We start from the raw sequence: 288,358 nt of genomic DNA, 5'->3' as shown, positions 1-288,358 counted from the left end.
TACCAGGGTGGGGTAGAGGTGCTGATGGCCAGGAGAGGCACTTTGCCCAGCCCCGGACAGCTGCCATCCGCCAGGCTCACCGGTCTGCTGTTTGCATACGGGAGGCCCTACGGGAGCAATTCTCAAGTGGAGGCCACTGACTCTACTGAGGGGCTTCTGCCTGGGGACTGGGCCCTGGCCCAAAAGAAGCTTCCCTCCACAACCCATCTCCTGACCCTGTTTGGAGAAATCATTAACACCAGGGTTTGTCTCAAAATAATAAGTTCTGTTTTATTTTTTTAAATATCTCTCAAAAAATAGTATAACTGTTGCAAACATAAAGAAGCTTTTGTTCATTTTTGATGTTGAAAAAACTATGTACAATAAACATTTTGTTGAACACTTTGTTTGTGATTTAACTGGGGTGATGGGGGTGCTTGAAACCTGGAGGGGGGAAGGGGACTTGAAACCTGGAGGGGGGGAAGGGGACTTGAAACCTGGAGGGGGGGAAGGGGACTTGAAACCTGGAGGGGGGGAAGGGGATCAGGTTGCACGGTGCTTGCCTGATTTCACTCTCCTGCCTGGGCCTCGTGTTCGGGGTCCACCATGGCCACGGGATCGGGTGGTGCACCTGTCGGTTGGCTGGATAGGGTGCTCTTGGGACGGGGAGGCCTGGGGGAGAGGAGGGCCAGGGGGAGAGAGGGGCTGGGGAACTGGGGGGGCTGGGGGAGAGGGAGGTCCAAGGGGGGAAAGGGATGCTGTTGTGGAAGGGGGGTTTGGTGGGGCGAGGTCATGGGGTGCTGGAGGAGCAGGACCAGGCACAGGAGCAGGCAAGCCACAGACCTCCCTGAGAGTGGCAGTCAGGGATGTGCGCTGCAGGACCAGGTCCTCCATGAGCCGGTCACGCCAGCGATCCTCTGCCTCCGCCCTCTCTCTCAGGATGGAGTTGAGCTCCTGCACGGCCTCCACGTGCTGCCTCAGGATGTCCGCATAGACACGCCTGTGTCTGCGGCTCCCGTGTCCCCGAGATGGAGATGGAGGTGGGGCTGGGGTGCTGCGGCCCTCTTGCACGGCTGGTCCGGCTGTGGAGGAAAAGAAGAAGACACAATCAGTCCTAAAAAACTGGACTCTGTAGCACTTAAAATACTAACAGGATGGTTTATTAGGGTATGAGCTTTCCTGGGCCAGACCCACTTCCTCAGATCAGAGTAACACGGCTACATTTCTATCACTATCAGTCATGTGTGCAACAGCTGTCCAAAAGGGCATGCCCTCTCCCTTGAGACAGGGGAAGCAGACATTCTGAAGGTCACACTGTGTGTGTGTGTGTGTGTGTGTGTGTGTGTGTGTGTGTGTGTGTGTGTGTGACCTGGGCATCAGCCTGAGCATGACAGGTTTACCTTGTGCATCACCCACTGTGCACCCACCTACCTCCCCCCCCCCCCGGGTGTTACACAACCTCGCTGCACTCACCTGCTGCTTCCTCTCCTGCGCCAGATGACACCTGGGAGGCCTCTGGGGTCTGGGTGACTGGCTCCAGGGTGAGGGTCGCCGTCTCCTCACTGTCCTCCTCCTCTGGCACCATGTCCCCATCTCCAGACTGGTCTGGGTCCTGCTCTGACGCGTCCACCACAGGATCTGACAAGCCTGACTGGACAAAACGCCGTGGTGTGCGTGCTTCACCACTGCCACCCAGGATCTGGTCCAGCTCACTGTAGTAAGGGCAGTAGTAGGGGGCTGCACCAGAACGGGAGCTCTCCTCCCTGGCCTTGACATACCCTTGGCACAGCTCTTTCACTTTAGAGCGCACCTGGTCCTGGGTGCGGGGGTAGTGTCCCTTCTGGGCCAGGGCCTCTGCCATGCGGCTATAAATGTCCGCATTTCGCCGCCTGCTTTTGAGGGCTTGTAAGGCCTCCTCCTCTCCCCAGAGCTCCAGAAGGGTCTTGAGCTCTGGCCCAGACCAGGATGGTGCCTGGCGTTTGGAGCCCCTGGCTGGGTCCCCAGAAGGCTCTCTGGAAGGGCCAGGAGGGTCTTGGGGCTGGGACATGCTGCACCTAAGTAGCCGTGTGCTCTGGCTCCTTTGCTGCAACAAGTGGCTGTGAGGGTGCCTGTCCCTTTAAGAAATGGCTGCAGACAGGAACTAGAGACATGCAACCCATGCCCCAGATTGTCCACCAGGGCTTCTTCCTGGAGGCCAATATTTTCGAAAAAATGGCCTCCCCCCATCCACACTCACTTATTTTCGACGGATCTCCGTCGAAAAAGGCGTTCTTCCTCGTGGAATGAGGTTTACCGCCGTCGAAAGAAAAGCCGCATTCTTTCGATTTAATTTCGAAAGAACGCGGCTGCAGTCTAGACGCAGGTGAAGTTTTTTCGAAAAAAGGCTACTTTTTTCGAAAAAACCCCTGAGTCTGGACACAGCCCTGATGTTTAGAGTTGTCTGATTCTTTGTGCTAAAAATCAGAATGCAACTTTTAAGGCTGCATCCTCAATGGAACTTTTAAGGCTGCATCTGGAAGTTAATAGAGTTGTGCTGATATCAAGCATCTGGCTTCGATTCTGAATTCACTGGTGAAAGGTCATTTCTTACAACAGAAAAGCATTCTTCAGCCTCACTATTCAAGGGTTTCATGTTCTTAAAAAAAGAAACATGAACAGGAATAGAAGACCTACTCCCATTTGTTCAAAACTTACTTTCCCTTTATTGTGCACTTGTTACATACTATTGTTAACAAACAATTGAGATGTTTATAAGGAAAAGACTTTTTGATATATTTTTATCACAAAGGGTCAGATGAAAACACCATTGATTTCAATTCTATCAGAATCTGTAGCAGCACGTCTGTATCCCACCCCCTAACAAAGTGCAGTGTGTTTGAGTAACTCCCCCATCCTCCTTTAATCCCTTCTCTCGCTCCCCTCCTCCCCCCCGCACCCACTGCTCCTGAGTTAGAATAATAATCTTACTGTACTATATGCAAAATGCAGCAAAAATGAAACCACTATTTATATTTGATGTAACAGGTTGGTCTAATAATCCAGGAAGTCTCTTCTAACCTAAATTCCCCCTAAGCTATGTAGCTTCCCATTAAGTCCTGCGCAGGGGTTATTAAGCCTTGTACAGGGGTTCAGGGCTGCAGCAGGAAGAGAGATCGCCCCCAAAATCCTGAAGCTGACAGGGATGGTGAGGAGAAGCCCCTCCTGGCTGACCCCAGCACTGAGCTACCACAGCCCAAGGAAAAGGGTCTCTCTTCAGCATCCCCAGCAGGGAGCTGCTCAGGTAAGCCCAAGCCCCATCCCCTGTGATCTACCTTGAATGAACCCCCAGCCCTGAGCATCCTCCGACACCCCACAAAGCCCCACCCCAAAGCCCACATCCCCAGCCTGTACCCCAAGCCCCTAATCCTCAGTCCCACTCCAGAGCCTATGCTCCCACCTAGAGCCCTTGCACCCCACCCTTTGTCCCAACCTGGAGCCCCCCTCAGCCCCAGCTGCACCCTCAGCTGAGCCCTCACACTTTTGTACCCCAACTCTCTGCTCCAGCCCTAAGCCCCCTACAATACTGAGAACCCTTTGGCCCCACTTCCACCACATGAATTTTGTCATGTGCACCAATATGAAGTGCAATATGTCTGTGTTGCACATCTCCACATTGGTGCACATAAGAAAATTCATTCCACACAGGGATAAGAAAAATCTGAGGGATTGTTCCAATCTTATTACCTTTGATGAACTGTACATTTTATTAACCAGAGAACATACAGTTGTGTAATTAGCTTTCACTTAAACAATTATGTGGCTGTCATTTCCCATCGAAAGGCAGGAAACAGCACTTGAGAGAAAGCCTGCTGGAATTAGCAGGCCTGGCTCTCTGTGCAGAGGAGCATGTTGTGAGCATTGCAAGCAGTTTGCTAAAGACCACCTCAGCATCCCAAGGACTGCTATAGATCTACCTTCATTAACATCATCAAAGATATTTCTCAGAGCCAGTATTACTGATTTAGGGTGGATCTAGGAAATAATGGCTCAGCTTCCATTCCTCAGCACTCATGCTAACCACCCACTCCTGTTCACCAGAATCACACCACTACACACAGTAGGGCTGATAGCCACCGTGGGCTGCAGAGCAAGGCGGAAGGGCAGCTCCATGTTCCCAGAAGGGGTGGGGCCTCAGGTGGAAGAGGCAGGACTGAGGGCAGCCAGCCTTTTGCGTTACCCAGATCGCATTGCACCCCCACTCCCCAGCCCTCAGAGTTATGTGGAGTGGCAGAGCGGTGCTATGGCACTTCGGTGGCAATTCAAAGGGGCCTAGGGCTCTTACTGCCTTTTAAGCTCCCTAGTCCTCCCCAGTCACCAAGCCTAACTAAACATAGGAATGCCAATTAGGTTTTTAGGGAAGGATCAGCAAAATCATTCCTTGTCCTCTCCACCACAGCTGAAACCATTTGTTTTGCATGGGGGGCTGGCTGGAGAAAGGAGATTGGTATCAACAGCTTGCTCTGCTCTACCAGAAACGTAATCTAGGGCCTATGCACAGCGCTGGGGTGGTGGAGCTATATGCTCCTATGGGAGGAGGGGTGCATTTCAACGTGTTTCTGCCTTTTTCTCTGATATGGATTCAGAACTGGTGCTAGGCATAAGAATATTAAATAGTTACTTGGGGCCCTGAGCAACTCAAGTGGGCCACCTTTTATTAGTAATTGTTGTAGAAGGGCACAAAATTATGTCTACGTAGGGCATCCAACTGGCTAGCACCAACACTGTACAGACTTCAAAATAGCTAACAATGTAAGAACTTGATACAGCCCTGATTTACTCTAACCCACTGTTACAAGTTAACAGGACTTTTCTCCAGCATAATTCATAAAATAGAGAGGGATAAATTGAGTAAAATGACTTAGATTAATTCAGAGATGCTGTTTATGTGTTCCTACTTTGTAGCATGTACAATTTGCAAAAAGCAATTAAGTAACTGAGGCATCCATGTCTGAATTTCATCACTTAGGTCCTTTTAAAAATTGCCCAATCCCTGTGTGTAGTCATTAGGATGTACTGCAATAGAAATAATAAAGTTTCTGTGCATCCAACATTGTCATTTACTTCAGTCACCTGTAAAACAGAAGTAATAATGCTATCTCCTTCAAATGAGTGACTATCAGAGCTGGGCAAACATTTCTCTACTAAAAAAAATGCAGAGGTGTGGAGGGAAACATTTATGAATTTGTGTTCATTTTAGTAGATAGTTTAGGCTGAGAAAGAGGGGGAAATTCCAAAATGTCAGATTGAACTTTAATATTTTCACAATGTTCCATTTTCTTGGTTGGATTCCCAGGAGGACAAAGGCACTTTTCACAAAACAGAAGAGAAGGTGGTGCCAATATCCTTATACCCTAAAGCCCAGTGATTTGAGCATTCATTGAGGATGTATAAACCCAGTGTTCAAGTCCCTGCTTCAAAGCTAGGATTTGAACCTGTTCTCCCACCTGCCAGGTGAGTTCTGCAACCATAGAACTGCTGGGTACCCAATCTAACTTTCATTTCCTTCACTTCTATTTTAAAATGCTCAAAAAGCAAAGTGTTTTGTTTGACAGATACTGTCTTTCCAGAATTCACTGAAAATTGGGGGAAAATGGTTAAACATACGTTATTTAATTTTATTTATTTATTTACTTAACAAAAAGCCAGTGCACTGAAAGAATAATTTATTTGCACAGCTCTAGTAGCTATTTACAGTGCTTTGGAAATTTAGAGTGTAAAATCATGATGAAAGTAGAGGATCAGCTGTTCCAAATTCCCTCATTTTAAATTATATATCCAAATTCTCATCTGTTTTAATTTAGGGTAACAGATTTATTCTAGCTGAGGATCACAATCAGTTGCAAGTGAAAGTTGCTATAATGCTACATGCTTAAATGTTTTCAGGTAAGAGTACTTAGTGACAGAGAACATTAATTGAAAAAAAAACAGAAATCAAACACACAACACAAATATAGCTTCATTACAGAGAATGCCTATGGGTGTATCAGGATATATGACTAAGTAGTAAGATACAAGAAATGGCAAGTATAGAGGCTATAATACAAGCTCTCGGCAACATTATTTTTAAACTAACTGTTTATCAAAGTTTTCCATGAGTAACCAACCTCTCTCTAAGTACCATTGTTTATAGTCTTTGATCCAGACTATAAATACATCCAGTTTATTTAGCTTTTCCAGGGTTATCTGTGGAAAGGATAATGTTTGTTCTTAATATATTAAAAATGATGAAAAACTATTAAAGGGATTAAATAGATTTTTCCCCCCTGTCTTCTAGATGTGAATGTACAAGTTGCAGCTATATGCTGTAATAATCCTGTTTGTCCAAGGGAAAAGGTTTTAGTCTGCTGTTAAAATAGCTCCAAGAATGTTATGGCAGGTTTTACTAGATTTTTACTCTTTTATTCCCTCCAGCATACAATACAATATATGAATACTTCATTTCTATAACATTTACTCTTTTGTTCATTCACACATTGTACAACTGGGCACATTTTAAACACTGGAGTTGTACAGAATTCACTTCAGAGATAATAGTAGAATTATACTTGTGCTGAATTTAGTTCAATGTGTATTTTTTTTCCAGGTAACTAGACTGAACTATAGAAAAATGACTTCTCTAAAATCACACAATGAGACAGAATAAGATATAAGACTCGTGGGTCCTTACCATCAGTCTCCTTCTCTAACTACTACAACTCTCACATAATTCAAAGTAATCTTGAGTTTAATGTGTGAGGAAATGGGAGAAAAAAGTTACAGTCAATGTCACATGCTCAGGAGGACACAAGAAAACAGACTCCTGTTTTATTTGGAGCACACACTCACTGCTTGACTAACTACTTAGTCATACATCCAGAAACACCCATGGACACTCCCTGTAATGTAGCTATATTTGTGGCATGACTGTTTTAAAAACATCAAAATGATAATTTCAGGACAACCCTTCCACGTTATCCCACAAACAGCACTGTTCTGACAAACTTTGGACAGCTATCATGCTTTGTATTTATCAAGATCACCGGAATGCCCAAGAGACGAAATATAGCCTCTTTCCTGCCTTCCCATGGTGATAAATTCACCTGCAATTCATGCATCAAATCTATCCCCCCGCTTGATTCCATTCAAATGTAGAAAGTTATTTCAAGGATGAATTTTCCTCATGAGCCTCTCTCATTTATAAGATAAAAATCAAACAAATATTTATAAAAAATATTGTCTGAGAATGAGCCATAGGAGAATAGAACTAAATTAACTCATAGAACTTTAAACCACATACTGGAGAGAGAAGTTCACAGAAAGGGAAGGTGAAAGGTAACTTTATTTTCATGACCTCTTGAGAAGCTACTGGTTCATCCTCTATATCTGCATTTCTCAAATTGTGGATCCTGACCCCCCTGGGGGGGGGTCACGAGCAATTTAGAGGGGAATCGCAGTATCACAAAGTTTGAGAACCCCTATATTTAAGGAGCATAAGGAGGATGGAATTTAATGTGGCATTTATCATCTGTCCTTACCTTAAAGCAACAAGGAGAAAAATGTTTTATCTTCTTTCTTCCCTTCACAAATATTCCATCATTCACACTAATATTATGATCACAGCTTTACAAAACCCAGGGGTTTGATTTATTTGAGTATAATCCAACTTCTTTTGCATTAATTTTTCAAGGATTCACCTCCCAAGAGATTTTACTTGAGTTTCAGCTTGATGATAGACATATTATTGCACCTTATATCCTGTTCTCCAAAAAGTTAGAGAACATTTTAGTTTCTTTTTTATATCTCTTCTCGGAATGCTTCCCTGACCAACCTAGTGTGCAGTGGAGTAAATCAATGGTGCTACTCAATCACAGCTGATCAAATGAGGACAGATCTTCATATACCTTCAGAATCCTTTGAACACACTGATAAAGGATTGCTGTGTCAGATATTCTTTGATGTGCTATATCAAAAAATATCTTACAGAGTATTGTAGGAGACTGGAACTACATAATTATGGGGAGAAACTAGTAAGGGGATATAGAAAAGCTATGCAGAATTATAGCTAGCTATCCACATCGCTGTGCCCCATTGGATGAATAAAGCATCCAAAGAATCAAATTATTCCTTTGGAAAAAAGTGGAAATATAACATATTTATACTTCTGACAAGATCAACTGATAACTCTAGTGTCAAGTGATTATTATACCAAGAGCATCCTACATTACCTATAAAGTGTCGCAATATAATATATGTAAACAATAAGCTTAAAAGAAGAACCCCTCCAAAACAAAGGCACTGTACCGCAGACTACTTTATGGGAGAAAAAACACTTGCCTGATAAAAGCTACAGAGCTATATTCTGAGTAGCTTTCTCTCTAGTGAAGTATTTCTAACAAAAACAGAATGTAGGCCCCATATCTAATTTTGACTGCATAATATTAGAGGACCCTTCCAAACCAGAGCCAAGCCCCTATTCTCGTGAGCCACTGACAGCACCATTATAATAACATAACCAAATGGCTGTTCCTCTTCCTTTAGTTTAGTGGTTGCTGGAAATTATCTGGGTTTGTGAGCTAGTCACTCAGCATGGGTGGACTTTGTTACCTTTGTTAATTGTATCATCAAGGTATACACAGCAATCAGATGGCTCTGAGGGAAGACAAGCAAGATGTGAAAAAGCCCTGACAAATGAATGGGGTAAATTGGTTGTCTTGTTTTAAATGAAAGAGAGTGATAAAAAATAACTGCCCAGGTGTTGTGTGAAATGTCTGGATTCTTCAACCATCATGGCCACTGCATCTAACATGCCTTTGTATACCAACACATAATGTCTCTTCTCGCTGCCCTGATACCTGCTGGATCCTGATGCCCGCTAGGATGTTTGCAATTATCTATGTAGTGCTTTAGTTTCTGTCTATAAAAGTATCCCTCCTCATCCTTGCTGATACAGTAATGATCTTGTCCTTGCAATATAAACATGTTATTGGGATGCATGTATAAAAACTGCAGAAAGTGAATGAAGGAAATAGTGAATTTATCTAACTCCTTCAGTTGTTTTATTCCTCTTATCCCTCTTGTTATGCTCTATAATAGAATGGCTTATTAACCACAGATCACAAGGTTAATAAGTACATCAACAAAACAAATGTGCTAAATTGAAACCATGCATTAACATTCATTAGTATTTCACTATTGATTCCCAAACATGCTGCTGTTGCATTATTATCAGGCAATAATTATCACGGCAGAAAATAGAACCCATATGGCTCAGCAAAATCCTCTGGGAGATTCTTCCATGAACAAGTTAGTCAGCAATAGGATTCTGAAGGAAATGTCTGAATTCAAGAGAACTTTTGTCACTACATCCAGCTCATCTTACAGACTCAACTGCTTTTTCAAAATATATTTCAATACAAAAAAAGTCAGTGATAAAAGATCAGCTATGAAATAATAGGATTTCTCCCAGGGCATGAAAAATGTAGCATGTGTATCAGTCTTTGCAACATCAATCCCTGTTATCAAAGCAAAAAAATATCTTGTAGCCTCTTGAAGGCAGCTTGCACACTGAGTAGATTTTAATGCCTGGAGATAATCTGCAATACTGATTTACATTTCAGCTAAAATGCAATTGTCTCAGAACTGCTTGGAAGATTTGAACCAAACTGAATCAGATGAAAAACTTAAAAAACAACAAATAGTCTGGTAGCACTTTAAAGACTAACAAAACATGTAGATGGTATCATGAGCTTTCGTGGGCACAGCCCACTTCTCCAGATGATGGGAGTGTTGGAAGTCCAGAATCAGGAAACTTCCAGCACTCTGGTCATCTGAAGAAGTGGGTTGTGCCCATGGAAGCTCATGATACCATCTACATGTTTTGTTAGTCTTTAAAGTGCTACCAGACTATTTGTTGTTGTTTTAAGTTTTTCCTGTTACAGACTAACTCTGCTACCCCTCTGAAGCTTTTGAATCAGATGAGATAGTTAACCTATTGTATATATCCTCGGTAATGACAACTGCCTCTTGAGGATTTAAATTGGCGCCTCCCCGGCTAAAATCAGGAGCTGCCACAACTTAAAATAAAGGGTCATGGTTCTGTAGTAGGATTCTGTAAAAATCCCTATCTTCTGTGACAGGACTTGAAAATGCACTCCACAGGAGATTATACCATAACCTGTGCTTTTTCTTTATGTCCTTTTTAAAAAAGTGCATGATAGCAGCTTCTAACCAAAACAATATTAATGTTTAAAATGTTGAAATAAAAAGAGTGAAAATGCTAGCCTTCTAATGTTTCTTTCCATGGGTGGTGGGTGAAGGTAGGGCTGGGGTAGGCAAGCCCCAGCCCCAACCCCAGCCCCAGCCTCAACCCCACCTCTTCTGCTGAGGCCCCGCCCCCACTGGAGCCAAGCCGCCTTCCTGCCCTGCCTCCCCCCACACACATACCATGGGGATGTAGGGTGGTGCATGACACTGTGCCCCCCCCCCCGCGTAGCACAGAGAGAGCAGGTGCGCATGGCCCCAGACTCCCTGACCCTGGAGCATGGGGAGGGCAGGTGGTGCGTGGCCCCAGCCTCCCTGGTCTCAGAGCATGGGGAGGGCAGGCACTTGGGGGCAGCAAGACTCCAACCCCAGTATGCCTTTAGTAGGCATTCTGGGGGAGTAGCGTGGGTTGGCTATGCTGGCAGTTTGGGAATGTAATGCCTTCCCCCTCCTAGTATACCAGGCACCCGTGTTCCTTTCTCATCTCTTCTGTGTTAATTCCATCTATTGTCCTTGTCTCACTTACACTCTGTGTCCAGGAGGAATCAAAATGAAATCAAAGTAACCCTGGCATGCTTAAAAGTCTCAGAGGAGTAGCCATGTTAGTCTGTAACTTAAAAAAAAAAGTCTTGTAGCACCTTAGAGTCTAACTATATATATTTAGTATCATGAGCTTTCTCAGGCAAAACCCACTTCCTCAGATGAGTGGAGGGTTTTGCCCATGAAATAATTTGTTAGTCTCTAATGGTGTGTCTAGATTACACCTCTCTGTCAACAGAGAGATGTAGATTAGGCACATTGAAATTGCTAATGAAGCAGGGATTTAGATAGCCCATGCTTCATTAGCATAAACATGGCTGCCCCTTTTTTCTTAACGGAGTTTTTTAGAAAAAAAAGCTGGCAGTCTAGATGTGGATCTGTCAAAAATAAAGCCTTTTTCAACGGATCCTGTATTCCTCAAAAATTTAGTTTACAGGATCTGTCGAAAAAGGGTTTATTTTCGACAGATCCACGTCTAGACTGCCGGGGGTTTTTTCAAAAAACTCCATTTCGAAAAAAAGCGTTGGCCATGTTTATGCGTTGGATATTTAAATCCCTGCTTCATTAGCAATTTCGATGTGCTTGATTTGCATCCCTCTGTCGACAGAGGGATGCAGTCTATATGTAGCCTAAGATGCTACAGACCACTCATTTTTTTCAAAGTAACTCTATTTGGTATCAGGGTTCTGTGCTGACAGAAGCAGGCTCGAGACTCTGGATTGAAAGAGGTTCTAGAATCTAATTTTTCCTATTTTTTCCTGTTCTGTGACATGCCAGACACATCTCTGGACCTATATAAGAATTCCACAACATTAGTGAAATAACTAGTAAAGAATGAACACTTGTGCAAAATTCAATACCTTTGACTAGTACTGATCTGCATTCCTATTTCAGATATTTGTTTTTTAACTTGTCCCATCACAGCAATTCCTTCTGCCTGTTTTGAGTGACCCTCAACTGCAAGCCAGCATGACTTCAAGAAACCCTGGGATGCCTTGATCTTTGACTGTCTCAGGCATGAGCTGGATTTTTATTAAGTTGCTAACATGTTTACAGTTTATTATTTCAAAGCAAGGCTTAGATAACATTGCTGTCTTTGTAGTTCTCTGTATCTCTGTAAGTGAACTTCAAGTCATCTAATGTATTTCATTTTTTTTTCACCTAATGGTTCACAGTCTTTTGTCTAGCTTTATTATCCTAGTTTTAGCTGAAGTTTTGTGTTTAATGGGCATGATGGTTTTGAACATGTTTGCATAATCTGGTTTCTATGCTACATTTCTCTTTACCATCTGCTTGACTGAAAAATATTTTTCAGTTAACAGACAAAGCCTGGTAGTGTTTCAACTGTTGTTTCTTTCAAGATTCAGCCTTGCAAACACAAGAGGGACCAAAGGCAGTTGTAGGAGGAGTGGGATAGATATTTTTATTAAACCCTGTGCCCTCCTAAGATGTAGATCAGCCCCACCTGTATGCTCTCAGTGGGTCTTGATCCTGAAAATCTTTCCCTTATGTGTAGAAAATAGGGGAAGGGTTGCAATTCTGAGTCAAGTGTCCTGGGAATGGCCCTTGAGGTTTTGCAGAAAGACTGGCCATTGGGTTCTGCAACTGGCTGTTCTCTATGGCATTGTTTTTATACTGTATCAACAATAGATATACAGGTTGAACCTCTCTAGTCCAGTGCTCTAAGGACCTGACTGGTCCGAACCAGAGATTTCCCTGGGCCATGAGAAGTTGGCATTGCCAATGCTTTCACTGTTTATTGGGCTCTTAAAAGACACTTAGGAGTAAATTAGAGGTAAATTACAGCACAGAACACTGAAAGCCAGGACTGGTGGCTGTATTCAAACTTTATGGGACTGTGGGAAACATAGGGTTACCCATGGTAAGTGGACATCCAGCTAATTAATATCATGCTGGACCATGAACGTTGCTGGACCAGAGAGTGCCAGACTAAAGAGGTTCAGCCTGGAGTATATTAAAAAAATCTTCCTGGCTAATAATATCCAACTCCAGAACCAGCCCGTAAGCCAGGGGTCTGCAACCTATGGCTCTGGAGCCACATATGGCTCAGTATGGAACCAAATATGGCTCTTTTGTCATTCCTAAAATATACACAGCTTTTTAAATTAAAATGAAAAATTATTTCAAAATTTTAAAAACATGTCATTACTCATGTCAATACAATTTTTTGTATATTTCACCTTTAACGGTTCACTTTAACAACCATCCATTCCACTCATTCAGTATCATGCATATTCTCTTTTTATTTGTTAGCTCAAGACATCTTTCCATCAATCATACATGATGGTGAACTCTGTAAGCCTCTAACTGTAAAAATGGCAAAGAGAAAGAGAGATGACGAGTACTGAAATTTTCAAAAGGAGTGAACAGACATGTATGCATTTGTGGATAAGTCTGGATTTCCACATTGTAGTGAGAGACTGCTCTCTCAAAAAAAAAATCTTGACAAAACAGCCAACATTTGTGACAAAATACCCTGAGGGTGACACACACACACACACACACACACACACACACAAAAAGCCTGTGAGGAGCTGCAGCGAAAAATAAACATTGGACAAAATAGCCTGCTGGCATGGCCAAAAAAACAAAAAAAAGAGGGAGCTTAAACTCTGCAAGTTTTGCAGGCTCATACAGAATTATTCAAGAGAAGAAGCCTTTCACTGATGGGGATTATGTGAAGAGATGCATGCTAAAAATTGGTCATGAACTATTTGATGAGCTTCACAACAAGGACAAAATCTTACAGAAAATTCATGACATGCCATTGTTGGCAAAAAAAAAGTTCATAACTGAACTGTGAAAATGGCCCATCAAATCGATAAGGCAAAATTTGACTATAGCTACTTCTTTTTTCTTTGCTTTGGACAAGACAGCCGACATGTGATGTTAATCTGTTGTGCATTCTGGGACAATACATTTGTGGAAATGCTGTACATAAAGAAATAATTGAGACGTTATCAATGAAAACTCAAACAAGGGGCGAAGACATTCTTAAAACTATGATGAACTTTGTAAATGAGAAAGAAATACAGTTGGACAACATTGTGTGTGTGTTTACGGACGGTGCATTTAGCATGTCTGGAAAATGCAGAGGATTCCTTACTCTTGTCAGAACAGTAGAACTGCCCACTTTTGAACTTTCAATGCATTGTGCATCAGGAGGCACTTTGTGCGCAATCTTGCGGACCCAAACTCGGAAATGTAATGGAACTGATCATTCTCATTGTCAATTGGATTTTTGCCCTAGCCCTTAATCAATGTCAATTTCAGTCACTCCTTGAGGAAGTAGATTCTGAATACCCAGCTCTACTAATGCACAATGTTCGCTGGTTATCTCATGACAAAAATTTTGTCTAGTTTTTCTGCCTGCATTAATGAGATTAAGTCATTTTTGGATATGAAGGATGTCAAATACACTGAGCTTTCAGACTGTGACTGGAAGCTCAAGTTTTGCTATCTCATTGACATTACCAGTCATTTGAATGAGTTGAGCCTTAAGGGTATGTCTACACTACCACCCTAGTTTGAACTAGGGTGGTTAATGTAGGCAACCGGAGTTGCAAATGGAGCCCGGGATTTGAATTTCCCGGGCTTCATTTGCATATTGCCGGGCACCGCCATTTTTAAATGTCCGCTAGTTCGGACTCTGTGCCCGCGGCTACACGCGGCACGAACTAGGTGGTTTGGATTAGGCTCCGTGGAACAAGGTGTCCTGGTAGTTTGGAATAGGAAGCCTAATCCGAACCACCTAGTTCGTGCTGCGTGTAGCCACGGGCATGGAGTCCGAACTAGCGGACATTTAAAAATGGCGGCGCCCGGCAATATGCAAATGAAGCCCGGGAAATTCAAATCCCGGGCTTCATTTGCAACTCCGGTTGCCTACATTAACCACCCTAGTTTGAACTAGGGTGGTAGTGTAGACATACCCTAAGCTACCAGGGCAAGGAAATACAGTCCTGACTTTGCAGCAAGCAGTGTTTAGATTTGAGCAAAAATTAATGATCTTGATCAAAGATATTGAGATAGGCAGACTGACACATTTTGAAAGATTACAAATGTTTCATTACTTATATCACAGAGAGAATTCAAACAACACCTTGATTTACAGCAGCTTGCCGGGTTTGTTTCTGAGCTCATAATGGCATTCAAGTCTCGTTGTGCTGACTTTTACAAACACAGCACTCTGTTTAAATTTGATTCGGCCCCATAAAGTGTCCCTTGAAGAACTGGGTTTGACAGTCATTCCGGGCATCACAGTCAGTAATCTGGAAATGGAAATAGCACATTTCAAGGAATCAGATACCTGGGTGGAAAAATCTGTCAGGCTGAATTCTGATTTAGAATGCCTTGTCAACAAGGGGCAGAGTTGGCAAATTTGCGCAAATGGGTTGACATGAAGAAATTGGAGCACAATGATAATCTGACTCTGCAACCTTGGAGAGAACTTTCTGTCACATACAACACAAAGAAGAATGTTAGCTTGGCCTTACTTTCTATGTTTGGCTCCACCTATACATGTGGGCAGGTTTTCTCTCTTTTGAATCTCATCAAAGGTAATTTGCACTCAAGATTGACGGAGACAGCCTGGATATGTGCATGAAGCTGAATTTGACCAGTTACGATGTAAACTACAAAGAAATGTCTAAAAAAAATGCAGCAACAGAAGTCCCACTAGATAAAGTTCTTTAGTACTAGATAAAGTTCTTTCATTTATGCTATTATTAATCATCATATCAATTATTAGTAATATTAAGTTGTGTATTTTCAGTCATGCACATGGATATTCTTATGCTGGCTGTTTGTTGACCACTTGTTCTGAATTTTCATGGAGTTTGGCTCTTTGGTTTGAAAAGGTTGCCGACCCCTGCCCTAAGTGGGTCAAAAACTTTCCGGAAAGGCCTGGATGAGGATGAGAACAGTTTTACAGATGATGCATAACATGATATTTATTTTTGGATCTTAGAAAACCACAGCTCTCAGGAGGAAAAGCTTCTGTTTAGCACAGCTGCATGAGACAGAGGAAAGGTCATTCCTTTAAGATCACGGGCTTATCGGAAGAGCTAAAAGTAGGTAATGTGTACACATAAGCCTAAGCCCAATAGAGATGCATAACACTGAAAATTAAGCATCTGCAGTTATGCTTCATCACCAAGCATTAGCTGTACCTGAAAGGATAACAATTTCACAGCAGCCGAGGCTACACAAGATCAGAAGCTACCCGAGCTGTACAAAATAACATGTATGAAGGTGTCAGGCTGTTGTAGATACAAGAGACCTTCAAAACAGGATGTTCCCAACACACCACCTTTTCCTCTCATTCACTACAGGTTGAATCTCTAAAATCTGGGAGTCTTCATCCAGCAACATCTGTGGTCTGGCAGGACCACAGATATTGCTGGAGCAGACAGCCCCAGATGCCCAGTTTCAGAAGTACACCCTGAGCTTGGCTGGTGGTGGGAAGCACATCCCCAGTGAGGCTGGCACAGTGGGGAGCACAGCCCTGGCCAGGTCTGTCAGCAAGGAGCACAGCCCCAGCCAGTGCTAGGGGCAACGGGGCCGTGGCCAGCCCCACTGAGGATGGTGAGCTCAGTCCTGGCTGAGGTTAGCAGCGGAGAGCGCAGCCCTGACCAGGATTGGAGTCAGTGTGGCCAGCAGTTAGGCACTCAGCCCGGGCTGGCGCCATGAACGGTGCAGCCCCAGCCAGTGCTGGAGGCAGTGGGGCCAGCCTCTGTCCAGGGCTAGCACTGTGGGGGACGCAGCCCCAGCCAAGGTTGGTAGGGTTGGGAGCTGGAGGCAGCAGCAGGTGACAGTGAGAACAGCCCCAGCCAGGAGCAGACCTTTTAACTGAGGGACTACATTTGCTTCAATAGTGCAACTGTGCATTACATCTCTCGCTTACTGATTAACTCACAACAGAATGAAAGGCATGGAAATGAAGTTTTTCAGACCTTTCCCATGTCTGAAAACTATCTAGAAAATAGTCACAGTGGAATGTTTTGTGCTAGATGGGACACCATAGAGACATCGCTATATGCAGAACAGACCCAACTTGGTGGAATTTTACTGTGCCTTGCTCAGTCTCAGAACACCCTCTCCAATATGTTGCAACCATGCATTGTCTCCTTTTAAAGTATCAATAAGCAGTCCAGAAGTATCTAACCTTATGCTGTAGGATTGTGAATGGAAAAAGAGCACACATCACACAAAGAAAAACTTGCTCTTAGTCACACAAATCGCTCTGCATGTGAAATCTCACATGGGTATCAAACTATGCAGGGATTAGCCAATATAATAGGACAAATCTGATTCCCTTATGTAACATAGATATTCTGTGGATTACAGCAAAGGTTGTAGGCCATCAACCACTATGCTGTATTATCTGACACTGATACAGTGCCTGATGGATGTAGGGAAATTTAGAAATCTCTCTTCATTTTAAAAAAAATAGACATAGTTTAAAAAAAAAGCCAAACAAACCTCAAACTATGAATAATCTCTTATGTTTTTCCATTTATTAAATATTTGAGAGAATGTTCTATACAAACTAATTCTATTACTTGCATGTGTAAAGACTAGTCTGGAAGAAAATCGGCACATATTGATCTGAGGAAGTGGGTCTGGCCCACGAAAGCTCATCACCTAATAAACCATCTTGTTAGTCTTTAAAGTGCTACATAGTTCTGTCTTTTGTTTCAGCTAAACCAGACTAACACGGCTGCATCTCTATCACTATTCTGTTATGTGAGAAGTATCAGAGGGGTAACTGTGTTAGTCTGAATCTGACTTCTGACTTCTCATTGTTATATGAGGACACTCAGATCAATTTAAAAATGTTGGCATCCATTTTGCTTTCATCTGTAAATTTGTGATTTAAAAAACTTTCAAACCAAAATATGAGTTGTGTCTCAGTTTTTAGCACTGATGTAACTAAATCAATTTTAAACCAAGTTAAACTGGGGCAATTTTCTCAAGTAGACAAGGCCAATAATGAAAACCTGTTTTCAATATGCCCCAATTTTGTACCCATCTGAACTTCTTGGAAAAATCACTCTTCTTCTGAGAGTCTCCAGGAAAAAAAAACCCCACAGATGATATCATCTTTTGGCTCAACAGCCGGAGCTCAGAGTAAAGTGGAAGCCAGAACTCAAATTATTTTCTTTGGGGAGGGGAAGTTAAAATCAAGCATATACATTAAAGAAATACAGTCTCATGAGTTTAAAAAAGGAGGCAATGATAAGAAATGTAAGAAAGTAAATTAAGAAACACAGTGTCAAATGACAACCTTGCGAATAACTGTTTAAAAATGATTAGACTGCAAGGCCACTTGTCACACATTGAAGCCTTCATACATGAAATATGCTCTAATTTCTCTCCTTAACAATTTGTTTATGAATGCCCACTTCTGCTGTTGTTAGATCCACCTTGTTAGAGGCAAAATTTCCCTCCTTTCATTCCTAGTACCAGCATCCACCATTATAAAACTAGCCACTGTAAACCAGCAGAATATTACAAGATGCTCACTTCCATCCACTGAGACCAATGAAATGTGAAGATCAAATGTTAAAAGGCATTAAAAACATACATCTAAAACCAAAATTGATCTTGCCATATGTTTGAGGTTTTCACCACATGGCACCATCAAGTAAGAATGTACTTTATTATATAGAGGAGAAGATAATTTTCCCATATTACTGAAGCCTTTCCATCATTTCTCTATGAACAGCTGGTAGCACATAACCATTACTCACACTTTGTTATGCTCCTCCATCTACCTTTTTCAATTTGCACATGTTCACTAAATTTTCTGTCATAAAAATGTCTTGTTTGCTTTAAGCGGTAGCCTGATCATTTTCCATTAAGCCTGTAACAGCAACCTTGCTCTAGCTCCTGTTCACGGCATGTCAACTGCTATTCTTTAGCTTTGAATACTAGATGGAACCAACTAGATCAATAAACAATAAAATGGGTTTAAATGGAAATCTTTGGAGACTCAATTTAAATATAATGTGGTAAACAGTATGTACTATTTACTTCCTTACTACACTAGCACACGAAATTTACACTTAAAAATCTTTGTTCCAATAATTAATATTATATGTTATCTCCTTCCTGAAAACAAAGTATATTGTTTGCAGAGAGTTGGGAATCAATCCAATTATGGAGCCGAAGACACAGCTTTAGTTTGTGACATTATCTCCTCCTACACAGAGCATATACCAATCTTGTAATGAAAACAGACAAGAGTCAATGCTGACTGAGGAGCCACCATTATTATGTGTGAGTCCACCTTCAGGACCTGAAAACTACTTAATGGTTAGGGAGAGAGCAATTACTGTGGAAAGTGCCTAGCTGTACAGCTTCAGTGGAGCCTCAGGAGACCTGAGAGAGATCACCTAGCAGAGCAGAAGTACAAGGCCTCACCGTAGAAAACCCTTGTCTGCAGTAGTTTCCCTGAGATTTGTGGTTCTGGGGATGAACTGCATGGAGTTACATGAAGATGGGTTGCAGCATTTGTCCCAATCTGCAACACTGGGGACTATCATTTGATTACATATTATGCATGGAACTCGGTGCCATACGAACTACCTGATCTTCCTACATTAGAGATACATTTATGAAAGTTTGTGATTTGGAGATGTGCCTTGGAGGTGGAGGTTGGGAACACTACAGATGTTTGTTAGTTTATTTTATTAAAGTTTTATTCCTTTTTCATTCATTGACTTGTTATTTAATGAACCCCAAGATCATTCTATGTTTACTTAGACAAATCTCCCATTAACTTCAATGGCTGTAGGGAATAGCTTAGCTGATTACTACCGCAGGAAAAGGATTGGCTATAATCTTACTTAAATGTTTCATATCACCATATTATACTCCTTATCACTGGACAGCAAGCTTATATTTGAAATTATTTTCCACAGTGGTGCTCCCATCTTTTGTAATGATACATAACTAAGATTAAGATGTATTGAAACACAGCTCCACTTCTTCAAGAATTTCTATTTCCAGTTCACCATGAGTCTTAAAAACCCCCTCTAAGATCAGGCATAGCAAAAGGTGTTACTCTGTATTTTGTGGTGCAAATAATGTCTAGAAAAGGAGAAAGCAATCCAAAAATAAAATCACAAGGGGAAAAAAAAGACCTTGGAGAAATATAAACATTAACTACAGCGCCACCAAGTGTCAACATTAAAAATATCACATTCATAAATCTAAATTCTATAAACTTAGCCCGGAAGTGAGCTGTGCCCATGAAAGCTCATGATACCGTTGACATGTTTTGTTAGTCTATAAAGTACTACCAGACCAGTGGTTGTTTTTTAAGTTTATCCTGTACAGACTAACTCAGCTACCCCCTGAAGCTTCTAAATTCTATAGGGAGCTTAATATTTTGAAATGTATTTTTAAATTTTTGACACCTATATTCATATTTAGACATCTGTATAACAATGGCTTTTTTCAGATATGCTTAAAATAGATGTCAAAGTTTGAAAATCATGGTGTTTATGCCTAATCAAGGCAATATACATATTTTAAAGAAGACTGTAAATCAGAATGAATAAGAGAATACAGTTTGGGAGAATTTGGGATTTTTTGGACTTGTGCAAAAGCTCTAGACCATTATTTGGTTCATATCTTGAATTGGAAACATTAGTTCTTCTGTACCTGGTTTCTGGAGGGGTGAGTAACTAGATATCAACTTTTTTATCATTTTATCATACTGGAAGGGCATAACAAGTGGGGTCCCTCAGGAGTCTGTTTTGGGACTGGTCCTGTTCAATAGCTTCATCAATAATTTAGAAGATGATATCGAGAGTACGATTATTAAGTTTGCAGATGCTACCAAGCTTGGAGGGGTTGAAAGTGCTTTGGAGGATAGACTCAAAATTTAAAATGATCTGGACAAACTAGAGAAATGGTCCGAGGTATGCCTTGTGGGATGAGGTTTACCGGGGAGGTCGACAAATGCCTTTGATGTAGACCGCGGAGCATCCAGACTACAGCGCTGTGCTGTAAAACAGCAGATCGGCACAGCACAGCAGCCATTTTAATTTAAATGAAGTGGCGATTATTTAAATTGCTGCTTCATTTGGGTATGTCTAGTAAACTAATCTACATGGCTTTGGCGACAGAGCCATGTAGTCTAGACATACCCAAGGAGAGGAGCATAAAAAAGACAATGAATAATGAAAAGCAAGGAACTAAAGAAATGTGATAAAGTTCTGCACTTACTCACTTTACTTTGGCACATCCCACTCAACTTTCTCCATCTATACCGTGCTACTTAGAGCAAAATCCAATGACCACTATGTACTATACATTTGAGAGAGCTTGTCAGTCTGTGAGTGAGTCTGTCTTTCTGCCTGCTGTTTGTTCAAAAACTCCTCCTAAAATGGCAAGATCACCAAATTTGGTATGAAGCTTCCTCTTATCATAACTTAAAGCAATGTAAGGGCTTGGTTGTGCCAGGAAAATGGGACGTGCCTGGAATGGGATTGCTTCTCATAAAATCATACAGAAAAGAGACAGAAACAGGCAACTGAAAGGAGCTGGCTGGGGGTGCACCCCACATTTGGCAGTACAACAGAGGTCATGGTATGGAAACCATACGTGGAAATGTGACTGTCATTGGTTGCTGGTAACCTTATGTCTTTTCCTGAAACTCTTATGGAGCAAAAGAGTCCCATTAGCATACAGCTTTTAAGCTCTTACCTGTACAGGGGCTTAGAGCTGGGTGTAGCAGCAAAGGCATAACAAACTTGCTAGCGCTGTGTGAAAGGGGAAACTGAGGCATACCACCTCAAGGCATTGGTAGGTAAATGTTAAGACACCTACGCATTAAAAGATATTGCTATTACATTCTGAAGACACTGTTCCATCTTATATTTTCAGGCAATTGGGGGACAGGAACCCAGAACTTTGGAAAAACACCTATGAGTGACAACAGAGTTTGGCAACTATCAAGGCTGTTCCCCACTCTAGCACTTTGAGTATAGAAGGTGAGGGCCAGCAAGAGACTTTAAAAACACCTTGTCTCTATAGGCTTCTGCTTAAAAACTTCCTAAGGTTTCAGATTCCCTGAACTTGGTGAAAAAAACCCACCTTTCTTCTTGAACCCAAGAAGAGTCACTTGGGAACTTCTTCCCGAAGAATACCCTAAGCTCTTTTACCACCAGGGAGCTTAAAAAAACAAACAAAAAACAAAAACGAAACCGGAATCTGAAATAGTTAACTTCCCAGGCTTAGGCATGCATACACAGACCTCCTATTACCTTCCAGAACACAAGAATCAGATCATAGTCTTACAAAGGTGATTTTATTAACAAAACAAAAAGGTATACTTTGTAAAGCAGACTTGATTGCTAGGTGTTAGAGAGCAACTGAAAAAACCCTGGATTAAAATGCAGAAAATTACTCCCCTAGGCTGTGTCTAGACTGCAGGCTTCTTTCGAAAGAGCCTCTTTCGAAAGCATCTTTTGAAAGAGGCTCTTTCGAAAGCATCTTTCGAAAGAGGCTCTTTCGAAAGAGCGCGTCGAGACTATAATGCGCGGAACGAAAGATCGATCCGCTATTTCGAAAAAAAGCGTCCAGACTGCCGGACGCTCTTTCGAAATTGAAAGCCACCCGGAACTGCTTCTGCCAGGGCATGGGGGCAGCATTTCCTTCCGGGTGCTGCCTGCCTGCCCTTTGCAGAGACGCGTGGTGAGAGGGACACTCCTGAACACCCGTTGCTCTGCTCCTGCAGCTGCCTTTGCTGTCCCTTGAGGAATTTTGCAAGGCATTGCAGTGCTGCTTTGGAGTGCTCAGCTTCCTGGGACACCCCAGCAGCTTTTTTCTTTTGAGGTTTTTCTGCTTGCAGACTCTTATTTGTGGCATGAAGCCAGAGCTGCCCCTGGGCAGGCGATGGCCCCACACCACCATACTGCAGCTGTTGCTGCATCTTCGTGAGACAATCATGAGGCTCCTTCCCGAGCTGGACCCAGACCAGAGGGACGAGGGGTTCCCCCGTCCGGCAGCCACACTGCCCTTGCCTTCGAACTTTTTCGTGGACAGGCGTGTTTGGAGGTTTGACACCAGCTCTGAATGGTGGGACCGGCTCGTGATGGAGATCTGGGGTGACCAAGACTAGCTACGGAACTTCCGCATGAGAAAGACCACTTTCCAGGAGCTGTGTACCTGGCTCGCCCCTGCTCTGCAACGGCAAGACACCCACCTGCGGCCCGCCATCCCCCTGGAAAAGAGGGTCGCCATTGCCCTCTGGAAGCTGGCAACCCCCGACAGCTACCGCTCCGTGGGACACCAATTTGGCGTGGGGAGATCTACTGTCGGGGCCGTCTTGATGGAGGTAAGTCATTGTCTGGGGACAGTCACAGTTTGGGGTGGGGGGAAGGGAGACTGTCAGGAAGGGCCAAGTGGAGTGGGAGTGGGAGTGGGAGTGGGAGTGGGAGGGAGCTCCTCCACTCACCCTGAATTGTGGGGGGGGGGGGTTCTGAGGAGGGGATTCCCGGGCTATTTGTTTGAGAGGGAAGGTGGGCGGTGGGTTCTCCTCCTAAGACATAAGGCACCCCTTCTAACACTTTGTTGTCTGTCTCGTTCTGCAGGTGGTGAGGGCCATCAATTCGGAGCTGCTCAACAGGCTCATCTGTCTACCGGATCTGGACAGCGTCATGGCCGGCTTTGCTGCCCTCGGCTTCCCCAATTGCGGAGGAGCGCTCGATGGGACACACATTGCCATCCGTGCACCGCTCCATCGAGCAGCCCAATTCATCAATAGAAAGGGCTACTTTTCTATGGTCCTCCAGGCCCTGGTCGACCATCGTGGACAGTTTTCGGACATTTGTGTTGGGTGGTCAGGGCGGGCACACGATGCCTGCATCTTCAGAAACTCGTACCTGTACCGGAGGCTTCAGGCAGGAACATTTTTCCCCCATCGCCAGTTTGCGGTTGGGGATGTGCACATGCCGGTGTGCATAGTGGCTGATGCCGCCTACCCCCTGATGCCGTGGCTGATGAAGCCCTACACCGGCCACCTGGATGCGAGCAAGGAGCAGTTTAATGCTCGCCTTAACCGGGCTCGCAACCAGGTCGAATGTGCGTTTGGCTGTTTACAGGGCAGATTCCGATGCTTGCTCACACGCCTCGACATGGGGGAGACCAACATCCCCGAGGTGGTGGCCGCGTGTTGTGTCCTCCATAACCTCGTGGAGAGGAAAGGGGAGGCCTTCCTACCAGGGTGGGGGAGAGCTGCTGATGCCCAGAAGAGGCTCTTTGCCCAGCCCTGGACAGCTGCCATCCGCCAGGCTCACCGGTCTGCAGTTGGCATCCGGGAGGCCCTCCGGGAGCAATTCTCCAGTGGAGGCCACTGAGTGCACTGAGGGGCTTCTGCCTGGGGACTGGGCCCTGGCCCCCAATAGAAGCTTCCCTCCACAACCCATCTCCTGACCCAGTGTGGACACATCACTTACACCAGGGTGTGTTTCAAAATAAAATGTTCTCTTTACTTATTTATAATTTTGTACATATTATCAAACAATGTGGCAAAATAACAAAAAAAAATTTCATTTTTGTTGTTGCCAAACTATATACAATAAACAAACAGTTCTTTTAACCCTTTGTTTGTGCTTAATAAGTGGGGTGATGGGGGTGATTGAAACCTGGAGGGGGGAAGGGGACTGGAAACCTGGAGGGGGGAAGGGGATCAGGTTGAACGGGGCTTGGCAGATTTCCCTTTCCTGGCTGGGCCTCGTGTTTGAGGTGCTCCCCAGCTACGGGATCGGGTGATGCACCTGTCGGTTGGCTGGCTGCTGGGGGGCTCATGGGACGTGGAAGCCTGGGGGAGAGGAGGGCCAGGGGGAGAGAGGGGCTGGGGAGCTGGGGGGGCTGGGGAGAGGGAGGTCCAAGGGGGGAAAGGGCTGCTGTTGTGGAAGGGGGGTTTGGTGGGGTGGAGTCATGGGGTGCTGGAGGAGCAGGACCAGGCACAGCAGCAGGCAAGCCGCTGACCTCCCTCAGGGTGGCGTACAGCACCGTGCACTGCAGGACCAGCTCATTCATGAGCCGATCTGCCTCCGCCCTCTGTAGCAGGATGGCGTTCTGCTCCTGCACAGCCTCGACGTGCTGCCGGAGGATGTCGGCGTAGACACGCCTGTGTCTGCGGCTCCCATGTCTCCGAGATGGAGATGGAGATGGAGATGGAGGTGGGGCTGGGGTGCTGCGGCCCTCTTCCACGGCTGGTCCGGCTGTGGAGGAAAAGAAGAAGACACAATCAGTCCTATAAACTGGACTCTGTAGCACTCACAATACTAACAGGATGGTTTATTAGGGGATGAGCTTTCCAGGGCCAGACCCACTTCCTCAGATCAGAGTAACACGGCTACATTTCTATCACAATCAGTCATGTGTGCAACAGCTGTCCAAAAGGGCATGGCCTCTCCCTTGAGACAGGGGAAGCAGACATTCTGAAGGTCACACTGTGTGTGTGTGTGTGTGTGTGTGTGTGTGTGTGTGTGTGTGTGTGTGTGTGTGTGTGTGTGTGTGTGTGACCTGGGCATCAGCCTGAGCATGACAGGTTTCCCTTGTGCATCACCCACTGTGCACCCACCCACCTACCTCCCCCCCCCCCCCGGGTGTGACACAAACTCACTGTACTCACCTGCTGCTTCCTCTCCCGCGCCAGATGATGCCTGGGAGGCCTCAGAGGTCTGGGTGACTGGCTCCAGGGTGAGGGTCGCCGTCTCCTCGGTGTCCTCCTCCTCTGGGCCCATGTCCCCGTCTCCAGACTGCTGTAGCTCCCGCTCTGGAGCGTCCACCACCGGGTCTGCCAGTCCGGACTGCACGAACCTCCGTGGTGTGCATGCTTCTGCACTGCCACCCAGGATCTGGTCCAGCTCTGGGTAGTAGGGGCAGTAGTGGGGGGCTGCCCCAGAACGGGAGCTCTCCTCCCTGGCTTTGGCGTAGCCCTGCCGCAGCTCCTTCACTTTGGAGCGCACCTGGTCCTGGGTGCGGGGGTAGTGGCCCTTCTGGGCCAGGGCTTCAGCCATGCGGCCATAAATGTCGGCATTTCGCCGGCGGCTTTTGAGGGCCTGTAAGGCCTCCACCTCTCCCCACAGCTCCAGCAGGCTCTTTATCTCTGCGCCGGACCAGGATGGTGCCCGGCGCTTGGAGCCCTTGGCTGGGTCCCCAGAAGGCTCGGAGGAAGGGCCAGGACGCTCTTGGGGCTGTGACATGCTGCAGCAAGGTCGCCGTGTGCTCTGGCTCCTTGTCTGCAACAAGTGGCTGTGAGGGTGCGCCTGTCCCTTTAAGGAATGGCTGCAGCCAGGAACCACAGACGTGCAACCCATGGCCCAGATTGTCCACCAGGGCTTGTTCCTGGAGGCCAATAATTTCGAAAGAAAGGGCTCCCCCCATCCAGACTCACGTTCTTTCGACGGATCTCCCTCAAAAAAGGCGTTCTTCCTCGTGAAACGAGGTTTACCGCCGTCGAAAGAAAAGCCGCGTTCTTTCGATTTAATTTCGAAAGAACGCGGCTTGAGTCTGGACGCAGGGGAAGTTCTTTCGAAAAAAGGCTACTTTTTTCGAAAGAACCCCTGAGTGTGGACACGGCCCTAGGGTTCAGCTTTAGGTTACAGTGTAAAGGAGGAGAGCACATGGACTCAGTAAGGAGGAATTTAACCAAACTACAAAAACAAAGAAAATAACCGGATCATATCTAACTAACACCATTCCCTATCACTTACATATTCATATCTTCAAGGTCCAGTCCATTTCTCGGTCCAGTCCATATAATCAATATTCTTGCCTGATTCAATTCATCTGCCCCTTCCTTCCCCCCCCCCCCCCCCCCCCATTTAAACAACCACAAAAGAACTGCAGGATGCAGATTCCCTTTCAGTTCAAATCTCAACACTTTTTTCCCATTGGTTCTCCTGGCTCCCTGTCAACACTGCCTGGTTACCTAGGTTTAACCCTTTAGTTACTGAATGATGGGATGTTTAGAAGAGGACAGAAACTCTCCCATCTATCACAGTGACACTGGATGGTTCTGTAACAAAGGCCAAGTGAATTTCTGAATGCATTTTCTCCATACTGGTCTCTGTCCAGCCCCTGGCTGTAATCTAACAGGGATCAGGTGGGAATGATGATTCCTCTCCCCCCACATTTTGTGAAAATTGGCTTGTGAATATAGCTATACATAAGTCAGAGATGCTTTGGACAAAATACCTCCTGTAACATCAAAACTGATAGGTTACAACCTGCTGGATCTATGTATCCTATTTTGGTGCCCATATCATTCTTATATGCAAAGTTAGAAATGTGGAGTGGGAGTCTGTTTATGGTTTTACATGTGTTAATGAGAACTTTTACTGATGCCCTAGAATCCTGATGACTGGATGATCAACTCGATAACTTGTAAACAGCCTTGTTTGTCCAGTGAGTCTGGAAGGTGGTTGGTATGGACAGACTTGTGATTGTATCACTTGCTGCAGGAATCCATCCCAAACCTGGTATTTTTCCATGGAAGCGGGAGATGGAAAACAAAGAGTTCCCGCCCTGGGGAAAAGACTATTTAAGCCATGGCAAGCAATCTCCTTTTGTCTTTGGCTGGCCTAAGAAACAGCCTGGCACACCCTAAAATGTCACAAAGAACTTTAAAGAGGGCTGGAGACCCAAGTCAGAATAAAAGAGTTTGTCTCTGACTTGAAGATTATGCTTGAAATGAGAACAGCTCCTTAGGATAAGAATCTACATGCAATAAGTTCCTTACTGAATTAGAACAAGTTATACATTCCCTTTTCATTTTAATTTAGTAACTGAATTTGATCTGTCTGTTTTCACTTGCAACCACTTAAATCCAAACACTTTTGTTTACTATCAGGCCAAGTGTAATAATAGGGACAGCAGCGGCAGCTGGGGGGGCACCGTCCCAAGGGGGGGTCCCCCCGGGGGGGTCCCCCCCAAGCGGGCTCCACTCTTGTCTCAGGGGCAGTTGGCGCGTGCGCTGCCCCCTCCCTGGCAGATTCCGGACGCCGCGTCCTCCCCCTTTCTCTTCCTCCCTCCTCCTCCAGGCCGCCCGGACATACCCAAGGCCCCAGCGCTCCTGCCTCTCCTCAGTCCGGTGGCGGCCCCTCCCCTCACCACCACTACCTCTTCCCTTCCTGCCTTGGCCCAGACTCCAGGCCATGTGGACATGCTCAAGGCCCCGACGCTCCTGCCTCCCCTCACCACAGCCCCTCTCCCCTTCTCTTCCTGCCTCCGCACAGACTCCCTGTTTGCTCCAGCCAGGAGGCGGGCTCGCTCCACAGGGGGGCAACTCCCTCCCTTCCCCTCCCCAGCCTCCCCGTTCCTCTTCCTCCCCCAGGCTGCCCAGATGAGCCCAAGACCCCGGCACTCCTGCCTCCCCTCACCACTCCCCCTTCCCTTCCTTCCCTTTCTCCAGCTGGGTCCAGGCCCACTCCTAAAAGCAGAGCTGCTAACACAGCAGGATGGCCAGGATTGGGCCCCAAGTGGGACACGGGGTCAGCATACCTGAGCGCCAAGTGAGTCCGCAGCACGGGCATGAGCTGCCCCAGGCATGAGGTGGGGAGGTAGGGTTGCTGAGCCCGCACTGCATGCCATTGTGGTATGAAGTGTCCCTGGGGGTACGTCTACACTACAGCGCTAGTTCGAACTAACTTAGTTCGAATTAGTTAATTCGAACTAAGCTAGTTCGAACTAACGCATCTAGAACTAAAAACTAGTTCGAACTAGCGTTTTGCTAGTTCGAACTAGTAAGTCCACATTGAGTGGACTCTGAACAGGGCTTAATGATGGCCGGAAGCAGTGCCGGCAGGGCATAAAAGGAGGACTTAGAGCATGGAGATGCTGTCTCAGGCTAGCCGAGGGCTGTGCTTAAAGGGTCCCGACCCCCACCCCGGACACACAGTTCTAAGGGGTGCCCCGCTTGCAAAGAAGTTCTGGCTTGGAGTGCCCTGAGTGCCCACACTGGGCACATCACACCACTCGGCCATCAGCCCGGCTGCACTTGCCGCAGGCTGCCATCTGGGGAGAGGGAGTAATTGGGGGGCTGCAGGAGAGCTTCCACCCCCAGAAGCCCGCAGAGCCAGCCCAGTCCTCCCCATCGGGGGCTCGTACCCCATTCCTCCCTCACCTCCTTCCACTTGCCCTTCCCTAGCCCCCCTTCTTATTGATGTACAAAATAAAGATAACGTTTCTTCCAACATTGACTCTGTCTTTATTGAAAAAAACTGGGGGAGACTGGGAAAAGGAGGTGGGAGAGGGGAAGAGAAAGGCTGGGAGAGGGGAGGGCAACTAACATGATCAGGGGTTGGGAACAGGTCCCAGATGAAGAGAGGCTACAGAGACTGGGACTGTTCAGCTTAGAAAAGAGGAGACGGAGGGGGGACAGGATAGAGGTCTCTAAAAGCAGGGGTTGGGTGGAGAGGGTGCATTCAGAAAAGTTCTTCATGAGTTCCCATAAAGAAGGACTAGAGGACACCAAAGGAAAGGAATGGGTAGCAGGCTTCAAACTAGTAAGAGAAAGTTGTTGTTCTTGACAAAGCAAATAGTTAACCTGTGGAACTCCTTGCTGCAGGAGGCTGTGAAGGCTACAACTAGAACAGAGTTTAAAGGGAAGTGAGATCAAGTGATGGAGGTTGGGTCCATGGAGTCCTATTAGCCAGAGGGTAGGAGTGGTGTCCCTGCCCAAAGTTTGTGGAAGGCTGGAGAGGGATGGCACGAGACAAATGGCTTGGTCATTGTCTTCGGTCCATCCCCTCCAGGGTCCCTAGGGTTGGCCGCTGTTGGCAGAGAGGCTACTGGGCTAGATGGACCTTTGGTCTGACCCAGGACGGCCATTGTAAGCTCAGGGCTCAGGGTCGGGGGTCTCAGTGGACCACCTTGATTTTCATGCACACCTGCTCCTGGGTGGCCAGGCTGGCAGCTCTCCTGCCCTAGACGGCCACTTTCCTGTGCCTAGTGCGGAGATCGTGGACGAGGTCCACGATGTCCGCACTAGCCCAGGAAGGTGCCCGCCTCTTGCGGTCCAGGGCAAGCTCCCGGGAGCCGCCAGCCTGGTCCCGGCAAGAGGGGGTGGGCTGGGAGGCATCGGGTGGGTGGCTCTGTGCCGTGCCAGGTGCAGGGTCTGCTAGCTGGGTGCTGGCAGGCTTGCACCTGGCACGGGCACCGTAGCCAGCCCGTGCCCCTTTAAGGGGTCCGGGGCCGGGAGGGGGGCATAGAGTTTCCCTGGTGTTGGCCAGAGTGGCCACCAGGGAAACCTGGGGAGGGCTAGCCTCCCACTAGTTCGAACTAAAGGGCTACACAGCCCTTAGTTCGAACTAGCTAGTTCGAACTAGGCGTTAGTCCTCGTAAAATGAGGTTTTCCTAGTTCGAACTAAGCGCTCCGCTAGTTCGATTCAAATTCGAACTAGCGGAGCGCTAGTGTAGCGCATAGGAAAGTTAGTTCGAACTAACGGACGTTAGTTCGAACTAACTTTCTAGTGTAGACATACCCTGGAGCCCTGTGCCGTCACATGACAGGTGGCACCATCGGATAAAACGGAAAGTCAGATAGTGAAAGTCGGATAACTGAGACTTTACTGTAAATAATTATTCTTTGGGAGAGGGAGGACAACAATTGTGCATCTCTCCCTTTCATTGATAAAGAAAACTTACCAGGTAAGTTTTACCTGTGTAAAATTTTTGCTCAGAGAAAGATAGATTTATTTGTGGGGTTTGGTCCCATTTTGGGATTGGTTTCCTGGGTACAGAACTCTAATCACCCAGGCCTGAAGTGCTTCAGTGTCTGCATTGTTCTGCATGGGGCGGTAACCCCAACTCTGTGCCTTGTCTGGGAGAGACCAGAGGATCTGGCCCAACAGGACAGGGTGGCCAGGAGCCCCAGAGAGCAAAAAGGCAAGCGTCAGCGACATGATCAGCACACTAGGGAACAAACCCAAGGGGACTTCTGTGACTGCACCTTATCACAGAGACAACAAGCAAATACAAGAGAAAGCTGAGGGGGGAAAGGGGAGGAACACAAGATAACAATGAGCTGAACATGACAAGCAGCTAAAGGGTGCTATTTTCTGGGAGATCTTTCTTTGCTGGGTTTCTCTACTATAATGCAGTTTTACTGCAGAATTATACACCTCTCTATTAAGTATTTCCAATGTATATGCCCTATATTTGGATCTTGAAAATTCCATTTTCTGGCCAGATGTTGACATATCTGGAGGTTCCCTTGGGGCTTTGGATCACACAAGACAGGCATGCTAATTTGTCTCTGCAGCAGCTCCAAGGGAATTATTTACATGTTTCTCCCTTGTCAACATGTCAGAAAGTACACATTAAATAATTCTGCCATCTTTTCTCAGGTGAAGGAAAACAAAGGTAATGATTGACAGACTTTATATTTTCAAACAATATGAGTTAGTTCCTCCCTATTTGATTTAGTGTAAGCAGGTACATGACGGAGATGATATGGGAAACACATCTCCTAGTTCTTGTTCTGTGATAGTTTTGCTAATCTCAGTGCCTGAGTAGTTTATAAAATATGGTTTTACTTAAGATTTTTCATATTTATACTAACACACTTTAATCAGCAAGTTGTTAGATATTAGGGAGCAATCTTTGGCTGATATAAGCCATGGCTACTTTTATACCAACTCAGGCTCTGGACCTGGTAGTGCAGTGAGGGTTTTGATCATTTCAGTTAGCTTTCAATGAGGCCTTAACTCTTTAGACAAATCAGTATAAGGCTGAGCAATAGCTCAAACACAACCTTAGGCATTAAAATGTCATTAACCCCGAGTCAGATTATAGTAGGCCCTGATAAAGCAGCTATCGCTCCCCAGTCATCAGAAAAGCCATGCATTTAACCCACCAGGAAAAAAGCTATGAACATTTCACAGCTTTTGAGAGACCAAACCTGTCTTAGTGGCTCATGGAAGGAATAAAATAACTGACAACACAAATGTTCCTTTGGACTGCAATCAGGGACAGCCTAGCCTTTCAGAAGAAAAGTCAATGTTTTCTAAAGCACTTAAATCTGATTTTCAAAAGTGAGTTTTTCCATGTAGGTGTCTGATTCCTGAGATTCCTTTTCATGAGATATTTGCACGTAAGTACCTACTGCTATTGAAAATAGAACTTAGGCCCCTAAGTCACTTGGGTGCTTTTGAAATGTTTACCTTAATTCTTATGTAAAATTAGAGTTCACAGCCTTTTACCACTGAGATGAGATCACAACAAGCGAAGCCATATTGGACTTACTATTTTGGGGATGTAATGTATATACACACACACAATATAAATAGTGCACACTTCATTGAAATGAAGCCCTTCAGAGGAAACCCATGCTCCAAACCACAAAGCACCCAAGAGCATTATTTTTTCAAGGGGTCCCACAGTATTTGCATGTTGTTTTTCACTGCTCGTTTTCTTGCTTTTGCTTTCCTGGTATTTTCCACCGGTTTCTGATTTGCAAAAGAAAAAGATCTGTTCATCCTGGTTCTTTCTCTGTCGTTGTACACACATTGGTCCCCATGCAGAAACCCTCCCTCACATCACTAGGTCCATGGAGGACAATGGATCTAGACACCTGATCAAGCCCTATGTCTGTTGATCATTAATCATTTATTTATTGTGCATTAGAATGTAGGCAAGTAAGTGAATAATAAGTAACATGGTTAGAAAAATCACACACAGGGTTTTGACATATGCATTTAAAACTCCATTGATTTATTTATTTTAGGTGTCAAGATGTCCCACTATTGAACATAACAGGCACACAATAAACACCAGTTTGTAACCTTACACTAGGTAACAAGGCCAACCCACCCACACGTAGCTAATAGTAACCAGGAAGGAAAATCAGAGAAGGTGGAAGTTAGTTTAGATTCAGAGATAAAATAAGCAGGTGCATCCTGGTGCACAGCTCTGGTAAGAGCTGGCTGAGCTGTGGCAAAAGCCAGCAGAGAGCTATTTAAGGAGTTGGCTGGGACCCAGTTTGCAATAGGACAGTATCTATAAGAAATATTAAGTTATTTCTATTTAGATTCATCTGGCAGACATGGCCAAAACATCCAGAGTTACAACTGGAAGGATAACAAAACTAAAGAGTTTGAGAAAAGAAATAAATATACACGCTGCTATGCACATTAGTCAATACTCTGACTAATGAGGCTTAGGGAGAAAAATGCCTACTGCAGGGTGTTTTGCATCTTCCTTTGAAACACTCACCACTGTTAGGCTGTGTCTAGACTACATGCCTCTGTCGTCAGAGGCATGTAGATTAGACACATAGGCAAAGGCAAATGAAGCTGCGATTTAAATGATCGTGGCTTCATTTAAATTTACATGGCTGCCGCGCTGAGCCGACAAACAGCTGATCAGCTGTTTGTCGGCTCAGCGTGCTAGTCTGGACGCTCCCCTGCCGACATCAAAGCCCTTTGTCGGCAGCCCCGTTATTCCTCGTGGGATGAGGTTTACCGGGGCTGCCGACAAAGGGCTTTGATGTCGGCAGGGGAGCCTCCAGACTAGTGCGCTGAGTGGACAAACAGCTGATCAGCTGTTTGTCAGCTCAGCGCGGCAGCCATGTAAATTTAAATGAAGCCGCGATCATTTAAATCGCGGCTTCATTTGCCTTTGCCAAAACAACAAATATACATGGTTCCATCGATGGAGCCATGTAGTTTAGACGTACCCTTAGAAACAGGACTCTTGCCTGGATGACCACTGGTCTGGCATGGCAAGTCCTATGTTCCTATCTCATGAATTTCAGGAGTTTAACAGCTTGCTTTGTTGACTGTGCCCAAAAAGAATTTTACAGCCAAGAAACCTTCACTGGACAGGCCTTATATCCATCCCCAAGGTTATACAGGTTGAACCTCTCTAGTCCGGCACTCTCTGGTCCTACAACATCTGTGGCTCAGCATGATTTTAGTTAGCCAGATATCCACTTATTGTTTCCCCTGGTCCCACAAAATTTGTTTACAGCCACCAGTCCTGGCTCTCAGAGGGTGTCTAGACTACATGGCTCCGTCGATGGAGCCATGTAGATGAGGCAGAATGACAAAGGGAAATGAAGTGGTGATTTAAATAATCACTGCTTCGTTTAAATCAAAATGGCCACAGCGCTGTGCCGATCAGCTGTTTGTCAGCACAGCAATAAAAAGGGCCACCACACTGTGCAGATTAGCTGTTTGTCAGCACAGCACGGCAGTCTAGAAGGGGATCTGCCGACCCCAGAACCCTTCGTCAGCATATCCTTTATGCCTGGTGAAACGAGGCTTACAGAATCTGACAACGGAGGGTTCTGAGGTCGGCAGATCCCCTTCTAGACCGCTGCGCTGTGCTGACAAACAGCTAATCGGCACAGTGTGGTGGCCCTTTTTATATAAATGAAGCGGCGATTATTTAAATCACTGCTTCATTTCCCTTTTTCGAGTAAACTAATCTACATGGCTCCGTCGACAGAGCCATGTAGTTTAGATGTACCCTCAGTGTTCTGTGCTGTTATTTAGCTCTAATTTACCCTTAAATGTCTTCTAAGAGCCCAGTAAGCAATGGAAGTGTTGGTAATGCTACTGGACAATACTGACCTGCCATGATCCGCCAAATTCTCTGGTTTGGTACCACTCAGGTCCGAAGAGTGCCTGTCTAGAGAGGTTCAACTTGTACTTTTCAGAAGAGCCCATTCAGATGCACCTATGTCCGACAAAGAGCTTGACAGAGGCATGTCTTGAGTTCTAGTGAAAGGGAAGAAATTGGCATATTATACAATGAGATGAAGGCACAGACATAAAAAAATAAGACACTTGCAAATCTGAGGACTGGCTTTTCCTTCTCTCCTGCCTTACCCATATATCTTCTTGGAGAGCATAAGCTAGATCTTCATCTGGTATATGTCAATGTACCTTCACTGAGCTTCTTAGAGCCTTTCTGATTTGTACCAGCTGAGGTTTTGGCCCCAGGGTTACATGATAAAGAACTATATAGCAGTGCTGGGTTCAAATTCATTGGCTCTGTGATAGTCCTTGAAAGAGATAAATAATTTTACTGCATTCTAAAGTTGGTAAACTTTCTGAAACCTTTATTTATAGTAAAATACATCTTCCTGTTGAATCTTTTACTAAGCACGGCTACGTATAAGTACAGGTCCATTAGGTCAGACTGATTTCTTGCAGTGATTTTCTAGCTGTCCTGAAGATGGAGCTACTTGCTTAGCTAACTTGTAACCTCCACCCATACTGTTCACCTGCCTGGCAGGAATCACTATGATTTCCAGCAGGTCTTCAGCATCATGTAAAGATTTACATTAAATATGGGCTAGAAATCAAAGCTATAAGTTCAGTATAATAATGAAAAAAATCTAATTACTAATTCAATTGGGGAGTTTAGTGCTGGAGGACTTGTTTGGGGTAAGGAAGGTTGATGTTTAAGTATCAGCTCTAGTGCTCAAAGTGGAAGTACACACGCCACAGATTTTATTAGCATTTATGGGGAGTACTAAATATGAATTTCAAGCAGAAGTAAAGCAGCACATGTTGAATTTGTTATATTTTTTATTACCAAAGACCTTTGAAATGGAAAAATTAAGTTCCCCAGGAAAGACAAACTTATTTTAATTGAGTTTTTGTATCCTGATAGGAAAAGCTCAAAATGTGGTATTCTAATCTGAACAAAGACATTCCAAATTAGTCTATAGAGGGATGAATGATATTTTAGACTGATTTTTTATAAAGCCAGATGAATTAGCTTGGTGCTTTAAGAACCAAAAAATCCAGCTACATTCATTGAATTAAAAATGCAGGAACAAGACAAATAAGTAAACATTGCATCTCAGAAGATTTTCTTGTAAAATAGAGCTTTGACAAACAAACTAAGCTGGCAGCAAAATATTTAATGATGCCACTTACATATAAAACTGAATGAAAACAAGAATGGACTTTAAACAATCATCTTTATGCAAGCTATGCATGATAGCACTGAAAGTAAGATTGGTTTTAGTTTTCACCCATTCAAATAAAAACTGCAAATTCACTTTAACAGTATTCACACCCAACTTAAATAGCTTTCTATGTCAATTGAGCAGCTTAAGTTGAAACAGCTTATTTTGGCTTTTAGCGCTGTCTACACAGCAGGAAGTCCAAGTTAGAGCACTCTTCCTTCAACTTCCCTTACTTCTCATTAAAAGAGGGTTACAGGAGTCAGAGTAAGAAGTCCGCCAATTCGCCTTTATTTTGACATTACGTCGAAATAACTGCTTGTAGTGTGGATGCAGACTATGTTATTTTGAAATAATGTCAGTTATTCCAGAATAACACTGCTGTGTAGATGTACCCTTAGTGACTTATGCAGCCATCCAGTCAATGAATGGAACAAATACCATATGGCCTAAATGCTCTATCGTGCAGGCTAAACTACAAAGAGTAAATAAGCCAAGAAATGCTGAATACTTCATGAGCAATCAATAAGCTTAAATTTATTTCCATAAATATTCAGTCATTTCAAAGAAAAATAACAAAAGTTGCAAACTTCAAAAGCTTTATTTACAAGCAGGAGAAGGGACTAAATTTGTCAAGTAAATTGTTTGCTGTGTATCGTTCACTTAGCTTTAGTTGAGAGGTATTTCCTAAAGTAATTTATTTGTACTTTTGATAAATCAGTTTAAACTTGAGGCAGACAAGGTAGATGAAGCAATATCTTTCATTGGACTAACTTCTGTTGGTGGAAGAGACCAGTGTTTAAGCACCAAATAACTCTTCCTCAAGTCTGGAGAAGGTAACCAGCTGTGAGAGCTAAACATAAGTCAAGACAGGCACCTTCCTTGTCTCTCTCATATCCTGGGACCAATGGGATTGTAACAACACTGCAAAAAAGTTTAAAGATGAACGGAGAACAAAGAAAAACAGAAGAAGGCATTAACACTCTTTAAGCGAATCAGAAAAGAGGAAATAATCTTCTTAGGATAGAGAGAAAATCTAGACCAATGACAAGATAAATATAAGAAATGGACAACAGATGGCCCAACTGCAGAACACATGGCTTGTGTAATTAACCTTGGGACTTAGTGATGATGATTAGCAATCTTTACCTATCACTTATTCCAAAACAAGAGACGCGGGCTTTATGGGCCTTATCAAAAACCTGCCTAAAGCAAATACAAGAATCCTACTGGCTGAACCTCTGTAATCCAGGACTTCCTGGTCCAGCAACATCCCTCGTGTGGCAGGACTATGTATTTTCCAGAACCAGAGAGTCCCGATGCAAGGCTGGCAGCTGAGCTCTCTGTTTCTGGGCTGCCCATCATGGTACAACTGGACAGCCAGGCACAACCCAGCAGAGCTACATGGTGGGGCCAGGAGCCCAGTGTGCCACAGTGGCAACGCTCAGCAGGGCCAGAAGCTCAGCACTCCACAGAGGTGCTGTCTAGCTGAGCCAGGAGCTCAGCACACAGGGAGCTGGACTGCTCGGTGGGACCAGGAACTCAGTGCTCCACAGCAGGGCTGTCTCACAGGGCCAGAAGCCTGGCACACAGGGAGTTGGGTTGCCCGGCATAGCAGGGAAGGAGGTGGTGGGACCAGTAGGGCAGCAAGGCTGGTGGCAAGGAGAAGCCAGCCAGGAGGCTGGCAGCTGATCCAGGGCTGTGGGGAGCAGGGGAGCCAGATATGACCTCATCTGGTCTGGCAAAATCCTTCATCCAGGACCAGGGAGGTCCAACCTACATTGGCTTCAATGAGCTTTGGATAAAATTGATGCCCTTTGAAAATGTATTGAATTTCAAGGGAAGTTACATTGTTTGAAGAAGAATTGGGCATCTCTTTCTCTCCATATAACCTTTAGATCATATTTCCTAGTTATCCTCTGCCACTAAAACCTGAAAGGCTTTAAATTTAATCTGTCCATCTCTTGTGGCTATTGGATTAGATTTTCCCAGGTGCAAATTCCCATTACTCCTTTGACATTAGTCAGTGATAGTCTTGCAGAAGATGCTATTCAGAAACTTGTGCAAGTGATCATGTTGCTAAGAATGAGTGTAAAGTCAAGAGAAGCTTATGTTTTACTATTTTTAACATTTGCTAGAGCTGGTAAAATTTTTAAGGAGAATTTTTGCTAATGTTGGTTGAAAAATTCTTGCAATTTTCCATTGAAATTTCAAACTTGCAGTGTTACACTACATGTCATGAGACAGAAATATGCCATGTCACCTGTGTGTCCTTTCAAGCATCTCACATTTTGAATACTAATACTCAAAAGAACTTCTCAAAAATGAACTACAGGCCAATAATTATTTGAAAAAATTATCCAATACATCACTTCGATAAATGAAAAAAATTGAATAAAATTATAGTTGCATGTAGATAGTCCGCAAACCAAAAATGAGGCAAAATACACTAGATAAGTAATCCTTTACACATTACTTTCCATTATATTAGGCATTGAAACACTTTCTCAAGATAAATGTAAGCCATCAGAATGGGCTATTGAATTGCTTATATTTTCCAACAAGTTCATACATTCAAAAGATTTTTTTTTCAATTTGAGTTCTCCAGTTGCTAAGGCCTATATATAGAAGAACCTTTCAATTCCATCTTCTGTTAAGAATGATCATCTGGAAGACATGTAATTGGGGCAGACTTTGGGAGGAGAGTAAAAACTTTGGGCTTATTCAGAGGTTTCATAGTAATAAATTATGAGATGAGATAGCACAGAATATTGACAGAGTAACCTATTCCATGCCTGATACTTGGAAGCAACTGGAGCTGAGAGGTGAGCACAAGTAGGTTGGCATAAACACCACTAATAATGGGAATTTCAAGACAGCCAATCCAGGATGCAAATCGTCTGTACAGATCAAGTGGACAGTTATTCACATCCCTAATCCCTATTGGCAGTGGATGCTCTACATACATGTATGGAATTTTCAAATCTGGCTCACCCCGCATATTGTTTTCCTGACCCTGCATACTTCAATAGATGCATTGATCTGAGACTGTAAAGGAAACATTTGCACAGCTTCTTTCCAGTTATTATTTAATGATAGTGGTACATTATTGTATTTAAATACCTTCAGCACTTATAAATGCTTTGATGATTTGTTGATTAGTAGTGGAGCCTTCAAGTAGTGATTTGGGATAGGGACTAGCTATGGTTCTGGATTGATACAGTACCTAGCACAAAAGGATCCTAGTCCAGGAGTTTGGCTTCTAGGTGTATAATATATTCATCATAAACCATATGTGCATACCCATGGATATGGACAATGTTTTTCCACTCTATATATGTGTATGCGGATTTTTCATTCAAATGGGAACAGATGGGGGCATAGACCTTTAATAGGAGCCTAGCCTCTTTTCCCCCCGCCCTCCATTTTTCCTCAGCATTTTTATTTCCTCCATATAACATCTGTTTAGAACATAAGTTAGGGCCTTCTCATTCCTCCAAAACTAGCAGAGTTTGAGATAGAAAGAAGAAGGGGGGCTATTGCCACATCCTGACTCCTCAGAAGCAACTTCAGGAGGCCTTTCCAGGGAATGGGTTCTGTATTGGGATGGTGAAGGAGACAGAGCTGCTCTCTGCATTATCCCTAATCTAGATCCACTGGGTTCTGACAGGGGCAGTATTAATTTACCCATTAATGTTCCCACTATTGGCCAGTCTAGTGTCAAATACCCCAAAAGGAGTATTTGGAGAACCAAGATCAGTGGCAAGTTGGGGACAGATGGCACTGTCGGGCTGCACAAAGATATGGGATCTCTGCATGAAAGGCCCAAAGCCATCCAGATCCTAAGAAATCCAGTCATTTGCCATGGAAAGCTTCTGCCATTTCAGAGGGAGGGAGAACCAAAATCCCATAAGGAAAGAAGAGAAGGAAACTTCATGAGTGAAAAGACTGTCCCATAAAAAGATTACACCTTCATGGGGAATGGCAGTACCATAAGTGTCAAAGACAGGAGCCCATTCAAGATACATGAACACAACAACATTTGGACAGGACTGTTCTAGGTCTGAGAAAAACAATATATATGAAAAATTGGTGGCAAATATCATTTGGCTGTATTTCTTGTTGCTTTCCAAGTGCCAGACCTTGATATAGGGCTCAATTTTCTGCATTTGAAGAGAACAAGGATTGATTACTATGTGCAACACTTCAACAGTGCCATTCCACTGGAAGCTATTCACCTTGGGTGCATCTAGACTGGCAAGATTTTGCACAAAAGCAGCTGCTTTTGTGCAAAAACTTGGAAGCTGTCTACCCTGGCCACTTGAATTTGTGCAAGAGCACTGACGTTCTAATGTAAGAATTCAGTGCTTCTTGCACAAATACTTTGACGCTCCCACTCAGGGATAAGCCCTCTTGCGCAAGAATATTTGTGCAAGGGGGCCAGTGTAGACAGGCACCTTAATTTTTTGCGCAAGAAAGCCCGATGGCTAAAATGGCCATCGGCGCTTTCTTGTGCAAAAGCGTGTTTATACTGAGCACAGATGCTTTTGCGCAAAAGCACTTTTTGCGCAAAAGCATCCATGCCAATCTAGACACTCTTTTGCGGAAATACTTTTAACGGAAAAGCTTTTCCATTAAAAGTATTTCCACAAAATCATGCCAGTCTAGACGCAGCCATTCAGTATTACTGTGCACCAGAATACAGCCAGGCAGAGGAGGGAGATATCTTCTGCTGAGGAGAGTAGCCGCTTTCCTCTGCCTACAATGAAAAGGCAATAACCTCCTATTGGTCGGTCATTGGTGGCAAGTTGCGGAACTTCCTCTGTCCAAATTGTGTACCTATATGCAATGTTGTTCAATCAGAATCACAGCACATATTTCTCCAGCTGCATGGCACACAAGAGCTAACAGGCTTGGTTGTCTTATTTCTTGCACAGCTCCTATACTTGAAAAAAAAGGAGGTATGCATTGCTGTCAACGGCACTGAAAATCCCCTTGCCAAGGGCCTGTCCATACTAGAGTTATGTCCAGATCAGGATAAATGGTCACGTTTATGATTGGCTTAGTTCATGCAAGCTGTGTAGCCTGGCTTAAACCCACCTAGGCCCTCTATGTCCACACAAACTAACTTGTATCAAAATACAATTTACCTTGTCCCCAAAGGAGTTTTCAAATGTGTTAATTAAACTTAGCTAGCTGACTGTCTTAAAAACACATGACCCCTGACTATATAGAACTAATATAACAAACTTTTTTGTACTCTTACAGTCAGCAGATCATGTTACAAAGTGCTCATGCATGATCTGTAGGATAAGGATTACTTGCTTCAATTACTCAATTTCAAAATCACAAATGAATTCAAGGAAATTGTGCACTACTTGTGGACATACTGGAAAAGCAGCAATTATTTTTGAATTAATTATATGCCCAACTCTAGCTGAAATGATTATTGCCAAGGGACCATAATTAGATACGTTTGTATCTTAAAAAAATAATTTGATTATTTTGGAGAATTACAAATGTCACAGTGATGAGGGGCTGCTATTTTTTGTGCACCCCAAGAAGTGGAATGCAGTTTCAAAAACAAAAATAGTTGATAGACATATTGAATTCCAGGTTTCAGGAATAGTTTAATTGGAGTCAGTGGAATTTTTCTTAAAACTACAGATAAACAGAACATTGTGTAATTCACTTTCATTTCACATATCTCCAATTTGTGTTGATTTTATATTATATAGCATAGAAAGAAAGATCATTTGTTGCTACAAGACAGAACTATTAATGTTGTTTTTAATCATTCTTTGTTTAGAAGTCCTGAAATATTAAAGAGCAAATAAATTTAAAATAAGATGATGCTTTGCCTGACAAGGCTCCAGAAAGAGCATTCACAATTTCCCTTCATTGCTAAATTTTTGAATCAGTAACTATGAGGGAGAAAGAGAGGAACTACAAGTGGACACTTTGGACTAGGACTGAATATGCCAAGTACATTCTGCAACTGTAGAGGGGAAATGGTAATATGCCAATGTGCAATCCTAAGAGATACTGGGCCTGTTTGTCCATTGTCTTGCTTCTTGTTTGTTTTGTCTTTGACACTGCAAAAAAAAGTAAGAGATTTAGCAAAAAACAACAGCATTAAATGATCAAATGGAGCTACAAGAAAGCAAAATATAATGGGACTTACTCTCTACCGCTTTGCATTCACTCTGTACAGCTGGCTGTGAAGTGTTACCAAACCAGAATTCTCCACTCTCATCGCTGGTAGAAATTTAACACCCTCTTTATTCTCAATTTTGTAAGTGTCTACACAGGATGCAAGATAATGGAGAATATAGGGTTGCCACCTTTTGAATGGCTTGTAATTGAAACCACAAGGCCCTGCTCCTGCTTTGCCTCCCCTCCTCCCCCCAAAGCCCCATCACCACTGCTTGCTTCTCTCCTCCCTTCTTCCCTTGGGGTTGTCACTACAGGCAGTCCCCGACTTACGCGGATCCGCACTTACGAACGGGGCTTTCTCGTCCCGGAGGTCGAGGTGGCAGATTGCTACCTGAGAGCTCCGGGGCGAGAAAGCCCCGTTCGTAAGCTGCTCCGGTGCCCCTGGTCTGCTGGAGACCGTCTCCAGCAGACCAGGGGCACCGGGCGGGTTCCCGCGCTTCTGAGGCTTTGCCAGAGAAAAGCTCAGAAGCGCGGGGAACCGCCGCTGCTGCCGCTTCAGTCCCGGTGCCTGTGGTCTGCTGGAGACCGTCCCCAGCAGACCACAGGCACCGGGACTGAAGCGGCAGCCGCGGCGGTTCCCCGCGCCTCTGAGGCTTTGCCAGAGCAAAGCCTCAGAGGCGCGGCACCCCGCCGCGGCTGTGGCTTCAGTCCAGGTGCCTGTGGTCTGCTGGGGACCATCCCCAGCAGACCACAGGCACCGGGACTGAAGCTGCAGCCGTGGCAGGGTCCCGCGCCTCTGAGACTTTGCCAGAGCAAAGCCTCAGAGGCGCGGCACCCCGCTGCCACTGCGGCTCTGCTCCCCGTGTCCCTGGTCTGCTGGGGGGGGGGGGGCGCAGCTAGTGTGCCCCCCCCAGCAGACCAGGCTTTTGTTTTGGACCCTGGGGCAGAGCAGCTCGGGCGCTGCCGATTGGTCCTGCAGCGCCGCTCTGGGCACTACTGGACCAACCCGGCAGCACCCCAGCTGCTCTGCCCCAGGTCCTGATTCAGCCGCTGCTGGTCAGTTTCAGCAGCGGCTGAATCAGGACGCCTGGGGCAGAGCAGATGGGGTGCTGCTGGGTTGCTCCAGTAGCGCCGAGGAGTGGTGCTACTGGAGTAACCCAGCAGCACCCCAGCTGCTCTGCCCCAGGCTTCCCCAAGTCAGCTTCTGCTGAAACTGACCAGCGCTGACTACAGGAAGCCCAAGGCAGAGTTGCTCTGCCCCGGGCTTCCTGGAATCAGCTGCTGATCAGTTTCAGCAGCAGCTGACTTGGGGACGCCTGGGGTTCTTAAGTTGATTCTGTATGTAAGTCAGAACTGGCGGTCAGTTTCAGCAGCGGCTGAATCTGGATGCCAGTTCTGACTTACATACAGATTCAACTTAAGAACAAACCTACAGTCCCTATCTTGTACGTAACCCGGGGACTGCCTGTATTGAAGTTCATCTGCCCACACATCCTATGAGTAAGAAGTACAGTTTGTGCACAGAGGAGGGGGAAGTCTCATTTACATGCATTAGAACATCTTCATTTACATACACACATTTTAAGTGGTAGGTTTGCTTCACCAACACACCCGTCCTGGTGAACAGAGGAAGGGAGCTCCCTCATTTGCACGTGAAGTTGGGGTGAAAGTAAGGACTCTCCCTACATTTACACAGATGCCCAGACTGGGGAGAAATCTTCCCTTATTTGCACTAATACCTAAGAAAGGAGTAGGTCCCACCCACTTGCATGCATAGTGGGCATGTGGAAGGAACAGGAACTGATGCTCTCCCATTTTCAGCACATTCAAGCTATGTCTAAACTACAGCCTGCTGTCGGCAGAGGGATGTAAATGAAGCACTTCGAAAGTACAAATGAAGCCGTGATTTAAATATCCCATGCTTCATTTGCATAATCACATAATGGCGCTCTTTCAAAAAAGCGCTATTTCGAAATTGAAACCTCAGTCTAGAAGCAGTTCTTTCGAAAAGGGGTGCTTTTTCGAAAGATCCTGTAAACCTCAAAAAACCTCAGAAAATGAGGCAAGGAGAGGTGCACCCTGTTCCATTTGTTGCTCACCTGTCCAGTTCCTGTAACTTGCCAAACTCCATGTTGAGAAACTTTCCCAACTTTCCCCAGTCGTCAGTTGGAAGTGGGTGGGATAGGGAGGGATGCAGATTGTGATTGGATGGGTAGGAAATACATCAGGCTGTGACAGGGAGGGCTCTGTCCCTCATGAGGCTGGAGAGTGGATAACTCCCTCAGTAGGTTGCTTTCACACTGACAGTGAACAGTTTCCACAAATGAAAAAAATGGACATCAGGACTTGCATGTCTGGGTGCCATCTACCTAGTGAAAATCCAGTCTATCCACCTGAAAACTGGATGGGTGGTAAATCTAGGCGAATAAAGACAATTATTTTAGTATGAATATAAAGAAGTAAATATTATAATTAGGGCGTTATCAAATTCATGGCCATGAAAAATACATCAAGGACCATTAAATCTGGTCTCCCCCATGAAATCTGGTGTTTTGTGTAATGTTACCCTATGCCATACAGATTGCATGGTGAAAGGGAGTATTTCTCAAACTGGGAACCTCACAACTCAAAATGAAGTTGTAGGAGGACAATCACAAGGTTATTTTCGGGTGATTATGCTATAGCCACCTTTAGTTCTACATTGTCTTCAGAGCTGGGTGTTCAGAGAGCATTGGCTGCTGGCCAGGCACACAGTTTTGAAGGCAATGCCGCCCCAGCAGCAGCACAGAAGTCGGGTGGCAAAATCATACCATTTTACCCTTACTTCTGCTCAGCCATCTTCAGAACTGGGCAGAGTGTGGTGACTACTGGCTGAGGGCCAAACTCCGAAGGCAGCAAAACAGAAGTAAGGGTGTCAATACAATACCATGCCCTCCTTACTTATGAACTGCTGTTGGTGACAACACTTCCTTCAGAGTTGGACTCCCAGAGAGCAAACTCCACTCTCCAGCTGCCAAGCTCTGAAGGCAGCACAGCCACCAACGCCAGTGCAGAAATAATGGTCACAACACTGCAATCTCCCTACAATAACCTTCTGACCACCCTACAACCGTGTTTGGGTCAAGATCCTTGCAGTTACAACACAATGAAATTCTAGATTTAAACATCTAAAAATAATAAAATCATTATTAAAATCCTATGCCTATGAAATTGACCAAAGTGGACCGTGAATTTGGTAGGGACCTAATTATAGTGAATTTACAGTGGCAGACTAACAAAAAGCAAGATGCTCACTTCCTCTTATAAGATTAGAGAGGGGAACAGAGATGTAGTAGTAGTAGCAGCAGATATTTACATTATGATAGTGGCATATAACTGGGGCATTGGTTTGGGGGGTAACATTGGTTCAGCTGCCTCTCTTGGAAGCTCACAAAACATCATGTATCAATGTCATAAAGTTGAGGCTTTACGGGTAGGACAAGGTGTGTAAGGGATGGCAGAGGCAAGGTGGAGACAGAAAACCACCACTTCTCATGACACACTTTTCCCTGAACCCAGAGGGTATCCACACAGGTGATAATGGTGCTCTGTACCTGATCTTCCTCTCAAAAAGGGAAGTTTTCACAGATGAACATGAAAGATGCACCAGGTATATCAGAAGCAATGCTGTTGGGGGAGGCTATGCGAGATAAACAGGCCCTTCATGGGATTAGAGATTCCTGTCACAGTAGATCATCAAAATACACTGGGGTTGGAGGCAATTCTCCATGCCTCATCTATCTGGAGGCCTTATCTAGATTAATAGGATTTAAAAAGTATTATATTAGAGCATGCAAGTTAATAAATATTAACCAACATTTAAACATCTAGTGTAGACAAGGCCCGTTGACTTAGGCTTTAACTTGATCTTTGAACACTCAAAGGCAATGTACAATTTCTACACTAGACTTTTAAAATGTAGTACCTGTAGTTAGTACCTGTAGTTAGTATATCTATATATATAAAAACATTTTTCTGGACATGCAGCAGAATGACATGATCATGCTCTCTGACCACGAAAGTTGCTAGAGATGGGGGTTCTTGCTCTCTGACCACGAAAGTTGCTAGAGATGGGGGTTCTTGCTAGAGATGGGCGTTCTTGCTTTTACTGCTTCTGAAGGGATGGTATCTACATGAAATTTCAGGAATTATGTTTTGTTCATGCTGAGATTATATTTTAATAGTTTAAAAATAAAGATGGATCTGGTTTGCTGATTATTTCATTAGACACACAGATTTGTGGATTCTCTTGTTAGTCTTGTTTAACAGATATATTTTCTTATTTATGATTTTTCTCATTTCTGACTAGAAGGGTATGCAAAGTTTTCTCAGACAGGAATTTCCAAGAGACAGTAGATACTGGTCTTTAAATATTTTATATTTCAGTAAGTAATTACTGCATATTTATGCTTGTATTATATGTGGGCCCAGTTCCATCTCTAACACACATTCAACTCTCCTTGAAATCAGTGAGAATCTATACCTCAGTGACTGATCCCTTGCAAGCTGTGTGCAGGAACCAATCCTGGAACAAAGTTGGCAGTGTATTGTCTTTGTGTTGCCCCAGTGAATGGAGGTGAAAATAACAAATGGTGAATAGTACGTGAGGGATAAAGAAGAAACAGCACAAGAACACAAAACTGGAGGCACAAGTACAAGAGAAATGAGGCATTACGTAAAAAGATGGCAGAAGGAGATTCTGCACTAAGACCATTCATATAAGAAAATATGGCAGGGAAAAGAGAGATGCTGGGGAAAGAAAGAACTAGCAGAGAACCAGAAAAGGGAGAAGGGGAGAAAACTAAGACAGAGAAGGATGTTAAACAGAATACAAAGGAGAAGTGTCACATTTATACTAAAAATAGTAAATAGCAATAAAACTAGTAATAGCTGTCAACTCAGAAGAAATTTTGTGAGTATGGCCATACTCACAATAGAAAAGAAGCAAGCTAGTGAAAAAATATAGAGAAAGGACTGACAGATAATAAAAGCCCAAGACCTGGTACTTTTGTATATGATGGTACATTTACTGTTACATTTACACATGCCCAATCATACTACCCATTGTTCCAGCTACTGAAACCAGTAAGGGTACATCTACACTGCATGGCTATTTTGGGATACCGGAGGAATCTCAAAATAGCTACCCTGAATCTACACAAGCCACCTAGTAGTTTGAAATATTTTCAAAATAATGGGTACACCATTTCGGCATCCTGGTAATCCTCATTCCATGAGGGTTAAGGGATGTCTCAAAATAGCATGTTATTTCTAAATTTGGCACTGTGTAGACGTGCCAAATTTCAAAATAAGCTATTTTGAAATAGATTCAAAATAAGATATGCAATTTTCATAGCACAAATTGCATATCTTATCTCAAGTTTAGTGTGCTGTGTAGACATACCCTAGGAGAAATCCATACTCCCCATGGAAAAGCCACTAAAGCCAGAGGGGAGGATTTGTCTGAGGAACTCCCTTGAGCTATTGCGTCCAATTTTCTGTCAGGCTGCAGGAAGCTAGGATTCATCACAAAGTGTGGAGCACTCCCAAGCCTGTTGGATCTCCCCAGGTAAATCCTCAGAATCTCAAGGAGGCACAAAGACAAATATATGGCAGTACTGTGGTTCATCATCATCTCCTGGCTCCCCCAGTGCCCTCTAGCTCTTAGGCTAGGCACCTTCCTGGAGCAAGACTTCCAGAGAATGCTAGACAGAACTTGCTTCTGGAACTACCTCTTAATATTGGTACCAAATCATTGAAGGCTTTACTCAAAAAAATAATACCATTTAGGGCTGTATGGCCTTTTACTTGGATTTCTTTGAGAGCTGGGCTAAGGTAAACAATGATCATCCACACGCATATCAGAACCCACATGAGCAATATGTAGGATCTTAGAAAATGGACGGTGTTGATGATACCAAAGATAACTGACTTCTCTTTTTTCATGGGCTAGACAAAACCAGGATACGGGGCCTGATTCAAAGTTCATTAAAGTCTATGGGAGTCTGTTGACTTCAGTGGGCTTTAAATCAGTTCCATGAAGAGCCACATCCATGTTATGACTTAAGAAATGAGCAGCAACTACCTATGCTGTTTGTTACATAAAGTGCACCTAATACCACATCTTTCAAATGTTTTATACTGATTTTGTTACCTGCTCCTTGGTTAAGACACTTAGGTTGTGTCTAGACTACAGGGTTTTTTTTAAAAAAAAAGTGGCCTTTTTTTGAAAAAATTTCACCTGCATCTAGACTGCAGCTGCATTCTTTCGAAAGTAAATCAAAAGAATGCGGCAGTTTTTTCGGTAGCAGTAAACCTCATTTTATGAGGTAAAACGCCTTTTTTGAAAAGTACTTTTCTTCTATTCCAGTGGATCATTGATTTAGCATTCTTTGTTTTATTATCAATGCATATCTACAACAGCCACACTTTGAATGTGATTTAGAATCACCTTGTATGTACCAGAACAGTGTTTTGGTAACAGGTTCAAAATCCTTTTGAGGGAGAAGCTCAAACAGAGCTATTATTTTTGCTCAGAATTCAGTCAAACATTCAGATTGTGAGTGAATGGAAAGGGTAGCATAAATGTGTTCAGATTTTCAATAATTATCTCTTAAGAATGGAAAACAAAAGCATTTCCTGTAAAGGCAACACTAAGAAGATTTCTATTTCGAGGATATGTAATAACTCATATTGAGGCAGCATTTTAATCTTAGCAGAGCTTTAGATAATCTGCTGGCACCTGTGTTTGCTCCTCTTGCATCCCATTATAGCTCTTAGACTTAGGGCCAAAGGTCTGACCTTGCAGGCAATACTTGTGGCAACAGTCCCATTGAAGTCAGGGAGACTCTAGCCAGGAGCAAAGGAAGAAGGATTTGTTCCTGAAAGTGTCACCTATGAGGAAGTCGTCCCCTTGTTCCCCTCAATTTATGGCCACTGGATCCTTTTGCTCTTCTTTCTTCCTGTACAGGGTTTCCTGTGATTTGTGTGAAAATGCTGCAGTGATTATTAGAGGAAAGTAGAACCTGTGGTATCAGTATAGAATATAGTGCATGTATAGTATACACATGGGTAGTGCATAAACAAGACTAAGACTGTTCTAGTAAATCAGCTGTGTATGTATTAAGTAGGATGATGATTTAAAAAATTACGTGACAGCTTTCTGTAACATGTGTCTATTGTATTAAACCTGCATCTTTCTCCATATAATATCTATACACTCTAAAATCTAGATAGTTTTATAGGCTGTAGGTATGGGGTAGGAACTAGCTGTCATGATGTGTAAGCAGGTGCTTAGCAGGATGCCGCCCCTTCTCTATTAGGGCCTCTAGGCTGTAGTGAAATACAAATACTTAGAAACAATTGCATAACCCAAAGTCCAGCCCATCAAATCTGGAGGAAGGGGAGAGAAACAGAAAAAATATATGTATGTGTATAGTTTATAATGAGTGTGTATGTGGGGGGGGGAGATTTGGTGGGTTTAGTAATGGGCTCTGTAGAAGAGCACAAAATGCAGATGATGGAAGGGAAAGAAAGTCTTATGTCTTCTACCTATAGTACAGTTTTGCTCCTTTAAAAAACTGAGCTGCATAATTTTGAAAAGGTTAAAATAAGGTCACATTTATCTAATTATTTGAGGCTTTAATTCCTGATTCCCTTTTTAAAGTATGCACCCTACAAAGGAAGGTGCGTCATTAAGGAAAGGAACAAGTCTTGCTGGGGACAGAAAGCAATTTCCCGTAGCAGGTGCATATAGCAGGTGGTACACAGTGTACCTGCAATGAAAAGGTAGATTTAGTCTAAGATATTATTTAATATGGAAACCTTATTGCATCCTGAGCCACTACTGGGGATGTGCCAAGAAATGGTGTCTGCAGCATGATTTATTACGTGAAAATACCACCAAACTAATCAGTAGAGTTACTAATTAATACAAATCTGCATTTTTGCATAAGCAATTAGTGCAAAGAGAGTGCAATGAAAGAGGAAGTTTGATTCATTTAATCTCAGTGCCTATTCAAGCGGAAAGACCCACCAGGGCAAGGCACTAGGATCTACATTTGGATTTTTTTTCTTTTGATTAGTTAAAGGAACTAAAAGGTCAAATTATCAATATTTAATTCAAATGGAAATGCATTTGTTAAAGAGGAAAGAAAACATTTTATTTAAACAAGGTGAGACTCTGGGGGTAAATGCTGGGATCAAAAATAATTAGATTTTCCAGTTACAACAGCATCTAAATCCCGTCTGATAAGAATCCTAGTTCCTAATAATAGAGGTGGTTTGACACCAATAGCACAGACTATTGGCAGTCCTTAAACTCTAGCTCAGGCAGTTGCTGGTCTAACAATGCCATCCAGATATTTGTTTTAGTGGCACACACTTCTGTGATTTGTTTTGGAGATTTTTAATCAAGTTGAATGATATTTTAAATCTATTGTGATTTCATAATTATATGCACTTGACCAAAGGAATCGCTTAGCAAGCTGATAATTAAACCTTGGTCGTGATGTATTTTCCATTAACTAAATAGAAGTTTACATTTATAAAATTAAAAAACTACCACATTTAACTAGGGAGGGGGAAGTGAGAAATAGGCCATTTAAATTAAAACATTTCCTCCTAGGGGCAAAAACCTACCAGAAAAGAATTTAGAATGTGTATTAATCTCTAGCAGAGTCTTAAATACATTCTAAAACACTATACTAAAAGATATTAATAGATTCCAGTGTGAGCAATACATGTATATTTTTAAAACCCATGGGTCTATTTAAATGATATGCAAGATAAAACGGGCTGTATCTGAACCAGAAATACGACAATGTCATTTTGATTTGGACAGTTTGCACTGTGATTGACTTGTGTAATATTTTCACTTCTATTAATGTGCAGCCTTTTGAAGGAAATAAGATGGGGACCAGACATTTAACAGAAACCGGGAATTAAAGTTGTGCCTCCCTTTAAAAGTGTACGCACAACAAGGAAGGAAAGCCATTAAGAAAGTAAACGGCTGAGGAGGGGTGAGGTATAGTTTCCCGGGCTGGATCCGGTAACTGACCCAGGGAGCTGGCCTTGGTGCTGATTTACTCCCCATTTGCTCTCTTCCGAGTTTGTTGGCCAAACAATTGTCCAGAATGTGAATTAACAAGGACTATTTCAGTTTTGCTCACTTTCGAGGAACAATTACAAATCCCAGCCTACTACTGAACGCTTGTCTTGGGAGATCGTCCTTTGTCTGTTACCTGGCTCTCCGTTCCCATTCGGACTGCAATCTGTTTCCGAAGGCTACTGTAAACAGGTGTGAGACCTTTGCAAACAGGGGATGCCTCCAAATTCCTAACCAATATACAAAGCCCCTCTAAATCTTTTTAATGAGCGGTACGTGGCATCATCCACCAAAGACTGAGGATGGCGAGATTCTATATTGACAACTTTTTTTTTAACCCTCATGTTCTGTCCTTGTTTGATCGTGTTCATTGTTTGGGAAGAAAGCAGAAAATGTAAATAACAAATACAAGACAGACAGGCAAACCAGGCTGTTGATATAGTAAATCACTCACTAAATTATAAGCAAGGCTTCCTCTCTCCAATAGCTTAAAGCTATTTGGGGGGGGGGGTCCTTTTTTCCTTCGTTCTCACAGGTGCAATATGAATCAATTATCTTAATTAAGATAATGCAGCAAACCCAGGAGATTTACTTGGGATGGATTTTTCACTCTGGACAACTGCGAGGCATTTTAATAGCATTTCCATGCCTTCTTACCCCTCTTCTAGATCAGCAACACACACTTCTCTGCATTTACGAAAGTATTTGCTCTGGTACACTGTAGTTGATTTGTCTGGGGGTTTTTTTTTTTAAAACAAAGCCCCAGTGTTACCGAATCTGTAAATCTTTCGCCTTGATTGTCTGCTCTGTGTTAGCTGTTAACCTAGTAGCTCAGCTGAGGTTCAGAAATGGGAAACCGTTTTTGGTTTTTAAGGAAAGAAAGGTACCTCCTTGGGGGAAATCACAGCCGTGCAAAGAAGCAAGCAGACGAGCATTGCAGGACTCAGAAGTCCAGTCCTGCCCTATTGTTTCCCCAGCCAGACTACCCTCTGCCCTGCCTCCCCCCGCCCCCCGCCACCCCCATTGCGTGCCCTCAGCCGGTGATTTTTCCTTCTGCTCCTGCTGCCGAAGTAACCGTCAGCCCAGGAGCAGGCGCCAGCAGATGAGCTGCAAACGGGCAGCAGAGGGGAGCAGATTTGGGACGTTGCATGGGAGCAGTGAGCCATGAAAGGGGCTTTTGTTGACAACGCGTGCGGTTCGCGTGCCGCTCTGGCGACCGGAGCTCCAAGCCCGGGTCGTGGCGGGGGGGGAGAGATGAAGCAATCAAGCCAGCGAGTCCGAATTGGAGAGAGGAAGAGAAGCCAGATGGGGAAGGAGGCTGAAAGTCGGGGGGGGGGGGAGGAGACACTTAAACGTGATCAAACATAGAGATTGCGAGAAGAGAAGAGAGATCGGAATCCTAGAGACTCATTTAAGGCAAAACGAGAGTCAGAAGCAACAAAAGCAGAGGGGCAGCCGAGTTAGTCTGTAACAAGACTTAAGAAGCAAACAAGTTAAAGAATAAAGCAGAATGGATGGGAGCGAGGACAAGATAAGAATAGCGGAGGGGCAGACTGAACCAGGGAGTGAGTGGCAGCCAGGGTGAATGTGAAACTATCTACAATGGAGAGAAAGCTCCCTGATTCTCCGATTAGTCTGCCTGTTGGCCTCAATCCCTGTCCAACTGCACCAAAAAAACACATTCTGTACCTGCAGTCTTCAGATCCTCCCCGTCCTACTTGTCTCCTGCCCCTAATTTAGCAGTCAGAAGCAGCCAGCCTTCCATATCAGACCCCAATTATCGTTGCCTAGTTTTGACGAACTGGGGGACTCAGTTTTCCCATGTAACCCGGGAAAATATAAAATATTAAGGTAGATATGTGTGTAAAATATGTCTGTTGCTCATTGCAAACCTCACCTGACTACAGTTTTCTACGGTTTCTTATTGGGCTTTTAACCTAATCCTGAGTCTATGTTTTGATCTCCTGTCTAGTTTATCTCGAAGTTGTAAATTTTAATGTTGAAGAACAAGATCACAATACAATTTAAAATATTTCAGAAGCCAAATAAAAACTATACCTAGCTTTCCCTAACCTCACCCGAGACGTTAAAAACTAGTCCATCTAAAGAGGACAGAAGTATAATTTGCATTATATTAACAGGTTGAAAGTAGACGAGAATGCATCCAGTTTGATTATTTCTCCAGTCCAATCGTCCAAATGGACCTAAAAGTACAATGGCAAAAGCAACAACTCCTAAACCAAAAAAATCCTTCAACATTCTGTGGATCCGAGAATATTTCTGCCTCAAAATAAGAACGATGAAAACTGGAGACAAGTAATGCAAAGGAAAAGACTTCAGATTAGGAAGCAGACAGTTCTATTGCCGCGTTGTTTCCCACAGAACAGGTTGGCCGAACGGCTATTTGAGATTGTATTTGCAAATGTGCAAAAGACGCACCACCTTTCCACACTAGGCGAACACGGGCTTATGTAATATGAGAATTATTTAAAACAGAAACGTGACCAGGTCCAAACTGGGTCCCTTAATCATCCTTAAAATAATTAGCATTGTCCGGTATGAAATACCAGATACATATTTATTACACATTACTAATGTTGATCTTGAAACAATCTGCACACAGAAAATAGATTATGGGCAGATGTCCTTCACAGATCGCTATAGTCAAGACAAAAAGTCTTATTGTGTTGTTTTATGTTTACCTATAATAAGCATGAAGAGTAGGTAGAGTCATCAGTGTGTTAAAATGTTGTTTTAAATAACCATAACAAAAACCCACTTTTCAAATCTGTTCTTGAAAGGCAGAGTTATTGGTTTCCCATTTAAAGCTACACGACGCCAAAACAGATTATTTTCTTTCTTTCCCTTTAGTGATTAAATCCTTGGATAATGTGTACCACTAATAAAGCTCCACTTGTTAACCATGCAAGCCAGGATCCTTCCTCGTTAAAATGCTTCCCAATCAAACTTGCCAATGTTTGCGAACTCAAGAGATCTTGTTTAAAGCCTTTGGAACAATTGCCTATAAATGGCCTTTTAAAATACAGCGTTGACAATTGATTTTAAATAAGTTGATTAATTTAGAGCAGAAATGGGAGGAAAGTATGCATCACTAACTCCAAACCATGGGAAGAGCGCTCCGATTCTATTAAGATTACCAGCCTTCAAGACTAGACACCACCATCGACGCAGAACACCTTAATTACTTCTCCGGGGTGGTAATTTCAATGTAAAGATATATGCATGTTAACAATGTGTCCATCTTAGCCCGCTGGTAAGGTGGACGCATTAATAAAGGGGTCTGAATAGTAGAACACAGAACGCTGCTCTTGTTTTCACTACACATTACAGATTTGCACGTGAGCTACTGAATAGTGAGGAGAAGGCACCTAATGTTGCTTTCAAACTATAACTAAACAGCTTGTCATTCCTCCCCAAATAACCAATAAAGCAAACACCATTCTGGTAAAGTATTAACAGAAACTCTCACTAGTCCCTAGGTATCATATTTACTTTACTTACATCTTTTAAAATATTTTCATTTTCTGCTGACAAAGTTAAACTCCTTTTAAACGTGCAAAGCCTGATTCATGACACAAATAAAGGAGACTGTAATACTTTTCAAGGAAATGGACACACTCGACCTGGCCCATGGCCTTTTATATAGGTAAAAAGGTATATAGGCATAGATGATAACAGAAGGCAATAATACTTCGGTAGTGAAATATAGCATTAATACATGTGTTTGTTTTTGTGAGTCCCTGTGGGGTGTGAACAGGCGCACTAAACTGGATGAAAAGTGCCTAAGAGGAATTTCTGGTCCTTCTGCAAGTCAATCTTTTGAGTTGTTTCCATCAGTGTGTCATTGCAATGATTGATATTTCATATCTAAAAGATCTTTCAACGTTACTCAGCTGTGTGTTCAGACTGCCTCTTCTTCCAGTAAGGAAAACAAATACGCTAAGATAGGAAAGTGCTAAAAGGTGCCTTCACACTGGACAAGTGGAAAAATTGCAAACGCCTACTCTTGGGGTAGGGGGGAGACGTGGGGGTTAGAGCTAAGCTAGGAGACAGCAACAATTACCGTGAAAAGAAGAAATGTACATGCGGAAACCTCAGTGGATCTGTTCCCCGTCCCTCTTGCTAACCAACACAACTGGAAATTTCTTCTCTTAAATAATAATAATAATAATAATAAAAGACGCAAACCCCAAAGCAACAACAGCAGCGCCAGGAAAGTGCGCCTCCTCCCAGAGGCGAAAGGGTTAATCTTTCCTGCGGGTACAAACAGGTCCGCAGAGTCTCTCACTGGCGACAGATGGCCACTTTCTTTTGGCCACAAAGGGATGGAATCGAGAGCTCCGCTGAATACAAATGGGCAGGTCACGTGAGAAGCCCAGACCCTTTGCTTGACGTGGACGACCATATGGCGCGTGCCGGGGAAAGCTGAGGGAGGAGGGAAAGAGGAGGGAGGTGGGGTTTAGCAGGCAGCACCAGGGGCGCAGGCGCTATAGTTTATAACCATGAAGCGCCTAGACCTCCTCTATCCCCCTCCCTCTCCTTTAGCATCACTGGCCCGGCTATATAACCTGCGCGTCCTGCACCCAGCCCCTAGAAAAAAGAGAAAACACCCTCACACAGGAGAGCTCTCCAGGAGTAACAGGGTTATGAGACCATCACTGCAAAGGACACGCTAAAAAAGAAGGTAATTATAACCCCTGATTCCCTCCTCTGAAACAGAATTTCAATGAAGATTCCTGCAGTGGTATCTAGTAGGAGATATATAATTTGTGGGTTTATAATGTCGAGGTTTTTAAAATCTGTCTACAGTGGAAAAAGTTTAATGGCCCAGTATATCTCAGTGTGTTTCATTCTCAGACATTATCTCCACAGGTTGGGATTATGGGAGCCTGGGAAGCAACATTTAAAAAGCCCTAATTAACTTTTTCACATATTTAATTGGTATTCCTCAATCCCCAGTATAAATTTGATCTGAATATCATCGTTTTCTGCCTATTTTGTAATGTACCACTCATTTGGAGGGAATGGAGAGCATACGGGGAGTTTATTATAGAATGGACTTGATGGCCAAAAGATTTGAATGAGAAGGCTATTATTTCTCATAAGCACAGAGGGCTGTTGGGAGAAAACGTTGGGAGAAAGGCTGCACACTTTATGGTAAAGCTTCTATAGTGTAAATCGGGCTGAGAGCTCCGTTAGGTAAGCGGTGAAGAGTCTGGAGAGGAGAGAGGAAAGAGTAGGAACTGCAAGAGCTGCTACCTGTTACAGTGTCGGAGACACCAAAGGCTTCAGAAGCCGCTCGCAGCGAAGCACTAATTCGATTGTCGCGCTGAAGTCCTCATTGTATTCACATTAGCGGAGTCTTCGCCAGAACCGAACGCTGCAGTTCTGCGAATTGTGCTTGTTTGCATCTTTTTGTGACCAAGCTCGGCAGAACCGTGAGACTCCTGAAAGGAAAGGAACAAGTAGTTTTCCAGCGAACAGGTTTTTAGAGAAAGTGTCACACCTGATCCCCCATCTGGGGAGCTGAGCCTGGCTTGGCTCTGAACCGTTCTGGAGATTGCATTCTGGCTCTAGTACAAGAGAGGAAATGCAGTTATTCTGGGGAATAGCTTCCCGCCTCGGTGGGAAGAAAAGGAGGGCAAGAAAATGAATAAAACCTGGGATTACTGAGTATCTTTGTTTACAACTTTCCCCCGTAGAATCTGCAAGCGTCCACAGAAATGCTTCACGTACTCCCATTGTACCAATCATATCTTCTTCTGCATAATCTATTTATATTCCCCGCTAATATCAGCAAGTGACATAATGGCATTGGGACATGACTAAATCGAATTATAGAGGAGAAGCGCAGGCACAATTAAAAATGTAATTCCTTATTCGGGGAAAACATAGCGCCTTTGTACAGAGTGCGCACTCATCAAGTCTGGGTGTACACTGTGCATTGCATATTAGGGGGGTTTCACACGCGCACACACTTTTGGGAAGAGAGGAGTGCTCAGGGAGGAGAGTTGTGTTTCTTCTGTTGAAGATGGTTCTTCTCTTTTTTATCACCTTCTAAATACAGGACTTCAGACATGACCAAATCGTACAGCGAGAGCGGGCTGATGGGGGAGCCCCAGCCCCAGGGTCCGCCGAGCTGGACCGATGAGTGCCTCAGCTCGCAGGACGAGGAACACGAGGTGGACAAGAAAGAGGAGGATCTCGAAGCCATGCACGCGGAGACCGAAGAGGACTCGCTGAGGAACGGAGAGGAGGAGGATGAAGACGACGACTTAGAGGAAGATGAGGAAGAAGAGGAAGAGGAAGAAGACGACGATCAAAAGCCCAAAAGACGGGGTCCCAAGAAGAAGAAGATGACGAAAGCGCGCATGGAAAGGTTCAAGTTAAGGCGCATGAAGGCTAATGCCCGGGAGCGGAACCGCATGCACGGGCTGAACGCGGCTCTGGACAACCTACGCAAGGTGGTGCCCTGTTACTCCAAGACGCAAAAGCTTTCCAAGATCGAGACCCTGCGCTTGGCCAAGAACTACATCTGGGCACTTTCCGAGATCCTGCGCTCCGGCAAGAGCCCAGACCTGGTCTCATTTGTCCAGACCCTGTGCAAGGGCTTGTCCCAACCCACTACCAACTTAGTAGCCGGCTGCCTCCAGCTCAACCCCAGGACTTTCCTCCCTGAGCAGAACCAAGACATGCCGCCCCATATGCAGCCGGCAAGTGCTTCCTTCCCAGTGCACCCTTACGCCTATCAGTCCCCGGGGCTTCCCAGTCCGCCCTATGGCACCATGGACAGCTCCCATATCTTCCACGTGAAGCCTCCGCACTCGTTTGGAGCTGCTCTGGAGCCATTTTTTGAAAGCACCCTCACTGATTGCACCAGCCCTTCCTTTGACGGACCCCTCAGCCCGCCCCTCAGCATCAATGGGAACTTCTCTTTCAAACACGAACCTTCCAACGAGTTTGATAAAAATTATGCCTTTACCATGCACTATCCCGCAGCTACCCTGGCAGGAGCCGCAGGCCACGGATCAATCTTCGCCGGCTCTGCCTCTCGCTGTGAGATCCCCATAGACAACATTCTGCCCTATGAGAGCCATTCCCATCACGAGCGAGTCATGAGTGCCCAGCTCAATGCCATCTTTCACGATTAACCCTTCAAGGCGCATCAGCGTCGCGACACAAGGAAACAAATCGACTGTGCGTACAGTGACTGTCTTGTTTACAAAGGGCAGCCCTTTGGGTACCACTGCTGCGAAGTGCAAATACTCCACGATTCACGTGATATATGTATTTATTGTCGTTTCTGCCTTTAGGTGACACAGGGATGCAAAGTTCCTGTCCACCTTCTGTATTATTTTCTAATAGCTCTACACTGTAAACGTGGTGTCGGAGTATTCAGATCGTATTAATTATCTGATCGGGATAACAAAATCACAAGCAATAATTAGGATCTATGCAATTTTTAAACTAGTAATGGGCCAATTACAAAATATATATAAATCTATATTTTTCAACCAACGTTTTACTACTTGTTACCTTTCCCATGCTGAATTATTTTGTTGTGATTTTGTACAGAATTTTTAATGACTTTTTATAATGTGGATTTCCTATTTTAAACCATGCAGCTTCATCAATTTTTATACATATTGGAAAAGTAGAATTATATCTAATTTATACAAAATAATTTAACTAATTTAAACCAGCAGAAAAGTGCTTAGAAAAGTTATGTTGCCTTAGCACTTATTTCTTTTCAAATCGTTAACAAAATGCACAGTCCTGGCAATTTCTTTCCCATGAAATTATTTTCTCCCTTACAATAAGAACCAGATCCCTAGTTCTTGAGAGGATAGAAGAATGAAATACTTATTTTCTATTAAAACATATCAATTCAACACATTACTTGCACAAACTTGTATATAAACGTTATAAGCAAATGCCAACACCCTTTTGAAATCAAAAGCTGCTTGACTATCACATACAATTTGCACTGTTTCTTTTTAGTCTTTGAACCCCTTTGCATTCCGTAATTTTGAAGAGAACTTGAAAATATTAATGTTTGCAGACAATATAAATGCATGATTTTATAAATATCCACACAATCAGTGGTTTGTCACATATTCATATATGAATTGCAGCCTAAAACTAATCAGGTTATAATGTTGGGCTATATACCTATTGTAGTCAATTAGTTACAGTAGTATAAAACAAATTCAAACCATTTAATCCGTAATTAGAACAATAGCTATTGCATGTACAATGCAGTCCAGAATAAGTGCTGTCTGAAATGTAATGCTGGTTGAACTGGAATCAAGCTGTACTGTAATTTTGTTTGTAATCCTGTATATTATGATGTAATGCACATTGGGATTTTAGAAACATCCATTCATTTGCAACAATATAGTATTGGACATTTGATCGAATGTTGCATTTCTCTTTATATGTGATTTTTTCTTAGTGTACGCAATTCCTATGGGATTATTGTTTTATTTTGATAGCTCATGAAAGGTGCAACAATTATTATTTGTAGAATAAAACGGACTCAGAAATAAATCCCTGGATTCTTTGTTTTTATTTTTGTTTTGTTTATTGTAAAACTATACTATTTTGTATTGCTGGTTTATTTAACTTTAATTTCAAAGGATGTAAATAGAAATGGGGGGGACAATAATAATAAGATGACTGAATTTGTGTTTTCAACTGCAGGTTGCTGTTTTGACACTTGTGACTCCTTGTGACTGATGTGACCCTTCACATGAAACAAGAAATAAAAGTGTTTCAAAGTATGGGCTACCAAGAACTTGCAAAATAACCTCTACTCTCGATTTTTTAATCCTTTGTCACAACACAGCAGGCTGAGAGTTGGAGTGGATTTCTTTAAACTTCAGGATATATCTTGATTTCTTCATTGTCTCTTGATTTTTAATACTGGCAGATTTTCCTGGTGCTCATTGAGAGCACTGAGGAAAAGTATATATTTTAGCATTATTTTCAAATAGAAAGGGATTCAGCAATCACTAACGTTCTTAAAGCAAACCAGTCATTAAAGGATTAATTCTGACTCATTAAGGATTTCCTAAGTGGTACATACAAAGCAAGTTCCTGAAAACTGTTTGCCCACACCAGGAGAATAAATGACCATTTATGGTCCAAATATGTTTTCATTAGAATGTGTTTCTCTGCCAGAGTCTTTTCTTGGCAGCAGGCACTAGCCTACGATTGGCTCCTCTCTTGTGGCTGAACCTCTCTTGAGCCATTGGAAAGGTTCATCCTTAGCTTGGCCCCAAGTTAGATATCGCTAGGGCTAATTGTTTACTGTACTCTGAAAGGTCTTGGCGCTCGTCTCTGTCCCAGAGGTAGTGGCTAAGGATGTAGTATCTGGAGAATAATATTTTGGCAACATTCTCTCCCTTCTCCCACAAAGTGTCTTCAATCTTCTAGTTAAAAACTGTATAGTTTTTTTCTACCCAAGGCCATGATTCTGAGGCTATCAATTCACCAGGCACTGTTCCCATTCTTTTCTGACATGAAAGAAGTGGTCCCTTAACTCTTAACCTTCAATGGGCCTTCTGGGGCTGTAGAAACCTACAGACCCACATTGTACAAGAGCCACCTGAATAATCTAATGAAGAAGAGGAACCATCTAGAAATGAAATTATCAAAAGATCTATCCTAGACTGGTACAAATGAAATGTCTGACCTTTTAAGTGAAACACATGTTATGAAATCTTTCATCACAAGTGGGAGATACTTTATAAACTGTCTTAAAATGAATCCCAAATGAAAAGACTTTCTTCTGAATGGGTACGTCTACACTGCACGGTTATTTCCGGATACCGCAGGTATCCGGAAATAGCTACCCTGCGTCTACACTAGCCACCCATTATTTCAGAATATTTTTCAAAATAATGGGTGTGTTTTTTCACCATCCTGGGAAATCTCATTGCACAAGGGATAAGGGATGGCTTGATATAGCATGTTATTTGACATCTGGCACTGTGTAGATGTACCAAATTTTAAAATGAGCTATTTCAAAATGGTTTTGAAATCAGATATGCAATTTGAGTAGCGCAAATTGCGTATCTTATTTTGAGTTTAGGTTGCTGTGTAGACGCACCCATGAGTGGAACTTGCAGGTCTAAATATATTATTAATCTCCTATTTCAAAAGGTGCTTTATGGTAAAAACAAAAATCAAAAAACCTAACCATATTTCTCTTTGGAATATGTTTGTTCCCAGTTTTTGGCCTAAAACAAACACACTGAAAGCTAATTAGGAGGTTAGTTGATTCACTTTGCAGCAGCTCAATTTTATTTGGCTTTAGCTGAATAAAGTGTTCCTCTGCAGTCTAGAAACCATCACTATAATCTTTAGAGATCAACTTTCCATTTTTAAAGTACTCCATTATCCCTTTCCAAACAGCAAAGTGGTTATTCAGAAATATATTGAGCTAAGGAAATAAAACCTGAATGTCAATTTCTAAGACAAATTAAAAAATCTGACCTAGGCTTGCATGCATTTTGGTTATATGCCTTCTTCTTAAACATAAAGATTCTTCTAGTCAGTCAAGGGGCAACTCACATACCACCATCTTTTATTCAAAGGAAGGCACAGATGTTCCTTCTGCAGGGGAGGTTTTAATTTATGAAAATTATATTATTTATGCATGAATGCACTCTGCACAACACACAGTATTTCCATGTGATGAGAGAAATACCACAGAACCAGTGCCAATGTCAGGAACATATTCTGCAAATTTAGTTGCTTAAATGTTTAATGACCATTTGGAAGGTATTTCTAAACTACAAGAAACCTTTTCAATTACCTTTGCTTATTCACCATTATTAACAAAATTCAATTTCTCTAGCTAACGTCATTTACTTTAAACATCTAAGTATGCTTTCTGAATATTTTTACTACAGTATTTCAAAAGAACTAATAGTAGAACAAACTAGTAAAGAAAATTGATTACATATTTTAGCAGATTCTTCTTTTTACACTTTTTGTGGTGCATTTTATTGTTTCTATTAGGGTTTTTCCACTCCCATCACCACCCTGAAGCAAGACCAATATATTTTGAGTTATCTTTTCATGCTACCATTTCTTATGGTGGCATATTTATTTTCTTACTGGAAATCATACCTTCTTCAGGATCTGATTGTATTCCACCAGATGGTGTTTAAAGGGAAGGAAGTACCTGCACAGTTCTCACAGATGTCAGCAAGTTTTAATTTACCCTCCATCCTTATATGGAGTAAATTAAAAGGCTGATTCTCAAGCCCATATAGATCTCAGGTAATCAGCGGGAATTTGGAAGCATCTGCTCAGAGGCCCTGTGCTTTCATTCCAGCTTTGCACACTGGTGGCCCTTTCTGTATCTCAGGCAAGGTTTAGACTACAGGCTTCTTTCAGAAGAAGCTTTTCTGGAAGAAATCTTCTGGGGAAAAAAGTAATCTTCTGTTTTGAAAGATAGCATCCGTACTAAATGGATATTACCTCGCATTTAAGCTGTGATTACTTGGACAGAGTGGCCACCAGGGCCTCTGTGCTTTTTCCTCTTTCCTCTTCTTTCGAAAGTACTCCCTCTTCCCCGTCCACACACACCTTTTTCCGAAAGAGCTCTTTTGGAAAAAGGCTTCTTCCTCATAGAAAGAAATTTACCAAAGTCAGGAAAAACCCACTGTTCTTTCGATTTTTTTGCGAAAGAAAATGATTGCAATGTGGACATAAGTGAAGTTTTTTTTCTGAAAAATGGCCATTTTTCAAAAAAAACCCCTCTGCAGTGTAGTTCTCTTAGAGCAGAATGTTTGGTGCTTTTGCAGTTGGGAGCTGTCCAAGAAACAACACGGAAAAAGAGTCTGCCACCTTGGAGGGAGCTTAGTAGAATAGTCTTTCTGCCATATTTTTCTTAGGGCTGATGTGCCAATAGTATTCACAGTCTGACCACTCTTTCCACATCCCCATCTCCCATTGATCTTGAGTCCTTCTGTTATAGTTGGGAAAGGTGATATATGGGTGAAGGACTATAATTGGATCCTCAGATTTTACTCAATACTTACCTCATTGATTTCAGTGAGAATTACTCCTGAGTAAGGATTTCAGACCCTAGCTCGGTGATTTCAATGTAGCTGTCTGAATAAGAAAAGCAGAATTTAGCTCATTGAATCCACTGGAAACAGGACTGGCCTCTTAATTTGGTTAAAATATATATAAAGAATTACTTTATTCAGGAGCTGCTGTTTCAGCAGTTGAGTAAACCAACAAATGATAGTAATGTGTGATCTTGGAGGCTAAATAACAGGCAATGAATATCATTCTAAGATCAGTTTTGACGTAAGTATACCAGATATTAAAACAAAGCTTTTTAATTTAAAAAGTGTTTCAATCATCCAACACAATTTTAATGTAAAATAAGTTAGACTTAGTGAAAACCTTGCCTGAATATTGCTTTCGCTGTTCTAAAAATAAGGATATGAAGTGCCTCAAATATTAAATTTTTAAAAGAAGGGCATTTTTGATAGGACAGTTCATATGTGCCATGAGAAAGCCTACCAAACAATTAAAATAATTATGGAATCAAATGCTGCTTATCTTATTTATGCAGTCCTTACTCATTCTTTATTCAGGAGAAAGTCAGATCTGCCATAGTGGCTATCAGAATTTTGCATGACAAAGTACTGGAAAAGAATTGCAGAATTTGGTCTTCATGTTTGTTGTTGTTTAAACAAAAATAGGAATATGTTTAGTTTTTAGCCCCTAAAAAGGATGCGTTAAAATACACATTTTAAAATGGTGTAACTACATTATTTACCCAGCAGACCTATATTACAAAAAGTTTAAAATACGCTAATGTGTCTTGAAATGATGAGGTGGAGAACTACATTAGAATTGTTCTGTATAAAAGTGTACATAAGTGTTTTTAAATAATTAAAATATGTGTTTAACAAACTGTCAGATACGAGGTGATAGAAAATTAAGGCTGACACTGCTCGTTAAGCATTTCTTGTATGTATTTATTTTGCCTATGGGGTGTGTTAAGCGTAGCATATCAGTCCTGATTTGCAATTTCCTGGCTAGAACCAGTTTGTATCACAGATTTAATCCCATGTAATATAAAATAAAGTTTAAGCCATTGTGACCCACCATTCCTAGCAACTTGTGTGGTTAGAGCAGGGCAAAACACAGAATTCTGAATATAGCATTATTGTATTTAAAATAACATGTCAAACTTAATGCAAGGAAGAAATATATCTCTTGAACCCATGAGTCCATATTACTTCTTTTTCTTTTGCAGTGATCTTGCAACTCTCTCACTTTTCAAAATTATTTTGCCTCGTGCTGCTGCCACCTTCCAGTTGTTTCTTGTACCTGTGCAATCTTTCCCATTTCTTCTTGTTCTACTCTTTGCAGCCATTTCTTTCTTTGCCTTTTTTCAAATTTATTTTATCCTTCACAGTGTCAAGCTTTCTTGTCTTTCATTCTCTTTCTCTCTTCACCCCACCTTTTTCCTCTATCTAGCTTTCCTCTGATAGGAAACATTAAAAAAACGTGTTTTAATATAAATTAACAACAGACAAGCAAGAAATAGCTCACCCACAGAAAAGGTCTCTGCTTTTAGTGTGCTCAATAGTATTTCACCTGTGGCTATATCACTTTTAGAATTTTAGAAAAAACTGAAGCCAATATTTGAAAGTTCTGATTTAAAATCAAGGCAGAAAAAATAAAGTGGCTTAGTTGGGTTGAAATAATATTGAAAACTGTAGGTACACTAACCAATTTAAAGTTTAGGTTCTTCTCTAGAGTAAAAATACATGGAGGGCAGATACAAAACAATCTTGATGCTCCAGTTTTAAAAACCTATGGTGCAGTGTGAACTTTACACACTAGGCCTGGTATTGTAGAGAACAATGATCATAGCCAGAAAAATGTGTAAAGAGGTGATGTGCAAAAATGTGCAAACCAGTGGTGTGTCTTCAATTTCTAAATCCAGGCTGCTCCAGAAATTAATCTGCCTTATCCTATGATACAGTACAGCAACCAGCAGTTTTCAATTTCACTCTGCTATCACAATGCTGGTCATCAGCATTTATTGATTCCTACCAGCACTTCTAATCCTCCCCTATTAGTCCAAAGACTCTTGATTTTCCTTCCCTGAGTTCAGCATCTCACAATTCCCCACCAGTCATAAACTGGCTCTTCAAATTAGCCTCAGTTCTTACCACTTCTCCTGTAGCCCTCTTCTACTTACAAACTTCCTGCTGGGAGAGGCAGTGTGTTGTGAACTCCTTCTTTTCCTAGTGGTTGTTCTTCTTTCATCCTTTCCCCCAAGTCTCCCAAACATTCTTCCGCTTTCCTCCTTCAAGGAAGTTGTCCTAACTTTTTTTTCCTTCTTTAGCAAAGTTTTTTAGGAAAATATTTCTGACACTTGTCCTACTCCCTCCCACGAGCACAGCAAGAGAAACAGAGCTTCCTCCAGTAGGGGAGGAGGTAGCTCTGATGGAGGAAGAGTTAGCAGCTTTTCCTGTTTCCTGCTACTTCTCGACACTCCTGGTTAGTATTCTCTCTGGTTCTGCTTCTCGTATTACCAGTTGATATAATCTCCTGTCTTTTCTGCTGCTCTGCTCCATGTGTGTGTAGCAGGGAAAATGAAACCAATGTGATTCAGTTCCAATGGTCCTCCACTCCACATATTACAAGTACAATAAAAGAGCAGCAATGACAGGATGACTACTGAGTTTCAAACATAAAGGAAAACTTATATATCAGATAGAACACAAATCTGTTTTTATAGTACATTATCCTACAATGGTTTATTTGCGATACAAAATCATGCTCTCTATAAAACCATACTTTTGAATCAAGATGTGTGATATTATGCATAATTATTTATGAAATAAGGAGTATTCATTACATTTTCATTGATTTGATAGAAGAGCATTGTGGGATATTAGATATTAGATACAGCAAAGATAACAGATCATTATTCCTTCATATAATGACTGTTCTAAGTCATTTTAAACATAAAAACAACAAACATTTTAATATAGGGATCTTCTGAAACCTATCTAAAGCAGGAAACAGTCGTCTGATGATTTTTACACCTAATCCATCTGTCTTCTGTGGTTATATCCTGCAATTTACCATCTTATCTACCCCCATTGTTCTAGGCTTCCTCCTACTCACTTTGGTTTATTGTCACTATATTAGCACACGCTTTGTAATGGGAGGACACACAAGTTACAAAATCTTTGAGCAACTTGCCACACTATTCTTACTACCTTATCTATATTTCTGAGCAGACAGTACAACTCCCACATGATCCAATCAGAAATGACCATGGGCCTCACCTCCATACCTGGAACATTCTGGGAGATCTGCAGAAAGCCAAGATTATAGTGTGGAGGCTTTGTAACTTTGCATTCAATCTAAACCTTGGTGGCCTTCCTCCATTAAAGACTTTCCCAAGCTGTTACTGTCTTTTGGATCTTCAGATAAAAACTCGGTGGAAGACAATTTGGTTATTAGTTTTTCCCAGAAATCTCCAGCACCCCACTGTTTCCCAGCAAAATGGGGGTGACAAAATGTATCTCCCTCCATCCACACATCTATATATCATGCTCAATCTCTGACCCCTCCCTAAACTTAGATCTTTAGGGAGACTTCTGTGCTTTCCAGAGAAGCAGGAACAACTGAAATCTTTCTGCAAAGTAGAAGGGAGATCTAAATGGTGAGGTTTAGGAGATGGATCTAGATCATAGCTAAAAGCTACTGGAAGGCAGATCTATATCAGTATGAGGTAGAAATGATTATATGTTAAGATGTACAGAAAAACATTTCAGTTACAACTGCTAATCTAAGAATACAATGCACCTAAAATGAAAAATATTTTTGCACAGCAAATTAATTAAATGAATTGAAAATCCATGTATTATACATAGAATAACAGTTGTCTTGGGGGAAAATTCCAGCCTGGAATTTATTCAGAGGTTTTGATAATAGAGTATTTATTAATTGCAGCAGAGCCAATAGCATCTAATGCTCCCTTAAGGATTTCCTCTGCTACAGACATTATGTATATATTTAATTTTATTCTTTTGTTTTTAATCTATTTAATTTAAAATATTAAGTTATCACCTCAAAGTTAATTAAAAGATTGCAACTTTCACTGATGTCAGGTGAAGGGTATTGTAAATCTCTTGGGAACTATAGTACTCTTTCACTAGTATCAGTGAAAACTGTAATACTGTTCCATGGATACAAAGGAGTTATCAGTTTATTCTTTGACTACAATTTACTCAGAAATAAACTGGCATTTATTATATGAGATATACTGTGTAGGCTAATAAATGATTCCAGAGACAAATAAAGATTGCTGAAGCAGTTAACATAGACTAAAGAGCCTCAGAGTTGATGCACACATTCTTATTTTTATCATATATTGTACTTTACCTTCTAGTTAATGATTTAACTTTCCTTCTAAGTGACATCAATGAAAATGAATTAAAGCTCTCACTGATGTCAAAAAAGGGATATAAGTTTTATTGGTTCATCTACTGATGTAGTTGTCAGAATGATACTCTGGAAGGTATTTTTGGCCTGCAGTGTTTTATCCCACTATACCAGCTTTTGGCATGAGTTCTGTTGAAACAAAAGATAGGTCTTTCCAAATGTCTACATGTTAAACATTTTATTTTGTCAGATTTTTTGGCGAAGTATTTACATTCCAACAGAGAAGATGCACATGGAGAAATATTGGGCACAACTTCCAAAAAAAAAAGGGCCAGAATTGGTCCCTTATTTATTAATTGCAGCAGAATTGCTAAGAGTTTTAAACAAGCAGAATTTTTATGGCTAGACTATGTGTTAGTGTCATAACTGTTCTTTTTAAAAGAATTCATGTTTAAATGGTATTTTGATTTATTATAAAATATGGTAATATGATACTTCTATTTTTCAAATTTTGTGTACAAGTACTGAACTTAAAAATATGTCCATAGGAAAGTTGACCTGATGATCCTAGCACAGAAATACAGTGGTCACTGGTATAGACCTTGCTATTTATCATTCTTGATCTGTAATTCTCTTTTTGCTAAAATCTCTATTTGATCTTTTTATTTAAACAAAATATATTAAAGCTAAATTGTGTCATCAGATGTACACCTACAAGTTACACTCTGAGGGTACGTCTACACTTGCTCCCTAGTTTGAGCTAGGGATGTAAATGTAGGCAACCGAAATTGCTAATGAAGCAGGGATTTAAATAACCAGCACTTCATTAGCATGATCGCGCCAGCATGTTACTCCGCTCAACAGCTGATTCAAACCAGGAAGTGCGCGCCAGGACGCGTTAGTTCAAACCAAACCCTTTGGTTTGAATTAACGTTACTCCTCATTTTACTCCTCAAAAAATGAGGAGTAACGTTAATTCGAACCAAGGGATTTGGTTCGAACTAACACGTCCCGGCGCACACTTCCTGGTTTGAATCAGCTGTTGAAAGGAGAAACGCACCGGCGAGATCATGCTAATGAAGCACGGGATATTTAAATCCTTGCTTCATTAGCAATTTCGGTCGCCTACATTTGCATCCCTAGCTCGAACTAGGGAGCAAGTGTAGATGTATCCTGAGATAATTATGTGTCTGTATCTGAGGGGAGAATGAAAAAGGTTAGTAGTCCTATCCAATAGGATATACATGAAGATTCTCTAAAAAGAAGCAAACACATTGCAAATATATAGTTATGATAACAGTGTAAACAAAAGCAATGTTATCTATAAAATATGATATATATATTTATTTATTTAGGAAGGTCTAACAAGCTTACAAATTCCCTGCCATGTAACTATCATTCGAAGAAGCGGGTTGTGCCCAGGAAAGCTCATGATACCATCTACATGTTTTGTTAATCTTTAAGGTGCTGCAGGACTATTGGTTGTTTTTTAAAGTTTTTCCAGCACCAACCTTTTGTTGAGAGAGTCATCAAGGCTTGTTACCATATTACACCTATAAAAAGTGGTTCCTAGAGGTTTCAGTGAGTTAAATCTCAGCGCACGGGGGGAAAGCACTAGCTAAGCGTGTCGCAGGGGCGCGGGGATCGGAGGCTCCAGGGGATATTCCCATTGCTTCGGCGTGGAAACCAGCCTCTCGAAACACCCTCTTGGGCAAGCTCTCAGCGAAGGCCTGATCTAAGGCACCTCTGGCACTTACCACGGCCCAACGACCCCCCGCACTGCGCCGGTCAGTGAGGCAGCGCTTTCCTTACAGGGGCGGGACTGGCCTACGGGCTGCGCAACAGGCGCCCAGCCGAGTGACAACCCCGGGGCAGCAGGCTGCGCGCGACTGGACTGCAGTTAACGACCACCGGCTGGGGAGGGCGCGCGCCTGCGTGTGAGCGCTCCCCCGCCCGCCTCGTAGCCTCTCTCCCAGGATGGGAGGGGGCAGAGGCGGAGGAGTCGCTGCCTTGGCAGTAGCCGGGACGCGGAGAGTCTCTCGCTTCAACTTGGCCTGGAGGCCGCCGCCGCCATGCTGGGGGCGCAGAGCCCCTTCCGCCGCCCCAGGAGGGAAGCGTGGCCCGAGCCCGTGGAGGAGCCGCCGGGCGCTGGGCTGGAAGACGCGTCCGGGCAGGAGACTGCCACCGCCACCACCTCGTCCTCCTCGATGGCGCAGCTGCGGGGGGCAGCCCCCCCGGACGGAGACCCGGGCTCGCAGGCGGGGCAGGAGGAGCCGCTCCTCAGGGGCATCTTCCAGATCGGGAAGAGGAGCTGCGACGTGGTGCTGAGCGCCAGACAGCTCAGGTGGAGCCCTATCGAGCCTGAGAGCCGCGGGGGTGAGTGCGGGGGGCAGGTGGGGGAGAGTGGCAACGACCCTGGTGCTGCCGCTTCAGTGCACGCCCGGTAGCAGCCCCCAGGGGGAAGGCGGTTTGGGGCTGTCACATTCCCCGCTCCGCACAGAAACGTGACTCACAATTCCCCAACTTGTTCCTGGAGACGAGCCAGCGCCCCACTCTGGCGCTACCCATCCTGAGCTGGCGCGTGGAGGGACTGTGCGTCGCCACTGTGTTGCCCCTTTAGTTGATTTGGTTTTGAATGCTTGCTAAATGGATTGAGGCTAGTTCAGGTACGGAAGGATCAGGGATGCCTTGCAAGCTCTGCAAGGGGCTGGGTAGCCACTGGACAGAGAGCAGGAGAGAGAAGAGATAGTTGTCAGTGTATGTTGTCTACATACATATCAAGTTACTTTAACAACTAAGTCATCACTTCAGTGCCACTTGCCCTTTCTGTTGAGGGCCAAATCTTTGTGTTCATTTTTTAGACCAGAATCACTTTATGGTTCTGTGGCTATTTGCTTTTCTGTCAGACAAGAAATTTTACCCATGGAAGGAGGGCATTCAAGTGTCCTACAAAAATTTCAGAGCAAAACTACTGAAATTGTAGTGAAAACTGGCTTTTTGCTGTGGTTCAGTGTTACAAATCCACTTACAGAGATCAAAAGTTTATTTAAAACAGAATGATAGTTAAAATTATTAACATCTCTCTCCACTTTAAATCTGTGCCAGCAATAAAAGTGAAGAATTTACTTAAATAATGTTATCAGGATCTCAGACCTAAAACAAAATGTCACTGGACGATTTTTCTTTATTACTTATAAACATGGTGGAAACATGAAATACTTTGCAGAAGAGTAAGAGAACTTTTATTGATTGTGCAGCATCAGTTTTTTGCATTTTAATCTAAATGACAGCTGTGTAACATATTTTATATAGTAGTTTCTTGTGAGATATGTCTAAGTTTTAGGTTGAGGCTTGTGAATCAAATCCTGCTCCACTTACATGAGTAGATCTTCATATTTCTAATATGTGTAAAGCAAGCAGGATTTGGCTCAGTCTTTATCTTGGGGTTGTGTGTCAAACTCCTTGATATTTATTATGGTGCACTTTTGAAAGGAAATGTCAAAAGAAATTAAGCTCCAGAAAGATGTCTTGATCAAAACAGTCTTTAATGAGCAAAACTATTGAAAAACGACTTCAGTGAGTAAAATAGAACACTTATTTTACAAAAGATTTTACAAAAGGAAACTTTTAAATATCTACACATCCTTAATTTAGAGTTATAGATAAATATATATTTTTTCCAGTAACCTGGCTCTTCCAGCAATCACTAAATTATAATCTGTTCATATCTTCTACAAGGTGTGCTTTTGCCACAGTGGGATTCTATTGTAGATCTTTCTTAGAGCTAGCTCTTCAGCAAAAAGCAAATGGTGTTTAATAAATGCAGAGGGGTGCTTATTGTATGAGTGAAATGGTACAAAATCCATACTACCATGATCTGACTATTACTGTGGCATAGCCTACTCATGCATATCCAAAAGCTATATCAAAGGAATACTATGAGTTCAGCTGTAACAAGTAATAATACTCTTTTCCATGGTACATCTCAGAACTGTATAAGACAGGGGCTTCATGCATATATATAATCCAACTTGTCAAGCTGCATCTCAGGACTCTTCAAACTCAGTTCATTCACCAAATCAGCACCATCTGACCATGGTGCCCTCATGAGTACAGGCAGTCCCCGGGTTACGTACAAGATAGGGACTGTAGGTTTGTTCTTAAGTTGAATCTGTATGTAAGTCGGAACTGGCGTCCAGATTCAGCCGCTGGGGCAGGGGCTTCCTATAGTCAGCCACTGGTCATTTTCAGCAGCTGCTGACTAGGGGACACCTGGGGCAGAGCAGCTGGGGTGCTGCTGGGTTGGTCCAGTGGCACCCAGAGCGGCGCTACGGGACCAACCGGCAGCGCCCCAGCTGCTGTACCACAGGCGTCCGGAGCAAAGCCGCGGAGCACAGGGGCAGCGGGACAGCCCAGACGTGCCGTGGCTATCCTGCTGCCCTCGGGCTCCGTGGCTTTGCTCTGCTTTGCTCCCCGTCCCCCTGGTCTGCAGACCAGGGAGACGGGGAGCAAAGCGGCGGAACACGCGGGCAGCGGGACAGCCCAGACGCGCCGTGGCTATCCTGCTGCCCTCGGGCTCCGCGGCTTTGCTCTGCTCTGCTCCCCGTCCCCCAGGTCTGCAGACCAGGGGGAGGGGGAGCAGAGTAGAGCAGAGCGGCGGAACGCGCGGCCAGCTGACAGCCCAGACGCGTCTGGGCTGTCAGCTGGCCGCGTGCTCCGCTCTGCTCCCCCTCCCCCTGGTCTGCAGACCAGGGGGAGGGGGAGCAGAGCGGAGCGGAGCAGAGCAGAGCAGAGCGGCAGAACGCGCGGCCAGCTGACAGCCCAGACGCGTCTGGGCTGTCAGCTGGCTGCGCGTTCCGCCGCTCTGCTCTGCTCCGCTCTGCTCCCCCTCCCCCTGGTCTGCAGACGGGGGGGGGGGGGAGCAGAGCGGAGCGTGCGGCCAGCTGACAGCCCAGACGCGTCTGGGCTGTCAGCTGGCCACGCGTTCCGCCGCCGCTTTGCTTCCTCTCCCTGGTCTGCTCGAGACCAGGGAGAGGAAGTGCCCCGTTCGTAACTGCGGATCCGACATAAGTCGGATCCGCGTAACTCGGGGACTGCCTGTACTAACTTCACTAGATTGGTGGACACACCTGCCAAATGCTTGTGTGGGAATTTCTTTTGTCCATTGATAGGCTTTTCTGACACTGGTGACAAACACATTTGCCCGGTGATTAATGTATTTGTCCTTTGATAGGGAGGACATCTGGGTCCCCACTAAATTCAAAGTTTGTGGTCCTCAAGAATCTCCTGTCTTCATATCAGTGTTCGAGAGTTAAAGGCTGTTAGGCATTCCTTCCTCATGTTCAGGGGAATAACCTATTTGTTCTTACAGACAACACTGTGATGATATATTAACTCAACAGGGAGTAGAGGCTAGAGTTCACAGTTCTCTGCTTTGTCGGGAAGAAATTCAGAGAACTTTGACTCCACTTGTAGTGCAAATCTCTTATTTTCTAGGGGTGCAGAATGAGTTGGTGGAACACCTAAGTAGATCATTTAAAGATTTTTTTTCAACAGTGTGGGAGGGGGGAGGACTATGCAAAGAAGGCTACCAGGAAAAGCCAACAGTTTTGCTCCCTTAAGGCCAATGTTGTGTTTCCATCACAGATTCTTTCCTGCTGCCCTATACTTCCCCCAATCCTACTCTTATGCAGAGTGCTGCTAAAATCAAACAGGACCAGGCTTAAATAAATTAATAGCCCCAGTCTGGCCTCCACTTATTGTATCTATGATTGGCAACTCCAGTTTCATTCCCATTGTACCTAGATTTGATTTTTTTTAACACCATTGTTGACTGGGTCTGACCAAACCCATGGGCTTTATCAATTTATGTGTCAAAGTAGAGATGTTTTTCTATCTGATTTTGTCTGTCCAGGGTCTCACCAATACAGTTCTCCATCCACTATAGCCTGAATTACCTCTTGCATCTAAAGCAGGTCTATCAAAGTTCATTTGTGGCAGTATCAGCTTTTCTTCCCCATATGGATAACCGTTCTATATTTTCTAATGATAGAGAATCAAATGTGTGAAGGGCTGGAAAGATTTTACCTTCAAATAAGGGGAGCTATCCACCCCAATATTTGCACCTAGTTGTGTTGAAGCCCATGGGACCACCATTTGAGCCTCTAGATCCTTACTGCATGTGCCTCTAAGGATATATCTGCACAACAGTGTGTTTACACTGAAAGCCATTATTTCAAAATAATGGCGAGCTGGAGGACTTCTTACTCCAATTTCTGTAACCCTCATTTCACAAGGAGTAAGGGAAGTCGAAGGAAGACTGTTCTTCCTTTGATTTCTTGCTGTGTAGACAGCGCCAAAAGCTGAATTAGGCTATTTTGACTTCAGCTGTGCAACTGATGTAGCTGAAGTTGCATAGCTTAATTCGACTTTTGCCCTGCTGCGTAGATGTGCCCTAACAGTGTTTCTTAGTAGCTAGTGCTTTGGCTAGAAGGGTGGCCGAACTATGTGTTCTGACTAGGGACATAAAATCCTGTTTAATAGTTAATTGGTTAATGTTATGCTTAACCTGTTAACCATTTAAATGGCGGATAGGCAGGGAGCTATTCCAGCCTGGGGCTAACCTGCTGGTTAACTAGTAAGCATCAGCCGTTCTGGGTGATGCTTACCTGTTAATCACTGACGTTCCCAGCTCTTTAAAGACTAACAAAACATGTAGGTGGTATCATTAGCTTTAGTGAGCACAGTCCATTTTTTCAGATTGCCGGTCATCTGAAGAAGTGGGCTGTGCCCACGAAAGCTCATGATACCATCTACATGTTTTGTTAGTCTGGTAGCACTTTAAAGACTATGGCTACGTCTACACTGGCCCCTTTTCCGGAAGGGGCATGTAAATTTCAGCAGTCGTCGTAGGGAAATCCGCGGGGGATTTAAATATCCCCCGCGGCATTTAAATAAAAATGTCCGCCGCTTTTTTCCGGCTTTTAAAAAAGCCGGAAAAGAGCATCTACACTGGCCCCGATCCTCCGGAAAAAGTGCCCTTTTCCGGAGGGTCTTATTCCTACTTTGAAGTAGGAATAAGAGCCTCCGGAAAAGGGCACTTTTTCCGGAGGATCGGGGCCAGTCTAGACGCTCTTTTCCGGCTTTTTTAAAAGCCGGAAAAAAGCGGCGGACATTTTTATTTAAATGCCGCGGGGGATATTTAAATCCCCCGCGGATTTCCCTACGACGACTGCTGAAATTTACATGCCCCTTCCGGAAAAGGGGCCAGTGTAGACGTAGCCTATTTGTTTTTTTAAGTTTTTCCTGTTACAGACTAACTCGGCTACCCCTCTGAAACGTTTATTCCTAGCTCTGATATTTGAAGTGCCTTATACAATCTTTCACCCTCATTGGATATTTTTTTTCTAAACTGGTATCCAGTGTTCCCACTTCTAGTTTTTTCCAGCCCTGAGCAGAATGAGTTTTCTTATGTGCATTGAAGTGAAGGTGATGTGTGACCAAATTCATATTGTGAGAGTGGGGCCAAGTGGTTTTGAGTGTGGGAAGGGACTCAAGGCTGGGGAGGAGGATAGGAGTGAAGGGGTGTGAGGGCTGTAGCTGGGGGTGTGAGCTTGGGTGGGGCTGTGGATGAGGGGCTCAGGACTGGGACAGATATTTGGGGTGCAGGGACTCTGGGGATGAGAGATTTGGAGTATAGAAGGGGGCTTCAGATTGGGGGGCGGGTGAGGCCAAAGGATTCAGACTATAGGAGGGGGCTGTGGGTTGAGGCAGAGAGTTGAGGTGCAGGAGGAAGTGAGGACTCTTGGGTGAGCCCAGAGATGAGGGGCTGAAGGGATGTAAGAGGGGCTCCAGGTCTAGAGAGGGGCTTAGGGCTGGGGTTTGGATTGCAGAAGGGGGTAAGGTGCGGGGTGTGGACTTTGGGATGAGACCAGCAATAAGGGGTTTTGAGTGCAGTAGATGACTCTGTGTTGGGGGTGTGAGTGTCAGGGTAGATGGGGGGAGGGGGTTGGGGCTTGGGCTTACATGGCTGGCTTCTGGCCAGTGGCATTAAGGCAGGCTGCCTAGTGCCTGCCCGTTCTGGAGCACCACACTGCATCCCAGAAGCAGCCAACAGGTCTGGTTCCTGGGGGCATGTGGTTCGGCTGCACTGGTCATTTCCCTGCATGGTGGAGAGGAGCCCTTCCCTGTTGGCCCCAGCATAGAGCTGCCACAGCCACTGGCTGGCGGGGAGGTGCCTCTTCCTTCCAGCCCAGCACAAAGCTCTCTGGCCATGGCAGCTCCTTGCTGGAGCTGGCAGGAGGGGCCCCTCTCCTCCTCCATTCTGGGGCCAGTGGGAAGGCACTTCTCATTCCTGACTGGGGCTATGGTGAGGGGTGTCTTCTCAATGTCTGTGGCAGCTACAGCATCTCTCCCCTCTGCAGTGCTGACCCCCCTGTGTGAAGCTTAATAGCCCCTTCGTGGGGCTTAATGAGAGGAACTTAAATAGTATCTAATTTGCGTATTAACTAGGTAATTTACTTACCTATGTTTTATCCCAAACCACATGCCAATAAAGAAGAATAACATCTGCACACCATTAGAAGAGAACTGGCATTGTACATAGGCAGGATTAAATTGTTTCGTTTGTCCATCTAACTATTCATGACCATCGTGGGACGAATGAAAGGTCTTATGGTCTCTTCACAAATAATTTTGTCTTGGATAAGTTCCTGTATTTGTGGGTGTTATGGTCTGTTAGGCATTTTCTCACTGGGCAAACTGAAGGCACAAGATCATAAGCCGCCTCAGTCATGTTTCTTGTTCAAGTCTTTATCCAGGACATTTGGAGAGTGGCAACCAGGTCATCAGTTTACACCTTCTCTTCCCATTATGGTACCACTGAGTACATGAAAGAGAGTGCTAAATTTGGATGAGTTGTATTCCAATCTGAGTATATATGATCTCCAAACTTACTTCCTAAATTACAGCTTAAAAGTCAGTAAGAGGAAAATGAACATGTTCAATCACTCAAAGAAGAAAAACATTTTTTTGGAGCTGTTGTTCTTTAATGTGTGTTGCACATGTATTCCATGAATTGCTGTTTTACTTTTCTGCAACAGAATTGTCTGGCAAAAAGGAACCTGGTGGTAGCTGAGTCTTCTAAACCAGCACATCAACAGAGGGTCTTGATGGGTAGCATTTAGGGAGAAAATTCTGATGACTGCACAGGGTGTATGCACACCAAGAGGAGAATGGACAGTGTTCAGTACATTTCCACAAATAATAATTACAAAAAGTTAGTAACTATTTCCCCCCCAAAAGATGTATACATCTAATTATAGTGTTTTATCTTCTTTAAAAAAGATATTAAATCTCACAGAACATACCCATGCTTAATATTCTCAATTAAAGATTTCTTTTCAGGTGGATTTGAGAGAAGCTGCTCTGCTAGCTCCCTTAGGTCAGTGATTGATCTAGCAGAGGTCAATTTATCACATCTACTATAGAGGCTATAAATTGACTGCTAAGCACTTTCCTATCGGCGCTAGTACTTCACCAAAATTAGAATAGGCAGAGTTGATAGGAGAGTGTCAACTGTTGATTTACCAGTGTGAAGATACTGCCATAAGCATGCCTAAGTACATCAACTTCAGCTATGTTATTCATTAGCTCTGGGGTGGGGAGTAATTTTTGATGCGGTTCCACTCCAAGATTTTGGTAAGTGGTCAAGAGTTACACTTTCCTATGGAGAAGGTTTGGGGTCTAGGACAGACGTTGGGTGCAGAAAGGAGCTCGAGGTGCAGAAGAGAATGTGGGGTATGAGAGGCAGTTTGGGTGAAGGAGAGGGTTGTTGTAGCCCTAGAATTTTGTAACTAATAAGTCTGTTTGTTATAATGATTGTATGTTATAGCAAAAGGTTTGGATTAAACTTAAATACAAGATGTAGGCTTCAGACATACCAGACAGCTTTAACTTAGCTCCAGCTCTGTTTGATGTTAGCATATTGAATTGAAGGGATGGAATATTGTAATGCGTAGTGAAGTCAGCATTAGATAAAGCCTTGTAATAGATGGAAAGAAGTTTAATGTTGAAAAACTTGGTAACTTTGTTAAAGTGACTAGAAGTACCCTTTTGTCCCACGCTGCAATTGTGTTAATGTATTATTTGTGTGAATGAGAGAGAGAATGTTTTAGGAGAGAGAAGTGTAAAGGCCATTGCATGCTCACATGGTCAGAGGAGGGGCTGGAGAATCAGAAGCACCAAATACTAATCAACTAAGTGAAAGCACACTGGAGGTGCAGACTACCAGGCCAGATTGATGAACCCTGATGTCAGTGGCAAGCACCCTTTGATAGGAAACCAATAACAAGTTTCTCCAGAAGACAACACCCCATGAGGCGTCATCAGCATGCTGATGTCAGATGACTGTGAGAGCAACCTCCAGATAAACATATGTCAAACAAAAACTGATTGTGATGCTGAATGACTTATTATGTATTTTGCCTTGTCAGGCCTTAAACTTGCACGAAAGGAAAATCCTATAAAGGATTGGGTGTCTTGTATGGTTCTTCGGGTTTCTATTCTGCCAAGTGGAGCATCAATCTGGACTGACAAAAACAGGGCTTCTTCCTTGCACCCGACCTATCTTGCCAATAGGTTGGGCAGAGCAACAGACTGGTAACTATTCCATCAGCAGAGTGCGTGTGTGCGTGCGTGCGTGTATGCATGAACGCATATGCTACTTTATGTTATCAATAAATGCGGTGTGTTGCCTTATCCCTCTGAAAAAGGTCCCGTGTGCTTCTTTTAAGCATAACATTGTGACCTTGGGCATGGGATTGGGGGGCAAGGTCTGGGAGGAGGTAGGTATTCAGGAGTGAATCTGAGAGGATGTGGGGAGAGGATGTAAGAGGGGATACAGAGTATGGGAGAGAGTTTTGACCTGGGGGAGGAGTGGTGAAGAGAGTTTGGGGAGTGATCTGGCACAGGGCATATGGGTGCAGTGTCAGGGAGGGATATGGGTGCAGGAAAGGATTCTGGTCTGGCGGAAGGGTGTAGGAAAGGATGCAGGTTCTGGGAGGAAGTTGTGACCTGGGGCAGGGAGTTGGAAAGTGGAAGGTGGTGAGGTGTCAGAGTTAGACTCTAGCTGGGAGGTGCTTATCTTAGACAGCTCCTGACCAGCAGCCCAACAGGGACCTCAAGGCATGTCTCCCTCCATGTGCTGCTCTGCCCCAGGCACTCCTAGCAGCAGGAGGGAGAACACTTTGCATGCTGCATCCACCCGCAAGTGAATCATCTGCCTTGTCCGAGCGTCTGGAAATCGGAAGTTGAGGGATATCTGGAACCTGGCTTGTGTCTCCAGTCATTTTGGTTTCTCCCTTCCTGTCACTTTAGCTTAGCCTTTCTTTACATCTCCTAAGTTACTTTGTTTCCCTGGTTACTGCTAGTCAGACCCATTTTTCCTCACTGATATGGATTAGCGATGTGAAAGTTTAACCAGTGGGGCTGGAGCAGCCCCCGCCACCTGATGCGGGCAGCGGACTGCTCCAGCCCCACAGGAAGAGGAGAGCGGGAGTGCTGCTGTCACAGACAGGGGCTGCTCTGTTGTTCCTGCTGGAACAGCTTCTGTCCATCCTAGGCCCACACTCTGCAGGCAGGAGCTGCTCTGACTGGGATGCCAGAGCAGCTTGCGTGGCACCCAGGCCTTCCGCAGGCAGTGGCTGCTCTGATGTCCCAGTTAGTTAGTGCAGCCACTGCCTCCAGTGAGGAACAGGGTGGAAGGCATTCCATTGGCAGATGCGGGGGAGGAACCAGCTCAGCTGGAGCACCCCATGACTCACTCTCCTTTAATCAGTTAACTGGTTAAACAATATTTTTAAGTGGATAGCCAGTTAAATGAGATTTTACATTCCTATGCATAACAGAAAATCAGTTTTTTTTTCTAACCTTGTCAGTTGTTTTCATGATGTAGCAGTGCCCTCGCTTTGCTGAATCCAGTCTGGATAGTGTGGGTTAGCTGTATTTTTCCCCAGCTTTGGAAATTATCTGTTTTTGAAAACTATGTGTTCTGGCGGGAGAAAGAATGATGTGTCTAAATCCTGACCAGCTGGATTGTTACTTTCCTGTCTGAGAGAAAAGGAAGACTTATGGTGTTGAATATCAGGGAAAATAACTAATGAAGAAAGGGTGGAAAAGTGGTTTTTTTTTTTCCCATGCTGATCGATAATACAATCTGAGATAATACAGCTGTTCACCTCTGAACAGCACTTCAAAGACATGGAAAAATGAAGAATAGATTTAAAAAAATCTATTCTTGTGTGAGGTTATTTGAAAAATGTGAAAGCTTTATAATAGGTTTTGTTTGGAAAAAGAAACAAAAGCTAATTAACATTTTAATGTTTGTGAAAGATACTGGTAATGGGAGTTTCTTGCATATTGGAATAATTATAGCACAAAGAATGGAAAGCTTCCCCAGGCTGTTCTCTCAATATATCTTGTCCATATCCCGGGCTGAGTCTTTGTGGTTGAAAAATAACTTTATTCACTTTCCATTCATGGGTGTCTTTCTTTAGACTGCCAACAAAAATTCCAAATTGTGGCAATTTTGGTATTGATTTTATGATGCAGATGCTTCTAGGAAATGAACAGAGATTGACAATTAATTTAATATTGTCCCTGGCTCTAGAACTTTGAGTATCTGTAGATGTGGGTCTTCTTATAACTAAGGATAATTTTGGCATATTTTTGTATTCTTCATTCTTGAGCGCATCTTAAAATTGTTGAAAGCATTCTTCAAGGTATCAGAACTGGGTGGTTGCCAATAAGGTTTTGGTTATGATTATCCAAGATAAAGCATAAAGGTTATGGTCCCCTGTTTTTCATAAGTCACAGGACACAATCATATAATTTAATGTTAGAATGTAATTAAGATGCTAGGAGAGCTCAAAGGCAAATCTTGTATATAATGCTGGACAGCATCTTTTTATACAAAGTTTAAAAAACTGTAAAGGAACATTTGTAAAAGCATAATAAGAAAAAAATGAAATATCAAAACAACAATAAAAGAGTGAGCCTTTAGTAATAAAGGACTTAGAATTAATTCCAAGTACATAGTAGTCTGCTGCCAAAGCTATTTCGGAACAGATGTGAGTGAAATAGATACCAGTAGTCTGTTCAGGATATTAAGGTAAGACATCTGTCAGTCTGTCAGATAGTCAAGAATAAGGGAGACAGAAATAATACCAAAAATGGCCTATTACACAATGTGTATTTGATCAAATTAGAAGCAATTGATTTTGCTAATAATATACTGTGAACATTTTCTTTAATATTTAACTGTTAACACAAAAGTGATAACATATTCAAGTGGTAGATATACAAAATGGGTAACGTAAGATACATCTGACAAAGTCACATTTGTACTAAATAGTTAAATTTTCACTTTTAAAAGTATCTATCTGAATATTTTTAGCAGTTTCACACATTTTAAACTTTTAAGACTCAACTGTTTCCTGAGAGAAACAAACATGGATTTTATATTTGGTATGTCTTCTATATATTTCCTTTTTGTTCAATAACATATATTCAGTGGTTTCTTTCTTCACATGAATGTTAATTTGTGAGACTATTTTTATAATATGGAATGTGCAGATACATTTCAAGACATTCATCTTTTCTTATCTTTTGCAACTTTTAGGCATTACTACTTTGTTTCTTGTAAGTTTTGGAGCAGAAATTGTGTAGAACTAATACACTTTGAGTGCATGTTGTTGCTTGTGTCTAGTTTGTGCCCACATGTCAATTTTCTGCATACAGGAGAGATAGAAGAATGAAAAAACATAAATACAAATTTCTGTATTAGACTCTGGTCCTGGTTCTGCTTATATGTGCCTAAGTTAGTCAGTTGGGAGCATTCACGCTTAAATTTAAGTACTGATACGTTTTAAATTAAGCCTGTGATCAGATTGAGGCCCTAGTGGTGTTTGGATTTCAAACAGTAGTGCCCTTGTCATATTTGACTTTCAAACCATGCAAGGAAACTTTAATTTGTTGTGGTTTTTTTTCAAAATATGGAAGTATTTCTATTGGACTTAGGTTTAAAATAACAATTCCTCCCCGTGTTCAAATGCCTCCCCTTTACTTTTTATGAAATGTAAATCTTGGACAAATCTTAAATTTTGCACTAAGGAATTATTAGATATATCTATCGAAGCATTGTAAATTGAAAAATTATCTTGTGACACTGTAATTGAAGTCATGACTTGCCACATGCACTTCCTTTGGGTTTTTTGAATGCATGTAATAAGTATGAGGAGAGCCAGAATTTGAGTTGATTGCTGGAGATGTTTGCTTTGTACAGTGTGTGTTTTAGCATGTCAGCATTTGTCAAAATATGTTTGTTAGCATCTCAAAACCATCCTCTGATGCTTTCCCTGTTGAACTGTGGCTCTTACTGGAATGGCATAGGATCAAGGACATAGGCAAAACAGCCTTCATAGATATACTCAAATGTTTCAGTACAATTTGCTGCTTTACTTTAAAGTGAGAAAGCTTTGTTTTTTTTCAAATATTTTTTCCTTTATTGTTTTACCAAGGTTGCCATCTTTAGATAGTTAGCGCTTATTCCTCTCATTTTTAATTTTTCCATTATGCCATGCCAACATGCTTGTAGTATGATGAGATCATCCCATGCACTCTTTGGTCGTGGGACTCAACAGATTTCCCAACTCATATCTTTAGGAGTGGAGCTTTCCTTTGTGGAACTGATAGGGATTCCCATAGAACCTCATGATCTTGGGAGATGCACTGGAAGCCAGGGTCATCTTCACGACAGGTCTATGCTTCCACCTACCTTTCCAGCCCCTTTGACACTAATACAGTACAACAATATCTTTTACCTTCCAGGACCTCTGAACCGTCATCTGTGTGTGTGTGTGTGTGTGTGTGTGTGTGTGCGCGCGCGCGCAAGGGAAGAGTATTTCATTGTATGATGTTTTGAGGTAAATTAATTCTGATGGTGTCAGCAAATAGCTTATGTCTGGAATCCTAATTCAAGTGAAGCAAAGGGGCAAGAATGCAACTCTCCATGTCTCCTGCCTTCACCCATTTGATCTCTGTGGAACATGTAGGAAGAAGCATTTGGGATGGAGTGAGTGCAACACTACATGCTCCCATCTCCTTTTTTTGCCCCTCCTGTCGGATATGTTTTTGCTTGCTTGTGAATGAAATGAAGGAAGCACAGTTTGTGGCTTTAATGTACTGCATAGTAATCATAAAGCATTTTAAAAAATGTTACTTTGTGCCTGACAGCTGAAGGTCTGAAGAAAATTTACAATCAATTAGTTAAACTTCATTGCTTCCCTTTGAGCCATATAAATATTATATTCTCTGATAGTAGATAAATTGAGGGACAAAGAATTTGGTTGGGAGCAGAGGAGTTAGTTTCACTTCAACTGCAGTAAACTAATCCTTTTGTCTATTAATTTTGGAGTCAATCTTCCTGACAAATGTTAATCCATCTTTCCTTAATTAATTTAAAAAACTATGGGCCAGAATTCACCTTCTGTTATATTCATTGAATTTCCATTGACTTCAACAGTTTTTAATTGAAGGAAGAATTAGGCCTGCATTTTTATTTTTCCTGGCATCTCTTAATTTACTCTCTGCTTAAGTCAGGGGTTGGTGCTCTAGTGAAGGGGTCAGGAGCACAAGAGCAGCATGGAGATTTGGCAGTTTTTCACACTTGGCTATGTTTAAAGGCTGGTGAAAGTTAATTGATAGAGAGGCTGTCTCTAAAAAGAGATCCTTTTAAGCATTCTTTTGGAAGGGTCTTGTGGAAAACCTTTCATCTGTCCTCATTCACATGTTGAACTGCTATCAGTGACGTTTCTCTTCACTTACTCCTATTCTTTCTGCATATAGCTTCAGGCCACACTAGCTGAGGAAGAAGTTCATTGAAAGATATGCTACTACTATTGTCAGGGAAAAGAATTGATGCTTCAGACTGGGATTGGTGGCAACCAGCGTTCCTTCTAAGATTTTCCATTCATGAGCAGAGTGAGTTTTGTCTTGTGCACCAATATTGAGGTCATGTGTGCTTGTTTGGATATGTGCCACTTTACTCTGAACCCTGAGAGACTCTTCCAGTGCAGAAACCCCAGTCTGCCCTTCCCCCCCACTGCCTGGGATCCTGAGCCCTGCTCCTAGGCAGTGTCCCCCCCACCTCGTGGGGAGAAGACGAGACCTGCCCCCCCCCCCCCCCAGAGAACACTGCTCCCAGGGAATCCTCTGTGCAGGATTGGGTCTGTTCTTGGCTGTGAGTCCCTGCCTGGGGCAGAGGGAAGCTGCTGCTAGTGCCCAGGGTTTGCAAGAAGTGGGATGCTGGGGATGGGGCAGTGACATGTGGGAAGGCAGGGGGCTCAGAGTCAGAGGGCAATGAAGAGAGAAGAGGGGGAACATGGATGCAGGGAGCCCCACATCCAGGGAGCAACCATATTTTAGCCTGACTCTAGCCCCAGCAGCCACCAGCCATATGGCCCTGTCCTGGGAGCAGCCAGGCAACCACCACATGGTCCTGGCTGCAGAACTAGCCCTGTAAAAGAGCTGAAGGTGGGGTCAGGGACACATGGTGGCTAGGGTAGCCAGATGGTTTAACCAAAAATACTGAACATCCCTCCACCTCCACCACCCCTAAAAAAAACATCAGGGAAAAAATTCTGTTGAGGGGAAAAAAGGGGGGTGGGGGACACCAAAGTTGTTGAGCAAAAAAAAAAACACTGTGCCTTTAAATGGCCCATGCTCCTCACTCTCCTGCCCTCACCAGTTGCAAAAGGGCAATATTTTTCCCACCGGGCTTCCATCTGAGGGAAACAGGAAATACTGGATATTTTACATGTCCAGTATTTTCTATTTTTTTTTTACTGGGCGGGGAATATGAACACCGGACTCTCCAGGTGAATACCGGACACCTGGCAATCCTACTGGTGGCTGCTCCCAGGGCCGGGCCATGTCCTAGGTGGCTGCCCTGTGTGCTGGGGCTGGAGCCAGAGATATACTACTCAAAAATAGCACCACAGCCACTACCCAAGGAGCAGCTGCACCATGTCTCTCCCCCCGCCCCCTCCTCCACACACAACTGCCTAGAGTTGCCAGGTGTCCAGTATTGACCTGGACAGTCTGGTATTTTTGCCTCCTGTCCAATAAGAAAAATTCAGAAAATACTGGATACCTAAAATGTCAGGTAATTTCTGTGTCCCCTCCCCCCACCCACCCTGCTGGGAGGCAAAAATACCTGACACCTGGCAACCCTACAAACGTTCAGCAGCTGGGCCCGGCCTCCTCCCCCCAACCCCATCCCCACTTACCTGGTTCCATGGGAGCTATCTTGTGGCTGGAGCAGAAAAACAAGATGGCTGCCAGCAAAAAGCCACCTCTTAAAGGGGCCATGCTGGTTTTTTTTAAAAATTTTAATTAATAACTGCTGTCAGAGTCCCCCCCTCTTTTTTTCTTTTGCTCAACAACTTTGATCTCTGCCTTTTTTTTCCTCAACATAATTTTGTTTTCCTGGTGGTTTTTTTTTTGGGGGGGGGGGGGGGAGGGAGATTGGATGTACAGTATTTTTGGTTAAACCATCTGGCAACCCTACAACTGCCTCCTGGGATGGGGCCATGTGGTGGGAGGCTGCCCTATGTACCAGGGCTAGAGCTGGAGCCACCGTGCAGCAGCTGCTGGGGCTGGGGACATGGTGCTATTTTTAGTACTGTGGCCCTGGTTCCAGGAGCAGCCACACTGCAACCCTGGCTCCGGCTCCTGCAGCCGCCATGAAGCCCTGTCTGTGCACAGCTCCAGCCCTGGGGAAGTGCTGAAGTTGGGGCCAGAGCTGCATGATAGCTGCTCAGTTGCTCCCAGGGCAGGGCTGCATGACACAAAGTAACATTCATTTTTACTACAAGGAAAGGTGGACAGTCGTCAAAATAAAATCTTTAAGAAGTTTAATAAAACTTTTAAAAAAACCCAAGTTGTTGTTAGCAATGATAGACCACTTCACAATTGTAAAGGTAGATAGAACATATATTATACAATACAGTTTTACTTGGAAAGTAGAATATTCAGAAAGAACACAAATGGGCCCTTTGTATTAAATTGTTGTAGTTGGCTTATTCTGTCATATCTGTTGATTTTAGTCATAAAAAGAGGGCTTTGGTGAGGTTTTCTTTTTGTTTGGGTTTTATTCCTATGGGCTATGTGCGCTCTGCAGTGGTACGGGAGTGAACTGAATTGTTGCAATTCTTACTATAATCATTGTAGAATCTTTACCTGGTGATGTGTATGACAGACAGAACCATCTTTGACTTCCAGACTGAGATAATAGGATTGGCAGTTATAAAACAATTATCCTTTTGTAAACTCCAGCTTACTCTGAGAAGCAATACACAGGGGCTGTGTCTAGACTGGTAAGTTTTTTGCGGAAAAGCTGTGTACACTGGCTGCTTCAATTTCCGCGAGAACACTGACTTCCTGCTGTCTGAAATCAGTGCTTCTGGCGGAAATACTATGCTGCTCCCGTTCGGGCAAAAGTCCTTTTGCGCAAAAGCGCCAGTGTAGACAGCTCAGATTTGTTTTGCGCAAAAGTGCGTCTAGATTGGCATGGACGCTTTTCCGCAAACAGCGCTTTTGCGGAAAAGCGTCCGTGCCAATCTAGACGCTCTTTTCCACAAATGCTTTTAACGGAAAAGTTTTCCGTTAAAAGCATTTGCGGAAAATCATGCCAGTCTAGATGTAGCCAGGGAAACTGTGATACCACACATTAACTTTTTCATAGGCATTGTAAATTAAGGTCACTAGTAACTCCATTTACCACAAAAGGGAGTGAAAGGGAAGCCAGTCAGATTCATATGAATGAATTGGTTCCTTGGCCATTTACTGTACAAATATTTCTGAATGGCCATGTCATTTTATAGATTTTAGTTTTTAGGATTATTAAACTTTAAGCCCATGCCCTTTTGTGTGCCTGTACTCTAACTTTTACTGCCATTTATGCTTTCTGACACTCTCATTCTGGTCAGGTTACTGATTTGAGCTGCAATATTTTCAAGTTTACTTTTGTGGTCTTAAGTCTGTTCACCACATGTAAGATGAAGAACTTACAAGTATGTGTTTTTTGTATTTTCTTCTTTAACTCAATTTTTTCTTCCAAATATTTTCAAAAAACTTTTGTGCAGACACCTACATTTTTTCATTTGGTGAATTCCCATTGTAAATATTCAGACTGAGTATCTTGAATGTACTGTACAAGAAAAAATAGTAAAATGATTGGGAAACTCTGTGCATCTGCTTTTGTTGGATTCATTGTGTTCTCCCTAACTATAATTTTCCTGTCAATTTAGGCATGTTTTATTTGTTAACAGTATGCATTATAAAACAGGAAATAACTAAGTATGTTTGCATTAGAAAACAAGAGAAGTAATCAATAAACATAGAAGAAATCTTGTTTGTTTGCTGTTTCATTTATGTAAATTGTAGTTATTAACTTTTTTTCATAGTTTTCTGAAAGATAGACATTATTATTAATGACAGTACTTAACATTTTTTAAACATACCAGAAATATTTACAAATATCTGGAAATTTTGTGAACTCTAGATAATAGGCATTCTCAGGTTCTTATTAAACTGTATTTTAACCTTAATGGATCATGCAACTCCTTTTTTGACTTCCCATTTTTACTACTTACATATTTTTTGTCTGCACATACTGTCGCAACATAATGTGTTGAATATTTGATACATATATTGCCATAAGGAGCTGCTATTATTTTAGACACCAGCTGATTTCATGATAGTGTCAGATTTCTTTCACATATGCCTATGTTTTTGTATAGATGACCCCAAAGAACAGCTGTTAGTTTTGTACTGGTATCTGCTCTTCCCTTTTAGAATTTGACCTTTTTGTCAATTGCCAGTGGGACTCTTAGAATTTCATTATGGGTTCCTTTCTAAATTGGTTTCTGTTCCACAGATATTATCTGTGTTCACATTGTGTTCTGGCATATTGTGACACTGAGTGCAAATGTGAAGTGGATTATAAATGCAAGTTTAAAAAAAATCCTCTCAGGATCATTGTATTGTTTTGCAGTGTAGCTCTGTTTTTAAAAAAGAGAACAAAATATAGTCTTTTAACTGGTATCTCTAGATCTTTACTCGTCAGGTACTTCATTTACATCCCTTAATACAGTGGTTCTCAGTCTTTTTCATATAGTGACATGTTATAAGAGAAGATAGTTTTGGAACCCCCTCTTAATTGTTACAGGATTCTCTTCTAAAGAATGGGAGTATGGATGCGAGCCTGTACCCTAATATCTCTTTTAGGGTTACATGGATAATGTGTAGGACAGTAGGAGGCAATGTAGTCCATGCTCCCAACTTTAGGACTGCTTTCAGGGCCTTCAGCTATGTTTCAGAGGGGTAGCTGTGTTAGTGTGTTTCAGCAAAAACATCAAGGAGTCCAGTTACACTTTAAAGACTAACAAATGTATTAAGTATTGAGTACCTGATAGGAAATTACCTACTGTGACACGAGGACCACTTCATGTGTTTTAGACCTTGGTTCAGGGTGTATAATTTGTTGCGGGTCCCATGTATTGTTCTTTTGCCTGCTCTAAATGTTTGTATGTAAGACTGAAGTGGGATTCCCTCTCTGACATACATAAAGTGTCCTTTGTTCAGCCAAATTCTGATCTTTCAGTAATATAAAGGGACTTGTTCAGGCCCTATTCTCAAGCATGAGTTTTTCCAAAAACCAAGGAGCTTTTACTACATAAAAATGGAAGATAGAAAACATGGCTTTGTTGATAATATGGTGCTTGATTCGAAAACCATTTAATGTTTTAATTGAAATGAATAAGAGCCCCATCCTGCAAAAAACTTGAACATGTGGGTTTTTTTTTCTTTTAGATACAGGCTGCAGTCCAATGTTTTCATTAGGACCACACTCACCATGTAGAGTTAAAAGTGCAGGAATGGCGTATAATATGGCCTTACTTAATTCATTGAAAAGCCTGCCTCTGTTGTATCTGCTAATGTTTTTATAGCTTTATTCACTTGTAAATGTTCAGAACTAGCATGCACTTCTTTTAAGCTTAAGAGTTTTGTGTTACATAGATGTTCATCAAGTCAAAAGGAAACTACTGGTTAGACCTCCCTGGTCTGGCTCCCCCGGGACCTGACTGGTCCTGAATGAAGGAATTTGCTGAACCAAGGAAGATCCCTTGCAACCAGTCCCTCAGTCCACTGCCAGCTCCACTTCTATCCCATGCTGGCCCCCTGTCTCCAGCTGGCTTTGCTGCCAGCCCTGGCTGGCGCCATTGGGGTTTTTTTAGCTGTAGAGTTCCTGGTTGTGCTGCAGGGCTTCCTGTGCCACTGGAACTCCTGCTGCGGAGTTCCTGGCCACGCCACTGGCTTCCCTGCCCTGTGACTCTCTGGTGCAGGAACATCCATGGTCCTGCTGGACCATAGAGTTCTTGTTTAGGGAGATACAACCTGTACTGATTTTTTTTTTTTCTCTCCCAGTTCAATATTTTTCAGACACATAAATAAAGAGCATAGAGGAAAGTGATTAGGAATAATCAGCATGGATTCACAAAGGGCAAGTCGTGCCTGACCAATCTGATTAGCTTCTATGATGAGGTAACTGTTCAATACTTTGCAAGATTGAGGCCCATGAAACAAATTGTTTCAGTCCTCAGAGTGAACCATAAAAAACCATTAAAGCAATCTTGAAATATCTTTTTTGTACTCCAAGTCACAATTTCAAAGACTGTCACAGGGCTTCTAAAACTAGGAGTAAGTGCTAAGCCCCTTTGGAAAACTGAGTATAAACTCTTTCCAGTAGTATAAAGGTCCCTTGCAAGATTATGGAGTAACACAATATAAGTTCAGCTAGTTACTTAAATAGTTTTCAGTACAAAATTAGTTGTCACAGTTAGTTTATTTGAACAGTGACCATATATCTTTTTTGTCAGGTCATATACTCAGGTGAGTGTAGGAAAGTGTGCTTAGCTAGGTTTTATAAAGCTCTGGAAATGCACAATAACAGATGTTATGTTCAGCACAACTATATGTATCCTGGAAACAAATCTTTATAGAGCACAGACTGATTCTTAGAAAAACAAAAATTTGCCATATAAATGACAAAGTTAAATGTATCAGCAGTAAATACTTAAGACTGAATATAATGCTGTTTTGCAATATTGTACCAAAATGTGAACATTTAAAAACAAACATATACTTATAAAAATATTTAAATGAATGCATAGATTTCTATGGATCAAAGACTTAGTGACATATCTTTTTGTTTTAAAATAGGATTATTGTATTTTTTCCATTTATCTTGATTAGTATGAAGTAGCTGAAATAGAAAACATTAAATACAATGAACATTCTTTTTAATGAACTTGTGGGGAAACAATCGTGTATATTACAATATTTTTACTTTCTGCAATACCATATTACTGCAACTTTGTAGAAAATTGTTTGCATGAGTAGTTAGGATGTCTCAACGCTGGTAAGTGGGGATGGGGGCACTGCTAGTGCCAAGCATCCTGCAGGTCCCCAGGGCCATGTTGCTCTGGAAGAAGAGATGAAGTGGGGACGGGCAAAGGTTGGCTAGGTGAGGGACAGAGAGGGGTGGGAACAGATGGGCACGGGAGGAAGCCACATAGCGGTTCTCCCCTTCTTCCAGGCCTTTAGAATGTCCCCAACTGTTGCAAGACTATCTAGAAAATCCCCTGCCAGCTCTTTTTAAAACTCTTAGTTACAAGTTAGCTGGACCTGCTGATTTTAAAATGTCCAACTTCAGTAGCTCCTGTTTAACATGCTCCCATGTTACTGTCAGAATAGAAAGTGTTTCATCATCATTCAGAGTGGATTTGATTTAAATCAAATTGACCTACATCACTAGTTAGAAAGACTTGATTTAATCATGGTATTCTACATAAAAGTGCATTCTTGTTGTTATAACCTTAATAATCTATATCCTTCACAATTTAGAGATAGATGTAAGTTTAATTTTTAGAATGTACAGAGTATACATTTTTAAATAGTGATTTATTTTGAAAACTTTTCAGATTAGTTTTACAGCTATATAAGAATATGAATGATTGTTTGGTAATTTCATTTACCAAAGGTAATTGAAGCAGATATTTATGAAGTCATTGAGAGGTGAACTATCTCCAATTCAGCAGGTTAATCATTAATATTTTCAGGATTTTCCTGCCATGCTGTATCGAGCAGAATATCACCTGACAGACATTTAAACTGTTTGATTTAACTAAAACAATATTACGTATTCTGGACTTTTGTTCAATAGCAAACATAAAATTTTCACAAAATAAGCATATGACTTTTTGAATTTAGTTAAATATTCAAGGTTTTTTTGTTAAAATTAGGCCTGTTCTTGATATAGTGCTCAAACAATTCCACTACAAGTTGAACTTCCCTGTAGTGGGGTCTATTTGGAAAACCATGGGAGGGTGGGCGGGCGGGCAAAGCCCGCCCACCTTCTAAAAGCCCCTCCCCAGCCTTACGGGAGGGACACTGGACCCATGTCCAATTAATTCTGGGGGACAAGGGGTGCAGGCTAAAGGTTTAAAACTAGGGAACCGGATGGGGACACTGAGCAGAGAACCCCGGACAGCGCCCACTGCTCCTCAAAGCTATCGAAGGAGCCAGTGGACGCCGCCCAGAGGAACTCTGCCCGGATTTGTGAAACCAGGGAGGAACGGAAATAGACCCCACAGTCGCAAAGAACCCCCTCGTCTAGCATCCTCCTCCTGGTATTATAGATGGTAGTCTTTGCCAGGGCCAGGAGGAGGTTGACGAGGAGGTCTCGCGGCTTTGTGGGGCCACGGATAGGGTGTCCATATAGGAAAAGGTGAGGGGAGAAGTGCAGCCAGAACCTCAGTAAGAGGTTCTGGAGGAGCCGGAATAGGGGCTGCAGCCTGGCGCATTCCAGATATGCGTGCGCCAGGTTTTCCCTCACGCCGCAAAAGGGGCAGGCTTCCGGGATAGGGGTGAACCGCGCCAAGTACACGCCCGTGCTCACGGCTCTGTGGAGGAGCCGCCAACTGATGTCCCCGATGGGCTGCGGAATTAGATCGGAATAGACGCTGGCCCATCAGGGTCTCCCACCCTCTATAGGTCTTAAGTGGTCCCGCCATTTAGAATCGGGGCGGGACACGAGGGTGGGGAAATGCAGAGTGTGGAGCACGAGCGTGTACAACTGTTCTCTGGGCACGGTCCGGAAACAGACCGGCTGCAATTTTTGCAGCCGGCTGGGGGTCCAGGGATGGGGAGGCCGGGGGGCCCGCGGAACAGGGGCCCAATAATAAGGGACGGAGGCTTTGCAGGAGGGGAGGGGCGGGGCATACCCTCTCGCAGCGCTCTCTGTAGGAAATCGAGAGCGGACCGCGGCAAAGCCACCTTCACCTCCTGGAGTAGGCGCAGGAGGGTTCGGGGGGGTGGAGAGCCCCATGCGCCGAGCGAGCGCCCGGGGGTCCACCCAGTTCCCCCTGTCGTAGTCCAGGAGGTCTCCGACCATGGTGGTTTCTGCCAGGATCAACCTCCGGCGCACCGAGGGAGACTCCGCCACCTGCACGCACAAGGCTGGATTGTGGAGCAGGGGCTCCGCGAGGAGGACTGCTCCCTCGGAGGCCACAACGGACCTGGTCGCCGAAAACAGCTTCCAGGTCTGGAGGAGGTCCTGGTAGAATTCCGGCAGCTCTGAGAGGTCTCGCGGAAGACCCCTCGGGTAAATAAAAAAGCTGCCAGTCGTATCGGAGCCCTCGGAGGCGGTGGAGGAAGGCGCGCACCAAGATGCCCCATGCCGGACTGCCTGCACTAAAGAGGAGTCTCTGCAGGGCCTGGAGGCGGAAGGTCCGGACCTGGCTGCGCATGCAGACCAGGCCCTGACCCCCCTCCTCCAGGGGGAGGGACAGGACCCCTGCAGAGACCCAGTGCAGTCCTGGCCAAAAGAACTCCAAAGCTGCCCTCTGGAGCTTGGCCAGGACCTCCGGGGCCGGGCGCAGGGTGTTGAGCCGGTGCCAGAGCATGGACAGGACCAGCTGATTGAGCACCAGCGCTCTCCCGCGAAGGGAGAGACACCAGAGTAGTCCTGTCCATCGCCGCAGCCGCCCACCCACCCTGGCCTCCAAACCTTGCCAGTTTTCCGGCGGAGAAGGATGCGTGGCGGATAAATAGACGCCCAGATAGAGCAGCGGACCCGCGCTCCACCTGATGGCCTGTAGCGCGGGTGGGAGGGAGCCGGCCCGCCACCCGTCCCCGACTACCAGGCCAGAGCTCTTGACCCAGTTGACCCGGGTGGAGGAGGCTGCCGAGTAGACGGCTTTGCAAGCCTCCACCCGCGCCAGGTCGCCCGGGTCCTGGACCACGAGGAGCACGTCATTGGCGTACGCCGACAGGACCAGCTGCAGCTCCGGCTCCCGAAGCACCAACCCCGTCAGCCTCCTACGGAGGAGACAGAGGAAGGGCTCGATCGCCAGAGCGTACAGCTGGCCCAACAGCGGACACCCCTGATGTACCCCCCCGCCCAAAGCTGACTGGCTCGGTCAGGGTCCAGTTGAGCCTGACCGACCACTCCGCAAGTGCGTACAGCACCCGGAGAAAACCCACAAACCAGGGCCCAAAGCCGAAGGTCTGCAGGGTGCCCAGGAGATACCCGTGGTCCATCCTGTTGAACGCCTTCTCCTGGTCCAGGGACAGGAGGGCGAATGACAAGCCATCCCTACACCCGAGCTCTAAGAGATCCCGGACCAAATACAAGTTGTCAAATATACTACGGCCCGGGACGGTGTAGGTCTGGTCGGGATGGATCACGTCCGCCAGCACGGACCGCAGTCGCAGCAAGATGGCTTTTGCTATGACCTTGTAGTCCGTGCTGAGGAGCGAGACGGGACGCCAGTTCCGTAGGTTGCGGAGGTCCCCCTTCTTCGGCAGTAAGGCGAGCACCGCTCGCCTGCATGACAGAGGGAGGACCCCGCTCTCCAAGGACTCGGCCCAGACGGTGACGAGGTCTGGGCCGAGGACGTCCCAGAACATGCGGTAGAACTCCACGGTCAGCCCGTCCATGCCCGGGGTTTTATTGTTGGGCATGAGACGGAGGGCTTCCGAGAACTCGGCCAGAGTGAGAGGCAGCTCCAGCCGGTCTCGGTCGCCCGCGCTGACGGTCGGGAGCTTGGTCCAGAGCGCCCTGCAGGCGTTGGCTTCGGTCGGATCCGGGGAGAACAAACTGGCGTAGAAGGCCCTGGCCCTTCCTCACATCTCCGCCGGATCCGTGAGGGGGGCGCCGCCCTCCGCCAAGAGGCAGGTGACATGCTTTTTAGCCCCCCTCCTTTTCTCCAGGGCATAGAAGAAGCGGGAGCCGTGATCCATCTCCCAGATGAGGTGGATGCGAGATCGAACAAAAGCGCCCCAGGCCCTGTGATCTTCCAAAGCCCGGAGCTCCTCCCGCTTCTCCCAGTATGCCTCGCGGAGGAGTGGATCCTCGGGGGCAGATGCCAGGCGCCCCTCAAGTTTCAAGACCTCCCGTTCCAACTGCTCTATCGCCGCATCCCTCCGCCGTCTGGCGCCCCGGGAGTAGTCGCGGCAGAAGAGCCGGGCGCGCACCTTCCCCACATCCCACCATCGCCGCGCCGAGGGAAAGGCGGGCCGCTGCCCCCGCCAGGCCTGCCAGAACTCCCGGAAGGACGCCACGAAGCCCACGTCCTCCAGCAAGCTATTGTTAAAGTGCCAGTAGGCCAGCCCCAGCCTCTCCGAAGTCAGAGAGGCTTTCACGGCCACCAAATGGTGGTCCATGAACGGGGCCGGCCGGACGCTGGAGGAGTGGGCCCGTGCCAGATGGAATCGTGAAAGGTAGATGCGGTCCAACTGGGAGTGGCTCGACCATGCTTTCCCCACTCGGACGTAAGTAAAGGTGGTACTGTCGTCCGGGTGGTGGTCCCGCCAGACGTCCACCAGGAAGTGATGTTCCACGATCTCCCTGAGGGCGTCTGCCGCGGCCTGGCAGTTCGCGAGTCCTACACGGTCCCGGTCATCGAGGGTGGTGTTGAAGTCCCCGCCCAGGACCAGGCACTCGCAAGGATCCAGAGTGCTGAGGAAGGTGGCCGCCTGCCGATAAAAGGTGACCTGGTCCGGGCCCGCGTTTGGGGCGCAGACGTTGACCAGGTTCAACGTCTGCCCCTCCATGCGGGCCCGGACGTGCAGCAGGTGGCCCGGGACAACCTCGGCGGTCCCCAGCACCTCGGGCCGTAGTGCAGTGGAGAACAGGGTGGCCACCCCGGCCGAGCGAATGCCGAGGTGACTAAAGTACACCCCGTCCCCCCACTCCAGCCGCCAGCCGCCTCGACGGCTGGAGTCGTGTGGGTCTCCTGCAGGAAAACCACCGAGTACCCCCCTCTCCCGAAGGAAGGAGAGCACCTGGCTCCTGCGGAGACCCGCCCTACAGCCCCGGGAGTTCAGCGTCGCGAAGGTGGTGCAATTCATGATGAGGGCTGGGGTGGATCCTCGCGGGCAGGTGAATCGGCAGCCTCACGCAGGCCCCGCAGCAGACCGCTCTCCGACCCGAAGGTCAGGAGAGCGTCCCGAAACCTGCGGGTCCGGCCGTAGGCCGCATCGTCCTGCCTATTTGTCCCTCTCCCCTCCCGCAACAAGGCTCTAGTGGCCTGGAGGATGAGATGGAAGTCCCCCCAGCGCTGGAGGGCGAGCTGCGCCTTTCCTTTAGCCCCGCGGTTGTCCGCGAGGAATTGGCGCAGCTCACTCCTCAGCGCCGAGGGGGAGCCAGGGTTTTCCTCCGTCTGGGCCCCCGGATGAGACTCGCGGGCCACGGAGACGGGCAAGCAGGGATCCGATCCCCGACGCGGCGATTCCCTGCCCGCCCCTGACCTCGGCAGGGAAGGAGACGGCGGAGGGAACAAGGCAGCCCCTAACAGATTGGGGACCGGGGATACGAAAGCGACCCCTGAAGGGCCACCCACAGCTAGCGGGAACGAGACGGCCCTCGCGGGGGTGGCACTGGCGGATGTTTGGGAGGGCGGTAGGGATGGATCGGGCAACACAATGGGGACCAGGATGGGAAAAGAACGTGGGGACGGCAGCGGAGGGGTTACCTCCATGGCAGGGCCGGGGGGAGGGGTGGGCTCAAGGCCAGACGGTGGATTGGGGTTAGGGAGTTGGGCAGAAATAGGGGCAGGAGAGGGATCGGGAACAGGGGAGGACTTGGGGCTGGAAATTGGTTCGTAAAGGGTGGAAGCAGGAATAGGGGAAGGATCGGGACGTGGGAAGGGATCAGGATCCTGGGTGGGGTCTGGGAAGGGGTCCCCCGTGGTAATCCCACCAGGCTGCGGTGCCTCCCAAATGGGGACTTGGGGGTCGGAAATGGGAAGGGGGCCCGCGCCAACGCCAGGCTCAGGTGGAGAGGCAGGTGTTAATGCGTCAGTGTCGGCCGGTGTGGTGTGTTCCGCCAGGCCCCCAGCGGGAAAGGGGGATGACCGCCCCGCCTCGGTTGTGGGAGAGGGGGCGCCCCCGGCCCCGGGACCCGGCCGCTCGGCACCAGCCGTCGCCCCGGAGGGCGTGGCGCCACAGAGTCGCCGCCCAGACCGAGGCCCGCTGGTGGAGGGTCGTCCTCCCCCTGGGTTAGCGGGGTCAGACCCAGGGCCTCGATCTCCTCAAAGATGGAGCTAAGCTCCATCCCCTCGGCCCTGGAGCCTTCCCCTCCGGCCGCCGAGGCAACAATTACCTCAGCGGGGACGGAGGGGGCCTCAGTTGGAACCGGGGCCGGGGGGGGCTCCACCTGAGGCCTCCTCGTGGAGAAGCTCCGCGGGGGTGGGGGGGCGTCGTCATCCCCCCTCGCCGCCACGGCTTCCTTGGCCGGCGCCTCCCGCTGATGCTCGTCGGGGGCGCTCTCGGCAGCGCCGGCCCCCCTCGGGATCTTCCGGAGGGGGGCCTTCCCGCCCTCTTCATCGGAGGGGGGGGATTGAGTCCTCAACCGGCGGGCTTTGCGCTTTCCCCCGACGAGCGTCCAGCCCTCCGAGGTGGAAGTGGAGGGCTGGTCAGCAAGGGCAAGGCCGGGGGGCGCTTTCGGTGTTCGGTGAGGGCGTTGTGGTAGGGGTGAGAAAGGGGGATGCCTCCACCCGGGGAGGGCCCTCTCCCTCGCCCGGCAGCAACTGCACCACCCTTTTCTCCTCGGGCCCCGCAGTGACTGATCGAATGGAGGCGGGGCCCACCTGCCCGCTCGGACATGCCGGAGGGGGCGCCTCCATCTCCCGAGCAGGGCTGTCGGTTGGAGGAGGGGCGGCCGCGGAGCCCGGACTACCAGGGGGGCCGGCGGTGGTGGGGCCGGCGCCCTTATGGGCCCCGGGGGGCCCGGACGCCTCCTCCGACCGGGCCAAGGGACAGTCTCTCCGGACATGCCCCATCGCCCGGCAGAGGAAGCACCGGGTCTCCCCCGAGGAGTAATGGATTCGGTATAGGGCCCCCTGGTAGGGCACCATGAAGGACCCCTCGAGTGCCTCCCTGCCACGCGCCGCCGGCAGCAGCTGTAGTTGTACCTGCCGGCGGAAGGACAGGACATGGCGGAGGGCGGGGTCCTTACAGCCCAGCGGGAGAGGGCTGATGGTTGAAATCGGTTTCCCCAGGGTAGAGAGGGAAGGTAGTAGGGCGGCATTAGGGAGGAAGGGTGGGACAGAGATGAGGCCACCCGTATGCCCAGGTCCTGCAGTGGTTCGAGGGGCACATGCACGCCTCCCACCGCCAGGCCCCTCTCCACTGCCTCCTGGGCGGCGGCCTCCGAGGCAAGGAAGAACACCGCCTTGCCATACATTTTGGAGGCCGCCACCACGGCCGAGGCCCCCACCACCCTTGCCAACGCCCGCACGTACGTTTCCATGTGGGGCGAGCTGGCTACCAGGAGGCAATGGATGCCGTGCCTCCTGGTCATGGTGGGAAAGGGGCCTCAGCCACCAGGGATGGAGCTGGAGGCGGCAGTCGGGGCAGATGACCCGGCATGTGGGGAGGCGGCAGCGGCCACCTGGGCGTACGCTCTGGGGGGCCGTAGGTGGATTACCCCCAGAGCCGGTGGGGGGAACAGCAGGGAGGGGAGGGGCTGCAGCGGATGTCGGGGCTGCAGCGGGCGGGATGGCCTCAGCCACGGAGGGGTTGGCTTTCCGGGCTGGGCCTTTGCCCTTCTTGGCTCCCTGGCCTTTCTTGCCTGCCGAGGCAAGAGATCCACCCGTATCATGGGGGCAACGGCTGTGGCAGCAGTGGAGTTCGGGCCGGGGGTCGGGAGGTCAGCTGCAGCGGTTACTTGGGTCTGTGGTGGTGGTGGAATCGAAGGACCAGCAGGGACGGGGGTCTCCTCCATCTTGGGGAGTGGGTGGAAAGAGGTACAGATGGCAAACGGGAGGGTGGGCAGGAGTTGGTGACTCCTCCCCACTGAGCAACAGAGAGCTCTGCGTCTCTCCCCCAGCCTCCCTCTCAGTGTCTCAGTCCACCACCACCCCGAGAGCAGGTGGAAAAAACTCAGTTCTTAAAGACAAACCCCCTCCACAGTCCAAATGGTGATCTTATCCTCTTCCTCTCGGTGGGGTGCAGGCGGTAGGGTGGCAGCAGCAGCCGCCAGGTGAGGAGGGCCTCCAGGTGGTGGGTGCTGGCAATGGAGTCCTCTTCCTCTGGAGCAGGGGAGGGGAGAGGGGGGTAGCCAGCAGGCCCTCCCTCTCCCCACAGGCAGTAGTGGCAGCTACAGCAGCAGGTGGTTGTGGTGGTAGGCCAGAGCAGCAGCAGCAGCAGCGTTCTCCAGGAGGAGCAGGCAGGCGGCTGGGTGGGTGGGGAGGGCTCCGGCTGGTGCAGGAGCAGGAACCAGGAACCAGCGGGGGGGAGAAGGAAGAGGGCAGCCCCTGCAGCCTGCTGCCTCTCCTCCCTCTCAAGAGTGGAGTGGGGGGTAAAGAATGGGCACCCATGGAGCCGGAGGCAGAGAAACCCCTCTGGGAGCCATTTTGGGCCCAGCCTAGCCCCGCCCCCTCACCTGACCGGAAGTCAAAGGGCGGGACTAGGACTATAAGAATGCTGCCTGGGAGCTCAGTCAGAGCGCAGCCTCCGAAGGAGCCAGAGGCCTGTCCAGAGCTCCTGCCTGGGGAGGCTAAGACCTGGGCTAGGCCATCCTCAGCTGCCTCCCTGGAGGCCAGCCAAGGCTTCCCTGCCAGGACTTCTGAGGCCTTTCCACGCCAGCCAGCAGAACAACCCGAGGACCCAGAGGACTGGCCCGAACCACTGGACCGGCTGGACCCCCGATGGGTACTGGAACGCCGGGGCCGGACGAGCCTGCGGGACGCTACAGAGCTCCAACCTCTTGACCCCTGGATTGGGCTGCCTGGACCCTGCTGGGACGACACCGACCTCGACTCCACGATGGACCTGCTGGAGCTACAGGTACCGGGGAAGGGGGAGATGAGAAGTGGCTCAGGGGGTAGCTTGGCGGGGAGCCGCCCGCGGCCAGCAAGTTACGGGCTGGAGCCCTGCTGAGCCAGTCGCAGCTGCCCGGCTGTATTCAGGGCCCCTGGGCCAGGGCGCAGTGAGGTGGGTGGGCCTGCGCCCCCCCTGCCACCCCGAACTGGGTGGCAGTCTCCCCCCTCACCGTGGCTGCCGATTCCCTACCGGGCCCGCTCCTGAATGAGGAGCTCCGACGAATGTGGGGTTGGCTGGGCCGCCCAGCTTGAGGGCCTGGCCTAATAGACTGTGTTTGTGGCCCGCCCTGCTCGAGGGCGCGGGTTTACCTACGGTGCGGCTGAGACTGACCGTGCGTCGGGCGGGACCCCTAAAAGGGGCAGGACTAGACTGGGTGCCCGGCCCTGACCTGTGCAATAATAGACTGACTATGGCCCGGACCTGAAGGAAGGCTGGGGAGAGACTCGCCTACTAGTTTAAGGCGCGGTAACGCAGGGAGGCAGGCATGTCTCCCACTGTGCTGGAGGCGGAGGAGCCGCCTCCTGAGGGCCTACCGGCCTATCACAAACCCATCATCCCTTGCAAGGGGAAAGCTTAGAGGCTATGGTTGTCACTGCCAGAGGGCAGTGACCTAAAAGGCGACGTGGCGGCCAGAGCCACCCGCTACACTCCCAAATCTGGGATTCTCTGATCTCACAACATCTGTGGTCTGGCAGGGTCACGGATGTTGCTGGACCAAAGAGCCTGGATGTGGAGAGTGGCAGTCATCTGGGAGAACACAGGAGTGGGGAGCTCTGGCTGGACCAGCAGTGGCTGGTCTAGGTGGCAACTGGGGAACCCCCAACATCAGTGGCCCCAGGTGGGGTGAGGAGTCCCGCACCAGCTGTAGAAACCCCGGCATCAGTGGGACCAGGTGATGAATGGGGAACCCATACTGATCAGAGAACCCCTGGTGTCAGCTGGGCCAGGCAGCAAGCAGAGAGCTGGGGAATCTTGGGAAACCCATGGAGAGAGCAGTACTTGCCAGGTGGCCCCAGCCGGAGGACCCAAGGAACCCCCAGCAGCAGTGGGCCAGGCAGCTGGCCAGCCCCAGACCAGGAACTCCCTGGTGACAACAGGGCCTGGTGGTTGGGGAGCCCTGGCTGGGGAACCCCCAGTGACAGTACTGACAGCAGGGTAGGAGTCCCAGTCTTGGGAGCCTGTGGTGGGGCAGTCAGCAGGGGAGCACTGACCTCCCCTGGCCTGGCAAACTCCCTGGTTTGGGGCTGCTCAGGTCCTGAGGGTGCCAGACCAGTGTGGTCCAACCTGTATTGAATTCCATCACACGTTCTGTGGGAGAGTTAGCTTGGTTCCTCCCACTTTTTCAGAGCACCTGCTTGAAAGTGGTTGTTACAGAAGTATTTTGCATTTCCATCAACTACTCAATTCGTTGATAAGGGGGAGGTAGGGTGCTCACTATCCCAGCTGTGCCTCTGCCTTTGAAATGCAATTTGCTACATTTAAAAGGCAGAAGTACTGCAGTCAGGACCCCACTTGAGTCCCAGCTCGAGCCATTTCCCCGCTGTGCCTTTGCCTCTCCTCCCCCCCCCCACCATGGAGACCGTGTTGGGGAGAAACCAGCTTTTAAACTGGCTCCCCCCAGCACTGGCTCCTGCTCCTCCCTTGTTGCCTCTGATACAGAGGCAGCAAGGTTGGGCGGGGGGGGGGGGGGGGGTGGGGAGAGGGCAACTAGTTGAGTCGTGACGCAACTACCTGATAAGCCTATGCTTGTTGGGTAGTCGACTAGTTGCTTACATCCCTACTCCAGTCCTCTGGAAGAGTACCCTTCCAATTAATGAGGCCTTCTGAGATTGGCCAAAAATCTTTGGCAGACTCCAGCTTCCATATCACCTATTGTCAAACAAATGGATGAGAGGCAATATCTTGTTCCTCAGCAGGAATTTGATAATTTTTTCATTCACTCTGCCCCAGACTCTTCAGTAATTCTTGCAGTTAATGAACACTTGAGTCAAATCTCAACTCAAGGCTACTTTAAAGGATAAGGACCAAAAAAGTCTCAACATTTGGTCAGGAAAAGTGACCATTGCAAACCTACAAATGAGGATTGCAGATTACCAAACTTTACTGTCCAAATACATTTATTAATTGGACTTTGTTACAGGGCGCTTGCCCTGCACTGGCCCTTTAGGGGCAAACCCCAGCCCGGAGCAGGGCCTGGGAGTTTAGCCCCAGCTGAGGCCACGTTAGCTGATTAGGGCCCAGCTGTGAACCATATAAGAGGATGGGCTGCTGCTTCTGGAGGAGGGCAGTGAGAGCCTGGCTGCTGGGGGAGTAGGAGGCTCCCTGGAGCTAGGGCAGGGCTGGGGAGGCAGGGTTAGGGGAGCTCTTACCAAGCAAACCCCCAGACTGCAGGGCCTGAAGCACAGCCCGCTGAAGGAACAACCACCCCCGGAAGGGGGGCTCAGAGACTGACGTGGGCATTGCTGGAGGGCAGTGTCCTGAAGAGGACACCGTGGCCTGGAGGAAAGAGGGGAGATAGCACCCGAGGGAAGGCACCCAGCCGGCCAGAAGGAGCTAATTCCTAGGACAGATGGCAGGGGGTGCTGTGGTGGTGAGTGAACCCCCTCGCAGATGGTGGAGAATGTGGGCATGTGTGGTTCCCCCCCCCCCACCCGATACAAGGCGGTTACTTAGGTGAACTCGGGCCATTGGGCCTACCGCCCTGAGACCATGGGGGCTGGTTTGGACTCGGGACATTGGAAAACGGAATGGATGTTTGAGTGGCCCAGCCTGCTGAACAGCAGAAGGCGCCGGTTGGGCTGCTGCAAGAGTGGGCACCCAGATTCTGGGGACACACAGGCACCAAGAGCTGGGAGCCAAGGCCTAGACTTAAAACTTCTTTTTCCTGCGGAAACCGGGGCCACAGGGTGAGGGAGTGCTGCTACTGGGTCGGGGCAGGAAGGCCCCACCCAGATAAGATGGATATTGGGAGTGCCCCCCCGGGAAGGCAACAGGGGGTTCATGAAGGTGTTGGGCCTGTGGGGAGCCTGGGCACCTGAAGAGGGAGTGCACCGGGGGACTTGCAGGGCCCTTGCTAGCTCAAAAGGAGGGGCTAAGCCACAAAAGGCCTGGCGGAGGGCCAGGACCCAGGGGAGGCACAAATGGTGCTTCCGTTGCCATGCGGGGGGCCATATCAAAAGGCACTTCCCCCAGAGTGCGGGGCAGGTGGCCGAGAAAGAGGGCAGAAGGAGCTAATTCCTAAGACAGATGGCAGGAGGTGCTGTGGTGGTGAGTGAACCCCCTCAAAGACTTTCATAGCAAAGTTTGTTGACAAGTAGCCAGAAGACGGTAGGAACCAGTTCTTGGCAACAGTGACCTGAGCGAGATTTTATAGCTTGTACATCTCTTTAAAAAGCCACTGATTCATTCTGTACTGTCTGATTCTGTCTGGTCACAGTGATTTCAATGAGACATTGTTCCTGGCTGCAGGCTTGTGGCATTGTCCAAAGAACTGCAAAACACAACTTAAGATTTTTGAAGGCTTTAAATTGTAAAATAATCAATAACATGTGAATGTCATGTGACTCTGCGCTCACTGGGAATCTATGTTTTCATGACACAGAGGAGGCACATCTAAGAGACTTCCAAGCAGTCCAAACCTCCCATATGTTGGCCTTCACCTACATTGGCTGCTGGGCCTTCTTACTAGACTTCCACTACACTAAGGGAATCATTTGGATGCTACCATTAAGGACAGTGTACCATTTAGGGCAGATATCCTAGACCCTGTATCTTTTAGAAGCTGCCTGTTTCTTTTTCTCAGTGCTTGGACTGAGATAAGGTCAGATCGGTGTGTCCTCAGCAATGTAAGGAAGGATATATAATCCAGTTTACTTCCCTCTTAACTCAACTATCTCCCCCTCTCTATTTAGAGAACCATCTCAAAATATTTTATTACTTCAGAAAGTATGTTCTCCCCTAGAATTGAGCTGTAGAATAAGTTCCTTAACACTCAGGGAAAGGCCTTTATTCTTGTTGTTTTCTGATTCCCCCAAAAGAGGTGGGTTAAGACCCAGTCTGTACTTGAGAACACTGTGAAGAAAATCAAATTCAGGATGGCTACCTTTTTGTCATCTTGTCCCTGGACATTGGTTCTCTGACCTTGATTAACAGGAGGTATTACTATCGCCTAACTACGTCTTGGCCACAGAAAATATCTGTAATTTATAGCTGGGAACACACACTACCAATACACAGTACTATGTTTTGGTCTATCCTCTGTCTTGAGGTTGTTCACCAAATGTGTTACAGTGGAATGACCCATCTCTGGCATCTAAATATATCCATACCTGAATAAATGGATCTCCATGCCTGAATGACTGGCTGGTCTGATGAAAATGAAGGAGTACATTCAGAATTGCATCTGTTAGATCATTCTGTTGTTCTTCAAGGAGTGTCCCTGTTGGTGCTCCACTGTAGGTGTCTTGATGCGCCAGCACCTCGAACTGGAACTTTTCAGCATCAGTCCCCCCCTTCCCCTTGGTGGCGGCACGCATATGCAACACCACCCATGCTGTAGCAAACATGCCGACACACGTGTGCTGTCAACCACCCATCAGTTCCTTCTCAACCACTCCCGGTTTAGTCAGAACACAGCAGTATTCCGTGCATTATTCAAAATTTACTTAGTATTGTTAGATAGTTCTCATCATGGTTTACCACCTCAAGTAGTTAGCATTAGTTGTTAAATAAGTTCTTTTTGGTTCAGTAGGTTGTTCGAGGTTCACTGGGATTTAAACAGTGCCTGATGTGCCGCATGTTCTTACCCATTTCACACAGACATGCCCAATGCATCTGATGCCTAGGCCAAAACTATTCGTCCAAGAGCTGCCACCACTGCAAAAAGCTCTGACAGATCTCTGAAGCTGAGGGATCTGCAGTTAAAACTCCTCACTATGGACAAAATGGAGAGACCAGCCTCCAAACTCGCACTTCAAGCCTCAAACTGGCACTTCAAGCCTCTCCGATGAACACTTCACCAATGGTGGTTTCTGACCAAGACCCCTTAGTTCCCAGAAACACCCCCGCCAAAAAGACCACAAAAAGTAAGTACTCTTCACCATCGGCAGAGGGCGCTGAAGAGTCCCTATACAAAATAACATCAATGATCTTTCTTTTGAGGGCCAAAACATTTTTTTTCCACAACAACAGATGCCTCCCTTTCGACCTTGAAGATTCCCAAGTGACCTTGAAGACCCTGGGCATGTATGTTTCCCAATCCAGGAAGAGGCTAAACAGGCAATATACGCAACGGGTCAGAGCATCGTCATCTTTTGCGCCCCAGAGAAGCTATGACTTCAGGAGGAGGCAAAGGCAACAAAAACGTAAGCAGACACAGGATCAGCTAACCACGTCTCACGTAACCAATGGCTGTCAAGCCTTTTGAAGATCTGGTCTAGGGTTTGACGTCATTTTCCTATGCAACTTTCCGATACTGTCTGCAACCTTGTTACCAATTGTGGGCTAAGATTATGGCAGAAGTGGGCTTTAGAGGTAATACAGAAAGGCCTCACCATACTGTTCACCAGATTCCTTCCAACACAAACCCCTTCCCTGTCCCTCTTGAGGGACTCTTGTCATGAGCCCCCGCTACAACAGGAGGTAAACAGACTGCTCCAACTGGGAATAATAGAAATAATACGAGCTCATCACAGAGGAAAGATTTTACTCAAAAAAAAAAAAAAAAAAAATCAGGGGTTTGGAAGCCTATTCTGGACTTATACAGACTAAACAAATTTCTAAAAAAACCCAAAGATTCACTATAGTAATGTTAGCAAAGATAATTCTGTCTTTGGAATAGGGGAAATTGGATGTTGTCCCTCAACCTCCAGGACACATACTTTCACATGTTAAACCGGCTATCACACAGAAAATTTCTGAGATTCACATTAAAGGACAAATACTACCAGTACCGGGTCCTTCGTTTCGACCTGTCCACGGCACCAAGAGTTGTTTTTTCCCAAAATACTAGCCAGTGAGGTCGCCCATCTCAGAAAACAAGGCATAAACATCTTCCCATACCTAGATGACTGCCTAATCGTGGCACGATCGGAGTACAAGGCAATCTGGTCCACAGCAGAGACAATACAGGCGGTTACATGGATCCGGGTTACATGAATCCGACTTACATCGGATCCCTACTTACAAATGGGGTGAGGCAACCCCGCACTAGCTGCTTCCCCCCAGCAGACCAGGGAGACGCAAAGCTAGCGCCCCCCCCCCCCAGCAGACCAGGGAGACGCGGAGCAGCTTTTCTCAGCAGACACCTCAGCTTGAGAATAAGGGACTGAGGGAAGTGAGGTGTGGGAGAATAAAACTGAGCTCTGGAGAAATGTTTGGCTAGAGTTTCCCCTACAATATTTACCAGTTCCAACTTACATACAAATTCAACTTAAGAACAAACCTACAGTCCCTATCTTGTACGTAACCCGGGGACTGCCTGTACATATTTTCAATTTTCTAGGTCTTCAAATAAATGCACAGAAGTCACACCTCATTCCATTCCAAGAGTGGGAGTTCATAGGAGCCACGCTGGACTGCAAAAATACACAGGCATGACTTCCTGTGCAGAGGTTCCAAACTCTCCACGTTAGCGAAGACAGTCGTAGACAGCCTAACAGTGTCCGCCAGCCAGTGCCTGCAACTGCTGGGCCATGTATCAGCAACCACATATGTGGTTCCCCATGCCAAACTGTGAATGAGACGCCTGCAGTTGTGGCTCCATACATATTGTCAATCACACCGGGAACAGATACAAAAAATTCTCAGCCCCACAAAGTGAGTCAAAGAATCGCTCCTATGGTGGCTCCATGGACATAACCTATGTTCTGGTGTCCCCTTCCAGCGGGAACCCCCTTACATAACCATAACCATGGGTGCCTCACTAGAGGGATGGGGTGTGCACACTGGCCACCACAGTACCCAGGGTCAATGGTCGACAACAGAATCCACTGTGCAAATCAACATCTTAGAACTTGGAGCCGTGAGAAAAGCATGCAAACACTTCCTATCATTGATTCAGGGGCAAGTCTGGGAGAATACTCCCGAACAACACTGCATGTATGTTTTACGTAGACCACAAGGGTGGAGCCAGATCATATCCCCTCTGTAGAGAAACCATAATACGGTGGCAGTGATGTATTCAACATTACCTCACCCTATCAGCAGTATACCTTCCAGGCAACCAAAACATCATTGTGGACCACCTATGCCACACCTTTCACTAGAAATACGAATGGGAAATACATCCTCAAGCCCTACGTTCCCTCTTCCTCAAGTGGGGCTTTGTGTAAATAGAATTCTTCACAACATCACTAAATGCCAAATGCCTCAACATTTGTTCCAGAGTGGGGCTCGGTGAGGGTTCAATGGGGGATGCCATGATGATCAGCTGGTCTCACAGTCTTCTATATGCTGTCCCCTTCCATTACTGAGCAGAGTCATACAGAAAATAAAACAGCACAAAGCCAGAGTGATTGTCTTAGCTCTGGTCTGGCCCAGACAACCATGGTTCTTCTTCGAGTAGTCCACTTCTGGTGCTCCACTTCTGGTGTTGGGCTGGTCCCAGTGCTGCGGATCGGAGGCTTGTCATAGCCGTATTCGGCTGGACCGCTCATGTGCCGGCCGCACTACGTGCCATCCATGCCTTTCGTTTGACGCGCGCAGTCCAACTGTGTCCCGTTCCCCTCAACCACTCTCGGTCGTGGATGGAGCTCCCACTTCTCGCAGCTTCTTCATCTAAATTCCTGTGAATAGTTGCAAAATATTAGCAGTTAGTAGTTTGATTTTTCTTCTAGTTGATTAGTTACTTAGTTTTTTCTACAAAATAAAAAAAAGTTAGTTATATTCGCTGAAGTGGTTAGTTGTTTCAGTCTAGCTGCTTAAAAAACAACCAAACTAACAAAGACTACGAGCACAGAAAGTAAACAACAATGCCTGGCTCTCCAGGCTTTAAAAAATGCTCTGTTTGCTGTGAGGCAATGCCTGCTTCCGATGGCCATGCAGCTTGCATTAGATGTTTGGGTGAGGCGCATGTTCCTCAGAAATGCACCCATTGCTGTAAGCTGACTGCCAGAGCATGGAAAGTTTGCGAAATGCATCTAAAAATTATTCTTTTTTGTAAGGCTTTGATGCCTTCTGACACTCCTGAAACTGCTACCATTAAATGCCCTGTAGAAAAATGGCATGCTTCTTCACCCGGGGCTGCCTCTTTAAAGAAAACAAGAGCTTCCCCAGCATGATCCCTGCCAGCCGCTCCAAGTAATAGAGTGAGTGCAGGAGATAAGCCGGGTATGTCTGGCATGTCCACTTCCAGCGCCCAACATTCTTCAAGCACTAAAAATCGACCGGTGTGGCACTGAGACAACAACCATCCCCAGCACCATCAGAACCAGAAGGTCACTCAAGGGAGATTAGACCACAGGTACTAGCAGTCTCGGCACCGATGTCCTCTACCCCTGCCACATCGGCACTGATCCTGCTGGCACTGGCACCTATGCAGACCCTCCCTGCTACATTGGCACCCATGTCTTCCTCGGCACTGGAAGACCCACAACCAGGATCTCCTCCAAAATAGGCGGACAGCACTATGGCACCGAGAAAAGCTACTTCAAAATTTCATATTATTCCATGGTCGTCCTCCCTGTCTTTTTCTGCGGAACTGTCACCATCGCCATGGCCTTGGTTTCCGATACCTACTGCTTATCACACAGAGCAGAGAGACTGATCTCAACAAAGCCCCTCCTCCTTACCACCGGTATTGTAGAGAATCTATCTATGATCAACCAAGACATTCTCTGTCCCAATCTCCTTTGCGCCACCCATGTTCACCTGTCCGTTCACCACGTTGTGGCTACTATATTAGGCACAACGGTGTCCTATCATCTAGACAATCATTTCCTACCTGAATGATATTATGACCTGAATGATATTATGACCTGAATGATCTGAATGATATTATGGCCACTATCATAAGTCCTATCGCTATATCCCTACTCACCATCGCAGGTCACATTCTTACCAGAGATTGCCATGTTATTGTCGCCATTAGCCCTCATTCTCTGCTTCCAGAATCTCGACAACGTTCACCCGTATCACTCCCTCCTCCTCCAGAGGGTCCAACAGTTCAGTTGGAGCAATCAGAACTGGAGGAAGGTCAGTTGTCTGAACCAGAGCCTGACACATCGCCTAACATACCGTCATCATCATCGTCACCAGATGAGGCAGCGACCCCAGGTGACGTTTCACTGCCTGATGACCTGAAACAATTTCAGGACCTGTCCAAACGTGGCGGAGAGCCAGGAGGTACAACTGGGCGCAGTCCAAGCAAAACAACACAAGCTGCTAAAAAACGTACATCCCCAGCAATGGTGCAAAATTGCACTCCCCATTGACGACGTGATTATGGAGGCTGCACAGGAGATTTGGCAGACCCCAACATCCATTCCACCAACAAGTAAGAAGGCGGACAAAAAATATTTTGTCCCTTCCAAAGGTTTAGAATTCTTGTTAACCACCCTCAACCCAATTCACTGGTGGTCGACGCCATCCAGCACAGAAACAAAGAGCCTAAATTTAGGAGTTTTCTTCTGGACAAAGACACCAGGAAGCTGAATATCTTTGGGAGGAAAACTTATTCATCCTCAACATTACTACTGTGTATGGCTAATTATGCTTCACTCCTCTCAAATCATAACTTTGATGATTATTCAAAGTTACTAGAGCTCATGCAGCATCTTCCCGACGCTAAAAGACGGCTACTAAAATCAGTGGTTCAAGAGGGATACGCTGCGTGTAGGGTGTCACTTCAAATTGCCATCGACATTGCTGATACAGCTTCGCACACTACAGCTACGGGCATCACTATGCACAGATCGTCATGGCTCCTCTCAGCTGGAGCTCCAAAAGAGCTCCAGAGTAAAGTCGAAGATCTCCCATTCGACACACACAAGCTGTTTGCGGCTAACACGGATGAGGTCCTCCACTCAGGGAAAACTCGCGGACTACTCTTTGCACCTTAGGGATGTATATACCCCCCTTCAAACGGAAATGTTATTACACCTTCCAAAGGAGGTATGATTATACTCCCTTCAAACAGCGTCATTTTGATCAACTGTGATTCAGGCGACGGCCACAACACAGACGTCCTCAGCCAAACCGTTAGTCAACCTGACTTAATTCAAAACAGCAAATTTGACTCCCTAGTCAAGGATACACACACATCTCCACTTGTCAGCATGAAGAAAGATCTCTCTCCCATATTCCACCATCGGTTGAGGCCATATTACCATCAATGGACCAACATCACCTCAGACCAGTGGGTTTTGGAAATAATAACCTCAGGTCTCACTATCCCATTTGTCTCCATACTTCCAACTACCCCACCCACCTCATCCCTTTTCAGGGACTCATCTCATGGGAACCTATTACAGTAGGAAGTCCACCGCCTCCTGGCTATTGGGGTGATAGAAAAAGTACCCACCAAGTTTTGAGGAAAAGGGGTTTATTCTCAATACTTCCTCATTCCCAAAAAGTCCAAAAGATGGAGACCTATCCTGGATCTGAGAGGCCTGAATCAACACATTTGAAAACAACGTTTCAAGATGGTCACGCTGACCAAAATTATACCATCATTAAACAAGGGAGACTGGTTTGCGGTCCTCGACTTACAGGACGCATATTTCCACATTACCATACATGTGACACACAGACGTTTTCTTTGGTTTGTAGTAGGAGACGAACATTTCCAGTACAGAGTATTGCCTTTCGGCCTTGTATCAGCTCCCAGGGTGTTCTCTAAAACCTTGGCAGTAGTTGTAGCCCATCTGCGCAGAATGGGGGTTATGATATTCCCCTATCTGGACGATTATCTCCTTCGAGGTCATACTTGTTCAGAGACGCACAGCATGCTGTCCGTTACGAGATGAATGTTTGAATCTGTCTCATTGTAAACATTCCAAAATGGCTGTTAGAACCCACTCAAGGAGCCCGAATCAACTCAGTGTCAGCATGGATCTACGTACCTGTGAAACGTTTCCACGTGATCCAGGACATAATAGACACAATGTTGTAATCGACGCTTCCCATGTGCATCTGTCTGCAACTGTTGGGTCACATGGCAGCTACCACCGTTTACATCCCTGTAAGGCACAGCATCCACAAAGTAGTCTTACCGCAATATGTCAAAGAATCTTGTCGGTGGTGGACTGAACCGGAAAACCTCTTGACAGGAACCCCCTTCCACCACCTCCAAACATCGAGGCAGATAACGACAGACGCTTCTCTCACCAGTTGGGGTGCTCACATGGGGATGCTAACAGTCCAGGGCCGCTGGTCTGAGATGGATGTCCCTGTCAGCGCTCCATGACCTGCCCTCCTCCCCTCTGCTTCGGAGGTGTAACATCTCTCCATGGTAGAAAAGGAACAGATGAGTGGTTGACAGCGTGCGCGCGTTGCCATGTTTGCTACGGTGCGGGCTCGACGCCATTGGGGGGAGGACTGCTGCTGAAAAGTTCTGGTTCCAAGCACTGGAATGCCCACAGGGACACTCATCTCAAAGAGGGTCAGTTACTGCACAAGGTGAGTAACCTCCACTTTCTCTTATCTGGGTATGAAATAGAATCTGGAGACATCAATATTACTTCATTCCAGCAAATAAATTTTACTGGGACAGATCTTGATGCCATGACAACCCTTACTTACCATCTAAAGGACAGGTTTCAGTCATTACTCACTTTTTTAAAATCCTCAAGTCCACACTGAGAGCAATAGTGCACTTATTGTCCCCAACTCCCAGAGCAGGCCTGGGCAATAATTTTTGTGGTGGGGCCACTTCACCAATATTGGTAGTAGTTGAAGGCTGGCCCTGGAAAGGGCAGTGCCTCGGGCAGAAGGGGTGGTTCCCTCTAGGCACCATGTACCTGGGGGGGGAGAAGACTTTGTGTGCTGCCCAGTGGGTCGGAGTAGCACAGGAAGTATATCCCCACCTCACCCTACCTGGAGTTCATGGCACCCAGAGGGAAGCTATTTTGAACAGCCTGTGGTTCCCTTTGGAGCCACACAACTCTGGTGGGGGAAGGAGACTTTGCATGCTCCCCCACCCCTAAATACTGATTGGTCTGGGGAGAGGGGAGCACACGAGGTCACTCCCCCTGCCACCTCGCCCAGCTGGGGCATGAAATGCCTAGAGGAAAGCACCAATCATTTTGAACAGCCAGCAGTTCTCTCTGGTGCTACACAACCCTAGCAGGAAGTGAGACGACTTCACACACTGCCTTGCTCTCAGGCCCCAATTGGCCTGGAGGCAAGGGAGCATATGAAGTCTCCCGCACCTGCCCTACTGGAACGTACACCTACAGGGAATCACCAGCCATTTTGAAAAGTTGGTGGTTCCCTCTGGTGCTGTGCGCCCCTGACAGGAGTGGGAAACTTTGTGAACTCCCCTGCACTGGGTTTCAATTGGCCTGGGGGCAAGGGTGTGGTAGGGCGGGCAGTGGGCCAGAACAAATGGCTTGGTGGGCCAGATTTGACCCATGGGCCAAATCTTGCCCACCCCTGGCCTAGTGTGATACGTGATTCAGCATGTCAGACTTCACCTCAGGTGTTTCCAGGCCTTGCTTCACTATGTGTACCAGACCCACTGAACATGCTGATTTGCATGAGCGCTTGTCTTCATGGAATTAGCTGATGAACTCTCCAAACTGTTGTATATGAAATAAGGATGTTAGATATCAATTAAATTAATAATCATGTAATCACATCAAGTCTTAGCGGTTACGTGATTATTTGATCCTTGCTGGGGGTGGAGGTGGCAGCCAGTGCACTCTTGGCTCTATTCCCATGGAGCCCCATGCCACCCTGCACTGCTGCCTGTGATACAGAGGCAGCAGTATGGGGCAGCAGCAGCCCCTGTCTGCGGGGTCCTGAGCTCCCCGCAGACAGAGACTGTGATGGCATCCCATGGAGCAGCCTCTGTCCACAGCAAGCCTAGGCCCACCATGGACACAGGCTGCTCTGCGGCAACAGTCCTTGTCTGCAGGGGACCCGAGCTCACCATGGACAGAGGCTGCACCGGCATCTCACAGAATAGCCCTGTCTACAGTGAGCCTAGGTCCACCATGGACAAAGTCTGCTCCACAGCAACCTTCTCTGCCTGTCCCCGCACTGCTACCTCTGATAGAGGCAGTATCGCAGTCGGGGGAGCAGGTAGTGCCATGGAACTAGTGCTTGTGGGTGTAGTGGGGCGGAGTGGCTGCCCACTGAGCTGGAGGTGAAGGAACCCCTCCAGGAGCCATTTTGGGCCCAGCCTAGCCCCTCTCACCACCTGACTGGAAGCCAGGGGGCATGGCTAGGGCTATAAGAACCCCGCCAGGGAGGTAAGTCAGGGCCCAGCCTCTGAGGGAGACAGAGGCCTACCCAGAGCTCCCTGCTGACGAGGCTGAGACCTGGCTTGGGCCTCCCATGGTCTCCTCTTCTGAGGCCAGCGAAGACCTCCCGGCCTGGGCTGCAGAGGCCTGGCTGGGCCTGCCAGCAGAGCCACTCCTTGACCTGGAGGAACCAGAGGCCCCGCCAGTACCCGGGGTCCCAGAGGACCTGCCCGAACCAGGGGACCTGCTGGACCAGGAAGACCTGCTCGCACTTCGATGCCTGCCTGAACCCTGGGACCTTGAGGACCAGCTGGAAGCTGAAGACCAGCAAGCTGCTGAGGCCTGGGTTGGGCCACCGAGGCCCTGCTGGGACGACCCTGCTCTCAACTCCCCGACTGACCTGCTGGAGACTGACCTGCTGAGGGGGAAACAGGAAGTGGCCCAGGGAGTAGCATGGGCTGGCAAAAGCCCTAGGCCAGCACGTTGCGGGCTGGAGCCCCTGCTGAGCCAGCAGCAGTGGCCCTGCTGCATCCAGGGCCCGGGGTGCAGTGGAGTGGGTGGGCCTGCGCCCCTCCCCCCACCCATCAACTGGGTGGCAGTCTTCCCCTTACCACCACTGAAGGTGACCAGCCTGCCTCCCTCCTGAACAAGGAGCTCCCAAAACCTGTGTTATTGGTAGCCACACCCTGCCCACTGAGCCAGCTTCCCCTAAGCACTGGCTCCTGCCTCCCTTGTTCTCTGCTGCCTCTGTGGGTGGCAGTAAGGAGGTTGGGCAGGCAGCTCTATGGAGCTGGCATGAATGTCTTGGCTTCCACCTACCCCCCCCCCAACCTGCGCTGGGGCCTGTTATAGAGAGGCAGCAGTGTGTGTGTGTGTGGGGGGGGGGGGGGGGAAGCAGCTCCATGGGAGCTGATATGTGTGGATAGCTGGCTTGAAAGCCGACTTCCTGCATGTGCCAGCCCCTGCCTGTTCCCCTCACCCTGCACACTGTTGCCTCTCTATCAGGGGCAGTAGTACAGAGGTGAAGGGGGGCAGGCGGCTCCCCATGGAGGGCACTGGCTCCCACCTCTCCTCCCTCCACTGCCTCTGGTACCTAGGCATCAATGGGAGGGGAGTGTATGTAGCTGGTTGAATTCATCAATAAGGCCAGGCTTATTTGTTAATAATGTAGTCAACTACACATTGACATCCCTAGTAGAAAAACACAATCAAATGCCTACAATGTTAACAGTATCAGGGATGTGTCTTAGCCCATGTTCTCTTTTACATTTACCTTTCATTACCACTTAATGCATTTTAAGCACAGCAGGATGGCATTTATCTTCAAACCAGACTAAATGGAGTCTTGTTCAACATCACAATAACACTACCTTATCCTTGATGTCCTTTGCTAGTCTTCCTTCTCATGGGCTGATGGGAAATGTGCAGTAATTTACCTAAGGTGTGCTTCTGACTCCCTGACTGCTTGCCCTTTCTGAAGAATTTAATCAGCATGGTCCATGGGATAACAGTTCTTTCTTTTTGTCTGTCTTTCTCAGGCAGTATGATACTATTTATGCCATCGCTCACCTCCCCACTATGTATAATTTTGAACAGGCACATGGCTCGGCCAATGTAGATGAAATTACAGGATTAGGAACTAGGATTGTAAATGAACAAAAAAAAAAGAGAGAGAGAAGCAGATTACTTAAGAGGAAGGGTAGTGTTGATTACTGAGATTTAACCATGTTAGAATGTACGTGAATAGTCATGGGAACTACTTTTTGGATTAGCTATTTTGTTTTTAAGTATCTGACATATGAATATATGTGTATTGGGTATGGTCAGTTATGTTTGTTTTTTCTGTAGGAGGTCCTCAATATATTACAGGGTCAACTTTTATATTACATTTTGTAACTCATTGGAACATGTCATATATATTATCACCATGTCAGTTACTGAACACCTGCTTATTTCTGCCTATTATTTAAAGTGTCTTATTTGTTTAATTTAAAAAATCCTGCTTCATTTGTTTATTACATGGATCAAAGAGTGAGGGATTCAGATATATATGGGTATGTCTACACTACAGCACTAATTCGAACTAACTTAATTCGAATTAGTTAATTCGAACCACGCTAATTCGAACTAGTGCATCTAGACCTAAAAACTAGTCCACAGTGAGTGGACCCTGAACCGAAGTTAAGGCTGGCCGGAAGCAGTGCCGGCAGGGCATCAGGTTAGGACTTAGAGCGTGGAGCTGCTATCTCATGCTAGCTGAGTGCTGTGCTTAAAGGGACCCAACCCCCATCCCGGACAGACAGTTCTCAGGGTTCCCCGCTTGCTTGTCTACCTCGATGAGGGACAGCAAAGCAGTCCTGGCTTGGAATGCCCTGAGTGCCCACACTCGGCACATCACAGCACTCGGCCATCAGCCCGGCTGCACTTGCTGCAGGCTGCCATCTGGGGGGTCAATCGGGGGCTGCAGGAGAGCTTCCACCCTGAGCAGCCCGCAGAGCCACCCCAGTCCTCCCCATTGGGGGCTCGTACCCCATTCCTCCCTCACCTCCTTCCACTTACCCCTCCCTAGCCCCCCTTCCTGATCTACAAAATAAAGGACATGTGTGTTCAAAAATAGAAACTCTCTTTATTGAACAAAACTGGGGGGGGGGATTAACCTCTGGGGAGACTGGGAAAAGGAGGTGGGAGAGGGGAGGGGGAAACCTGGGAGGAGGGAGCAGGAAGGGGGAAGCCAGGGGAAGAAGGAGGAGAGGAAGTATAAAACTACAGTACGCCATATCTTCAGTACTGTGTACGGATGTTGTCTCCTCACCTCAAAAGAGATGTTTTGGCCTTAGAAAGGGTTAAGAAAAGGGCAACTAAAATGATTAGGGGTTTGGAACGGTCCCATACGAAGAGACGCTAAAAAGACTGGGACTTTTCAGCTTAGGAAAGAGGAGACTGAGGGGGGATATGATAGAGGTCTCTAAAATCATGAGTGGTGTGGAGAGGGTGCATAAAGAAAAGTTTTTCATTAGTTCCCATAATAGAAGGACTAGAGGACACCAAATGAAATGAATGGGTAGCAGGCTTCAAACTAATAGGCGAAAGTTCTTCTTCACAAAGCAAATAGTCAACCTGTGGAACTCCTTGCCACAGGAGGCTGTGAAGGCTAGAACTGTAACAGAGTTTAAAGAGAAGTTAGATAAATTCATGGAGGTTGGGTCCATGGAGTGTTATTAGCCAGGGGGTAGAAATGGTGTCCCCAGCCTCTGTTTGTGGAAGGCTGGAGATGAATGGCACGAGACAAATGGCATGGTCATTGTCTTCGGTCCATCCCCTCCAGGGTACTTACTGTTGGCCGCTGTTGGCAGACAGGCTACTGGGCTAGATGGACCTTTGGTCTCACCCAGTACGACCATTCTTATGTTCTTATGTTCTAAGCTCAGGGTCGGGGGTCTCACTGGACCACCTTGATTTTCATGCAAACCTGCTCCTGGGTTTTCATGTGGCCTTTGGTGGCCAGGCCTTTGGTGGCCAGCTATCCTGCCCTAGACAGCCACTTTCCTGTGCCTAGTGCGGAGGTCGTGGATGAGGTCCACGATCTCCGCACTAGACCAGGCAGGCGCCCGCCTCTTGCAGCCCCAGGCAGGCTCCTGGGAGCTGCCAGCCTGGTCCCGGGAAGAGGCGGAGGGCTGGGTGGCAGCGTGTGGCTGGCTCATGCCGTGCCAGGTGCAGGATCTGCTGTCTGGGTGCTGGCAGGCTTGCACCTGGCACAGGCACCGTAGCCAGACCGTGCCCCTTTAAGGGCTCCGGAGCCGGGAGGGGGGCAGATGAATTTCCCTGGTTGTGCCCAGAGTGGCCACCAGGGCAAGCTGGGAAGGGCTAGCCTCCCACTAGTTCGAATTAAGTGGCTACACAGCCCTTAATTCGAACTACTTAATTCGAACTAGGCGTTAGTCCTTGTAGAATGAGGTTTACCTAGTTCGAATTTAGCGCTCCGCTAGTTCGAATTAAGTTCGAACTAGCGGTTTGTCTGTGTAGCGCCTATGAAAGTTAATTCAAACTAACGACTGTTAGTTGGAATTAACTTTGTAGTGTAGATATACCCTATGACTTGTGATTGTTCTCTGACTGGGAAATGGTCCTATAAACTTTTCCCATACACATTATTTGTGCCTGTTACTTGTTTTCCTAAATCATATAGGGTATGTCTACACTACCACCCTAGTTCGAAATAGGGTGGTAATGTAGGCAACCGGAGTTGCAAATGAAGCCCGGGATTTGAATTTCCCGGCTTCATTTGTATAAAGTCGGGCGCCGCCATTTTTAAATGTCCGCTAGTGCGGACTCCGTGCCGTGTGTAGCCGCGCGGCATGGAGTCCGCACTAGCGGACATTTAAAAATGGCGACGCCCGACTTTATGCAAATGAAGCCCGGGAAATTCAAATCCCGGGCTTCATTTGCAACTCCGGTTGCCTACATTACCACCCTAGTTCGAACTAGGGTGGTAGTGTAGACATACCCAAATATAGTAGCTCATGGTCTGTGACTCTGTAACGCTGAAATGCTGGCTATTCCCTCCGGGTGGCACTGTTGTCTCCTGCCCTGACACTCGGCTGACTTTTGTGCCACTCAGCTGGGCTGCTGCGCAGGAGCAAGTGGCTGTTTGGGGTTCATGCTCCCCATGCAGCATGGGGGCCTGGACGAGCGTGTGTGTCTGATGTCAGGAAAGGGCGCTGGATTCAAAAGGCGGATAGCGGAGTAGACAGAGGACGCGGAGGAGACTGAGAGGAGAACGGAGGAGGTTGAGAGGAAACAGAGGACAGCGAGAGAGAGAGAGAATGAGAGAGAAGCAGCAGAAGGAGGAGAAGAGAAACACAGAGTGAGACGTAGGAGGGGGAGAAGAGAAAGAGAAGGCCGGGCCCAGTAGGTAGTGATCAACGGCTCGGTCAGGATGGTGGTCGGTTTCTAGCGGATTGCCCCAAGTTTCGGTTCTGGGACCAGCTTTGTTCAATATCTTTATTAATGACCTGGATGAGGGGATGGATTGCACTCTCAGCAAGTTTGCAGATGACACTAAGCTAGGAGGAGAGGTAAATACGCTTAAGGGCAGAGATAGGGTCCAGAGTGACTTAGACAAATTGGAAGATTGGGCCACAAGAAATCTGATGAGGTTCAACAAGGACAAGTGCAGAGTCCTGCACTTGGGACGGAAGAATCCCAAGCATTGTTACAGGCTGGGGACCAACCAGCTAATTAGTAGTTCTGCAGAAAAGGACCTGGGGGTTACAGTGGATGAGAAGTTGGATATGAGTCAACAATGTGCCCTTGTAGCCAAGAAGGCTAATGGCATATTAGGTTGCATTAAGAGGAACATTGCCAGCAGATCCAGAGATGTCATTATTTCCCTTTATTCAGCTCTGATGAGGCCACATCTGGAGTATTGTGTCCAGTTCTGGACCCCCCACTACAAAAAGGGTGTGGATGCATTGGAGAGGGTCCAGCATAGGGCAATCAAAATGATTAGAGGGCTGGAGCATATGACCTATGAGGAGAGGCTGAGGGATTTGGGTCTGTTTAGTCTGCAGAAGCGAAGAGTGAGGGCCGGAGGGGACTTGATAACAGCCTTCACCTTCCTAAAGCGAGGTTCCAAAGAGGACGGAGAAAGGCTGTTCTCAGTAGTGACAGACCGCAGAACAAGGAGCAATGGTCTCAAGTTGGGGTGGGAAAGGTCCAGGTTGGATATTAGAAAAAACTATTTCACTAGGAGAGTGATGAAGCACTGGAATGGGTTACCTAGGGAAGTAGTGGAGTCTCCATCCCTAGAGGTGTTTAAGTCTTGGCTTGACAAAGCCCTTGCTGGGTTGATTTAGTTGGGATTGGTCCTGCCTAGAGCAGGGGGCTGGACTTGATGACCTTCTGAGGTCTTTTCCAGCTCTATGGTTCTATGATTCTGAGAAGGAGAGAGAGGTAGGAGGCGGACGAGAGCTGAGAGAAAGAAGGGGCGAGGTAGGAAGAGGAGAAGAGAGAGAGAGGCCATTTGTGCTGCTTGCTCCCGTGCAGCGGCCTGGCTTAGCGACGCAGAAGTCAGCCGAATGCCATGGCAGGAGGCGAAGGTGGGTGGGGCGGTGATGTACATGCCCAGGGGGTGGGGCCTGTACGAGCGTGCATCCCCGACGGAGACAGAGCAGAGAGAGAGTGAGAGGCAGGAGGGGGAGAAGAGAAAGAGACAGAGAGAGAGGGGCAGAAGGTGGAGGAGAGCTGAGAGAGAGAGGGGGAGGCAGGAGGAGGAGAAGAGAGATGGAGTGAGAGACCGGAGGCTCAGGAGAGAAGACCGACGTGGAGGAGAGACCAGATAATTCCGTCTTATGACGGGCTAATGTGCTAGTTGTTTAATATTTTAGTTAGTTATATAAACTAGGGTTCTTGCCTCCACTACTGTTTACTGAATGCATTTCAATTTAATCCCAAATAAAACTTTCATAATGCTTTACTCCATTCTTATTCAAACTTGACTAATCTTTATTCATGTTTATTTATTCATTAATTTTTTTCATTAACTGTTGTTGAGGGTTGCCTGTACACTATACCAGTATTTTGTATGTTGCTATTGTAGCTTGAATTGTGTGAGAAAAATGCAGTATTTACTCAAATATTTTTATTTTATCATAAGTGGATTGCAAGTATATTGAACAGTTCTGCTGCTGAACAAGATAACCGTAGATGCTTAGCTTGATGCACAGGTGGATATCATGGTGTTGAATATCATGTAGTGAAACACATGGCACAACACAACATGAGGCAAAGAGCACACAGATTGAGCTAGAATTTATTTTATGGATACTTTGCAGATTTGTGCATGGCATATATTATCTTCCCTGCAATTTTATATTGAAAGTTTATAGCAACATAAACTGCTCTAATGGAGTTGTCTTATCTTAGTCAAGATAAACACCTATTATGTAAGCCTGTTTTGTACCACTGTTTTAATAAAATGTATTTATACAAAGAAATTATCTATTTTCATAACATTGGCTCCCTGTATACAGTAATTATAATCAGTGCTGAAAGGAAACTTGCATCCATCTGGAAGCAGTAAACTTTTCTAAAAGACTGCACCGTGTTACTTAATCCTGTGATTTCTTACTGTGAGTTAAATTAAGGTTTGTTTCCATTGTGTCACATCATATTGATATCAGATTTGTTTGAAAAAGCTTTGATAAAGTATTGAGCTGCTAAAGAAATTTTGAAGTAATGAATTGATGCAACTCCAAAATTAAATTTCCTTTGATTACTTGCAGAGTAAGTGTCATTGTAAAATAGTAAAGTATATAATAAAAATGTTACAAAACTAGTAAAATATTCTTATTTTGTAAATTATCTTTAGTGAAAGACCAAAGTTTGACTTGTACTTCATAGCCAAGTAAATGACACACATTCTGCAATATTGTTCCCCACGAGTTATTTCTAATATTCCCATATACGTTGTATCGTGTGTCTCTTCTCTTCAAATGTGGACATTTGTAAGATTAAAAATTAAAGAATAAAAATTACAGCAACAGATAGCAGTGTATGTTATGTGTATTAATCCAGTTTGACTATAAAATAGGCTTAAGATTTCTTTTCTGCTCTTTCTTGGAAATGCATTGCAAGTACTGTAGTACAGTAGTATAGAGCTAGAGTAGACTCATTTCCTGTTGGCATTGGAGTGTGATTTACTTTCTGCCCATTCTCAGGGTTGTAGCTGTACTGGTGTAAGGAAAGGTAAAAATATGTATTCCTGTGAGGAAAATGCTAAATGCACTGTTGTTGTTGTCTGCCCCTTGGGTTTCTGTTAGAGAGGAAAGCTTTAAAAATTGTCTGGGGCTGCATTTGAGTGCAGCTGGTGGAGGCTGTCCTCTGCAAGGTGCTGAATCATCACATCTTCCAGACAGAGGGAATCCATCATCTCCTTAATCAGTCCTGCCCACTTCAGGGTTTTAGTTGACTGATGCTGGTCTCTGGTAGAATATGGTTATGCATGTCTTGTGTCTCTCCTCCAGGCAGTTCTACAGCTGGCAGAATCTCACATCAAAGCTGGTACATCACTTGTAGTTAATCTGATTCCATGTCTGATATATGTATGTTTTGATGTTTCATTAATGACTCACATTATTAAAATAAATATGGCATTATTTAGGAGATGCAGAAGTACGTAGATGTTCAATATGTTAAAACTCCCAGTGGGACATAAGCACATACTTACCTTCAAGTAAGTGCTTTCATGATTAGGGATGCTTTGTTGAATTGGGACGTAAGTGAATTGCTCCATGTCACTTAATAAAACTGAGAAGAACACAGAATCTTTAGTGCCAATCTTCTTCTGTTTTGAATATTAGACCAAATTATTAATAAAATAATGCATTGTAGGCATTGTCCTACCATTGAAGATTGGATCTTCTTTGAATTATTCAGCATTACTTTAGTTTATTTTTCATTAATATGCCTTTATATATGACTAAGGGTACATCTAGACTACAGGCTTTTGTCGACAGATACTGTCGACAAAGCTTCTGTTGACAAAGTGTGTCTAGACTACATCCAGTACTGTCGACAAAGCAAGCCGCTTTGTCAACGTGAGAGTGTAGACGCAAAGGACAGTATAGATACAATAATACCTTCTGTTGACAGAACTCTGTTGACAAAAGGCATTATTCTTCGTAGACTGAGGTTTACCGCTGTCGACAAAACTGCTGAGTTCCATCGACGTTATGTCAACAGAACTCAGCGGTAGTGTAGACGCAAGTATAGCTTTGTCAACAAAAGTCCACTTTTGTCGACAAAACCCTAGGTCTAGACACACCCCATAGAAGACTTTAACTCAATGTTGCCTGGGTCCTTTGAGGCAGTGCCTGGCAGTATGTGGGGTGCAGGACTCAGGGCAGTGCTTTGGGGAATGTGTGTGTGGGGGGGGGAGGGAGTGCAAGAGAGCGTTGGGAGGTGCTGAGGGTAAGGGAGGGTACCTATCCAGCATGGGCCTTTTTCTTCCCCCTCTCCTCCCCCCCATCAGATCCCTCTCTGGCCAGCAGCGGCCTTCCTCCTCCCCTCTCCCCCCACCCAAGTGTGGCGGCTAAGGGCTGAGAGGGGGAAAGAGTTTGGGGCAGGGGAGCTACTTACTTCTTGTGCTTCCAGACAACATGGCAGAGCCCCAGTCCTGCTGGCCATTCCCTTGGTGGTACAGCTGTCCCTAGTGGATACTGCAGGATAGTTCTCCCCTGTAGGCTCACTCCCCCCAGTGGCCACTCTCATGTTGCCTCCTTCTGAACAGCAGCCCTTCTCTTTGCATGTTATGGAAAACAGTCATTTTCCTGGGGCTTCCAATTGTCCTGGCACAACCAAACCCTGACCTTGCTGTCAGTTAAGAGAAGAGGAATCAGTCAGATGCACAGTTACGTCTAGACTACAAGCCTATTTAGAAAAAGAGTCTAGACTACAACCATTTCTTTCGAAAAAGGTGTTACATAGCACCTTTTTTTGAAAGAGCACTTTTGGGAAAAAAAAAGCGTTCTTCCTTGTAAAACGAGGTTTTCTGTGGTCGAAAAAACTGCTGCGTTCTTTCGATTTACTTTCGAAAGAATGTGGCAGCAGTCTAGATGCAGGGGAAGTTTGTTCAAAAAAAGGCCATTAAAAAAAAAAAAAACCCTGTGGTCTAGAGACACAGACACACTCGTTCGCTCTCGCTGCAGGCTGCATCCCTCCCCATCCCTGCTCCACCCCTTCCCTAAGCCCTGCCCCTTCTCCACTTTTACCCGTCCTCTTTACCCCTTCTCCTGAGCAGTCTGGCCTGGAGATTACAGGGGTTTGGCGCAATGGCAGCAGGGGTTGCTTCCTCCCCACTCACTATGCAGGTGGTGGGAGCCAGAGCATCTTGGCAGCCTCCTCCACCCTACTGCACTGCCCTCCCTGCCCACTGTGCCTTACTTCTATGCCACAGCAGGAACCGGAGTGCCCTAGGCCACGATGATCCACCTCGAGCCACCATTGAGAAGCCAAGCGCAGCAGGGCAGGAGAGTGGTGCAATGCGGCTGAGCAGTCTCCTGGGCTTCTCTAACTCCAGCAAACTGCATGGAGAGTGGTGGGGGCAACTGCTGCTGCTGCCACCAGGCTAGGCTCCTGTAATCTTCCATGTCCCTCTTACCCATAGGATGGTTGGGATGGCTGCTGTGGGGCCCCCAAAAGCATGGGACCTGTGGTGGTCACCCTGATTCACCCTATGGCTAGGATGGCTCTGTTTATAATCACAGAAAACCTAACATCCCTGCCTCATCTTTCCTCTGTGGCCCTGCTCACTCCATTCTCCCTCCCTCTGTTGCTGCTCCTCCCCTACATTTTAGGTATGTAAATAGTTAACCGGTTAACCAGTAAGCATCACCCTTAACACAATATTTACTAGTTAACCAATTAAATGGGATTTTATATCCTTGCTAGCTTCACTCACTTTCACCCAGCTGGGGCAAGGAGTTGGTGTGAGGGAGGGGGTTGTGGGCTCTGGCTGGGGGCGTGGGCTCTGGGATTCAGCTGGGGAGGAAGGGTTTGGGATGCAAAGGGTGGCTGGAGCGGGGTTGGCATATGTGTATTTGGGGGTGGTGCAGGCTTTGGGAGGGAGTTAGGGTGCGGGAGGAAACTCCAAGCTGGGGTGGGAAGGGGGCATTAGTTCAGGGTTTCGCATCCAGGCAATGTTTACCATACATCCCAGGAAGCAGCCACCAGGTTCCTGTGACCTGTAGGTGCAAGGAGGCTTTGTACACTGCCCTTGCACCCCCAAGTTGGACCCCCCCACAGCTCCCATTGGTTGCATTTCCTGGCCCATGGTAGCTACAAAACTGGCACTGGGGCTGAGGTAGTATGTGGAATCTGCCTGTGCCTAGAGGCTGCAGTGACTTGGTGGCTTCTTTTGAGATCTACATGGAGCTAGGGCAGTTAGGGAGCAATGCTTCCTCTAACTTTTTCCATCCATGTATATAATAAATTTTATGGGCACGAAGGCATTTGCACAAGTGCACCACAATAGAAACACATGTGAGCAGCTGTGGACACTGTTTTAATCAGCTGGATGGCACCTGAATCTCTCCTGGGGAGCGCCCCAAATGCTCATCTTACAGGGAACTCTGATAGGGAATCTGCCTTGGCCTTGAGCCCCAGCTGTGCTGCCAGCCAGATTTTTAGAGGCCCTGTTGGCAATGCCAATCAGAGCCACCAGGGTCCCTATTTGACTAGGCATTCCAGTAAGAAAACAGATGCCTGGAAACCTTACCCAGAGCTATACTTCCACTGGTGTAAATTACTCATTTAATACCTGATTTTGCTGCTTTATGTACCTGTTATGTTTGAAATATTTTTAATATATGAAATATACATCTACTGTACTCCATATACAAAATTTGGCAAAATATTAGGAGCCATAGAAATAATGTTATGAAAGAAATAAATATTTTAATTTTTTAAACTAGATTTTATTTAGTAGTTCTAATTTGATTATTTTCATAATTTGTACAGCACTCATCACTGAAGCAGAGTGCCTTACATTCCTTAATGTATTAAACTTAACAGCATCTTTGTGAGGTAAAGAAAAGATTAACTCAATTTTACTTAGAGAAACTGAAGCAGAGAGTGATTAAGTGACTTGCCTAAAATCACACAAGGAATTTATAACAGAATAGGTCACAGAACTTACATCTCAGGACTCCTAAATCCTGTGCTTTAACTACAAACCTATCTTTCTTCTTTATTTTCCCGGCTTTCCTGCTTGATATTTGTAAATTGAATTATAGGAAGAAATTCTATAACAATGTAGCAGTGCACTTTTTATACTGTCAGGAGATAATGCAAATATTGTTTAAGAATTGTTCAGCAAATACTTTCCTTGAATATTATTATTAAAATATACCTAGCAAGGGCCTGCTATTTTTGTCATAAATATTGTTAATTATTCACAAAATTATTGTCTTTCTATATGTTTTAATCTTTTTGGCCTTTAAAAATATCCCAGTTAAACTTTATTAAATAATTAAATTTTGGTTTTCTATTTATAGTTACATTATATTCAGATTTATTAGTCCCTTACCTTACCTCCACAGATTTAGCTCAGTAGGTGGTGTACTCAAATGGAATTTTGTATTAGGAGATTAGATCATACTAAATAGCAAAAAATTGTAGGATAACCCCATTGCTTGAAAATCTAGTACGGCTTAAGTAGGTGTATAAAACACGTTATTAGAAATTCATATATCAGGCTGGCTTATTTTTCATGCTGAATTTGAAAAAGTGGACATGTGCAGAAACTGCAAGTACAATTAGCGTCAAGCAGCTAAATCCAGCTCTAATCCTGTTTACGGTCTACATCAGACAGATGTGCCAAGATTGATTTAGACAAGCCCTTGGCTTATAGTAATATTTTTTTTTAAAAGCACCATACATTATTCTATTTTTGTTGGACCTTTGCTAAATGTTAAGTGTTGTTAGTTTTGCTACTAAATACTGTAACCTACTTTATGCTAGTCTCTTCTCTGCTCTCATGGTGACATGACAACCTGGCAGGAGAGATTATCTTTATTCCTTGTAATTAAATTGACTTTTTTTTCAGAAGATGTAACAATAGGAAGTGGGTGCTGAATTAAATAAATAGCATGATATCTAATAGAGGTATACTTAAATCCCTTGCAAGAGCAGATGGTACCCAGTATCTTTCTAAGTAATGTGAGAGGACAGTTAATGTTTTGAAACAGCTAACAAAAACGAACATGATACTAATGAACCAAAAGTTCCTAAATGAAAAGAAAAATTGTATGTCTAAACCAAGATTTATTTGTCTAATGTGATTTTTCTTACTAGTTCATCCCTGAAATATTTTAATAGGTATTGCAAATTAAGTTTTATAAGTTCAATTATCTTAATCATATCTTACACATTTTTATTTTTTCATTTTATGAAAACATTCTTTTCATCCAAACAGTCAAGATGTGAGGCTATTCAACCATTTAGGGGATTTGTATGCCTAATCTTATTAATTTTAGTGGGAAATAGGTATCCAGATATGTTTAGGTAACTTTGAAAATGTCAGCCTAAATATTTTTAAAGTATATTTTTAAAGTTGGTCTAGAGTATGTCCAGTTCAGTGTTACTTATAAGAGTCAAATCTAAAACTTCAGAAAATCTTTTTTTGAGGGGTCTAATTTGCACATAAAATGCATGTATGTAGTTTATTGGAGAGCATTATATTTTCTATTATAAAAAAGAGAACATTGACATTCATATGACCAGTACCCATCTAGACTAAGTGGAAGGCAAACAGGACTAATTTAAAAGACAGTGTCAGGTTCAAAATAATCCTGTTAAAGAAATGGTCTTACCGACATTATAAACATCTTGCCTTTTGAAAACTGAGGATTTTAAAGATCAAATTTGCATTTCATTGTTTTGTTTTTGTGATTTCTTTTTGCAATTTACTCTTGTGATGCAATGGAAATACTCATTTTCACTTTTGTTCGCAGTCCCACATCTTCCCTCTGCTTACTAGGCTGGGAGGAGAGTTCAGAGATCTGGGCCTTTGCCCTTCACTGAGGTGGTGGAGCTGACCATTCACAGCTGCAACTAAAATCAATAGGAATTATTATCTGAGTCTGTCACATAATGCTAAGCTCTCTGTAACATAAGCTCCTATATTTAGTGTATATTTTCTTTACATCATTAGGTAAGTGCCCCTTCCAAAATCCTTTTCTAATGTACCAAGTACACACCCTTTTCAAGTGATAGGACCTTGCCTCCCAGTCTGGTCTTTGGGCTGTGACCTTACTATTCAACCACTTCTCCAGGTTACATCTCTTTGGCTGCCAACAGAGATTCCTAACACGCCAAATAGATTTAGTGCCTACACGTTTCCCTTTAGGAACCTGTCAGTAGTAACACCTTGCAGTGATAGAGGAACAACATTTACTCTCACCCCCCCCCCTCAGCGCAATAAGGTGTAATTTATTTGTTAAAAGGCTCATGGTTCACAGAGAAATGGCTTTAAAACAATAAGAACTTTATGCATATTGTCTTACCTACATTTGACATTCCCCTTGGTCACCCAGGTGAAAATGGCTTAATTTTGGCATCTTCTGTTTCCTTGAGGACCAAGGTACAGCCTGCTTGCAGCAGACCAACTCTGCAAGACTGTATCACCTTCAGCAACAGACAACTTCCTTCTTCCTTTCTGTAGGCTAGTATGGGCATGGCTACACTGCAGCTGGGAGCAAGCCTCATGGCACAGGTAGACAAGCTCAGGTAGCAGAGCTAGAGTTAGCACACTAAAAATAGCAGAGGCTTGGTCTCTCAAGCCTAGGGGATTTGTGTTTGGCTATGTCTACACTACACCACTCTGTTGGCAGAGGGATGTAAATTAGACGTATCGGAAGTGCAAATGAAGTGGGGATTTAAAGATCCCGTGCTTCGTTTGCATAATAGTGGACACCACTTTTTTTCGAAATGGGTTTTTTTTGGAAAAAAGGCATTTTAGACAGGGCGTTTTTGATAGAAATTATCAATTTTGAAAGATCCTGTACTCCTCATTGTGAGTACAGGAGCTTTCAAAACGGGGCATTTCTGTCAAATGCCCTTTCTAAACTGCCGTTTTTTCGAAAAGCCCAATTTTGAAAAAATGGTGGCAGCCATTATGCAAATGAATATGTAAATTCCCACTTCATTTGCATTTCTGATACATCTGGTTTACATCCTCTGCCGACAGAGGGATATATTTTAGAGACACCCTTTTGAGAGCCCAAGCTTCAATTTCCACACTGCTATTTTCAGTGTGTTCTCTTGAGTCTGTCTAAATAGATTGGGAGTTCACTTCCAGCTGCAGTGCAGACATACCTGTAAGGTTGTAGTATTTCTCTTGATTTTAGGTTCTACCTCAGAAGATTACATTTTGTCAGCCAGGAAGTGGGCCAGGCAGAAGCAATCCCCAATTAATAGTTCTCAATGTTGCCTTATGGAGCATTGATAGTCTTATGATAGTACCTTATTTTTGCCATTATTTTGCCTTTTCTGCTTGGTTCCTTTAATGTTTCCTACTGATACTACCCCACGACAAGTAATCCATGACACACGTATGAATTATATTTATAAAAATATATATATTTCCCAGGTCATCAAACTTTTGAATTTATTTTATATGTGCCTTAATTATCCATTTGTAAAATAGGAATAAAAATACACCCTTATCTCACAGGAGAGTTATGAAAATAATTTCATTAATATTTGACACATTTAGATCTATTATGATGAATTCTATAGAAAAGTCCAAGAAGAAAGTAGTAATCCTATCCTCCAGGCAGGGTTTAAATAGTATACAGTCATGCAGGCCTGGGTCATCCCACTGAAGAAGGAGAAAATAAAATACTGAATAGCTGATCACTAATTGAGCACCATCCATTCTTTGAACTGAATGATGCATGACTACTGTTGAACAAATAGTATGTGATCACATAATTAAAAACTATTAACAGTTATATAAAGCAAACTGTTCTGCAGCCCTAACTGTGTGCATTGACTAAAGTGTAGTCAATTGTTTGACTACATTCATAGAATCATAGGACTGGAAGGGACCTCGAGAGGTCATCGAGTCCAGCCCCCCACTCTCAAGGCAGGACCAAGCTCTGTCTACACCATCCCTGACAGATGTCTATCCAACCTGTTCTTAAATATCTCCAGAGAGGAAGATTCCACCACCTCCCTTGGCAATTTATTCCAATATTTGACCACCCTGACAGTTAGGAATTTTTTCCTAATGTCCAATCTAAACCTCCCTTGCTGCACTTTAAGCCCATTACTCCTTGTCCTGTCCTCAGAAACCAAGAAGAACACATTTTCTCATTCCTCCTTGTGACACCCTTTAAGATATTTGAAAGCCGCTATCATGTCCCCCCTTAATCTTCTTTTTTCCAAACTAAACAAGCCCAGTTCATGAAGCCTGGCTTCATAGGTCATGTTCTCTAGACCTTTAATCATTCTTGTCGCTCTTCTCTGTACCCTTTCCAATTTCTCCACATCTTTCTTGAAATATGGCGCCCAGAACTGGACACAGTACTCGAGCTGAGGCCTAACTAGTGCAGAGTAGAGCGGCAGAATGACTTCACGAGTTTTGCTTATAACACACCTGTTGATACAACCTAGAATCATATTTGCTTTTTTTGCAACAGCATCACACTGTTGACTCATATTCAACTTGTGGTCCACTATGACCCCGAGATCCCTTTCCGCCATGCTCCTTCCTAGACAGTCGCTTCCCATCTTGTTTGTATGGAACTGATTGTTCCTTCCTAAGTGGAGCACTTTGCATTTCTCTTTATTAAACTTCATCCTGTTTACCTCTGACCATTTCTCTAACTTGCTAAGGTCATTTTGAATTATGTCCCTATCCTCCAAAGAAGTTGCAACCCCACCCAGTTGGGTATCATCTGCAAACTTAATAAGCGTACTCTCTATCCCAATATCTTGATGAAGATATTGAACAGTACGGGTCCCAAAACAGACCCTTGAGGAACTCCACTTGTTATCCCTTTCCAGCAGGATTTAGCATCATTAACAACAACTCTCTGACTACGGTTATCCAGCCAATTATGCACCCACCTTATCGTGGCCCTATCTAAGTTATATTTGCCTAGTTTATCAATAAGAATATCATGCGAGACTGTATCAAATGCCTCACTAAAGTCTAGGTATATGATATCCACCGCTTCTCCCTTATCCACAAGGCTCGTTATCCTATCAAAGAAAGCTATCAGATTAGTTTATTTTTAAAAACATTCAAGAGACCAAATAACTTCCAGAAGAAATCTATTTATAATTGCTTTGTCTTTGGCTAAGTTTGGTTGATTCTTGCAGCCTGTTCCTTGTACACAAGATGTGCTTCAGAGATATGCATTTCAGCTAGTAGTATTTATAATATGGTTTTATGAGTTACAAAACTCATTACATGTCACTAAAATGAAGTTTAGGCCACTCCTTGCAAGGTAGATGTTGGAGCCAGCAGACTGGGACCTATGGCTGTGGGGGGTAGGCAGCAGCAAACAGCCGGGAGCTGCAGTCAGAGTTGCTTCTTTTGATTTTTCTTCTTCCTCTGCAGTTGAAGTACCATCCCTTCCTTGTAGCTCCCAGGTGTTCGCCGCTGCATTTCCATGAAGAGCTAACAACTAAGAGCTGCAGGAAGGAGCTGCTGAGGGTAAATGGGGCATATCTGAAGGGCATGATTCAGCCTGTTGAGGTGCTGAACCTAAACTGTGCTCCCCACTCCCAGCATGCACCAGTCTTCTTTAACATAAGTTCCTAGACCCAGGTCCACTGATGGGCGGAGCAAGGGGGAGAAGGGATCGCTCTGGACCCAGGCAATTCAAAAGGGCTTAGGGCGCCAGCTGCCACCCCTGCCACTACTGCAGCAGCAGTGATGGTGGATGGAGCCCTGGGCCCTTTAAATCACTGCCAGAGCACCACTATCATGGCACGCTTTGGACTTCTGTGAGGGCTGCAGGAGGGGTGGCATGTTGTGGGCAGTGCTGAGGGCTGGCTGCCCCCAGTCCTGCTCCTTATGCCAGAGGTCCACCCCTTCTGGAAGCATGGAGCTGCCCCCACTTTGCCTAGAGACCCAATGAGGCTGTTGTCCCTGCTGCCCAGACCCCAGGGTCTCATATTGGGGAGCCAGAAAATGAGGGAGTGTTTGGATTAGCGACTTGCCTAGAATCACATAGGAACTTTGTAGCAGAGGTAGAAATAGAATCTATTTCTCCAGGACAGCATTCAGGTACCTTAAGCATAATATTATTATTTCTCTTTCTGCAGTCCTTTGCCTCTTTCACTACACCCTGTATTACATCCAACTTACATAACAAATGGGGCAAGGATCTTGCCGAAAGCCACCTCACTAACTGTTCAACTCATTCATCTTCCCAGTTCAGTTACTGTCCTGAACTTGGATCAGGTGGCGTCCTCCTTTGCCCTGACGTTGTGACAGCCTGGGGAGTATAGGGAGCACAAGAATAACAGTGATGTTGCCCTCAATTTTGGGAGTAGCATCAATGCTGTTTGCAGCAATGTGATGGTGCAATTGCAAGGGAAGTTTTGCTCAGTCCTTGCAGCCCTGGGCTAGTGTGTTCTCAGTGCAGATGGACTCTTCATATAATTTAGATGCCAAACTTTTAACAAGTCTCTACTGAGTTTGTGAACTGTGGTTTTTTACAAAACCGTAAAACTTGACCAGATCTGTGTGATTTCAAACAAGAACATGCTGAGTGCTGACGTAGAGGCTAACTGCTTACCAAACATCAAGTTCCTGTATCAGAGAGGAGATACTAGAGCAGGGTGGGCAATATGATTTTACGGGGGGCCACCTCAGAAATTTTTTAAGTGGCCCTGGGCCTCTCTTGAAGGGGTAGTGCCTCAGGGCTAGGATACTTCTGTGCTTTCTTGCCCACAGACCCTGATTGGCCTGGCAGTGGGGAGAGTGCATGAAGTCTTTGCTCCTTGCCCCCCAGAGAACTGCCAGCTGTTCTGAACAGCTAGTGATTCCCCCTAGGCTCCTGTGCCCCTGACAGCAGGAGGAGAGTTCGTGCATTCCCTCCTTTCTCCCCCCCCTCCCCCCCCGCCTTCCACCCCCAGGTCAATCAGGGCCTGGGGGCAGGAGGAGCATGGGAAGTCTCTTGGTCCCTACCTCCACCCTCCAAGGTAATCAATTTTGGGGAAAGGACACCTACCAGCTTTTATGATGTAAGAGCTGTGAACCAGTCTTGCCCTTGTTCTCTGCTAGTGTTGCCTCCCCATCATATTCATAAGTCTTGCAAGATTCTTGTGCATCTATTCGATAGCAACAGATTATAGAATTTCAGGGTGGGAGATTCTTTTGATCTAAGAATGTTTTAACTCCCTTCTGAAATCTGGTGATTTTGTGGGGAATCAGAATACTGACAAGTTCACTGCTCCTACCAATTTCCTCAAAATTTAGGAGAGCCCTTTCTGCGTATAGCATCCACAATGAGTTATTGGTATCTTGCTTGGGAATTTATATAACATTAATCTTCTGCTGATCCATGCTCCTTACATTTCAATACTTTTAAGCGTATACTCCCTTTCCACCTCCATTTCTCGGGCTGTGATTTTTCTGCTTCTAGCTCCTTCTCTTGACCTTCTTGCCCTGCTCTTGCTGTTGCTTTTCTTCCTTTCTTAAAGAACTTTCTGGTGCCATCCCTGATCTGTTAAACTCTGTAAGGAATTGAAACAAGTTACTTTCTTTTGTAAAGTGGGGTGTATCTTCTGGAGTTTTTGATCAAACATGAAAGGTTATAGTGAAATATAAAGGTTTCTCTGCAATCTTAGAAAAGCAAAATTTGAAATTTCCCTCTGAAAAAAAAATCCATTTGCAGTTTCTCTCTATGCTTCAAGATCGCTTATGAAAGGCATTCATTCAAAAGAATCTTTTACAGAGTTTGCTAAGGCGAAAGACACAATCCAAGTCCTTTGGATTTAAAAGATTGTGCTTGCTGCAGCGGTCATGGACAAACACTTCTCACCTGGCCCCAAGCTGCTGCAGTGAGAGAGGGCTGAGGTTATCTCCTCTCCCCAGGGCAGCCTGCATAATGAACTCATGCCTAGCCACACTCCAGAACAATGATTTAAGTGGAAAAAAAAATTTATTTGAATTAAGGACCTGAGATATGCCAGGGAAATATTCCATTCAGTATAACTGTCCCTACTAGTAGTCCCCTCCCTTTCCATTTTATGAGAAACAATCACATTCCAGGCACATCCCAGTGTCCTGGCACAACCAAACCCTTATGGTGCTTTTAAATTGTAAGAGGAAGCTGCATACCAAATTTGGAGGTCCTAGCTCTTACTGGTTAGAAGGAGTTATTGAATAAACGGACTCATAGCTGGACAGACAGACACACAAACTTTTTCAAATATATGGTAGATAAGGTTTCTATCAGTGAAAAGTGTGGATTAATTATTAATGCAGTCTTCTATCTTTGAACAGGTGATTCCAATATGGACTTATGGAAAGAGGAGTTTGTTGAAATGAAAGACGTATTTTCCATAAAACTGAAACGTCGTCGTTTTGTAGGACAGAAGAAAGGTGGTATGTTGTTAGGTATCACGGTTTTTGTATGCCTGAAAAAAGACAATAAATTAAAGGACTGTGCCATCAATTTTAATAATATAAGTGAAGACCATTGCCATTCCTGGTTTAGATGTGTGAAGGAAATTTTGAATGGTAAGCACTTTTTCAAAAAAACTTATTTCTAGCTTCATTATAGTTTTATTATGGCAGTAGTTCTGTTGTATGTAATGTATTTTATATGTAATTTTGTATGTGAGTTAATGTAGTCTTAGAATAGTTTATTGTTTGGAAAGTGAAAAATAAAATATTTTAGCATAAAGGAAACAAAAATTATAGTTGTTGAAAACTTACTAACGAAATGTATAAACTTGCTTATTGCAATTTCATAAAATTGTAAGAGACAGAATAATAGTAAAATATCTACAGTTAGAAAGTTAACCGATTAATTGTGGAAATGTGCTATAGCATTCGTAATATTACTACAACAGTTTATGGTAAAGTATTAGAGTAATTTGAATTAAAAAATAGAGCTGTCAAATGATTAAAAATTGCATTTAATCATGCAATTAAAATTAATCATGATTAATCGCTCTGTTAATAATAAAATACCATTTATTTAATTTTTTTGGACATTTTTTACATTTCAAATACATTGATTTTAATTACAACGCAGAACACAACATGTATAGTTTTCACTTTATATTTTTTTGCAAATATTTGCTCTGTAAAAAGCAAAAGAAATTGTATTTTTCAGTTCATTTAATACTAGCAGTATAGTTCAACCTCTTTATCATGAAACTTAAACTTACAAATGTAGAATTATGTCCCAAAGTAACTTCATTCAAAAATAAAATAATACAATTTTAGAGCCTATAAGTCCACTCAGTCCTATGGTGATTGAAACATAAAAGAATATATGAATCTTTAGTATATCTGGCATGTAAATGTCTTGAGACACTGGCTACAACAGCACCATGCATCTTACTTTCAGGTGACATTGTAAACAAGAAGCAGGCAATATTGTCACTGCAAAATATTTAATATATTTCAATTGGTATTCTATTGTTTAACAATGTAATTAAATCTGAAATTAATTATGATTAATTTTTGTGTTAATCATGAGATTTAACTGTAATTAATCAACATGTTTAATAAAGAAATAAGTTTTCTTCTGAGGTATTCACCTTTTATTTGATCAGCAGGAGTATTTCCAGTGAAGTGTAGGGGACAGAAGCAAGATGATAGGAGACCCAGGAGAGAGCTAGATCAGATGAATCCTGGGTAAAATTTTGAAAAATGAGTAAGTCCTATTATCAAGAGTAATGTAGGAGCTAAAGTTCCATTGATTTTCAAGAGACTTAGGGTTTGTTTGTCTATACTGCAACTGAAAATGAGCCTCAAGTCTGTCCTTGGAACCTGACAAACTGAAACAAGCGTCATCATACTTATAAGTTGTCTTGAGCTAATTTGTCTAAACCTGAGAGTGCTGCTTCTGGCTACAGACTTTTGCTCAAGCTCTGAAACCTGGCAATGGAGTGGGAGGTGGCATTAGATTCTAGGTCAGGGGTGGGGAACCTAAGGCCTGGGGGTCTGATGTGGCCCTCCATCTTGCCTTGATCGGACCCCGAGGCTCAGGGCTCCCCCTCAGCATTGGGGAGCCTGTGCTGGCACTTCAGCCCCCTGCTGTCCTCCCATGGGCTAGAGCACACAAAATCTACTAGCCTTGGCCCACCTATGCTCTGGTATGTGAGGGGAATGTGAGGAGTGTCTTTCTCCTTCTCAGTCAGGGATCATATCAGTGAACGCTTGTGAGTGAGTGATAGAAATGTAGCTGTGTTAGTGTGTGTATGTGTGTTTTGCTTCTCACTTGTGTGCAGTCCCCAACTTATTTTTCTGTAGATCAGCATCCTCTGACCCAAAAAAGGTTCCTCACTCCTGGTCAATGGATTTACTTTTCACAAGAGAGATTTTAAACAATAATAGGTCTCATCAACTAACTTAAAAATTACTTAAAAATATCACTGAAAAAGTGTCGCAGTCTTAGATCACATGGTCTCATTCACTTATGTCAAACAGCATGCCAGAGTTCATTTGTGTTCCTTGTAAGCATATTTGAAATAATTGTATCTACCTGTCATACATATGTACATGTGATAGTTACAGGTCCAAAAGTAGTCCTCGTCTAGTTAAAATAGAGGGAAGATCCTTTCCATATGTGCAGTGGAATACTTTTTTTCGTCTTTACCGACCAGGACTCTGGTTACAGATGCTTCCATTCCAGGATGGGAGGATTTATTTAAATCGGTTTCGGATTTGGGGCCTGTGATCCTCTCAAGAAGCTTGCGTCCATATATATTTCCTAGTGCTTAGTCCCGTTGACCTGACATGAAAGCATTCCTGCCTCTCTTTGAGGCTCCAGAATGCAAATGTTAATAGACGGTACCACAGCTAGCCATTAAATCAACAGGCATGGGGGAAGCAAAATGATTCCCACTCTGTCATGAAGCCATATAGCTAAGGGATTTGTGCATTCTAAGTGAAATCACACTAATGTGCCAAATTTCCGTTGCTTTTAAAACACCTTGGCAGATCAGGTTGGCAGGTTATTCTCCAACAGCCATCAGAGTGCATATTTTAGTAGTGTGGATTCCCAGAAATTAGACTTGTTTTAGTCTATGCCACTGTTTCAGATACTTTAAATGTGTTTTCCCATACCAGGATCACTGGTGGTTTTCCCCCTTGTATTCTGCCTTTAAATTTTGGGTCAAAATCTCTGCAGGTATAAATGGGAAAACTACATTAAAGTCAATGGATCTGTGCCAGTTTTCATCAGTAGAAAATTCGATTCAATATTTTTAAGTTTTTTCTATACAAATATGATAAAATGGAGAAAAGGCAACATTTGACTGTATTTGGGGAATCAGTAAAAAAATTATTACTCTTCTCTGCCACGTAGAATATCTTTATTAATCCCATTAAACTTCAGTAGAGTAACAATACTTTGCTGATGTTATTATGATTGCCGAACTTTATGGGAATTTGTCTGCAATTAATATAAACCTCTTTGTTTTGAACACCTACAGGTCATTTTTGGGGAGTATGATGGCTACATGCTGAAAAAAATAAGCAAAAGGGTAGTACAGGCAGTCCCCGGGTTACGTACAAGATAGGGACTGTAGGTTTGTTCTTAAGTTAAATTTGTATGCAAGTCAAATTTGTTCTTAAGTTGAATTTGTATGATCAATTTCAGCAGCAGCTGTCTTGGGGATGCCTGGGGTAGAGCAGCTGGGGTGCTGTGGGTTGGTCCCCGCAGCGCTGAGGTGCGGCGCTGCGGGGACCTAGCCGGCAGCGCCCCAGCTGCTCTGTCCCAGGCGTCCAGATTCAGCCGCTGCTGAAACTGATCAGCGGCTGATTCCAGGAAGCCGGGGACAGAGCAGCTCTGCCTCGGGCTTCCTGAAGTCAGCCGCTGGTCAGTTTCAGCAGCGGCTGACTTGGGGACGCCTGGGGCAGAGCAGCTGGAGTGCTGCCGGGTTGGTCCAGTAGTGCCGAGGAGCACTAGCTGCACCCCCACCCCCAGAAGACCAGGGAGACGTGGGCGGCGGGACTGCCGAGACACGCTGCGGTTCCGGCCGCATCCTCCGCTGCTTTGCTCAGCGTCTTCCCGGTCTGCTGGGGGAGCTCCCCCCGCAGACCAGGGAGACACGGATCAAAGCCTCGGAGGACACGGACAGCGGGACTGCCCGGACGCGCCGCGGTCCCGCGGCCCGCGTCCTCCGCGGCTTTGCTCCACGTCTCCCTGGTCTGCTGGGAGAGGGGAGGGGCAGCAGACTAGGGAGACGCGGAGCAGCTTTTCTCGCCCCGGAGGACGTGGGCAGCGGGACCGCGGCGCATCTGGGCGGTCCCACTGCCCCAGTCCTCCGGTGCGAGAAAAGCCCCATTCGTAACTATGGATCCGACATAAGTCGGATCCGCGTAAGTCGGGGACTGCCTGTAAAGGTAAATGCATTTTAACCATCTACAGTGCAAAATAAAAGAGCATACCATCAGAAAGAAAGAATAGCTAATGCAATTTTTATTATGATCTATCTGTTTTGTTTAAAACAAGGAGTAGTCCTGTAGCACCTTAGGGCATTGCTAAAGCTGAAATAAGCTATACAACTACAGCTATGTCAATTAGGAAGCTTAAATTGAAATAACTTATTTCAGCTTTTGGCGCTGTCTACACAGCAGGAATTCCAAGTTAGAGCACACTTCCTCCAATTTCTCTTACTTTTCATAAAATGAGAGTTACAGAAATCAGAGTAAGAAGTCCTTCAGCTCAACGTTATTTTGACATTGTCAAAATGACTGCTTGCTGTGTAGATGCAGACTGTTATTTCAAAATAATATCTGTTTTCCAAAATAATATACGTGTGTGTGTGTGTCTGTGTGTGTATAATATCATGAGCTTTTTGGGCAAACACCTGTGTTAGTCTGTAACTTAGTCTATCCCCCTCAGACTTTCTTGTTGTTATTTATTCATTGTTTCATAAGTTACATATTTTCTTACCATACTTCTGCTCTTGTGTGATACTATAGAATTTATCCTATATGTTTTATAGGTGGTATGTGTGTTTGGAAAGAATAATTAAATATGTTCAGAATACAATGAAAAATATTAATAATTAAATTATTGTACGTATTCCCAGTGAGAGAGGAGCACTAAAAAAGAAGTAGATTTAATTCAGTAATGAAAGGGGCATATTATAGTGGCTCTCACTGGTGAGATGCAGTGTGCAATTTAAAGAATTAACAACTGTATCCACTTCTTCTAAGTTTACAAGAACAAATTATTATTATAGAGAGACTTAATCCTTCAGTTTTCTTTTTGTGGTAGATAAATATATCAAATGTAGGAAAACTATTGCTAGTAAAAACAAGAGATATTTGACTGTATAATAGGTTTTTTCCTTCCCTTTAAAAAAATGCAGACTACAATGAATTTTTGACATGAAGAGTATATCTGACTGATCTACAAAATTATCTCTTTGTGGTAAATTAGTTTTAACAGTTTTCATTGTTATAGACTATTAAACTGCTGCCGAACCCTAGTCTCAGAAGCTGGAATACTGAATCCAAAGTTTTCTATATTTTAATGTGACCATTATTATAATAAATGGTAATTCATGGCCTTCTCCTGTTTTGTTAGACTCTAACAGGAAATTGGTACCTTAGTCTGTCAAAAATAGAGTTGGTGAGAGAGTTTGACGCAACAGTTTTTCACTAGAACCCAAACATTGTAAAATCCAAACTTTTTGTAGGAGCATATAAATTTTGATTAACTTCAATCTGAAAGGTGTCTTGGGATGAGGGGAGGGGAGAGAGATCTGTCCTCTTAGAATACCTAATAGCAAAGTGATCTAGTGGTTAGAGAATTCACGAGACATGGATTCAACTCCATACTTAAACCAAGCTAAAAAGTCTCTCTCCCTCTTTGGTTAAATGAATAATTTATACACAGTCAGACAGCTCCATCAGGAGGGATTGAGAGGTCCCCACTCCAGAAAATCCAATAACTTGGTAGTTACAATATTCATCTGGGATGTGGGAGGATCCAGCTTCCAGTCCTTGCTGTGACTCAAGAAGAGCAGAAACTAAAAATTGGGATTCCTACATCCCAAATGAGTGCCCTAACCGCAAGGCTGTTATCTGTTATGAGTGATTTCTCTTTGAAAATATTAAAAAAATTTCCGTTCCTTCTTGAGAGATGCTCCTGTGAGTACTCTAAACTACACCTCTCTGTCGACAGAGGGATGTAGATTAGGCACATCGCTATTGCAAATGAAGTGGGGATTTAAATATCTCGCACTTCATTTGAATAGAAATGGCAGCGGCTTTTTGCCGATGCGGCACTTTGCTGGCAAAAAGCAGCAGGATCGGTCGACAAGGAAAGCCTTTTCCGACTGATTCTGTAAACCTCGTTGCCTAAGGGATTGATCGAAAAAGGCTTTTCTTGTCGACTGATCCCTGTCTAGACTGCCACTTTTTGACAGCATACAACCCAGCCCTTGCAAACAGAGCAGCTCCAATACCCACCACATGGCTCCTCTGTTCACCAACCAGAAGCTGTGGAGGAACAGGAGACCAAACCCCTGGATGATCTAGCACCTAACGTCTCTCCTCTGACTAATTCCTCGTCTTTACCAGATGAGATAGTCATGTCCCCACCATCAATGGTGGTGGGTGACTTCTCACACTTTCAGGACTTGTTTAAAAGGGAGGCAGCAGAGTTTAAGATTGCTATGGAGAAGATGACTGAGACCTAACATGAGTTCACTGACATTCTTCAAGAATCACCCTCCTCCAAGATAGCGCTCCCTAACAACCATACTATTATGGATTCTACCAATACCATATGGCAGATCCCAGTCTCCATTCCACTTGTGTGGAAAAAGGTGGGTAGGAAATACTACATCCTATCCTAAGGCTCTGAACTTCTTTTTACTCATCTTGCCCCTAATTTGCTCGTGGAGTAGGCAGTGCACCAGCGCTCCAAACAGCAGTATTTTCGCGTGACCCCGGTAGATTAGGACAGTAAAAGGCTGGACCTTTTTGGGTGCAAGGTGTACACATCTTCTATCTTACAATTCAGGATTTCCAATTACTTAGCCCTTCTTGTCAAATATTACTACAGGAATTATGTCAAGCTCCTAGTCTTTGTCGATGAAATTCTTGAAGCCAAAAGGTCCCAATTCAGGGCAATAGTCTGTGAAGGTCAAACGATCTCTTGCATGGTGTTCCATGCAGCCCTTGATGCAACTGACATGGCAGCTCAATCCACTGCAACAGTAATTGTCGTGCCTCATGGTTCTCACCTGATATATTCCCACAAGAGATACAGTTCCCAGTGGAAGAGCTACTGTTTGATGGTGACAAGTTTTTTGCTGGGAAAACCAAAGAGGGCTCAATACCATGAAAGACTAAGATGCCACATTAAACATGCTGGGCATATATGCTTCTGTAAGTAGGCGATGACAGTACTGGTACCCACCCTATTAACAACCCTTCATACTCCCAACAATGGTCTTTTGACACACATCATCCCAGAAATAAATTCAGACTTCAGTGCCGTCACCAATCATCTGGTTTAGAACCTCAACCACCCCCACAGAATAAGCAAATTTGAAGTCTTGGTCAAGGGCCTCAAAAACAGCACATCTATTCCAATGCTAATCATGACCACACATCTCTTCACAGGTCGACTCTGTCCATTCTACCACCAATGATCAGCTGTAACCTCCAAAAGATGGATTTTGGATATCATCCTCTCTGGCTACGCTATCCCTTTTCTCTCTCTCCCACATCCAACTACTTACCCATTCCCTCTTCAGGAATCCTGCCCATGAGAGACAACTTGCTCAAGAAGTGCAGCGTTTGCTCTACTTACCTCTGTGATGCAGCAGGTTCTATTCCCCCTATTTTCTGACACAAAAGAAAACTAAAGGCTAGTACCCCATCCTTGATCTTCACAGGCTCGACAGATATGTAAAGATACGTTTCGACATGGTCACTCCATCATCATCCTGGCATTGCAATAGGGAGACTGTTTTTCACCCCTCGACCTACAAGGCTCATTAGTTAACCGATGTAGGGAAGTAGGTGGGAACCAGTGTGTATGGGGAGCCAGCTTTTAACTTGGCTCCCCTGCCCCTCCTTTGCTGTCTCCCACAGAGGCAGCAGCAGGGAGTAGGGGGACTGGTGGGTGGGAGCCAGTGCTTGCAGGGATCCAGTTTAAATGCTGGCTCCCTTTGCATAATGGCTCCCACTGAGCCAACTGCTCTTCTCTGCTGCCTTTCTATGAGACGCAGCAGTGTGTGTGTGTGTGGGGGGGGGGGGGGGAGAGGGGCGGATCAGGGGTCGGTATGCATGGGGAACCAATTCTCTGTACATGCCAACTCCCGCGGAGCCACCTACCCCCCATACATAAATGTATAACTGCTGAAAATGTCCGTAGTTACATGTTTACTCAAACATATTTTAACATCCCTAGTAGTCATACAATTATTTCCAGAAAGTGGAGATATGCTATTTCCCTACCTTGATGACTGCTTACTCAAGGCACACATACAAGACAAGGTGGAACACGTTACTGAACCACGCTGCAGTGCTCTCAATGACTAATGGGGAAAATCGTATCTCTAACCTAACCAGATCATAAAATGTATTGGTGCCATCTGAGCTCTTGGTCAGCTTGGGCATCCCTCCCATCTGACAGATTCCAAGCCATATAAGCTTTGCTGGCCCCGCTCTGTTCTCCACATACCCCAGCCTTCACTAGGTTGGCCACATGATGGCCTCCACCTTTGTAGTGGACCACATGCATTGACACATGTTTCTCCAAGTTGTGATTCTCAGTTGTCTTCAAGCCTCATAGGCACCCTATGAATATTCACCTCATCATACCTCACAGAGTGAAACAATCCCTCCAATGATGGATGAAACACATCAACCTATACTCAGGTGTCCTTTTATGACTTTAACACCTTGATGCATCCTAACCACAGATGTCTTGTGAATGGGACCCATCCAGGGTACGTGGTCATCCCAAGATCTACCCAAGCATATAAATCTGCTAGAGCTTTGGGCTGTTCACAATGTGTGCTGACATTTTATTCCTCTCCTGTGCAACTGACGTGTGATTTCTCATGGACAACATTGCTTGCATGTTTTATGTAAACAAGGAGGAGCCAGATCCCAATCACTGTGTCTCAAAGCAATAAAATTTTGGAATCTCTGCATCCGTCATGATATACATATTTCCTTGGTGCACATAATAGAGCCCTATAGATGCTTTCCCCAAAATCACAACTAGGTAATCAAAGACTCCATACTACGCTCTCTCTTCCACAGATGGAGATAACTATCCATTGATCTCTTTACGACTGCTCACAACTCCAAGTGCACACATTGTTGCACCTGAGTGGGCATCTGCCAGACATCACAAGGAGATGCATTTCTCGTCACTTGGCGGCGGGGGTGGCGGACAAACTTTGTTATGCTTGTGGAAGAAAACATTGTCCTCACTCTGAGTTTGTAAGCAACAAGTAGCCAGAGGCAGTTTTATTACGAGCTGCAGCAAGGGAAAAACTGGTTCGGACAGGGGGGAAGCCCCCCCCCCCCGAGGCAGATCTTCGAATACAAGCAATTATGAAGCAGTTTATATACTGTCTATTAAATATAATAACAATAACAATTAGTCTCCTTCCCATTACAAACACCAATGGCTAACAGTTATTTAGTTCCACCCAGATGCTCCTTATCTCAAGGTCCCTACCAGAGTCAGCATTCTATCCTTATCTCCGTATGGAGGTGAGAGGCAAAGGCAGCGTCTAATTACAGATCTCGCGTTGTCAGGCCACAGACTTAGCCTGACTCTTGCTCTCTTGTTAACAAGACCAAGATGGCTGCACACAAATTCCCTTATTCCCTTTTCCTGCCTCCACATGCTTTTCTCCCATTCCGTTACTCTCCAGAGTAATTCAGACGATCAGGGAAGACAGGGCTAGGTTGTTACTAGTAGCCCCCGTGTGGCCAAGGCAATGTTGATACCCCTTCTTGCTCAGAATGTTAGTCCAAATACTAGTCTCCCTCCTGTTTCAACATGACCTGATCATCCTGACCTTCACAAACTACACCTCACAGCCTGGTTTCTCCATGGCTCTCACAAGTAGAATTAGATTTCTCAGATCAAACAGGTACTCATCCACAGCTGTAAGTCTTCCATTTGTTTCTCATATACACACACAAATGGAAGTGAATTGTTTTGTGGAGCACCTCCAGGCACGTGGATCCATTAACAGTACCTCTCAAACTCATACTGGACTATCTCCTCATCCTTAAACAGTCATCCTTATCTCTCAGCCCTGTGAGAGTACATTGAGCAGCAATCATTGGCTTTCATCGCCAGATAGGTCATGTCCGTTTTCGCACACCCAATGACTACATGTTTTCTAAAAGGCCTTCAAATCCTTCACCCAGGCATGGAACCTCCCACAGTACCATGGGATCTGGTGCTATGTACACTTACCAGACTGCCTCTCGAATCACTTGTCTCTTGCTCACTATTACACCTCTCGATGAAGGTCTCCTTTCTTGCTGCTATTACTTCCACACACCATGTCAGTGAAATAGCAGCCCTCATAGTTGACCATCCATTCTCCATATTCTGTGATGACAAAGCCACCCTACACACCTACCCTAAATACCTACCCAAGGTCCTTTATTTTTTTCATATAAATGAGGCTGTACACCTTCTTGTGTTTTTTCTGAAACTTTATGCCAACACATTTTAATCTGCCATTTATACCCTTAATGTCAGATGGGCTCTAGCTTTTTATGTGCAAAGAAATAAGCTGTTCAGGAAGACCCCACATCTCCTTGTCTGTTGCTGAACATTCCAAGGGTCTCCCCATGTCAAAGCAAGTCCACTCCACCAGATCTATCTCACCTCTCCAGCCTGTCTACACAATGTACCTGTCACTGTGAGGGTATGTCTAGATTACATGCCTCTGCCAACTGAGGCATGTAAATTAGACATACCAACATAGTCAATGAAGCGGGGATTTAAATATCCCCCGCTTAATTAGAATAAAAATGGCTGCCACGTTGTGCCGGCTCAGCTGTTTGTCGACATGAAGCGGCAGTCAAGACGGGGATTAGTTGTCAAGGAAAGCCTTTGCAGACCAATCCCTTATGCCTCGTGCAACAAGGTTTACAGAATCAGTCGGCAAAGGCTGTACTTGCCGACTGATCCCCATCTTGACTGCCACTTCATGTTGACAAACAGCTGAGCCGGCACAACACAGTGGCCATTTTTATTCTTATGAAGCAGTGGATATTTAAATCCTCACTTCATTGATTATGTCAGTATGTCTAATTTATATGCCTCGGTCGGCAGAGGCATGTAGTCTAGACATACCCTGAGATTTGTAAGGCCACTAACTGGGCTTCACAGCTTAGGTTTGCAAATCATTACACACTCTTGTTTGGTCCCAAAATGAACACGTGTTGACAAAGTAGTATTTCCCTTGGCATTTCAACACACTCCAAAGCCCCTACCACAAGAGAGTGAAACTGGTTCTTAATCACCAAAAATGGAGCACCCACAGGGACATCTCTCAAGAAAGAAACAAAGGTTACTCACATTGCAGTGACTCTTTAAGAGGAGTGTCTCTGTGGGAGCTCCACTATCCACCCCTCTCTCCTCTGTTTTGGACATAGGGGGCCTCCAACATAAAGAAGAAACTGGAGAGCTTTGGCTGCACATGTATGGTTCCAACTGGCACACAGCGTGCCATCACCACTGTGCATGCACAGCCCATGTGAGGGCTGCTTCAAAATCTCCTACCCAGGCAGTGGGATGCCATCAATACCAAGCCGTGGTGTATCCACAGGGACACTCCTCTCAAAGAATTCCAGTTACTGTAAAGGTAAATTCTTCTTGAGCAGAACTAGGAACAGTTTCTAAAATCACAGTTTTTGCAGAACAGGAAAACTGTTTCCCACCTGACTTTATCAAAAGCAGATACTTTGCTTTCACTGGTATCTATTACTGTTTCTGTTTGCATTCTCATCTAAATTTTCTGAATAGGAATATTTTAGGTGATTCTCTTCTTTTCTCTTCCTTAAAGGTCAGGGGCTTTATCCCTAAACATCTATACATGTGAAAGTGCAAGGATTCCTGCAGATCTCAGGATACTCATAAGTGCAGGCTACTTTCATAGAGAGCAAGTATCTGTCTTTTCCTCTGTGAGTTCTCTGCATTCATTAGGAGCTGTGATGCCATATGTTCCCTAATGGCAGTTGTTCTATCCCCTACTCAGGTTGCCTTGGATTAAGCCAGAAATAACTCTCTAGTGGCTTTTCAGTTGGAACCCCCTGGACCTTATAAAAGCATTATGTGCAATGTGTCTGTTTTCAGCTCTTTTGTCAGTTCCATTCCCTCCTCAGACATGCAACTGTTCAATGTTTAGGTGCCACGGGAGAACACACATTATCTCTCCATCCTTCTGTGGGTATGGGGAATCTACAGCCCCTCAGAGTACCAAACTAAGGCTCTATAATTCATGGTATTTTAAAAAACAAATAAAACTAGAAAAATCTCACCCCACAAATGTTCTTATTTCAATTTTGCAAGTACAAATTCACTTTTGAAGACAAATCAAATAAAAGAAAACCCCTCACATCTTGAAAACCAACAGATCCTCTGTGACATTTCAGTATTTTTAGAGTGACACTATCTATACTGGAAAATATGCAGATACTTCAGCAACAGAATTTGCAGCAAAACAAAGAAAATAATTTGAGGCATTAAAAAAGTATCAGTATGTTAAACATTGGAAGGAAGAGTTATCAATGGAATATAGATTTTCTAGCTTTTATACTTTTTAGAAATTAAGAAGGTGCCTTAGAAATTTGTTTCACCTTCCTCGGAGATTATGATAGGGATTATTTTTATTGTTTAAAGGTAAAATTTCAGTATTGCTTAAGTTCCATTCACTTTTAATAAAGTTCAGGCTGCACTTGGAAAATTTTACCCTGATCAACCATGAATTTTCACGGCCTTGTCCCACAGCTTATTTTCAAAGCAATGTTATGAATGACAATTTACAAAAGCAACTCATTGGAAATCTCTCAAAACTTCTGTTCTCATTTTTTACAGAGTCAGAAACATCTGTAAAGTAAAGTTTTGTGCTTTTAAAAAAATTATTCCCAAATATATCTGCAACTCTCATTGCATTGCGTCGAATGTATAGATGAGGTTTCAGTGAATTATTGCATTATTTACACGGATGATTTTTTATTACAACTAAACTGGAGCAGATGAAAAGCTGGTGGGTTACCAAAGTAACTGAATGCATACAAATGAGCAGCTATCAATAAACATGTATTTTTATTGGACACAGCGGCTAAATATTAATAAAGGATGTGTCCCTAAGAATCTAAAATAGATGTAATTACTATTTTCTGTACCTTTATATGAAAAAGTCAAGGTTTAGTTTTTGTTTGTTAAACTTTTATAGTTTAAATATGGGTAACTTGACAAGAATTATCTTTTGAAATCAGTTCTGATTAACTCTTGAAAACCTTTGCTGAAATGCAAAATAAACATTATTTTCATTTTGCTCTTTTGGGTTTTTTAACATTTATGTTCCTAGTATGTGATATTCTCCCCCTTACAAGTCCCTTTCATCCTCTTTCTGTGTTAGTATCCTCCATAGCAGTGTTTTTCAACAATTGGTCCATGACCTGGTAATAGTCCACAAGATCCATTTGATACAGTTTAGGAAAGCAGAAAGATAGTCCATGGTATAAGGGACATGGGGCAATCCCCCTCATTCAGGCCCTGCCTTTGCCACATCCCTACTTCACCCTTTTCCCCAAACCCTGCCCCTGCTTTGTCCCCACTCCATCTCTTTCCTGCCTGCTCCCACTTTCGTTACACCCCATGCCCAAAATACCCTCCCTTTGAGTGATGTGAACTGAGGGATTACCAGAGGGGTTGGTGTGGAATGGCAGCAGTGGTCAGGCCCTCTCGCTCACCACAATGGCGGGAGCTAGAGCTACCCAGCAGTTTGCTCTTCTGTCCTGCCCATCTGCCAGCCCACTGCACTCTGCTTCACCATGGGAGTGGGAAGCAGAGTGCCTTGTCCCAGCCTGCTCCCCTGAGGGGCTTCCCACCTACTCAGTAAAGCAGAGCACAGTAGGCGGGGAGGTGAGCAGGGGAGCACAACAGGCTGCTGGGTAGCTCTCGTTTCTACCACAGAGATGAGTGCGGGATGGGGAAGGAGAGATCCAACCCCTGATGCTGTCCAATGCCATCCTGGGCCCCGCAGCTCATACTGGGGGAACTGTTCCATCCTTAGGACAGTTGAGGCAGCCTCCATAGGGTCCCTCCCAAAGCATAGAGACTGGAGCAGCTGCCTTGAACCATCCTATGGATGCGATGGTTCTGTTTCATAGAATCATAGAATAATAGGACTGGAAGGGACCTCAAGAGGTCATCGAGTCCAGCCCCCCGCCCTCAAGGCTGGACCAAGCTCCGTCTACACCATCCCTGACAGATGTCTATCCAACCTGTTCTTAAATATCTCCAGAGAGGGAGATTCCACCACCTCCCTTGGCAATTTATTCCAATATTTGACCACACTGACAGTTAGGAATTTTTTCCTAATGTCCAATCTAAACCTCCCCTGCTGCACTTTAAGCCCATTACTCCTTGTCCTGTCCTCAGAAACCAAGAGGAACAAATTTTCTCCTTCCTCCTTGTGACACCCTTTTAGAGATTTGAAAACCGCTATCATGTCCCCCCTTAATCTTCTTTTTTCCAAACTAAACAAGCCCAGTTCATGAAGCCTGGCTTCATAGGTCATGTTCTCTAAACCTTTAATCATTCTTGTCGCTCTTCTCTGTACCCTTTCCAATTTCTCCACATCTTTCTTGAAATGTGGCGCCCAGAACTGGACACAGTACTCCAGCTGAGGCCTAACTAGCGCAGAGTAGAGCGGCAGAATGACTTCACGAGTTTTGCTTACAATACACCTGTTGATACAACCTAGAATCATATTTGCTTTTTTTGCAACAGCATCACGCTGTTGACTCATATTCAACTTGTGGTCCACTATGACCCCTAGATCTCTTTCCGCCATGCTCCTTCCTAGACAGTCGCTTCCCATCTTGTATGTATGGAACTGATTGTTCCTTCCTAAGTGGAGCACTTTGCATTTCTCTTTATTAAACCTCATCCTGTTTACCTCTGACCATTTCTCTAACTTGCTAAGGTCATTTTGAATTATGTCCCTATCCTCCAAAGAAGTCGCAACCCCACCCAGTTTGGTATCATCTGCAAACTTAATAAGCGTACTCTCTATCCCAATATCTACATCATTGATGAAGATATTGAACAGTATGGGTCCCAAAACAGACCCTTGAGGAACTCCAAGGGTTTGGTATAAAAAAGATTGAGAAACATTGCTCTGTTCCAAGAGTGTCTGCTCTTTAGAACACAGCTTTTTAAGAACTTCAGTTCCAACTCTAGCTTGTACTTTTTACAGTGTTCAGCCTCATCACAGCTGAACACCCATGTGCAGTTATTTAGATCTCTGTTTAATGACATTCATTTTCATGTTTTCTATAGTGTGGCCGCAATGAAGATAAATACAATACCTTATTTTTTCTCTTCCGAATTCGATTTCAGAAGGAAGACTTTTGCTTTTATTCATATAGGTACATACAAAGAAATAAGGCTTTCTTTCAGTAATGTGTTATTCAAAAGAATGTGGTCATTAGAACAAATTAGTGTATGTTCTGTTAAATTTTAGTATGTAATAACCAAAAAACTCAAGAGAGATGTAATGGTACTCAGAGATATTTTTATCTGGCATAATTTTTATTTTATATGACTCTAAATAGACATTTTAGAAATTCACTGAAAGTTTTTTGGCCTGGGTCTTTTAATGTATGTATTTTTTTTTCAGTGGGTAGTAATATAAAAACTATCTCGAAATTAAATTATATAGTAGCTATTAATGTATTGTATTATTATATACTGCTTTGCAGCACATCTCGATGCTAAGATTTAATGTGAATGTCTGCAGCTTCATACTTGAAGTTTTAATTATACCATTAATGTTAAACATTAACTTTTGTTAGTGTAACATTAACAGTGGCGTATCCATAGTTACACTAACATCTTTGTTTCATATTATTAGTTTTTCTTATGTGTAACATACTTGATCCTCTTTGTGTAAAATAGTTATAAATGTACATGACAGTGACATGATTCCAAGCTCTAACTTTTGTAACATAAACCTGCTGCTATAAAGCTAAGTACTGAAAACAGCACAGATGTGTTTTTGAGAGTAGCGTCTCTACTGCCCTATAAGCCTTTGTTTTCCAAACACCCTGATTAACCCCCACCCTTCATGGTTCATTGATTCACTGATAGATCAAGTTTAAACTAGTGCATCTTAGCACATGTGTTAGTACCAGAGGAGCAGTTGGCCATTCTGTTTTAGATTGCTGGTTCTCTTCAGATGGAGGAGCTACAGTAAACAATATAACAGAATATCAGTTTGTGAAGATACTAGTGGGCTGAAGGACTAAAGTCAGCAAAAATTATTAGTAAATCTTATTGATTGTATACATTGAAAATAAGTTATTAATAATTATTAATTTCAAGAGATTTTCTGAAAATTTCAATTAATTTGTTTTTGTACAGTTTTTCATTAAAAGTGAAATTATTTCTTTGCAAATATATAATTTAGAAATCCAAGCCAGTTGTTTACTGCATTTTACTTGCTATGGTTTGGAAACCTTTTTCACTTTTCTCCTGAACCAGTGTTATTTTCATGATCATCTTCCAGTCATATTGATTAGCATAGTATATTTATTTAGAGTGAAATATTGAACAACAAGTTGCATATTCATTGTCAATAATTTGTCAATGATGCTTACATTATTATAAATAAAATTTTGTAGTTTGTTAGCTCTTTTTGTATTAGCAAAACCGGCTAAGTTAATATTTTAAAACAGAAATTTTGTACACAACAATACGATTATGGCTTATTATTTGTGTTTATAGCTCTCTCCTGTGAATTGATAGTGTTGTAAAGATCGCATTGGAATCCATGAATATCTCCAATCTAGTTATGAATAATAATTAACTTTTTAAAGAAAAGAATAATCTAGATTTAAATGGTAAACTAAGTTTTTTACAGAGGAAAAATTGCACTTCTGAATTTGTGGTAAAATGATGAAACTTTCAGATGGAAGTCTCCTAAAATTTAATTTTAAAAACATTTAAAAATGTTCTGTCTGCTCATCCTCATTTGAATGCCCAGGTGATTTTGTGTAGTCCTTTTTGGGCACAAGCATCTTGAAAATCGTTGAAGATTCCAGTTTTCTATTTTAAAGTTTAATCAGGCCAGCAATATTCTGCTATAACTCTTGCTCCTCTCTCTCTCCTTGATCTTGGGCAGGCAGCGAAATTATAACTCCATTCTTTGTATATGTCTTGTCCCAACAGCTTAAAGTTCTCTAACTTTTTGTATATTCTGTACAAACTGCACAATCCCTGACTCTCTTCTCTTCAATTTGTTCATTGTAAGATTTATTTGTTCATGTAACTTATGTTTAAATATAGATTTATAGACAGATTATACTGTATATAATTAAAATGGTGATATGGTCTAATGTTAAAATAGTTTTTCCTCCTTGAGCTGATTGAAGTGAGCTCACATTACCGCAGATAAAGAAAACTTGAACAATAAGAATCTTACCACTGTTACAGGCTTGTATGATTTCTCTCTTTGTACGTTAGACACAATAATAATTCATTAAAATGATTTTTCCCATTTTTGTTCTAATTAATTATATTGTTTGCATTTTAAAGTCTTATTACTTAATAATCTACTCTTACAATATTAAGATAGTATCAGGGGCCACTGTAATTCTCCAGTAAACTACTTGAGTTAACAATCTTATAAGTAAAGACTATAACGTGTTGCAATCTGAGAGCTTTTGTGTTTTCACAGTTAATATAAAATAAAAGATATAGTAACCATTAACATTAGTGAGTACACATATTACTCAATATTGAAACATAATAAAAGCTTATGCCTTGATTATACCAAATGCTGCAAATGTCAGTTTCAGCAGCTCAACCCAAAATGACAGACTTTTTTCTGATGGCAAAATATGACTTGTCTTTTGAGTGGATTTTACCAAGAGCATATTAATGGTTTTGTCTGAAGGACAGATATTCAGGAAAAGAAGGACATGTATTTGGAGAAAGGGAGGAGGCCATTAGTATCTGCCCTGTGAAGATATGTTTCCATAGGAGAATCATGTCTTTAACTGATGTCTCTTGAGAAGGATTGTACGAGTGCTAGCTATTATTTGAGGAACCATGATATTGGAAGAGGAAAGGAACCCAGCATAGAAGTCCATTGAAGATTATTTAGACACATATCTTGATGACTCATGCTAATTTAAGATTTGTTCAGGAGTTTTTTTTTCAATACATTTGTTTTGTCTGATGTTCCCTTATATCAGGGCTGGGCAAATTTGGCCCGCGAGAGCCTCAGCTGGCTCCTTACCTGCCCTGCCCCTGCTAGGCACTCAGTAAAGCTGGCTGTGGGGCCAGGATCCTCTCCTGCACCTCATACCCCTCCCTCATACCCCCTCCCAGACTTTGCATCCTAATCCCCTGTCACAGCTCACAACCCAAGCCCCTGCTCCCCTACCCCAGTTCACATACACCCCGCAACCCCAGTCTTCTGCTCCAGATCACAATCCCCTCCTTCACTCAAACTCCGTCCCAAATCCTACACTTCAATCCTTTACCCCAAGCTCTCTTCTGCACCCAACCTCCATCCCAGACTCCCACATGTCCTCCATTAGTATAATGGAAAAATGTGGACCTTGACCACTTATCAAATTCTTGGAGTGGCCCCCCATCAAAAATTATTGCCCACCCCAGCCTTAGATAATACCATAAAACCAACAATTGTTCTTCCAGGATGTAAAGATATAGGGGTACTCAGGAGGAGCAAGGGATGGTCACGTAGCCAGCTGCTAGAGAAAAGCCGTGTTTGAAGGAGAAACAACCTTTTCTGTTCAGCCACCAGCTTCATGGCTGCCTCCTGCTTCACTGGAGTCTTCCGGCTTGCACTCACACTGTCCTGGTCAGTGGGTGCTGGGTGCAGCCAGTGGGAGAGGGGAGCAGAGAATAAATCTGGCTTCAAGAGTTAGCACAGAGCTTATGGGAAGGGTGGCCAGGTAATGTCCAAAAGTCCCCTTCAGAATCTCCACCTACCTCCTCATCCTCCTCAAATTAAACCTGCTTTTCTTCAAGCACCAGCATTCAAGCTTAAATAGAAAACCTATTTCTACTATTTGTCATTACAAATACAGGCAGTCCCCGGGTTACGTACAAGATAGGGACTGTAGGTTTGTTCTTAAGTTGAATCTGTATGTAAGTCGGAACTGGCGTCAGCCGCTGCTGAAACTGATCAGTTTCAACCGCGGCTGAATCTGGACACCAGTTCTGACTTACATACAGATTCAACTTAAGAAACCCAGGCGTCCCCAAGTCAGCTGCTGCTGAAACTGATCAGCGGCTGATTCCAGGAAGCCTGGGGCAGAGCAGCTGGGGTGCTGCTGGGTTGCTCCAGTAGCGCGGCTCCTCGGCGCTACTGGAGCAACCCAGCAGCACCCCAGCTGCTCTGCCCCAGGCGTCCTGATTCAGCCGCTGCTGAAACTGACCAGCAGCGGCTGAATCAGGATGCCTGTGGCAGAGCAGCTGGGGTGCTGCCAGGTTGGTCCGGAGCGGCGCTGTGGGACCAACCCGGCAGCCCCCAGCTGCTCTACCCCAGGGGTAGGCAAGAAAAGCCTGGTCTGCTGGGGGGGGCACTAGCTGCACCCCCCCCCCCCCCCAGCAGACCAGGGAGACGGGGGTGGCGGGACCGCCCAAGTCCTCCACGGCTTTGCTTCGTCTCCCTGGTCTGCTGACCTGGGAGACGCGGAGCAAAGCCGCAGAGCACGTGGGCAGTGGGACAGTCCGGGCGCGCCGCGGCTGTCCCACTGCGGGCGTGCTCCGAGGCTTTGCTCCCCATCTCCCTGGTCTGCAGGGAGACGGGGAGCCAAGCCTTGGAGCACTCCCGCAGCGGGACAGCCCGGGCGCGCTTGGGCTGTCCCCCTGTGGGCGTGCTCCAAGGCTTGGCTCCCCGCATTCCTGGTCTGCAGGGAGACAGGGAGCCAAGCCTTGGAGCACGCCCGCAGCGGGACAGCCCGGGCGCGCTTGGGCTGTCCCCCTGTGGGCGTGCTCCGTGGCTTTGCTCCTCGCATCCCTGGTCTGCAGGGAGACGGGGAGCAAAGCCGTGGAGCACGCCCGCAGGGGGACAGCCCAGGCGCGCCGCAGCTGTCCCACTGCGGGCGTGCTCCGAGGCTTTGCTCCCCGTCTCCCTGCAAACCAGAGAGACGGGGACCAGCTTTTCTCGCCCCGGAGGACGGGGGCGGCGGACCGCGGCGCATCTGGGCGTCCCGCCGCTCCCATCCTCCGGGGTGAGAAAAGCCCTGTTCGTAACTGCGGATCCCACATAAGTCGGATCCGTGTAACTCGGGGACTGCCTGTATACAGCATTTCAGCTACATTATGAGTTAAACAGGCTTTTGCGGGATAGTTTGGGAACCTAATTACCATTTATAACATTGTTTCTATGGGAAAAATATGTTCTGAGTTCCAAATAACCAACTTACAAACAAACTTTTAGAACACAACCTGTTTGTAAGTTGGGGACTTTCTGTACATTATATAAATAATCAGGATGAGCAATACTGGATGGTTCTTCAAGTAATGCCTCTAAGGATGTTCCACGTCAAGTGTGCATCAGCCTTTATGTCTTTAATTTTAGATAGTTTGTTAGCAGTGTCCATTCAACCCAGTATATGCACTCCATCCCTCATGGTACCCTGTGCTGAGGATATATATGGCTGTGCAAGTATACCTCCTTCAGTTCTTTCTCCATATTTTTATCTTAAGATGGCACATTGAGCATTCTGCTTTACTTAAACTTAATTCTTAGTATAGTTAGCTTAGTTTAATTAGCTATTTGTCAGGGTTGTTTAGGTTTCCCATTCTCCTCCTCCCTCACTTAGGTTTGAGGAAGTTACTATGATGAAAATACACAGTTAACATTCTTTTAATGCTTTTAGTCCGTTAGTTTACATACATCATTATAAATGGGTTAGAAGAGCTAATTTGTATTCCTACAGTTTTGCAAGGTTTTGATACCTGAAAAAGTTAATTGTTTTAAATGAAAAACATCTTTTTTCCTGACATTGAAATAGCTTTATTATTAACATTTGTTGTGTCTCTTACAGTATGGTATTGACACCTTTTAAAATTAAATGTGCTTAGTAATGGGAGTTCAGACATTTTGAGTTGTTCCTTTTCATTTTTTGAAGTAGGGTGAGTGAAGAAAGGATCTTAATCAGCAATTGCAAGATATAGCTGGCTTTAATGATTGAACTTATGTCTCATTTAGGGTGAGAAGTAGAATTTTTACTTTTTCCTGAAGAGATGTCCTTGTGGGTGCTCCACATTTGGTCTTCGTGCATGTCCTGGAACCTAGATCAGAAATTTTGAAGTATTTTTTGCACAGGCCGTGCATGTTTGGTGCTGATGGCATGTGTTGTGCTGGTTGGAACTGCATATACATGGCTCGAACCCTCCAATTCTTTCTTAACTGTCCCAGGTCTGAGATTAAGCTCCACATTTCGCTGTAAAGATAAGGAAAGTTTGTTGTAATTAGTGTGTTTTTAGTGTGTTCTTTACAGCTCATTATTCTTAGCCTAATTAGTTACCACAGGGAGATGCTACAATGGAATGGACATTCATGGAGGCCTCCATCAATGCCATTTCCTTGCCACTGGCCTTCTTAGAGCCCATGGAGTTCTTATGGGAGACACCACAAACCAGCCAAATCTGACTATGGGAATTACGCTGAGCTCCTAGAATTTGTGGATGAAATTCCCAAGTCCAAAAGACCCCAATTTAGGGCAGTAGTTTCAGAGAGGCAAGCACTCTCTCACACAGCATTACAGGCAGTCCTTGACACAGCTAGCTCAGCAGCATGATCTACTGCAACAGTAATTGTCATGCGTCCTGCCTCATAGTTCTCACTGGGCTACATTCCCATAAGATATATAATCAATGGTTGAAGACCTACCATTCGATAGTGACAAATTATTTGCTGGGAAAGCTAATGAGATCCTCTATATAATGAGACTCACACACTACATAACACGCTCTGGGCATGCACACTCCTGCAAACAGGAGAAGACAATACTGGTACCACCTCTGTCAATGACTCCATTGTCCTTTATACTCACTACAACAGCCTTCTGACATGAATCAGCCCAGAAAGAGATTCAGCCCGCAGGCACCCCATCAAACAAACAAATTTAAAGCCTTAGTCGAGGGCCTTGAAAACATCCTATCCGTTCCAATGCCAGTCGTGACTACACATCTCTTCACAAATCAACCCCACCCATTCTACTATCAATGGGCAGCTATAACCTCTGACAGATGGGTTTTAGACATCATCCTCTCTGGCTAAATTATCCCTCTCCCCCTCCCCCCCCCCCATGAACCAGCTACCCCATTCCTCTTCAGGCATCCTTCCCCAAAAATACATCTTTATTACGAAGTGTAATGTCTGCTCTACTTAGGAGCAGTGGAGCCCATTCTATTCCATCATAGAGGGAAGAGGTTTTATTCCCGCTATTTTCTGACACAAGAAAAGTGGAGGCTAGTGCCTCATCCTCAATAAATGTGGACTCAACAGATATGTAAAGACACAATGTTTCCACGGGGTTACTCTTTGGTCCATCATTCCAGCATTGCAACAAGGAGACTGGTTTTCAGCCTTCCCCCTACAGGACACATATTTTCATGACCTTATTCATCCGTCTCATAGATGGTTTCTGAGATTTGCACTGTGCACAGATCACTGCCAATATCCAGTCCTACCATCCAGCCTATCCACAGCTCCATGTGTAATTTTCCAAAGCACTATCCATAGTCAAGGCATACCTTCACTCTATGGGAATAATCATATTCTCTTACCTCAGTGATTGCCTACTCAATGACTGCCTACCATACTTGCGATGAGGTGATATGTATTACAGAAACCATGCTACAGTGCTTTCAATGACTAGGCCTACAGATAAATTGGGAAAAATCATCTTTCCAAACTACTCTGACCATACAATTAATCCACACACATCTGGATTCTAGGTCAGCTTGGGCATCAGTCCCAGAGGACAGATTCCAAGCCATACAAACTCTAGTGGGCACACTCTATTATTCCTCACTTATTATAGCCGTAGAATGCTTCCAGCTGCTCGGCCACATAGCTGCCTCCACCTTTGTAGTGGTTCACCTCTGCCTCCATATGTGTTTTCTCCAGTTAAGATTCTCTATGGTCTTCAAGCCTCACAGGCATTCTATGATAACTCAGATAATGAAATAGCCCCTGCTATGGTGGACCAAATACTCCAACCTATGCTCAGGTGATGCTTTTATGCCTTTAATACCTTTATGCATCCTAGCCATGGATGCCTCACGAATGGGATGGGGAGCACATCTCTAAGACCACACCCTCCAGAGTCTGTGGTCATCTCAAGAACTATCCTTGCATGTCAACATGCTAGAACTTTGGGTTGTTCACAATTCATGCTGACATTTTCTCCTTCTCCTGCTCAATCAAACATTTATGAGTTTTCACAGAGAACATCACCTGCATGTTTTATATAAACAGAAAAGATGGAGCCAGATTCTAGTCACTGTGTGCCGAAGCAATAAAACTTTGGAAAATCTGCATCTGACACAATATTCACATTTCTATAGTACACATCCCAGACTCACAACATCAGTGCAGATGCTCTCAGCAGACACTTTCCCCAATACCATGAATGCGTAATCAGTAATTCTATATTATGCCCCTTCTTTCTCAGATGAGGATAACCCACCATTGATCTCTTTGCAACACCTCAGAATTCCAAATGCATACATGGACATTGGCAAGGTGTCATGAGGAAGACTCATTTCTCATCACCTGGAAGAACAAATTTTGTTACACGTTTCCCCCCATTCCACTACTCTCTAGAATAATTCAGAAGACCAGAACTGACGGGGCCAGAGTGATTCTAATAGCCCCCACATGGCCAAGACAACCCTAGTTCCCCTTCCTATTCAGAATGTCAGTCAGTACACCAGTTTCACTTCCACTCCAACATGACTTGATAATCCTCTGTCAGACCCAGCAAACATATCCTAACCTGCACAAACTGCATCTCACAGCCTGGTTCCTCCGTGGCTCTCTTGATCACAAAAGTCTAATTCTGATTAGGTACAATGAGTACTCATCCAAAGCCAGAAACCTCCCACTTGCTCCTAAGACGCACATAATTGAAAGTGCACCTGTAGTGCACTTCCAGCAGGCTGATCCCTTTACAATACCACTCCCACTTATACTTGACTATCTTCTCACCCTTAAACAGTCACCTTTATTGACTTGTCAGAGTACACCTGGCAGCAATCACTGCCTTCCATCAAAAGATAGATGGCATGTCCATTTTTGTGCACCCAATGACTAAACATTTTCTAAAAGGTCTTCAAATCCTCCATCCAACACCTCCCACTGTACCATGGGACCTAAATCTTGTGCTACGTATCCTTATCAGACTGCCTTTCGAACCACTTGTCTCTTGCTTCCTATTACACCTCTCGATGAAGGTCTCCTTGTTGCTGTCACCTCTTCCCATCGTGTTGGTGACATAGTGGCTTTCGTGATATTCTATATCTATAAAGACAAATTCAACCTACACACACATCCTAAATACTTATCCCAAGTCCATTCCTCCATTCATATTAACATCAAAGTTCTGCACCTACCCGTATTCTTTGTGAAGCCTCATGCCAATATATTTGAATCTTCTGTGTACACTCTTGAATCAGACAAGCTCTAGCCTTTTATCTAGAAAGAACTGAACCATTCAGGAAGTCTCCATTTCTCTTTATTTCCATCATGGAGTGTTCCAAGGATCTTCCAATCTCAAATCAAAGACTATCCAAATGGATCACAGATTGCATCATATTATGCTATAACCTGAAAGGGTGTCAGCCACCATTCTGGCTGATAGCCCTCTCCACCAGATCCGTTTCCACCTACATAGACTGTCTACACAACATGCCTATCACTGAGCTTTGTAAAGCTGCCACCTGGGTGTTGCAAGTTATGTTTGTCAGCCACCATGCACTCGCTTACAATCCCAGAGATGATGATGTGTGTGGGCAGAACAGTATTCTCCACAGCATTTCAACACACTCTGAAGCCCTTACCACATGAGGGTGAAATTGCATTTTAATCACCAAGCATGAATCATCCACAGGGACATCTCTCAAGGCAGAAATGAAGGTTACTCACCTTGAAGTAACTAGAGTTCTTTGAGATGAGTGTCCCTGTGGGTGCTCCCCTCCCCCCCGCTTTAGAGATAGAGGGACTCCGACATAGAGAAGGAACTGGAGGGCTCGGACCATGCATGTGCAGTTCCAACTGGCATGGTATGTGCCGTCGGCACTGCACATGCACAGCCTGCATGGAGACTGTGTCAAAGTCTCCAATCACATTGCCAGGATGGCACCAAGACCAAGCGTAGAGCACCCATAGGGACACTCATCTCAAAGAACTCCAGTTATGCCAAGGTGAATAACTTTTGTTTAGGTCTCTTTCTGTCTTTGGAGATTATTTTTTCACTTAGCACAACTGAGCATAAGTCATGTTCATACTGAAATCATTATGCTCAGCAGCTCTCTTACTATTAATGCTGAACCGCTGTCAAGCTTACAGTTAAATTACAAACTTGCTACATGTTTTCTGAATTTGCATTCAAAGGGAGTACTGTACAGAGCCCATATATGTATGTAGCTATCTCTATTAGAGAGCATGCATATATATATTTTAGTTTACTTTAGAATTAATTATGAATTTGTTCAAATCATATATTGTAGAGAATTACCAAAGCACCAATTACTCTACGTAGCAGTTCTCAGGTTTTTACAACTAAAGATCAAACTGACTGAATCATGGCTATTATAGTAATTTCCAGACAAAAGCACTTGAATGTAGTTAGATTGCTTGAGATGAATTAATTTACTGTTCAACAATTCCTCTTCCCCTACTTAAGAGCAATACATGAACACATAGCTTGGTGTTCTTCAAAGGATTAGACATCTTTCAAATGTCAGTGCTTCTTTTGGGGGGAAGAAGTGTTTCTTGCTCTCAGTTCAAACTAATTGTTGTATAAACTGATGGAATATTTTAAATTGTATATTTAAAGTTAATCATTACATTTTCTATAACATTAATATTAAGTAACTAAATTAATTCATTTTTGTGTTTTTCCTTTGTTTCCCATTCCCTACTGACTCTTGCAGGCTTGAGCACTTTTCCTTTGCACTTTCTCCACCTGTGTGATTTAGCTGATATGTACACTGCAAAACTAGACAACTGAATTATCATCTCATAGCACCAACTATGTCAGAGTACTATTGTCAAATCCTTGCTGAAAAGCATTTCCTGTTTCAAGAGAGAGAATTTTTCTCTCTTCCTGCTTTTCCTCCTGCACCCACCCAAAAAAGAGTAAAATAAAAAATAAAGTTTTGATCTATGACCTAAAACCTTTCCTTTTGTTACTGACACATAATGCTGTAGGTGATGGTGACTAACTTGTTCCTACTGGTTATTATTAGCAGTAGACTAATGAGCAGGTCAGAGCTTCAGTGGCCCCAGGATTAAATGTCAGATTAAGATAATGAGAACACTTATTCAAGAGACAGAAAGGCCTCTAGGTTTATTATAACTACTACTCTCAAACCAAGTCAAAAATACTTTATTTATTTATATATGTAGGGTTTTTAAGTAATGCTTTCCCAGTTTTCTCCAGGATGTTTCCTTTAAAAGTTTGATTTAGCTGTAAAAATATCCAGATGGTGTTTGTCTTGAACCCTTTTGTGTGGTTTTTTTTTTTTTTAGGTTTTCCAAATAGACCAAAGTCCCTAAAAGTATTTGTTAACCCAAACAGCCATAAAAGAGAAGCTACTCATGTTTATTATGAACAAGTTGCACCTCTCTTTAAGCTTGCTGACATCAAAACTGACGTCACAGGTAAGTTGTTTTTATAACATGATTTAATCCTTTTTTTTAAACTGATACTTAAGCAGCCAAGACAACCTGAGTTTGCTGATAATCCTTAGATAATGTGTAAGTAGTGCATTGACAACTGAATTAAATGCAGCATAACCCATTTTCTTTAATTTAATTTAATTGTTTTCGTTTTAGCAATTTAATTATTTACTGACTATATTTTATTCTTTAAAACTTTTCTATTTTAGGGATATTTTACATTTTGTGTGGGGTTTTTTACATTTGTTTGATTTATTAGAGAAGGAAAGCTTGATTCTCACATGGATTTGATTATATATGTTTATCTATGGACTCGTCTTGAGTTATTAAACTTTTTTATGTAATCCTTTCTTTCCACAAGGCTGTTCTTGCTTTAACTCAGATCAGCTAATCAGATATAAATTTGCTGGGAATTTACAAAACTACAGTGCCATTAAAGGTTTGTGGTGATGATCAAAACTGCTGTATTAGCAATTGCATGAGCTGAGATATTACCTGAAACCATAAGATAATGTGGGAGTTCATGGTCTTGGTTTTCCTAGTTGTGGTGGTGTGTTTTATTCATGGCTGTGAACGTGAAAAATAATCCATTCCTACCTTTGACTATTTTCATTCCCACGCAGAAGATACTAATCTTGTTTTATTGCCAATGAAGCAATTCCAGCACCTTCTTCTGTAGCCTCACAAGTGTGATAGGTTAGGGGAGAAACAGAAGGAAATTTCAAACATCTCACATACCCTGGAAACTGTTTACTCCTGTGAGATTTCTGTGCGAAAATTTAAAAATCCTGTGCACAATATTTTCAAATTCTGCAAAAATGTGCATATTTTGTTTGTCAGCATAACACAGGATAATCACATCAGTGTCAATTAATTTTGCTAATTTTGTTCAAAATACCTGTCAATAAGTATGACTGTACCAATACAGACAATAAATATTAAGAATTTGTTTTAGATAAATAGATTCCTTACTAGGCATATTACTACAGAATTCTGGCTGTGCCTACATTGGCAAGATTTTGCGCAAAAGCGCCCACTTTTGCACAAAATCTTGCCACCTGTCTACACTGGCCGCGAGTTCTTGCGCAAGAACACTGATGTTCTAAAGTAAGAAATCAGTGCTTCTTGCGCAAGAACTATGACACTCCTGCTCAGGAATAAGCCCTCTTGTGCAAGTGTTCTTGCGCAAGAGGCCAATGTAGACAGGCAACATGAATTTCTTGCGCAAGAAAGCCCGATGGCTAAAATGGCCATCAGAGCTTTCTTGCGGAAGAGAGCGTCTACACTGGCACAGATGCTTTTGCACAAAAGCACATCTCTCGTGCAAAAGCACATGCCAGTGTAGATGCTTTCTTGCGCAAATACTTTAACGCAAAAACTCTTGCGGTAAAAGTATTTGTGCAATATTTTGCCAATGTAGACATAGCCTCTGAGTAATAATTTATTTAAATTTATTAAATTACAATACCAAACCATATTTCCTGCACCCCAGAGAAGCTCCCTGCTCTGTCCCTGTAACTCTACTTGCATTCAGTCCTTGCCCCAATCTATCCTCCACCATCATTCCATATGAGCACTTGTCTGACCTCCCAGAAACCCCATGTTGTCTGTCCTTCCATAGCCTGTCCTGACCTAGCCTGACAGGTACCGTGAAGAAGAATTTGCAGGCTCTTTCTCTCTCCTAGCTGGCTGGGCGTGGCTTCCTTATTCTAGAGTCACTGCACCCTCTGGTGTGCAAAAGGTGTAACTGCATCAACTTTTCATCTGAAGCTTTTTTTCTGCCCCTCCAAATTAAAAATATGCAAGGTTAATTAATTATGTACATCTGCAGTGGCACAGAATTCCCTCAGGGAGATCTGTTATGTCCACCTCTGCAACGAAGTACAAGGGTTGGGAGGCATGATACTCTGTCGATCTTCCCATTGCGCTGTCCCAAGGGATTTTAGGTACATTGACATATAATAGCTTCTGCTGAGTATCCCTGCAAACACTTTGTTATGTGGGGAAGAAGATTCTTTCACCAACCTCCTGAATTTCTCGCCTGTCCTTACCCTGCTTAAACAGATTGAACTCTGAGGTCTTGATCTTATCTAAAGTGTTGAAGTTACGCTGGAAAAGTAGTCAATATCTATATAGTAGTAACTTTTTCTAAAACTGTTTCAGATATACATTAAAGTTGCAAAAGCTGCATTATTACATTTCCATATTCCTGCCAGTCCTGATCCAATGGATAAACACCAGTGTTGAACAGATTTCACTTGCCTAAAGGCTGGAAAGTTTTTTATTTTTACTTTTTAACTGTTTCCTCAAATTTTGGAGTATATATAGGTCATTTTTGATGTTGTGCAAAATGATGGACATCTGTCTAAACAAATCCAAAAATGAAGTTTTTTTTCTTCCCCTGCATTATATCCCATATCAGTTAAGCATGACAAACGTAGTTTCTGTCTTGAGGGAAATTACTCCACATAGGAATCAGTGTTCTTTGGGTGAAATTAAGGAAAGCGCCATTTATAGTTTCAGCCATTAGTAATCTGGCAAAATATTGTCATTAGATCTATTTGTATCTCAGAGGAATAAAGCATCTCCAAATTCTAGGGGTTTTCAGAATGATAGGGCTTCTAGGATCCTGGCCAATCAGCACTGGAGTGCCTGTTAAACATGTCTAGTCAAATCACCACTTTAAGAGAAAGAGATCCTTTTGAGAAAGGATCCAGGAATGGATATATACATTGCTGCTGGATCCAAATTTAGTGTGCTGGATATCTTCTGATAAGTTGATTTCATCCCATATATCACTGCAGTTCCACATCTAGGGGAGCCTGATTCAAATATAGGAACATCTTTGGTGCCTCAGGTGTCTCCTTGGCCAGATCTGTAATGTACTTTGGGTCAGTATTTTAGGCTATGAGAGCCTATGATACTCTGTTTTGTGCATCAGTGGTCTCTTAGTGAATTGTGGTGAAAAAAATTTGGGAATTCTCCTCCAAAGAAGATGAATCCTGTGGAGATTTTTTTAAACTAGTCTACCCCAGTCCTCTGGATATGAGGTAACACCTGCTCTAGAATTAGATGTACTCTCAGGCTATGTTTAGACTACAGTGCTTTTCCGGGATACCTTTCCAAGAAATGCATCTGCTTTTCTGAAAAAAATTCAGAAAAGGGGACGTGCTCTTTCGCTATCCCTGTAAACCTTGTTCTACGAGGAAACAGGGATGTGTTGAAAAAGCAAGTTTTTCCAAAATTTGGCACCGTGTAGACATGCCAAATTTCAGAAAAGCCTCTTTTGACTGAAAAGCAGAAAAAGATACGCAAATTGTGGTTCGCAATTTGCATATCTTTTTCCAACTTACCTTTGTAATCTAGATGTAACCGCCGTAAGAGAAGAAACATGTCATAGTGATCCCTTTACTTCTTCTCTTGCTGTAGTTGTCTTAAAGCTTCCTCTTATTTTCCAGCTGACACAAAGACTTCAGGACAGAGTGGATGGAATAGTTTGCCTAATTTCTGCCCTGAGACAGTTGATAGTGATACAGAGATAAAGTTTCTAGATACCATTAATGACTGCTTTTTGGGTCCCTGAAACTCACAAGGGGAGAGGAAATACTTGATTTAGTTCTTAAGTAGAGCCCCAGGATCTTGTTCAAGATGTGGATATAGAGGAACCACTTGGTAATAAAATTTAATTATATTATGATTGAACATCATTGTGGGGTGGGGGAAAATACTAAGGAAGTCCACCAAAGTAGCATTTAACTTCCAGAAGGGAAACTAGAGAAAAATGAAGAAGCTAGTAAAACACATTAAAAGTAACCATCACAAAGGTGAAATGCCTGCAAGCTGCATTTTAAAAAAACTCCTCAGCAGAGGCTCAACTTAAATAATTCTCAAATTAAATAGAGGATCTAATAATGCCACTGTGACTAAATAACAGAGTAAAAGAAGCAGTCAGAGGCAAAAAGGCATTCTTTAAAACCTTGAAGCCCTATTCTGTCAAGGAAAATAGAAAAGAACATAAACTCTAGCTAGTCAAGTGTAAAAGTACAATTAGGGAGGCAAAAAATATTTTAAGTACATTAGAAGCAGGAAGCCTGCTAGACACCCAGTGGGTATAAGAGAAAGGACTCCAGAGAGTCCTAAGCTGTTGTCTGATTCTTATCCCTTTCACTCGTCTATCAGGGCACCAAATGAGGAGTCCACACACAAAATTATAAAAGAAAGTATACTTTATTTCCTATAGCATAGGAAAGGTAAAAAAGACTAGAAAAGAATAGAATAACTGGGTCTGGAAACTGCAGGAGTCACACAACAACAACAACAGGTACACAGAGGAGGCTAGCTGATGTTAGACCTCCTGTCTTAGCTAGCTCCAGGGAAAGCTGACTTCACATCTCCTCTCCAGGTGATAGGGATCGGGGATGACTTCAGATCTCCTCTCTAGGTGACAGTAGAAGCTTAGGGTAGGCCCTAACTCAAAACCCACCCAACCCCTTTGCGCCGTCTCAAGTGTGTATTAGCCCTGTCTAATCCAATGATCTGTGCTTGCAAGTGTGCTCTCCAGTAATCAAATACCATTGTTACCCCACGTAACTAACAACTGACACTCCAAGCCAGTGATCAGTTTTCTGAGCAGCACTATTGCACCCTGTCAGTGAGAAGGCTGGTGGAAGAGAGCCCTGAGCACCCTCAAGTTATACACTCCTATTGCCTAGCAACACTTTCCCACTCTTTCCCTGTTTCCCCGCCTTTTCCTTGAGCAAGGAAGAAGACTAATCAAAATGGAGGCTCACCTGTTGTTTGAAGAAATGGTGAACCTACAAATAAACAACTTAAACCATTTCAGCTGAACTGATTATGAAAAGGTCTAACATTAAAGAAGAAGCCCGCATTAACAATTGGAGAATCAATGTGCTAAAGGAGAATTCAGTAAATATGACACCATTGCAAAAAAGCTAAATTAATTCTTTACATCAGTCTTTACTGCAGAGGATGTGAGGAACATTCCCATAATTGAATCATTCGTTGTAGGTGACAAATCTGAGGACCTGTCCCAGATTGAGGTGTCAGTAGAAGAAATTTTGGAACACATTGTTTTTCTTCAAGAGATGTCCCTGTGGGTGTTTGACTCCTGGTGTGTAGGTGCATCCCTATACATTCAAAGAGAGTTTCTTAGCAATCTCGGTGTGACCTATCTCACTCATGATTGTCTGCAAAAGTAGCGCATACGTGACCCAGATTCTTCAGTTCCCTGACATGAGACAGAACTTTCAGTCCTCTAGAAGAACAAGAAAAATAGTTTAGTTTAGCATAGTTGTCCTCAGTAGCATAGTTCATAGTTATAGTTGATAGTAAATAATTCATAATCCCATTAAAAAAGGGGTTTCTAGTCAGCTGTGCCTGGCTTGCCAAGGTTCATACATAAGAACGGCCATACTGGATCAAAACAAAGATCCAACTAGCTCAGTATCCTGTCTTCTGACAGTGGCCATTGTCAGGTCCTGTAGAAGGAATGAACAGAACAGGAAATCATGAAGTGATCCTTTCATGTATTTCCAGCCTCTGACAAGCAGAGGCTAGGGATACCATTCCTACCCATCCTAGCTAATAGCCTATGATGGACCTAACCTCCATGAATTTATCCAGTTCTTTTTTTAACCCTGTTAAAATCCTGATCTTCACAAAATCCTCTGGCAAAGAGTTCCACAAGTTGACTGTGCCACTGTATGAAGAAAAACTTCCTTTTGTTTGTTTTAAACCTGCTTCCTATTAATTTCATTTGATGGCAACTACTTCTTATGTTATGGGAACAAGTAAATAACTTTTTTTCTTATTCACTTTTTCCACACCAGTCATGATTTTATAGACTTCAAGCATATCCCCCCTTAGTCTCCTCTTTTCTAAAATGAAAAGTCCCAGTCTTTTTAATCTCTCTTCATCTGGGACCCATTCAAAATTCCTAATTGTTTTTGTTGCCCTTTTCTGAATATTTTCCAATGTCAATATATCTTTTTTGAGATGGTACATCTGTACACAGTATTCAAGATGTGGGTATATCATGGATTTCTTCTTTTAGTAGTATATCCCATGGATGCTCAACTGTTGGTGTAGGGTCATCCTAGTGCCCAGATTGGAGTTTTCATGAACAGTGGTCAGCAGGACCACGCATGTACAGCACGCACCTCGCACCGTTCTTGCTTTTTGATTTCTCGCGCGGTCCGGCTCCTGCCAGTTCCTCCTTTTCTGCCCCAGGTTGCAGATGGAGTGAGACCTTTCCCCCTCAATGGCTTTAGTCAGAGAAGGGATTTTAGTTTTAGAATAAGTTTTTTTTTCTGTATAGTTCAGTCCGTTTTTCAGTCGTTAATCATAGTTCTAGTTCTTTTGTTCAAAAAAACAAAACAAAACCCAAAACAGGTTTTTCTGTGTTAAGTGTTTACCTCACCTTTCTCCCACCCTTCCCCCCAAAAAAAGTGTGAGAGAAAGGGGGGGAGATGGAGGGGGGAAGGAGGAAGGAATAGTAATAACAGAAAAGAAAAAGAATAAATAAAGAGAACTCAGGAGAAGTAAGTCAGAGACTGCTTATCCATTTATCAACACCGTGGTGACAGGCTCTCTAATGCCTGGTTTGCTGGGGTTTAAGAAGTGTGCCACATCAGGAGCCCATACAGAGTGCCTAAAATGTTTGGGCAAAACCCGTGTGCCTCAAAAGTGTACACACTGTGCAAAACTCACAGTGAGAGCACAGCGTGATAGAGAGATAAGGCTTAGGATATTTTTATTCAGTAAAGCCCTGCAGTCCTCAATCAGACTCGCTGCGAAAAGGAAAACGGAGAGCTTCTTCTCTTATAGTGGCTCCTTCATATAAAACGGCTTCACCAGCTCGTTCCCTACCACTGGCCTCCACAAGTAGAATAATTAGCAGGGAGAATCTGGGAACATCTGGTGCCACTAAACAGTGGCTTAAAACGGCCCCTGAGCTGAAAACTTGGCACAAAACATCTGCAGTACCGGTAGCTATAGCACTGGCAAGACGCTCGGTGCCACCAACCTTGGCACCGCAAGCTGCAGCACCGTCTTTATCGGCAACACTGGTGCCACGTCTAGCCAAGTCCTTGGCACTGACCCACGTGGTGCAGACACTGGCACCAACCTACATGGTGCAGACACCAGCACTGACACAAACCATGCAGACACCGGTGCCGACACATTCAGCACCAACATTGATGCATGATTCAGAATGCCTGGCATCGGAGGAGACTGTTAGCCCCCCAGCACCGAAAAAGGCGACTCATAAATCCCACAGAACACAGAGCTGCTCACCTTTTTCACCTGCTCCATCATTACTGTCACCTTTTCTACACTCATCACTGATGCAAAGGTCCAATCTTGCACATAAGACACATTATGGACTGGGAGCTGATCTCTCTCGTTAGCCACAACCGTACCGAAGATACAGTTCCTTATCACTTCCTCCATCCTCAAGGGGTTCTATCAGATCATTCCACTCTCTAACACTCTGTCCTCATACATACCATCATGAACACAGATTGAACATCTGCTCACCACACAGATTGAACATCACTCCCCTGATAGATAGAAATATCAATAACACAGGCATTCACATTGGTATGGCTACTCATCTCATTGGTTTCCACGATATCACTACCAATGACAGGGGTATCATCCATCCCGCTGCTTGGAACAGCCGCACACATACGGATATTCACCCTCTCCAGCATCGCATGGACCAAAGATCACAATGTCCTCTTCGAACCCCCAACCAGTAAATACATCAGCACTATGAACCCTAGGAGGGACAGATTTCTGAGACAGAGGAACTGCAGCCTGATGTCTCGCCAACAGATCAGTCTTCCTCATCTACCAATGAGGCAATTATTCCCGGTGACCAATCGCCACCTGATGACCTGAAACAGTTTCAGGAACTTTTTAAGAGAGTGGCTACCAGCCAAGAGATACAGCTCACCGAGGTCCAAGACAAGCAACCCTGACTCCTTAAAAATCTCCAACCGTCTCAACGTGCAAAAATTGTGATTCCTATATATGAAGCTATTATGGAGGCTGCGGACAATATCTGGCAGACTACCCGCATCAATAACCCCAACTAATAAGTGGGTGGATAAAAAGTACTATGTCCTATCCAAAGGTGCAGAACTTCTCTTTTCCCACTCAGCAGCTCAGCAGAGGTCAAAACTTCCACAGCACAAGAATAATTCTGCGAATAAGGATAGTTGTGCCTTGACATCTTTGGGCGTAATATGTCCTCATCATCAATCCTTCTCATTAGAATAGCTAATTACGCAGCGTTGCTTTCCAACCATAATTTCTGTAAGTATACTAAACTTACCTCCCTTATTGAGCATTTACCAGACTCGAAAAGATCTGTACTAAAATCAGTAGTACAAGAGGGATATGCTTAATCAAGAACCTCTCTCCAAATAGCCTTAGATATAGCCGACACAGCAGCCTGTGCCACGGCAACTTCTGTGGTCATGAGAAGGACTTCCTGGCTTCAGACTGCTGCAGTTCCTCATGAACGGCAGACAAAAGTGGAAGACCTCTCTTTTGATAAAGACAAATTATTTATAGGGAAGACAGACGAGGTCTTACATTCCAGTAAAGATTCAAGAACCACCCTTCGTACTTTGGGTATGTACACCCTACTGTACAGATGTAGACGATACGTGCCATACCAACGGCACCAAGACTTTTCATATCCTAGATACCAACAATGGGGATTTGATCAACCCAAACTGAGGCAATGACTGCAGAGGTGACAACCTCAGAACAACCGTAACCAGAGTCAGCAGACAAGCAAACATCAAGTTTGACTTCCAAGTCAAGGGCTTGCAAGCCCTTGTTGGATCACCATGATCAATCTACCCCAACCTTCCATCATCATCTGAGACCATTTTACCACCTCTGGGCTACCATCACATCATATCGCTGACTTCTAGAGATTGTGTCATCCAGCATACCCTTCATAGCAATACCTCCCACCTCCACACCATCCCCATCCCTCTTCAGAACCCTTCTCATGAGGATCTACTCAAAAAGGAAGTCCTCCATCTCTCAGACATCGGAGTAGTAGAAAAGGTGCCAGAAGAGTTCAAGGGCAGGGGTTTCTACTCCTACTACTTTCTCACATCAAAAAAGAGAGGTGGCTGGAGACCTATTTTAGACCTTTGCAGATTGAACTGATATCTACAGAAGCAACGATTCAAGATGGTGACCATCCATTATCCCAGCATTAGAACAGGGAGACTGGTTTGAGGCCCTCAACCTGCAAGACACCTACTTTCATATTACCATATATCCAGTACACAGATGATTTTTACGCTTTGTGGTCAGATTGGAACACAATCAGTACCGTTTCCTACCTTTCGGCCTGTCATCAGTACCCAGAGTGTTTTCAAAGACACTCGCTGTCATAGTGGCATACCTAGGTCAGCAACAAATTATGATTTTTCCCTATCTAGATGACTGTCTAATAAAAGGGCCAACAGATGCGGACACTCTCCATATGATATCTATAACCAGATGCACGTTCAACTGTCTTAGGCCTCATTCTCAACAAACAGAAATCAACACTTCTACCTACAAAAACCTTAGTGTTCATTGGAGCCCACCTAGATTCCACCACGGCAAGGGTGTACTTACCCCTGCAATGATTCTGAGCAATCCAAGACCTCGTATTTACTCTCTCAAACAGCCCCAGATCGCCAGTACTTACCTGTCTTCAGCTCATGGGTTATATGGCAACTACAACTTATGTTGTTGCTTCTGCCAGGCTTCATTTTTGCTGTCTTGAACTCTGGCTTGCCTATTTTTACACTCACTGGAAGTGGGATGTACACAGACCATACCTACCGACATTATAACTTCTCTAAAGTGGTAGACTGAACCAAATAACTTACTTGCAGGAGTCCCATTCCATTGGGATCAACCTACCACACAGATTACTACCGACGCCTCCCTCATGGGATGCGGAGCTCATATGGGAGACATGACTGTCCAAGATCTATGGATGACGAAGGAATTTACTTTGCATATCAATCTGTTGGAACTCAGGGCAGTTGCAAATGCATGCATGCATTTTTTGCCACAAATCCGAGGAGCCACAGTGAGGATACTTACCGACAATGTCTCCACAATGTATTATATGTATCAATAGGGGGGCACTTGTTCTCGCTCCCTGTGTGCCAAGGCGATTAGACTATGGAACTGGTGCATCCACAATGTGGTTACCCTGACAGCTTCCTACTTACCAGGAGTCAACAACATGTTAGCAGTCTCGCTCAGCAGACATTTTGCCCCAGACCACGAATGGGAGCTTCATCGGCATGTCCTCCAGCCTATTTTCAGTCGCTGGGGTCGTCCACAAATAGACCTCTTTGCCTCACACAGCAATATGCAATGCCACCAATACTGTTCCAGAACTGGCATAGGTCATGGATCTCTAGGGGATGCCTTTCTCCTCCATTGGAGGGGCCCCCTCTTATATGCCTTTCCTTCTACACCACTCATTCCAAGAGTTCTCGAGAAAATCAAGAGATGGTGCAACCGTGATTCTCATAGCCCCATTCTGGGCACGACAAACGTGGTTTCCCTATCTTTATCAGATGTCTCCTCCACCTAATCACCTTCCCACATATCCCGATCTCCTAACCCAGAACAACAGGACCCGAATTCATCTTCAACCCCATACACTACAGTTGACAGCCTGGCTCATTGTTGGTTCCAAGAAGGCAAACTCCAGTTCGGACAAAGTGAGAGATGTCCTATTACATAGTAGAAAACAATTCACTATATGCACTTATCTCCACAAGTAGTGCAGATTCCTATCTTGGTACACCGCTAAAGAACTGTATGGCACCCTTACACCTTATTTGAGACTATATCCTACGATTAAAAGAAACAGGGTTAGCCCTAGCGTCTTTGAAAGTACACCTAGCAGTGATCACCGCATTCCACAGCTCAATTGATGTTTCTTCAGTGTTTGCACATCCTATCACTAGGAGGTCCTCAAAGGCCTCTCCAATATATTTTCCTCATGCAGGCTCTATCACCTGCATGGAACCTGGAGCTGGTTCTTGACACTCTAACCAATGCTCCTTTCGAGCCAATAGCAACTGCTCCATTTTCAATGATCATACTCAAAGTTACATTTCTGCTAGCCATCACCTCCACCTGCAGAGTTGGAGAAATAGCAGCCCCAATGGCAGTGCCACCATATGCTATTTTCAGCAAGGACAAAGTCACGCTGCATCTACATCCATCCTTCATTCCCAAAGGCTTGCTCAAATTTCCACATAAATGAGCCAATTGTACTTCCATCTTTCTACCCCAAACCACGTGCGAGTGCTCGTGAGGTCTTGCTTCATCGCTAGTCTTGTGTAGATCACTTGCCTTCTATTTAGAGAGAACTCAAACCTTTTGGAGAACACACCATCTACTAGTTTCAGTAGCTGAACTCTGCAGATGCCAACCCCTCTCATCACAGCGGATCTCAAACATCATTGTTACTTGCATTAAAAAGTGCTATGCTATACTATACGGAATAAACCACTGCCAGAGACACTAAGAGCTCATTCTACGAGAGCTGTAGCAAACTCCATGGCTTTCCTTTGTGGAGTTCCTCTCAGAGATATTTGCCGAGCGGCCATATGGTCCACTAACGACACCTTCATGAAACACTATGCAATTTCTCCTAAGTTATCTATGTGGTAGCATCTGCAGTGCTCTCGATTGTCAATAAGCAGTGACTCCATTACCCGCCTTCCTTATACTCTGGAATTGCTACGCAGTCACCTACAGTGGAGCACCCATAGGGACACTATTCGAAGAAGAGGAGGAAGTTACTCACCTTGGTGCAGTAACAGTGGTTCTTTGAGAAGTGTGTCCCTGTGGGTGCTCCACTATCTACCCTCCTCCTTGCTTTGGAGTCTCTTATTATATCTTGCAGGTACTGGGGTGGATTCGAAGAACTGGCAGGAGCCGGACTGTGTGAGAGATCAAAAGGCACGAACAGTGTGAGGCGTGTGCTGCGCATGCGCGGTCCAGCTGACCATTGCTCATGAAAACTCTGATCTGCAGCGCTGGGACAACCCGAAACCAACAGTGGAACATCCATGGGGACACACATCTCGAAGAACCGTCATTACTGCACCAAGGTGAGTAACTTACTCTTATAAAGAGGCAATAAGTTATTTTCTGTCTTATTCGTTATCCCTTGTTTAATGATACCTAACATTCAGTTTGCTTTTTTGACTACCGCTATACATTGAGTGGACATTTTCAAAGAACTGTCCACAGTAACTCCAAGATCTCTCTCTTGAGTAGTTATAGATAAGTTAGTCCCCATCATTTTTTATGTATATTTGGGATTATTTTTTCCGGTGTGCATTACTTTACATTTATCAACATTAAATTTCATTTGCCATTTTGTTGCCCAATCACTGAGTTTCATGAGATCTTTTTGAAGCTCTTCATAGTCTGCTTTGATCTTAATTGTGTGCAGTTTAGTATCATTTGCAAATTTTGCCACTTCACTGTTTACCCCTTTGTCCAGATCATTTATAAATAGGTTGAATAGGATTGGTCCCAGTTCAGATCATTGGGGAACACCACTACTTACCTCTCTTCATTCTGAAAACTTACCATTTATTCCTATTCTTTGTTTTCTGTCTTTTAACCAGTTATCAATCCATGGCTATGTCTACATTGCACTCTAACTGAAAATAAGATACGCAATTTGTGCTACGCAAATTACGTACTTATTTCAAGTTTATTTCAAAGTAGGCTATTTTGAAATTTGGTGCTGTCTACACAGCACCAAATTTTGAAATAAAGTGCTATTTCAAAACATCCCTTAACCTTCGTGGATGCCAAAATAGTGCTCTGAATTTTTTTTTCAAAAATAGCATTATTTTGAAAAATATTTTTACAAACACTTGTCCTCCACACCCACCCCAAGTTTGTACCTAAAGTGCCGTCTTCATTCCACGTCAAGCCCCTTAACTTACCAACTTTTTTCCCCAAACCATATACTAATTCCATCAAAAAGTCATAACAGAAGAACGGCCATACTTGGTCAAATCAATGGTCCATCTAGCCTGGTATCCTCTCTGCCATCAGTGGCCAATACCAGATGCCCCAGAGGAAGGGAACACAACAGGTAATCCTCACATGATTCCTCTCCTGTCATCTGTTTCCAGACAAACAGAGACTAGGGACGCCATTCCTACCCATCCAGGCTAATAGCCATTGATGGACTTTATCTCCATGAATCTATCTAGCCCTTCTTTTGAACCCTATTGAAGTCCCAGTCTTCACCACATCCTCTGGCAGTGTCAATTGCACATGCTTGACATTAGACATGCACTAGCATTTTATATAGACAGGACCAGAGCCTTTAGAAAGACCCCACAAACCTTTTTGTCCATAGCAGACTGCTCCTCAAGCACTCATATATCTAAACAGAGGCTTTCTAAATGGATTGCAGATTGCATTTGACTATGCTACCAATCCAGGGTTCCCAACTTCCTCTCTTACAGTCTGGTAAGTGTAACTTCAGAGGAACTACAACAGAAGACAGGTGAGGAAACAGTACACCATTTCCTCTCAAAATAGTTTAGTCAGTTATGTTCCCTGTTTCTTTCTTCTCAAATGTCTTCTATGGTATTGCTATTAAGAGTCCAAAATGTGTGGTGTTGAAGGTTCAGGCGTGGCAGCACAAATTTAATCCTATTTACTTGTAAATTTGCTTTCTGTGAGTGGATTGGTTTCTAAAAGGAAAGGAAATGTTTTATTTCTTCCACAGTAAGGATATACAAAAACTTAACTGGACTTTATTTTTCAAAAGTAATCAAATGGGGAATATAAAAAAGTCATTGCTATAAGGAGTAAAGATCCAATCCGGTCATTTTTTCTGCCTACATGTTCAAAAAGGGAGAGAGAGAGAAACCCAGAATATGTGCTGCCAGTCAGAAGAAAGCAAATTTACAGGCAGTTAAGATTGAAAACTTTCTTATGCCAAACAACTTTACATTTTCAGATATTCTTCTTTTAATATCTCACTAACATATTTCAGTGATAGAAATGTAGCCGTGTTAGTCTGGGGTAGTTGAAGCAAAATGCAGGACAATGTAGCACTTTAAAGACTAACAAGATGGTTTATTAGATGATGAGCTTTCGTGGGCCAGACCCACTTCCTCAGATCAAATAGTGGAAGAAAGTAGTCACAACCATATATACCAAAGGATACAATTAAAAAAAATGAACAAATATGAAAAGGACAAATCACATTGCAGAACAGAAGGGGGATGCGGGGGGGGGGGGGGAAGGGGGAGGAAGGAAGGTAAGTGTCTGTGAATTGCTGATATTAAAGGTAGGGAGAGTGGGATGTTTGTGAGTTAATGGTATTACAGGTGATAATTGGGGAAACTGTCTTGGTAATGGGTGAGAAAGTTCAAATGACAGTTCAGAGGATTCCCTTTCAAGTGCAGATGTAAAAGGTCTTTGTAGCAGAATGCAGGTGGCTAAGTCATTTAGAGAGTGTCCTTTCTGGTTAAAGTACCGCATCTGCTCTAACCCCACTAACAGAGACCAGAAGCTTCAGGATCTCTACCAAGCATTTATAAATCTCAACTACCCACCCAGAGAAATAAAAAAGCAAATTGAAAGAGCCAGACGAATACCTAGAAACCATCTACTTCAAGACAGACCCAAGAAAACCAACAATAGAACACCACTTGTCATCACCTACAACCCCCAACTTAAACCTGTCCAACACATTATCAATAAACTACAGCCTATATTGGAACAGGATACCATACTCAAAGAGGCTCTGGGAGACAGACCCATAGTCTCCTATAGACAACCACCTAACCTCAAGATGATTCTTACCAACCACCACAGGACATACCACACTAATACCAACCCTGGTACCTTCCCTTGCAACAAACCCCGTTGCCAGCTTTGTCCACATATTCATTCTGCTGATACCATTATTGGACCTAACCAAGTGAGTTATAAGATCAAGAACACATATTCCTGCGCATCCAGAAATATAATCTATGCTATCATGTGCCGAAAGTGTCCGTCTGCTATGTACATTGGACAAACATCTCAGACACTTCGCCAAATGATTAATGCCCACAAAACAGATATCAGACAAGATCACAAAGAGAAAACAGTTTCTTGCCACTTTAACCAGAAAGGACACTCTCTAAATGACTTAGCCACCTGCATTCTGCTACAAAGACCTTTTACATCTGCACTTGAAAGGGAATCCTCTGAACTGTCATTCATGTTAAAATTCGACACTTGCCAACAAGGACTTAACAAGAATTTGAACTTTCTCACCCATTACCAAGACAGTTTCCCCAATTATCACCTGTAATACCATTAACTCACAAACATCCCACTCTCCCTACCTTTAATATCAGCAATTCACAGACACTTACCTTCCTTCCTCCCCCTTCCCCCCCCCCCCCGCATCCCCCTTCTGTTCTGCAATGTGATTTGTCCTTTTCATATTTGTTCATTTTTTTTAATTGTATCCTTTGGTATATATGGTTGTGACTACTTTCTTCCACTATTTGATCTGAGGAAGTGGGTCTGGCCCACGAAAGCTCATCATCTAATAAACCATCTTGTTAGTCTTTAAAGTGCTACATTGTCCTGCATTTTGCTTTAACATATTTCATACCTTATACACATGTAAACATGTTTCTGCACCAAAGAGCTTAAAATTTAAGGGCCCAATCCTACTCTTATTATAGTAAATGAAAACAGGATCATTCTCTGGACTACACAAAATATAAATGGATGTAATTTCTGGCAGTGGCTACTCTTGTGAGTAGTCCCATGATTTCATTGAGCCACACGTGTCAGAATGGTAGGAGCAGGCTCAAAAGTTAGGCAAAAGAATATATTAGAACAATAATTGGGTTGGGTTTGTGTATGATATTAGTCCCAATAATTGTGCATGTTTTCAAAATAATTTTATTTGTAATAAAAGTTCAATCAAAGAAATAGGAGGTGAGGCATGGAAACACACAGATGATTAGAAACTGATTTTCTTGTATACTGGTAATAAGTCAGTTAATAAAGTCTCAAATTTGAAGGGAAAAACAACCAGTTTTATACAAGTTCAAGTTATCGCTTAAACATTTATGCAATCTACAACAGATATACTAAAATACCAAAGAATAACAATAAATCACTGTAAATATTTGAATCATTTAATGTGTGCAAGTAAGACTAATCATATTTCATCTAGCTGGTTTCTGCTTTTTTTTAAATGCAAATACATGGGGAGAGTAAACTTTTTAAAAGATAATATTATCATTAGTTTATTAAACCTACTATATAACTCCTTGAGTTCTTTCTATAAATCAAATAAGTTGGCAATAGCTAAGTTCATACAAAAGCTTTTGTAAATATGTGAGTTAATCAGAAATTAAACTTGTAATGATATTAACCACTTGTTTCCCTTACTAACAAAATAGTAGTTTTAAATTATTTCCTGATTTTTTTTTTATTATATAAAATGCTGCCTGAACTAATTAAACCATTCAACATAATATAATGAGGACAGTTCTACTTTGGCACTATCCAGAGTACTGTGAGGTTTATTAGCTGCCTAACACTCCTCCTGCAGGCTAGATGGGAAAATTACATGCCAGTTCTATAAATGTTAATACAGAAAAACACATTTACTTATACATTTAAAACATTTTTAATTGGGAATAAATAAAAGATTTGATAAAGTTCACTTGTATTCTTTTCAGAAGTTTAGGTATCTTACGAATAGTACTTTTAATGTCCTTTCAAACAATGATTTGGGATTTTGTCTGGCCATAAGTTTATTATGTGCTCTAGTTAACATACATATTGTAATAATGGATATTTAGAATAAATCGTTTTTCTGAAATTTTCAGAGTCCTCTGTGCTAAGGATTCAGTTTGCATTAATTGTACATTAACAGCAATATACAGTCATTAAAACCTCAGATTTATTGTAGTCATACAATGAACATGAACCTGTAAATTACATAAGTGTGGCTAGATAGTACAGTAAAAATTACAGTATTTTTTATGTATCTGCTGTTTTCTCTTTCACCCCCAAACATTAAAAATATTTTAATAATCTTTTCAGAATGGTTGCAGAGTTCTTTTAGTACTCTTATAGAGTTTGTATAGAATAAATGACAGTAGTTGGCAATATTTATACCTGTAGGCATTCAACATTTTTGCTGGTGGAAAATAATATAAAACTTAGCTAAGAAATTTGAATATTGCATGCCCTACTGTTTATAATACCAACATTAAATACGTGTTTTTCTTTCATATTCAGGCAGTCCCCGGGTTACATGGATCCGACTTGCATCGGATCTCTACTTACAAACGGGGTGAGGCAACCCCGCACTAGCTGCTTCCCCCCAGCCGACCAGGGAGACGCAAAGCTAGCGCGCCCCCCCCCCACCCCCCAGTAGACCAGGGAGATGCGGAGCGGCTTTTCTCAGCAGACACCTCAGCTTGAGAATAAAGGACTGAGGGAAGTGAGGTGTGGGAGAATAAAACTGAGCTCTGGAGAAATGTTGGCTAGAGTTTCCCCTACAATATGTACCAGTTCTGATTTACATACAAATTCAACTTAAGAACAAACCTACAGTCCCTATCTTGTATGTAGCCCAGGGACTGCCTGTATTATGGAATGTACCAGAGATTGCATTGATTCTAGCTTTAGGGTTATGAGAGAGCCATGGAAAGGGAAAGGAGAGGAGGAAGAATGAGAGCGAGTGGGTGGCAGGAGGAGGAGCAAGAGAGCCAGGGTTAGGCCCTCCCTTGTGGCTAGCAGTGGGGGAAGAGCCTGGGTGGCTTTGGGTCCGGGCCTTCCCCAGCCTAGAGGGGGGTTGGAGAGTGTGGGGGGTGCAGCCCCTTACTAGTAATGTATTTTTAGGAACCTGTGTGAGAGGGGGATACTCAACCTCTTTGCCACTATATCTCTCACACTCCTGAGAATGTGATATTCATAAATGAGTAAATTGCAATGTAACATGTACCATACCTCATTATCTTACTCTTTTCTTTATCTGCCTTTTCTAGGAAAGGTCAGTATTATAGTGTCAAATCATTTAAAATTGATACATTGCTATAGCATTTAGGTGCAGAGAAACTAAAATTACACATTGGTAAGGCTTGTATGAAATTACATAGTAATTTTGTAATTACCAGGAGTCAGAGCCAATGCTAGACATAAGGATACTAAGCAATTGCTTAGGATCCCAAGGGGTTCAGATTCCCTCCCCCTTATTAATTCTTAGAGAAGGTATGTGTGTGGGGGGCAGGTCAGGAGATATTTCTCCTTAGGGCCCACAATATTTCTCCTAGCAGCAGAATTATTGAAAGTCCCACACAACAGAAAACTTACACTTTTACTGATTGTAAAATAACTAAAAGTTTCTCAGAGGTTTTGAACTTTTTCTCCAAGAATTAGTACCAATTAACCTGCTGATCTACATTAGCAGTTATAATCCTACTGGGTTTATTCTGTGGCCAAGGAATCAGTGTATATATACATATCATGATGAACATATTAAAAGGCCATAATTATTTGATCAATGTTGTTTTGTCTTTGTCTTTGTTGTAGGGGTTGCTCTTGACCCCTTAATTTCTTGTAGCTACTTGAAATACAGGGTTCAGCTAGCTATGAATTTGTCATTTTAAAATAAGACCTTAATGTTGGGGAAACTTACTTGGAATACTTGGAAGATCTGTGATTTCATCGATGTAAATAGTCTCTCCACCGATGCAGATGTTGGGGAAACAAATCCACTTCCCTCACAGGTTCAACCAAAATCCAAAATTTCTCATTCTTCAGGGTGTGATTGATGTCTTTTTGTTCTTCCATGTATTTAACTGAAAGATGTGGGCTGAATGTATGGAATCGTGTGTGCAATGTGTGTTTTGTGTAAACTCATAGTGAGTTGAATTCATTGTAAATGGATGTATATTACACTGAGGCCTCTCAGTACATTTTAACAAATCAAAATAAAAACCATTTAATTTAGCATAGCAAGCATACCATTTTTATTTTTTCCAGTTTTGTAAAAGTAGCATTTTCATTATAAAAGGTCTGGTGTAGCTCCATTAACAATAATATTGCAGGGGAGGATTCTTCTGTCACAGTGAACTACTAACGATATAATGTTTGAGCCGTTTTTCATCATGACATCACAAGCAATGTATTGGCAAACTGTTATGTTAGTCACTTTTATTCTTCATGTACTATAGCTATCATTGAAGAGATTTAAATTCCCACCTGAAAGAACAAAGATGCTGAATGCACCACTGATTTGATATTAAATGCTTTTCATCCACCTAAAAATACTACAATATTAAAAAACTGTTTTTGGTCAAGCAACAATGTATGTTTTGGCAGCAAAATTGTAATTCACTAACTTTTATTTCAAGCTAACATACTGCTTCAAATTCTCCTGTTATGCTAACCTTGTTGATAGTTACAGGAACTTATTACTATAGTAATTCATTAGCAATGCTGAATTAGAATTCTGAATTGCTGATGTTCATTGTTATTGTAATGAATAAGAAAAATGTATTGTAATATGTATTTAAGAGCGGAAAATTACATTGCTTTCCTATATGTCTTTCTGAGGAGTACAAATAATAGATATACTTATTAGATTGAAACTTTCCATTCATGTCAGCAGCATCCTCGTGGTCAGTAGAAATATTACTTTACAATGTTGGGGAGGGTAGATAATAGTGCTGTATGTGGAATAACTATGTTAAATGCCAAAACTAATAATTTTAACAATACCTAGAAACACAGGAGAAAAAGCTTGAACAGTACTGACAACAGGGACAGACAAGCATGAAAGATTAATGTAATCTTGCATATCATGATGCACGTTCTTACACAAAAAATCCATCTGTAAGTGTCATGTCAGTCAGCAAAAATCTTTGATGGGTGGATGCAGCTGGGCTGTCTCTTCTGGCAAAGCTGCCCTGGAAAATGCTAAATGTGGTTATGATGCTTTGTGCCATCTGTAGAATGCCAGTTTATCCTGTCCTCATTGGTATTTTCAGTACTACATGGGACATCAACAACCACAGAGACAGCAATGTACAGTGACAGATTCATTTCCTCCAGAGACTACCAGACTCTGGTGTATACTTGTGCCACCTTGCCTTATATTCTGTTGTCACTATTATTTGATTTTATTTCATCTTTCTATGTTTAACTCAGATTTTTAGTTAACCACTTTATGTATTCTAACATGGTCACTTGAGTGTGATTAAGTATTAGATAATTTACTTCTAACTGATGATAGGCTTAAACTTTCCCAATAATATATCAACTGTGCCATTATAGAAACTTTTGACCTACAAATGAATTACTAATCCTATGAATTTGAAATCACCTGCTTTAAATTAAAAACTGGCAATGTACCTGATACCACCAAATTTCTGTAGTTAAGAATTATTTTGATCCTTTTGTTTATAAAGTTGCAAAACTTTAAAGACATTTAATACTTTCAATTCATTTAGATGATCAAAATATACGCAAAATAAATTCCAATTTATTACTATGTTCATATGAGAGACAAAAATAAGTTGTATGAATTTTTTTTATATCTTCCAGAATTTTAATTATTAAAATATCTTTTGTAGTAACTGAATATGAAGGACATGCCCTCTCATTGCTTAAGGAATGTGATCTCCACACATTTGATGGGTAAGTTTGGTATTAATAGTTTTGCTTTCTTACTGTGAGGTACCTAGTAATAATAATCACATACAGTTTATCTAAACAAACATTTAGTTCACAACAAGCCTACTGTGCACTGTGTACCAGTGGATCTGCTGCCATGCACTAAAAGTTCCTTACAGAGCTTTGAATTACCCCTCTTTGGAAGCTCCTATAGCTACAATTTTCATTCATAGAAATCCCGCTTTAAAAATTTTAAGTTGTATTTAATTTATTATCCTTTTTTCAGGAACACATTTGGTCCAAATAAATCAGTTATGTTCTAAAACTTGGCATCTGTAGTGGGAGTACAGGTTGAAATTCTCTTAACCGGGATTCTCTAGTCCGGCAACATCCATGGTCCAGCACGGATGTTGCAGGACCAGAGAATTCCAAGGGAGGGCCAGTGGTAATGATCCTGTGGGGCTGGCAGGGCCCACAGCGAGCTGACAGCAAGGCCACCCAGCATGTGGCAATGGGGCTGCCGAGTGGGACTGAGGAACCCAGCACGTGGTTGCCTGGTGGGTTCTGGAGCCCCAGCACAATGTGTGCGGCTGCCCTGTGGGTCCAGGAGCTCCAGCATGCATGTACGGCTGCCCATTGGGTCCAGGAGCCAAGGCAGTGATGTCTGCCCAGCGGGGCCAGCAGGAGGTGGGGAGTTGGCTGGGAGGTCAGTAGGCTGGGCCAAGGGGGCTGGTGGCAGGGGTCCAGAAATGACCAGTCAGCTCCCGAGGGTGCTGGACCAGGGAGGTCCAACCTGTACTACTTTTTGTTTTCAAAAATTAGTATAGTAATGTGCATGTCCTAAGTTCCCTCTATGGTGCGTGTCTGTGCAGGCGGGTACAAAGAATTCTAATCCTGCCCAGCTCCCTAGAAGAGCTGCACAGCAGCATTCACCTTCCTTGCAAGTGGAAGGTAAGCTGCTGCTTGTGGTGGGCTTGATGGGAGAGTGGGGGGCCAGAGCTGTGTGGTAGCTGCATAGTTGCTCCCGAGGTGGAGCCATGTGGAGCTGGAGCTGGGGCCAGCGCTATGTGGTGGCCGCCTGGCTACTCCTGGGGCAGGCCACATTGCCAGGGTGAGAGCCGGGCTGTGGTGCGGCTTCTTCTGTGTTAGAGGTCAGTGTTCCCTCCTAACCTGCCTGGCAGCACAGTTTCACAAGTGATTAATCAGCACCGCCCAGTCAGAGGCTCAGGGATTAGTGCTTGGAGCTGGGCGGGGGCGGGGCTGACTGGGTGGGGATGATTAATCACCTGTAAAGCTGTGCTGCCATGCAGCTTATAGGGAACACCACCACTGCATGCATCCCTGTTCTCCCTCTTCCCTCTCTTCCCCCTTCACTGCCTTCTAGCTCTGAGTCCCTTGCCCCCTTCATCCACCTGCCAGCTCCCTCTCCCTCTCCCTGGCTCCCCCCATCTCACTGCCCCACCCCCAGCACCGCATTCCCTGCAAATCCTGGGTGCTGGCAGCAACTTCCTTCTGCCTCAAGCAGGGATTCTCAGCCAGCCTATGGGGAGCAGCCAGGGACAGCCCCTGCCCTGTACATAGGCTGCCCCAGAAGCCCCCTGGAGAGGAGCTGTGAGGCTACAGAGAGGAGCCAGGGGCTAGGTAGGGTCTGATGTAATCTTCGCTTGCACATGAGAGAGGCAAGATACAGAGGTGCAACGAAGAGAAGAAGGAATTAACATGCATTAAGAAAATGATGTCTGGGTGGTCCTCTCAGTGATGGACACAGAGAAAGAACTCAGTGTATATGATAGGGGCAGCCCAGCTCAATAAACAGAAGAGAGCACACAAACCATGGGTCATACAATCAGCTCGCTGGCCTGGATTGCTGACTGCAGGCAAACCCACCCCACCCACCACGCTTGTCATCTTCTGCTCTCTCTACACAACTTGTCATGTGTGGAAGTGTCTGAGTCTATGAATGGGTGCATGTATGAAGGAGTTCCATTCTCTTTTCACTTGATCCAATAGTAGTATTGAATAAATCAATATAAGAATAAACCTGCGTTGGTCTCCAGTGAAATTAGGTAACATTCATCACCAGGCAAAACAGAAAATGTTACTGATTTTGTTTGCAACAAGGTCTAGGCAAGGACTTCCTCTCTGATGCCTTCCTCCTATTGTGGTCAGGGACTCGGATGTACATGTTCCCTGATTCCTCTCATGAGCAAAGTCCTGGAAAAGATCAAGAGAGACAAGATGCAGGTTATCATGATCACCCCAGCATGGCCTCATTTGCACTTGTCACCATACTTATGAACCTGACAGTAGCCTTTACCGAACCAACTAGACCGGCTCTCATCCCAAACTCACGTCCCTTCACTTCTCAGCATTGATGTTGAGTGGCTGAATCTGGAGGAATGGACCTACCTGGAGGAGGTCCAATAGATCCCCCTATGAAGTAGGAAGCCCTCAACCAGACTGACTTACCTGGCTAAGTGTACAAGATTTTCATGCTGAACATCTGTATGTAGCATCTCTCCCTGTGTTCTTCCATGCAGTCTATCTTTAGACTATCTGCTTCATCTCATGAACCAGGGGCTGGCATAGTGTTCCGTTAGAGTACTTCTCATGGCCATCTCTGCCTTTCACTTGTTGATCCAGCGACAGGCTCTGTTTTCTCATGACACGATGGTCAGAAGCTTGAAAGGCATAGAGAGGTTCCTCCTGCAGGTATGAACTCCTGTCCCACAATAGGATGTTAATTTGATTCTCTCTAAATTCATGGGCCCGCCCTTTGAGCTGCTGGGCTGCTGCTCCCTTTCTTACTTGTCATGGAAGGTTGCTTTCCTGGTGTTGGTGACGTTTGTGAGATGAATGTTTTGAGATTAAAGCCTTGACCTCAGAACCACCATACATTGTCGTTACAAAGATAAGGTTCAGCTGTGGCCCCATCCAGCTTCTCTGCTAAAGGTGGCATCTACCTTCCATATGAACCAGGACCTATTCCTCCCCATAGTCTGCCCAAGCCACCTAAGAACAGCAGAGAGGCATCTTCACACAGTGGATGTCTGAAGTGCCATAACTTTTTACCCAGAATGTACCAAACCTTTTCTTATATCAACTCCATTCCTCCTTGCTACAGTGGATAGGTTGAAGGGCCTTCTTGTGTCATCTCAGAGGATTTGCAACTGGATCACCTCTTGCATAATGATCTGTTACTAACAGGCAGAGGACCTGCCACTGCAGATTGTCAGAGCCCACTTCACTAGAGCTCGTGTCCTTGGTAGCTTTCCTGGCTCTCATCCCTTTCCAGGACATTTGTAGAGTCACAACATGGTCCACTATTCACACTTTCATAGAACATTATGCCATCACTCAGCAGACCAGAGACAGTGCTGGGTTTGGTAGAGCTGTGTTCTAATCTTTGTCAATGAATTCCTATCCACCTCCATTGGTGTTGCTTGGAAGTCAATAGATATAAGCCCCTGGAGCTGGATTCAGCTTGTGGAGAGGTAGAGTTAGGTTTGCTTTGAGCCTTACAAAATGAGTAATTTTTCCCTTCTGATAGTTGGATTTAGGCTTACATTTAGATCTGATTTAATTAGCACACCTCTGCTCAACCCCAGAGCTTGGTAAGGTGCTTATTTTTTCACAGAACAACAAACCTCGGTATTGATAGTGATCATGCCCATGGTGACACTGCTAGTCCTAGCCTGTTATATATCTTTAATTTTGTTTTCTTATGTCCTGTCTGTGCTCTGACAGAAGCATGTGGAATGCATGTAAGTCTTTTCTCCCTAATCAAGAGCTTAAAATGTCATGGATTTTTCAGAAAAATATTTTAGGTTAGACTACTGTCAGTGAAAACTGGGATAAGAATCTTGCAATGATGACTATTTTTTCCAGTTGGAAATCTTCACAAACTCACATAGAATAATTCAACAGAAACTAATTCTAGACTAAACAAAGTGGTTCTTAATTATTTATATTAAAAGCAACGACAACAATTTGTTTTTCTCTAACTGCTTGTGTATCTGTCTTTAAGCTGTGCATTGTAATTGTAGCTATGTGAAATTCATGCTTTGACCTCCCCCACCTTATCTTTAGTTTGTGAATTCCTTCCAACAGGCTGTCCATCCTGAATGTTAGGAAAGTGCCCAGGAAACAAACAAGAGTTTTTACTATAAACAAATAAAAATACAGGAATGCATGTGCTGAATCTTATGTGGGTACGAGAATCCACTGATAAGGTTCACATTAAAGTACTTGTAGTCCTGTTTTTATATTATCCTTTTGAAGATTAAGGCAGTAATAAATACAACATAAGCCTTTAAAACTTGATATCTAGCACTAACAAAAAATAAGATCAGACAAACAAGGACTTCCATTAACATGTGGAAAAGTATGCCCTGACCTTTTGTGTCAAGGAGATGTAATGGCTTTTATGTGCCAGAAATTTTTAGCCAGAACTATTTTTTTTAACAATTTTTAGCCAGAACTTTCTCTCTTCTTTGATTGGGACAGGGGAGTCAACAACCTGTGCAGACCCTGGGTAAGGGGGGGGGGGATCTGGCTCCATTCTCTCAGAAAGGGAGGGGCTTTGGGTGGAAGGGATGGGTGGGTAGAAGCCAACCCTCTTTCTGGCCAGTGTGCAGCATGCCCTGCCCTCTAGCCCTCAGTGCCACCTGGAGAGTGCAGCATGGGGCTCTGGCGGTGATTTAAAGGGCCCAAACCTCCACTGATGATAGGGTAGCAGTGGCCGTAGTGAGGTGTCCCAGACCCCTTTAAATCACCAGGCCACAGGGCAATTGTCCCTTTTGCCACCTCTCCTTTACCTGACCCCTCTGTGGGCAGGCCTGGATGGGGATGAGGTGGATGGTTGTTTAAAAATAAAGACATAAGAAAAAAGGATAACAGATGAGGGAAAATGTCAAAGCTGCGAGAGACAATTTCAGTTTTTATGGGAGAATATTCTTTGTTTTCCCAAATAGTTTAACATTATAAAACTAGTTAAATTTTTGGATATATTTGCAAATATATAACAGAAGATACGTTCATGCAGAAGTTTTAGTAATGTCCTGTGAACAAACTTAAACATTTTATTCTTAAAAACATTGGAGAGTGCCAATACTATCTATTTATTATTAAATTATGTTTGTTTAGGGAAACTTCTATTAATATTCACATGCTTTATAAAACTGCTTAATAGCTGTTTAAGAAACAGAAAAAAGATATTTGCTATAGCAGTACTTTTACAGACAAAGTAATAGAGACAAAAGCATCTTCCTCTATTGCCACAGCAGGTGGGAGTTTAATTACATATTACAGGAACAATGATTAAGTACCTTTATGTAAAGGATTGCTGGTAGTAGGGTTTTATGCCTCCATGTATCCCTCAAGTGTTTGTATTGAGTCAGGATTAGCTCTTTTGGAAGAGGGTTTTTCTGGCAATTAATAAACAGTAACACACATTTATGACTTGAATCTGCAAATTCCTGCTCTGTCCCACATCTAGCAAAGAACTTAAAAAAGAGCTTAATTTTATCTATATGAGTAGTCCAATGGCCAGAGTATTCAGCAACTCATTTAAACTAATGTGTAAATAAGGTTGTTAGATGTTTATTTAAATGTAATATTCAATTCTACGCGGAAGTGCAAAGGAATATATATATATCAGAGTGAGCAGAAATAAAGGGTATTCATGTTGTATTTAGCTGAGCTGCGAAATGTTGATCTCTTTCCAATTACGACTATTCACAGTTATAGTTCTATTATTCTTCTGAAGCCACACTCTTTTTCTGTGTTTTCAATTATATCTTATCTCTGCCACATTTGGTATCAATAAAAATAAATAGTGCAAGATTTTGAGCTCAGCTATGCTGCTTTGTGTTCAGCCTAAATAGATTTAAATGAAGTCATTTAGGATTTACATCAATATGTATGAAAGCAAAATTTACCTCAGTGTTTGTGTTTAAAGGCAAGTCTTACTGAGCATAACTCAAATTACTGCCACATTGTCTAAATGTGTTGCTAAATCACAGTAAGGGTTCTAAAGGTACACAGACCCAAAGCCAGTACCAAGTAATTTATATCATAGCTTTATTGGCTAGAGCCCTCATGTCAAACCTTCTGTTAAGAGCATGCGGGCCACCTGCGAGGTAAAATCAAACCTCATTTTCAGGCCTCATCCCAACTTCCATCCTTGGACATTTTAGTCCTCCATTCTAAAGATGCACTCAGTTTCAGAAGCTCAGCAGTGGGGACCCAGCGCCAGCTGGCTCTTAATACATTTAAAAGGCAGAGCCGCAGCGGGGTTAGCTGTCGAGACAGGGAGCTAACCCCATTGTGGCTCCACTGCTTATTGACTAATCCAATAGTCAATAGAAAATCCGTCAACTAGTCAATTAGTTGATTAAACTATAATTAACATCCCTAGATACTACCTACATTTTTTGTTAGTCTCAAAGGTGCTGCAGGACCATTTGTTGTTTTTTAAATAGAAATCATGTCACAGTGAGGAACATGAGGACTGCTTATAATAATTAATGAATACTGTATATTCTATTTCTGATTGTTCTTGTGTTGTTTACTGTGTGTGTACAAGGGGTTACTTTAATGGACTGCATGTACATAGAATAAGGTGTGCTCATAGAGATCAAGAAAAGGGTTAGAGGTGCAGTTAACCCTGTAACTGTGGCCACCATGTTGAAAAGAAAACAGTGACCTGTAACATTTATAGTATTTAACTATCTATTATTCTTATTCTTATCACCATTGTAAATTAAGAGAGCTTATCTATATATTATTTTAATGCCTTCTGAGTTTTCAACAATTTATTGAAAATAAGTAGTATTTTGTGACTTTGGAATATTTTAGTATGTTATGTATTCTAGAATGAACAAAATAAGAATTATATACTTCTTGCCACTGAAAGATACAAGAGTGCGTGTGAAAGTCAGATGGGGTATTAACACATTCAAATTTCCCATGCTTATTAACCTACCCATCCTACTTCACAGATTTATAGATGCCTACTTATTGCACTTGGGAAGTGATGTTTCTATTTGTGTACTGAATATAATGACACACTCTGTGTGTGTTTATGTAACTACAGTTGAGAAATCTAGACATTATTCTGTTTTTTAAAACTACATAGAAATATGGTATATAATATAGGTTGCACCTCTATAAACCAGAGCTCTCTGGTTCTGGACCGTGGATGTTCCAGGATCAGAGTCCTGGTGCGCTGGGAAGCCTGGGAATCCAGCATGATGCAGAGGGGGCAGTGCATAGTTCATCTGGACTTTGGGAGAGGGAGCAGAAGCCGGGAAGCCCATCATGTAGCTCAGCTGAGCTGTGGCGGGAGGGGCAGCTCAGCTGGGTGGGTGGGGGAGATGGGCAGGAAAGAAAAGAAGTGGATCCAGAAATGACCTCCCCTGGTCCAGAAAAATCCCTCATCTGGGACCAGCGGTCCAACCTGTAAAAACATAAAATGATATAATATATAAGTATTTGAATTGTCCTTATGTAGAAATTTGTTTAATTACAATTGTCTTTCATTTATGGATCATCTGAGCCTCGGTTGTTGTTTTTTTTTATAGGGTGGTTTGTATTGGTGGTGATGGGTCTACCAGTGAGGTAGCTCATGGTCTACTACTCAGAGCTCAGATGGATGCTGGAAGAGACACAGATTACATCCTTTCACCTGTCAGAGCACCACTTCCCCTTGGCATTATACCAGCAGGTGAGAACAAAAGATACTGATTAAGTATCTCTGTTAATCCACAATGTATCAGACAGATTTATCAGGCCAGAAGGGACCACTGTGCTCACCTAGTCTATCTCCTGTATAACGCTGGCTATAGGTTTTCTCTGAATTAACTCCTGTTTGACCAAGAGCATATTTTTAAAATTTCCAGTGATAACAAATTCACCACATCCCTCAATAAACTGTTTAAGTGGTAGATTGAAATGCACTGCTTGAAATTTGCATTTCATTTCAGTCTCAGTTATACTGCTTCAGCCACCAGTATGAATAATCAATACATTTTGTTTATAGATTAATTCATAGTACAGGTTGATCCTCTCTAGTCCAGCCCCCTTGGAACCTTACTAATGCCGAATCAGAGAATTTGCCAAACTACAAGAGTCAGTATTTTCTCATAACATTTCCATTGCTTGCAGGGCTCTTAGAGGTAAATTAGAGCTCATTTAGGGGTAAATTAGAGCTAAGTAACAGCACAGAGAACACTGAGAGTCAGGACTGGTGGCTGTAAACAAACTTTATGGGACCATGGAAAACTTGGCCACACCCATGAAAAGTGGATCTCCATCTAATTAAAATCATGCTGGACCAGAGAGTTCCAGATTAGAGAGGTTCAACCTGTAATGACATAGATCAGTTCTTCACCTGTGGGAGGGTCCTCTAGGACAGGAAATGTCAGTTGTCACTTTTTCCTCTTCCCCTGGATCTATAGGAAGGGCAAACTTCATTCCCATGCCCTCATGGAAATATACCATGTCCCTGGCATCCTTCTCCTACCGTCCATCAGCTTCTTTGGCAGCACCTCCATTTGATTCTGGTGTCTAGGAGCTATCTTTACTTGCAGCTGTCTCAACAAACTCTGTGGAAAATTATGCAAAAAAGATCATACAGTCGCAGGCTATATTAACTCTTTTGACTTTTTTCTGCAGGATTAGAGGGCAGTGCATGCATCTCTTTGACTTACTCAGTGTCTGTCCCAGCTCATCATTCCACTGACCTGACTCTGTCCCACCTGCTCTTTCCATGGGCAACATTTATCGTTGGCTGGTGCAGGATAAGCCTGCCCAAACAGCCCTGCCCATGCTTTGCCCTAAGGCCCCCTCCTCCATGCCACTTCCTGTTTGGTCCCAGCCCAGGCAGACTACCCCTCTTCCAGGAAACATACCGAGGCTACGGAAACAAGCCTGAATCCAGGACTTTGGGTGGCTGGGGCAGGGTCTTTGGGCACTGGGGCTGTGCTTTCCAGCACTCTGGGGCTGGGAGCACTGAGGCAGACTAGAGCCAGGTACACAGTGGTGGGGCCATCCAGTGGTGGACCTGCAGCATCTGGTGCTGTGGGGCTAGATATGCTTAGGCAGCCCAGAATGGAGTGGACAGATGGTTGGCAGTCAAGGATGGTAGTAGAAGGGGAGCAGGGACTTGAGCAGAAGGGGAGGTCTAGGCCAGGAACTAATCTCCCTGAGCCTGTGATTCACCCACTGCGCATATTACCACCATACAGGCTTGTCTACATTGTCCTGCTCCTCCAGCATGAACAGTAGAATCTCAGAATTATGCATACCTCAAGTATGCAGGTTGTTTGTAACTCTGAAACGTTCATAACTCTGAACAAAACGTTATGGTTGTTCTTTCAGGAGATTCCAACTGGACATTGATTTTAATATAGCATTGAAACATTTTATACATGAAAAAATGCTATTTTTTTACTGTCCTTACCTTTTCTATGTCCTGTACTGTATCATGTTTGCCTTTTTTGGGGGGAGGGGTGTGCTGCTGCCTGATTGTATACCTCTGGTTCCTAATAAGGTGTGCGATTGACTGATTAATTCATAATTCTGGTTTTCCTAACTGAGATTCTACTGTACTCTGAGCTAGATAGAGAGATTTCCATTGAGTTCAGAAAAAGGGTGATTGAGAAACCCGCAACCCGCATGGAGAAAAAGAGATATTTATGCATGGAGAGTCCCCTCTGTGAATTTTGGGGGTAATCTGAGCTCATATTTGTAACTGCATTTTTCATGTGTTCTTTATAACCAGTAAGGAAAAAAAAGGAGTTCTGTCATTTCTCTAAAGATCATGCCCATTCATACCTTACTCTTTTAATCATTCCCCATAAGAAATATGGAAGTAAGTGCTTGGGTTCCATTTGGAATGATTTCAACTATCTAGTTTCCTTTCCTTTTAATACAAATCATGTCTGTCTTTTTCAAGCTGCTTTTGCTTTTACAAATAACAGCAAAAACATTTTCAAAATGCAGTATTTAAAATAAGCAATAATTAGTAGAAAAATATGATGGATTATATTAGATATGATTTAAAGCACACAAGAATAAAGGAATGGTTTAATGAGAGACCACAGTATGATCTCAGCTACATGAAACAAATACATTTTAGGCCAGCACTCTGACCTTCACTTGTCATTTGAGTTGCTGTGAATGTGTTGAAGATGGTATAAGACAGAATCTCTCCAACTTTTTACTCCAATTTTTGGATGAGCTTAGGTTACTGTTCTTCTTCATTGGTGCTTATTCTCTTGGGATTATTAATAAGGAATAGTACATCACAACCAGGCCCACCAATAGGGGGAGGAGCAACAGGGGCAATTGTCCCAGAGCCCAATGTTTCCCCAGCCCCACCCCTTCTGGGAGCATAGAGCCACCTGCCCCTCCCCCCCACATCTTGCCCAAGGGCCCAGCTAGTCTGATGGCTCCCCTGATCACAACCAAGATAGATGCACCCAAAGGAATGTGAAGTTAGAGTATGGGAGTAAGTTGAACTACAGAGTGATTAAATGAATTGAAATAAGGATAATATAGCAAATGCCTTTTAAGAGAGATTTTTAGATTTTTTTTCTTAACGTATTATGTCGTGCCGTTTATATGTACTTTAAAAATTACCTATTTTGGATAAAGTAGTAAATTTGGGAGTGTTTAGAAGATATATCAATAGAGCATTAAATAATTTTATAAATATATTCATTGTACAAAATAGCATATATTATTTACATGGATTAAAGTCCATTTTCTGCCCTTTAGAGACAATATAAGCTTGTTAAGCAGCAGTTTTCAGCTTTCTGCATACTTGATGAGAAGGTACTGCTTTTGGAGTAGTTAGCCTCCTGGAGAGAGAGATACCCAGAGGGAATGTGCATTTTACTGAAATACTCTACAGTAGCATGGTCCATGATTTGGTGCTGTGGTCAAAAATCAAATGGATCAGATGAGGGAAAGCCAGCAGTTGTATTGCTGGTCATTAGCAATAAGCAGTAGTGTTTGTTGCTATGGGAACTAATGCCAAAGAACTGTACAGAGGGATTCAGACAGAGGGGGGAAACTGGAAGAACATAAAAATAAAAAAGCACTCTAGTTGTTACAAAATAAGAGCCAAGCTATACACAGATTATAATCCTTATCATCCTAAATAGTTCACTTAAATAAATGAGTGCTTTCCAAATAATTGGACAATAAAATATTACCGAAGGACAGTTAATTTCTATAATGTTTCAGGCAAAAGAACAAAGTGTTGGTGCAGTTTTCATGAGAATTTTAGATATGCTTGACTAGGAAGTCATTACATCACATTTATCTACTTGGATGTGGAGACATTAACAGCCTTATGAATATTCATGCTGTCTGGTTAATTACCTTAATTGTTCTGCAGAAGTACATAAGCTTTCAAGGACAGAGGTTTTTTGTTTGGGTTGTGTTTTTTACAAATTTTTCTTGGTACTTTCATCCAGTCATGCTTTACATGAACTATTACACTTTTGTCCTAACTCTGATGCTTTCATAAGGGAATAGTGAGAAGTAGTCTATAATGCCAGGGAAAGAAAAGAAAATTCGAACTAGAATTTTATTTTTCTGGATAAAAAAGTCTCTCTCTTTTGGATAAATATATATTTTGTGATAGTTCTGTAGAATGGTGCCAAAATTTGAATCTTTTTTTTAAAAACAAATGGCCTATTATGAGTAGTACCTAAGTATTTAAGGTTAAGTAATGATTGAACTATGTAGTGTTATGGTTCAAGGCATCAATTTTTCCTTCTCCCAAAAGTGACATAGTGTAGAGGCCCACCCAGTGTCTGGTAAATGTAGGATATATAACATCTCAGGCCAAAGAGGAAGGAGGATGTGATTTGGGAAATGAATAAATAATTTTAAAAGGCAAGCAATTTTTAATATTTTGCCTATATATTGTCTACCTATGTTTTCCTGTGTTGACTGTAGGCTTTTTACAGCACATTGTGTGTTTGTGTAATACTTGGCATGATGAAGTTTTGATCCTTTATTTGGGTTGTTAGATACTATCGTCATATAATAGTTAAATAATGACCGTTTGGTTGGAAGAAAAATGTTGTAGCATATAAATTGATGTGTTCTAGATTTGTTCTTCGTGATTCTGCTGGATAGAATGTTCTCTGAAAACAAGACCCAACTTATGTCTGTTTTTTAAACGTCAAACTGTATTTTGCCGCCTCACATCCACTACAGCTTCAAAACAGACTGGTCCTGATCTATCAAACTATATTTCACTCTACAAGATGTCTTTATTAGCTCAATCCTGAAAGACATCAGATGGAGTTTTTTCAGAAACGTAACACACTTACTGCAGTCAATGGAAAGCAAAATTATTTTAAAATCATTTCTAATAATCCAAGTTGTGTGTTTTGGGTGATTTTGTATGCATGTCTATTTTTCCCCTACTGTAATTTTGGAGGTTTGGAGATAGTTTTACATTTAAACCCTCTATTAAGTCATTTATATCAGAATCCAAACTTTCCCATCTTTTACATAATGATGGGGTACATCTAGACTACATGGCTCCGTCGACGGAGCCATGTAGATTTGTTGTTTTGGCAAAGGCAAATGAAGCCATGATTTAAATGATCGCGGCTTCATTTACATTTACATGGCTGCCGCGCTGAGCCGACAAACAGCTGATCAGCTGTTTGTCCGCTCAGCACGCTAGTCTGGATGCTCCCCTGTCGACATCAAAGCCCTTTGTCGGCAGCCCCGGTAAACCTCATCCCACGAGGAATAACGGGGCTGCCAACAAAGGGCTTTGTCAGTAGGGGAGCATCCAGACTAGCACGCTGAGTGGACAAACAGCTGATCAGCTGTTTGTCGGCTCAGCGCGGCAGCCATGTAAATTTAAATGAAGCCGCGATCATTTAAATCGCGGCTTCATTTGCCTTTGCCAAAACAACAAATATACATGGTTCCGTCGATGGAGCCATGTAGTTTAGACGTACCCTTAGAAACAGGACTCTTGCCTGGATGACCACTGGTCTGGCATGGCAAGTCCTATGTTCCTATCTCATGAATTTCAGGAGTTTAACAGCTTGCTTTGTTGACTGTGCCCAAAAAGAATTTTACAGCCAAGAAACCTTCACTGGACAGGCCTTATATCCATCCCCAAGGTTATACAGGTTGAACCTCTCTAGTCCGGCACTCTCTGGTCCTACAACATCTGTGGCTCATCATTTAAATCGTGGCTTCATTTGCCTTTGCCTATGTGTCTAATCTACATGCCTCTGCCGACAGCTATGGAGTTTTGATTCACAGAAGCACTTAGGCTAGGTCTACGCTAGGGTATAAGTTTAAATTTTATGTAGCTGGAGTCAAAGTATCTTAAGTCATATTTTGGCACCATCCACACTACGGGAGGTTACAGTTTCCCTTCGACTTCCCTTATTCCTCATAGGACCAGGACTACCAGCACCGACAAGAGCACCCTCTCAGTTCAAATTAGACATGCTAATTTGAACCCCAGAGGATCAACTGTGGCGCTTATAGTCTTCTCTGTAGTGTAGACATAACTGGTATTGGGATTGTAAAAACAGTTTTGCTTTAAGATTGAAAAATGATTCTAACCAAACCATTTGGAATAAATCCATTTATGACATCTCATGCAACAGTTCAGACCTTGTGCTTCAAATTCTAGAGATTATATGTTATAATGGTCTTTAAAACATAAATGGTGCTGATCATGCCTTTGAGATTCTTTGGCAAAGATACATTTTGAGATCAATGCTGATTAGTTAATTTTCTAACCTGAAATGTTTCCTACTTTTATTTCAAGTATGATACACTATAGTATTACAGATACAGAATTAAAAAGCCCCCATAATTGTGTCCTATGTGGAAAAACTATTTTAGCATGATCATTTTGCTTTCTCTTTTGAATCTATTGTATAACCATTAAAGGAAGGGGAAATCCAACAACATGGAGAAAATACTTGTCCTACCAATTAATTGATTAGTTTATAAACTCGAGACAGAATTAATTAAATTATTTTCTTGGTTTAGTTGTAATGTCCTAGTAGAGTGCCACATAGCAATTTGAATCTGTTAGTTTCCTTTTTCATCTCAATGAACTTCATAACTCTAATTTATCATTTGTTTCTGTTTTAGAAGAGAGAATACAATTGAAGAAAAAGGTCACTGTATAGCAGTTTCTTTACTAAAGAAGACATAAAGAGATGAATAAATCATTACTTTTTTTATTCTTTAGAAAAAATGCAGCTTCTTTAGTATTCTTAAAGTTTAGTAGTCAATATTCTCTCTATCATTTCTATTATATTCATACACCCTTATTCTTTTCATAAATTGCAAAAGTGAAGATGTAAATTCCAAAGATTGTTCTCCACTGATCATTTGTTAGATGCACTTCAATTATTTCCTACCTGTGCTGTAAATCCTGAAATCTTTATTCACAGTCCCATCCTCCAGATACTTAGGGCTTCCCTTGCAGTGCTGAGTACTCTCAACTTCAATGGAACTTCATGTGAGATGACTTCACAGGAAACACTAGGCATTTTGTGGGATTGACCTCCCAATTCTTAATCAGTCCTTTACTCAAGACAACTGTTACAAAAAGCAGTACGAGTGTCATTGAAAAAGACCTTGAGGATTCAGTTCTAGCTATATATTTGGATGTATAGCCCTTCTCAAGTTGTGTAATTTCTCCCTTCAGTAGGACATCAAAGATGTTTTCTTGAAGTTTTTTTGGTTACAAAGATGTATTTTTCATTATAATGAAATGTAAGCATTTAAATACTTTACTTTCTTAGTATTAGGGTATGTAGTTTTTTATTTTAGTAGATTTTTTTTGTGTTGTCGTTCTCTGATAGCCACATTAAGTGCATCTGTGAAATGTAAGGTGGCCTCAGGTGCACCCCCAACCTGCCCGTTTACCCTGCCTGGCTGCTTACCTTCTGCTTAGTGTGGCTGTCTGCAGGAAAGCAGCAGGGGCCCAGCTGGGAGTGCGCTATGCCACATCCTGCCCCAGCCGGCTGGCTCCTTGCCGAAGCAGCGTACTGGGGTGCACCAGTTTACTTTAACCTCTGAAGGTACCTTGTATAGTAGACACAGCTTAAAAAGTCTTGCTTTGTGGAGTAGAAAGCTTATTCAAAATAATCCTTTTACAAAAGGTGAATGAAATTCTTCTTCCTCAAAAGTCTATATTTTGTGAAACATTTGATTTATTTTGTTTTGTATTCTTCAATCTATCATTCAGTACCATTCTTGTAACAATTGTTTGTATTAATTTTTACAGGTTCCACTAATGTTTTGGCTTATACTCTTCATGGAATCAAACATGTAGTAACTGCAACATTGCACATTATAATGGGTAATTCGTAAATGCATTATTCAGAAACTTTCAGCTAATTAGAAGACATTTAAAATTTTGAATACATGTTCTAAAGGGAAGCAGGTACTTGCCTAACAAATCAATGACATTGTGTTGTGACATGGTGAAGTTTGTATCATCAAATAATTTGGGTTTGAAAGGTAACCTCACTTATGATATCTAATTCCATGGTGCGTTTTAACAGTATTGATTCTCTGTACTTTTCTTCATAAACTATTCTTGGGTATCTAGTATAACTATTAATAGCTGCATTGATGAGAGTTCACATTACATGGCAGATGGTTTCAGTGATTAGCTGTATTTATACTGCTTTTCTTTTAATTTAGTAAATCAGGAAAAGCAAGAGTTACACAAACAGCCTTTAACTCTGTCCCATATATATGTGCATTATGATACACAATTCACTGGCACTGTCCCATACTTTTAAAAAAATCAAAATATTTGCCTAATAATAACAGGAAAAATGAGTAGTATTCAGCATAAGAGATACATAGGAGGAACACAAAGGGAGGCACCCACTAAAAGGGAGCTAAATTCCCTCCACGAAGTAATTCTTCTCTGCCCCAGTCTCGGTCCAGAGCCATCACACTCTCACTGTCCTGTCCCTTCCCCATCCCACATTACCTAATCGGGTGTGTTCCAGTGCTACCGCAACTTCTGAATTTTGAATACTAGACTTTACATAATTAATCATCACTTTCCTTTTAAGGCAGTTATGTATGGAACCCAATGACTTTCTTGTAAAGAAAAAAGAAAAGCTGTTCCATCAAGTGTAACTACTAGCTCTATTTCAAAGATTAACATCACACATGCCCCTGGACCAGGGGTGGGCAAAAGCCTCTCAGAGGGCCTAGTCCCGCCCCCTAACTGGCGTATGCCCCAGGGAAAGAACTCATCCCCGCCCCTCCTCCTCCTGGTAAGCCTCTGAAGAGAAGGCAGCGCTGGGGCTGAGGCTCCTCAACAGGGCCAGCTAGCATGGCCAGGCTGCTGGGGCTGGCCCAGAAGGCTGGAGGTGCTGCTGTCATGGCACCTCCGGGGCTGGCCCAGGGCCAGCCCCGGGCTGTGTGCACGCAGTAGGAATGCCTCTGGGGCTGGCTCTGGGCTGTGTGGGCATAGTAGCAGCCCCTCTGGGCCCAGCCCTAGGCCATGCGCTGCCAGTTTCTGGGGCAGCCTGTGGCCGGGGTGCCTCTGGGGCATCCTGTGACGCCTCTGGTATGACCTGTGGCGCCTCCAGCCTCTGAGGCCGGCCCCAGGCTGTGTGATTGCAGCAGCAGTGCCTACAGCCTCTGGGGTGGCCTGGGGCCACGGTGCCTCAGGGCCAGCCCCTGAACTGTGTGGCTGCAGCAGCCGTATCCTCAGCTTCGAGAACTGCGGGGCCTCCCTCCCGGGAAGCTGGGACAGCGTGGCTGCAGCTGTTGATGCAAGGGGGCACGAAACAAGGTAAAGTTTCCCCCTTATGCTCGGCCCTTCCCCACCCCAATCCCGTCACTTCCCTCCCCACCAAGACCCGGCACCCTCAGCTTGCTCCAACACCCTCCCTTGTTCTTGCACATTCTTTCCTGGCCACACACTGCACCCTCCCTTGTTCCTGCTCCCTCCACCTGCCCAGACACCCTATTCCCAGCCTGCTTCTGCACCGCAGCTTCCTCTGAGATCCTGCACCCCATCTGTGATGGAGCAGGCCAGGTCTGGGCACCGCTGAGGGTGTCCAGTCAGGGGAAATTGCTCAAAACCAGGGCTGCTTGCAGCCCCAGACTGGAGACCTTTTCCAAACAAAATTTATGAAGTGGCCACCCTTCCAAAATTATTGCCCACCTCTGCCCTGGACATTAGATTGGAAATTTCACTTCACTTTCTTTGTCACACATTCACAAATCTAATAGAAATTTGAAAAAAAAGAGCTTGTTGATCATTTCTGTTCAATGTTTAAAGGTTCCCATTTCTGGAACATAGGTAGTTTGCTACTTTTACTAGATATAGAAACCACAAATGTTTGAAGTATGTTTTAAAGTCCTTATAATGTGACCAATAAAACCAGTTTTCACCTGACCATCAACTCCTAATCTGCTATGAAAGATACTATGTCAATTCTAAATTTCATGTTTCTACTGTAATGTTAATAGAACTTGAGTAAATGTCCAACTTTTTATGAATATTTGCTTAGTTTCCAAAATAAATCTTAATATATGCGGCAAATTGCAAACCACAAAAAGTTTGATATTTATAAGCATTGGAATACGAGAAGGTAGAATGAATGCACTTGTGCAATCTTAACTGTATTTCACGTCATGCTCCAACTATAATGCTTAACTGATTGAACAAGAAATGAATACAGGCAGTCCCCGGGTTACGTACAAGATAGGGACTGTAGGTTTGTTCTTAAGTTGAATCTGTATGTAAGTCGGAACTGGCGTCCAGATTCAGCCGCTGCTGAAACTGATCAGTTTCAACAGCGGCTGAATCTGGACGCCAGTTCTGACTTACATACAGATTCAACTTAAGAACCCCAGGCATCCCCAAGTCAGCTGCTGCTGAAACTGATCAGCGGCTTATTCCAGGAAGCCCGGCGCAGGGGCTTCCTGTAGTCAGCCACTGGTCAGTTTCAGCAGCGGCTGACTTGGGGACGCCTGGGGCAGAGCAGCTGGGGTGCTGCTGGGTTGGTCCAGTAGCGCCGCCGCTCCTCGGCGCTACTGGACCAACCTAGCAGCACCCAAGCTGCTCTGCCCCAGGCGTCCTGATTCAGCCGCTGCTGAATCTGACCAGCAGTGGCCGAATCAGGACGCCTGGGGCAGAACAGCTGGGGTGCTGCCCGGTTGGTCCAGTAGCACCCAGAGCGGCTCTACGGGACCAACTGGCAGCGCCCCAGCTGCTGTACCACAGGTGTCCGGAGCAAAGCCACGAGCACGGGGGCAGCGGGACAGCCCAGACGCGTCTGGGCTGTCAGCTGACCGCGCGCTCCGCGGCTTGGCTCTGCTTTGCCCCCCCCCCCCCCGGTCTGCAGACCAGGGGGACGGGGGGGGGGGCAAAGCAGAGCCAAGCCGCGGAGCGCGCAATCAGCTGACAGCCCAGACGCGTCTGGGCTGTCAGCTGGCCGGGCGCTCCGCGGCTTGGCTCTGCTTTGCCCCCCCCCCCCCCCGCATCCCCCTGGTCTGCAGACCAAGGGGACGGGGGGGGGGGGGGCGGGCAAAGCAGAGCAAAGCAGAGCCAAGCCGCGGAGCGTGTGGGCAGCGGACAACCCTGTCCGCTGCCCACGTGTTCCGCCGCTTTGCTTCCTCTCCCTGGTCTGCTGGAAACCAGGGAGAGGAACGGCCCTTTTCGTAACTGCGGATCCGACATAAGTCGGATCCTCGTAACTCGGGGACTGCCTGTAGTGTGCTTAAAATTATCTTTAAACCATTAACTCATATGTCCCTGCTCTCTCTTAAAGCTACTGTTCTCTCTTTATTCCTTAGAAGTGTTGATAAGCTTATGTTGAAAACTAATGTTCATGTCTACCACACTATTTCAGGACATATACAACCAGTGGACATCTGCACTTTCAGTAGTCCAAGCAAGTTTCTTCGTTTTGGGTTCTCAGCTATGTTTGGTTTTGGTGCAAGAACTCTGGCTTTGGCTGAAAAGCATCGTTGGATGCCCTCTAACCAGCGGAGAGATTTTGCTGTAATTAGAACACTGGCAAGTCTAAAGTATGCTATGTTTATTTTCAATATTTTTATTTTCCTCATGAAAATGTAATAGTATTATTCTCAATTTTACCTGATGTTATATTATATTTCTTGATGTTTATAAAAATGAGACTGCAGGTAGAAACTTTTCTGGTTTTACCATCTACTTTCTTGAATATCACCTTTTAATTAGAAGAACCTTCTTCATATTTAACTTTATAATTCTTAAAATAATTTTTACCTTGATAAAAACCAATTTAGCAATCAGAATATTGGTTTATGTGGAAATAAATGCCAATATTTTTCTAGGCCAGAAGAATGTGAGTTATCATTTCTACCTCTGAAAAATTCATTGCAGGACTCCCAAGAGACTGTTAGGTAAGTAAACCTGAATTAAACCATCCTATAATCTATACGGCTGTGTCTACACTGCACCCCTTTTCCAGTGTTCTAATATTTAAATCCCCCGCGATTTGCAATTCCGACTGGTCTAATCTGCATCCCTTTTCCGGAAAAGGGGTGCAGTGTAGACACAGCCTACAAGTATGAATCTTTGAAGATAAAATTAGAACAAAGTGAAATATTATTTTAATGCAATATATTACAAGGCAAAATTGAACTTTATTTCTGTTAAGATTATGATTTAGCCAACTATTAAAATTTTCATTATATAAATTATTCATTAACTTCGTATTCTACTTTTGATGTTAGCATTACCGGGGATCTGACAGACAAGCACTACTTCATTTTATTCACCATTAAGCAATCCGTTCTTCCAGTGTCAAAGTTCTAACTTTTTCTTTGATTAACTATAACATGAAGCATTGTTTGGTTACTTCTAAAATTATATTTTTAAAATATTTTTATCATTTTAATTGCTTTGTGTGACACTTATTTTTAGAAAGAAGAAAGAGAGACCTAAAAAATCTGGTAAGTTTCTAATTAAATTGCCCTTTAAAAATGAATTGTGTGTAGTTAAACTCATGTAATACTGAATTACTCACTTATCTTTAGATAACAAGGTTCAGTGGCACACGATCCAGGGTCACTTCCTGAATGTGAGCATTATGGCAATCCCCTGTCTCTGTTCAATGGCACCAAGAGGCTTGGCACCTAATACCAGGTCAGTAAGGGTTTAAAGAATTAGAGTAATGTCTATAAATGCTAACATCTTACTCCTAAAACCTTGGCTTTTCCTGGAATGCCTGCCTGTGTTGCAGCAGTCTAGACCCTTTTGTACTGGGGGAGGGAGGATGGACTGCACTTGACTCCATAATCTCAGGAATTGTAATCAGTTTTTGGATCAAGTTGTCTAACTAGAATAATGATTGGATAATTACTGTGATTAAATTAGTTGGCAAGACTGTCTTAAATAGTAATCATCTGTCTCAGGTTTCTTGATAGGAGGAGAATTGGGTTGTGGATTTCTTGTAAAAATTCCTCTTGAATCCTGCATTCTCTAGATGAGAAAGCCATGTTGGATTTTTTTCCCCTACCATAAAGAATTTAAAATGTTTATTTTCTCATTTAGACAAATTCATGAAACAATATTTACAAATTCCTCTACATTAAAAAGGCATATATCATAATTGCAGGGGTAATGCTGGCTACTGGTTATGGAAGTTGACATTAGTTGACAAACTAATATGAATGTAATCTCAGTTTGTAATGTTGAAAATATGTATCATCTGATAGCTAGTGAAGTATGAAAACTGATAACTATGAATATAGAGTTAATAATTAACTGTGCCCCAGCTAACAGCCCATTTTAGTGTTAGAAAAACTGAACAAATATCCATTGCATTCTTCAATCATGGTGCTTTCACAAAATCAGCACCCTGGCAAGTATCTTAGTAGCACCCTAAAATGAAACCAGTCAAAATCACTAGTCGCTTCTGAAAAATGTGAGTAGTCATGAATAAACGGGATATTCATGCATAAAATTATATGCTTGTGAGGCAGAATATATGTTTTCTTTTTTATGGTAAGTGAGCTGGAGAGAACATTTTCAAATATCACCTCCTCCTCGCATCCCACCTCAGAAAACCTCTGCAACATCAGACAACTTCAGAATCAAAAAGATTGTCCCAAACTTAGACTAGCCTCTGCAGAAGGTACTCTGCAGAATGCTGAGGTTTAGAGGGATGCAGCAACACAGAATTCAGTTTGCATAAAGACAAGGGGTAAAGCCCATTTAGAAAGATCTCTGGAGTCATCATAGGAAGACACATTCTAAAAATGTAACATTCAGATTGAACATTGATATCCACTTCTTGGCATACCTATACAATTAAATTATCATCCTCATCAGATGCTCCTTCTGTGCATCATGTCCTCAACCTGATGTGCTCTCAAGTCTTCACTGTTCTACTCCAAGTTTTTCCTTCCTTTCTTTTAACTCTTGATTGCTAATGTCAGGATTCTGTCCAAATATTGTTGTCTTGTGTATGAGATTAGAACAGTGTCATTAACATCTATACATTGCCCAGGTGAATTTCAGTCAGGGTTCCTTACTTCACAGATTGTTAGTGTAGTTTTTATTAAGTTTCTGTTGATATTTCATTTTGTGGGCTGCTTTGCATCATAGACCCCTTCCCTGGAGGATGGTTTTGGCACCGTAAAATCCCTGCCAGAAGGAATTTACAATCTAATGTAGCTGTTAGGGGCCAAATCCCCACATAATGTAAATCAGATAATTCCATTAATAGAACTACAGCAGTTTATGAAAGATATTGTTTTGTGAAAGGACATTCTTTACACAGAAAAGGCGAGTTCTGTTTAGGTGACCGTGGATTTTTTTTAAAATAATTTTAAAATTAAAAACATGTATAAATATTCATTTTTTTCTTGTAGTTTGTCACAACTATATTTACTTTTAATGAATTCAAATCAATCAGTTAATATGGGAAATGCTTTAGGTAAGAATCCATTATATTTAAATTATGAAATTTTCATTAATTTATATTTTTGTTAAGCTGATTGTAATAAAAAAATTAACAGAAAAATTATGTAGCTTTATAAAGTTAATTGTATTGCTATTATTCCTCGGTTTAGGATTCCATTTAACTAAAGTGATTTTACATTAAATTTAAACATTTACATATATAAAGCAATACAACAATCAAACTTGATCTGAAATTCTCTCATGATAGTTTATTAGCCTATATATTTAATTTTCATATGAAATAAGTATCAGAAATAAGAAGTTTCAGGAGTGAGCTAATTCCTACATACAATTGTTAGGAAAGTATTTGATTTATAATTAAATAAAAATCACTAAAGTATACTGAAAAGTTCTGAATAAATTTAGTAAAGTTAATCTCATTTTATATTGATTTTAAACCAACTAAAAATGATTGTGAATTTAGTTTAAGGACTTAAGACCTTTTAATGTAGCATTAGTTTAATCAAAATGTGTATTTTTCAGGTTGAATAATGGTAGCATGGCTCTTATTGTTGTACGAAACACTTCACGGACAGAGTTTATAAAACATCTAAAAAGATACGCCAGTGTAAAAAATCAGGTATAGTTTATCTTGGGTGGGTGTGTGTGTGTGTGTGTGTGTGTGTGTGTGTGTGTGTGTGTGCGTGCGCGCGCGCTTATGAAAGACCTATTAATCATGAAGGTAGACATGCTACAGGAGTTAACATTAGTGTCCAAATAAAGAGACTTAGTTTCCTGTCAAAATGCATTAGCCCCCTTTTATCTGATTTTTGAAAATCACTAATCAGACTACTACCGATTAGCCTATTTCAGCCCATCTGTTGTGGTTTAGTTTATATGTGGTTTACACCAGCAGTTGCACAAGAGTGTAAAGCTCTTGAACTTAAATAAGGACATAGAAATTCTGTGTTTAAATTTAGCGTACTGAGATTAAGGGCACACTGGGGAGCAGATGCTACTCTTCAGAAGAAACAAATGCTTAAGTCCACAATGTAGGCAAATCATTCCCTGCTATGGTGGCAGCAGTAGTTCAAGCAATAGTTCATTTAATTTTCATAGACCCCAGTTCCCAAATTTGGATATGTATGAACTGTAAGGAGATGTCTACACTAGGGCATTATTTCAAAATTACTAAAATCGACATAACTCCCAATTTAACAAAATCAAAATAGCGTGTTCCCACTACAGGGAATCATCGAAATTAGAATTATTCCAAAATAGAGTGTCCACACTGATTGGAGCCTGCCTTGGACTTAGAGCCCCCGGAAACATTCTGGGGAGGGCAGCAAGAGGGAGGATACTTCCCGTGGCTGTATCAGGTCATGATAGAGCACGTGCTTTCAGGGGCTTCTCTCTGTGGCCGTGTCTCACAAACCGCTCCTCCATTGTCTCCCCCTCATGGGACACAAAAGGGATGCAGCGTGCACGTGCCTCGTCCTCTCGTTGTCCTTGCAGATACCACAGTATTCACATCATGGAGCCAAAGCTCCAAAGCTCCCAGACTGCCTGCATGTTGCTCCAGCAGGACAAAGGACTAAGACCTGCAGGACGAACCCCAGTGTGGACCGCAGGCCCTGCTCACCCAAGTCCTGGCACTCCTGCTGTTACACATGCACCTCAATCCCCTGGATGCTGTGGAATGCTGCTTCTGGCGGTGGAAGATGAGCTTGGACTGGTGGGACCATATCGTTCTGAAAGTATGGAATGACTAGCAGTGGCTGCAGAACTTCTGCATGCAGAAGGCTGCCTTCAAGATCTGTGAGTGGCTCACCCCTCTTCCCTCAGGTGAGAGAACACCTGCATGCAACTCCCCATCCCCGTGTAGAAGCATGTAGTCATTACCCTCTGGAAGCTTGCTACACTAGACAGCTACTGCTTTGTCAGGAACCAGTTTGGTGTAGGGAAATCCGCATCGGGCCGTGCTTATACAAGGAGAGAAGACCAGATGCTGCTACAGCGGGTCGTCGCTCTGGGGACTGTGGGCAGCATCATAGATGGCTTCCCCAACTGCGGCGGGAGTGGGAACATAGACAGCACACACATCCTCTTCTTGCCCCCTGATCACTATGCCTTGAACTTCATCAACAGAAAGGGGTATTTCTCCTTGGTGTTGCCAGCCCTCATGGATCACAAGGGATGCTTCACCGACATCAGCATGATATGGTTGGGAAAGGAGCATGACACTCGTATCTTCTGGATCTCTTGCCTATTCCAAAAGATGCACGCTGGAGATTTTTCACCTGACTGAACCATTGTCATCCTGGGCAACACAGCCTATCCCTTGCTCTCTGGAGGCTAATGAAGTCCTACACGGGCAGCCTGGATCCCAGCAAGGAGTACTTCAATGCCAGGCTGAGCAGGTGCTACATGGTCGTTGAATGGGCATTTGGCCATTTAAAGGGGAGGTTCAGGGGTCTGTTCACCCATCTGGATCTCAGTGAGTGCGACATCCCTTTTGCGGTGGCAGCCTGATGTGTGTGCTCCACAGCCTATGTGAGAGAAAGAGGAAGACTTTTCTGCCAGGGTAGGAGAGCTGAGGCTGAACAGCTGGCCAGGGAATTTGAGCATCTGGACACCAGTGCCATTCGGATAGTACATCAAGGGGCTGGACTCAGAGAGGTCTTGAGGGAGAGTTTCATGCAATGACATTTGTGAGACTCCCCTGTGCCTCTCCACAAGGGATAGCTGAATTTCTTGTGTGTATCTTTCCTTCTCTACCCCTCCCTACCCATCTTTCCCTTCCCTGCACAGCAAATAATAAAACCATCTTTGTTGAAAAAACAGGAGAGGACTGGGGAAAGAACCTGGAATGGGGGAGGGGAACTCAGGGGTGGAGTTGGGATTGGTGCCTGCCTCCGGGTGGTTGGGAGGCTCCAGGTGCCTGAAAGGTACCACCACCCCATAGTCTGAGACCCTGGTGGCACTGTGAAGGTAAGGAGGGGAAGCCATGGGGGTGGAGTGGAAAGGTGGCTGCGAAGAGGTGAGGGAGGAGCACACGGAATTGTGTTTCCATGCCAGCTTGTCCCAGGTGTCCTTTTGCTCCCAGTTGGCCCAGTACTCCTCCCAGTTGGCCTGGTGTTCTTCCTGGTCGGCAGCCCATTCTTAGCACTCATCCTCAAGCCCCTGGCCAAGAGACTGCAGGCAAGCCATCTGCTCCTTTTGGAGGTCCTCCCAGGTGCATTTTGTCCTGCTGATCCCGCAGAGTTGGGGAAACTGCATGGGAGGTGGGGGATGCACCAAGCTTGCAGGTGGGGGATGCACTACGGCTAAGGAGTGAAGAAAAGTTACAAGGGCAGTCATCACAGGAGATGCTGTGTATGAAGCCCAGTCCTAATGTCTGAGCCAACCTGAAAGTCTCGGTTCAGACAATGGCGATGTGCTTTGAGCAAGGCCGCCTGTTGCCTAGAAAGTGGGCACTTTCCTGCCAGGGCAGAGACATCCCAGGAGAGCATCACAACACCCACAACTTAGGAACAAGTAGGCATGGGAAGGTGCCGGTGAGGTCAGGAACCTGCGGGGGGGATGGAGAGACTCAGTTTCTTTCTTTGTTGCGCACACATCGGATCCAGTATTGGCAGAATTCTGCCAGGAGAGAACGGGAGGAGAGAGGTGGAGAGAGGTGTGTGTTGGAGAAGGTGTGTTTGAGTGGCTGATGCTGCTTGCCGGTCAGTGTGCTATTGGGTTCCTTTCCTATTCCTACCCCTGGCAGGTTCCCATGCACAGGATTGGTCTCCTCCGCATCACCATGCTTGACTGGGAGTGGATGCTAGCTGAGTGTGGGCATGACCTTGTGCCATGTGTCGCACTGCTGTGTGGTTCCCTGACCCCAGCCTCCTTAGTGGTGGTTTATCGTGGGAAGGTGTCCCACCACGGAGGCTAGAGTAAGGCAGGCCTGTGCAGGAATCTTGTGAGGAGAACCAAAGGGTTCCTATGTGAGAACGTCATGGGGATGAGTGCTCCAGACTGGCGCTCCATGTGCACACGCTGTTGTGCAGCCCCCAGGCCAAGTAGGCCAAGAGAGGAGCATGCAGCCCCTCATAGCCCACTGCCTGTTCCCATGTGTATATAGGGAAAGTTGTAGAACTCACCTGAAGTGCCCTTCCCAGGTTCATCTGAAGCCTGGGTGACCCCTGGGAGGGAGCAGCGGGGACCAGTTCCAGGGTGAGGAACAGGTCCTGGCTGACGGGCATGATTGCCTAGCTGGCCACCTCCTTCTCCTTGTCCTTTGCTACCCTACTCTGCTGGAGGCTGTTGCTGGGTGATTCCTGGCCGGACTCACCGATAACAGCAGGGGACATGACTGGCCTCCCTCCCTGGATGGCATCCAGCTGGTCGTATTACCGGCAGCCATGTCGTGCCACTCTGGAACATCTGTTCTGCTCCCTGGCCTTGTGGTAGGCGTCCTGGAGCTTTTATTTTCATCCAGCACTGGTCAAGTGTTCAGATATGGCCTTTGTCTGGCAGCAATCTAGCCACATACCTCTGCATTTCTCTTCCTGATGCAGAGATCCTGGAGATTGGTCTCCTTCCACCACACCTCAATGAGGTCCAGGGTCTCTGCACCAGTCCAGGCTGGAGCTCTCCTGTGTCCTAGCCAGTGGCAGCTGAGGGAACAGCAGGAGTGCTAACAACCATGGGAGGGTGTGAGGGAGTGTTGGAGTCACTCATGGCTGCCTTGGTTGCTGTTGTGTCATACAGGGCTTTCACAGCTCTCCACGTGAAACAAGCTCTTCTCCTGCTGCTGTGACTTTTAAGCTTCGCAGGAGGGGAGCAGTGGAGATGCCTGGTGTGATCAGTGCTGCAGCTGCAAGCAGCCTCTGGAGGCCAATTATTTCAAATGAGCAGTACTGGAGCATCCACTCTAATGCTATTTCGAACTACTTTGAAATTAGCATTATCCTCCAAAGAAAGCAGGAGTACTGATTTTGAAATAAGTGGCCCATTGTTTTGAAACAATGAGCTTGATAGTGTGGACACTCTGCTTATGAATTCAACCTAAGGGGAGTTGTTTTGAAATAACACTATAGTGTAGACCAGGCATAAGAGAGGTTTGCAGATCTGCCCTTTGAAAGCATATTGCCAATATCGCACCTGTATTTGGCTGCATCACCGAAATTAGATGTAAGTGGTGTTTTTGTTTCTTTAATCAGAGTGCGTCACTGTTGCGTTAAAATTCTCAGTGCAAATGCAAGTAAACGTGTTACGTAAAAGTATACTGATCATCTTCTGAATGAGTGATATCATTATGTAAAATTAATGATAGGCAAGTTTAGGTGCAGTTCAAATAATCATTCAAAATTTAGGATCTTTGGAAGAGGTGTCAGTTCTTGTGTTTTATGTCATGCTTGGTGATAATAGAGAAGCAACAGTGTGGGGTTGCAGAAGGGAACTGCATGTAGCCATTTGAGTAACCAAAAAGATAAGGCTCATCAGTTATCTGTTTAAACAGCTAAAGGCTACGTCTACACTGGTGGCTTCTTGCGTAAGAACAGCTCTTTTTGCGCAAGAACATTTGTTCTTGCGCAAAAACTTGCCGGGTGTCTACACTGCACACAAGTTCTTGCGCAAGTAAATTTAGTCTAGCGTTGGAAAACAGGGCTTCTGGAAGAGTTATTCCTCTCCACGAGAAATAAGCCTTCTTGCGCAAGAACTCTTCCACAAGAGGGCAATGTAGACAGGCAATGTGAAATTCTTGTTCAAGAAACCCCTATGGCTAAAATGAACATCAGAGCTTTATTGTGCAAGAGAGTGTCCACACTGCCATAGACACTCTTGTGCAAAAGCACATCTCTTTCACAAAAGCACATGCCAGTGTAGACACGCTCTTGTGGCATACTTTTTGCACATGAACTCTTCCACAAAACAGTTTTTGCACAAGAAGCCGTCAGTGTAGAGGTAGCCCTATACTCTTACATCCTTGATCTAAACGACCATAAAATGTTCAAAAGTACAATATGTGTGTCTGATGGTTTAGGATTAACTACATTTAATTTGTTTACATACTTTTCATATAAATTTTAAAACACAGGAATAATAGAAATTGATAGACAACAATACAGTAGATCACAGCACAGAGGAAACTATAGTATTTTTATGTTTAAGTAGTCTAAATATTAAGCTAGGAAATAAAACTGCTCTACGTTCTCCATGTAAATAGCTGTTTTGAAATATTTGTACCTGGGAATATTTACTGTAGGAAATATTCTCTGTATTTTTTCTTCCCTAAATTATACACTTCTATCAGTTTAAGTCTGAGGTTCTAGTGTATTAAACAAGAAAAAGCAAACTTTTAATTTCATAATTTTAACTAGTAAAGAGCCTGTCTTGAGTTACCACTTTTGATTTTAATATATATTTGTTTGTTCTAGTTTAATTTTCCTTTTGTTGAGACCTATGCTGTTCAAGAAGTAAAAGTCCAACCAAGAAATAAAATTGGGTATGACACCGAAGAAAATGTGTATTTGCAAGCTACTTTTGCAGAAGGGAATTATCCTTGGAATATAGATGGAGATTTAATGGAAGGAGCATCAGAGGTTCATGTTCGGTAAGGCTAAGTGCATGTGGTACCATAGGATTTGCTGAACTAGACTATTGATCCATTTCCCAGCCTGCAAGCGTACGAAAGTAAAACACCCACTAGACTTGGCCAAAGTGTACCGTTCTCTCTATTGTGTAGAAGAAATAATATTCCTGCAAAAGTTTATTGTTGCTAAAATTGTCAGAGATGCATTACGGCATCATTTTAAATGGTTCTCAAAAAAAGTAATAATATAGTATGTCAGTATATTAGTGCATATCTTAGAAAATGTGCTTTTGAAATTATATATTTCAACTACTAAGAATTACACCCATTATCAGAGGGAAGAATCAAGTACAATATGAACCTTGCATATCTGTCTTTGTATGTTCAAATTATATATTCAATTAATACTGTGTCAGTACAACTGCTCTGCATTGTTGAGGACAGAAGGATCATCCACATAGTAGTTATTGTCCAAGAAAAAAATAGTTAACACTTATCAGATAGCCTCACAGAAATTCTATTCTATGTCTACACAACACTTCTTTTTCGGAAAAAGGTACGCAAATTGCACTCTTTTTTTTTTTTTTTTTTTTTTTTTTTTGGAAGAGGCTTTTCTGAAATTTAGCCCATGTACACGGGGCCAAATTTCAGAAAAACCTCCTCTTTCGGAAGAGCTCTTCTTCCTCATAAAATGAGGAATACAGGACTTCCAAAAGAGCGCATCTTTTCTTCTGAAAAAAATTTCGGAAGAGCAGACACATTCCCTGGATGCAGCGGAGTTTCTCCGGGATATCTCTGTTATCTTAGAAAAGTCTGTAGTGTAGACATTGCCTAAGTCTTGAGTCTGTAAATAAAAGGAGAATCTTTACTGAACACACAATATTTATTATAACTTGTATTTTACAAAAAATCTAAAAAAACCTTGGGCCCAGTGTGAGGTGGGTGTTTAACAGATTACTACAAATTTGCCAGGGTTCCCATATTATAAGTGTTGTATAGGGAATACTAAAAAGACAGATATTCACATTTTAAGGCTGCTTACTTTGTAAGCCCTATATCACAAAACGGGGTATTGACATTGTTCAAAGAGAGAGAAGCTTATCTCTGCGAGAAAAAGATTGTCATTCTTTGTTCATAATACAGTGGGCATTATTTCAGGTTGAAAAGACGGCTTTTTTTGAAGAAAGAGTTTCAGGATAAACTCCTTACTAGCCAGCTCCTGAATTCTGAGATCAGACTTAAGTTTACTGTTTGAAAGGGACCTTCCCCTGCATTTTGTGGTGTTAACAAAATATATGGTGTTTTATATCAGAATGTATTCAACTGTAGATACGTAGTGCTATTAGAGGATAATTAAAGAATGGAAATACATGAACCTACACAGTTTAAAATCCCTGGAATGGAAAGAGAAGTTCTTATTCTCCAACAATAGCACTGTGGCAACCAAAAACATAGAGCAGATGATGGGATGCTCATCATTAACACAAAGTAGGGGGAGGTGAAAAAAGGCAGCATGCTATCGCTTTTTTATTCAAACCTCCAGTATTAAAAAGATTCTATCTCAGCAATTTTTAGTGATCCAAAGTAAGGACTGGAATAAACATAAATGTAATTCATCCTATATGGAAAAAGTTATATAAATTTGCCCTCAAAGAAAATGTCACATTAACTCTTGTAGTTTTTATAAGTGACTGTTTTTATTTCTTCACTTTCCAGGGTCCATCGACAACTTATTAATCTTTATGGAGGGAGTATTGATGAACTGGATGATTCAAAAGTAATGTGCAGTTGTCTGTAGAAGTAATTTATCAAGAAAAGTGTTATGGTGCAGGTTCTGCATAAGACTTACTTTAATCTTTGAACAGCTGTTTAAGGCTCATTCCTTCACACTTTGAAATGGATGGGGATCAACACTGAAATTAGGATGCTTACATAAAACTAGCAATATTAAAAAATTATCAAATAAAATAGTTGTAATTATTAAACAAAATGTTTATAACTTTAACCTTAAAAACCTACATGTGTGTAAATTTTATATATTTTGGTTAAAAGTACTTAGTAACATTTCAGCAAAAAATAGTTAAGCCTTTTAAACAGTGACTGAGTTCAATTTGGGGCCTGATTTGGTCACCTTTAATAGTATCTTGTCCTATTTTACTTCACTGGTAACGCTACTTCTAGTGAAATGAATTAGGCATGGAGTTACTGTGAGTTGGAATTGCATAATTTGGCTTCCGCCAGGTCCTTTTATTTCCAGGTAATCTGACATTCAAATGAATTGATATAAAACTGTATGCTTTCAGCATGTTACTAGTTAGGTTAAACCACTTTTTCCTTGTACAAATAGTATTCACTTAGGCCTGGTCTACACTACAGCAGAAGGTTGAATTAAGATATACAACTCCAGCTACGTTAATTATTTAGTTGGAGTTGCCACATCATAAATTGTGTTTGTGTCATCCACGCAACGGCGTGAGAAGTACAGACGCTGGCTGAAGTTGCCCTCAGCATTCAATGTACGGGTCTATACTAGGGCCCGCTAAATCAAATGCCAGAAGATCAACTTCTGGAGTGTTGATCCACCAGTAAGTATAGACGTGGTCTTTCAATGAAACATTTGTTCAAACTTACTTTGTTTTAAATTTTTATTGTATAGAAAATGTTTAAATTTTGCTTCATAGGTGGAGCTGGGCTGTATTCAGCATAATGTGTGCATTTTGGCTAGAATAAGGCACAAATGCTGAGTAATATTTGTAATTTTAGAAATTGAGTGATGCTTCTAGAGTGTATGCAATTTAAGAAGAAAATAGATATGTCCACAAATTAGTTTTACAAAATACATAAAATGAAATTATTTTCCATGACATTTGTACAGTTTAGGATTCCTGCCTTCATCGGAATTTACTTTGTCATAGTTACCATGGCTATCCCCGTCTGTTGCAATTTTTGAGAACTAACATCTTGATAGATTTGTCAACCTGCTTGACCTGCAGGAAAAGTAACTTAGGTGTGGGAGTGCCCTTACTCATCAGAGTAAAGATAAGAGGCATCCTCACTAGGGCTGTGAGAGGAACATTACATTTCCCTGTGACTAAAACACAGAAGTTGTTGCCCATTGGTCTTTAAGGACTCAGTTCCTAAGGCACACAGTGAAACCTAGTAACTTAAGCATTTAAGTCTTTGCTGAATTGGGGCTCAAGTATTTAAATTGGATTAGTGAGGATTATGTGAACATGCCAGAAGTTGAATTTTTTAATAAACATTACATTTCAACGTTAAATCGAACAGTTACAAGTAGCACCAGTAATGGTTGCCTTAAAAAAAAAAAAAACAAAAAAAAAAATTGCATAGAACCATATTCTGTTTTTCTACATACTCACTTTAACTTCAGTGGAACTGCAGGAAAGACAGCTGTGGTTGGAATTTTTTCCTGTAATAACTGCCAAATAATGTGCAGTATGGTGGATAACCAAGTAAATCGTATGGACCAAATTCTACTCTCCATTACAAAGGTGTAAAACCAAAGTCACTTGTGACTTGCATGGAGCTACTCCAGCCTTGTGCTGCTATAACTGACATCAATCTGACACTAAATAATTACAGGCAGTCCCCGGGTTACGTACAAGATAGGGACTGTAGGTTTGTTCTTAAGTTGAATCTGTATGTAAGTCGGAACTGGCGTCCAGATTCAGCCGCTGCTGAAACTGACCGCCAGTTCTGACTTACATACAGAATCAACTTAAGAACCCCTGGCATCCCCAAGTCAGCTGCTGCTGAAACTGATCAGCGCTGATTCCAGGAAGCCCCGGGCAGAGCAACTCTGCCTCGGGCTTCCTGTAGTCAGCGCTGGTCAGTTTCAGCAGAAGCTGACTTGGGGACGCCTGGGGCAGAGCAGCTGGGGTGCTGCTGGGTTGCTCTAGTAGTGCCCAGAGCGGCGCTGCAGGACCAATCGGCAGCACCCCAGCTGCTCTGCCCCAGGGTCCAAAACAAAAGCCTGGTCTGCTGGGGGGGAGGGCACACTAGCTGCTCCCCCCCCCCCCAGCAGACCAGGGACATGGGGAGCAGAGCTGCAACGGCAGCGGGGTGCTGCGCCTCTGAGGCTTTGCTCTGGCAAAGTCTCAGGCGCGGGACCCCGCCACGGCTGCGGCTTCAGTCCCGGTGCCTGTGGTCTGCTGGGGACGGGCACCGGGACTGAAGCGGCAGCAGCGGCGGTTCCCCGCGCTTCTGAGGCTTTGCTCTGGCAAAGCCTCAGAAGCGCGGGAACCCGCCCGGTGCCCCTGGTCTGCTGGAGACGGTCTGCTGCACCGGAGCAGCTTACGAACGGGGCTTTCTCGCCCCAGAGCTCGCAGGTAGCAATCCACCACCTCGACCTCCGGGGCGAGAAAGCCCTGTTCGTAGGTGCGGATCCGACTTAAGTCGGATCCGCGTAAGTCGGGGACTGCCTGTAATTCAGAAGCATTAAAACACTGTGGTTAAGTAGTGACATTTGATTTTCATATTTGATTCTTTAAATGTATATATTTGCATACATTTACAAATTTAACTTTTACCTCTGCATATTCTGTCAACAAAATAATTACATTTGCCAAAGATAGTGTACATCATTTGTTATTATAAAATGTGACAATGATCATTTAATAAACATACTATCATTAGAAAATCTTACATTCACATTTTACATTTAGGTTAAACATCAATATTTGTTTAAGTTAATGAATTATGCTTGTACATCTCATAGGAATACCTGAGATATTCAATGTTTACTTATTAATGCCACAGTTTGAAAGGTATTGTATAATTTCCAAGCAACACTAATGAATTTACTCACTAAAGTAATTCCAAAAAAAATTTAAATATTTCTTTGCATTGTCTGTATTAAAGCAATTTTAATGCTGCCTCTGTTTGAAATACAGTTCTCACAACACACTATTTCAATATTTATTCAAATATGTTTTGGTTAAAAGTGCAGTAATTCATGTGGCTCTATGCTCCTTAACAGCCACTTTTTACAATATAAAATTTACAAACAGTTAAGTCTTGCAAGATGAAATATTTCACTCATAGCACATTTTGTTCAAAAAATAAGATCTTTCTATATGTAGACATTTGTTCTTAATATAATGCAGAATATTTTAGAATAGAAAGCTCACCTCAAGGTATTTGATCAGTTTTTCAGAGGTGTGGAGCACCTATGACACCAATGGAAGTAAGTGAAAACTACAGGTGGTTAGCCTCTGTGCAAAGTCATATCCTAATATCTTTGGATTCTTTTTGCCTACATCAAAAGGCCATTTTGGAAAAGTGTATGTAACGATAACAAAATAATTTGTTGAAGTCAATCTGTGTTCCTACTAGCTCTGGAGCTTTATTATATTACCAATGCATAATCAGTTTGTGATGTCCATACTTACTACTTAAAAAAAAAAAAAAAATTTCGACTAGTAGTCGAGAAAAACAGCAAAGAGCTGCCATAGGAAATAGTATGTCTTGGCATGAATGGGGGAAGAGTATGTTATTTAAGATGAAGTTAGTTTTGGATGAGGTAGTGCATGAAGGTGGAGAATGAAGGCCTTTTTCACATCAGTCTACTTACAGTAGATGGCATTGCTAGTATCTCTCAGAATTTGAAGGAATCACCTATAGGAGCAATTCAGTCTCCATATAAATTTAGTACTTTCTTTTCTATGCACATTCTGAGTACCAGTTGCAATGGTAGTACTAAGCTGAAAATATATCTACTAAGAACTGAACTTAAATTTCCAAACTGTTTCATTATACAGGCTTCAGAAGAGTAGCAACTTTTAGGCTGGAGGGTTGTATATCTGAAGATGAAATTTAGCCCTATGAAGTTGGGAGGAGGTTGTACACTTTCTCTGTCAGATACTGAAAGTGTCATTAAATACTACAACACTGAGCATAATAGAAATGCTTTCAAATTTACCAAGAAAACACATGATGTTTTTTACTCCAAAACCTCCTCTGCTTTTTGTGTTTGAGCAGAAAGAAGGAGCGATAGAATTAACTGTGCGCTCCTGTCCTTATCAGCAAGTACTATGTTGAGGATGGTTGATATGGATTGCCTGAAATGTCTGACTCTTCTCAAGATAACCCTCAATGTGATGCTATAGTATACTATACTACTATATAAAGAACAGAATTGTCAGACTGAGAGAGTCAACAAGCATGTAGACAAAGGGGATCCAGTGGATATAGTGTAATTGGATTTCCAGAAAGCATTTGGTAAGGTCCCTCACCAGTGGCTTTTAACTAAGTTGTAATGCAATAAGAAAGAAGGTCCTCTCAAAAACTGGTAAAAAGATGGTCATTTTTCAGAATGGCAAGAGATAACTAGCCCACGGGAGTCCATACTGAGACCAATCCTATTCAACATATTCATAAATGATCTTGAGAAAGAGGTAAACAGTGAGTTGGCAAATTTTGCAGACACTGAACTGCTCAAGATAGTGAAGTCTGAAGCCAACTGTGAAGAGCTTCAAAAGGATCTCACAAAACTAGGTGACTAGCCAACAAAATGGCAGATGAATTTTAATGTTGATAAATGTAAAGTAATGTATACTGAAAAACATAATCCTAACAATATATACAAAATGATAGGGACTAAATTAGCAATTACCACTAAAGAGAGAGATCTTGGAGTCATTGTGGCTAGTTCTCTGAAAGCATCCACTCAATGTGCAGCAGCAGTCAAAGAAGCAAATAGAATCATTTAAAAGGGGATGGAGAATGTCTTATTGCTCAGTACAAATTGATAGTATGTCCACATCTTGAATACTCTGTGCAGATGAGATTGCCTCATCTTAAAAAAAAAGATATCGTGGCATTGGAAAAAGTTCAGAAAAGGGTAACAAACGATTAGGGATTTGGAAGGGCTGCCATCTGAGGAGAGATAAATAAGACAGGGACTTATTTTCAGCTTAGAAAAAGTGGAGACTAAGGGGGGATATGATAGAAGTCTATAAAATCATGACTGCTGTGGTGAAAGAGAATATGGAAAAGGTATTTACTTGTTCCCATAACATAAGAACTAGGGGTCACAAATGAAATTAATAGGTAGCAGTTTAAAACAAACAGGAGGTATTTCTTCACACAATACACAGTCAACCTGTGGAATTCCTTGCCTGAGGATGTTGAAAATCAGGAATTTAAACAGGGTTCAAAGAAGAATTAGATATATTCCTGGAGGATAGGTTAATCAATGGCTATTAACCAGAACGGATAGGAATAGTGTCCCTAACCTCTGTCAGAAGCTGAGAATGTATGACAGGGGAGGGATCACTTGATTACCTGATCTGTTCATTCCCTCTAGGTCATCCAGCACTGGACACTGTCAGAGGACAGGATACCAGGCACTATGGACCATTGGTTTGATGCAGTATGGCCATTCTTATGCATCCTTGATGAGTCACTGAGTTTTCAATGCTTGTCACTATCAAAAAGCCTTTCTACACACAAATAACTAAGATTTTATGCTGCCCTCTAAGGGCACATCTACACAGCAGGGCTAACACCAAAATAAACTACGTAACATAAGATACGTAATTGACGTAGCTCAAGTCAAAATAGCTTATTTTGGCTTTTGACGCCATCTACTCAGCTGGAAGTCTGACAAAGAGCACTCTTCCTCCAATTTCTCTTACTCCTCCTAAAATGAGGGTTATAGGAGTTGGAGTAAGAAGTGCTCCAGCTCAACATTATATTGAAATAACTGCTTGCTCTGTAGATGCAGACTGTTATTTCAGAATAATATGAATTATTCCAAAATAACACTGCTATGTAGACATAGCCTAAGAGGCTGAACACAGAAACTCACAGCCCACAGGATGGGAAAGCTTAGGTGGTTTTAAAGCCACTTTTGCATCCTCCTAGTCCTGGCCTGCCTTGGAACTGGAGCAGCTCCTGGCATAATTCAGAAAGCCCTGGAGGTCTAAGTTACAGCAGCCTCCCAGGCTGTCCTACAGATTACAAACATAGCTAATACCTTGATTAGTGCTGTAGTTATTGCCCTAAACCAGAGCCTGCAGTGATGTTCAGAAGATCTTGTGGCTGTCTTCTGCAATGCATATATCAGAGGTGGTCTCACTTCACAGCTTCAGCTCTTTTACCCTCTGTAAAAGTGCAATAGTCCGGTGAGGAATTCTTCCTAAGTCTCTAGTTGAAAATGGAAAGCTAATTGAGTTATGATTAACCCCGTGGTCAACCACTGAGATCTCATTACCCCAGAATGGTTGATAATACTGTGCTACCTTCTAGCCACTCTTCTTTTAGATAATTCTCCGTCATTTTATCTGCTTAGTGCTCTTGTTTTCATTGGAAGAGATGAATAGTTCTGGTATTTCAGATTTACTTCTACAGTTTCTTCATTTGAAGATTTTATTTTGCATTTAATAAAATGATGGTACCTTTAGGTATAATTCTCCACCCATCAATGAAATCAAATACATATTCTAATGAAGAATAGACAGACTCATGATCAGTTTTCTCATATCATTCATGTTCATTATATAAGTCAACCTGAGCTTGAAATGCACCATTTGGAAGAAGCCTTTAATTGCCATCTCAGTCATCCTTATTGCTGTTTACAATGTTCCAACTCTCTTTGGGCTGCTCTTGAGGGATAGGTTTATATGGTCTTTTAAAGAAGCCAAACTGAAAGACAATTTCAAAATCAATTGATATGGTTCAACAAATTCTTAAGTCAGATTTCATAAAATCACTTTAAACAGTACAACAGATTATGATGGCATGATGGCATATGTGATGAAGTATCAGCTTGTTTTGGGAGTAACAGTCATGTTACTATTAACATGAACTGGTACATAATATCACCGGGTGGGGGAAAGACAGCATTATTAAAAATTTACATCTTACGGGCTAATAATTTCCCTACATAAACAATGCAAACAAATGTGCCAGATGTGGAGTTTCACAGTTTAAAAATATCTTCCCACCCAGGATATGGAATGGCAATGGAATCTGAGCATTTGTTACACTTCTCTACTCTTACATGGGAGGAGTAACTAGTGGAGACACATTCACACATGCCCAATCCCCAACTTTTTTTTCTTTGGCACAACGAAATGTCTATGGCAGATATGGGATAAACAATCCTCGACTATCAGAACTTGCCAGAATCTTGTATAGCTAGTAGTGTTCATATAACTTATAATTTAAAACATTTAATGCTGATAAGCAATAAGGCTATATGCATCTTTTTTGTTAGCAATGTTTTAAAACATTCTGGTATGTGTGTCCACTAGAATAGCAAAAACTTGAAACAGAAGCATAGAAAAAATGTTTTACATTTGAAGGGAAAATATGCAAATCTGGCCCATAAAGCTGGGGGAAAAACTTAGGGTACAGGCGTTAGAGATCCCAGAGAGGTAAGTTAATGTCAATAAGTACTTTTACTGAGAGAGAACACATGAGGTAAAAAGGACAAATGAAAGGAAATTAATCATAATAGGATTTGTTATTCTTTCAGGAGGATAGTTCACAATAAAACATTCCCATTTTTAAAGTATTAAATGAAAATAACATTAATTAAAACAATCCTACCTTCTGGAGTAGTATAAATACAAGCGAAAGCAATAATATGCCAACTGCTGAGCTTATCCCAATAAGCAGGAAAAAAACAGGACCTTTTGGCTTTTGGTTATGTAGTCCTTCCAAAAAGACCTAAAGTAGGGAAACATTAACAAATTAAAATTAGTATGTTTAATTTCTAAATTATGTTTAGAAAAGATATGTGAAATTGAAATATATTTCTTGAACGTATTTTTAGGGTGTCGAGAGGGCTAATTGTGTACTTAATGAATTCTTACATGTGCAACTTGCTTTTCCTTGTGTAGTTCAATGACTTTTGAATTTTTTTCTGGTGATGCTGTAGCTCTTACTTCAAACTTAAGTGATGATGCCTCATCCTGTTTTTTTAAAAAAGTCCAAGTTTGATCAATACAGCATGATGATATCATAAAAACAGTGAATTAAATCTTGCTATGTAGAAGCCCTCGTCTATAAAACAAGCCAGTGAGAGAGCCAGGAAAAGAATACAATGCTATACTGCAGTAACTCAAAAGAGCTGTGTTTTTATATTTACACAAATTAACTTGGAACTGTGGTACTATTGCTAATCAATGTGAATATATTTTCAAGGACTGAGCTACTGACAAAGCTGTACACAAATATTCTGGAGGGCAAACAAGACAAATGCAGTTTAGATTTCTATTTTAAATAAATGTCATATTTCCTTTTGTCCCAGAGCTGCACCCATCCTGATACTTAAATCTAATGGCCATCAAATAAATGAAACCACTGTTTGTGCCATTATCAAAATGTTCCCTGCAATACCTCTCCACTGAAGACTATCATTAGCTCACAGACATTTACCTCCCATCCCTCTTCTGTTCTGCAATTTGATTTGTCCTTTTCATGTGTGTTCATTTTTTTAATTGTATCCTTTGGTATATATGGTTGACAATTTTCTTCCACTATTTGATATGAGGAAGTGGGTCTGTCCAACGAAAGCTTTTCATCTAATAAACCATCTTGTTAGTCTTTAAAGTGCTACATAGTCCTGTTTTTTGTTCCAGCTACACCAGACTAACACAGCTACATTTCTATCACTATTCTATATCTATATTCCTATTGGTGAGCTCTTCAACCAAGTATCAGAGGGGTAGCCGTGTTAGTCCGGATCTGCAAAAGCGACAAGGAGTCCTGTGGCACCTTATAGACTAACAGATGTATTGGAGCGTAAGCTTTCGTGGTCAAAGTGGGTCTTTGCCCACGAAAGCTTATGCTCCAATACATCTGTTAGTCTATAAGGTGCCACAGGACTCCTTGTCGCTTCTTCGACCAAGAGGTTTCTGAAATTAAGTCATTTAACGGTTGACTTACATAGGGTATTCCTTTAAGAGGGTCTTTGTCCACACCCTAAGTTACATTTTATCAAAGGCAGATTTATCTTATCTGATTGCTAATTATACAAATATGGCAATTTATCTGTATTTTCTATAAGTCACATTCATTATCAGGAATTGTGCAAGTGTTAAAATGGCTTTTAATTATCTAAATAGCACTAAACCGTTCTGTAAATCACCGAACGTATTCATAGCACAGAGACACATTCAGATAGTAACTATGTTTAGAATGAGAGAGTCAGTCTCCTATTAACCAATTTACTGTATGCATGACCAGGACATGTCATGCTAGAACAGACCAATGGTCTACCCCAGGCGTGGGGAACCTAAGGCCACTTATGTGCAGCCCCTGACTGATTTTTCTGTGGGCCAGTAGACTCCAACCAAGAAGGTTCCCTATTTCTGGTCTAATCAGTCTGAAATCTGTCCTATGCTTCAGTTTGACCAAAAAAAGAAAAACAACCAAAAACCACACCCACACACACCATGCCTAACTGCAATTAGCTGTCTGGTTTATCATATCCTGTTAGTAATCAAATTATAAACAATACAAAGAGCTCTATTATCATTTTCTAGTATGACTAGAGGATGTACCTTAGTACATCAGGTGTTTAACTGAAGTAATTTTTTTAAATAAAATGTACACGTTTTATTTCAATTATTGTATTTTTCAAAAATGAAGGCTGGGGTGTGAGGAGGATAATGGGGTGGGTGGCTTAGGGCAGTGGGTTGAGAGGTGTGGAGGGGCTCAAAGCAGGTGGGGGTGAAGGGTGGGAATGAGGGTGCAGAAGTCAAGGCAGGTGGGATGTGCTAGACTCAGGGCAGAGAGGGCTTACTGGGACCACCCGTGGTGGCAAGGGTGGTGCTACTAAGGTGGTGGCTCCTCCTAGGGGCTGAAGCTGCGCTGCTCAGATGGTGACTCTTCCCAGCAAGGGGGTACCTGGGACTGCACACTTGTTGGGTGGGAGCTGAGGTTATGTGGGCTGACCCCAGTCTCCCATTCCCCCACCCTAGACTGCAGCTTGTTGGGGGGAAGGGAGGAGCAGTGTTCCGGGGGCAGCTGCTGTCCTGCTGCTGCTATCCCCCCCCAACCTGCAACTGGTCTGGGGGGCAGCGCTTTGGGGCCCCCTCCATTCTGCAGCCTGTTTGGGGGAACACTCCGGGGACTGACCTGGCCTTCAGTGCCCCCCTTCCCACCGCATCCTGCAGGCCGTCTGGAAGAGGCAAGTTTCTGGGGGCTGCCCCCTGTCTGTAGCACCACCCTGTGACTTGCAGGGCCTCCACGGGGCAGGGAGGAATCCTTTGGATTTTGGGTAGGTGGTCTACATACCAGGTTGGTGGCAGGAAGATGGTGGAGCCCCAGCCCTGCTGGCCATTCTCTTGATGCCACAGCTGCCCACAGTGGCCACTTTCAGTATCACAACTCTCCTCTCTGTGCCCCTCCTTTTTGCATCCCTCAGCTCTCTGCCCCCTCCCTTTCCATGTTATGGAAAATAGTCCCATTCCCTGCACTTCCTGTTTTCCAGGCACAACCAAGCCTTGACCTTGATTTAAGTTTATGCTAAGAGGAAGCTGCATACCAAATGTGATGGTCCAAGCTCTTACAGTTTAGAAAGAATTTATGAACAAATGGACTCACAGGCTCATAGACAGATGCACGCTAAAATATAGATAAGCTTGAAGTGAAAGGTATATCATGGAGCTTGCTTTTTGGTTTTGATATGTATTTCACAGGCACAGAGCAAGCTCCATGGTATACTTTGCACTTCGAGCTTATCTGACATGTTGCAAAAAATGTTTATTATTAATTTAGATTTAACAATACTTCATTTATTAAATGAATATTGTGCAATTTATTTCGGACATAACTAGAAATAGAGCAGTGTCCCCAACAAGGTATGCTACACATCTATGTAAAACAACCTTTTAAAATATCTGGTTAAAGATTTACATACAGTTTACCATTTCTAAAATTGAAGGAGTAGCCTCCAGTTGTATTTGGACAGTTACTTCTTTTCCACTTTCCATGCTTCCAAATTTACACAGTATTCGGAAACACAAATGGTCTTCTTTCATGCAGTACTTTGACGGGAAAAAAAGCAAAAATACAATACTGAGCTTCAGTAACATGGTTTATTTTTTCTTGTTAAAACTCCTTTTTGAGTAGATATGAGAGACCTGGACTTTGGGAATTTTTTTTTTTTTTTTTGAAAAGTCAGATGTAAGGCTATTACAGGCAGTTCCCGGGTTACGTACAAGATAGGGACTATAGGTTTGTTGTTAAGTTGAATTTGTACGTAAGTCGGAACTGGCTCCAGATTCAGCCGCTGCTGCTGAAACTGACCAGGGGCTGACTTCAGGAAGCCCGAGGCAGAATTGCTCTGCCCCCAGCTTCCTGGAATCAGCCACTGATCAGTTTCAACAGTGGCTGAATCTGGAGCCTGGGACAGAACAGCTGGGGCGCTGCCGGGTAGGTCCCCAGGCATCCACAACAAAAGCCTGGTCTGCTGGGGGGGGGGGGGGGGACGCACTAGCTGCGCCCCCCCCCTCCCCCCCAGCAGACCAGGGAGACCCGGAGCAAAGCCTCCAAGGCTTTGCTCTGGGTGTCCCTGGTCTGCTCGAGGTGTCCCTGGTCTGCTGGCCCCCCCCCCCCCCCAGCAGACCAGGGACACCCGGAGCAGCTTTTCTTGCCCCGGAAGACACGGTGGCGGGACCACTGCGTGTCTGGGTGGTCCCGCCGCCCGCGAGTTCCGGGGCGAGAAAAGCCCCGTTCATAAGTGCGGATCTGACGTAAGTCGGATCCGCGTATCTCGGGGACTGCCTGTACTGTAAATATCAATAAAGGTATCAGAAACAGGGAGGAGAGAAGCTGCACAGTCACTGCAAGGGCAGTCAGATTTTCAAAATAGCATGTAGCCACAATTGGGGGCAAGTGGCAAATTTTCAAGAGAGATAATTTCCAATGTAAGTATCTAAATGAGAGTTGCGTAATTCTTAAAACATGGCTGGAAATAAATTGTTGCTACAACAGAGCAATACATTGTAGTTTTCCTTGATCCAGTTATTAAGAGTTACAAGGGTGCTTTTAAACTTGATCATTCATTCTACAGATTTCTGATTTAGCTTTAAATATTTCAACAGAGTTAGTATTAAAAAGTAAACTGGTAGCATTGGTGTCATTCAGAACCAGCGCAAATAGGGCTTATACTAGGTGGGCTGTTCCCAGCCAATGTGAACTGCAGGAAGCAGTGTCCCAGCCCGCAAGCTGCTCATTGCACACCCTGGCCTATACTAATTTCCTCATACAAAACTATGACTACATCTCAGTTTTGACATTGCAGTCTTCTCCTTAGCAATAGGAGGTGGTTCTGTAATGTGTGTGAGTTGGAGTTAAATATTTTCAGGTTAACTCCTTTTTTGTTTATTACCAAAAATCTATGTAGAGAGTCTGAACAAGTGTAACTTCCCACTGACCTCTAAAATCCATCCTGAAAAATGTGTATAATGCATAATAGGAAGTTACTTTCCACAGTTTAATTTCAAGAGTTAAGTAAATTAGGACTTAATGAACCAAAAAGCAAACCCACAAACTTACCATTTGCCTTTTCTTAGGCTTTGAAAATAAAAAGATGAGATCATTGAATATGTTTGTGCTTCGATTTTGTTCTGGTAAAGTGCAGTCTCTTTTGCGATTTTTATAAAAACATTTTCCAGCAGTTGTCTGGAAATAACAATAGCACAATCATTCATGAATTCTAAACATTTCCAGATACTGCTTAAAAGACATTTCTGTAGATGCAGATACTCCAAGAAGATTACTGTGTTTGAAAATCATTTCTAAATAAGAGAAATGCAACCAGGGCCAAGGGCAGTGTTCCAGGACGCTGCTTCCTATATCTCCCTGGGCTGCAAATGGCAAACCAGAGTCAATTGAAGACACAAGGCTCCATAACTGTAGAGATGGTAAATAAACACATTGGGGAGGCCAGTTAGCAGGTTTCTCAAGAGTGGTTTTGTGGACCACATTGAGAGACATTGGCATAGTGTGTGCAATTCTATACCAGCTTGCTTAACCAGAACACACTGCTTAACATCTTACCTGCTCTCAGAATTGTACTGAAAGTTTCTGGCATGAGAGAGGCGTGATAGAAAAATATATCGGGGAAATTAAGACCCAACCCATTCTCTTGTGGAAGAAATGTAAACTAATGTAATTACATTAAATAACAGTTTAAAAATGGGTGTTTGCTTGTTTGATCTCACCATTGACATAAACAGGCCAAGAGAATAGCAAAAATCTATAGAGTAGGGATTGTGTATTCTCTACAACAGCATATATATTTTCTGGTATGAAACAATTAGCAGAACTTTGAGTAGAATCTACAAACAAAATTTAAATGGTTTTTTGGACAGGATTATGGAAAGTATGAATTCACACATCTCTCTTTAAAAATACTTCCATTAGTCTCCTTACAAGGACTCTTTCAGTGTTCTAACACAGAATTCATGAATAGGGAAAAGTAGACTGACACTATTTAAAAGTTAGAAACTGGCCTAACACTAAGCTCCAGGCAGGAAGATATATTAGCTCCAATGGGAGTCCAATAGAAGTCTAGTGTACTAGCTGGCATATTTCAGAGAAAAGCTGTAGATTAAATACAGAATACGCACTAATTCTAAATGTAACAAGTAGACACACACTTTCATTTAAGTGAGCACAGTGTGTAAAGTAAGGCTCCCTAGTATACTTGACTCTTTGTGTAGAATACTTCAGTATCTTTGAATTCAGAATGTCTACATCTCTGCTAAATCAGCATCAATACTCCATGGCCATTTCTGAAATAAGTGCATGCTTGGTTTATTTAGAATTGGTTGATGTGCTAAAAGAAGAGGAATTAAAATATTTTATCAAAAGCATACTACTTGTTACAGTCAAGTTTCACTTGCTGAATTAAGAAAATCTTAGAAGTGCCTTTTCCAGCACTTTTGTACTCAATTTAATTCTGTATGTTCAGGTACATACAGAACTGTATTTAAAAGGTATGAAATAAGGAAACAAGCATACCTTGACATCCAGAATGTTAAACAGTTTTTCCTCTCTTGGGGCAAAAGAATTAGGAATCATTATCTCCAAATCTGTATCAGGAGCCATGCTTGGTCCAGCATTGATAACCTTGGGAGAAAGGGTTCTACAGTAACTGAAGTTTTCCTTCACATTAATCAAGGACTGAATATCCAGAATTCACCCATTTACATCTTAGAGAGCAGCGATGGAGGCTTCTCCTTGCTGGCTTGAGAGGAAGACTTGCCTGAACTAGAGGAACCACCTCAAAAGATGACAGTGCAGTTCATTTTCTAACCCATATTCTTTCTGTTAACTCTCCTAATAGAATGCCGGCAGTGATAGTTTTGCAATATGGCAACATGTGTCTGCTATGACCTGAACTGTGGTCATATTTCACCACTTCAGGTGGGATATTGAAAATGGTCCTCCAATTCTCATTGAATATTAATCTATCAGTCTGGGATGGATCTGAACTGGTAATATAATTACTAATCCCTTGCAAACAGCTAGTCTCCTATGATCTACCTACAGTACTTTATACAGCTTCTTTTGCAGCACTTTTTACTACATTTCAGTACAATGAACTTAACTATTTTTACACTTGACTCCCATGTGTTAGTAAATACGTACTTGCTTTAAAAAAAAACAAAACAAAAAAAACACCACCACCACTGAAAAGTGAGAGAGAGTGAAAGAGGATATTCTTACAGGTCCTAATGAGCTAGGTACTCATTTCCCATTGACTCTGAATGAAAGTTAGGCACCTAACTCCACTTTGTCTTTTTTTATCCTCCTCCACCCTATCATCCAGGTCTATTGTAAATCAGTGAAACTCCCATGAATGTCTCAATCAAATTCTGACCTCTGATGCAGAACAAATCAGCAGCAAGAGTTTCAACACCTGTACAACTCCATAACTGTGACATTCAAGTTGCTTAACTGATGCTGGCTGTGGTTAGAAGGGGCATGGAATGAATGGGCTGGCCATGAAGTGACAGGAATAAGAATCAAAGACTATAGGAGGCTATGAGCATGTTCAAAGGCAATTAAGTGAGGTTCATTTTAAAATGGCTCACACCCTTTAAAGATAACTTCAACTCATTTAGCAACTGACCCAGGTGCTACTGAAGTCAGTAGCAGTGTTTCTACAGACCTCTAAGGAGCATTGATTGAAGTGACTTGTCATATCTATTATTAAGAATAAACTTAAAATAAAATGAATGGTTTCTGTAAAGAATAGCTCTTACATGGAAAGTGAAGTTGATCTTCTCCTTCATGCAATCAATTGCTGAATTTTCCATACTGGGTCCATAAACAAATGAAGTTGGTAGTACAAATCTATGGTAGTTAAAAAATAATTACAATAGGACAAAATTAACACCCTTTAGAATTCAATATTAATATGAGCATTATCCTCTCTGGGCCAGACTGTCCTCTATCCAGGTCACTATATAGAACTGTGAAGTGTGCTTTAGCACTTACTTCAGCCCTGTATTAGGGAACATTCAGAATAAATTTAGTTGAGAAATCTCTGCGGACTGACTGGGCATAATGTGGTAGTGTGATTAATCACTATCTTCCAGTGCTACCCGCTCATCCCCAACTCAGAGAGTGGCTTTTATAAAGGAGGGGAGAAATTATGACAAAGCAGCTACTCATCTCTTTTATCTCTGGCTTATTTATGCATCTGCCCCTATTAGTGGGATTTCAGAAAAAAGACTTGTGACTGGTATCATTTAGTGGATAGGTCATGAAATTATGGTATATTCCCAATCTTGCCACTGTTTCTCAGTTTCCCCAAATACTTTTATCTTAAAATGAAAAATGCTGGCAGTAAAGTGTTAATATTCCTGAAATGGCTACAATGATGGATTTGATGGGAAGAGAAGGGATGAGAAAGTAGAATGGGATACTAGAAGCAGGTGCTGCCCCTAGCCATCTCTAGTTTGAAAGAAGTGTCCTGTTTTATAAGTAGTATACTGAGCCAGCCAATCTAAAGCAGTTTGTCCATAAGGCTCTATAGTAAGTGTCCTTTACATTTGCCATCACCTGATGACACTGATACAGTCAAAGGAAGATCCTTAAATATCCCTGGGCATTTCTGCTACATGACTGCAAGTGGAGGATTATGTTACACTGAGGTTAGGCAAATCAAGACTTGCCTTAAAGGGATCTGAATTGATCTACCTTATTCTGGGCAGACACAGGCAGAAACACCAGCTGGCACAAGCTGAACAGCAAACAGTCAATACAGTTGAGTATAAAAGACAATGTTAGCAGTGGACAATTACACTAAAAAAGCATAAGGCTGAGCAGTTACTAAAAGAGAATTTGATAGGCTAAAGGATTAAAATATAGTTTTTGTTCACCTCTGCAGAAAACAGGATTAAGTGGGAACAAATAATATTACTCTGATGGGAAAAGGTGTTATAGAACAGCAAAGAATCAGTCCTTGGTTAATAAATCTCAGCACTCTTAAGGGTTTTTTTTCCATTTCAGATAGGAAAACTGAAGTACAAAGTCTGCAGCAGTGTGTGGAATAAAATCTACATCATCTCACTCCTGGTACTACAATTTTTTAAGTATGCCATGTTTCCTTTCTGATGATCATGGGAGTGCAATTGAGATATGTGTTCCTTAATTATAAACAATCCTATATATGTGGATATACAGAGCAGCCATTAACTTACTTACCCGTGGACATTTAGTTCAACCTCATGTTTCAGAGATATGGCTAAAATTATGGAGTTATCCAACAGCAGGTTGTTATCCTCTTCATTCTCACTGTAGAATTAAACATGGGAGATGAGAAGCTATGTTAGAATACAAAACACAGTGTGTTAGATAACTAATTACATAAAACATACACCTACCTTATTTCAATACATTTTTTGGTAACTGCACATATAAAAGTGAGAAATCATTTTTATAACAATGTTAGCAGAAATCTGCTCATTATTTAAATAGCAATTATCTACTTTTTTGTAGTTTGTTTCTCTATATTTTATATAACGAATGAGCTTTCTTGCAGTAGTGCTTCATTAAGCCTCTGAGGTACTTCCCATTCTGTTTTCCAAAGATAGGGACATTTTTCATCAAAGCCAGCAATTTTTAATTGAGCAAGATTTACCAGGTAGCATTAACAGTGATGCTGAGATCATCTTCTGCCTTGGTAAGTGAGCTTGCATCCAAGAGAAAACTAAAATCCATCTGTAGAACAAATGAAACTTTTGTGTGTTTGTGGTACATGATTGGGTATGTCGTAACAAATGTTTGTTGGCATTTAACTTGTGGAAAACTCTAGAACACACTGCATTATATTTTGCACAAGTTTGGTTCCCAAGATCACTAGGGCATATTGCTTTTGTTCATAATCTTAGTCAACCCCCTACTTTCCTACAAAATACTGCTAAGTTACAGAAAATGTATTGTGCCACAGAAGTTCCAGTTCTGAACTAAATGCATGCTCATGGCATGCCCTAAACACACTTCCACCCAAAGGGAGAGACTGGATTTGGTGCTCCCTTCATTTTCTCTAACATGCACAATCCCCTATAGCAGCAGTTCTCGACTGGGGTCTATGGCCCAGTTTCAGGTGGCCCACCAAGCCCCGGGGGCAGGTAATAAGCAGATGGTGGGTCAGATGCAGTTCACCAGGATTAACCCCCTGGCAAGCCGCCAGATGCTTTATTTATCCATGCATCCACAAGCATGGCCATTCGCAGCACCTGTTGGTCATGGTTCACCATTCCTGGCCAAAACTTCCACCCCTATGAGAGACATTTTTCTTTCCCCCTCCCTTTATTGTCAACAAAGAGCCAGGGAAGACACTGCTATTTGCTTTGTCCACAGAACTGACTGGCCAGTATCCCAAAATGCCTGCCCTGATCACTCTGCTCAGTGTTTTAATCTCTGCGGCCCTGCAGATATGGGCCCCTCCCTTTTCAAAGCTCCAGGAAGTTGAAGAATCTGACAGTTGAGTGTGTTGCTCTATTTGGGGAACAAACAAAGGCTTTCTTTACACTTGTAAAATTAAAGCACAACTGTGGCAGTGACAGTATGGCCAGAGCATGAGCGCTGGTAGAGAGGTCTCTCAGCACTCTACGTAAACCACCTCCAGGAGGGGAGTATCGAACACTGGTGCTTTACAGCACTAAGACTTGCTGCACCTGGAGGTGGGGGGTGTCACACCTCTGAGCCAGAAAGTTGTAGCGCTGTACAGTGGCAGTGTAGATTTAGCCAAAGAGCAAATCATTGGAGTGTTCCTGTTCTGCCCTACACTAGGAGCACAGCAGCAGGCAGACTGCTGCTGCAGGAGGAGGGAGACAGATTGTTGTGCTGCTTTGATATTTCCTCAGCATGGAGAGCTCACAGAGCTACTCATGATGCTGCTCACAGCTGAGGAGGCTGTGGGAGAATGTGGAGAGAATCCCAAGACGCACAGGGATCAGGTATGCATTCCCACTACATTGCACTGTGGGATACATACCCACAGTGCATTTCTTACACTGTCGATGATGGTGCCCCCAGTGTGGGCATCGTCTGTCAACAGGAGGAGCAAGTGTGAACTGACATTAGTTTTGTCAACAAAATTTGGTAGTGTAGATGTAGCCTGAGATATGCTAGATCAAATAACTTGTTTTCCAATTGTCAAAAATCCTTGTAAACACATGGTAATATCAATTACTTTGTTGGTACGGTTCACCATAAATTGAGCAAGAATACAATATGCACAATATGCCTGCTCTTGATGCATTGTAATAAATAATGTGATTTTAATGCATTATTTCAAATAAATTGTAAAAATCTAATTTCTTAGAAATAGAATGAAGAATAACTGCCTACATAGGTGCTATAAACTGCATTCCAATATATATATCTTATCCTTGATATCTCAGTGCAATATTTTATCATTTCCATATTTTACAACTTTTACTTAACCCTCTTGCATGTAATAATGAGGATAAAATGTCCTCAGTGAAATAAAGCTAAATAAAATGCCACGAGAGATCTGACAAATTGTTGCATGAGAAAATGTTAATTCTTAAAAAACTATTCCTAGACATATGCCTATTTGAATATGTGGCTAAAAGAACCTCAGGTTCTCTGTTACCAGAGTGGTTTATGTGGAGCGGAGAGCAATACGTTATTTGTTGAACACTTTCATTTGATCTTTAGCAGACATTATGTAATATATGCGATATAAAGTGTTTCTTGACAAGTTATACATTTTAAGCATTTACTCCAACAAGATGTAGTTCTAAAGATTAACCATTTTAGATTTAGTTTACCTTCGACAAATGGTCTACATATAAATACCCAACACTGCAGTCAAGTCTCATTGCCTGAGCTTCATCTGATATTTCACATTGTATCTGTTTTTCTTCCTAAAATTAAAGAATGAAACTGTTTTATGTGATGAAATCGAATGACCATTTTGCAATGTTATTTCAGAATGTACACACTACATATATACCATAAAATTTCACTTTGAGTGTTTAGACTACTGTAAACACCAATGGGAATTTACAAAATATTTTTGCTGCTACTAGGTGACTAGTCCAATGAGTCCATATGGCTGAATTCCTTGCATCAATCAAATTACAGGCAGTCACCGACTTACGCAGATCCGACTTACGTCGGATCCGCAGTTACAAACGGGGCTGTCCCAGAGTACACGGACTGCGGGACCTCGCGGTCCTGCCGCCCGTGTACTCTGGGGCTTTGCTCTGCGTCTCCCTGGTCTGCAGACCAGGAAGATGCAGAGCAAAGCCGCGGAGGGGCTCGGGCAGCGGGGCAGCCCTGCTGCCCGAGGCCCCCCCCCCGCGGGTTTGCAAAGCCGCAGGGAAGCCGGCAGCGGAGCAGTCCAGGCGCGCCTGGGCTGCCCCGCTGCCAGCTTCCCCGTGGCTTTGCAAAGCTGTGGGGGGGCTCGGGCAGCGGGGCACCCCAGGCGCGCCTGGGCTGCTCCGCTGCCAGCTTCCCCAAGGCTTTGCAAAGCGGCGGGGGGGGGGGGCCGGCAGCGGGACACCCCAGGCACGCCTGGGCTGCCCGCTGCCGGCGTCCTCAGAGGCTTTGCTCCCCATCTCCCTGGTCTGCTGGTCTCCAGCAGACCAGGGAGATGGGGAGCAAAGCCGCGGAGGACCCAGGCGGCGGGACCGCGGTGCGTCTCGGTCCGCCGCCCGTGTCTTCCTGGTCTGCTGGGGTGAGGTGGGGGGGCTCAGCTAGTATGCCCCCCCCCCCCCAGCAGACTAGGCTTTTCTCCGGACGCCTGTGGCAGAGCAGCTGGGGTGCTGCCGGTTGGTCCCGCAGCGCCGCTCTGGGCGCTACTGGTCCAACCCAGAAGCACCCCAGCTGCTCTGGTCCTGATTCAGCTGCTGCTGGTCAGTTTCAGCAGCGGCTGAATCAGGACGCCTGGGGCAGAGCAGATGGGGTGCTGCTGGGTCGGTGCAGTAGTGCCGAGGAGCGGCGCTACTGGAGCAACCCAGCTGCACCCCAGCTGCTCTGCCCCAGGCGTCCTGATTTAGCCGCTGCTAAAACTGACCAGCGCTGACTACAGGCTTCCTGGAATCAGCTGCTGATCAGTTTCAGCAGCAGTTGACTTGGGGACGCTTGGGGTTCTTAAGTTGATTCTGGATGTAAGTCAGAACTGGCGGTCAGTTTCAGCAGCGGCTGAATCTGGATGCCAGTTCCGACTTACATACAGATTCAACTTAAGAACAAACCTACAGTCCCTATCTTGTACGTAACCCGGGGACTGCCTGTATTTCATTACCTCTTTATAGTCGGTTTGTTAATGGCTTTGCAAGTATATTGTCAACTTATTTAAGTCTAAAGTTACCATTTCAAAAATAAATCCAGTATAAAAATCTTAGAAGGACATATTTTAAAAAAAGAATTAGAGGAAAAACACCGCCTCCTTCACAAGATTACAATTAGCCTCCAGTGTTCTTTTAAAAAACAGACTTAACCCAACAAGGTGCTGAAGACATCTTACAGGATCAGTCACAGGTGTTTTAAAGAGCAGGAGATTGATAAAAATATCTAGTAGGGATGGTTTATTTGCATTTAACCTTTACAGCCTTTGCATGTAGAAATTGACTTGATCAGTGGTTTACACCCTTTTTTCATTTGTAGATCCCTAAAATAATTTCCACTGGTGGTGTGGACTTCTTTGGAAATCTTAGATATTATCAGCTGTCCCCTCACAGGTCTGTGAAGCACAGGCTGCAAAGCACTGGTCTATGATAATGACTTTTGCAGACCTCTTAGACATAGTCTTCGGACCCCAGGTTGAAAACTGGACCCCTGGTCCCTTCCCAGTCCTGTATGTCTATGATACCATGAGAAGGGCCCTACCAAATTCATGATCCATTTTGGTTAATTTCACAGTGATAAGATTTTAAAAATCATCAGCTGCACTATTTCAGATATTTATGTCTAAAATGTCATGGTGTTATAACTCGAAAGAGGGCTGAGAGGGACTGCAAGACTATCGTAAGGGGGCTGCATTATTGCCTCCATCCCTTCTGCACTGTTGCTGGTAAAAGCGCTACCTTTAGAGCTGGACAGTGGGCAGCACAGCTGGACAGTGGTCACAGCTATCCTTACAGGAGGCGATTGTGCAGGGCCATGTAGTTAAGGGATGTTGTGGTCCCACCTCAGCTAGCCCAAAAACATTCAAGCCCCTAGAGCTGAGTTTTGAGCCATGGAAGGGCAGGTCTCAGAGCAAGGGTGGCAGAACTTTGCAGAAGCAGGAGGCCACTGGTCCTGGAACTGGGGTGGAGGCATGCCGTTACATGTTGGGGTGTAGTTTTGGAAGGAGGGGTTGGCATTGCCTCCCCCCCCAAAAACCCATCAAGCCTCAGACAGGCACAGAGTGGCACTGGCAGCAGCTCTGCTTGCCTGAGGCTCTGAGGCTTTCAGTTTTGGGTAGGGGTGACACTGTCCCTACCCCACAAACTTCATACATTAAAAAGTGGGGGAGCATGACTCCCTGGCCCTCCAGTTTCCAACACTGCTGGCAAAGGGTGCTGCAGTGGGGAGGGGGTGGAACTACTGTACATTAGGGTCCAGATGCTAGTCCCAGCCAGGCTGGAAAGGGACAGGAGATCCTCTTCACCTGCAGGGGCTAATCCCATAGCTCAAACCCACTTCTTGGATGCTCCTCCATCTGCAATAATCTCTTCAGCTACTTCCTGTGCAGTGACCCCTCCCCCAAGGATAGAGGCCAAAGGAGCCAGAAAGCCAGGCAAGGGTTTGGAGCTTCCTATAGCCGGAAGATTTTTAATGTGGTACTAATTCAGCCCTGGGAGCAGTGCAGTGAAGAGGAAGTCCCTTCCATCCCAAACCTCACCAGGACTAGCAGCCAGGAGCCCAAACACATGGTAAGAGCTCTAGGCTGGGGAGCCCCAAAACCTGCTTCTCTCCAGCAGATTTCTCTAAGGAGACCAGATTTTTTCATAGCCAAGAATTTAGTAGAGTCGTATCTACGATGGAGGTTACATACTAATTTTTCCAAATACACTCAGAAATCACTATTTTTATTCATTTACTGCAATACTTTGTACTTAAATAAAAATGTTGGCCAGCTTGATTAAACTGTGCTCATTTTGTGGATGGATTAACTGAAGTTTTAAGCAGAAAAGTCTCAAATATTGTCAGCTTTCCTTACTTAGATTTCCTTAACTTAGTAGATTTTCCTACTTGTCATGCTGCCCCATGGGTCTGAGCTCAAGTGGGCAACTTGAGCTTCCACTTATGCCACAACATCCACACCGCTATATTTAGCATGCTAAGGTGAACCTCTCCCCGACTCCCGACAGGAGTCTATCTACCTAGGCTGGGATGCTCACTCTCTGCTACAGTGTAGTCACAGCCTATACAGTCTGTCTGAGTACTATAAAGGTGTTGAAGGGCTGATGATGACAGAATTTCAATTCTTACCAGTTCTAGAACTCGAACAAAATAAAGACCTTTAGGGAGTTGGATGTGGAGGGCAGTTTCATATGCATCATCTCCAGCATTGCTCAGAGATAAATTCAATTGTAAAGTCTTCATACTTCCAACTGAAAGATAGGTTTTCTTTTCATGAGGTCTATAAAATAATGAATATATTTAAAATGTTATACTGTATGAAAAGACCAGTGATATATATGGCAAATATGAAAGCAAGTCACCTTGGTAAAACAGGAAAATGTCTGGAGAAAAAAGAGGGGAAAACAAACCCCTTTCTTTGATTTCAGTTTGATAAGGTATCTGGAAGAGTCCAACTGGAGGTTGCTGGTCAAATAACATTTGCTCATTTTTTCCTAGCTGAAGGCAGCTCAGTCATCCACCATTTAAATAATATAGTCAACCAACCACAATGTTTAATTTGCATTGCACTTTTTAGGGTCCAAGTAATTGGAGTGCTAATTCAAAGATGCAGGACTAAGAATGCTGCTTATTCTTCTGCTAGGCTTTGTCCAAGACCGAGAGGTAAGAGATGCAGAACAGTGTCTTCCGTGCTTCAGCATTTCCAAGGGGAAGTTACTCCTGTGCAGAGGAGTCATAAGGCCTATGCATCACTTAAGCCAGCAATGGGCAATCTAGACTAGTGAGTGGCACTCCTTCATCTCAGTGGGCCACTAGATTGTTGTAACAAAGGCAGTCTCCTAGGACATGGTAGTTTTGCCAAGTGTACTTACATATTTAGAATTGGCAGGGTGTGGCTACTGAACCAAATGAGCACATGGCCCTCACAGTCGTTGTATGCAGTCAGCATGCACTTCACTTCGTGTGCCCTTGATTTATGTGCATGTCACTTTAGTAATCCCGGTACAGAAAAAAAAAACCTACCAGGAAGGAAATCAGCAGAATTTGACAGCCCTGTAGGCAATGGTAAACAAAATGTCTCATGGCCACACACAGAACCCCAATAGTTGCAGGATGCCCACCATTACATCCCTCAAATTAAGGCTTGTCAGGCCATCTGCACAGAGGAGAATTTCATTCAGAATAGAGAATGTTAGAATGGGAGTGGATTTGTCAACTGACTCTATTAAGGAAACTTTCCAGCAGTGCACCAAGTATGTGCATACATTGCAGTGCTTATGTATGGTTGAAAGTCTCTGGTCTCACTAGTTTAGGTTTTTCTCTGCCTGCTCTTGAGATCTACAGTACTAATTTTTAAATTTATACATAGGGAATGTTAGGGATATAAATGCAAAGCTTTAATCCCAATATATCACATAAGGCTGTAATTTTCAGCTCTCAATTGAGGTATGGGATTGAGTTAATGTGAACCAGGAGAAAAAGAAAATGAGTGAACAAGCCTATCTTATGTTTTATCCAGTGTTCTATAATCACGTTACAAGTGAAAGTACCAAAGAGGATCTAAAAGTAAACTTCATTTTGACATTAAACTTTAATTAAGACTTGTAGAAGAGCTGGCTAGAAATAGACATTTATCAAATATTCTGGCTTGAAACCAGAGAATTAGTCACTGAACACCTTTGGGAAAGAAGTTGGCACTTAGACAAGCAACAGAAGGTGAAAATACTGCATAAGCAGCCAGGTTCCAAGACAACATCAAATTAAAGAGAAACACAATGTTAAAATTATAGGAGTTGGATTTCTCATTCTCTTTACATTTTTAAGTTACTTTACAGCATTTACAGAATTACTATTTTACTCTTTTCTGGTACACATTTTACTGCAGCTTGATTCATTAACAAGATGCCATCAGAACTCAGTACATAAGTGCAGTAAAGCACCAGCTGCACATCTGGGAGTGTGACAAAGCTGAACTAGAGCTTATCTCCAGTAATCATATTTCATTCTTCATTAAAATATGCATAATGCATACTTGAAATTTATAGAGCAGACCAGAATCTAAGGAATTGAAACAGAACAAGGTAGTACATACATGCTGAACCATAACCCAGTAAGTAAAAGGACAAGACTAATGTGAAGTATTCCAGTGACAACCTTTGTACAATTCCATTCATTTAAGAGACATTTCATTGTATTTTTTTTAAAAAAAGCATTTAGTTTGTTGTTTCTAGATAATGAATGCATTCTGTCTAGACGAAATAAATTAAAGCTTCACAGCTAACCAGTTTTTAATCAAGATACTAACTAGGGCAAAAAATAATTTAAGGCGACATTTCACACTTTATCAAGATATGTAGCCTATTTATTTTGGTGAAAAAGAAGGTAAAAATTCTCATGCTCTACTTCCCTTTACTTGAATTTAACACTTGTAGTACTTATAAATCTGTTTTACTTGTATTAACGATAATGAAAATACACCAAATCTTTACAGTAGAAAAATGCAAAAATTTTCAAGCAGTTCTCTCTTGAAGCCTAAGAAAATGGTTGAGGGGAGGAGAAGAATTTCTCTGAAATCCATGAAGATTCAAAAACCATGTGCAGAGTCATATAAGAACCATTAATCCAAATTACACTATTATAGTATTATTTATGTACCATTTTAAGATGTTTTACAAGGCAAAACATCAGGAGAGCAGCATATAAAATCTCTCATCCCTCCCTCGTGGCTTGCAAAGGGACACTGAAGCCTGGTTCTGATCATGATATCGAATGAAATGAGTAGACATCAGGTTTAAAAACAAAAACAAAACAGAAGGAAATACTTCTCCATACCACATACAGTCAACTTGTAGAACTCATTGCCAAGAGATGATGTGAAGTCCAAAAGTATTATTTGGTTAAAAAAAGAATTAGGTAAGTTCATGGAGAATGGGTCCATCAACGACTATAACCCCATATGCCAGGTCAGTCCCAGGATATTCGAAAGACAAAGTGGATGAGGTAATACAGGTTGAACCTCTCTAATCCAGCACCCTTTGGACCTGACCGGTGCCAAACCAGAGGATTTGCCAAACCACGGGAGGTCAATACTGTCTAGCAGCTTTGCCTACACTTTCACTGCTTACTGGACTCTCAAAGACATTTAGGGGTAAATTAGAGCTAAATAACAGCACAGAACACTGAAAGCCAGGACTGGTAGCTCTAGACAAATTTTACAAGAATGCAAGAAATTTGCCCACACCCTTGATAAGTGGACTTTTGGTTAACTAAAATCATACTGGACCATGGATGTTGCTGGAACAGAGAGTGCTGGACTAGAAAGATTCAGCTTGTAGCTTTTTATGGACCAACTTCTGTTTGGTGAGGAAGAGATGGTCAGATATTCAGCCCCATGCTCGGTGTCTCCCTAAGCCTGTGACTTCCTGATGCTCTGACTGGATAATAGGTGGTCAAGTAGTAATTGCCCTGTTCATTCTCTCTGAAGTTTCTGGCACTGGCTACTCTATGAAGAAAGGATACTGGGTTAGATGAACTACTGGTCTGACCCGATGTGTCCATTCTTATGTTCTTAAACTTAGGGAGAGAGGAGGAGAGAGAGGGCAAGAAGAGAACTTTTAAAATCTTACTAAAAAATAATTCTGATTGCATCGGATAGGAACATTGTCACATGAATTGAAAACTAGCTAAAGGACTATAAAGAGTAATGACAGTATTTCATGGAGGAAGAGTGTTTAGTTCTGCAGAGATCCAGTCTTAATGAGGTGTCTTGACATTTAAATAAAATTAAGAGTCTAGCATGATAATGAAATATAAGGATGATAGTAAATTGGAAGGAGTTGCAAACACCTGTGTGGACCAGGAAAGGCTACAGAGGACCTAAAAAGATTAGAAAACATGGGTGAAAAGTAATAAAATGAAATTCAGCTTGGAAAATGCAAGCTAGTATATCTAGGGGAAAAGAATACAAACCACACATAATGCCCAACCATCTGGTGTCTTGATCATTAGTATAAAACTGTACAGCCAATATTTTTAAGTACGGTAGTTCTTTTTCCGTTTCATAATTGAAACAGTAAATACAGCAATCTGCTAGCACAAAAGTGAAGCATTTTCTTTTGTACACTACAAGAACAATACTGTCATAAAAGTAGAATATTTAATTTTTGTCGATTGTGGAGCAAGTTATATGTATCTCATTAGTACATCTTAATTAGAAATTAGAAGTGTTTCTTTTATGAACAAAATGCTTTTTTTGCTAATAATTTTGTAAGAATATAATTGAAAAAGAAATGTTCTTGTGTATAAAATAAATTATTATTATACTTTCTTGAAAGGTTGTTTGTTTAATAATCAATCTTTCACTGGAAATCAATTTTTATTCCTGTAATGTTTTCTTAGGGAACTCATTGTCTACTTTTGCAAATTAATTTTACCCATGAAGCAAGGAAAACTGAATTAGATAAATAAAGCCCTACTCAGTCTCCTTTAGCAGACAGAAGTCACATTGTACATACTTTGGAAATGCAAGTTTTCCAGAAACTTTCAAGTCAGCAGAACAGTTTTCTCTGGAACAAAATCTTGCAAAAACCATCTGTGAAGAAACAACAAAAGTGAAAATGTTTCAAAACAGTACATTCACAGCCACAGGTACAAAGTCATTACCATGTTATTGTCTAAGTACCATGAGTGCCCAACAGCCCCTTGCTACTGAAAGAGAAACTAAATCAGCTGTTGACCTGCCCACATGCGGTGTACATAACAGACAGCCTCTCATGCTAATTGTCGCATTCTTGAGCCCATTGTGATGGTATCAATTCTAAAAAGTATACTCATGGACAAAACATTTTAGGAGACTGATGTTCCTGGGACAATTCTGCAGCTTCCTATGATCTGGCTGCAGCTACCCAGGCAATACGGTTTCATCTAAATAAAGACTGACTGACTGCCCATGTGTTACAAGGTTTCTCTGACAATAGTGATGTACATTGGTTGTGTTTTGAAGTTTCACACAATACCTATGTCACTGTATTGCAGTTTTAACAAAAAAGAATCTTGCTGAGTGCATGTGGATTGGGAAATAGAAAGTTGAGACAGACAGCAGAAGTAAAGTTATTTTGCCAGTTAAAAGAAACCTGTAGGCATCTCAAAATTCTGGATGTCAATTTTATTTTGAATTTGTGAAACTTATTACTGGTGAGGAGTCAGAATAATGTTTAATTTTACCAGTTACAAGCCGTAAGACCACTTTGACTTTTGCTCCTGCAGGAGGGGAAAGAGTGGGAAATCATTTTGTTATTGTTTCAAAATGTATGTTTTTTCCAATCACTGTTTGAAAATTTGGGGTAGCTCCAGATGATAAATACTTCATCACCATTATTTAAATAATAGAATATAAATTAATGTAAGCAGCCAGCCTACAGGGTATCTAACATGCAATTCATACTGGGATTTGATTTACTAGTCTTCTAATTTCACGTGATATGCTAAGAAAATGTCTAATACTAATGTTACTATACCTAAAACAATAAGAGAATACAATTAATAAGAGATAATTACATGCCTGAGTATAATCCTGTCCAACTTCATATGAACCATTAGAGTAAAAATGAAAAATACAAATTAGATGCATGTTTTGTAAGCAATGCATCCTTTAGGCAAAATAACATTCTAATTTTTGCCTACAGGTTTATCTATTAAAATCAAGGCAATTTTAATATCCCTGTCACCATGAGAGCTGGACACCAATTCCAAAAAATGTGTTCTTGAGTTACACTGAACAGTGTGAAATTTGCTTTAGATACTTATTTAAAATGTGTTATCATTTTGTTGAAGTTCAGACAAAAATATCCATATCTTAACCTTGCTTTTAATAGCATCTTTTTCTTTCCTCTGCTGAAGAACCGGTTCAAGTGGTGGGAACTCCTCCATACTTCTTTTTCTTAGAACATGATGTCCAAGATGATAAGTAGCTTCAATATGTATAGGAGTCAGGATATCCCTTACATCTTTCTATGAAAATTGGAAACCTAATGAGTTAACCATATAAAACAGACATGTATATAAAAAACACTGCAAGTTAATCTCTATTTTCACATACACATTCACTTCCTAAACCATAGACATTAAATCCTCTTCCTTGAATATACTTTTTTCTTCCCCTTTTCTCCATTACCTCTGTTCTAATTTTCAGTTAACAGTGATAAGAGGAATCAATTAGTAACTGAAGAGTGCCATTTATGATTAAACAACAATTGTTAATAAAAACTTTATTTAGTGGGAGACCCAACTGAATTTTCTTTGTCACCAGGTTGATTTATGGCCACAGGTTAGTAATTTTGCATATTACAAGTAAGGGTAGGTGAAAAAGAAGGGTAACAGACAAATGGAACAAAACCAGATAGGCACAATGGATCAGATATTTCTGTGAAATCTAAAAAGGCTTTCCTAATACTCACAAATAGGGTATGGAGCTGGGAGGTATAGAGCGAGATCTCCTGCCCTTATATTTTGCACTCAGCATTGAGAGGATTAAACTGCTTAATCAATAATCATTTCAACATGAAACCTTGAACATGTAGGAATGCCACAAATCAAATCCCAAATCCCAAACTATCTACTTATGAAAACTGAACAGCATGAAGCACCAAGTATTACAATAGCAAAACTTGATTGAATTATTCTCTAGGTATATGCAAGAGATAGCCACTGATTTGTCCCTCCACATGTCCACTGCTTCAGTTCTAATCTACAAGCTTGCTCTGACCCAAAATCATGTGTTATCTATTTCATTTTATGTTTTAATTTCTAGGAGGGTATCATAAATAACATTCTTTTATAGTAGGTAACTGCCTCTTACAGATATGACAATGTTACTATATTAAAAAAATAGATACTAAAGATTACATTACCTTCAAAAACGCTGAATGATTTCTGCAAGTAACATTGCTGTTAAAAATATCCATACTTCCTGATATCATATCTGATGTTCCATTAGAAGAAAAGTAAAATCTTGCAGGAGTGTTTGTCTTTCTGCTTACATCTATATTTAGTTCATAAAGCAGTACTGCAAGATTAAAAAAATAAATAAGTAAAAGTCTCTTCTTATAAAATATCTTTGAAACCTATTGATTTTCACTAATATATGATAGGAGTTACACATGTCATCATTTACACACTCCATAATGTCTCTCTCAAAATACTGTAAAGTCTAGTGTCATGCTAAATGTGGCATCTTTTAAAAAACCTTGGGAATACACACAAAGCTATAATTAAAAAAATACTACTTAGAACATATGCATGAAAATATATACCTTGCTCTTTTAAATGTATTATTTCCCTTCTGACTCTCAGAGCCAAATTCATCACTGATATGAGCCTGTGACTCCACTGAAATCAATGGAGTCGCATGCATCTACATGAGGGCTGATACTGGAGTATTGTTTTAATAATTATCTGCTAGAATCTGACTGAGGAAACCCAGTGTTAGTCACAGAAATGGCATAAATATTTCAGAAAACAGTAAATAAGAACAGATGCAATGACAGAAATTTAAAATAAATTTAAAAAAACCTATAAGTTCCTAAATCACAAATAGAACTCTGTAGATAATCTAATTACAAGCACATTTTTAGAACACGGTTGTTTTAATTCTTCATTGTTTCATTATTGTTGTGACTATCCGATTAAAGAGCAGAGCAATGCATTCAGTCTTCAAAGCTAGCATCATCTAATATTGCATTTCCTCTATAACAGCGTTTCCCAAAGTGCGGTCTGCGGCCCAGCAGCGGTCCTTAGAAAAAAAATACCGGACCTTAGAAAAATTATCGCATATGATCCTATTAATTTGTGTGACAGGGTAGCAGCACCCCGCACTGCTGAGTGAGGTGGCGCGGCCCTCTTGAGAGAGAGCCCGCCACCGTGGCATATTTGCCGGGCATGCTCCCGGGTGGAAGCACTAGATCTGGCGGGTGCTAGGACCCAGGGAGAAGGCCATGCGCACCAATGCAGAATGGGCGTTGCTGGGGGAGCCGGTGCCGGTCAATAGAGCGGCTGGGACTGGGGCCAGAAATGGAGGGGACGGGGGACAGAACAACCTGCTGGACAAGTAGGGCCAGCAACAATTTATCTGCATATTTATCATTTGCTTAATGAATATGCAAATACATGTTACCAGTCCTCCAAAAGCTTGTGAATGGGAAGTTACTCGCCTTGTGCAGTAGCGACAGTTCTTTGAGATGTGTGTCCCTTTGGGTGCTCCACTATAAGTCTCGGGTCGTCCTGTCACTTCAAATCATCATTTTCCCTAGCAGTAAGTAGCTGGCCAGGCCACACACACACACCCTAGGCACCTCATGCCGTTTGTGCCCTGCACTTAGCATGCATGGCCTGGTTCCTGCCAGTTCCTCATGTACCCAAGTGTCTGAAAAACAAGAAAGGAACAGACTCTGAAAGAGAGGGGAGAAGGGTGAGTAGTGGAGCACCTATGGGGACACATATCTTGAAGAACTGTTGTTATTGCACAACGTGAGTAACTTCCCTTTCTTCTTTGAGTGATGTCCCGATGGGTGCGCCACCATAGGTGACTTTGTAGTAGTGCTGGAGAAACACAAGGCAGGCAGGATTCGGAGTCACTGTTTATTATCAGTTGATAATATTGCAGCGGTACTTATGTATCGTAGTCAAGATGGTGAAGGATGGCGTAATGCTTCATAAAGGTATTATTTGAGGACCATGTAGCAGCATGGCAAAACTCCTGGAGAAGAATGCCCCATAGGAAGGCTATGGATGTTGCTATCACACTTGTGGAATGTGCTCTTGGTAGGTGACTTATGTTGCATGGAGTAGCATTGAGTAATGCAAGCTACAATAACTCTTGATATGTGTTGTGATAAATTCAGAGTCCCCTTGGAGCATTCTGCTGTGGAAACAAACAGGGTCTGTGATGTATGGAAGGATCAGGTTCTATCTATATAAAAGGAAAGCATCCTGTGAATGTCTAAGGTATGCAGGAAAGCATCCTGTCAAGATGAGTGGGGCTTGGGATAGAAGGAAGGGAGAACTATCAGTTCAGTGATAGGGAAGTTGGAGCATATCTTCAGTATGAAGGAAAGGTGAGAGTGCAATATTACACTGTTCCTAGTAAAGATAGTGCAGAGCAGCATCACCATAAGGGCCACAAGTTCACTCACTCTGTGGGCAGATGTTATAGCGATCAGGAAGACAACTTTCATAGTCGTCACAGAGTGGACAGGTTGCCAGTGGTTCAAATGGGGGCTGGGTGAGAGTGTCCAGCACCATCTTGAGATTCCATAATGGCAGTGGGGCCTTATGCGGTGAGTTAAGATTGTGCAAACCCTTGATAAATCTTCTCATGGTAAAGTATGCAAAAATGGAATAGCTGTCAATCCAAGGATGAAAGGTGGCAATGGCTGCAAGATGAACTCTGAGGGAAGACACAAATAAGCTTGAGTGCTTTAGAATGAGCATATTGTCTAAAATTACACATAGCAGCGTTGCATAAGGGTCAAATTTGTTCTGATTACACCACGTCACAAATCTGTGCCATTTCTGGAGGTAGGTGGAGAGTGTGGGCCACTGTCTACTATGCATTAGGACTTTTTTTTACCCGATCTGAGCAGAGCATTTCAGATTTCTTGGAACCAGTGAGTAGCCAAGCCATCAGATGCAGGTTCTGAGGTTGGGGGTGCAATAAGGTTCCCCTGCTCTGGGTCAGCAGATCATGGTGGTTTGGGAGAAGGTAGGGAGGTTGGAGAGACATCTGAGAGCGATAAGGAAATCACGTCTGCCTGGACCAGGAGGGGGCTAAAGATTTTTAGAGCCCCCTCCCTGTTGATCTTGAGTGCTCTCAGAATAAGGGGCATTGGTGGAAACACAAAGTAGTGGGCCCCTCCAGTTGACTAAGAAGATGTCTCCCAAAGATCTGTGCCTCACCTGCTCTGGAATAATACTGTGGGCATTTGGCATTGTTGCGGGAGGCAAATAGGTCTATGGGGAAATCCCCACTGATGGAAGATGGACTGAAGCACTTGGTGATGGATTTCCCACTTGTCTATTGCAAAGTACCTGATCAGAGTGTCTGCTGTAGTATTGTTGATGCCCAATAAGTACAAAGCTATTATGGTTACATAGTTGTGGATGCACCAGGTCCACAACCGGACTGCTCTGGTGCACAGGGAGCAAGCTCGGGTTCCTCCATGCCGATTGATATAGTACATTGTAGTTATATTGTCAGTAAGTATTCTGACTATGTGGTTGTAAATACACACACCGAAGTGCTTGCAGGCATCGACGACTGCTCGTAATTCCAAAAGATTGATATGAAGCACTGTTTCACAGTCAGACCATTGACCCTGATCAAAATGACCATCCAAGTAGGGAGGCATGATTTCTACGGACAGCTGATCGCTGTGTAATGGAACCCCCGCTAGAAGATTGTCTGAGTTGATCCAGCACTGGAGAGAAGTAACCACACTTGATAGAGGAGAGATGTGTTTGTGAACATGACTCTTGGAAGGGATATACACTGATGCCTGCCAATGTTGAAGACAATGAAGGTACAGTCACAAAGTACACTGCCATGTGGCCCATAAGTTGGAGCCAGGGAAGGACCGGTATGGTGGGGCTCATGGTAACAGTCACAATAAGGTCCTGTATCACTTGGAATCTTTGCACTGGTAAAGAGGCACAGGCAGTAGTGGAGTCCAGCCTGGATCCTATAAAGTCCGGAGTCTGTGTTGGCAGAAATGTGGACTTTTGCTCGTTTATAATAAGCCCTAGCAGAGCAAATATTTTTCAGGTTGTGTCTGTCATATTGCATGTTTCCGTGAAGGAATGGGAGATCAGGGTGCCAGATGTCCCTGCCTTCTCTCCGGCGCATGATGCGGCTCGATGAGGTAGCTGGGAGGTACCATGCCGGAAAAGCCCTCTTCTTGGTGGACGTGCCTGGAACTGGGAAACTCGCTCGCTGTTTTTCAGCCCTGGTAGGGTTTGAACAAGACGTAGAGGGCACAGAATCTGCTGGCTGAAGTACCTTATCAAAACAGAGCATGTATCTCCCTGTCTTGGTGTGCCTTTGCTGTTAACTTACAGCAATGGGGACATTTCTGTGGTATGTGCACCTCCTCCCAGGCACCTAACACACAACAAGTGCCCATATGATGCAGGCATTCATCTGCAACAACAGTCACATTTTTTTAAGTCAGAAAAACTTGGCATGATGAGAGGAAAATCAGAGCTCATCTTTTTTTTTGGGGGGGGGGGTGAGGCACGGCAGCCTTTAACCATGGCCTACAACATCCTTTTTCTTTTTTAACTAAAAAACAATAAATTGACTATAAACAACTAATTAACACTGAAAAACTATTCTAACTAATTAAATTTGTCTGACTAACTAGATGACTTTGAGGCGAGATGTTCGCTCTGCCTGCAACCGAGGGCAGCAACGAAGGAACTGGCAGGAGCCGGGCTGTGTGCGCAAAGTGCAGAGCGTGACTGGCACAAGGTGCCTAGGGCACACGTATGGCCTGTCCAGTTACTGCTAGGGAAAGCTCCAATCTGTGGCATCAGGACAACTCAACACCTACAGTGGAGCACCCACGGGGACATCACTTGAAGAATATTATCAGAAAATTTTATGAAAAATAATTTTATATTTTCATCCAAATCATTGACAAAATATATGTAGCTAGCACTGTGCTATGAACAAAACCTTGTGGGACATTAGAAGCCCCTATTATCTTCTGTGATCAGTTAACCAATTCATTAATCTGAGATACACTCATTTTGTAGAGTGCTGTTTTTATCAGAATGCTATGAAGCAATGATTCAAATGCCTCATGAAGTCTAAGTACAATGTTTCAACACAATTATCCTTATCAACCATATCCTTACAATCTCATCAAAATAAAGTTTTATAACTAGTTTTGATAAAACCATCCTGACCAGTGTCAATTTTGTTAGTTTAAGTCCACTGGAACTTCCCCATTATTCTGAGATCTGTTAAACATCAATATTAATGCCTCAGAGAGCTCTGATCAATTCTTTTTGTATTTTTGGGGTGGAAATGATCTGGTCCTACAGAATTACAAATATTTAATGTTAATAGTTGCTGTTTTATATCCTTCCCAGTTGCTGGTGGAACAAAGAATATTTCATTATCGCTGTAAGGCACACATGACTCATTCTTTCCAAATACAGAACAGAACTATTTGTTGAATTCTATCTTTTCTGCATTGCAATTGCTAATTTACAATCCTTGTTCAGTACTGGATCTATACCATTGTTTGGATTTCTTTTGTTTCATATATACAGTTAATTAAAATATTTTTATTTTTATTCTCAATCCTAATGTTCATAGATCTTTATTTTTCATATTGATACCTACTGATGGCTTGCTAACGTGTTTTTAATACTAGTGGTAAAATATTCTACAACATATGAGTATCTACAACAAATTGCAGTCAATAAATATTTATCAAGTAACTTACCAATGTGACCAGGGACATCTCGTCCTTTATACGTATAGCAAAGCATTAAATTCACACACACAGCAGGTTGGCCATTTTCCATACATTCTAAATTAGTTCGATTTACTGCATCAGGGTGTTTTAAAGAACCTTCAACAAGCACCACTGGTCTTGTTCTAAGAATTCAAAATGGTTCATGGTCATAACATGCTTCAGCATTAATTTATAATTACCTCTGCACACATTTGTTATTTTCAAATATAATGTTTACTATATAGCATCTGTAAGAATAAAAATAGAGTTTTACATGTTGAATTTGAGGGAGTTTATATTCATTTTTCTTTTATTCAGAATTGTTTATTTAAATATATCACTATAGAATAAATTCTAGCACTTAATGACTAACATTCAGTATTCCATAAAAGCAATAAGAGATCACTAGCAAATTGCACATTTTTAATTGTGTCCCATAATTTACAATTAAATTCAACTATCTCTAAGCACTGAAATGTATCAAGCTCACCTCAGTAGCACGGCAGAATCATCAAGAAAGGCACCAACTGCTATATCTGTACTTCCCCCCCCCAAAAAAGAAAATTGATGAGCATCATTAGTCAAAAAGGATCACTTCTCAGGAATATACACACACACACACACACACACACACACCCCTTATTGCACATTCACCTTTTGGACTGTATTAAAATACGATACTTGCACATTATGGGAGATATGCTACTATATAAAGAAACATTATCTATCACATATATTTGCAATGCAGATTCTAATAATTTATGTTTACTTTCTGTTAAAGCTTCATGTTACTGTTTCTGCAATTGCTAATGCCATAGCTAAGGCTACAATTCAATGTCCACTGAAAGTGAAACTTACTGAAGCAAAGCACAATTCAGCTAAAATAAGAGGTACTTCCATCTTTTTCTCTAAACCAGAATTATGATAATTGCTATTCTTATCAGAATTAAATGTGAAATGTTCACACAACAGAGAAAGGTACCATGTGAAGTCTGAGAGTCTTAAAGGATACAATTTTCAAATAAGCTTAAATGATGTAGGGGTCTAAATCACATTGACTCACAAGGAGACTTAGGTTTCTAAATACCTAAGTCTTTTCAAAATGGAACTTGGTCGCTTATGGAAATTTTATCCTGGCTCTGACGACAGGCTTTTATTTGAAGATAGTGAATGAATAAAAGTAGAGGATACCAAAACCTGTCGACAGATGTATTCACTTGAACAATTTATCTAGTTGCTGCGATGTCTCTCTTTAGCCGTGGAATTTCTGTTTCTATACAGTCAAACTTTCACTGAAGACTCTGTGGCAAAAAGGGACTCAAACAACCGGGGAGCTTTTTCTCCAAAGACCCTCTCTCAAATCCAGTCACAGGGCCATGGCTGTGGCTTTTTCTCCAAAGACCCTCTCTCAAATCCAACAGGGGCATGGCAACATTGGGGCTACCCAGGTGTCACTGTGGGAGGCTGATATAATTTAGTCTTCATGGGGCTGCTCCAGTCCACTGCATCACAAGTTCCGTGCTACAAATCTCACTCCTGGTCCTAAACTTTATTATCTTTGGGGATTTTCAAGATTTTGCCAGTACAAACGTTAATTCTCCTTTCCTAATTCAGTTCCATAATTCAATGACTGACATCAGTTACCACCATGTTAAAAATGGTGATGCAATACATGTTAGATTGTGACATCACTGGATGAAGTACAATAATAGCTACCATTAAAAAGTCACAACTACAAACAGATATTATGATTATTTTCTCTTCTACTGTATCACAAACTTAGTTATGAGCTTGAGACTTAACTAATAGGATAATAATCTGTCACAAAAAAACCCGCTTACTTGCCTTTATCTTTCCTGCTGGTTTTCTCTTCCAAAAGTATTATGATGATGGCCTATCCCTCAAAGTTTTTGCTCCTTCATTTATGTTAGGGATACTGAGTAGCACAGTTGCTTTGTTTCCCACCAGCTTACATATAATTTCTTTTATACTTTACACAGGAACAATAGAAACAACTATTTAATTCACCTGAATATCCATTGTTATCTGCATCAATGCCGCTTGATATGGATTGTCCAAACATGCTTAAAGTGTTGCTGATTCTGTGCCCTTGTATTCTCTGAAAAATAAAGAATTAACCTAAATGAAAAGAGCTTTCTCCAGAAGTCTTTCATAATATTTATTGTAGGTGGTAACCAATCAGAAACTCTAGCATAATTACCCTGCAGTTTATCCCAATCACTTCTTGATTTTGGTTTCATTACCTTTGATTCACTATTGGTTCCTTTGCTTCAAATGTAATAGGCTATAATCCCTGCCTGAGAACTAAAACGTACTCAGATTTTTCGGTTATACTGGAAAAAAGCAGATTTCTCTACTGTTTCTACATAATTGTCATAATAACGCAATGTCCCTTTAAGTGAAGGAACTAAATCTCATCTCCTTGAGACGAATCACCAAATATATAGAGCCCTGAATATCTGCAGATAGACACTTCATATCTGTGGATAGTGGAGCAGATACCTGTGTGGGGGTCTCTGCTTCCCCCTCCTCTATTGTGGGTGGGAGAGGGTGCTAAAGCAGACCATGCACTGCCAGCAGGGAAGGGATACAAGCAGCTGCATCCTAAATCTCCCTAAAGCACGAAGGGCCGAGTGCTAGTCCTGCCCTACCCACTAACGCTCCACCTGGTGAGCACTGACTTGCAGAGCCCCTGGCACACTGTTAAAAAGGACAGCAGCCTCCACAAATGTGGAAATCCAACAGGTAGCTCCAGATGCCCCTCCTTCTCTCTCTCCCCACTCTCTTTCTGTATCTAGGAACAGAAATGACGGAGCTCAAAAGAGACTAATAATAAAATAGAAAATGTGAAAAGCCCTCCCCCCACCCCTACTTACACACAGGCATCCCCACTGCTGCCTTCCTCTTCTCTGCATGACCCTGCTCACTCCTTGCTCATCTGTGCTCCCTCCCCACTCCCCTTTCCAGAGACAAGTAAAATCCAACTCCCACATCAGATGAGGAGTTGAGGCTAGAGGATGTAGATCCATATTTTTGTATCTCCGCAGGGCTGTATAAATAGATGGTAGCAGAGAGATAGGGTTTCCCAACCCCATTCATTAAATAGACTTGAACAAACAGTTTGGGGTTCCCAGAGACATGCAGCAGTCAAACAGAACTGGTCACCCAAATAGCAATGGTAAGCATGAACTCAGAACTGTCACACATGCCTTGAGTACAGTGGAAGGATAATAAACAAGTCATTGTTCCTATAGGAATACGCACGTGCAAAAATGGCCAGGGTTGAAATCAAAATAAAAACTATATACAGGTTTAACCTCCCAAATCTGGAACTCTCTGATGCAGCAACATCCATGATCCAGCAAGGCCACAGATATTGCTGGACCAAGGAGCCCTGGGAGAGCGGGGTTTGTGGAGTCCTGTCTGGGCCAGCAGTGGCTAGGCAGGGGAACCCCAGTGTCACCTGGACCAGACAGCATCTGGGAGCCTCCGCCACAGCCAGGAACCCCAGTTGTCAGTGGAGTCAGGCCACCAAAGCTGCCCCAGCTGGGGAACGCTGAGAACTCCCTGGTGGCAATGGGGCCACACAGCAACCTGAGAGCCCCAGACAGGGAACCCCAGTGGCAAGGGGCAGCCGGGAGTTCTGGCCTCAGCAGGAGAATCCCCAGTGGCAGAGGAGCCGGCCTGGCAGCCCCGAGCAGCAAACCCCAGGAATCCCCCAGCAGCAGCAGGTTTGGTGGCAGCCGGGCAGCCCTGGCCAGAAACACCCCGGGAGTAGCAGAGCGAGGCCACAGCTGTGGGGCAGCGGCTGGGTGGCCTCAGGACTGGGAAAACCCTGCAGGTACTGGGGCCAGCAGCAGCCAGGTGACCCTTGGTAGGGAACCCCTGGTGGCAGTGAGCAGGGAGCCTTGGCTAGGCCAAAGTTAGTGAAGCAGCAGCAGGGCAGGGAAACTCCCTGGTGGGGGACAGCTCACTTTCCAAGGGTGTCGGACAAGGGAGGTCCAACCTTTACTATGTGAAAGGCCAGAAACTGAAAAAACACAAATATACTCATTTGTCCCTTAGGAAAGACAAGAGAAACACACTATGGCTAGGTCTCCGTACAGATTTATAGCAGCATAACTATGCCAGGCAGGTATGTGAAAAATCAATATGTAGATACACTGAAATAGCTCACAGTATAGAAAGCTTCTCCCATTGACATAACTACTGCCTCTCACGGAGATGGATCAACTAAGCCTATGGAAGAAGCGATTCCATCAACACAGAAGCATCTTCACTTAAGTGCTAGAGCAACGCAGCAGCACCAATGAAGCATTTTAAGTATAGACTTGTACAATGCTGACAACCTGCTCCAATTAAATTTAATTTTAATAATTGTAAAAACTTTTCTTAACTCAGTGGTGGGTTTTTAAGAGACTAACAAGAAAGCCATACCTGTGAGAAGGATGAAGATATCCCATCCTCCCTGCCATTATATATGTAGATAGCACCTTCTAGATTGTCTTCTTGGGGAGCTCCAATGGCTACATCTGTAGAAGGATTTTATTGTAACACATTCATGTGATATATAATCAGGAAACAAGAAAAATGTTTTATAGAGTTTTCTCATTTTGAATTTGTTTTTATTTCATGTATTGGAGACAGTGTAGATTGATGTTTATATTAGTGGTGTTAAAATGCATGTAATTAAGTAACCATATAACTGCTGAATTTCTGCAGTTACATGCGGGGAGCCACCTTTTAAGCCAATTCCCTGTGTGTACTGGCTCCCACTTGCCCCCCTGCACTGCTGCCTCAGATATGGCTGCCAGGGAGCTGCCTGCTGTCCCACACTGCTGCCTCTGTTAGCTTTTAAACCAGTTCCCCATGCATACTGGGAGTCTGCGTGTAACCATGAAAGTTAATCAATAAGCCCAGACTAACCCTAGCTTATATTAGGTCAAACATTGCTTTTATAAGTTTACAAACTGTCTTGCAGAGCAGTGAAGTATGTGACATATGATGGTTCTGAATTTTATAACCTATTCAGCAAGAGCGCAGGAAGTAGACTGGATTGGTCTTATAGCAACATGAGACTCTATTTATAGCTATAATTTATATGTAAAATATTTGTAAATATAGCCCTGATCTCATAATCAAGCTATAACAGATCTGTACACAGAGCCACAATACGACCTTACACAAGTACATGGTTCGCACTAGTAAGTTTGATTTCAGGGCCCCATCTTTTGTAATGCTTGCTTGTTTGGTTCGTTGTTTTGTTTAGTATATACCATTCCTCCAAGAAAAAACAGAGCGGCTCATGGAAACATCCAAATTTGAGAAAAGGTTTCAGAGTGAAAAGAAAGAGTTATATCAGTAGTACTGCTTCGGAGTGGCTTCTGCCCTGTTTTACAGTAACAGCTTGGCCTGAATATCTTTCTAGACATGGTTTTTCTGAGCTATGGTGACTTTGGTGATGACAGATGGGATGGGAACTCAGTCTAAGAGTATGGGAACAGCCCTTCAGCTGTGAAGGTTTATCTGCACAGTGTGTTAATTCACACCAGAGATGTAAATTCTGGAGTGCTCTAGCTGGCAACGTGGACCCTGCTAAAGTACACTAAAGTTCCATAATACACATTAATGCAGTCCAGTTTCAAACTGAATTTCCATCAAAGTCAATACAGTTGTGTCTGGTACAGAGAAAATAAATGTGTCTTAAATTTCTATAAAAGATCTCTCATTGCTAAAACTATGGTAATTTTGCTGCCCTCTGTTGTTTCCACAAGCATTAAAGCTGTGGGATACATGACATCTAGTATTATTTTGTCTAAAACAAGTCAATTTTCCTTGTAAATGTCCTTAGCATCTCATTAACGTGCTTATATGGATATATAGCAGTGGAATTAAGGTAACTGGCTTTAAAAAAAGTAGTATGTTGAATGCCTTCATGATTCCATTCTAGTGGGGAGTGCAAATGCAAAAAAGAATAGCAATCAACTATTCTAAAAGACAAGCATAGTTGTTGAAATAGCCAGAGCTAATGATACCAAAAGAAAGATATGAAATACATTAGTTCAAAATGCACCAAGGGAAATGAATAGTGATAGAGAGGTAGATGTGTTAGTCTGATCTTGCTAAAACAAAAGGAAAAACTAGGGAAATGAAGATATTTTTCAGCTTCACTCAAACAATCTGACCCTTTACAAAAAGTGTAATAATACAAGTCAAGTCAAATAAAAAAAATAAAATAAAAAGCCAGACACACTCAAAAAAGGAAGATTTCTGCTGAGTATTCTCTGCTTGAATCTATGACCATACTGCAGTGGTTAAAGTGTTACATATCTCTACTGATTAGATAAAAACCATTACAGATGTGCTACCTAATTAAGACTAACCATACATTCTTTGAGTTTGAATTCTTCACTGATGTACAGCCAACTAACTTCTCTGATTGAGCCATAAGGTTTAAACTACTGAAAAAAACCCATCTCTGTGATGTACTATTTCATTGCACTTCTATAGACAAATGGCCTCTATGATCATTTAAGATTTTTTTAAATATTTCTTTTCCCTATCTTTTTTTTTTGTTACACGTAATATCTCCCACTTTCTCTCGCCTCAGTTGTAAGTTGTCTTGCTGTCGCCCGTCTGCTTTCTCCTATATCCTTTCTTGTGTCAACCACAAGCTAAATATGAGTCAAGTGTGTGACACGGTTGCAAAAAAAAGCAAACATGATTCTGGGATGCATTAACAGGAGTGATGTGAGCAAGACACGAGAAGTCATTCTTCCACTCTACTCTGTACTGATTAGGCCCCAATTGGAGTATTGTGTCCAGTTTTGGGCACCACATTTCAAGAAAGACATGGAGAAATTGGAGAGGGTCCAGAGAAGGGCAACAAAAGTGATTAAAGGTCTAGAAAACATGGCCTCTGAGGGAAGACTGAAAGAACTGGGTTTGTATGGTTTGGAAAAGAGAAGACTGAGAAATGACATGATACCTAAATGAGTGTTACAAGGAGGAAGGAGAAAAATTGTTCTCCTTGACCTCTGATGATGGGACAAGAAGCATTTGACTTAAATTGTGCCAAGGGAGCAGAGCTGGCCCGAGCCATTCTTGTGCTCTCCCCCCCCCCCCCCCCCAGCCTGGCAGCACCACACAGTACCCCTTACAATCGGGCGCCCCAGGCTATAGCCCGGTCAGCCCGTAGCTTGGGCCGGCTCTGCAAGGGACATTTAGGTTGGACATTAGAAAAAACTTCCTAAGTGTCAGGGTGGTTAAACACTGGAATAAATTGCCTAGGGAGCTGCGGAATCTCCATCACTGGAGATATTTAAGAGTAGATCAGATATACATCTATCAGGGATGATCCATTCTAGATGGTTCTTGGTCCTGCCGGGAGGACATGGGACTCGACCTGATGATCTCTCAAGGTCCCTTAAAGTTCTAGTATTCCATGATTCTGTGTCTCATTACCTATGATATTATCTGTTCTATGGTACATTATTTATTATACCTTTTGGTCGAATAACTTTTTCCACTTAGCGCACTGTGAGCATTTCTAGAATTACAAATTATAACTACTTGCAGGATTCTCTCTACATAAACCAGAAGGGTATGGTGTATCTTTAAATTATGTTAATTTGACATACCATATTTTACCTTATTTTACCAATTATCATAATCATTTGCATAGATTAATCACATAAAGGCAGAAATCAGTTTGTAAACAGAATTAGGGATGTTAGCGTATACCTGTTTTCACGATTAACCGATAAGCCTGAGTTCATAGGCAGCAAGCTCATGGGGAGCTGGCTTTTAAAAAATTCAGAAGTTACTTGTTTTCACAAATAAACGTTTTTAACATCCCTAAAGAAAATATGAATTTTTCTCTGTCCTGAAAGCTTACAGTCCAATACTTGCATCTGACGAAATGGATCTTTGCTCACAAAAGCTAATGCTCAAATAAATCTGTTAGTCTTTAAGGTGCCACAGGACTCCTCGTCACTTTTTCAGATTCAGACTAACACGGTTACCCTCTGATACTAGTCCAACACATGTAAGACATGACAAAATGAAGCTATGGAGATTAATGGTGAAGGGGGAAGAAAGCACCAGAAGAAAAATTCTTGAAAGAGAGTAGGTGCCAGAGAATGAAAAGAGGGTGACTGTTCCAAGACTAGAGGGCTGTATGACAGAGAATGTAGAGCCAAGAACGTGAGATAACAGGAGCTGTAAGAAGAGCAATCCAATGTGAATATAAGAAAACAAAACAGAATTCAAACTTGTAGGTGAAAGACTATACTGATGTGGTAAAGAAGACACTACATTAAAGGTTGCCCATTCTTGGCTCTGAGTGTATTTGGCTTCTCCCATATAGATTTACCTTTGATTGAGAAAGCAGAATTTGTGGCTGAGCTTATAAAGACAACCCTAAGAAACCATCAGAGAAGTCCTGGAAAGTAATTCATCTGCTCTCATATGCAGGCTGTCTGCATGTCTGCCTTCTCTGCTGATCTACACTCTACTTGCTACAGTGGAAACACTGAATGTTACTTGTCAGACAGGGCATCAGAGGTGCTGACAATAGGCCCACTCCTTTGAACCTCCCTTTCCACTGGGGTTTCCATTTTGCTTACCTAGCTGCAGCCCCTCCACCCAAACCAAAGGTTTGAAAGCCACTTTTGATGCTAGTTCAAGGGCTGAAAGAGGGGGTGACATTGCCAGAACAATAGGGGAGGGAGACTTTTTTAGTGGTGATATTTTGGATAGAAGAGAAGGAGGAAATGACCATAACCATTGCAAGCTGTGGTAGACCTTTTCATTACAATTTTTGGAAGAGTTCTCATGTTGGTGTTTTTTTTTTTAAATGTGAATGTATTGCTCTTTAGGGGAGTAGGCTTGCCAACCCTCAAGACTGAATTTCTCTATCCTGTGAGCAGGTCTAGTACAGGCAATAGAAGTGTAAACTTTGCAACCTTGTTTTACCAAGATGGACTTCATGCAAAGGTCAGAGGATAATTCATTCCCCATATCCATTTAGTCCTTGGCCTCTCTGCTGAGATAGGCTGGGATTATTTGAATATTACTGTTTCACATATAGGATAAGAGCCACAAGATGGTAATGAATGTGGACATGGTGTAAATTTGAAACACAGGTGTAGAATGAAAGATTATTTCATCCATTAGCTATCTCCTGAAATATTCACTTCTCATACTTATATTACATTGCTATCCTGAATTAAAAATATACTCTGTAATACCTTCAAATCCATCATTATCAATGTCTCCTAGATTAGCTATGGCTTCACCGAACCTTGCTGCATAAGAATCACTCCCAGCTAGTTCTAGCTTCAGTTTTAGCATCTCTGCTTCCTAAAGGGAAAAAAAAACCCAAATGTACATTACAAAAAAGGGATTTCCAGGGACAGGTGTTGCTGACCTTTTTAGTGCATAGCTATCAGTCAGTAATAGTTTATCTCAGAATACACAGTTTTGAACCATAACACTATCTAACCATAAGATATATGAATTGCACAATTAAAGGGAGCTTCAAATGTGGCTCTGTACTGAAACATTAACATGTAAAATTCACCTGATCCTTGCGTGAGTTGAGAATCACATTTGCTCATTTCAGTAAAAGTGTGGCACCTGGATTCTCTTCTTGTGAATCAACAATTGCAGCGGTTCTCGACCTTTCCTTTGTGAGACCCTCCTAACATGCTAGAGAAACTCCATAGCTCAGCTGGGCCACAACAACTCTATTTCTATATATAAAAGCCAGGACCTGCATTAAGGTGCTAAGCCCTAAGCTACAGAAGCACTATGAAGCTAAGTTGCTCAAACTTTGACTTCAGCCCCTGGTGATAGAGTCTGGGATTCTAGGCTGTGGTTTTGGAATGTAGGGCTTTGGCTTTCTGCCCTGGGGCCAGAGCCAGCCCAAGCTACTGGCTGACCGGGCTACTGCCCGGGGTGCCCCATTATAGGGGGAGCCGTGCGGGGCTGCCAGACTGGGCGGGGGTGGGGCCGCGCATGCACCAATGTCCCGGGGGCGGGGCTGCACATGCACCAGGCGTTTGGGGGCCGGGGGCGCACATGCACAGCACTCCCAGGGCCAGCACCGTGCTCCTCGGGCCCAGGGCACACGAATGGCTCGGGCTGGCGCTGCCTGGGGCCTTGCAAGTCTAATGCCAGCCATGTTTGGCAGACTCCTTGAAAGCTGCCCACAGCCCCATTAGAGGGCCTGGGACGCCTGGCTGGGACCCACTAATCAACAGAATTGTTTACTAAGAACTTGAGCTCTGCTTGACTTTAAAGTACTAGAGACATTTTCATAGTGCAAGGCAGGTCACTCCTCAGCTAACCACACTGGTTATGAAAAAAATAACTACAAATAATGAATATGGAACCCTGTAATGTTAACAGAATTGCTTTTCATACTGGAGTTGTCCTTTTATTTATTTTTTGTAATGGTAAACATCTATGTGCAATAACGAGCCTACATCAAAACAATACAGAGATTACTGCAGAGCCTCAAAAATATAATAAAAGGAAGCTGCCATCCTTCCATCTCCCATTCCATTCAGTTCACTCCCTGTCTCAGAGTTAATATGATCTTTGGACAGCTGGGAGCATCTTTGGAAACCTCAAGGAATAACCAAGGCCATTACGAAGGCAACAGTTGTGGTAAGAAACAATAATGAGAGATGTGTATGTGAGAAAGAAATTAATTGGGCATAAAATTCAAAAAAAAAATTTAACAGATTAAAAGAAAGCAGATGAAAACGGAAAAGCGACCACATTACATTATAGTCTCTGGTTAAAAAATTGATACCAATATATGATAACTCCAGTTATGGGGAATAAAGAGATCTACCATTCTCTTTCCCAATGCTATTAGGGACTACACATCTTTTGCTCAGCTGCAAGTAGTCTGAGTTTTGAGCATCCCCTATTCAGTTCACAAACTGTTCCCTTTTCTGGCAATTAAAAGAATGGCTTTCAACAAGCTAAAATGCCTATTTTCCAAAGTATAAGCAATGTAATAGCAGAGTGCATGCAAATAGACTGCAGTAACACACTAACTGCATACCAAGTTGTTATGAAATCACACTGTTTTTCTTCTGCTTTAACACTTTCTATTATGAATACCAGCTTTACAATAGATGTGTCTAGCACTTGATACATTCATATGCAAAAATCATACTGCTGTTCGATCCTGTTCCCAGACACTACCATAAAGTAGGCTTCAGTTAAGATCCCAGTTTGCATGATGGTACATTTGCAGACTACGTAATTGTACTGTAAATCATGTAGTTCAAATGCATTGTCTCAAAGTTCCTGTGATGAAGCAGAAAATACTGCTCAGTTTGTAGGACCAGCACTACTGGAAATTATTATTGATTTTTTAAAAAGAAGAAACACTTACGGAACCCGAGTTGATGTAAACATAAACTCTTCCTTCTTCTCTGATTTTACTTTGCATTGGCGCGCCAACTAGTAAGTCTGAGAGGCCATCAGTATTCAGATCCACTGCACAAACAGCAGCTCCAAAATAAGAACCAAGCTGTGCACGCACACAGGAGAAGTAAATAGCCATCAAATATTTCAGAAGATTCACAAAAAAGTTATAATATGTACCAAAATAACATAAAAGGTTACCTTTTTACCCTTTAGTTCAAATAGAATATTTAATTGCTTTGCTCCAATGCTAAAAATGTATGCCTAAAATAAGAAGAGAACATAGGAAAAATTCAACTCTTTTTGCATTTCCTGTGTGTCTGTAAGCATTAAATCTATGGTTAAGGAAACAAATTCAAAAAAGCACCAAAACACCACACAATTTAACATAAAATATATCCATATAACATCTCCTACCTGGTGCTTTCTTAGCACCACAGAATAAGCACAACACTCTTCCATCACCTACTGCATTCCCATTCATTCCTTTGCACAAAGACGCTCCAGTACTTTCTGTACCTCTCAGAAATCCACCCTCTGAATTTTCCATTGCACTAATCCAAACAGAAATGTTACAGCTATGAAACACCTCTTACTTTACCAGTCTGCTCCTGTTGGGGAGCTCCTCCAATTACTTCTGTACTAGTTGGTGTCAGAAAGTGACCCGCTCCAACAGCATATCCTGCAAATGAAAAAAAGTCATCACTGAATGTAGTAAATGTGACTCCAGGCAACATTAATATAACTTGAGCTGCTCTCTATGGCATATTGTCAACTATACAATAAAGTAAACTATTGTCTATTACTTTTCATACAATATATGCCTTAGTCAAATGAGTTATGATGGAATAAAGTGCAATTTCATGCAGGTAAATAAAAAACTAAATGTTTAAAAAGGTAGGTTTTTATAAAAACAAACAAGATGGTCAATAACAATAAGATTTACTCCCAATTGCTAGATTTCACATTTTAAGATGCCAAACATCCGCGGTCTGGCATGCTTTTAGTTAGCTGGATGACCAGGTTTCCTGTGGTCCCATAAAGTTTGTTTGCAGTCACTAGTCCTGGCTCTCAGTGTTCTGTGCTGTTATTTAACTCTAATTTACCCCTAAATGTCTTCCACTGCTTACTGGGCTGTTTGATGTGTTGGTAATGCTGCTAGACAACATTGACCTCTCGTGGTTTGGTCAATTCTCTGGTTCGACAATGGTTAGGTCATGAGGGTTTAGACTAGACTAGAGAGGTTCAATCTGTATTAGAATTGCTGTCTGACAAAAAAATATTGGTGGTAATGATTAGGCAGTTGGATCTATAGGGTCAGACCTTTACATCTATGCAGGGCCCTCCTAATTAATCGATTTACATAATGATGTAAAAATCCATACCCATACAGCCTATTAGAGGATTGGGATCTCATTTTTTTAACTATGTATAACTGGCCATTTGCATTCCTTTCAGAACGCAGTGTGGGACACAAATGGTGGAGCTCAGACAGTTCATTCCTATTCTGCCCCCTTGTAACTCAGAACTCTCATTAGTTTTCCATGGAAGTAGGGAGCGCAATATCATAGAGAAGAATATGCCTTAAATCTTTAAAACTAGCCAAGATGACTGTTTAGAGCTCAGATTCCCATTATGCCAGCACTTTCTTTTCATGTTTTAAGGGGTGAACAAGGCCATTTATCATTTAAAGGTCAATCCCCAGTTTCTACTTATTCAACAAAAAATTAAGCTTAAGTGGATAATCCTTAATTTTCATGCTCTGACCTTTTCTTTCAAAATATTTTGCTTTTGTCAAATTGTAAAAACATACATTCCTAATGATTTGTAAAAGGTAACTACAGGTCCCAGGTCTCTGCCCTCTTGCGAAAATTATTTTTCATACCATGTGTGGAAATTATATGAAGTTTATAGATTTATTATTCAAGACTCTGCACCTAACCAAACCTTTGTGAGGTTCTGACAACTGTTCATCCAGGCTATGATCTATTGCTAAAACATTTCTAAAAATCTCAGGAGAAACCCTGAGAAAATGTTACAAAGGCACAAATAAGTTGATTAACTATTTCCTTATTCATTTGCATTGACAGAACAGAAGCCATCAAATGGAAAATAAGTTGAATGGATAGGTGTTCATTTTAGAAGAGAAAGGCAGTATTTCCTTAACCTAGCTCCTTGTCTAACTTCCTTTTTAAGTCAGTAGGCATTTACTGATCTTTAACAGGAGATGCATTGGATTCCTAATAATGGGTGGGTGAAGGATTTTATCTCCAGACCTAAAGTCACCAGGGGATGAAAGAAGTGGTAGTCGCAATTCAATGGTGCTGAAACTGAAGAAAGAAGAGGAGCCGAAATAGCAAAAGCTGCCTCTTCTCAAAAGCACCAGAGTAGTATGTATTTGGAATTCCCAAAAGAATAAACCTATGAAAAAATGTGGCTTGGGGAAAGGTAATAGACATGGCTTCATCCCACAGCAGTTCTATTGAAAATTTTCCTTGGAAATAAATATTCTTTGATGCCATCTTTCCCCAGATAGATAGGGCTATAGCTCCAGGGGGAAGGGACAATAGCACAGCTTCCTTAGGAGTTATGCTGCTGGGGAACTGGAGAGCAGTGCAAGTGGGAAGAGCCTCCACACAGACACAGTAATTCCTCATTTAACACTATAGATATGTTTCAGAAAATGATCGTGTTAAGTGAAAACGTGTTATGCGCGGTCAATTTTCCCATTGAAAATAATGGAAAACGTGGGGGTTGCGTTTCAAGTAGTGGTGTCTGTTGGGACTGGGACATAAGGTTGGGGGAAAAAGGGAGTTACAGCAGGGAGGGGAGGTGTTTGGCTCCGGGGAAGGGAAGGTGAGGAGAGGGGAGGGGAATTGGGTTGGGAGTATGCCTCTGTGATGGGTCTGCCGGGACCTGCACTGTGTCCGGCAAGGGGAGGTCACCAGGAAATGGCGCAGCGAACAGCGAACCCTCCGTCGCTTTGCAGGGAGGCGGGGGAAGCCCTGCGCAGCTGCCAGCGACGGGCTGGCTGGGGAAACCCAGCCATCAGCCTGCAAGTGGGGGTGGGGAGAGGGGACAAGGCATCCAGTGGGGGGGAGTCAGCAGAGAATGGCGCGGCGAGTGGCAAACCCTCCGCCGCTTTGCACGGAGGTGGGGGAAGCCCCGCACAGCTGCCGGCAATGGGCTGGCTGGGGAAATCGTGTTATTCCGGGGACGGTCATGTAATTCAAAAAGTGTTCCTTAAAAAAAATCGTGCTATAGCAAAAACGTGTTAAGCGGGCACGTGTTAAATGAGGAATTACTGTATTCTAATATCTGCAGAATGTCCACTATCCAACAGGTGGCCTACAAACTTTTAACTTAGACTGGAGGAACAATGCCCATGTAAATGTATCCTTTTTGCAAGAGCGTATAATATCAATGCTTATCAGCTATATGCTCCCTCAGGTCAAATGCATCAAACCACCTAAAACTTAACTTTAAACATATAAGTACTCCTATTGTCTTCACATATTTTTCATGACTATGTTTAAACATAATCATAAGCAGAAGTGCAACCCACCCACCTGGTGTGGTTACTGAGCAATGCTAGTGGCACTTAGACCACAGCAACAGTTAAGACCAAGAGACCTCTACAGCATGTGCTGAGAGTAAGCTGGCTTTTAGTTCAGAGAGTAGAGGCTCCTCTACTGAGCTCCCAAGTTCAAATCCACCTGGTGGTGGTTACACAAGTACATTGCTAGATTGCTTTAATTATGAGACGGGGGTCTCAAGATTAGGTTTGACTTCAAGGGGGTATTTCTGTTATCCCTATCATCATCCATCTTCTAAAAAACAGAGGAAACACTCCCCACTAGGCTAACCCTACAAGAAGCGTGAAACTAGAAAGACCAAGTACAATTGAAAGTTCATACTGAACTATAAGAGGACGCATAGAAGAGTTAAACTTCTGATAATTTGTAATGTTTAACTCATTAAGATGGCAATAATTGAAAATAGCTTAAAACCTGCCAACTGGCTAAAAAATGTTGAGACCACATCCTGTTTTAAAACAATTTCATCCTGTTTTTATTCTTGTATTTAGACCTATTCAAGTGCTACTAAGGAAATCCTGCCAAATGTTATTCAGTCACTAACTTCTCTTTCCAAACCTATTTTCTTCCACAGGGGGGCTACTACTGAAGGACCTCCCTTCCCTCTAGATTGAAATCAAACCCTACAACACCCACTTCTCATGTTCTTCTCTTGTAAAACTGCAGATTGCCATATTCTCCACATAGGCTATTAAGAAAAAAAAAACCAGAGACCAACCATAGATCATTGTCAGAAGATAGGATAGCGAAAATATATAAAGTAATTACAGTAGTCTGCTTTGAATTGTATGCTGGTCACAAAATATGCTTTCCCCAATGAGTAATGCTATTATTATTTATGTGCTGACTGTGTGTGTAGCACCATAAAAATATACAAAATGATTTCAGAATAAGCCTTGAAGAAACTGCACCCTAAGAGAAATATAGGAGATTGAACACACTGGAAAGCCCAGGGCAAGAAATAAATTGTTACCCAGCTAACATGGCATGAAGGGGCACAAGAGAAGCAGTGCCAGGGCGGGGGAGGGGGGAGGAACACAACTCTTGGGCAGGTGGGCAGGATGGGATGTATTGGGATTGGGCAGACACTCTATGCTGTCCCAACATGCTGATCAGAATGTTGTTCTGTATGGGAATCTAGTGCAGTTTACTCCTTCCCTGGAACATTAGGAGACGAAGGAAGGAGCCTGTTACTGTTCAGATTAAAATCCTTCTCCGAGTTTGTATGCCAGACTGGTATGAAAATGGCCACCAAGTCCGATATGACATACTGGCTACTGCCCCCACCCCCTTCACGGAGCTGCATCTCTTCCAGCTCCCTCTGTATAGCAGCTACCCATCGAGAGAACTGGGCTGAGGGGGAGAAAGGGGCAGTACAGCAGCCAGAGGAGCTGTCATTGGGAAAGAAGCTCCCCAGCCCTGCCCTTCACTCACTTCGGCCTCCTGCGAAGATGCTGCTATAATGAGATAGCTGGAGGAGAGGCTGCAGCATTGAGGGGCAGGGATAGAGTTAAGACTTCTGCTCCTTTCCCCACTGGCAGGGGCAGAGCAGGGAAAGCAGCAAAACTGCTGGCAGCTCCTCCAGCTGTTGTACTGACCCCCATCCTAACCTTCCAGGTAATGTGAGATGGGGGAGGGGAAGAGCCTAGGGGCCTTGGGCTATGGGTGGGCAGAGTCTTATGAGGGAATCATATGGGGAGGTCACCTGTACCCCACAGCCCCTCAGTTGCTGTGCCCTCCCTCCATACTGGGAAGAAATGTATTTACTTTCACTCCACAAACACAAACCCCTTACTCTAGGCTTATAGCAAAGCCATGACTGAGGCTGTTATTAAGCATCTTTAAATTCTGCATTAAATCTGCTTATTGCAGTCTTGAATGAAGTATTCAAGCCATTTATGATCAAAGTCCTTACAAACAGAGCAGTCTTAAGCATGCATTGTGGACTCCTTTAAAAGACTAGAAATTATTGTAAATGAAGATAAAGCTGTTCAGAAATAAATGTCTAAGGAAATTCCGATGAGGGGCAGATTAAAAGCAGGATTTTAAAAAGATTAACATCACACTTAGAATCGCAAGACAGGTCTGAAATATTGCCACTCTGGGGTATAACCAGACATTTCACATCCAGTTGTATAGACCAGGGAATCAGCTAAGCAGATGAATAAAAATGTTAAATACCTAAATAACTTCCAAATTTTACTTGGTTCTTTGAATCTACATAAGTTTGAAAGATATTCGCAGTGAGGTTGTACACAAAGACGGAACCAGTCCAATAATATGATCCTGGGGCTCCCATTATAATTAAATCCTGGAAGAAAAAAGTGTTATATTTATGTATTAAACTCTTCAAAAGAAGCATAACTAGTCAAATTCATTCCTGGTATAACTCCCCTGAAGTCAATAGAATTATACTGGAGATGTATTTGGCCTAATATCAATGCATTAAAGTTAGATCACATGTAAAATGTTCCACATTTTTAAATTATGATTATTATTTTCATTCTAAAAGCTTTAAATTGCTCACATCTCAAAGAACCTTGTTTGTGGCTATCTTTCCCCTTCAGCAGAAGGTTTTAGAAATCATATTTTCAGGCAGAACATAAAACGTACAGTGTAGTGCAGGGGCAGGGGTTTTCAAACTTTGGGTTGTGGCTTATAGGGGAAGCCACTAGCTGGCCACGAGACACCTTGTTAACCTGAGCATCCACTTGAATGGCTGCTTGCAGCTCCCAGTGACCATGCTACATCATTCCTAGCCAATGGGAGTTGCTGGAAGCAGTGCACGCTGGCCCACCACTTTCTGCAGCAACTATTGGCCAGGAAAGGTGAACCACAGTCACTGGGAACTGCAAGAGGCCATGCCTGGGAATGCTCAGGTAAACACAGCATCTTGTAGCCAGTTAGTGGCTTACCCTTACAAGCAACAATCCAAAGTTTAAAAACTCCTGGTGTTATGCATCATTCTTTGTAGACAAAAGCAAGCCCTATTCATGTTTAATATTACTTTAAATAGATTATTCAGAATGGAATAATAAAAAATGCTCTATTGTATTCTTCCCATTCTTTCAAAATAAAAAGAACTTTTTGGATTTAAAATAGAGAGCCACAATAAATTATGTTTCTCAAGTTGAAAATTGTAACATACCTAAAACTCTTGTATTTAATAAATTTCATTTTAAAAAGGATGATGTTTCATTAGAGCACTGTAGTAACACACAATTGGTATCTGCCTAACATCTGTATCTGCAAAAATGATCTGCAGATATCTGCATCCACATCTGTGGATGAGGAGACCTGTGGATATCCATACATTTGCAGGGATCTTGATACAAAATCTATATCCATATCCACAAAAATGAGCCACAGATAACTGCATCCACATCTGCAGATGAAGATACCCATGGGTATAAAGCGGAGATCGTGGATTTGCAGGGTCCTAAATATTATAATTAGGTATACATGTATGATGTTCTTCAGGGAATAAGTAAATAGAAAATTATTTTTTTAAATACACACCTTTAAGTAAAAACTAGACATCCCAACCTGACATGACCCATGGTTTTCTCCAAACCTTCGCACATAATCTGAATATAAAAGCAAAAATTATTTAAAGTCTTCAATCATCTTGAAAAATAGAGTTTCAGAAATGAGAGTCAAGATAAGTAACAAGCATTCATATCCAGTTATGGAAAAAGAACGTGGACTTCATCCTTATAATACCAAAATAATAAAGAACTTGAGAATAAAATTGTCCCATACATAATGCATCACTTGATTGGAGCTACATTCCAAAGCCTAGGTTTAGTGATTTTAAAAAGGCAATAATCTTACCTATAAGTCAGTTCATGAACAGCATGTCAAAGTGAAAAGTCATTATACACACTGCTTCAATAACAAATGCTGGTAGGTTTAATGTTCCTCTTCCCACCCAATTTACAACTCCAGCCATAATTTGACAGAAATAACTATTTTCACAGGAGTTCTCATGACACTTGTACTTTGCATGTCTGCAAAGAATCCTGTACAGCACTGATCTCCAACCTTTTTAACCACAAGATGTCTTTTTCAATATAAGTGCAATGTAAGATCTACCTCAAACCCAAATACCCTTGCCCCACTTCCTTCCTGCCCCTGCTCCACCCCTTCTCTGTGGCCTCCCTCTGCTCACTCCCTCCTTCTTCCTCTCCCATCCTCACTCGGGCTATGTCTAGACTACATACAATTCTCTTTTAAAAAAGCCTCTTTTGAAAGAGAGCATCTAGACTACAAGCAGATTTTTTGAAAAAGCAAGCCGCTTTTTCGAAAGAGTCTAGACACTCTCTTTCGAAAAAGCACAGTTTGCATTCAATAGAGTACTTTAAAAAAAAAGTGTTATTCCTCATAAAATGAGGTTTACCATGATCGAAAAATCTGCCGCGTTCTTTTGATTTACTTTCGAAAGAACGTGGCTGCAGTCTAGACGCAGGTGACTTTTTTTGGGAAAAAGTCTACTTTCTTCGAAAAAACCCTAGTCTAGACACACCCTCACTTTCACCAGGCTGGAGTAGGGAGTTGGGGTGCAGGCTCTGGTCTTGGGCCAAAAGGCTTGGAGTGTGGGAGGGGCTCCAGGCTTAGCCCAGAGCAGGGGATTGGTGTCCAGGAGGGGGTCCAGAGTGCAAGTTCTAGGAAGGAATTTGGGTGCAGGGGGACTCACGTCTAAGGCAGGGGGAGGAGGTTCAGCGCTGGGACAGGGGTTCAGGAAGCAGACACTGGCTGGACACTATTTAACTGAGGCTCCGTCTACACTATAAAGAGTAGGAAAAAGATATGCAAATTGCAAACCACAATATGCTTATCTTTTTCTGCTACTCTTTCTAAAGAGTGCCAAACTTCAAAAAAAAAAAAACCAACAAAAAAACCCCCAAAACTCCTCTTTTGACACATCTCTTCTTCCTCATAAAACGAGGTTTACAGGGATGGAGAAAGAGCCATCTTTTTTTTCAAAAAAGCGGACACATTCCTTGGACACGGTATAGCTTTTCCGGGATACCTCCAGTATCCCGGAAAAGAGCTATAGTCTAGACGTAGCCTGAGATGGCTTCCAGGTGGTGGAGCAGTGGGTTAAGGCAGGCTTTCTGTGTGGAGGTAGGGTACAGAAGTGGAGGGAGGAGGGACATCCTGACATCAGTGCTCTCCCTTTTTCCCCTCCCACAAAACTTCTGTCGACAAAAGCCTTTAGTCTAGACATACCCTGAAGTAGACCTCTTCCTGCGGGCTACAGATTGGGTAAGAGATTTGACCTGGAAGGAGTCAAACTCAGGAGAGGAGCAGTACACAGTCTGGGCTGTTACTGGGAGCAGTGGGTCAGATGTTCAAAAAGAGGTCACACCAGTCAGTCAACGCTGCATATGCTGAGCAGCTGGGATGGAGCCCAGAGATGAATTGAACCTGCATTGGCCTATTTATAAAGAAAGTATGCCCTGTAGGGACCAGCCCATTGATAAATGCTGGCTGCTCTTTTCAGCTGTGGAATCAACAATTCTTTCAAGTGATCAAAATGTCACCAGAAAGTTTTATCCATAGGCCAAATTTCTGTCTTCAGAACTCAACCTGCAGAAAGCCTACTCAGGGTAGTGGGGGAGAGGGCAAGTGGACATGAAACACAACAGTTTAATGTGTCCACAACCCCCAATTCATTTCTTTTTTTTTTTTTGGAATCATAACTGTTCTGTCACCTCAAATGAAGTAGCATACTATCTTATCAAGCCCTAGAAATGACCAAACACTCTGCTTACCTTTATAGCAAGGGCATATTCTTTTACTCAGTTGTGTTCGAAAATCAGGAGGGATTTCATAACAAATACCATTAGGAAGTTTGTGTTCATTTTTTATGTAATATATATTTTTCCACCTATGTCCACATGCCTGCATATATTAAAGAAAAAAAAAGTAGGATGTGAAAGGAAAATATAACAGCCTAAAGAAAAGTACTGCATGCCTTTTGTCGTACTAAGGCAATACATACAACAATGGATCCATTTTCTCTGGGCTGCCTGGACAAGCTGACACCCATCCACTGATTATCTCTCTCTTCAGAGCAAGTCTTTCCACAACGTTCTCCTGCTGGATCACCTAGAGCAATGAAACAAAATCAAAACAAACAAACAAACAACCAACCAATTATGGCAATCATCTTGAACTCAGGAAATATAACTGAAGTTCTATGTACAGTAGACTTCCAATAATCCGGAACCTATGGGACCTAGGTGGTGCCGGATTATCAGATATGCCGGACTATCAGGAGGTACTATAAACTGCTAATATATATACTGTATACATTATATACTGTATATAAAGTGTTCTTAACCTTTTTATTGTACATACTGTATACAGTATACTGTAATGTTTTAGTTTTTTTAAGCCTTTTTTTCCCTTTTTGCTCAGTTCAGCTGTTGCCGATGTTACCTTGTGACTCATTTTTTGCCGAAGCTCACTCACTAGGCTCTTGCCATTTTGATGCCGGACTATCAGGAGTGCCGGACCATTGGAGTTTTACTGTACTTTCTTATTATACTTGATTTTAGTTGATTATATAAAGAGCATCAGTTCAACAAAATTTTAGATATGTATTTTATATTGGATTTGCAATGCACAGATATATTTTATATGGTTCATATTTTTCAGAAATGAAGGAATGGTGCCATACATATAGTATGTCCAGATCCAAATGCAATATATTAGGAACGAGCAGGATTAATTAGTCATTGAGCTCTGATTCTGTGGTTATCACAGTTGAAACTGAGAAAGTCAGAAAGCTGAGCACAAACTCAACATGAGGTAGCACTCCTGCTAAAAAATACATTACCTGATTTATGGCCTAGAATTTCACCTGTGTGGTATGATCTCAAGGAAAGTATTAATAAAATGGGATTCTTATTCACTGAGCTAATTTATCACAAGTAGTATGATATCATATTATAAATATTTCTCATTGGTATACAAAGACATTTAAACCCTAATATTAGGTATTCAATGAATCCAAAATACGAGGATTTTTCATATCTAGCAGTGAGCCCAAGCCTCAAATTCTAATCCTCCACCATACTGAATTCATTTAGCCAGATACAACCCCCTTCCTCACAGCAGATTTTGCCCAGTAATCTAATCTGAGACCTCAAAAGACCCTTTTGCAATAACCCAATGAAACCTGAACTCTAACCTATAGCCAATAGAACCAAATATCTTCTGAATTTCATACCTCTATTTGATGCAACACTTGGAAATCTGCTCTACTAGAAATTCCTACTCTGATAAAAATCAGATAATTATAACTGCAATCTTTATTTAGGAGGTAAAATCATTGTGGATCAAATCCCTGTGTTCTGAGTACTCTTTATTAAGAATTGAAGCAATTATCTGAAGGTGGTTTTTACTTTGCTTCTCTTTAAATATCAAAGAGCATTTTTTATAAATAGGAGGACTTAGAGAAATTTTACAAATATATAGCCTGAGATGGCTTCCATATTTGGCAAGTTCTTGTCTCTACCCACCTAGTGGTGTGTGTGGAAAGAATAGTTTTACATAGACAGGACTACCATTTAAAAATTATTTTCCACTTTAAAGGCTCAATTACATTCAGAAATACACTTTTTAATGGGTCTCATATATTTACATGCAAGAGCATGTGGCAGAATACAGCACTTAGCATTTCAGTCCAATATCTCCAGATACCATTTTGTTGTTCAATTAACCTAAACTACTAAGATATCTATTTTTATCCAAATTTTGTATGGTAATTAGGATAAAACACTCAAGACTTGTGTTCAAGAGCAAACTATGTCCTTTTTCTACCAACAGGAGAGAGAATCTTTCTGTCACATATAAATTAGCCAGCAGAGGGCTCCAATACAGATCAGAGAATACAACAGAAACGTATTGTATATTAGCATTAATGGAGGGGCAAATGAGCTTGCACCAGGACTGGCATTTATTTGTAATAAATATGAGTGAGTGCTATTAAATTCAAACAAATGAATAGTTGCATACTGAGTTCTAAGGTCTGCTAAATTCTTTGAAAAGAAAATCTCCCTATATTAATTTGATGCATTACTGCTTCTTGTTCCAAGTAGAGTAGTAATGCAGAGAAAACAAGAATTCTTATGTTTTTCACTGTACATTTTTAAAACTTATCACCTATTAAAAGCACTGTGTACATACGACCTTAATGTCAGTTTGGGCAAAACTTCAAATTGATAATATTCTGATGGCCAAGGTAGTTCCTTTTGGTAGAAATACCCTCAGATGGAGGAAAAAATCCTCCTTTGTAGAAAAGGAATCTCTAGAAGAATTAACCTTTCCCACCAGTTCAGCATTCTATTAGGCCTGGTCTACACTAAAGGGGAAAGTCGACTTAAGATACACAACTCCAGCTATGCTAATTACATAGCTGGAGTTAAAGTATCTTAAATCATGAAACAAAAATACAGGACTATGTAGCACTTTAAAGACTAACAAGATGGTTTATTAGATGATGAGCTTTCGTGGGCCAGACCCACTTCCTCAGATCAAATAGTGGAAGAAAATAGTCACAACCATATATACCAAAGGATACAAGTAAAAAAAAAAGTGAACACATATGAAAAGGACAAATCACATTACAGAACAGAAGGGAGATGCGGGGGGGGGGCGGGGAGGAAGGTAAATGTCTGTGAGCTAATGATATTAGAGGTGGGGAAAGGTAAGTGTCTGTGAGCTGTGCGTCCATCTGCTATGGACACTGGACAAACGTCTCAGACACTTCGCCAAAGGATCAATGCCCACAAAACAGATATTAGACAGGATCACAAAGAAAAAACAGTTTCTTGCCATTTCAACCAGAAAGGACACTGTCTCAACGACTTAATTACCTGCATCCTGCTCCAGAAGCCTTTTAAATCTGCACTTGAAAGGGAATCCTCTGAACTGTCATTCATGCTAAAATTTGACACTCTACGTGTCGGTCTCAACAAAGACACTAACTATCTTACCCATTACAAAGATAGCTTCCCCAATTATCACCTCTAATACCATTAGCTCACAGACACTTACCTTTCCCCACTTCTAATATCATTAGCACACAGACATTTACCTTTCTCCGTCCCCCCACCCCCACATCCCCATTCTGTTCTGTAATGTGATTTGTCCTTTTCATATGTGTTCACTTTTTTTTTTAATTGTATCCTTTGGTATATATGGTTGTGACTATTTTCTTCCACTATTTGATCTGAGGAAGTGGGTTTGGCCCACAAAAGCTCATCATCTAATAAATCATCTTGTTAGTCTTTAAAGTGCTACATAGTCCTGTATTTTGTTTCAGCTACACCAGACTAACACGGCTACATTTCTATCACTATCTTAAATCATGTTTGCTACTGCCTGCTCAACAGGAAGTCGACAAGAGCACATGCGTCCGTCGACTTCCCTTACTCCTCATGACGAGCAGGACTACTGGCACCAATACCAGTATTTTGATACTGCCTCTGCTTCTTGCATTTCTCAGAAGCACAGGAACTCCAGAACTCTTCTTTTGAGTAGGGGAGGAAATCTGGTGCAGAAGAGGACACGAAGAGACTCTTTTATTTTTCTGATGATTCTCCATAGAGCTGGAGAACAAAAACATGTGTATGTTTCCTGGCCTTGTCCACTCTGCAGATCCCAAGCCACAAAGCACTTTCCATCGAGGCCAGAAGACAAGGGGGAATAGAGGCATCTGGTCCCTTTTGTTCACAGCATAGGGGAACCAAGCCAGAATGTCCACACAGCTAGGAATTGATATTAGAACTGTCTGTGTAACAACTAAAACTGCCCCTAAAGCTCAATTCTGCTTGGATACTAACAGCAGGGCTCTACCGCTTAGCTAGATGCATAACACGAGTCTCAGCATTTTCAATAGCAAAAGAGTCTGTAAGAATCCTTTTGGAAGTTGATGTAACATCATATAAAATACCTAGTCACATTGCATGGAAGATGTTGTAATAATGTATGCAAGGTTTATTTTAAAAGCAAAAGTTATTAACATTAAGAGAATGAATGTGACATTAGTTTTATAAGGGGCTGATAATTACAGAAACTAGGCTGGAGAGCAACATTTAATGAACGCCTCCAGGAAAACCATCTATGCGTCCTCACCTACACATCTACACAGAGGGCTGAAGTCGAAATAAGCTATGCAACTTCAGCTATGCCAATTGCATAGCTGAAGTTGAAATAGTTTATTTCAGCTTTTGGCACTGTCTACACAGCAAAAATTCGAAGAAAACTTTTTCTTCAATTTTCCTTACACCTCATAAAATAAGGGTTACCATGAATTGAAGTAAGAAGTCCTGAAGCTTGACATTATTTCAAAATAAAGGCTGGTAGTATAGACGTGCACTTTGTTATTTCAGAATAACATCAGTTATTCTGAAATAACGCTGCTGTGCAAACATACCTTAAATGATTAAAGCCTACAGTCAGTAATCTTTTAGATAGGAGAAGCCTTTACTAACAAATCCATTACAATGGCTCTTTTCATCCTGGCTTGTCTCAGAATATCAATATATTAGAAATGAAGGCAAGGGTCACAGAATACCTATCATTTCATTTTTATCCTCTCCAATCTCCATGCTCCATTCTGTCCCCATTTTAGGTGTCCCTAATAAAGAAGCAGTGAGAAAGAGCATTTTCCTCTTCTCCCAATCATAGTACCTTTACCCACAAAGTTTCCCCTCTCCTTAACTCTAACCTATAAACTACGGATGCAGCTTGCCTTTGACCTTCTGATTTCCCACCATCTCCTGTTCCCTCTGCAACTTCTCTCTTGTTTTCTATTTTCTGTTCTACACTCTTTTGTCAAGATTCATTGTTGTTCATTCCCATTAATACAGTAAAAGCTCTATTATCTGGCATGTAGGGGGAATGAAGAGTGCTGGCTAATTGAATATTCTGCTTAGAGTTATTCTTTAACAATCAAATGCCAATTTTCAAATAATTAGAATACAATAAAATGAATAAAGTATAAAATAGTATAGCAGTAGTCACCAATCAAATGAGAGTACTGCACTGCAGAGTGGCTGGATTCTTAAAGCACTTAGTTAACATTCCTACTGTATACACCTATCAGGTATTTGTGTACCGTGTAACAGTTGGATATTTTAGCAGTTACACGTTTGCACATAGCGGGCGAGGGGTGGTAGGAGGAAGTCCATGCTCACAGGGAGCCGGCTTAAAAGCCAGCTCGCTGCAAGTACAGGCTCCTGCCTGCTCTCCCATCTGCTGCCTCTGATAAAGAGGCAGCAGCGCAGGGGACAGGTAGCTCTGCAGGAGCCTATATATGTGGGGAACTGTCTTTAAAGCTACTTCCTGTGTTTACCAACGCCTGCCTCCTCCCCTTGCTGCCTCTGATATTGATTAGTCATGTAATAAACTACATGTTGCTATCCCTAGTATCCTGGTAAAATTTTCTATATAGAAAGTTTATTAGGATGCTAAATAGAAATATGGACAGCATATGGCATGCACCCAGATTATTTAAAATATACTTAACACTAAATGTATTCATAATTGGTTCTTTTTTTATTAAGAAGTCACTTTAGGATCTTGCAGTGCCTCAGGGTCATCGTTATCAACATTAATTATCATTATTGATGTTGTAGGAGATTGGGCTGAATCTGATGAGTCTATGATACACCTACATTTGCATCTCCCCAGCAATAGTCTAATGCCTACATTTGCATCGCTAGTTCGAACTAGGGTGCAAGTGGAGACATACACTCAGAAAGTACTTATTAAAGGTTCACAATTATTCTGGAAGGGCATAAGAAGTGGGATTTCACAGGGGTCTGTTTTGGGACCAGTTCTGTTCAATATCTTCATTAACTATTTAGATGATGGCATAGAGCGTATGTTTATTAAGTTTGCAGATGATACCAAGCTGGGAGGGATTGCAAGTACTTTGGAGAACAGGGTCAAAATTCAAAATGATCTGCAGTACATGGGATGAAGTTTAATAAGGACAAATGCAAAGTACTCTACCTATGAAGGAACAATCAGTTTCATACATACAGAATGGAAAGTGACTGTCTAGGAAGAAATACTAGAGAAAGGCAGTTAGGGGTCATATTGGACCACAAGCTAAATGAGTCAAAAGTGCGATACTGATTAAAAAAAAAAAAAAAAGCAAACATGATTCTGGGATGCATTAACAGGAGTGTTGTGAGCAAGACATGGGAAATCATTCTTCCACTTTGCTCTGTGCTGATTAGGGCACAGTTGGAGTATTGCGTCCTGTTGTGAGCACCACATTTCAAGAAAGATGTGGAAAAACTGAAGAAGGTCCAGAGAAGAGCAACAAAAATGATTAAAGGCCTAAAAAATATGACCTATGAGGGAAGACTGAAAGAATTGGGCTTGTCTAGTTTAGAAAAGAGAAGACTGAGAGGGGGGACATGAGAGCAGTTTTCAAGTACCTAAAACGGTGTCAGAAGGAAGAGAGAGAAAAATTGTTCTCCTTGGCCTCTGATGATAGGACAAGAAGCAATGGGCTTAAACTGCAGCAAGGGAGGTTTAGGTTGGACATTAGGAAAAACTTCCTAAGTGTCAGGGTGGTTAAACACTGGAATAAATTGCCTAAGGAGGTTGTGAAATCTCCATCTCTAGAGATATGTAAGTTCAGGTTGGACAGACATCTATCAAGGATGATCTAGATCAGTGGTCACCAACCAGTAGATCACTTCACTTGTCCCTTCCCCCACTACCCTGCTGCTCCTGCCCAGAGCTGCCCCTGGAAGCCTGCTGCTTGTGGTGCAGAGTGGGGGAGACAGAGGCAGGGGGACGCTGATGTCACTCTGTCTCCCTCCCCTGTACTCCATCTTACCAGAGCGAGGAGGGCGGGACCTCGGTGAAGGTCAGGGAAGGGGCATTTGGGTTTGAGGTACACCCTGGACTGACAAATTCAAAAGTTGATCTTGTGCTTAAAAAGGTTGGAGACCACTGATCTAGATGGTGCTTGGTCCTGCCACGAGGCGTACAGACAGTTCAGAATGGCTTGCTAGTTCGAACTATCTAGCCCGTGCCGCGTGTAGCCGCGCGGCACGGGGTTCGAACAAGCCGGCATTTAAAAATGGCGCCGGCCGGCTTATGCAAATGAAGCCCGGGAAATTCAAATCCCGGGCTTCATTTGCACGTTCGGTATGCATACATTACCCCGCTAGTTCGAACTAGCGGGGTAGTGTAGACATACCCAAAGGAAGTAGTGGGCTTTCCTAGCTAAATATCATTCTGGCATAAAGTAGGTGCCTGTCCACTTTACCTAGAAAGAACATCTGAAGCAGGGATTTCATTTTACTGTTGCTACCATCAGATCATAGAAATTCTTTACATATTTCTTTGTCTACCTTATGTAGCTCCATGTGTCACTTCAGTCTACCTCACAGAGTCACAACGTCAATTTAGGATTGACATATAAATGAAGAGGATGATCCAAAAAGAGAAGTGCAATAACCACAGCCAAAACTAACATTCTTGCTTCCAGAGGTTCCTCAGTTGCTTTAACCCCAATCTACTTTAATTTAAAGGTTTGAGGGAAGAAGTTGGTTGTGCCCAAGAAAGCTCAAGACACCATCTACATATTTTGTTAGTCTTTAAGATGCTGCAAGACTATTCATTGTGTAAGTTTTTACGTTAATTTAGAGAGCCATATCCTTGAGTATCTACTGTATTTTTACTTCATCCACTTTCACTGCCAAACTCCCAAGAAAGAGAATCACTTACAAATGCACATATTCACAGATTCCCAAGGCCAGAAGGAACGATTGTGATCATCTAGTCTGTGTAACACAGGACATAAAACCTCCTAAAATAATGCCTAAAGTTTTAATGAAAACCTCAAATTTTGTTTCAAAAATTGTTAGTAATGGAGAACAGACTAGACATCTTGGCAAACTGTTCCAATAATTAATAACCCACCTCGTTCAAAAGGTGTGCCTTATTTCTAGTTTGAAATTGTCTAGGCTCATCGTCTATCCACTGGATCAGTGTGAAGAAGGTATGTTTTATTGTTCAAATAAAAACTCATTCTCTTTTCTCTCACCCTCTCACGTACCTACTTATATAGGTCAATCAACATAATAATGGAGCACCCCTCCCCCTATTTAAAATTTACTCCCCCCCGCGTATAAGAAAATAGGTTTTGTTAATTAATCTGTTGTTTTGGGACAGTGTGAAGATGTTGGCTTACATGTAGGAACAGTGAAAGGAAAGGCAAGCTAAAGCAAACAGTACTTTTTTTTGACAGTAAGTAATGTCTTGCAGGAACAAGCCTCATAGACTAGGTCCTTTGAAAACTATTTCCCACACTCCCAAACCTCCCCCATTGGCTAAGTGTCATGGTTTCAGTGGATCACAAGGGACACAGGAGAGAGGATCTCTCAGGTAGATCAGACCAATTGAATAAATGTTTCTTATTACAGGATACAAACACAGAATTGGACATGGAACTGAACTTTGTAGTCAAGGAGGAGAAGAGCTGAGCATAGCGAAAAGTGTTCAGCACAACCTGTGTTCTTTAGCAGGACTGTTGCATTCTGTACAAAAATCATACACTGAGAGCAGAATACATATGCTTGCATGTATGCCACTGGTAATTCATCTTAAAAAACACTCCAGTTACTTCATGATGGCTTGGGAAGTGAAATGTTTTAGAGAGAAACTCCAGAACATAATCTAGAAACTTTTTCTTGTCCCCACTGACTTCAGTTACAGTTGCCCTCAGTTCAGGAGATGGAACTACTTTCTTGGGAGGGGAAATAACAGTGATTTAATTTGAATTCACACAAGCACTTGAAATCAGATGCTGAAAGCAAAACATGGAAAGAAAAATAAATATGAAAATGGGAACTGTCATTTTAATTTACTTTAAAAAAAGTTTTATGTCCTTTTTATTGGTAAGAAAAAGCCAACTTTTAAAAAAATATAGATTTTTAGGACTTATATTTTAAATAATTTAATCTAAATTCATAAGAGCATTGATCTTTTATGTTATTGAAAGGTAAATATAAACACTAATTTATGCAATACCAAAATGATACATGAAAATATGAAATAGGCATATAGAGGGCATTCTAGGTTCTTGTATTACTGCAAGTGCTGGTATAAGTTGAAGGAGGTTTGTTTTGTCAGATCAAAATTGGGTGATGTTATTCAGTTTTGCAATAAACAGCCTCTAAAAGGGTTTGAAACTATTTGCAAAATAGTGGAGGAAGGAACATTTATTACAGTCCAGTATTTCACCATGCTTCTGGGGAAATTCTATTGCTTCTTATTTTGTCAGTTATAACTGTTGAGGATTCAAGGGAATATAGACGTGTACTTCACTTCTTCTAAATAAGAGAGTTGTCGCAGCTGGCTACTTTCTGCATTCAGCTATAAGTGGCAAGCAAGCTTGGCGTTCTTCATTGAAGATGTAAAATCTTCAGGTGCAAATACCATTCAACTCACCCAGCTGGAGCTGCTCACAAGTCCCACTGGGGTTGCTCCCGATCCTGCACCTGAATATTGCACCTGGGTTGACCACAGAGCTATTCGCCAACCAGTTGGCTTTCGGGGCTCCCACGACCATCCTAAAAGCGAGGAGAAAAGAGTTTTAAACCTGTCAACAGAGATGAAAACACCACGAGGCAACCCCTCTCCCCACCAGCACCCAGGAGAATTAGAGCGTCACGCTCTCCTGCGCCCACCTCGAGTGCAAACGTTTGCTTTGCGATGGGGGCCCGTGGCGGGGGAAGAAATTGCTTCCCAACTTCCTCGGCGTCTTTGCAACGGGAATGCTGGGAGGGGGGTGCCGCACGGTCACCGTCACTTTCATCGGATACCCGATTGCGCGCGCTGGGCCAGGTTCCGAGTGGGACAGTCCCTGGGACAAGCTCTGGCAGGGACTCGCTCCTACCGCAGCAAAGCCTTTGCCGGGGGCGCCGCAGCTGACAGAGCGAGGAGCCAGGTGCAGGCATGGCCAAGTCAGACCGGCGACGACCCGCTGGCGTTTTGCTGCGAGGAAAGTCCCCCGGCAGCTGCCGGGAGCGAGAGGTCGCCTGGCGAGCGCTGGTGACTTACCATCGACTAGCGCCGTGGCTGTGCAGGAGAACTGTGTAGCCAAACAGTGTCCCGTTGAGCCCCCTGAAGACCACGGGGTGCAGCGTGTCCAGGTTGTACGCGCGGGCAGCCCCCAGCAGGAGCAGCGCAGCCCACGCGGCAGCGCCCCCCGAGGCGAGCCCCCCGCTCAGCGGCTCCCCCCAAGCCCGCATGGCGCCGCGCGGCGAGCTCTAGCCCCGCCGGCTGCCTGCAGCGCACAGGGCTCGTGCGCTGAGCAGCCCCTGCCGCTGGGGGCTGAGCCTGCTAGGGGAGGGGTAGAAAGTGCAGGCAAAGCGCCTGGCTTTGGCGGGCGGAACTGGAAGCCCCTCGGGCAGTGTTTAAAGCGCAGCAGGCTCCGGGCGATGTTTCTCATCAATGGGAGTCCCTCCCCTCTTTACCCCCAGGTCAGGGGCTAGAGCAGGGAATCCGGCCCCGCTGCTGGCCGCAGATGGCTGCGTCCCTCTTGCCCTGGGGAAGCTGCAGGCTCCCGGGCCCAGGAGTGCGGGCAGTTTTAGCCACCGCCCCCCATGTAAGCCCCTTGCACCACCCTGCACGTGCTCCCATGCCCCAGCCTCCCCCACTCCCGTCCCGTACGTGCTCCCACCCCAGCCCCCCCCCTCCAGTCCCGCACGTGCTCCCACCCCAGCCGCCCCCCACTCCTATTGCTGGGGCGATGTGAGGCTTTAACACTTATAACAAATGTCACCCAGGAGTTGCCACACAACTGCCTCCCCTTTCTCTAGGAAAGTAACCAGCAGGACACAAGGAGGAGTTAGGGAACAGGGGGGAGATGGGGCAGCTAAATATTTCAGGAGCTGGAGTTCAAGGCAGCTCCCCAAAGAGTTTTTAACCTTCCTCCCCCTCCCAACAGTAATTCTGGCCTCTCCCTCCTAAAATACCAGTTTCCCCATTCTCTCCCTGCTAGCCTCTGCCCCTGGGGTGTGTCTCTCCTAACCCACCCACCTCCGGCTCAGTAGGCTGAGGACTGGACTGGAGTGGAATCATAGACAGAAGGGGAGGCTGCAGGAAGTGGGTAGGGGTGGTTGGTGGTTAGGCCTCACCCACCGTCTAATCCCACCCTGCATGGTTGAAGCATTGGACTGGGCCCTTGGACAGGGAGGAAGGGTGAGGGAGGGGCTCAGGCCTCGAGCAGTAAATAGGGCCAGGGGCCAGAGAGACTCAGAGGCTATGTCTAGACTGGCATGATTTTCCACAAATGCTTTTAACGGAAAAGCAAGTGCCCCAAGGTTCGGTTCTAGGACTGGTTTTGTTTAATATCTTTATTAATGACCTGGATGAGGGGATAGATTGCCCCCTCAGCAACTTTGCGGATGACACTAAGCTAGGGGGAAAGGTAGATACGCTTAAGGGCAGAGATAGTGTCCAGAATGACTTAGACAAATTGGAGGATTGGGCCACAAGAAATCTGATGAGGTTCAGCAAGGACAAGTGTAGAGTCCTGCATTTGGGACGGAAGAATCCCAAGCATAGTTACAAGCTGGGGACCAACCGGTTAAGTAGTAGTTCTGCAGAAAAGGACCTGGGGGTTACAGTGGATGAGAAGCTGGATATGAGTCAACAGTGTGCCCTTGTAGCCAAGAAGACTAATGGCATATTAGGTTGCATTAAGAGGAGCATTGCCAGCAGATCCAGAGATGTCATTATTCCCCTTTATTCGGCTTTGGTGAGGCCTCATCTGGAGTATTGTGTCCAGTTCTGGGCCTCCCACTACAAAAAGGATGTGGACTCATTGGCGAGGGTCCAGCGGAGGGCAACCAAAATGATTAGGGGGCTGGAGTTTATGACTTATGAGGAGAGGCCGAGGGAGTTGGGTCTGTTTAGTCTGCAGAAGTGAAGAGTGAGGGGGGATTTGATAGCAGCCTTCAACTTCCTAAAGGGAGCTTCCAAAGAGGATGGAGAGAAGCTGTTCGCAGGAGTGACAGATGGTAGAACAAGGAGCAATGATCTCAAGTTGTGGTGGGAGAGATCCAGGTTGGATATTAGGAAAAACTATTTCACTAAGAGGGTGGTGAAGCTCTGGAATGGGTTACCTAGGGAAGTAGTGGAGTCTCCATCCCTAGAGGTTTTTAAGTCTCAGCTTGACAAAGCCCTGGCCGGGTTGATTTCGTTGGGATTGGTCCTGCCTAGAGCAGGGGGCTGGACTTGATGACCTCCTGAGGTCTCTTCCAGTTCTATGATTCTAAGTGAAAACATGTTATGTGGGTCAATTTTCCCATTAAAAATAATGGAAAAGGTGGGAGTTATGTTTCAAGTAGTGGGGAATGGGGAAACCCAGCCGCCAGACTGCAAGCTGGGTTGGAGGAGAGGGAGCAAGGCATCCAGTGAGAGGGGGTCTCCGGGAAACGACATGGTGTGCAGTGAACCCTCCACCGCTTTGCAGGGAGGCGGGGGAAGCCCCCCGCAGCCGCTGGCGACCGGCCAGCCAGCTGGGGAAACCATGTTATTTTGGGCACGGTCGTGTTGTTCAAAAAACGTTCCCCCCCCCAAATCATGCTATCGCAAAAATGTGTTAAGCAGGCACGTGTTAAGCAAGTAATTACTGTACGACGTTGGAAGACAGGGCTTCTTGTGCAAGAGCTATGCTCTTTTCTAACAAGTGTAAGCCCTCTTACGCAGGAGCTCTTGCACAAGAGGGCAGTGTGGACGCACAGCAGAGGTTTCTTGTGCAAGAAAGCCCTATGGCTAAAATGGCCATCAGAGCTTTCTTGCACAAGAGAGCATCCACACTGCCATGGATGCTCTTGCACAAAAGCACATGGTAATGTGGACGTGTTCTTGCGCAAGAGTTCAGTGTAGACATAGTCTTGGAGCAGGCACTAATAATACATAATTTAAAGTTTCCTGGATTAATAAATGCTTCCCACATTTGAGCTTTGGCTGGTTTCCATCAGTGCTTGTATCATGCTATGGAGATAGAATGGCACATAGACAAAGTTAATACTGTATTAATTCCTGCTACAGGTTTTTCTTCTGGTTTGGGAGATAAATATATTGTGTTGGGTAAGTGCTCCCGAGACCTGGCCCCCTACTACCTCAATAGACTCCCAAACCATAGAGGCTTCACCGGATAAGTGCTATAGGAGAGAGACAAGAACAGAGCGGCTATGTCTAGACTGGAATGATTTTCCGCAAATGCTTTTAACGGTAAAGTTTTCCGTTAAAAGCATTTGCGGAAAAGAGCGTCTAGATTTGCACGTAGAATAGTGGTAGAAATGTAGCCGTGTTAGTCTGGTGCAGCTGAAACAAAACACAGGACTATGTAGCACTTTAAAGACTAACAGGATGGTTTAATATGTGATGAGTTTTGTGGGCCAGACCCACTTCCTCAGATCAAATAGTGGAAGAAAATTGTCACAACCATATATACCAAAGGATACAATTAAAAAAATGAACAAATATGAAAAGGACAAATCACATTTCAGAACAGAAGGAGGATGAAGGGGGGAAGAGGGGAAGGTAAATGTCTGTGAGCTAATGATATTAGAGGTGATAATTGGGGAAGCTATCTTTGTAATGGGTAAGATAATTAGCGTCTTTATTCAAATTTGCGTGTAAAGTGTCGAATTTAAGCATGAATGACAGTTCAGAGGATTCTCTTTGAAGTGAAGTCTAGAAGGGTGTGTCTAGACTACAGGTTTTTTTCGAAAAAACTGGCCTTTTTTCAAAAAAACTTCCCCTGCATCTAGACTGCTGCCGCGTTCTTTCGAAAGTAAATCAAAAGAACGCGGCAATTTTTTCGACCATGGAAAACCTCATTTTGCGAGGAATAACACCTTTTTTCAAAAGTGCTCTTTTGAATAAAGACACTATGTAATGCAAACTGCTTTTTCGAAAGAGAGCATCCAGACTGCCTGGGTGCTCTCTTTCAAAAAAGTGGCTCACTTTTTCGAAAGTACAGGCTGTAGTCTAGATGCTCTTTTTTGAAAGAGGCTTGTAGTCTAGACGTTCCCAGAGTTGCTAATTTTTGCTTTATGCACCCACTGAGTAAAGGACAGAAACTTGCAGTTCGCCATGTTATCTGTTGCGTACAAAACAGCACTGGGGGGAAAAAAATGTGTGATATCTATTGGCTGATTCAGTAGGGCTTATTTTCTGTGTGTTTGCTTTGTTCACAAGTATTTTCCATAGCAGTGTTTCATTTTACAGAAATGTTTGAGCCAGGAAGATTTCTCTCTTATTCTGCGAGCAGCTTGAGAACACTATTAGCAGAATATGTACGGTTCAAAATTGCTATCCCAAGTTGTTGCTTAGACATTAGGAGGAAATAACTACTACTTTTGGACTGTGTGGTTAGCTCAGTGGTCCATAAAGTAAGCTGTGTCCCCCTTACTCATAAAGTAATCTGTCTGAACCCCTCTTCCCCCGGCAGTGAGGCCAGGGGCCAAAGCCATGGCCAGGATCGGGGCCATGGCTGGGAACAAAGCTGGAGCCAGGAGTTGAAGCCTGAGATGGGCCCAGTGACTACAACCTGGAGCGGGGCTGGCACCACAGCAGAGCGGGAGACAGAGTGGGACTGGGAGGGCTTCCTTCCAACCCTCCTATGGGGGCTAGCGCAGATCCTGCCACGCCTTGCCAAACATACTTCTCCCTTAGGGGACACACTGTGTTAGCTAATATTATGGGCCTCGCAGAAGAGTTTCTGTTAGAGGGGGAAACCGATGATCAGAGTTATTTCTTTGGTGCAATCCTGTTTATTTACAAAGAACATACACACAGTCCTTTTTCTTTACATACAGAAGAAGCAAACAGCAGTCAGTTTCCTTTCTCATAATTTCTAAGTCTACCTTTCCAGTACTATCTGTGTTCCCAAGTTGTTCATTCCATCTCTGTTCCATCTAAGGGCCACAGTGTCTGCAGGCTTTCTGTCTCATAGCTAAAGTCAATCCTAGGGTTGCCAACCCGCTAGGATTGGCCTGGAGTAGGGATGTAAAATTTCAGTTAATCAGTTAACCGGCTGAACATTGGGTTGACCTAACATTTAACCGGTTAACCAACTAAAGTGGGATCCAGGTTGGGAATCACACCAGTCCAGCTGAAGCAGCCCCCAGCTCATGGGGCTCTTGCCCCCAGCCCTGTCTTGAAGCTGCCATTGGTTCACAGTTCCCAGTCCCCGCACTGTAGCTGGGGCTGGCACTGCTGCCTCACAGACCTCATGTGGGGGTTGGGGCTTCCACAGGCTCCTGGCTTCTAACCCCCATTGGTGAGGCCCCTGGGGCCTCCACAGACAGGGCTGCTCCAGATGAGAGCAGCCCCTGTCAACTCCACAGTGAACCCCTGTGGGACTAGGACTAGAGCAGCCCCTGGTCCATGCATAGTGGGGAGTAGGGTCGCCAGATGGTTTAACCAAAAATACTAAACCTCCCCCCCCAAAAAAAACACAGAGGAAAAAATTCTGTTGAGGAAAAGAAGGGGGAGACCAAAGCTGTTAAGCCAAAAAAAAAAAAAAGTGCTGCACCTTTAAATGGCTCCACTCTCCTCACTCCCCCGCACTCACCAGACGCGGCAGGGGAAAATTGTCCCTGCTGGGATTCAGTCCCAGGGAAACAGGAAATACCAGACATTTTACATGTCCGGTATCTTCTGTTTGTTTGTTTTTTAATGGACGGGGGATGCAAATACTGGAGTTTCCAGGGACATTGACAACCCTAGCGGGGAGCTGCTCCTGTCCCCATCAGTTACTGGTTAACTGGAACCAGTAAGCATCAGGTAACCTTTCACATCTGTAGTCTGTGTTTCCAGGGTTTAAAGATTAATTTTTGTCATGTAAAAAAATCTCCAGTAATACATCTAATCTTAATTGGCAACCCTACAGGGCTGGCCTTACCATGAGGCGAACTGAGATGGCCACTTCAGGTGTCAGACTGTGAGGGGGGCTCCACTAGAACCCAGAGTGTAGAAAATTGTGTCTGCTGTTGGTGCATATGTATTCTCTTTGCTCTAGATGCACAGAGATGATGGAGTGCTGTGCTGGAGGAAGGAGGGCATAAGAGACATAACAGGCAGGCAGGAGAAAAGGTGACATGGGGGCGTCATTTGAGCTCCCCACCTCAGGTGCTAAAATGTTATAGTCCGGCCCTGCAACTCTAGTCAATCCTCTGCATGCAACCTGTTCCAGACAAAACCTCTCAGACCAAACAAATTCTCTCTCCTTAGGCTTTGCCATGTGGCCCAGTTGCCTGGGTTGAAGCTTCCTGTTGATCTGAGCCATCGTAGCATAAAGAATTTTACTTGTAACTTCCATGTTTCCTGAAAGCGACTTGGTCAGCATAACCATAATCTTAAACAAGAAGGTCTGTGATTAATGGCAGCCATTAACACCTTTTAGCACAAAGATACATGTAGAATCTGATTCTCCTTTGACACCATTGAGAGGATAAATCACCTGCTTAACATCAGGCGTGCAATTAAATGCCTTGCTGAATGAGAGTTTAATTTATGCAAGAACAAAAATATGAGAGAACATATCTTGGCAGAGATTATTTCTGAAAGGGCTCATGTTCTGAAATGCAGTGGTATATTTTCATATGCTCCATCTCCATCTTTCACAGAAAACACCTTTGCATGACTTTCAGCTAGACCAGTAATAAATAAAAAGTTAAACATATGCTGTGAAAGAGAAAAGCATGTACACAGACTGGCTACGTCTAGACTGGCCCCAAATTCCGGAAAAGGGATGCAAAGCAGGTAAGTCAGAATAGGGAAATCCGCGGGGGATTTAAATATCCCCCGCGGATTTAAATAAACATGTCCGCCGCTTTTTTTCCGGCTTGGGGAAAAGCCGGAAAAAAAGCGTCTAGACTGGCGCAATCCTCTGGAATAAAGCCCTTTTCCGGAGGATCTCTTATTCCTACTTGAAAGTAGGAATAAGAGATCCTCCGGAAAAGGGCTTTATTCCAGAGGATTGCGCCAGTCTAGACGCTTTTTTTCCGGCTTTTCCCCAAGCCGGAAAAAAAGCGGCGGACATGTTTATTTAAATCCGCGGGGGATATTTAAATCCCCCGCGGATTTCCCTATGCTGACTTACCTGCTTTGCATCCCTTTTCCGGAATTTGGGGCCACTCTAGACGTAGCGAGTATTTTAAGGACCATTCAGCATTTGTGCCTGTTTTGTTACAGGACAGTCCATAAAAGCCTCCACTAATTTTAAAAAAATAGCAATAGTTGGCACACCCACATAAAAATATGTGGATGGAGTTCTGGACATGAACTTTTATTTCTTTAAGGGGTTTTTTTTCCTATGGGAACTAGATGGATTGAAATTCCTTCAAGATGAAAAAGTGGATTTTTATTTTCTCAAAAGTTTCACAGGGTGGTCTGGTGGGAAATACCTCCCGTAGTCCTTGTGAGACTCTAGAGGGGTGAAAGGGCATGGTGAATACTGAGTTTGAAAATTGCAAAAATTCCCTTCCTGACTTGGTCCCTCCCACAGAGGTTGGCTCTTGAAGTGAAAAATGACAGTGTGCTTTTATATACATGTGTTTATTTCAGCCTAAATATTAAAAAAATCCATCAAGATAGCCAGATAGGTGCTTAGATAACATTTCTCTCAAGCTTCTAGAAAAAGAGAGTGGAGAGTTCTGAAAAGTTAAAAGGCTAAGAAGAAAAATTGACACCAGTGGCGGGGGCAGCGGGGTTGGCAGGGGGAGATTGAGAGGAGGAGAACTGGCCAGCAGGAAGCAGGGCTGGTCAGGAGGGGGTCGGGGGGAGTGGGAATGGCTGGTGGGGGAGCGTAGGGGAAAGAATTGGCTGGCGGGGAGTGGGACTGACCGGGCACATGAAGATCCCAGGGCGCTACCTGTCCCGCGCACAGTCCCAGCAAAGCACGAGAAGTCTAGCTATGGCTTCACAACGTGCTTGAACAGCATTCAGGAGCACGGACAGGACTTCTCCTCCTCCCCAAGGCGTCACTCCTATGTCCGACACAACCAGAGGCTCCCAGCACCGATTGCGCCCCCCTCCCCGCCACTGCCCCTGCCCCTGCCAGGCTTCTGTTGGGCACCCAGCTGGAAAACCAGAAAATACTGGACATTGCACATGTCCGGTATTTTCTGAATTTTTTTACTGGACAGAGGCCCCAAAAACCAGACTGTCTGGTTGAATACCAGACATCTGGCAACCCTAAGTGTAAGTAGCTTGCAGCCCTAGTAGTTAATGCCTACTTGAGGAGGCCTGTTATTGGCCTCCCATGTGTTATGAAAATTGGCTTATGAATATGTTATGAATCAGAGGCAGCAGCATGGGGTAGCAGGTGGGAGCTGGTCTGCCAGGGGAGCCAGTTTAAAAAACAGCTCTCAGTGCAGATAGGCTTCTTGCCACCCCACACTGCTGCTTCTGTATACAGAGGCAGCAGAGCGAGGTGGTAGCAGCCCCTATCTGCAGAGAGCTCAGACCCTCCACAGCCCAGCCACAGTCAGCTTCTGTCCATGGGATGCCAGAGCAGCCTCTGTCCGTGGGGAACGCAGACACCCCATGGACAGCAGCCTCCCCTGACTTCCCCCACACTGCTACCTATCATAAACTTTTAAGCTGTCTTCCCCCAGCACCAGCTCCTGCCTCCACGAGGGTTAAGGGACTTGTCAGAATAGTGCTTTATTTCAAAATTATGTAGCTTATTTTGAGGTAAGGGTGCAATACTCTTATTGACAGTATATAAGAAGGAACCAGAGCTCTTCAGTAGTATCACCAGAAACATAAACATAGAGTATGCTGACAGATTTCCACAAATCCAATGACTGCACAGTGGTGTGCAGATTTAACTAAGGATTTTTTTTTCTGGTTTCAGTGTACAGGCAGTCCCCGACTTATGTGGATCCGACTTACGTCGGATCCCTAGATACGAACGGGGTGAGGCAACTCCCGCACATGCGCAGCAGCATTCCCGGGGCTCGCTCACCTGGGTCCTAGGATCCTCCTCCTCCTCGGGCCGGCTCCGACTGGGGTCCCGCAGAGCTGCCGGGCAGAGGAAAAGTGCCTCCCCACGCCCGCTGCCCCCTCCCCTGAGCAACAGGCTGCCGAACAGACAAAAGCAGCCTCTCTGCCCCTCCTCCCCTCTATACATGCCGGGCTCCCAGAGCGCAACAGCGTCCCCGGGGCTCGCTCACCTGGGTCCTAGAATCCACCTCCTCCTCCTCTTCGGCCGGCTCCAACTGGCCTCTGCCTGCAGCAGCTGGCCACAGGGACAGGGATCCCTCAGAGCTGCCGGGCAGAGGAAAAGTGCCTCCCCACGCCCGCTGCCCCCCTCTTCCCCCCCTGGCCTCGCATCCTGCACGCCTCCCCGCTTCCCCCCTGCCAGCAACACGCTGCCCCCTCCCCTGAGCAACAGGCTGCCGAACAGCAGACAAAAGCAGCCTCTCCGCCCCTCCTCCCCCTATACATGCTGGGCTCCCTGGGCAAACAAAGACTCCACCAAAACAAAACAAAGTGCTGGCCTCATTGTGTTAGCAAAAAAAGGATCCTCCTCCTAGAACCCTGGGTGGTGTGTGGAAATAAAGCTATTAGCTCAAAGCATGGTGCAGAGCTGTTTGGTATTTGATGAGTTACTCCTTTAGTCCTGAGTTTGTCACAGGGACAGAAATAGATGTGAAATCTTCTGAACAGGGGAACAGACAGCAAAACAAACATTAGAGGGGAGTTAACCTTTCCCTATGCTATCCAAAACTAAAAAAAATGTTTGGCTAGAGTTTCCCCTACAATATGTACCAGTTCCGACTTACATACAAATTCAACTTAAGAACAAACCTACAGTCCCTATCTTGTACGTAACCCGGGGACTGCCTGTACTTGTTAGTATCATGCCAGTACTCTGCCCTGGAATTTTCTTAACCTAGCACTAAATACTCTTGAACACATCTTAATGAAGAATAGTAATAGCTATGTAACAGTGTTAGTCTGGTCTAACAAACAAAAACAGTCTTTAAAGTACTACATAGTCCTAACAAAATGGTTTATTAGGTGATGAGCTTTCATGGGCCAGACCCACTTATGGTCATGCCAATTTTCTTCCACAATTTGATCTGAGGAAGTGGGTCTGGCCCACGAAAGCTCATCATCTAATAAACCATCTTGTTAGTCTTTAAAGTGCTACATAGTCCTGTCTTTTGTTTCATCTTAATGTATCTCAGTGGATTCACCAACAATGTAGATTGGACATAGGAAGAACAGCTAACATTTTACCTGTATGTTTAGCACACTCACAGAGTTGCTTTGTTCAGACGCATAAGCATTTAATAAAATTTCAATTTCAAATGCAACTCAGACTTCCTTGGTTATTTATTCACTAACTATGAATCCATAATTTCATAATAGCCACAACATATCAAGGTCTAGTTTGCAGAATTCTTATTGAATTTAATAATAATTCTGTACTCAGAGGGCATCTATGACCAAAACCACTATGAACATTTTCCTGACATATTGCAAAAGATAAAATTTCCCAAGGATGTGGCTACTAATTTAAAAGAAAATGGTAATCAGGGTACAAAAATATAACTGAATATATACATTGTACAGACACCTAAGACTTCATTTGTATACCAAGAAAACAGAGTGTGGCAAAGGCCCCTCTTCCCCAAGCCACCATTGGGTAGGCCTCCTCCCCTTAGCCCCCAAGTTTGGGGGTTTTGCAGCAGGTCTCAATGGTAGGGAGCCCAGCCAGGGGCCCACAGGCTCCCTCCCTAGCTGCCTTTACCTAATGCTGGTCAAAATTACTCTCTCCAATTTCTTCCTCTCTGTCACTCCACCACCTTCCTTTCATCCTCTCACTCTCCCCTCCAGTCTCCAACTGCTGAGGCTTTTAAAGGCCCTCAGACAGACAGCAGAAAAGTCTGCTGGCCCCAATTTGCCTGACCCAGCTCCCTCCCAGCTGCCTCTAATTGGGCTGCAGGTCTCTGCTTCTTCTCACGGGGTTTTTCCCTTTTGGGCTGCTTTTTCCCTTCTCTGCAGCAGCTCCCTGGCCTGACCCTGTCACAAGAGTTATCCCATTTTTTCAAGTAAACTATGAGGCTACATCTACACTGGCGTGATCTTGTGCAAAAACTCTTTAGTGCAAGAGTTCTTGCGTTAAAGTAGTTGTGTAAGAGAGCATCTACTCTGGCATGTGCTTTTGCACAAGAGCATCCATGCCAGTGTAGACTCTCTCTTGCGCAAGAAAGCTCTGATGGCCATTTTAACCATAGGGCT

General features: G+C 43.3%; 3 protein-coding genes across 9 annotated transcripts; 2 read left to right on the top strand and 1 right to left on the bottom strand.

Annotated features, from left to right (window-relative positions):
* Positions 1 to 55,627: 55,627 nt before the first annotated feature.
* NEUROD1 (neuronal differentiation 1) lies at positions 55,628 to 59,832 on the top strand. The gene is made up of 2 exons (XM_006121695.5): positions 55,628 to 55,770; positions 57,154 to 59,832. The coding sequence occupies exon 2, from the start codon at positions 57,164 to 57,166 to the stop codon at positions 58,235 to 58,237; it is 1,074 nt and encodes a 357-aa protein (XP_006121757.1). The 5' UTR covers positions 55,628 to 55,770; positions 57,154 to 57,163; the 3' UTR covers positions 58,238 to 59,832.
* Positions 59,833 to 69,384: 9,552 nt separating this feature from the next.
* CERKL (CERK like autophagy regulator) lies at positions 69,385 to 210,637 on the top strand. 5 transcript variants are annotated; one of them, XM_075933747.2, is made up of 14 exons: positions 69,880 to 69,908; positions 129,573 to 129,668; positions 132,471 to 132,707; positions 159,194 to 159,325; positions 180,061 to 180,124; positions 187,684 to 187,826; positions 195,405 to 195,479; positions 199,009 to 199,186; positions 199,475 to 199,543; positions 200,067 to 200,095; positions 200,180 to 200,288; positions 202,593 to 202,689; positions 208,478 to 208,653; positions 210,349 to 210,637. In XM_075933747.2, exons 3-14 carry the CDS (start codon positions 132,482 to 132,484, stop codon positions 210,428 to 210,430), a joined length of 1,380 nt encoding a protein of 459 aa, XP_075789862.2. In that variant the 5' UTR covers positions 69,880 to 69,908; positions 129,573 to 129,668; positions 132,471 to 132,481; the 3' UTR covers positions 210,431 to 210,637. The 5 variants fall into 5 exon arrangements, 4 of the variants coding, with proteins under 4 accessions (XP_006121756.3, XP_075789861.2, XP_075789862.2 ...); XM_075933748.2 differs by lacking the exon at positions 69,880 to 69,908 and adding an exon at positions 98,449 to 99,005; XR_012905239.2 differs by lacking the exons at positions 129,573 to 129,668; positions 210,349 to 210,637 and adding an exon at positions 202,019 to 202,083 and having other exon boundaries at positions 69,385 to 69,908; positions 208,478 to 208,504.
* Positions 210,638 to 214,535: 3,898 nt separating this feature from the next.
* ITGA4 (integrin subunit alpha 4) lies at positions 214,536 to 277,670 on the bottom strand. Of its 3 annotated transcripts, none has more exons than XM_075933744.2 (28): positions 277,142 to 277,669; positions 276,530 to 276,651; positions 267,042 to 267,148; positions 266,812 to 266,941; positions 264,554 to 264,621; positions 263,216 to 263,345; positions 258,035 to 258,120; positions 257,640 to 257,702; positions 257,407 to 257,544; positions 255,242 to 255,353; positions 250,428 to 250,522; positions 247,998 to 248,088; positions 246,460 to 246,505; positions 245,958 to 246,112; positions 240,360 to 240,514; positions 239,311 to 239,460; positions 237,966 to 238,042; positions 233,581 to 233,731; positions 229,929 to 230,024; positions 227,768 to 227,847; positions 227,332 to 227,421; positions 225,885 to 225,975; positions 224,638 to 224,745; positions 223,168 to 223,293; positions 221,535 to 221,654; positions 218,475 to 218,573; positions 218,209 to 218,328; positions 214,536 to 217,299 (listed from the first exon to the last, which is right to left on the bottom strand). In XM_075933744.2, exons 1-28 carry the CDS (start codon positions 277,330 to 277,332, stop codon positions 217,210 to 217,212), a joined length of 3,087 nt encoding a protein of 1,028 aa, XP_075789859.2. In that variant the 5' UTR covers positions 277,333 to 277,669; the 3' UTR covers positions 214,536 to 217,209. The 3 variants fall into 3 exon arrangements, with proteins under 3 accessions (XP_075789859.2, XP_006121755.4, XP_075789860.2); XM_006121693.5 differs by lacking the exon at positions 277,142 to 277,669 and adding an exon at positions 276,769 to 277,099; XM_075933745.2 differs by lacking the exons at positions 214,536 to 217,299; positions 218,209 to 218,328 and having other exon boundaries at positions 221,528 to 221,654; positions 277,142 to 277,670.
* Between the last annotated feature and the right edge of the window lie 10,688 nt (positions 277,671 to 288,358).

The sequence above is a fragment of the Pelodiscus sinensis genome, chromosome 7, assembly GCF_052426305.1.
Source record: "Pelodiscus sinensis isolate ZL-2025 chromosome 7, ASM5242630v1, whole genome shotgun sequence".
NCBI lineage: Eukaryota > Metazoa > Chordata > Testudines > Trionychidae > Pelodiscus > Pelodiscus sinensis.
Note: the sequence above shows the minus strand (reverse complement) of the source record. Positions and strands in the feature narration are given on the sequence as shown.

Coding starts and splice junctions, on each gene's coding strand:
- NEUROD1 (XM_006121695.5), top strand. CDS start 57,164: ATGACCAAATCGTACAGCGAGAGCGGGCTGATGGGGGAGCCCCAGCCC.
- CERKL (XM_006121694.3), top strand. CDS start 69,605: ATGCTGGGGGCGCAGAGCCCCTTCCGCCGCCCCAGGAGGGAAGCGTGG. Junction 159,326..180,060: donor CATCAAAACTGACGTCACAG/GTAAGTTGTTTT, acceptor TATCTTTTGTAG/TAACTGAATATGAAGGACAT. Junction 202,690..208,477: donor ACGCCAGTGTAAAAAATCAG/GTATAGTTTATC, acceptor TGTTTGTTCTAG/TTTAATTTTCCTTTTGTTGA.
- ITGA4 (XM_075933744.2), bottom strand. CDS start 277,332: ATGCGGGCTTGGGGGGAGCCGCTGAGCGGGGGGCTCGCCTCGGGGGGC. Junction 257,545..257,639: donor TTGAACTAAAGGGTAAAAAG/GTAACCTTTTAT, acceptor GTGCGTGCACAG/CTTGGTTCTTATTTTGGAGC. Junction 246,113..246,459: donor GATTCTGCCGTGCTACTGAG/GTGAGCTTGATA, acceptor TTGAATTCTTAG/AACAAGACCAGTGGTGCTTG.